The 288,358-nt window shown below is 44.1% G+C and overlaps 2 protein-coding genes and 1 non-coding gene across 8 annotated transcripts; 2 read left to right on the top strand and 1 right to left on the bottom strand.

Moving 5' to 3' along the window:
* The first annotated feature begins 61,869 nt into the window (after nt 1-61,869).
* On the top strand, nt 61,870-221,908 carry SRGAP1 (SLIT-ROBO Rho GTPase activating protein 1). Of its 6 annotated transcripts, none has more exons than XM_056574281.1 (23): nt 61,871-62,917; nt 98,384-98,458; nt 122,040-122,235; nt 136,982-137,144; nt 159,732-159,794; nt 165,437-165,616; nt 166,659-166,787; nt 171,281-171,502; nt 171,851-171,952; nt 173,176-173,373; nt 173,482-173,572; nt 177,797-177,824; nt 180,980-181,013; nt 184,914-184,974; nt 185,095-185,172; nt 187,668-187,802; nt 197,280-197,385; nt 199,969-200,193; nt 202,039-202,118; nt 216,606-216,786; nt 216,871-217,005; nt 217,187-217,532; nt 219,124-221,908. In XM_056574281.1, the coding sequence occupies exons 1-23, from the start codon at nt 62,851-62,853 to the stop codon at nt 219,499-219,501; spliced, it is 3,273 nt and encodes a 1,090-aa protein (XP_056430256.1). In that variant the 5' UTR covers nt 61,871-62,850; the 3' UTR covers nt 219,502-221,908. The 6 variants fall into 6 exon arrangements, with proteins under 6 accessions (XP_056430260.1, XP_056430256.1, XP_056430254.1 ...); XM_056574279.1 differs by having other exon boundaries at nt 219,121-221,908; XM_056574285.1 differs by lacking the exons at nt 98,384-98,458; nt 180,980-181,013 and adding an exon at nt 178,910-179,012 and having other exon boundaries at nt 61,870-62,917.
* On the bottom strand, nt 206,335-274,727 carry KICS2 (KICSTOR subunit 2). Its single transcript, XM_056574286.1, has 4 exons — nt 274,275-274,727; nt 264,410-264,698; nt 257,745-262,225; nt 206,335-206,767 (listed from the first exon to the last, which is right to left on the bottom strand). The coding sequence occupies exons 1-3, from the start codon at nt 274,597-274,599 to the stop codon at nt 261,415-261,417; spliced, it is 1,425 nt and encodes a 474-aa protein (XP_056430261.1). The 5' UTR covers nt 274,600-274,727; the 3' UTR covers nt 206,335-206,767; nt 257,745-261,414.
* A 6,471-nt stretch (nt 274,728-281,198) lies between these two features.
* Nucleotides 281,199-281,270, top strand: TRNAD-GUC (transfer RNA aspartic acid (anticodon GUC)). The gene has a single exon. It is a non-coding gene; the product is annotated as a tRNA-Asp (tRNA).
* Nucleotides 281,271-288,358: the final 7,088 nt, after the last annotated feature.

Here is a 288,358-nt window from a genome sequence, read left to right as displayed (position 1 = left end):
CCTAGAAAAGGAAGAGATTGGCATTCAAACAGACATTTCTCAATTTTGGCATAGAGTTGATTGTCACGAAGTCTCTGAAGAACCATACGGACATGCTGGCGGTGTTCTTCTAGATTGGCAGAAAAAATTAGGATATCGTCCAGATATACAACAACACAGGAGTATAACAGATCACGAAAAATTTCATTGACAAAGTCTTGGAAGACGGCAGGGGCGTTGCACAGGCCAAAGGGCATGACCAGATACTCAAAGTGTCCATCTCTGGTGTTAAATGCCGTTTTCCACTCATCCCCCTCTCTGATGCGGATGAGGTTATAGGCGCCTCTTAAGTCCAATTTAGTAAAGATGTGGGCACCTTGGAGGCGATCAAAGAGTTCAGAGATGAGGGGTAAGGGGTAGCGGTTCTTAACCGTGATTTTATTAAGACCGCGGTAGTCAATGCAAGGACGTAGGGAGCCATCTTTTTTGGACACAAAGAAAAATCCGGCTCCGGCAGGAGAGGAGGATTTACGGATAAAGCCCTTTTTTAGATTCTCCTGGACGTATTCAGACATGGCAAGAGTCTCTGGGGCAGAGAGAGGATAAATTCTGCCCCGGGGTGGAGTAGTGCCCGGGAGGAGGTCGATAGGACAATCATAAGGCCTGTGAGGAGGTAGAGTCTCAGCTTGTTTTTTGCAGAAAACATCCGCGAAGTCCATATAGGCCTTAGGGAGACCGGTTACTGGAGGAACCACAGAGTTACGGCAAGGGTTACTGGAAACCGGTTTTAGACAGTTTTTGGAACAAGAGGACCCCCAACTCTTGATCTCCCCAGTGGACCAATCCAGGGTTGGGGAATGAAGTTGAAGCCAGGGAAGTCCAAGGAGAATTTCCGAGGTGCAATTGGGGAGGACCAAAAGTTCAATCCTCTCGTGATGAGATCCGATGCTCATAAGAAGGGGCTCCGTGCGGAAACGTATGGTACAGTCCAATCTTTCATTATTTACACAATTGATGTAGAGGGGTCTGGCGAGACTGGTCACCGGGATGCTGAACCTGTTGACGAGAGAGGCCAAAATAAAATTTCCTGCAGATCCAGAGTCCAAGAAGGCCACAGTAGAGAAGGAGAAGGCAGAGGCAGACATCCGCACAGGCACAGTAAGACGTGGAGAAGCAGAGTAGACATCAAGGACTGTCTCACTTTTGTGCGGAGTTAGCGTACGTCTTTCCAGGCGGGGAGGACGGATAGGACAATCCCTCAGGAAGTGTTCGGTACTAGCACAGTACAGGCAGAGGCTCTCCATACGGCGTCGTGTCCTCTCTTGAGGTGTCAGGCGAGACCGGTCGACCTGCATAGCCTCCACGGCGGGAGGCACAGGAACAGATTGCAGGGGACCAGAGGAGAGAGGAGCCGAGGAGAAGAAACGCCTCGTGCGAACAGAGTCCATATCTTGGCGGAGTTCCTGACGCCTTTCGGAAAAACGCATGTCAATGCGAGTGGCTAGGTGAATAAGTTCATGTAGATTAGCAGGAATTTCTCGTGCGGCCAGAACATCTTTAATGTTGCTGGATAGGCCTTTTTTGAAGGTCGCGCAGAGGGCCTCATTATTCCAGGACAATTCTGAAGCAAGAGTACGGAATTGTACGGCATACTCGCCAACGGAAGAATTACCCTGGACCAGGTTCAACAGGGCAGTCTCAGCAGAAGAGGCGCGGGCAGGTTCCTCAAAGACACTTCGGATTTCCGAGAAGAAGGAGTGTACAGAGGCAGTGACGGGGTCATTGCGGTCCCAGAGCGGTGTGGCCCATGACAGGGCTTTTCCGGACAGAAGGCTGACTACGAAAGCCACCTTAGACCTTTCAGTGGGAAACAGGTCCGACATCATCTCCAGATGCAGGGAACATTGGGAAAGAAAGCCACGGCAAAACTTAGAGTCCCCATCAAATTTATCCGGCAAGGATAGGCGTAGCCCAGGAGCGGCCACTCGCTGCGGAGGAGGTGCAGGAGCTGGCGGAGGAGATGACTGCTGAAGCTGTGGTAGTAACTGTTGTAGCATAACGGTCAGTTGAGACAGCTGTTGGCCTTGTTGCGCTATCTGTTGTGACTGCTGGGCGACCACCGTGGTGAGGTCAGCGACAACTGGCAGAGGAACTTCAGCGGGATCCATGGCCGGATCTACTGTCACGATGCCGGCTGGCAGGTAGTGGATCCTCTGTGCCAGAGAGGGATTGGCGTGGACCGTGCTAGTGGACCGGTTCTAAGCCACTACTGGTTTTCACCAGAGCCCGCCGCAAAGCGGGATGGTCTTGCTGCGGCGGTAGTGACCAGGTCGTATCCACTAGCAACGGCTCACCTCTCTGGCTGCTGAAGATAGGCGCGGTACAAGGGAGTAGGCAGAGGCAAGGTCGGACGTAGCAGAAGGTCGGGGCAGGCAGCAAGGATCGTAGTCAGGGGCAACGGCAGAAGGTCTGGAACACAGGCTAGGAACACACAAGGAACGCTTTCACTGGCACAATGGCAACAAGATCCGGCAAGGGAGTGCAGGGGAAGTGAGGTGATATAGGGAAGTGCACAGGTGAACACACTAATTGGAACCACTGCGCCAATCAGCGGCGCAGTGGCCCTTTAAATCGCAGAGACCCGGCGCGCGCGCGCCCTAGGGAGCGGGGCCGCGCGCGCCGGGACAGAACAGACGGGGAGCGAGTCAGGTACGGGAGCCGGGGTGCGCATCGCGAGCGGGCGCTACCCGCATCGCGAATCGCATCCCGGCTGGCAGCGGAATCGCAGCGCCCCGGGTCAGAGGATGTGACCGGAGCGCTGCAGCGGGGAGAGTGAAGCGAGCGCTCCGGGGAGGAGCGGGGACCCGGAGCGCTCGGCGTAACACAGGTGCTTGACAAATTTCCACTAAATTTAGATGTGAAAATGAAAAATTTTATTTTTTTCACTAAAATGCTGGTTTTACTCCACATTTTTCATTTTCACAAGGGTTATTTGGAGAAAAAGCCTCCCAAAATTTGTAACCCCATATGTATGGAAATACCCCATATGTGGATGTAAAGTGCTCTGTGGGTGAACTACAATGCTCAGAAGAGAAGTAGCGCCATGTGCGTTTACAAAGAATTTGGTTGGAATAATGCGCGTTTACAAAGCCCCCCGTGGTGCCAGAACAGTGAAACCCCCCCACCCCCCCACACACACACACACACATGTGACCCTATTTTGGAAACTACATCCCTCATAGAATTTAATAAGGGGTGCAGTGAACATTTACACCCCACTGGTGTTTGACAGATCTTTGGAACAGTGGGCTGTGCAAATGAAAAATTTAAATTTTCATGGACCACTGTTCCAAAAATCTGTCAGACACCTGTGGGGTGTAAATGCTCACTGTAACCCTTATTACAATATGTGAGGGGTGTAGTTTCCAAAATAGGGTCACATTTGGGGGGTCCCCTGTTCTGGCACTATGGGGGCTTTGTAAACACACATGGCCTTCAATTTCGGACACATTCTCTCTCCAGAAGCCCAATGGCGCTCCTTTTCTTCTGAGCATTGTAGTTCGCCCGCAGAGCACTTTATATCCACATGTGGGGTATGTTCTTACTCAGAGGAAATGGGGCTACACATTTTGGGGGGCTTTTTTCCTATTCTCCTTTGTGAAAATGGAAAATGTAGGGTAACACCAGCATTTTAGTGAAAATATATATATATTTTTTTCACTTTCACATCTAACTTTAACGTAAATTTGTCAAACGCCTGTGGGGTGTTAAGGCTCACTTTACCCTTGTTACATTCCGTGAGGGATGTTGTTTCCAAAATGGGGTCACATTTGGGTATTTATTGTTTTGTGTTTATGTCAGAACCGCTGTAAAATCAGCCACCCCTGTGCAAATCACCAATTTAGACCTCAAATGTACATGGCATGCTCTCAATTCTGAGCCATGTTGTGTGCCCACAGAGCACTTTACGCCCACATATGGGGCAGTTCTGTACTCGGGAGAAATTGTGTTACAAATTTTTTTCCTTTTACCGCTTATGAAAATTATAAGTATGGGGCAACACCAGCATGTTTGTGTAAAAATATATTTTTTTTACACTAACATGCTGGTGTAGACCCCAATTTTACCTTTTCATAAGGGGTAAAAGGAGAAAAAGCCCCCCAAAATTTGTAACGCAATTGCTCCCGAGTATGGAGATACCCCATATGTGGCCCTTAACTGTTTCCTTGAAATACGACAGGGCTCCGAAGTGAGAGAGTGCCATGCACATTTGAGGCCTAAATTGGGGATTTGAATCCGCCACAAAAATACCATACGACAGTGTTTCCCAAACAGGGTGTCTCCAGCTGTTGCGAAACTCCCAGCATGCCTTGACAGTCAGTGGCTGTCTGGCAATACTGTTGTTGTTTTTTTTCAACAGCTGGAGGCTCCGCTTTGGAAACACTGGCGTACAATGTTTTTTTTTTTCTTTTTATGGGGGGGGGGGGGGGGCTGTGTAGGGGTATGTGTATATCACCACCAAAAGCAAAAAGAAAATTATGCACAAATGGACAGCATATGGAAAAAATATTAACAAAATCTTTATTAAATGTAGCATCAATTAAAAACAACAATACATATACATAATAAAAGCAAGGCACCGAAAAAACTACAGATAAGTAGGTAAGGGCTGGAACTCAGCGTAGAAACAACAATAAACATAAGTATGAGGTCAAAGGGTAATCAAGTATCAGGTATCTATATAGGATCACACATCAGGATAATGCTGAAAGCAAGCAAGAAGGCATGGAAAGAACGAATGTGAAAGCCAAACCCAGAGACCAAATGGAACAAGTATGCCAGACCTTACCTACAACCCCAACGATCGTTTCACCACTAAATGGCTTCCTCAGGGGGTGCGGTTCCTCAGGGGGTGAGGAAGCCATTTAGTGGTGAAACGATCGTTGGGGTTGGTAGGTAAGGTCTGGCATACTTGTTCCATTTGGTCTCTGGGTTTGGCTTTCACATTCGTTCTTTGCATGCCTTCTTGCTTGCTTTCAGCATTATCCTGATGTGTGATCCTATATAGATACCGGATTGCCCTTTGACCTTATACTTATGTTTATTGTTGTTTCTACGCTGAGTTCCAGCCCTTACCTACCTCCTTTCGGTGCCTTGCTTTTATTATGTATATGTATTGTTACTTTTATTTGATGATACATTTAATAAAGATTTTGTTAATATTTTTTCCATATGCTGTCCATTTGTGCATAATTTTCTTTCTGCTTTTGGTGGGGCTTTCTATCATGCACATTACTTACCTCCATGAGGTATAGGTTCTTATGTAGGTGTCTACTGGGTATGTGTATATGTAGTGTTTTACTTTTTTATTTGGTGTAGTGTAGTGGTTTTAGGGAACATTCACACGGGCTGGTTTAAAATGAGTTTCTCGCTGGGAGTTTGAGCTGCGGCGGAAAATTAGCTTCATCTCAAACTTACAACAGAAGTTGCTGTAATCCCGCCCGTGTGAATGTACCCTGTACATTCACATGGGGGGGGCAAACCTCCAGCTGTTGCAAAACTACAACTCCCAGCATGCACTGACAGACTGGGAGTTGTAGTTATGCAACAGCTGGAGGCACATTGGTTGCGAAACACAGAGTCTGTTACTTAACTCAGTGTTTCGCAACCAGTGTGCCTCCAGCTGTTGCAAAACTAGAACTCCCAGCATGTACAGTCTCTCAGTGCATGCTGGGAGTTGTATTTTTGCAACAGCTGGAGGCACACTGGTTGCAAAACACTGAGTTGGGTAACAAAGTCAGTTTCACAACCTATGTGTCTCCAGCTGTTGCAAAACTGCAACAATCAGCTTGCATTGACAGTCAAAGGGCATGCTTGGAGTTGTAGTTTTGCAACAGCTGGAGGCACACTGCTTCAACTCCCAGCATGCCCTTTAGTAATCTGTGTAAGCTGGAGTTGTAGTTATGCAACAGCTGGATGCTCACTTTTTCATTGGAAAAATGTGCCTCCAGCTGTTGCACAACTACAACCCCCAGCATGCACATACTACCAAGGGGCCTGCTGGGAGTTGTAGTTGGAACTCCAGCTGTTGCAAAACTACAACTCCCAGCATGCCCTTTGGCTGTGCATGCTGCGAGTTGTTGCTAAGCAACAGCAGGAGGTGAACACCTCCTGCTGTATCCTGCCGCTGGGACCGCTGCCACTGCTGCCGCCGATCCTGCTACTCCTGTCACCACCACCGATCCCGAGGGGACCCCCACTGGATCAGGGCAAGGTAGGAGACCCCCGCCGGCGCCGATCGCCGCCATCATCACCGTCTCAATCGCCGCCCAGCAGGGTCGTGATTGGTCGGTCGTTCCGAACGATCAATCACGTGATCGTGAGGCGTCACCCGTGCCACCTCACTCCTGCTGGGTAAAAGTGAATGGGGCTGTCTCGGACAGCCCCATTCACCCTTTTTTCCCGGGTCACCAGAGATCCGATTGACCTGGAATAGCCGCAAATCGTCGGTCTAAATTGACCGACTATTTGTGTCGATCACCGACAAAGGGGGTCTCGGGACCCCCCAGGGGTTTGCATGGGGTGCCTGCTGATAGATATCAGCAGTCACCCCGGTCCGGTCCCCGCACGGCGAGCAGCGGGAACCAAAATTCCCACGGGGGTACCCATACGCCCCCAGTCCTTAAGGACTTTAAAACGGGGGAGTATGGATACGCCCGGTGTCCTTAAGGGGTTAATTGGTCCCAGGACGATTTTTGGATGTTAAGCCATTATATGTTCCATAATTCTATGAAAACCTAGTAATTGGTTCTGAAGCCCCAAATGTCATCCAAAAGTAAAATGAAGTAGATAACTTATTGAAATACAGCAAGTCCTTACATATAAAAGTAAGAAAGAACTACTGGAAGCTGTAAATCACTGTCTATGTAGAAGAAAGGCTCCTTCCTGTATAGTAAACACAGTGCCCCAAAGTTAAATGGGGCTGCTCCCATCTAGTGTTCTATGGAGCAGCTAACCCTGAAACATAGAGTGTGGTTCACACATAGCTCTGTAAGTTAAGGAACAAGTGAGAATGTGGTCTTATGAACTGGGCCTTTAAAGGGGAACTCCGCTGCTCAGCGTTTGGAACAAACTGTTCCGAACGCTGGAACCGGCGCCGGGAGTGTGTAACGTTATAGCCCCGCCCCCTCATGACACTTATTCAAAGTGCACCAGATTTTTTGCCACATGCAGTTTTACTTATCTCCTCCAATATTTCCATGCTTCCTACATTTACAACACTAAATGTAGGAAAAAGGAACAGCACTCAAACAATTATTGTGGTTTATGCAACCTTTTTGGTAAAAGGTTTCAGTTCATCCTTGGAACCTTATTCAAGGCTTGAAAAGGGTTCCAAGGAGGAACTGTAACATTGCTGCACTGATGGCTGAATAAAACATACAAGGAACAATAAGGCTAAGTTTTCACTTGTTTTTATTTTTTGGCAGTTTTTGGAATACTGTCACTGCAGTTTTTGAGCCAAAGTCAGAAGTGGATCCATAAGGGAGGAGAAGTGTAAGTCCTTCCATTATATGTCCTATTCCTTTTGAATACACTTCTGGCTTTCGCTCAAAAACTGCAGTGGCAGTTTTCCAAAAACTGCAAGAGGAAAAACCAAGTGGAAACTTAGCCTTATACTGGCACCACAGGAATACACATTACTATCAAATATTGCCATACTGTTTCTGTATAAGGCACATTAAAAACACACCAATATACCATATGTGAGTAGATACCAGCACTACAAGCCAATATAATTACTATGCAGTTAAATCTAGTGACTCACAGGTGACATCTACTCTGATCGGAGTCACTCTCTTTCCTTTTTCTTCTCCATTTTGCACAGACTGCCTGACAACATCTTTAAACCATGACTTGTTTTTGCAAAATATGACAAATAGCCTCTTAGACTCCACACTTTTCCAACACCCATCCCTCCTCAATAAAATGTCCCTATCTTAAGTTACCCTTAAAGGTTACAATGTCCCTGTTGGTGCACTGTGCAGTAAAAGTGAGTAGATACGTAGGCTCACCTTAAGGTTAGATCGGTTGTGATGTGTTTTAAATGCCAAGGGACCCCAGTAGCCAAGGCATTGGACAGAGAGCCTCAGGCAACCCAATCCGAAAATGTCAAAGATCAAAGTACTAAGTCTAGTTATGTATACAATGTCTACTTTATAGTCTAGTCATGCATAGTATGTTACGTACATAGTCAAAATATCATGTTGTGTATAGTTAATTCTTAGGCTTGAGAAAAGCTACTGAGCCGAAACGTAAAAAGTTTTTAACTGCATTCAACCGGACCTTGTGACTGGTGCTGTGTCCTTGAGAGAGGAAGTGTTTAGTTAATTCTTATGCATAGTCAAGTTATTAAATGCATAGTCATAGTCATTACCAATCCTGTTCTAAAAAACTCAGAGCGTGTATGGACAATTTATACAGAGACTCTAATGTTAACTGTTATTTCACTTAAGGAAGTTTACCAGCCTGAAATGGACGTTTGTGCAAAAATGCCTCAGGACTGCATCCGGCCCCACCGCTACCTCGATCCTCAACTCCGACAGAACCTGCGTCGAGGACAACTTGGGTTAAGTAGGGGGGTTTGGAATGTCCCAGTACAGGACATGGTCCTGCACTGCAGTTAGGTCCTGTCAGGTTGAGTCCCTTGGTGACCTGGGGGCTCCCCTGAAGAGTCTCCCCTACTGTTTCTATAATGTTATTTATCCTACCTTATGTGTAGTCAGTGTCTTAATGTATAGATAGTGTAAAGGACCTGTGAGATTATCACATGGTGTTACCCAGAGAGCACCAGCTTAACCCGTGACCCGCAGCTTGACCAATGGGCCTTTGTCCAGCCCCCTTCTATATAAAGTGGTGGGCCATTACAATTCACTCTCTATGAGATCAGTCTTTACTGAGACCAGGAACCACAAGAGATCTCAGTGCTAGTGACCAGCATCTAGAAGGCCACAAAGCTACAGACATTCCAGTAAGTCAAAGTCTATGTCTGCTGTCACTACAAATAGTCAAGTCTTGCATATAGTCAAGCCTCAAGATAATTGTCTATTACAAGTACAATTGGTCCCAGCAAGCTGCAAGGTCCTTCTGGGTTCCTGGCCACCTCTCTGGGAATCTGGCCTAGCTGTGAAGATAATTCCATCTGTCTTAACCCAGTAAAGCCTCCGTTAAACCATAACTGGTTGTGGACTCTCCTTTCCTTAACTAGCCATTGGAATAGCGGAGATACCGTTCATGTGGTTCCGGTACCAAAAACCACTCTGGCATCACGAACACTGGGGGTTGAAAACATCTTGCCCCAGGGGTTAATACCATCTGGCCCCACCATCTACACCGCTACACCTGTGGTCCCGCCATACACCAGTGGTCCACCACACCTATAACAAAGCTGTCATCTGTAAGAGCATCATTAGGACAGTACGGTTATGCCAGGGACCGCCAAGGCTTCTAAATGACAGCGGTGGTCACGTGATATCCGCTGCTTAACTCCTCAAAGAGTACTAGTCGCCAAACAAAATTTTTAAAATATTGTTCATTATGTAATGATAAGACACTTTGATATTTAATTGCTGTTAAAATTCTCAACCTTTATTTGGTTGAACAGGTAGTTTGGTCTTCTCCCAGCCTGGCAGGAGACCAAACTCAGGTCAAGTTCGTGTGGGGCATAGCTCTCGCAGGCTTCAGTGATGTTGCGCCTGCTGGGGACGCCCACTTTCTTTTGCCAGGAGCTCACACAATGTGAGTAAGGGGAAAGGTATGATACACAGCTTTTTATTAAAGCTCGGAAATTTTTTTAAGGGCAGGAGGAGTGTTAGGAGTAGTTAGGGAATATAAAGGGAATTTAAAAATATGGTTTGATGACAGGTACTCTTTAACCCCTTGGGGACTCAGGGTTTTTCTGTTTTAGTTTTTTTTTCCTCCTCACCTTTTAAAAATCATAACTCTTTCAATTTTGCACCTACAGACCCAAATGATGGCTTATTTTTTGCGCTACCAATTCTACTTTGTAATTATATCAGTCATTTTACCAAAAATCTACGGCGAAACCCCCAAAAAATGATTGTAAAACGAATTTGAAGCAAAAACGCCATTTTGTAAATTTTGGGGGCTTCCGTTTCTACGCAGTAAATTTTTTGGTAAAAATGGCGCCTTATCTTCATTTTACTTCGTAATGAAATCAATCATTTCACCACAAAATCTAAAAAGAAACCAAAAAGAAAAATTATTTTCGGGGCAAAATTGGACAAAAAAAAGCCATTTTGCAACTTTTGGGGGCTTCCACTTCTAGTCAGTGTACTTTTTGGTAAAAGTGACACCTTATCTTTATTCTGTAGGTTCATATGGTTACAACAATACCCAAATTTTATTGGTTTTATTTTATTTTACCACTGTTAAAAACTTTTTGCCCGAAAATTTGCATGTTTAAAATTGTCCTTTTCTGACCACTATAACTTTTTTATTTTTCTGTATACGATGATGTATGAGGCCAATTTTTTTGCGCCGTGATCTGTAGTTTTTATAGGTACAATTTTTGTTTTGTTGGGAACTTTTTGATCACATTTTATACATTTTTTAGGGTATAAAGAGTTACCAAAAATACGCAATTCTGGACTTTTTGTTACGTATACACCATTGCCGTGTGGTTTAATTAACATTATACTTTTATAGTTTGCCCACGCTGCGATACCACATATGTTTATTTTTATTTTTGTTTACATTTATTTTTTATGCGAAAAGGGGGTGATTCAAACTATTATTAGTGAAGGGGTTGAATCACATTTATTTAGATTTTTAACATTTTTTACACTAATTTTTTAGTCCCCATAGGGGACTATAACATGCAATCATTAGATTGCATACACTGAACAATGCTATGCCATAACCACTATAGCTGCCAGAACCACCCCGCTATGATGTGCACTCATCTCCTGATGGAGTGTACACCCTGCATCCTTAAATGAGCACTGTCACCAACTTTATTTTTTGATATGTTGTAGTACTTATGTACTACAACATATCTCTAATATACTTTTATTATTATTTTTTTTTATTAAAATGGTTTAATTTACATTTGAAAACCGGCCACTAGGGGCTCCCTCCTAGTGGCCGGCTGCAGCCTGGCGTGACATCACGCCTGAAAAAGGACTGATGCGGCCTGGCATCGGTCCTTTTTCATTCAGCCTGCGCTCGCTCCCTGCCAGGCAGGGAGCGAGCGCATTGGCTCCCCGGCCACTGGCTGGGAGGCCACTCCTCCCGCACATCGTCGCCGCCGCTGTCCCTGCACGCCCGCTGACGGACTCTGCAGTAAGTGTAATGAGGGAACGGGGTATGCGGGAGGGGGGTTTGTGTTGGAGGGAACGGGGTAGGCCGGGGGGGGGGGTTTGTGATGAAGGGAACGGGGTATGGCGCGGGGGGAGGGAGACGGAGGGGACGGGCTAGTGCTGCAGCGCCGCATGTAACTAATAGTTTATCTACACAGGGTGCCTCCAGCTGTTTCAATACTAAAACTCCCAGCATGCCCTGACAGCCAATAGATGTCAGGGCAAGCTAGGAGTTGTAGTGGTGAAACAGCTGGAGGCACCCTGTGTAGATGAACTAAGGGCGGAAGTCCCCCCCCCCCCCCCAGCAGGCATCAGTGATGTGGTGCCTGCTGGGGAAGTCTGCCTGGTAGTGAGCACACTGCCAGGCAGACAAAAGGCATTTTTAATATAGTAAAAATTAAAATTAAAAGCAGGGAGGGGGTTAGGGATAGATTGGAAATAGGCAGGGACAGAAAAAAAAATAGGATGGTGGGAGCTACTCTTTAAGGAGTTAAGTAACATCAGAGTGCAGAACCAGCAGCAGAACGGGGATCTTTGTTGGATTGGAAGTGGAGTTAAGTAACTGTTATTTTAACTTATTTGGGACCTGTAAGTTGTTGTTTTTTTTTTTATGATGATAACCTGCTTTAATGGTTAATTTATATACCAAATTTGCTGCTCATGCGGCGCTGCTGTCCGCAGGCGTACGCCGGGCTGTAACTTACGCTCCTACTCCCTCTGTCTGCTGACACACGCATGTCCACTTCCTAGGGCATGCATGCGCCAGCTCTCTGAAATTTAAAGGGCCAGTATGTCCTTAATTGGTTTATGCTGCTCGCTGACCTTATAAGGGTCATCACTTCCTCTTTTACCTTGCCGGATCTTTGTGCTCCTTACCCTGAGAGAAAGCGTTCCCTAGTGTTAAGTCTTGCCGTATACCTGACCTCTTGCTCTTTGACCTGACCTTGCTCCTGTGCCGCCTGCTCTCTGGCCTCCTTGTTACGTTCCAGACCACGCTCCTGTGCCGTGTGCCCTGACCTCTGCTTGTCCTGACTACGAGTTGTCTCATCCTTCCTGCACCACGTTACACCTCGGCAGCCTGTGTGGATGGGTCGTATCAGGGGTAACGACCTGGGTGCCGCCTGCCGTAGCAAGTCCGTCCCGCTTTGCGGCGGGCTCTGGTGAATACCAGAGGCAACTTAGACTCCACACCCTGGTACGGCTCATGTCATCATCCACACAGGTCCAGCAGATCCACTTCTCCACCTCCAGTCGTTACAGTGATTGCCTTGTAAAACTGTAGATCCACAATTTCAAATCTGCAGCAAATCAGGTGAGTGTGAATACACCCTTAATTCAGCATTTAGAGGTAAATACTACAGAGTGTGAGTTGAAATGAAGAAGTAGACCTGTGCTCCTGTAATACTGATGAAAACCCTGCTTTACTAATGCCGTGTATTTACTCATAACGGATAGGTCCACTAGAAGCACAAAGATACATACAGTATCTTCCCTGGAGATGGAGCCGTAACAGCAATGATTCCCAACTGGTGCTCTCCAGCACCCAGGGGTGCTGCAGAAGATCGTAGCTGGAAATAAAAATATTATTATTTTTTCACTACTCCAGCAGTATCAATATTGTGGACACTTCTTTTTTCTTTTCTTTTTTTTTTTTCCTGCCCTCGGCTTCTTTGCCTTCGTGGCAGGGTGGGTGAATGGAAGCAGTGGCAGGGAGGGTGGGGGGTGAATGGAAACAATAGCAGGGGGGGGGTGAATGGACGCAATAGCAGGGGGGGTGAATGGAAACAATAGCAGGGGGGATGAATGGAAGCAATAGAGGGGAGGGGCTGAATGGGAGCAATAACGGGGTGAATGGAGACAATAGTGTGCAAGAGGTGAATGGAGACAATAGTGTGGGGGGTAAATGTAGGCAATAGCGCTGGGAGGCAGAAGGCAATGTGGGTGGCTAGAAGCAACGTGGGAGGCAATGTAAGTGGCTGGAAGCAATGTGGGTGGCTGTAGGCATTTGGGTGAGAGGCTGGAGGCAAAAGATTGTCTGGAAGTGATAGCGGTGGGAGAGTGGCTGGGAGTCTGGAGGCAATGAGGCAAAAGGTATGAGTGGTTGCTTGGCTGGAGGTGATAGTGGTGGGTGGACGGCTGGGAGTCTGGAGGCAATAGGGGAGTATGGAGGCAATAGAAGTGGGTGGCTGACAGTCAATAGGCAATAGCGGTGGGTAGAAGTCTGGAGGCAAAAGGGGTGGGTAAGAAGCTGGAGGAAATAGGGGTGGGTGACAATCTGTAGGTATTTGCAGTTATTGTGTGTTTGTGTGTGTGAGGTTGGAGGCATTGTGTGTGTATGTGTGTGAGAGGGGCTGGAGGCATTTGGGGTGATGCTGGAGGCATTGTGTGTGTCTGTGTGGGAGAGCGGTTGGAGGCATTTGGGGGGAGACTGGAGGTATTGTTGGTGTGTGTGGGCGAGAGATTGGAGGCATTTGGGGGATGATGGAGGCATTGTGTGTGTGTAGGAGAGAGGTTGGAGGCATTTAGAAGGAGGCTGGAGGTATTGTGTGTGTGAGAAGCTGCTGGAGGCTTTGTGTGTGTAAGGCTGTTGGCGGTATAGTGTGTGTGTGAGGCTGCTGGAGGCATTGTGTGTGTGAGACTTGAGGTATTTGTGGGGAGAAAAGGAGAGGATGATGCTGGAAAGGTGCAGAGCCTAATATGTTTTTTTTTTTTTTTTGCAGGTTCAACGGTGAAGAGCTGTGACTGGAAGAAATGAACATGAAGCCCCGGGCCAGATGGAGAAGAAAAAGGAAGGTGACCGACTCCAATCAGAGAAGACGACATATGGCAGCATTGTAATCTACATAGACAACAGATCTATAGGTATTACGGATTGCTTCTTTTTAGCCATTTTTTTGTTGCAATTATACGGTAGGGGTGCCCCGCAAAAAATAATTTTTTGCAAGGGGTGTCCTGAGCCAAAAAAGGTTGGGAAACGCTGCCTTACAGAAAAAAACAAATTCCATGGCCTTTACTGTTTTTGGTTCATAGAACAGTTAATACTTATAAAACATAGGTAAACTTTTGGGGCAAAAAAGATTTAAAAAAAGCTTTAAAGGGAATCTGACACTGTTACGCCGAGCGCTCCTGGTCCCCGCTCCTCCCCGGAGCGCTCGCAACTTCCTCGCATTTGCAGCGCCCCGGTCAGACCTGCTGACCGGGTGCGCTGCAATGTCTCTCTCAGCCGGGATGCGATTCGCGATGCGGGAGGCGCCCGCTCGCGATGCGCATCCCGGCTCCCGTACCTGACTCGCTCCCCGTCGGTCTTGTCCCGGCGCACGCGGCCCCGCTCCTTAGGGCGCGCGCGCGCCGGGTCTCTGCAATTTAAAGGGCCACTGCGCCACTGATTGGCGCAGCAGGCTTAATTAGTGTGTTCACCTGTGCACTCCCTATTTATACATCACTTCCCCTGCACTCCCTTGCCGGATCTTGTTGCCATTGTGCCAGTGAAAGCGTTCCCTTGTGTGTTCCTAGCCTGTGTTCCAGACCTCCTGCCGTTGCCCCTGACTACGATCCTTGCTGCCTGCCCTGACCTTCTGCTACGTCCGACCTTGCTCTTGTCTACTCCCTTGTACCGCGCCTATCTTCAGCAGTCAGAGAGGTTGAGCCGTTGCTGGTGGATACGACCTGGTTGCTACCGCCGCTGCAAGACCATCCCGCTTTGCGGCGGGCTCTGGTGAATACCAGTAGCAACTTAGAACCGGTCCACCAACACGATCCACGCCAATCCCTCTCTGGCACAGAGGATCCACCTCCAGCCAGCCGAATCGTGACAGTAGATCCGGCCATGGATCCCGCTGAAGTCCCACTGCCAGTTGTCGCCGACCTCACCACGGTGGTCGCCCAGCAGTCGCAACAGATAGCGCAACAAGGCCACCAGCTGTCTCAACTGACCGTGATGCTACAGCAGCTATTACCACAACTCCAGCAACAATCTCCTTCGCCAGCTCCTGCACCTCCTCCGCAGCGAGTGGCCGCTTCCGGCCTACGATTATCCTTGCCGGATAAATTTGATGGGGACTCTAAGTTTTGCCGTGGCTTTCTTTCACAATGTTCCCTGCACTTGGAGATGATGTCGGACCAGTTTCCTACTGAAAGGTCTAAGGTGGCTTTCGTAGTCAGCCTTCTGTCTGGGAAAGCTCTGTCATGGGCCACACCGCTCTGGGACCGCAATGACCCTGTCACTGCCTCTGTACACTCCTTCTTCACGGAGATTCGAAGTGTCTTTGAGGAACCTGCCCGAGCCTCTTCTGCTGAGACTGCCCTGCTGAACCTGGTCCAGGGTAATTCTTCTGTTGGCGAGTACGCCATCCAATTCCGTACTCTTGCCTCCGAATTATCCTGGAATAATGAGGCCCTCTGCGCGACCTTTAAAAAAGGCCTATCCAGCAACATTAAAGATGTGCTGGCCGTACGAGAAATTCCTGCTAACCTGCATGAACTTATTCATCTGGCCACCCGCATTGACATGCGTTTTTCCGAAAGGCGTCAGGAGCTCCGCCAGGATATGGACTTTGTTCGCACGAGGCGGTTTCTCTCCCCGGCCCCTCTCTCCTCTGGTCCTCTGCAATCCGTTCCTGTGCCTCCCGCCGTGGAGGCTATGCAAGTTGACCGGTCTCGCTTGACACCTCAAGAGAGGACACGACGCCGCATGGAGAATCTGTGCCTGTACTGTGCCAGTACCGAACATTTCTTGAAGGATTGTCCTATCCGTCCTCCCCGCCTGGAAAGACGTACGCTGACTCCGCACAAAGGTGAGACAGTTTTTGATGTCAACTCTGCTTCTCCACGCCTTACTGTGCCTGTGCGGATATCTTCCTCTACCTTCTCCTTCTCTGCTATGGCCTTCTTGGATTCCGGATCTGCAGGAAATTTTATTTTGGCCTCCCTCATCAACAGGTTCAACATCCCGGTGACCAGTCTCGCCAGACCCCTCTACATCAATTCTGTTAACAATGAAAGATTGGACTGTACCGTGCGTTACCGCACGGAACCTCTCCTAATGTGCATCGGACCTCATCGCGAAAAAATTGAATTTTTGGTCCTCTCCAACTGCACTTCTGAAATTCTTCTTGGATTACCATGGCTTCAACGCCATTCCCCAACCCTTGATTGGTCCACAGGAGAAATCAAGAACTGGGGTACTTCTTGTCTCAAGGACTGTCTTAAACCGGTTCCCAGTACTCCCTGCCGTGACCCTGTGGTTCCCCCTGTATCCGGTCTTCCTAAGGCTTATATGGACTATGCTGACGTCTTTTGCAAGAAGCAAGCTGAGACTTTACCCCCTCACAGGCCTTATGACTGTCCTATTGACCTCCTCCCGGGTACTACTCCACCCCGGGGCAGAATCTATCCTCTGTCTGCTCCAGAGACTCTTGCCATGTCAGAGTACATCCAGGAAAATTTAAAAAAGGGGTTTATCCGCAAATCCTCCTCTCCTGCCGGAGCTGGAATTTTTTTTGTGTCCAAAAAAGATGGCTCCCTACGCCCTTGCATTGACTACCGCGGACTTAATAAAATCACGGTAAAAAACCGCTACCCCTTACCTCTTATCTCGGAACTCTTTGACCGCCTACAAGGTGCCCACATCTTTACCAAACTGGACTTAAGGGGGGCTTATAATCTCATCCGCATCAGGGAGGGGGACGAATGGAAGACTGCATTTAACACCAGAGATGGACACTTTAAGTATCTGGTCATGCCCTTTGGCCTGTGCAACGCCCCTGCCGTCTTCCAAGACTTTGTTAATGAAATTTTTCGTGATCTTTTATATTCCTGTGTTGTGGTTTATCTGGACGATATTCTGATTTTTTTCTGCCAACTTAGAAGAACACCGCCAGCATGTCCACATGGTTCTTCAGAGACTTCGGGACAATCAACTTTATGCCAAAATGGAGAAATGTCTCTTTGAATGTCAATCTCTTCCTTTCCTAGGATACTTGGTCTCTGGCCAGGGACTACAAATGGACCCAGATAAACTCTCTGCCGTCTTAGATTGGCCACGCCCCTCCGGACTCCGTGCTATCCAACGTTTTTTGGGGTTTGCCAATTATTACAGACAATTTATTCCACACTTTTCCACTATTGTGGCTCCTATCGTGGCTTTAACCAAGAAAAATGCCAATCCCAAGTCCTGGTCTCCACAAGCGGAAGACGCATTTAAACATCTCAAGTCTGCCTTTTCTTCTGCTCCCGTGCTCTCCAGACCTGACCCATCTAAACCCTTCCTATTGGAGGTAGATGCCTCCTCAGTGGGAGCTGGAGCTGTCCTTCTACAAAAAAATTCTTCCGGGCATGCTGTTACTTGTGGTTTTTTTTCTAGGACCTTCTCTCCAGCGGAGAGAAATTACTCCATCGGGGATTGAGAACTACTGGCCATTAAATTGGCGCTTGAGGAATGGAGGCATCTGCTGGAGGGATCAAAATTTCCAGTTATCATATACACTGATCACAAGAATCTCTCCTATCTCCAGTCTGCCCAACGACTGAACCCTCGCCAGGCCAGGTGGTCGTTGTTCTTTGCCCGTTTTAACTTTGAAATTCATTTTCGCCCTGCTGACAAGAACATTAGGGCCGATGCCCTCTCTCGTTCTTCTGATGCCTCTGAAGTAGAGGTCTCTCCGCAACACATCATTCCTCCGGACTGTCTGATCTCCACTTCTCCAGCCTCCATCAGGCAAACTCCTCCAGGGAAGACCTTCGTTTCTCCACGCCAGCGTCTCGGGATTCTCAAATGGGGACACTCCTCCCATCTCGCAGGCCATGCGGGCATCAAAAAATCCTTGCAACTCATCTCTCGTTTTTATTGGTGGCCGACTCTGGAGACGGATGTTGTTGATTTTGTGCGGGCCTGTACTGTCTGTGCCCGGGATAAGACTCCTCGCCAGAAGCCTGCTGGCCTCCTTCATCCTCTGCCCGTTCCCGAACAGCCTTGGTCACAGATTGGTATGGACTTTATTACAGACTTGCCCTAATCCCGTGGCAACACAGTTGTTTGGGTGTTCGTTGATCGATTTTCCAAGATGGCACATTTTATTCCTCTTCCTGGTCTTCCTTCAGCGCCTCAGTTGGCAAAGCAATTTTTTGTACACATTTTTCGCCTTCATGGATTGCCCACGCATATCGTCTCGGATAGAGGCGTCCAATTCGTGTCTAAATTCTGGAGAGCCCTCTGTAATCAGCTCAAGATTAAATTAAACTTCTCTTCTTCTTATCATCCCCAATCCAATGGGCAAGTAGAAAGAATTAATCAGGTCCTGGGTGACTATTTACGGCATTTTGTTTCCTCCCGCCAGGATGACTGGGCAGATCTTCTACCATGGGCCGAATTCTCATACAACTTCAGAGTCTCCGAATCTTCTGCTAAGTCCCCATTTTTCGTGGTGTACGGCTGTCACCCTCTTCCCCCCCTCCCTACTCCCTTGCCCTCTGGTTTGCCCGCGGTGGATGAAGTGACTCGTGATCTTTCCACCATATGGAAAGAGACCCAAAATTCTCTTTTACAGGCTTCATCCCGGATGAAAAGATTTGCCGATAAGAAAAGAAGAACTCCCCCCATTTTTGCTCCCGGAGACAAGGTGTGGCTCTCTGCTAAATATGTCCGCTTTCGTGTCCCCAGTTACAAACTGGGACCACGCTATCTTGGTCCTTTCAAAGTCTTGTGCCAGATCAACCCTGTCTCTTACAAACTCCTTCTTCCTCCTTCTCTTCGTATTCCCAATGCCTTCCATGTCTCTCTCCTTAAACCACTCATCATTAACCGCTTCTCTGCTAAACTTGTTTCTCCCACTCCTGTATCCGGTTCTTCTGACGTCTTCTCCGTGAAGGAGATTCTGGCCTCCAAGACGGTCAGAGGAAAAAAAAATTTTTGGGTTGATTGGGAAGGCTGTGGTCCAGAAGAGAGATCCTGGGAACCTGAGGACAACATCCTAGACAAAAGTCTTATTCTCAGGTTCTCAGGCTCCAAGAAGAGGGGGAGACCCAAGGGGGGGGTGTTACGCCTAGCGCTCCGGGTCCCCGCTCCTCCCCGGAGCGCTCACGGCGTCTTTCTCCCTGCAGCTCCCCGGTCAGTCCCGCTGACCGGGAGCGCTGCACTGTCATGGCCGTCGGGGATGCGATTCGCACAGCGGGACGCGCCCGCTCGCGAATCGCATCCCAGGTCACTTACCCGTCCCGGTCCCCTGCTGTCATGTGCTGGCGCGCGCGGCTCCGCTCTCTAGGGCGCGCGCGCGCCAGCTCTCTGAGACTTAAAGGGCCAGTGCACCAATGATTGGTGCCTGGCCCAATTAGCTTAATTGGCTTCCATCTGCTCCCTGCCTTTATCTGACCTCCTCCCATGCACTCCCTTGCCGGATCTTGTTGCCTTGTGCCAGTGAAAGCGTTTAGTGTGTCCAAAGCCTGTGTACCTGAACTTCTGCTACCCATCCTGACTACGAACCTTGCCGCCTGCCCCCGACCTTCTGCTACGTCTGACCTTGCCTCTGCCTAGTCCTTCTGTCCCACGCCTTCTCAGCAGTCAGCGAGGTAGAGCCGTTGCTAGTGGATACGACCTGGTTGCTACTGCCGCAGCAAGACCATCCCGCTTTGCGGCGGGCTCTGGTGAAAACCAGTAGCCTCTTAGAACCGGTCCACTAGCACGGTCCACGCCAATCCCTCGCTGACACAGCGGATCCACAACCCGTAAGCCGAATCGTGACAGTAGATCCGGCCATGGATCCCGCTGAGGTGCCGCTGCCAAGTCTCGCTGATCTTCCCACGGTGGTCGCTCAGCAATCGCAGCAGATTGCCCAACAAGGACAGCAGCTGTCGCAGTTGACCGCCATGTTACAGCAACTTCTGCCTCTGCTACAGCAGCAACCATCTCCTCCGCCAGCTCCTGCACCTCCTCCGCAGCGAGTGGCCGCTCCTAACCTACGCTTGTCCCTGCCGGACAAATTTGATGGGGACTCTAAACTCTGCCGTGGATTTTTGTCTCAGTGTTCCCTGCATATGGAGATGTTGTCGGACTTGTTTCCTACAGAACGGTCTAAGGTGGCGTTCGTAGTAAGCCTTCTTTCAGGAAAGGCCTTGTCTTGGGCCACACCGCTCTGGGACCGCAATGATCCTGCCACAGCCACAGTCCAGTCCTTCTTCGCTGAAGTCCGAAGTGTCTTCGAGGAACCTGCCCGAGCCTCTTCTGCTGAGACTGCCTTGCTGAACCTGGTCCAGGGTAATTCTTCCGTTGGCGAGTACGCCATACAATTCCGTACTTTTGCTTCTGAACTATCCTGGAATAATGAGGCTCTCTGCGCGACCTTTAAAAAAGGCCTATCCAGTCGCATCAAGGATGTGCTGGCCGCACGAGAGATTCCTGCCAACCTCCAAGAACTCATCCATTTGGCTACCCGCATTGACATGCGTTTTTCTGAGCGACACCAAGAGCTCCGCCAGGAAAAAGACTTAGATCTCTGGGCACCTCTCCCACAGCATCCTTTGCAGTCTTCGCCTGGGCCTCCCGCCGAGGAGGCCATGCAAGTGGATCGGTCTCGCCTGACCCAGGAAGAGAGGAATCGCCGTAGAGAAGAAAATCTCTGTCTGTACTGTGCCAGTACTGAGCATTTCTTGGTGGATTGCCCTATCCGTCCTCCACGCCTGGGAAACGCACGCACGCACCCAGCTCACGTGGGTGTGGCATCTTTTGGTTCTAAGTCTTCTTCTCCACGTCTCACGGTGCCCGTGCGGATTTCTCCTACAGCCAACTCCTCCCTCTCAGCCGTGGCCTGCTTGGACTCTGGTGCCTCCGGGAATTTTATTTTGGAGTCCTTTGTTAATAAATTCAGCATCCCGGTGACCCGTCTTGTCAAGCCGCTCTACATTTCCGCGGTCAACGGAGCCAGATTGGACTGCACCGTGCGTTACCGCACAGAACCCCTCCTCATGTCTATTGGACCCCACCTCGAGAGGATTGAGCTATTCGTTCTCCCCGGCTGTACCTCTGAGGTCCTCCTCGGTCTGCCATGGCTCCGGCTTCATTCGCCCACCCTTGATTGGACCACCGGGGAGATCAAGTACTGGGACTCTGCCTGCCACAGGAAGTGCCTCTCCCCCCCTCCCAGTCCCGTCTGGCAAGCCTCTGTGCCTCCTCATGGCTCACATCCTTGTGTCTCCCTGCCCCGTGCCAAGCTTCACCCTCTGCCCCCCCTCCCCATTCCTACTCCTGCTGTACTGCCTGCCATTGAGGAAACCATCCATTCTTTCCCGGTGTCCTCATCCCAGGGGAGGCAGTCACCGGACAAAAAAAAGGGGAGACCTAAGGGGGGGGGTACTGTTACGCCTAGCGCTCCGGGTCCCCGCTCCTCCCCGGAGCGCTCACGGCGTCTTTCTCCCTGCAGCTCCCCGGTCAGTCCCGCTGACCGGGAGCGCTGCACTGTCATGGCCGTCGGGGATGCGATTCGCACAGCGGGACGCGCCCGCTCGCGAATCGCATCCCAGGTCACTTACCCGTCCCGGTCCCCTGCTGTCATGTGCTGGCACGCGCGGCTCCGCTCTCTAGGGCGCGCGCGCGCCAGCTCTCTGAGACTTAAAGGGCCAGTGCACCAATGATTGGTGCCTGGCCCAATTAGCTTAATTGGCTTCCATCTGCTCCCTGCCTTTATCTGACCTCCTCCCATGCACTCCCTTGCCGGATCTTGTTGCCTTGTGCCAGTGAAAGCGTTTAGTGTGTCCAAAGCCTGTGTACCTGAACTTCTGCTACCCATCCTGACTACGAACCTTGCCGCCTGCCCCCGACCTTCTGCTACGTCTGACCTTGCCTCTGCCTAGTCCTTCTGTCCCACGCCTTCTCAGCAGTCAGCGAGGTAGAGCCGTTGCTAGTGGATACGACCTGGTTGCTACTGCCGCAGCAAGACCATCCCGCTTTGCGGCGGGCTCTGGTGAAAACCAGTAGCCTCTTAGAACCGGTCCACTAGCACGGTCCACGCCAATCCCTCGCTGACACAGCGGATCCACAACCCGTAAGCCGAATCGTGACAGGGGGTACTGTTACGCCGAGCGCTCCGGGTCCCCGCTCCTCCCCGGAGCGCTCGCAACTTCCTCGCATTTGCAGCGCCCCGGTCAGACCTGCTGACCGGATGCGCTGCAATGTCTCTCTCAGCCGGGATGCGATTCGCAATGCGGGAGGCGCCCGCTCGCGATGCGCATCCCGGCTCCCGTACCTGACTCGCTCCCCGTCGGTCTTGTCCCGGCGCACGCGGCCCCGCTTCTTAGGGCGCGCGCGCGCCGGGTCTCTGCAATTTAAAGGGCCACTGCGCCACTGATTGGCGCAGCAGGCTTAATTAGTGTGTTCACCTGTGCACTCCCTATTTATACATCACTTCCCCTGCACTCCCTTGCCGGATCTTGTTGCCATTGTGCCAGTGAAAGCGTTCCCTTGTGTGTTCCTAGCCTGTGTTCCAGACCTCCTGCCGTTGCCCCTGACTACGATCCTTGCTGCCTGCCCTGACCTTCTGCTACGTCCGACCTTGCTCTTGTCTACTCCCTTGTACCGCGCCTATCTTCAGCAGTCAGAGAGGTTGAGCTGTTGCTGGTGGATACGACCTGGTTGCTACCGCCGCTGCAAGACCATCCCGCTTTGCGGCGGGCTCTGGTGAATACCAGTAGCAACTTAGAACCGGTCCACCAACACGGTCCACGCCAATCCCTCTCTGGCACAGAGGATCCACCTCCAGCCAGCCGAATCGTGACAGACACCTGGTTCCCCCACACTAAACCCAATATATATAGGGCTGAACAAGATGAAAATAATGCATTACGCTATATTTGCCCTTGTTGCTAATATGCTAATGGAGGCAGGAGCCAGTGTTCTGAGCTCCCCTACCTTCGTCTCCTCTGCTATGATATGCACGCCCACCTTATAAATGATTATTAAGTCTTCACACATGTGAACGTGAGCTGGGTGGGCATATCGGAGAACACCAACTCCTGCCTCCATTTTGCAAAGGGGGAGAATTAACATATTAGCAACAGACCCCAATACAAGGATACCATGGATCCGAGTGAGTAATACATCATTTTTATCTGGTTCACCCACACTATAATCCTATATATTGGGTTTAGTGGGATGAACCAGCAAAATCAACAGCCTGTTAGAAGGTGCCCAACAAAATAAAAAGGAAGTCATCAATAAATCGTCTGTGATAGGCAATATACTGACCAAATGAAAATGATCTATGCAATGAAACAAGACTCTAATTGCCCCATAAATAAATTGGCATAACTAGAGTGAAGCAAGTCCTTATTGCACAGCCCCACTGTAATGTCCATACATTTGTTTTTGTATTTTTCTGTTTAGGTGTGTATTTACACTCTAGCATGTTCAGAGCAGTTTTCTATTCTTCCTAGGTAGGGAATGGTTAATGCTCTGAACAAATGAAAACTTGGGTGTGTCTATTTTAAGCCAGACTTCTCCTGCATTCAGGGCAATACTATGATGTCAGTTACTTTAATGCCACTATGTCTGTTTGTGCAATATTCTGACTATGTCTGCTTGAGCATTTACCTTGTATTCATCTTGTTATTTTATCTGGGTTTTTAGCCATGGTTATGGCCATGGTTTAGCATGCTCCTTCTATTTTAGTCTGTATTACATCAGTCGGTTTTAAGATTGTTTGTGCGTTCTGCTCTGTCTATGTTCACACTGTGTCTGAGTCTTGCTTGTACCCTGTGCTCTGTATGTTATATTCCTGTTTGGTATTCTGGAGTCTATTCAGACTCATCCGTTTCTAGTCTAGTGTTTCATGTATTATATTTCCGTTTCCTACTGGGTCAGCATTTTTACCACACGGTGGAGTGTATCCGCTGACAGTAGCCTATTTGGCTTTGTTATTAATGGCTACTCCTTTTGTGGAGTGGGTTGTCCTGTTTGTTTGTTCTGTGTCCCAGTGTGAACAGTGTCTTATGTTTCCTTATCAGTTTGCCTATTGCCTAGTTTATATTCTGCTCTGTTAGTATTTGTATCCTGTTTGGTATATCTGGTTGTCTAGTAGTTTTCCATTCTGGCCTGTATATAATGTGCTTTTACGCCACTGCACTTTAGCGCAGGAAGGTACCGGCACCCAGTTGTCGATCCATCGTTTAGGATGGATGGGCAAGTAGGGAGGGAGAGTTTTTTTAGTGTCAGTTAGGGCTCACTCTCCCTGTCCCCCAGTCAGTCATGACACCCACATCTGCCTGTAAATCACATTATTAAACAGGAAAACATCATGTTCCAAAATAAAATGCATAGCTTCAAACAAAAAAACAGATTGTGTATTGTCAAGACTGAAAAAAATTATTTAACCCCTTTAAGACCCGGCATTTTTTTGTTTTGCTTTTGGCTTACCTTTTCTTCCTTCTCACATTGTATGTCTCGTAACTTTATTATTTGTCCACAGACAAAGTTGTATTTAGACATGTTTTAGTTTTCATTGGCACTCTTTATTTTATCAAATAATGTATTACAGAGGCATAAAAAATATATGTAAGGCAAAATTGGAAAAAAAATTGCATAATTTTGTGGGGCAATATTTTTCAGCGTTCATAATATGGTAAAACTGACATGCTACCTTATTTCTATGGGCTAGTATGATTTCAATGATACCAAACTTGGATCATTTTTGTTTCGATGTATGGTTACAAAAAATATATGAAGCTTGAAAAAGATAAAAACAATCTGTTTATTGCCATGTTCTGACCCCTATAACTTTAGAATTTTTCACCTACGCTAGGGTTAATTTTTTGCGCCATGACATTTAGTTTTTAACTGTGACTTTTTGATAACTTTTTATTACCGTGGTCCCTCAACATACGATGGTAATTCCTTCCAAACGACCCATCGTTTGTCGAATCCATCGTATGTTGAGGGATCCATGCAATGTAAAGTATAAGAAGTTACACTCACCTGTCCCCGCCGCTCCGGACCGCGTCCTCACAGCTCCCGATGCTGTCCCAGGGGCTCCCGATGCTGTCCCGCTGCTCCGGTGTCGTCTTCGGGATCCTCCAGCTTCTTCCGCATCTTCTGCAGGGTCCGGGCCTCGCTTTCTGGTGACGTTATTACGCTGCTGCGCCGGCACGGCGCGTGCACTGACGTAATAACGACGGCGGAAAGCGAGGCCCGGATCCTACAGAAGATGTGGAAGACGCCGGAGGATCGCGAAGTGGACCCGGAGCAGCGGGGATATGTAAGTGAACCTGTCCGGGATGCTTAAACTGCTATCCGACAGCAGCTTAAGCATTTTGCGCTGTCGGATAGCAGTTAATGCGATGGCCCCGACATATAAAAGCATCGTATGTCGATGCTGACATCGACATGCGATGGCCTCTGAGAGGCCATCGTATGTCGATTTTATCATATGTCGGGGCCATCGCATGTCGGGGGGTTACTGTACTTTTTTTATGACCAAAAATCAGCAGTTGTAGTGTTTAATTTTTACAGTTGACCCTGCAGAATCAGGAATGTGATAATTTAATAGTTCGGTCAATTACACACATGATGATACCAAATATGTTTATTATGTTGTTTGTTTGTTTTTTTACAGTGTTTTATATGAAAAATGGGAAAAATTGGGTGATTTAAATTTTTATTAGGGGGAAGTTTATATTTTTAACCTTTTTTTTTCCTTTTTTTTATATACATCAGAATGCAGGATTTTTTTTGTGTTTTAATTTTTATCTTAATTTTGGGCCTTTTTGTGGGGAGCGGGGTCTCTGTCCATGCCACAGCTACTATTCTGTGCTGTCTGGCTGGACCCTCCGCTGCGTAATTTTCCTGATGTCACTGAGCTCTAATCAGTGACTCACACCACTGATTAGCATCTGCTCTTTTTTGGTGCAGGGTTTTTTATTTTAACTTAGTTTACGAGTACATTTTTTTTCTTAATATATATATATAGATAGATAGCAAAAACTCAAAAAAAGAAAAATAGCCAGCACAACTACATAATACACGTGTGCATGCTGCTGTGGCAAATACAAAGTATACAAAAAATAAGGTTGCAGCAGCACTCTTGGTCAAAAAAATGGAGGCTCTTAGTGCACTTTTTGATCAAAACGTGTACCCCATCCACCACTCGGAGGTGGCTGCTTGTCGGGTGGGTCCCTAACATGCTTAATTCACTCACCTCTGCTGGGCATATGGCCTCTGACTGGGTGACATGCAGGATCCGCTATCAATTTAAAAACCTCCTGTGAAACAGGGAGGGGTGCATGGCTAGAGAGGGTGCCACTCCCCCTAACTTGCATAGCAAAAACACAAAAAGGAAAAATAGCCAGCACTACTACCTAATACACGGGTGCACGCTTGCTGTGGCATATACAAAATATACAAAAAAAAGAAGGTTGCAGCAGCACTCTTGGTCAAAAAATGGGGGCTCTGACTTTTTGATCAAAAGGTGTCCCCCATCCACCACGCGGATGTGGCCTCTTGTCGGATGAGACCCTAACATCTATATATATATGTTTATATTTATATAAATGTTTATATTTATATAAAATATATGTTATTTTAGCTAGGTTTTGGGTGGGTTAGGGAAAAAGTAAAAAGCACCATACCGCACCACACATGAACACTTCAATAAAGGTTTTACAGGCTTACACAATTTCCAAATTTAAAAAAATGGCCTGTAGGGTGTCTTCTGCCGAGGAGGCATATGCCATGATTGCCTCCAGCACAGAAAATCTCCAGTGAGGTAGATGAAAACCTCATCTTTTAACTCTTTTCCTCCCCACCTCATCATCATCCAGCGATGATGAGCACTCTAGAAGGCCAAGCCTCCCCAGGGCAATGCCACGACTCCACCATGCAAGTGACCCTGTGCCCCATATCAATATGAGTAATCCTGTCCTTGCTCACCAAACAAGTATCTCTGTACCCCCTTCAGGTAAACCTATCTGGACCCCAGTCCTCAGGGACTGTGACCACCCAGGAATCCAGTTTGACCACACAGGTTTCACTGAAATCCGTTTTTTGTTTTCAGTGATGACCTGGTCAGTCTGATGGTGGTGCAGACAAAGCAACCAATGCTTTTTTAAGCTGATAGATGGACCTTTGTTAGTGCAGCCAAGATAAGGACATATTGGGGCATTGTACTGCATATGGGTCTAGTTAAAAAGCCAAGCATTTGGCAATACGTTGCCACATCTCACTCTAGTGCAGTGATTCCCAACTGCGACGCTCCAGCAATTTATTATTATTTTTAAATCTCCCGCCATGGCCTGCGCGCCTGTGAATCACGGCGGCGCAGGGGGGGAAGGGAAACCTGCATGCGCATTGCGTGTACGTGCACACTGCACACACAGTGCCCCACCTGCGGCGCCGTGAGTGAGTCACAGGTGCACAGGCCGGGAAGGGGATATATGCAATGGGGATGGTGCGCCGGACCATCCTCCCGGCCCAGGGACCATCCATCCTCCTGGCCCCAGGACCATCTTCCTGGCCCCCTGCAGAAGGACACTGAAAAACAGCTCAGCTTAATTAAGGTAATGCACCCTCTTCCCTCTGTCACCCCCCTTTTGTCACCCCTCTGTTACCTCCTTTCACCCTTGTCCACTTTCCTGTCATCCATGTCCACCTTATCCGCCCGTCACCCATGTTCACCACCCCTCTGTCACTCCTGTCTACCCCTCTGTTACCTCCTTGTCATTCCTGTCCACCCCTCTTTCACCCCCTACGCCCCCTTGTCACCCATGTACTCTTCTACAACCATCTCTCACCCATGTACACCCCTCAACACCCCTCTGTCACCCATGTACGTTCCTCTACACCACCAACACCCCTGTTACCCATGTACACCCCTCTGTCACCCGCTACGCCCCCCTGTCACCCATGTACACTCTTCTACAACCATGTTTCACCCATGTATACTCCTCTACACCCCTCTGTCACCCATGTACACTCTTCTACAACCATGTTTCACCCATGTATACTCCTCTACACCCCTCTGTCACCCATGTACACTCTTCTACAACCATCTGTCACCCATGTACACCCCTCTGTCACACCCTACACCCCTCTGTCACCCATGCGCACACTTCTACAACCATCTGTCACCCATGTACACTCTTCTACACCCCACTGTAACCCCTGTACACTCCTCTACATCCCTCGGTAACCCATGTACACTCCTCTACACCCCTCTGTCACCCATGTACACTCCTCTACACCTCTCTGTTACCCATGTACATTCTTCTACACCCCTCGGTCACCCATGTACACTCCTCTACACAACTGTCACCCATGTACACTATTCTATACCCCTCTGTTACCCCTTTACACCTATATGCCCCTGTATTCCTCTTCACTTGTAAAAGGGGAATCTGGAGACTGAAGCAGGAAAAGTGCGGAGCCTAATAGGTTTGTCTAATAGGCTGGAAGAAATCGTTATGACAACCCAGAGAAGAGAAGGGAACAACGCTGATTTTAGAAGACGTCCCTTGTGAGTTGCTGTATAAAGCAGCACTGTAATCTACAGAGCCAATAGATAAATTGATGTTGTGCATTGCGGCTGTTTGCCCAGCAGTGTGTCACAAAAGGGGGATAAGGAAAAACCCCACTTACCAGTGTGACACCTACCCATATTGTGGTGATGGGGTGTGATGCAGGGCAGATGGTATTAGGGGCAAATGGCATTAGCCCCTTGTATTCATGATGCCAGGGCGTGGTTTATCCTCAATACCGCTAGATCCTGGGCTAGGCACAGGGGGCAATAATGACTCCGACGCCAAGTTACGGATAATGGTAGCTTTACTGAGGGAACACAGATGGTAAAGTCTATACAGTTCAGCCAAGGCCCTCGGAGGTGACCAGTGACAGACACCTTAAGGGCTTGCTGGGACTTGTAGTAGGACTGGACAATTTAATGCAGGCCACGCTGAGTAGACAGTTGCTGACGGGGACTGACTTGATTGACGACTGATAAATCGATGACTGTAGCTCACTTGCAATTGACTGTGGCTGCAGACTTGACTTGAGGCCTCCAATGACTCTGGACACCCACCTAGACTCGACTTGACTGCACTGGACCTCAGCAACAGGAGCTCTAAGCTCCTAGAGAGCAAGCAGAGGCTCCACCCAGGGCTTATATGGGGGAGACTAGCAGGGAGCCCATAGGTCACCCCTGGGATCACCTGGTCACTGGTACCTCCTGGGTAACAATCACATGGTAAATTTCTTAAAGCAACAACACATTATATATTATAATATATCGCAAAACATCTATACAGGGGAGAAACAAGTACAAGGGGCCTAGGGGACACTGAAGGGAGGCTGCGAGACATGGCAGCAAGGGTACGGGGTAACACCTCTGTAACGGGACACGGCAGGTGGTGGATCCTCTGGGCCTGTGTGGATGATGACGTGAGCTATGCCAGGGAGCGGAGTCTAAGGTGCCGCTGGTTTTCACCAGAGCCCACCGCAAAGAGGGATGGTCTTGCTGCTGCAGGCAGCACCCAGGTTGCTACCCCTGGCACGACTCGTCCACACAGGTAGCCGGGAGATGGCATGGCACAGAAGGAGACTGGCAGGACGTGGCAAGATGGCAGTAGGTCAGGGCAGGTAACACAGGTGCAGGGGAGGTAAGGTGGCAAGGAACAGGTACACTGTAACAGGGACACATGACTTCCACTATGGCACAAGTTAACCAAAGATCCGGCAGGGAACCAAAGGAGGAGCTGATATTTAAGGACCAGGGTGCAGGTGTGGACACTTGATTAAATGAGCACTGGCACTTTAAGAGTGAGAGCTTCGGCTAGGAGGCGGGGGCACACGCGCCGGGCTGCGAGGACACGGAGAGGCGGAAAATGAGGGAGGTGAGTGACGGGCTGGGATTGGCATGCGGGAGCCTCCCGTGATGCGAATCCCAGCCCCGCTGGCAGCGGGGACATGAGCAAAGAGCGCTCACAGCCGGCGTGTCCGGGCGGAGCACAGGCGTTACAACCTGCATGTGCGCACGAAAAGGGCTCTGCATGTGCGCACGAAAAGCACTTTACATCCACATAAGGGGTATTTTCACATGGTATTTTGGGAGAAATTAGGTTGCAAATTATGTGGGGCTTTTTCTATGTTTATCCCTTGTGAAAATGAAAAATTAGGGGGTTACACCAGCATTTAAGAGTAAAAAATCAGTTTTCATTTTTACATCCCACTGTTTTAAACACTTGTGAGGTACAAATGCTCACTGTACCCCTTGTTACATTCCATGAGGGGTGTAGTTTCCAAAATGGTATCACACATGGGGGTTTCTGCTGTTCTTGCAGCCCTGTTGTGCGTCCGCACAGCACTTTACATCCACATATGGGGCATTTCCAAACTCTGGTTAAATTGGGTTAAAATTTTGGGGGACTTTTTCTCTGCTTATCCCTTGTGAATATGGAAAATTAGGGATTACACCAGCATTTTAGTGTAAAAAAAAGAACATTTTTCATTTTGATGACCCACTGTTTCAAACACCTGTGAGGTGTAAATGCTCACAGCACCCCTTATTACATTCCTTGAGGGGTGAAGTTTACAATATGGTGTCACATGTGGGGGTTGTAGCTGTTCTGGTACCATGAGGGCTTTGTAAATGCGACATGGTCCCCAAAAACAATTCCAGTCAAATTCTTTCTCCAAAAGACAAATGGCGCCCACAGAGCACTTTATGTCACCATATAGGTATTTCATCCTAAGAATTAATATGTTCATTATTTTGGCACATTATTTTGGCAACATGCTGACACCATTGACATCATTGGTGATGGTGCAGGTCGGAGTGGTCCTAGAGTCAAAGGATTTCAGCGGCGGCTAAGATGGAAGAATTTATTCGGGATACCCTAAGGGAAGGCAGTGCATCTTGTCCTGATGGCAGCCATTTATATAAGTATGGATGATATATCACCACAGGAGCCAATAATAGAGGGCCCCTCTCTATAATCAATGACCCCCTTTTCATATGGCATATTTATAATTGTAGGATTAGCCTGCTTCTAGTAATATAGTTTATGTTTTTCCTCTCTGACTGCATTTCCTAGATTAGCCTTATGTATGGCTTACTTTAAAAGTCTTGGAAGAGCTCAGTTTACTCATTCCTTATAAGGATAAGCTTGGTTGATGAGGCAGCACTTAGTAAGGTTTCCTATATTATATTGTGTGTGTCATAGCAAACAATATACAGGTTTATTAGATAAATTAAATAAGATTTTGACCTCATGAGATGACTATGTTATTTTCAAAATTGTCATCCCTAGAGTTTACATTCCATATAACGCACATCACTCTCATGCTATTAACTAGACTGTGATGACTACAAGAGGGAAAAGCATGAGTAATTTAGTGACTCAGTAATTGACCACTTTTTTAGTTCACTTTTCCCCTCATAGAAAGCAACTAAATTGCAACTATGATTTTCTATCAATCTTTACACAACTTTTATTGGCTATATTCTAATGAATGTTAGAATTATGACTTACTGATATTTCAGTCAGCACCACACATGATTGCCCCAGTGTCCTAAAAGGAAGCACAGAGAGGTTAAAGGAAATCTATCATCAGTTTCACCATACTAACCTGTCGGTAGTGCAGGTGACACTGATGACAAGGATCCTCTTCGGCATCTTACACTCCAGGCCCGACTTGGAGCATGGGTGGAGCTTAGTGACATCACCACTGCTATTTGCTAACAGAGGGACCAAGCAGAGAACAGCAGTGGTGACATCACTAAGCTCCGCCGATGTTCCAAGTCGGTCCCGGAACAGAAGAGCATAGCCGGAGAACCACAGCACGGAACAGGACCAGGTAAGTATCATTGTCATCAGTGTCACCTGCACTACCTGTCTGTACCGACAGGTTAGAGCAGGTGACACTGATGACAGATTTCCTTTAAAAAGGACCCTCCTATCCAACTCTTCAGTGGTTCCAAATTTATAAGAAGCACACATATACAATATACATATACTGTACAACTAAGGAAGGGTTATGTAAGTCATAATACATGTCATCATTACAACAGCACCACTCATGAGATATACCAGAAAAATGATGTCTAGGAATGCACTACAACTTGCAGCTATTTCTGTCCAAATGCCGGATCTTTCATTGCTTGTATGTATGAGGGCTGGACCAAGTTGCTGTTCTTCATATCTGCTCAAGAGAAGTTGAGGACTTCTTAGCCAAGGAGGCCGCCATGACTCTAGCTGTATGGGTGTCACGATGCCGGCTGGCAGGTAGTGGACCCTCTGTGCCAGAGAGGGATTGGCGTGGACCGTGCTAGTGGACCGGTTCTAAGCCACTACTGGTTTTCACCAGAGCCCGCCGCAAAGCGGGATGGTCTTGCTGCGGCGGTAGTGACCAGGTCGTATCCACTAGCAACGGCTCACCTCTCTGGCTGCTGAAGATAGGCGCGGTACAAGGGAGTAGGCAGAAGCAAGGTCGGACGTAGCAGAAGGTCGGGGCAGGCAGCAAGGATCGTAGTCAGGGGCAACGGCAGAAGGTCTGGAAACACAGGCAAGGAACACACAAGGAACGCTTTCACTGGCACTAAGGCAACAAGATCCGGCAAGGGAGTGCAAGGGAAGTGAGGTAATATAGGGAAGTGCACAGGTGAAAACCCTAATTGGAACCACTGCGCCAATCAGCGGCGCAGTGGCCCTTTAAATCGCAGAGACCCGGCGCGCGCGCGCCCTAGGGAGCGGGGCCGCGCGCGCCGGGACAGAACAGACGGGGAGCGAGTCAGGTAGGGGAGCCGGGGTGCGCATCGCGAGCGGGCGCTACCCGCATCGCGAATCGCATCCCGGCTGGCAGCAGGATCGCAGCGCCCCGGGTCAGAGGACGTGACCGGAGCGCTGCAGCGGAGGGAGTGAAGCGAGCGCTCCGGGGAGGAGCGGGGACCCGGAGCGCTCGGCGTAACAGTACCCCCCCCCTTGGGTCTCCCCCTCTTCTTGGAGCCTGAGAACCTGAGGAGCAGACTTTTGTCAAGGATGTTGTCCTCAGGTTCCCAGGATCTCTCTTCAGGACCACAACCCTCCCAGTCTACTAAAAAAAAATTTTTCCCTCTGACCTTTTTGGCAGCCAAAATTTCCTTGACCGAGAAGACGTCCGAGGAGCCGGAAACAGGAGTGGGAGGAACAGATTTGGGAGAAAAACGGTTGAGGATGAGTGGTTTGAGAAGAGAGACGTGAAAGGCATTAGGGATACGAAGAGAAGGAGGAAGAAGAAGTTTATAAGAGACAGGATTAATTTGACACAAAATTTTGAAAGGACCAAGATAGCGTGGTCCCAACTTGTAGCTAGGGACACGGAAGCGGACATATTTAGCGGAGAGCCATACCTTGTCTCCAGGGGAAAAAACGGGGGGAGCTCTTCTTTTCTTATCCGCGAACCTCTTCATGCGTGAAGAAGCCTGTAAGAGAGAATTTTGGGTCTCTCTCCATATAATGGAAAGGTCACGAGAAATTTCATCCACAGCGGGCAGACCAGAGGGCAAGGGGGTAGGGAGGGGGGGAAGAGGGTGACGGCCGTACACCACGAAAAATGGGGATTTGGAGGAAGATTCAGAGACCCTGAAGTTATACGAAAATTCGGCCCATGGAAGGAGATCTGCCCAGTCATCCTGGCGGGAGGAAACAAAATGTCGCAAATAATCACCCAGGATCTGGTTAATTCTTTCTACTTGTCCATTGGACTGGGGATGATATGCAGAGGAAAAATTTAATTTAATCTTGAGTTGTTTACAGAGAGCCCTCCAGAATTTAGACACGAATTGGACCCCTCTATCCGAGACAATCTGCGTAGGCAACCCGTGAAGACGAAAAATGTGTACAAAAAATTGTTTAGCCAACTGAGGCGCAGAAGGAAGACCAGGAAGAGGGATGAAATGTGCCATTTTGGAGAATCGATCAACGACCACCCAAATAACGGTGTTGCCACGGGAAGGGGGTAAATCAGTAATAAAATCCATACCAATCAGAGACCAAGGCTGTTCGGGGACAGGCAGAGGATGAAGAAAACCAGCGGGCTTCTGGCGAGGAGTCTTATCCCGGGCACAGATAGTGCAGGCTCGCACAAAGTCCCCAACATCCGTCTCCAGAGTCGGCCACCAATAGAAGCGGGAGATGAGTTGCACAGATTTCTTGATGCCCGCATGACCTGCGAGATGGGAGGAGTGACCCCATTTGAGGATTCCGAGGCGTTGGCGTGGAGAAACAAAGGTCTTTCCTGGAGGAGTCTGCCTGATGGAGGCAGGAGAAGTGGAGATCAGGCAGTCAGGTGGAATGATGTGTTGCGGAGGGAGATCAACTTCTGAGGCATCCGAGGAACGAGAGAGAGCATCGGCCCTAATGTTCTTATCGGCAGGACGAAAGTGAATCTCAAAATTAAATCGGGCAAAGAACAGAGACCACCGGGCCTGGCGAGGATTCAGCCGTTGGGCCGACTGGAGGTAGGAGAGGTTCTTGTGGTCGGTGTAGATAATAACAGGAAATCTTGATCCCTCCAGCAGATGCCTCCATTCCTCAAGTGCTAATTTAATGGCTAGAAGCTCTCGATCCCCGATGGAGTAGTTCCTCTCCGCTGGAGAGAAGGTCCTAGAGAAAAAACCACAAGTGACAGCATGCCCGGAAGGATTTTTTTGTAGAAGAACAGCTCCAGCTCCTACTGAGGAGGCATCAACCTCCAATAGGAAGGGTTTGGAAGGGTCAGGTCTGGAGAGCACGGGAGCCGAAGAAAAGGCAGACTTGAGTCGTTTAAAGGAGTCTTCTGCTTGAGGAGGCCAGGACTTGGGATCAGCATTTTTCTTGGTTAAAGCCACGATAGGAGCCACAATGGTAGAAAAATGTGGAATAAATTGCCTGTAATAATTGGCGAACCCCAAAAAGCGTTGGATAGCACGGAGTCCGGAGGGGCGTGGCCAATTTAAGACGGCAGAGAGTTTGTCTGGATCCATCTGTAGTCCCTGGCCAGAGACCAAATATCCTAGAAAAGGAAGAGATTGGCATTCAAACAGACATTTCTCAATTTTGGCATAGAGTTGGTTGTCACGAAGTCTCTGAAGAACCATACGGACATGCTGGCGGTGTTCTTCTAGATTGGCAGAAAAAATTAGGATATCGTCCAGATATACCACAACACAGGAGTATAACAGATCACGAAAAATTTCATTGACAAAGTCTTGGAAGACGGCAGGGGCATTGCACAGTCCAAAGGGCATGACCAGATACTCAAAGTGTCCATCTCTGGTGTTAAATGCCGTTTTCCACTCGTCCCCCTCTCTGATGCGGATGAGGTTATAGGCGCCTCTTAAGTCCAATTTAGTGAAGATGTGGGCACCTTGGAGGCGATCAAAGAGTTCAGAGATGAGGGGTAAGGGGTAGCGGTTCTTAACCGTGATTTTATTAAGACCGCGGTAGTCAATGCAAGGACGTAGGGAGCCATCTTTTTTGGACACAAAGAAAAATCCGGCTCCGGCAGGAGAGGAGGATTTACGGATAAAGCCCTTTTTTAGATTCTCCTGGACGTATTTGGACATGGCAAGAGTCTCTGGGGCAGAGAGAGGATAAATTCTGCCCCGGGGTGGAGTAGTACCCGGGAGGAGGTCGATAGGGCAATCATAAGGCCTGTGAGGAGGTAGAGTCTCAGCTTGTTTTTTGCAGAAAACATCCGCGAAGTCCATATAGGCCTTAGGGAGACCGGTTACTGGAGGAACCACAGAGTTACGGCAAGGGTTACTGGGAACCGGTTTTAGACAGTTCTTGGAACAAGAGGACCCCCAACTCTTGATCTCCCCAGTGGACCAATCCAGGGTTGGGGAATGAAGTTGAAGCCAGGGAAGTCCAAGGAGAATCTCCGAGGTGCAATTGGGGAGGACCAAAAGTTCAATCCTCTCATGATGAGATCCGATGCTCATAAGAAGGGGCTCCGTGCGGAAACGTATGGTACAGTCCAATCTTTCATTATTTACACAATTGATGTAGAGGGGTCTGGCGAGACTGGTCACTGGGATGTTGAACCTGTTGACGAGAGAGGCCAAAATAAAATTTCCTGCAGATCCAGAGTCCAAGAAGGCCACTGTAGAGAAGGAGAAGGCAGAGGCAGACATCCGCACAGGCACAGTAAGACGTGGAGAAGCAGAGTAGACATCAAGGACTGTCTCACCTTTGTGCGGAGTCAGCGTACGTCTTTCCAGGCGGGGAGGACGGATAGGACAATCCCTCAGGAAGTGTTCGGTACTAGCACAGTACAGGCAGAGGTTCTCCATACGGCGTCGTGTCCTCTCTTGAGGTGTCAGGCGAGACCGGTCGACCTGCATAGCCTCCACGGCGGGAGGCACAGGAACAGATTGCAGGGGACCAGAGGAGAGAGGAGCCGAGGAGACGAAACGCCTCGTGCGAACAGAGTCCATATCTTGGCGGAGTTCCTGACGCCTTTCAGAAAAACGCATGTCAATGCGAGTGGCTAGGTGAATAAGTTCATGTAGATTAGCAGGAATTTCTCGTGCGGCCAGAACATCTTTAATGTTGCTGGATAGGCCTTTTTTGAAGGTCGCGCAGAGGGCCTCATTATTCCAGGACAATTCTGAAGCAAGTGTACGGAATTGTACGGCATACTCGCCAACGGAAGAATTACCCTGGACCAGGTTCAACAGGGCAGTCTCAGCAGAAGAGGCTCGGGCAGGTTCCTCAAAGACACTTCGGATTTCCGAGAAGAAGGAGTGTACAGAGGCAGTGACGGGGTCATTGCGGTCCCAGAGCGGTGTGGCCCATGACAGGGCTTTTCCGGACAGAAGACTGACTACGAAAGCCACCTTAGACCTTTCAGTGGGAAACAGGTCCGACATCATCTCCAGATGCAGGGAACATTGGGAAAGAAAGCCACGGCAAAACTTAGAGTCCCCATCAAATTTATCCGGCAAGGATAAGCGTATCCCAGGAGCGGCCACTCGCTGCGGAGGAGGTGCAGGAGCTGGCGGAGGAGATGACTGCTGAAGCTGTGGTAGCAACTGTTGTAGCATAACGGTCAGTTGAGACAGCTGTTGGCCTTGTTGCGCTATCTGTTGTGACTGCTGGGCGACCACCGTGGTGAGGTCAGCGACAACTGGCAGAGGAACTTCAGCGGGATCCATGGCCGGATCTACTGTCACGATGCCGGCTGGCAGGTAGTGGACCCTCTGTGCCAGAGAGGGATTGGCGTGGACCGTGCTAGTGGACCGGTTCTAAGCCACTACTGGTTTTCACCAGAGCCCGCCGCAAAGCGGGATGGTCTTGCTGCGGCGGTAGTGACCAGGTCGTATCCACTAGCAACGGCTCACCTCTCTGGCTGCTGAAGATAGGCGCGGTACAAGGGAGTAGGCAGAAGCAAGGTCGGACGTAGCAGAAGGTCGGGGCAGGCAGCAAGGATCGTAGTCAGGGGCAACGGCAGAAGGTCTGGAAACACAGGCAAGGAACACACAAGGAACGCTTTCACTGGCACTAAGGCAACAAGATCCGGCAAGGGAGTGCAAGGGAAGTGAGGTAATATAGGGAAGTGCACAGGTGAAAACCCTAATTGGAACCACTGCGCCAATCAGCGGCGCAGTGGCCCTTTAAATCGCAGAGACCCGGCGCGCGCGCGCCCTAGGGAGCGGGGCCGCGCGCGCCGGGACAGAACAGACGGGGAGCGAGTCAGGTAGGGGAGCCGGGGTGCGCATCGCGAGCGGGCGCTACCCGCATCGCGAATCGCATCCCGGCTGGCAGCAGGATCGCAGCGCCCCGGGTCAGAGGACGTGACCGGAGCGCTGCAGCGGAGGGAGTGAAGCGAGCGCTCCGGGGAGGAGCGGGGACCCGGAGCGCTCGGCGTAACAATGGGCTTCAGATGTTCTGGGATACCTGATGATTTATAGGCTTCAGCAATGGCTGACTTCACACATTTCAAAATATAATTTTTAGTAGCTTTCTTCCTTTGTTAAGAGTCCTGTGGTGCAGAAACACTTATCCCCTATCCAAAATATAGGGTATAGGTGTTTGAATGTGGGGGGTCTGACCGCTAGTTCCAGATTGGACCACCCCAGCTCTCTCCAGGATCAGAGCATGTCAACTCCTGCATGAAGCGTTTGCCGACACTCCCCCTCCAACAGGATTCTGCTGCTCTGTGAACATGGTGGAATTTCCGTGCCAGATGTATCCGGCACGGAAATTCCATTTTTCGTGTCCGCACAAAGAATAACACATTCATTCTTTGTGCAGAGTCCGCATGGAATGCATAGCCGTCTATGAGACGGCGTATTCCTGTGATATTCTCTGTGCGGACATTCCGTGGTGTGAACATAGCCTTAAGGTCATGGAGCTAGATAAACAGATTTGAATCTTTTCTCCAATCTTTAGTTTGTTGTAAGTAGAGAAGGCCAGTTCTTCTTACATCCAATGTATTCAAGGTTTTTCCAAGTAATTTGTTTTAACCCCTTAAAGGGGTACTCCGGTGTAAAACATTTTTTTTAAATCAACTGGTGCCAGAAAGTTAAACAGATTTGTAAATGACTTCTATTAAAAAAATCTTTACCCTTCCAGTACTTATTAGCAGCTGTATACTACAGAGGAAATTATTTTCTTTTTTTTATTTCTTTTTTGTCTTGTACACAGTGCTCTCTGCTGACACCTGATGCCCGTATCACGAACTGTCCAAAGCAGGAGAAAATCCCCATAGCAAAACTATGCTGCTCTGGACAGTTCTTGACACGGACAGAGGTGTCAGCTGAGAGCACTGTGGACAATAAAAGAAATTCAAAAAGAATAGAATGTCCTCTGTAGCATACAGCTGCTAATAAATACTGGAAGGAAAAGGATTTTTTAATAGAAGTAATTTACAAATCTATTTTTAACTTTCTGGCACCAGTTGATTTAAAAAAAATAAAATAAAAAATGATATCCCTTTTAATTTTGCACCTACAGACTCAAATGATGGCTTTTTTATTTTTATTTTTTTTTGCAAAAACCAATTCTACATTGTAATGACATCAGTCATTTCTCCCAAAAATCTATGGGAAAACAAAAAAAAAAAATCATTGTGTGACAAAATTGAAGAAGAAAAAAAACGCCATTTTGTAACTTTTGGGGGCTTCCATTTCTACACACACAGTGCATTTTTCGGTAAAAATTACACCTTCTTTTTATTCTGTAGGTCCATAGGATTAAAATGATACCCTATTTATGTAGGTTTGATTTTGTCTTACTTCTGGAAAAAATCATAACTACATGCACGAAAATGTATATGTTAAAAATGTCCTCTTCTGACCCCTATAACTATTTTATTTTTCTGCATACAGGGGGATGTATGGGGGCTCATTTTATGCACCATGATCTAAAGTTTTTATTGGTTAAATTTTTGTTTTGATCAGACTTTTTGATCGCTTTTTATAAAAAATGTTATTGTATTAAAAGTGACCAAAGTAAGACTTGTAAGAACCAGAATCAAGTCCCAAGGTGGTGGTAGATTAAAAATCTTGGGTTTAATTCTTACGATTGCTTTGATATATCTCTTAATCCACTTGTGATCCTCAATGCAGGTGTCAAAGAAGCATCCTACTGCTGCCATCTGTACTTTAAAGGGGCACTCCGTGGAAAACTTTTTTTTTTTAAATCAACCAGAAAGTTAAACAGATTTGTAAATTCATGAGCACAGTGCTCTCTGCTGACATCTCTGTCCATTTTAAGAACTGTCCAGAGTAGAAAAAAATCCCCATAGCAAACATATGCTGCTCTGGTCAGTTCCTAAAACGGACAGAGATGTCAGCAGAGTGCACTGTGCTCGTGATGTCAGCAGAGAGCTGTGTTCCAAAAAGAAAATAATTTCCTTTGTAGTATTCAGCAGCTAAGTACTGGAAGGATTAAGATTTTTTAATAGAAGTCATTTACAAATCTGTTTAATTTTCTGGTACCAGTTGATAATTTTTTTTTTTAAGTTTTCTACCGGAGTACCCCTTTAATGGTACTAAGGGCTAAGCCTTTGTCAAACCCTCTTTGAAGGGTTCTGTAAAATTTGCACAATATTTGGTTTAAAAATGCTGTTGTCCATATAAATCTTTACAAGACAATTTCTAATGTAGACTTCCGCAGCTTTTACGTCCCTTATGATATGGTGACCTCAGTTGGGACGGACCCTACACTATAGATATGCCTCTCTTGGGCTAGCACTAAGCCTACAATTTCTGGGCATGTAAGATCCAGCTATTCCCTAATTAAAGGGAACCAATCATCAGATTTTACCCTATATAACGCTTGGCAAAGCGTTATATAGGGTAAAATCTTTATTTTCACCATTCCCGGGGGATGCTCCTGCCCCCAGGGATGGTGAAGATATGAAGTTATAAACTAGTCACTGCCGCCATAAGTAGTCCCCTGGGCTCTTCTCACCTACTCCCATTCTTCGGCCAGCAGCGACGCCCCCTCCGCTTGATTGATGGGCAGCGTCATCGCTCTGCTTTGTCTGTTCAGTGAACGGAACAATGACGCTGCCCATCAATCAAGCGGAGGGGGCGTCGCTGCCGGCCGAAGAACGGGAGTAGGTGAGAAGAGCTCCCCGCCCAGGGGACTACTTACGGCGGCGGCGGTGACTAGTTTATAACTTCATATCTTCACCATCCCTGGAGGCAGGAGCATCCTCCGGGGATGGTGAGGACAACAATTTTACCTTATATAACGCTTTACCAAGCATTATATAGGGTAAAATCTGATAATTGTTTCCCTTTAAAAACACCTAGTAGAATGGGTGGAGTTCACAAACCAAGATGGAGTCAGCTACTCCCTCCACATATGTAACATAAAAAGCAAAAAATGGTCAGCACATCCTACACAACTATTATATATATCAAGTACACAGGTGCAAGCTTCTGCGGCTGAACTGCAAGTACAAACAAAAGAATTACAGCAGCACACTGCTAGCCCTAAGGCTGCTTTCACACTATGAGTATTCATCCCTTATTAAACATCCGTTTTCTGTATTGTATAACTGAAAAACGGAAGTATAATAACGGATAAAATAACGGGTGCTTACGGCTGAATAATGTCCATCAAAATAATGGGCATATTCATCCGTTAAGACCCATTATAACATCCCTCATGTACGGCAGTTTTAACACCTCTGCCTACAGACTCCCGCAGATGGGAATACTACTACTCCTATCATGGAACAGACTTGTTTCCATGATGTGAGTAGTAGTTCCCCGTCTACGTGAGTCTGCTGGTGGCTGGGGAGGCTACATTAGTGTTTGTACTACTACCCCATCAGGGAACAGACTCCGTTCCATGATGGGGGTTGTAGTACATGGGCTGAGGGATTGATCGCACCAGGTCTCACTTCTGAGACCCGGTGCGATCAAAAGTTATTAAACAGGGGAGCGGGTGGCATGCTCCGCTCCCCTGCGATGTACGGTGTATTTTTACTTTCACTTTTAAATTCCCTGCCGGGAGCCCTGAATGGCCGCCACCGAGGAGACACTCAGGGCTCCCGGTGGGTTTTCAAACTACTAATTTGACCCGCAAATGTATGCCCCCCATGCATATTTACAATAATTAATTATCCCCAGTGTTTATAATAATAAATTGGCCCCGGCGTGTTTAGAATAATGAATTGGCCTCCGTGTGAGACCCGGTGCGATCAATCCCTCAGCCCCTGTTCTACAACCCAAATCATGGAACAGAGTATGTTTCATGATGGGGGTAGTAGTACAAACACTAATGTAGCCTCCCCAGCAGTGGCGTTGCGACCCGGGTGCGGGGGGTGCGGCCCGCACCGGGTGACACCAACCTAATGGGGTGACACCAAGACGCTCCGCAGCACCCACACCCCCTCCCCAGCTACACTGACACCCCCCTATGTGCCCGACCGGCCTCCCATCCGTCAGCACACCCCCCCCTGTGCTGTGTGTGCGGTGCGCCCGTCAGCACCCCCCCCCCTCACCTTCACCAGTACTGTGCCCGCCCTCCGCTCCCACGTCTGCGCCGGCCTGACGTCACACCGCATGGCCGCGCAGGGGGACGTCAGTTACGTCACTCGCATTGCGCCCGGTGAGAAGGATCGCTGCGCTGGATGGGTGAGTGTGTGTGTCTGTATCTATCTATGTTTGTTTGTGTGTGACTCTGTGTGTCTGTGTGTGACTGTGTTTGTGTGACTTTGTGTGTGTGTGTGTGACTCTGTGTGTGTGTGACTCTGTGTGTCTGTCTGTGAGTGTGTGTCTCTATAACTGTGTGTTTGTGTGTGTGTCTCTCTGTGTTGTATGTGTTTTTGTGTGTGTGTGTGTGTGTGTGTGTGTGTGTGGGGAGACTTTGATGCATTGTGGGGAACCTGCGGCCTAATGTGCGGAGTCTATGCTACCTAATGTGCGGAGTCTATGCTACCTAATGTGCAGAGTCTATGCTACCTAATGTGGGGAGTCTATGCTAGCTAATGTGGGGAATCTGTGCTACCGAAAGTGGGGAAACTGCTACCTAATGTGGGGAATCTGTGCCACCTAATGTGGGGAAATTGCTACCTAATGTGGGGTAACTGGTACCTACCTAATGTGGGGAAACTGGTACCAAATGTGGGGAATCTATGCTGCCTAATGTGGGGAAAAGATGCTACCTAATGTGGGGAAACTGCTACCTACCTAATGTGGGGGAACTGCTGCCTACCTAATGCTCCCCCCCTGGCAGTAGCACCCTCATCATCCGCCAGCAACTACCCCCCCCCCCCCCCAGCAGCAGCACCTCAATCAGCAGATCCTGATGGTGGATGATGGCGGTGCTCCTGCCAGGAGGATGATCCTGCCGATGGATGATGGGGGTGATACTGCCAGGGGGGATGGCCAGTAGCACCCTCATCATCCTTCAGCAACACCCCCCCCCCCAGTAGTAGCACCCCGATCATCCACTAGCAACACCACCAATACCCCCCTCCCGTGGTAATAGCATCAGCTAACGGATGTTGAGGGGTGTTACTGCGGTTGTGGTATTATATTCAGAGGGTGCACTGTATGGCAACATTATATTCAGAGGGCGCAGTTTGTGGTAGTATTATATTCAGAGGGGGCAGTGGGTGGTAGTATTATATTCAGAGGGTGCAGTTTGTGGTAGTATTATTAGAGATGAGCGAACTTACAGTAAATTCGATTCGTCACGAACTTCTCGGCTCAGCAGTTGATGACTTATCCTGCGTAAATTAGTTCAGCCTTCAGGTGCTCTGGTGGGCTGGAAAAGGTGGATACATTCATAGGAAAGATTCTCCTAGGACAATATCCACCTTTTCCAGCCCACGGGAGCACCTGAAAGCTGAACTAATTTATGCAGGAAAAGCCATCAACTGCCGAGCCGAGAAGTTTGTGACAAGTTGAATTTACTGTAGTTTGCTCATCTCTAAGTATTATATTCAGAGGGCGCAGTGGGTGGTAGTAATATATTCAGAGTGTACAGTATGTGTTGGTATTATATTCAGAGGGTACAGTATGTGATAGTATTATATTCAGGGGTACAGTATGTGGCAGATTTATATTCAGAGTATACAGTATGTGTTGGTATTATATTCAGAATGTACAGTGTGTGGTATTATTATATTCAGGGGGTATGGTGTATGGAAGGTTTATAATCAAAGAGTATAGTAGTATTAAATTTAGAGGATACAGTGTCTGGCAGGTTTATAATAATAATTGTTTTCATATAGAGGATGAGAATGCGCTGACATAGTGAGGAGACGTCTGGGCGTCACATTCTACAGACAGAAGTTTTAGCTGGACCAGGCGGTATGTACCATCTGAATTAGATAAGGGAAGACTGTAGTCACTGATATCATTGTGTATTCTCCTCACTATAGAGAAGACGTCACCTGTAATCACTGATATCATTGTGTATTCTCCTCACTATAGAGAAGACGTCACCTGTAGTCACTGATATCATTGTACATTCTCCTCTTTATGTCCTATCAGAGCTGTAGTCACTTGTCAGTTCTACAGTTATGGTCAGTGAAACTACAACTCCCAGCATAACCTCACCACTGCATAAAGGGGTACTCTACTGGAAAACATTTTTTTTAATCAACTGGTGCTACAAAGTTAAACAGATTTGTAAATTACTTCTATTTAAAAATCTTAATCCTTCCAGTACTTATTAGCTGCTGTATAAGCGATTCACAGGAAGTTATTTTCTTTTTTAATTTCTTTTCTGTCTGACCACAGTGCTCTGTGCTGACACCTCTGTCCATGTCAAGAACTGTCCATAGTAGGAGCAAATCCCCATAGCAAACCTATCCTGCTCTGGACAGTTCCTGACATGGTCAGAGGTGTCAGCAAATAGCACTGTGGTCAGACTGGAAAGAACTACACAACTTCCTGTGGAGCATACACCAGCTTATAAGTACTGTAAGTATTAAGATTTTAAATAGAAGTAATTTAAAAATCTGTTTAACTTTCTGGCACCAGTTGATATAAAGGTAAATGTTTTCCAGTGGAGTACCCCTTTAAGTAATTCTGGGAGCTGTATATTTAAATGGTGAAAACTTCTTTAACACTTTCCCATTCTGTGGCAACTGGTATATCTGATTATTATACTGGAATTTCTCACAATGCGCTACAACAGTGGTGTCTGTCACAACAGGCTAAAAACTTACTGGGGGGAGGGGGAGGTATGGGGGTGACACCATTTTCTACCGCACCGGGTGACACCAACCCTAGCAACGCCACTGCTCCCCAGCCACCTGCAGACTCCCGCAGCTTGGGAACTACTACTCCCATCATGGAAAGTCTGTTCCATGATGGAAGTAGTAGTAGTCCCAGCTGCGGGAGTCTGTAGGCAGAGGTGTTAAAATGGCCATAAAATAATGGTACATGACAGATATTATAATGGGTCTTAACCCCTTAAAGGGGTACTCCGGTGAAAACCTTTTTTCTTTTAAATCAACTGGTGGCAGAAAGTTAAACATATTTGTAAATTACTTCTATTAAAAAATCTTAATCCTTCCTGTACTTATTAGCTGCTGAATACTACAGAGGAAATTCTTTTCTTTTTGGAATGCTCTCTGATGACATCACGAGCACAGTTCTCTGTGCTGATGTTATTATAATAATAATAATAACTATTTATTTATTGTTGTCCTTAGTGGGATTTGAACCCAATTCCCCAGCACTGCAAGGCACTAGTGCTAACCACTGAGCTACCATGCTGCCCTTAGCATACATCTGCTATGCAGGGTTACTAAAATGGACAGAGATGTTAGCAGAGAGCACTGTGCTTGTGATGTCATCAGTGTTCCAAAAAGAAAAGAATTTCCTCTGCAGCATTCAGCAGCTAATAAGTACTGGATTTTTTAATAGAAGTAATTTACAAATATGTTTAACTTTCTGCCACCAGTTGATTTAAAAGAAAAAAGGTTTTCACCGGAGTACCCCTTTTTTGCAATTCTGACCACTGTCACTTTCTGCATTAATAACTCAAGGATGCTTTTACCAATTATTCTGATTCCGAGATAGTTTTCGTGACATATTCTACTTTAACATAGTGGTAAATGTTTGTTGTTACTTGCATCTTTTCTTGGTGAAAAATCCTAAAATTTTATGAAAATTTTGAAAATGTAGCATTTTTCTAACTTTGAAACTCTCTGTCTGTAAGGAAAATGTATATTCCATATAAATTATATTTTGAATCACAAATACAATATGTCTACTTTATGTTTGCATCATAAAGTTGATGTGTTTTTACTTTTGGAAGATGACAGAAGGCTTCAAAGTTCAGCAGCGATTTTCCAAATTTTAAAAATTGGAATTTTTCAGGGACCAGTTCAGTTTTGTAGTGGATTTGAGGGGTCTTCATATTAGAAATACTCCATAAATGATCCCATTATAGAAACTGCACCCCCCAAAGTATTCAAAATGACATTCAGAAAGTGTGTTAACCCTTTAGGTGTTTCACAGGAATAGCAGCAAGGTGAAGGAGAAAATTCAAAATCTAAATTTTTTTACACTCTCATGTTCTTGTAGACCCAGTTTTTGAAATTTTACAAGGGGTAAAAGGAGAAAAAGCCCCCCAAAATTTGTAGCCCAATTTCTCTCGAGTAAGGAAATACCTCATATGTGGATGTCAAGTGCTCTGTGGGTGCACTACAAGGCTCAAAAGGGAAGGAGCGACAATGGGATTTTTGGAGAGTGAGTTTTTCTGAAATGGCTTTTGGGGGGGCATGTCCCATTTAGGAAGCCCCTATGGTGCCAAAACAGCAAATAAAAAAAATAAAAATAAAAAAACAACAAGAACATGGCATACTATTTTGGAAACTACACCCCTCAAGGAACGTAACAAGGGGTCCGTTGTGCCTTATCACCCCACAGGTGTTTGATGACTTTTTGTTAAAGTCGGATTTTTTTTTTCCACTAAAATGCTGGTTTTCCCCTAGGAGAAAATGCCCCCCAAAATTTGTAACCCCATCTCTTCTGAGTATGGAAATACCCCATGTGTGGATGTCAAGTGCACTGTGGGCGAACTACAATGCTCAGATCAGGAGGAGTCAAATTTGGCTTTTGGAAAGCAAATTTTGCTGAAATAGTTTTTGGGGGGCATGTCGTATTTAGGAAGCCCCTATGGTGCCAGAACAGCAAAAAAAACAAAAACACAAGGCATACTATTTTGGAAACTACATGCCTCAATGAATGTAACAAGGGGTATACTGAGCCTTAGCACTCCACAGGTGCTTGACAAATTTCCGCTAAAGTTGGACGTGAAAATGAAATTTTTTTTTTTTTGACTAAAATGCTGGTGTTACCCCAAATTTTTCATTTTCATAAGGGGTAATTGGAGAAAAAGCTTCCCAAAATTTGTAACCCCATTTCTTCTGAGTATGGAAATACCCCATATGTGGATGTAAAGTGCTCTGTGGCCGAACTACAATGCTCAGAAGAGGAGGAGTGCCATTGGGCTTTTGATGAGAGAATTTGGTTGGAATAGAAGTGGGAGGCCATGTGCGTTTACAAAGTCCCCCGTGGTGCCAGAACAGTGGACCCCCCCCACATGACCCCATTTTGGAAACTGCACCTCTCACAGAATTGAATAAGGGGTGCAGTGAGTATTTACACCCCACTGGCGTTTGACAGATCTTTGGAACAGTAGGCTGTTGAAATGAAAAATGTAATTTGTCAGACACCTGTGGGGCATAAATGCTCACTGTACCCCTTATCACATTCCGTGAGGGGTGTAGTTTCCAAAATGGGGTCACATGTGGGGGGAGGGGTCCACTGTTCTGGCACTATGGGGGCTTTGTAAACACACATGGCCTTCAATTTCAGACAAATTCTCTTGAGGGGATTTTTTCCTATTCTCCCTTGTGAAAATGAAAAATGTAGGGTAACACCAGCATTTCAGTGAAATTTTTTTTTTTCATTTTCACATCCAACTTTAACGGAAATTTGTCAAACACCTGTGGGGTTTTAAGGCTCACTACACCCCTTGTTAGATTCCTTGAGGGGTTTAGTTTCCAAAATGGGGTCACATCTGGAAATTTATTGTTTTGCGTGTATGTGAGAACCGCTGTAAAATCAGCCACCCCTGTGCAAATCACCAATTTAGACCTCAAATGTACATGGCACACTCACACTCCTGAGCCATGTCGTGCGCCCGCAGAGCACTTTACGCCCACATATGGGGTAGTTCTGTACTCAGGAGAAATTGCGTTACAAATTTTGGAAGTCTTTTTTTTTTACCTTTTACCGCTTGTGAAAATTAAAAGTAAACCTCCAGCTATTGCAAAACTACAACTCCCAGCATGTACTGACAGACCATACATGCTGGGAGTTGTAGTTATGCAACAGCTGGAGGCACATTGGTTGCGAAACACAGTTTGTTACATAACTCAGTGTTTCGCAACCAGTGTGCCTCCAGCTGTTGTAAAACTAGAACTCCCAGCATGTACAGTCTCTCAGTGCATGCTGGGAGTTGTAGTTTTGCAACAGCTGGAGGCACACTGGTTGCAAAACACGGAGTTAGGTAACAAACTCGGTTTCACAACCAATATGTCTCCAGCTGTTGCAAGACTGCAACAATCAGCATGCATTGACAGTCGAAGGGCATGCTGAGAGTTGTAGTTTTGCAACAGCTGGAGGCACACTGCTACACCTCCCAGCATGTCCTTTGGTAGTCTGTGCATGTTGGGAGTTGTAGTTCTGCAACAGCTGGATGCACACTTTTTAATCGAAAAAATGTGCCCCCAGCTGTTGCATAACTACAACCCCCAGCATGCACAGACTACCAAAGGGCATGCTGGGAGTTGTAAATGGAACTCCAGCTGTTGCAAAACTACAACTCCCAGCATGTCCTTTGGCTGTGCATGCTGCGAGTTGTTGCTAAGCAACAGCAGGAGGTGAACAGGCCTCACCTCCTGCTGTATCCTGCCGCCTGCACCTCCGGGACCATCGCCACTGCTGCCAACGCTCCTGCTGCCGGGACCGCCGCCACTGATCCTGAGGGGACTCCCGCTGGACCAGGGGAAGGTAGGAGACCCCGTCGGCCCCGATCGCCGCCATCTTCACCGTCCCGATAGGTCGTTCCGACCGATCAATCACATGATAGTGAGGCGGCACCCGTGCCACCTCACTCCTGCTGGGTAAGGGTGAATGGGGCTGTCTCGGACTGCCCCATTCACCCTTTTTTTCCGGGTCACCAGAGACCCGATTGACCCGGAATAGCCGCAAATCGCAGGTCTGAATTGACCGGTCTCAGGACCCCCCCCCCCCCCTGGTGTTTGTACGGTCAGCAGTCAGCGTATTGCCGCTACCAGCAGGCACATGTAAAGACAGCATAGAGCGGGCCTTCACCAGCGGATCTGCAGCGTAAAATACACTGAAAATCTGCGCGTGTGAATGTACCCTTACACAGGTTTTGATAAATCTCCACCTATAACTTTTTGTAAGAAAGAGTATGCTTGAAATTGTTACAATTCGGCAGGCTGGATGTGGATCCTCTGTGTCAGCGAGGGATTGGCGTGGACCGTGTCGGTGGACCGGTTCTAGGGTTGCTACTGGTTTTCACCAGAGCCCGCCGCAAAGCGGCAAGGTCTTGCTGCGGCGGTAGCAAACAGGTCGTATCCACCGGCAACAGCTCAACCTCGCTGACTGCTGAGAAGGCGTGGGACAGAAGGACTAGGCAGAGGCAAGGTCAGACGTAGCAGAAGGTCGGGGCAGGCGGCAAGGTTCGTAGTCAAGGAGGATAGCAGGAGATCTGGAACACGGGCTATGGACAACACTAAACGCTTTCACTGGCACAAGGCAACAAGATCCGGCCAGGAAGTGCAGGGGAAGTGAGGTAATATACACAGGGAGCAGGTGGAAGCTAATTAGACTGATTGGGCCAGGCACCAATCACTGGTGCACTGGCCCTTTAAATCTTAGAGCGCTGGCGCGCGCGCGCCCTGGGGAGCGGAGCCACGCACGCCAGAACATGACAGCCGGGGACCAGGACGGGTAAGTGACTTGGGATGCGATTCGCGAGCGGGCGCATCCCGCTATGCCAATCGCATCCCCGCCGGCAATGTCAGTGCAGCGCTCCCGGTCAGCGGGTCTGACCGGGGCGCTGCAGAGAGAGAGACGCCGGGGAGCGCCGGGGAGGAGCAGGGACCCGGAGCGCTCGGCGTAACAGAAATTGTCCTCTTCTGACCCCTATTATTTTCCTATATATGGGACTATATGAAGGCTCATTTTTTGCGACGTGATCTGTAGTTTTTATCGGTACCATTTTTGCTTTAATGGGACTTTTTGAACCTTTTTTATTCATTTTTCTGGTATCCGAAGTGACTGAAAAATCAGCAATTCTGGACATGGCTATACCAAATATGTATATTTTATTTCCATTATTTCATTTTAAGAATGGAAAAAAGGGGGTGATTTCAACTTTTATTTAGGGGGTCTTATTCACATTTATTTTCAATGTATAGAAGAACACGGATCCGGCACTACCAGAATTAAAGGCTACTGGCACTAATAGCATCCAAAGGGGCTGCGGGGCTAGCTAGAGGGTTGCCTGTAGCGGTGCGTCTCCATAAACAGGGAAAAGAAAGTTCATGCATGGACATATTTTTTTTAATAAATTTTTTCATTATGTTTAACCCCTTAAGGACCACGGGTTTTTCCATTTTTTCCTCCTCACCTTTTAAAAATCATAACCCTTTCAATTTTGCACCTAAAAATCCATATGATGGCTTATTTTTTGCGCCACCAATTTTACTTTGTAATGACATCAGTCATTTTACCCAAAAATCTACAGCAAAACGGGAAAAAAATCATTGTGCGACAAAATTGAAGAAAAAACGCCATTTTGTAACTTTTGGGGGCTTCCGTTTCTACGCAGTACATTTTTCGGTAAAAATGACACCTTATCTTTATTCTGTAGGTCCATGCGATTAAAATGATACCCTACTTATATAGGTTTGATTTTGTCGTACTTATGGAAAAAATCATAACTACATGCAGAAAAATGTATACGTTTAAAACTGTCATCTTCTGACCCCTATAACTTTTGTATTTTACCGCTTATGGGGCGGTATGGGGCTAATTTTTTGCGCTGTGATCTGAAGTTTTTAGCTGTACCATTTTTGTATTGATCAGACTTTTTGATCGCTTTTTATTCATTTTTTCATAATCTAAAAAGTGACCAAAAATATGTTATTTTGGACTTTGACATTTTTCGGCGCGTACGCCATTGACCATGCGGTTTAATTAATGATATATTTTTATAGTTTGGACATTTACGCATGCGGCGATACCACATATGTTTATATTTATTTTTATTTACATGGTTTTTTTTTTATGGGAAAAGGGGGGTGATTCAAACTTTTTTTACACTTTTTTTTTTGCAGTGTTAACACTGCACACACTAGGGGACATGTATCAAAGATTTTACCCCTGTTTTGTGTGTATTTTTTTGCGCAAAATTTTGTGCAAGCCCTTTTTTTTTTGCGCACGTTTTGGTAGAGCATGTCCTCCAGATGTGGCCGAATCAGGGTACCTTGGAGTGACATCTATAGTAAGCATGGATTTATTAACTGCGTACTTTTCCTTTACACCAAAAATTTTGCCGCAAGAGCTGTTTTTTTCGCGCAAATATAAGCCATCTTGTACTTAACGTAGCAAGATGCTCTAAATCATCGATTCTATTCTCCAAAGAGTGGATTGAGGAGATTACTATATTTACCCGCAATTTATGAAGCTCATTGCGCTTGATTGATAAATTTAGCGCTTCTGCACATAATTTAGAATTCGGGAAAAGGGGTAAACTGCTTCTACCATACACAAATAATGATACATATCCCCCACTGATCTTATATCCTGTTCACTGCAAAGCTATAGCTTTGCATTGATCAGTGTTATCGGCGGTCGATTGCTCAAGCCTACATCTCAGGCTTGGAGCAATCAATCGCCAAAGGGACACGCCGGAGGCAGGTAAGAGGACCTCCACTCATGTCCCAGCTGATCGGGACACCGCATTTTCACTGCGGTGGTCCCGATCAGCCCCACTGACAGCCAGGCAGCTTTCGTTTTAGACGTGGAGTTCAACTTCGAACGTCACATCTAAAGGGTTAATAGCGCACGGCAGCGTGATCGCTGCCGCATGCTATTAGCCCCGGGTCCCGGCTTCAGATACATGCATGACCCCACGTTATATCGCGGGAACCAGCCAAGGACGTAAATATACGTCCTTGGTCATTAAGGGGTTAAGTCTCCACAGGGGACTATTACATGCAATCTTTTGATCGCATACACTGTTCAATGCTATGCTAAAGGCATAGCAATGATCAGCTTTATTGGCGCTTCACTTATACATGCTGCTGAGCGATGTTCGAACAGCACAGGGAAGGGTGTGTGACCTCTGTCTGTCATCCCAGATAATTGGGACCCCATGATAACCCTACAGTGGTCTCGATTAGGGTGCATTCACACCACGTTTTTGCCATACAGTTTCCGTATCAGGTTTTCGATGAAAAACTGATTCCTCAAAACCGGACTAAACTGTATCAAAATGTATGTACAAATTTTAACCCATATACAGTTAAAAAACTGATGCACCCGGACTCATTTTTTTTAACTGTATACGATTTTTAAGAAAAGTATACATTTTTAACTTTTCACTTCTTTATGAATAAAGTTTCACTTGTTTGATTGAAATTCCAAGAAAAAAAAACTGTGCAAAGTCAAAAACCTTATGGTGAAAACCGGATGGAACCGTTGACTCCCATGTTTTAAAGAAAAACCATATATGGTTTAATACAGTTTTTCACCCGGACCAAAAACTGACAAAACCTTACAGGATGCAAAATGGACACAACCTGATGCATCTTTTGGCATACGTTTTTCAATGGAGAGTTAATGCATACGGTTTTCAATACGGTTCTGTACAGTTTTCCCATAGAAAATGTATACGGGAACTGTATTGCAAAAATGTGGTGTGAATGCACCCTTAGCCCCCCCAAACCCACCAGCAACGGGAATTTTACATTTTTAGATCGCAGGATTGACGCTGCCGCCATTAGAGGTGAGTCCTGGCTTTTCATAGCAGTCATTCCTCACCACTTCTGAAGCAAGTGCAGGAGTAAAGCAAAATGACTAAATGTACATAGTGTCATAGAACGGGAATAGGTTTATATGCACAAAAAATTCCTGCTGTTAAAGGGGAACTAAACCCATAGCCCATCCTTTCCTTCTGACCAAGCTATGTATTTGTCTAAATATCATTCATTAGCTATATAGGAGTGGGAGAAATATGTGATTATCAAATCCACCTTGTCTCCTCAGTAACAGCTAGTCCCCTCCCTTCAAGACAACACCATGTGATCTCTGTCTGGTCTAGAGCTCTGGCTGTACAGCCTCACCTCCCTTCCCTCTCCTCTCCCTGTGTGAAGTGAGAGAAGCTCAGTAAAGATTCTCAGTCTCCTTAGCCCTGCCCTTTGTCTACATAGATCTAATCACTGACTGCTGCCATTCAGACTACAGTATGATTTATTACTGGGGGAAAGGATAGTTTAAAAGAAAAGACACGTAGTGTGTAATGCTGACTGTTTACAACACAGCATGCACACAGATAGTGAAAGTGAAAGCAATTGGCTGGCAGCCATTATTCAGAGCTGCACTGACTTCTAGGAGTTGTAGTCTGTGCTGCAAACAAGGAAAACAAAGTATTTAGGTGACATCTGGGGCCAAAGGAGCTTCCAAAACCACACGAATAACTACAGGAGACACAGAACAAGTATTGTGGTGGCTTTTGGGCATTTTTATTTTTCTTAACTTCCCCAGAGTACCCCTTTAACTAAGCTAGCTAATAGGTGGTGCATACTGTTTAAACATGGCACAATCTTTGACTGTCTGGTCTCAGCTTCCACAGAATTAGCCAGTTGTTTAATCTCCCCCAGTGTTTGTGAACATAACCTTATGGAACAATTGACACCTTCTGCATTTTCGAACTACTTGATTTTGATAAAAAATACTGACCAAAATGCTGTGTGAACCCAACCTTGCTGTTACGCCTAGCGCTCCGGGTCCCCGCTCCTCCCCGGAGCGCTCACGGCGTCTTTCTCCCTGCAGCTCCCCGGTCAGCGCTGACCGGGAGCGCTGCTCTGCCATGCCCGTTGGGGATGCGATTCGCACAGCGGGACGCGCCCGCTCGCGAATCGCATCCCAGGTCACTTACCCGTTCCCGTCTCCTGCGGTCATGTGCTGGCGCGCGCGGCTCCGCTCTCTGGGGCGCGCGCGCGCCAGCTCCCTGAGACTTAAAGGGCCAGTGCACCAATGATTGGTGCCTGGCCCAATTAGCTTAATTGCTTCCCACCTGTTCCCTGGCTATATCTAGTCTCCTCCCTTGCACTCCCTTGCCGGATCTTGTTGCCCTTGAGCCTAGTGAAAGCGTTTTGTGTGTTTATACCCTGTGTACCAGAACTTCTGCTATCTCCCCTGACTACGAACCTTGCCGCCTGCCCCCGACCTTCTGCTACGTCCGACTTTGCTTCTGCCTACTCCCTTGTACCTCGCCTATCTTCAGCAGCCAGAGAGGTGAGCCGTTGCTAGTGGATACGACCTGGTCACTACCGCCGCAGCAAGACCATCCCGCTTTGCGGCGGGCTCTGGTGAAAACCTGTAGTGTCTTAGAACCGGTCCACTAGCACGGTCCTCGCTATCCCTCTCTGGCACAGAGGATCCACCTCCTGCCAGCCGGCATCGTGACAGTAGATCCGGCCATGGATCCCGCTGAAGTTCCTCTGCCAGTGGTCGCTGACCTCCCTACGCTGGTCGCCCAGCAAGCTCGTCAGATCGCCCAGCAGTCACAACAGATAGCGCAACAAGGCCAACAGCTGTCTCAACTGACCGTTATGCTACAACAGTTACTACCACAGCTTCAGCAGTCATCTCCTCCGCCAGCTCCTGCACCTCCTCCGCAGCGAGTGGCCGCTCCTGGGATACGCTTATCCTTGCCGGATAAATTTGATGGGGACTCTAAGTTTTGCCGTGGCTTTCTTTCCCAATGTTCCCTGCATCTGGAGATGATGTCGGACCTGTTTCCCACTGAAAGGTCTAAGGTGGCTTTCGTAGTCAGCCTTCTGTCTGGAAAAGCCCTGTCATGGGCCACACCGCTCTGGGACCGCGATGACCCCGTCACTGCCTCTGTACACTCCTTCTTCTCGGAAATTCGAAGTGTCTTTGAGGAACCTGCCCGAGCCTCTTCTGCTGAAACTGCCCTGCTGAACCTGGTCCAGGGTAATTCCTCCGTTGGCGAGTACGCCATACAATTCCGTACTCTTGCTTCTGAACTATCCTGGAATAATGAGGCTCTCTGCGCGACCTTTAAAAAAGGCCTATCCAGCAACATTAAAGATGTTCTGGCCGCACGAGAGACTCCTGCTAACCTGCATGAACTCATTCATCTAGCCACTCGCATTGACATGCGTTTTTCTGAGAGGCATCAAGAGCTCCGCCAGGAAAAAGACTTAGATCTCTGGACACCTCTCCCACAGTCTCCACTGCAATCTGCGCCTAGGCCTCCCGCCGAGGAGGCCATGCAAGTGGATCGGTCTCGCCTGACCCTGGAAGAGAGGAATCGCCGTAAGGAAGAGAATCTTTGTCTGTACTGTGCCAGTACTGAACATTTTTTGGTGGATTGCCCAATCCGTCCTCCACGTCTGGGAAACGCACGCTCGCACTCAGCTCTCGTGGGTGTGGCGTCTCTTGATGCCAAGTCGGCTTCTCCACGTCTCACGGTACCTGTTCGGATTTCCACTTCAGCCTGCTCTCCCCTCTCAGCCGTGGCCTGCCTGGACTCTGGAGCTTCTGGGAATTTTATTCGGGAGTCCTTTGTGAATAAATTCCGCATTCCGGTGACCCGTCTTGTCAAGCCACTCCACATTTCCGCGGTCAACGGAGCCAGGTTGGATTGCACCGTGCGTTACCGCACGGAGCCCCTCCTAATGTGCATCGGACCTCATCACGAGGAGATTATATTTTTTGTCCTTCCTAATTGCTCTTCTGAAGTTCTCCTTGGACTACCCTGGCTTCAACACCATTCCCCAACCCTGGATTGGTCCACTGGGGAGATCAAGAGTTGGGGCCCCTCTTGTTCCAAGGACTGCCTTCTACCGGTTCCCAGTACTCCCTGCCGTGACCCTGTGGTTCCTCCTGTATCCGGTCCCCCTAAGGTCATTAAGGACTCTGCCTGCCACAGGAAATGCCCCTCCCCCCCTCCCAGTTCCATCAGGCAAGCTTCTGTGTCCCCTCATGGCCCTCGTCCTGGTGTCACACTGCCCCGTGCCAGGTCTCGCCCTCTGCCCTCTCTCCCCATTCCTACTCCTGCGGTTCTGCCTGCCGTTGAGGAATCCCTCCATCCTTTCCCGGTGTCCTCATCCCAGGGGAGGCAGTTACCCGATAAAGAGAAGGGGAGACCTAAGGGGGGGGGGGTACTGTTACGCCTAGCGCTCCGGGTCCCCGCTCCTCCCCGGAGCGCTCACGGCGTCTTTCTCCCTGCAGCTCCCCGGTCAGCGCTGACCGGGAGCGCTGCTCTGCCATGCCCGTTGGGGATGCGATTCGCACAGCGGGACGCGCCCGCTCGCGAATCGCATCCCAGGTCACTTACCCGTTCCCGTCTCCTGCGGTCATGTGCTGGCGCGCGCGGCTCCGCTCTCTGGGGCGCGCGCGCGCCAGCTCCCTGAGACTTAAAGGGCCAGTGCACCAATGATTGGTGCCTGGCCCAATTAGCTTAATTGCTTCCCACCTGTTCCCTGGCTATATCTAGTCTCCTCCCTTGCACTCCCTTGCCGGATCTTGTTGCCCTTGAGCCTAGTGAAAGCGTTTTGTGTGTTTATACCCTGTGTACCAGAACTTCTGCTATCTCCCCTGACTACGAACCTTGCCGCCTGCCCCCGACCTTCTGCTACGTCCGACTTTGCTTCTGCCTACTCCCTTGTACCTCGCCTATCTTCAGCAGCCAGAGAGGTGAGCCGTTGCTAGTGGATACGACCTGGTCACTACCGCCGCAGCAAGACCATCCCACTTTGCGGCGGGCTCTGGTGAAAACCTGTAGTGTCTTAGAACCGGTCCACTAGCACGGTCCTCGCTATCCCTCTCTGGCACAGAGGATCCACCTCCTGCCAGCCGGCATCGTGACACTTGCTTGGTGACTTTCCAATTGCAAACACAGCAAACCCCATATACATGCATAAATACACAATGGCCCTGATTTACTAAGAGTGGAGTATAGGTTTCTTTGTGGGTTTTAATTCCCTACAATCTTTTTTCCACTGTATTTACTAAGGTTTCCCTACATTTTGCTGTTTTTACACATGCTCCGATCTGTAGGGTTTTCCTCAGCTCAAATCCACCACATTTTCTGTGGAAACCATAGTAAATATGTAGTTTTTTTTGTGAAAATGGCACACAACCCGACAAAACATGTGCGTAAATGAGGGCCAATATATAAACACACATATGCTCATATATGCATAAATACACAATTCTATCTACATTTATTTGTATGTGCACATAAACCCTGATGCTGATCAGCATCGGCACATGGGTAAGCTTAGTAACCCTACACAATGACTGTTTAGTAGAGATGCTGCAGGTATTGGCATTTTGTCCAGCTGCATAGAATTTGGAATTCAGAAACATTCCGGCCGATTTATATGTAGACCAGCTGGGTAGTTGAAGTCAGACGCGCTACTAAGGTGAACTGAGAAAAGCGGATGTTAGGCTGTGTTCCGAAATGCCGGAAAACACATGCGGCAGAAACCACATCCCCATGTGTTTACCAATAGCCTCATGATGCTGCCAATAATCCCGGCAACATTGCACAGTCATTGGTGAAGGCATGGGTCATTGCACAGTCATTGGTGAACGCATGGGACATTGCACAGTCATTGGTGAACGCCTGGGGGTGTAGTTTCAGTTGCATGCATTTGCATGTGGGAACATGGACTTAGCTGTAGGCCAAGCCGTTTCCAGATGTCGTTCCTGCCCTGAGCAACCAAATTGTATACAAGTGTGAAATTCGGAAACAGGGCTTGGCTACAAGGTGACTGTCAATCATGCATGAATGGGAGGAGAGAGAGGAGGAGTTCCAGCTCTCAGGAGTTTGGGAACACTTGGTGCCAGAGATTAACGATCTCCGGCAGGGTAAGTAAACTGGCGCGGAGGGCCTGGGGGGGATTGTATGGTGATTAGAGGTGTGTGGGGGGTGTTATGGGGGTCATGAGAGATGCAGGGAGAGTGTTATGAGGGTCATGAGAGATGCAGGGGGGGTGTTATGGGGATCATGAGAGATGCAGGGGGGGTGTTATGGGGGTCATGAGAGATGCAGGGGGGTGTTATGGGGGTCATGAGAGATAGGGGGGTGTTATGGGGGTCATGAGAGATGCGGGGGAGGGGTGTTATGGGGGTCATGAGAGATGCGGGGGAGGGGTGTTATGGGGGTCATGAGAGATGCAGGGGGGTGTTATGGGGGTCATGAGAGATGCAGGGGGGTGTTATGGGGGTGATGAGAAGTGCAGGGGGGGGTGTAATGGGGGTGATGCCGCTGTACAGAACACTGGTGAGACCTCACTTGGAGTATTGTGCGCAGTACTGGAGGCCGTATCTCCAGAAGAATATAGATACTCTAGAGAGAGTTCAGAGAAGGGCTACTAAACTAGTACATGGATTGCAGGATAAAACTTACCAGGAAAGGTTAAAGGACCTTAACATGTATAGCTTGGAAGAAAGAAGAGACAGAGGGGATATGATAGAGACTTTTATACATAAAGGGAATCAACATGGTAAAGGAGGAGAGCATATTTAAAAGAAGAAAAACTACCACAAGGGGACATAGTTTTAAATTAGAGGGGCAAAGGTTTCTGCAGTAATATCAGGAAGTATTACTTTACTGAGAGAGTAGTGGATGCATGGAATAGCCTTCCTGCAGAAGTGGTCGCTGCAAATACAGTGAAGGAGTTTAAACACGCATGGGATAAGCATAAGGCTATCCTTCATATAAGATAGGGCCAGGGACTATTCATAGTATTCAGATTATTGGGCAGACTAGATGGGCCAAATGGTTCTTATCTGCCGACACATTCTATGTTTCTATGAGAGGTGCAGGGGGGGGGTGTTATGGGGGTGATGAGAGGTGCAGGGGGGGGGGGTGTTATGGGGGGTGATGAGAGGTGCAGGGGGTGATATGGGGGTGATGAGAGGTGCAGGGGGGTGTTATGGGGGTGATGAGAGGTGCCCCCCCTGCACCTCTCCACATCACCCCCCCATAACCCCCCCCCCTGGTTATAATAGTGATGAGGAGAGGTGGGGGGGAGTTATAGTAATGATGAGGAGAGGTTTGGCGGGGGGTTATGGGGGTGATGAGGACACAGAGGATAAGAGGGGGTGTATATGTATATATGATGTGTATGCATGTGTGGCAGTATTGTATTCAGTGGATACAGTGTGGAGCAGCATTATTGTTACGCCGAGCGCTCCGGGTCCCCGCTCCTCCCCGGAGCGCTCGCTTCACTCTCCCCGCTGCAGCGCTCCGGTCACATCCTCTGACCCGGGGCGCTGCGATTCCGCTGCCAGCCGGGATGCGATTCGCGATGCGGGTAGCGCCCGCTCGCGATGCGCACCCCGGCTCCCGTACCTTACTCGCTCTCCGTCTGTTCTGTCCCGGCGCGCGCGGCCCCGCTCCCTAGGGCGCGCGCGCGCCGGGTCTCTGCGATTTAAAGGGCCACTGCGCCGCTGATTGGCGCAGTGGTTCCAATTAGTGTGTTCACCTGTGCACTTCCCTATATCACCTCACTTCCCCTGCACTCCCTTGCCGGATCTTGTTGCCATTGTGCCAGTGAAAGCGTTCCTTGTGTGTTCCTAGCCTGTGTTCCAGACCTTCTGCCGTTGCCCCTGACTACGATCCTTGCTGCCTGCCCCGACCTTCTGCTACGTCCGACCTTGCTTCTGCCTACTCCCTTGTACCGCGCCTATCTTCAGCAGCCAGAGAGGTGAGCCGTTGCTAGTGGATACGACCTGGTCACTACCGCCGCAGCAAGACCATCCCGCTTTGCGGCGGGCTCTGGTGAAAACCAGTAGTGGCTTAGAACCGGTCCACTAGCACGGTCCACGCCAATCCCTCTCTGGCACAGAGGATCCACTACCTGCCAGCCGGCATCGTGACAATTATATTCAGGGTCCAGTATGTGGCAGAATTATATTTAGTGGGTACAGTGTGTGGCAGAATTATATTTAGTGGATACAGTGTGTGGCAGTATTATATTCAGGGTACAGAGTGTGTAGCAGTATTATATTTAGTGGGTACAGTGTATAGCAGTATTTTATTCAGGGTACAGTGTATGGCAGTATTATATTCAGGGTACAGTGTGGGGCAGTATTTTATTTGGGGTACAGTGTGGGGCAGTATTATATTTAGGGTACAGTGTATAGTAGTATTATATTTAGGGTACAGTGTATAGCAGTATTATATTTAGTGGGTACAGTGAATAACAGGATTATATTTAGTGGGTACAGTGTGTGGTATTATATTTAGTGGGTACTGTGTATAGCAGTATTATATTTAGGGTACAGTGTGGGGCAGTATTATATTCAGGGTACAGTGTGTGTGGCAGGATTATATTCAGGGTACAGTGTATAGCAGTATTATATTCAGGGTAGTGTGGGGCAGTATTTTATTTAGGGTACCGTGTGGGGCAGTATTTTATTTAGGGTACAGTGTGTGGCAGGATTGTATTTAGGGTACAGTGTATGGCAGTATTATGTTCAGGGTACATTGTGTGGCAGGATTATATTTAGTGGGTACAGTGTATAGTAGTATTATATTCAGGGTACAGTGTGGGGCAGTATTTTATTTAGGGTACACTTTCTGACAAGGTTATAATGATTACTGTCGTCATACAGAGGATGAGGATCTGCTGACAGTGAGGAGCCAATGATGTCTGGATGTCAGACTCTGCAGAGAAGATGGAGCTGGAGGAAGACCTTGTCTCTGGACCCGATGAAGAAGAAAAGATAACAGAGAAGAAGTCACTCAGGTCACTGATATCATTGTCTATTCTCCTGACTGTCCCATCAGAGCTGTAGTCACTTGTAAGTTCTGCAGTGATGATGGGTAAAACTGTGTCCAATCTGTGGCTCTCCAGCTGTTACAAAACTACAACTCCCATTGCCAGAAGCTCTCCAGACATGATGGGAGTTTTAGCTTTCCAACAGCTGGAGAACCACTTTAACTGAGGTGATCGGTGGGGGTCTCAGTAGTCAAACCCCCACCAAAAAAAAAATGGCCCTGGTGGGGGGGGGGGGGGGTGTCTGGACAGGGGGTATGGGTAGGGAACACTGCTGCACCTAATGTGGGGGGAACACTGCTGCACCTAATGTGCGTCGTATCGACGTTCGCTCACGTTGGGCTCCCAGAATTCAAGGGCCGGCGTTACTATGTCCTGACACCAGCCCTAGAGCGTGACGTGCGTGAACATCAAAGGGGGGGGGGACTCCATGTCCATTTTGCTTGGGGCCCCCAAATTCCTTCAAACGGCCCTGGTTCAGGACAATGTTTCCCAGCCAGTGTGCCTCCAGCTGTTGCAAAACTACAACTCCAAGCATGTCCGGATACCCTCTGGATGTCCGGGCATGCTGGGAGTTGTAGTTTTGCAACAGCTAAGGGGCACACTGGTTGGAAAACACTGGTTTAGAACTGAAGTGTATGTGGGTGCCCAGCACTTGACCTGGACTGACCTGTCTGCTGGAGGCTACACTTGTTATTACTATATTTTAGCGATAAAGTATCATCCCTCCTAGTCTCGCCTCGGTGGGTACACTTGCTTGTAACATGCTGAGTGGAGTAGTTCGCACAGCACTACACCCAGCACACCGGCAGGCAGCCGCGCCTCCACCTCTGGACGCGAGCAGACCGCTGCAGGGCCCTCCACTAGTCACCGTAACCACTGGGAGACTCCCGCCCACGCCTCTCATTGATCCGTACGCGGCTGGGATCTCGCATCCTTGCTTCTCATTGGCTGGACTAGCTGTCAGTTAACGGCTGCTAGACACGGGCTGTGCCGGTGTTATGGGGCGGGGTTATGAGGTGGTGGCCCCTCCCTCTGTCTCCCAGCCTAGTCTCGCAGTTTCTGGCGGCGCAGTGCTGTACTGAGGGGTAACTAGGAAGGAAAGGGGGGAAACTGCTGCTGCGCCCCCTGCGAGGGACAGGTGCGGCGTCCTGAGTGTGACAGTGTCCGGTCACTCCCTCCTCTTGTCCCCCGCCTGGAAGTGCCGGGCTCACCCCGGGTCTTTGTGTTGTGGAGCGGACTGCTGCCGCTGGGTTAAACCATGCTCCTGCCTGCCGCTGCCATTCATCATCAGAGAGCACACTGAGCCGGGAGGCCCCCATTGTAGTCATTGTACGCTGCTCCCACAAGTGACCTTCCCTTCCTCGTCCTGCAGGGAGAGACTGGGCACCTCCGCAGGGATCTGTTCACACTGGGCACCTCCGCAGGGATCTGTTCACACTGGGCACCTCCGCAGGGATCTGTTCACACTGGGCACCTCCGCAGGGATCTGTTCACACTGGGCACCTCCGCAGGGATCTGTTCACACTGGGCACCTCCGCAGGGATCTGTTCACACTGGGCACCTCCACAGGGATCTGTTCACACTGGGCACCTCCGCAGGGATCTGTTCACACTGGGCACCGGATCAGTGCTCCGTTCTCCAGTTATTCTTCTACTGGGTCCATGCTTTTCTGTATGTCCCCCCACCACCTCCTGGTGTGTCCCCCTCACTATTAGTATTGACTGGCACCTCAGCCTCCAGAGTGCCCTCTAGTGGTGCCCCCATTCTCCTGCCCTCCTAAGATGACTCCTCTGTTGCCCACAAGATTCATCTTCCAGAAAACTTCAGCAGAGTGACCTCTGGATCACTAGTGGGCAACTTACCAGCTTGGCATTGAACAAAGACCTAGAAGAATCGGAATACATCCAGGACCCCAGGAAGTGCACGAAAATGTCTACCCCCAGCAGGTTCAAGAAAGACAAAGAAATCATTGCAGAATATGAGAGCCAAGTAAAAGGTAAAGTCTCAGAGGGGCCTATCACAGGGTGGGCATGGCAGAGGGTGTGCCAAGCAGTGGTGGCATGTCTCCAGGTACTTTGGGTACAGTGTTCACACAGCTAGTGCCAGGCGTTAGATAGGAGTTCTGTTCTGTCATGTCTGATCATGAGCATGGCTCAGAAGAGGATCTGGTGCAGAAGTCTCTTACAGCAGGGCTGGTAATGGTGTCTATGGGAATGTATCACAGCCCTCCATGACTGCTGTTTGTACATATACATTTGGTTGTACCATGCAAATCTCTCTGGTTCAGCTGCAGCCCATAGCAACCCATTGGGTCGCTGCACAGCTACAGTCCATCCATAGGAACCAGTTGTCGCAGCACTACTACAGTCCATCCATAGGAACCAGTTGTCACAGCACAGCTACAGTCCATCTATAGGAACCAGTTGTCACAGCACAGCTACAGTCCATCTATAGGAACCAGTTGAGTTACAGCACTACTACAGTCCATAGGAACCTGTTGTCACAGCACTACTATAGTCCATAGGAACCAGTTGTCGCAGCACTACTATAGTCCATAGGAACCAGTTGTCGCAGCACTACTACAGTCCATTGGAACCAGTTGTCACAGCACTACTACAGTCCATAGGAACCAGTTGTCACAGCACTACTACAGTCCATAGGAACCAGTTGTCACAGCACTACTATAGTCTATAAGAACCAGTTGAGTTACAGCACTACTATAGTCCATAGGAGCCAGTGGTCACAGCACTACTATAGTCCATAGGAACCCGCTGAGTCTCAGCACTGCTGCAGTCTACAGAAACCTGTTAAGTCACTGCATGACTGCAGTCTATAGGGAGCTCGTTGATTTGCTGCACCAATGCATTCAATAGGAACCTGCTGAGTTGCAGCACGAGGCATCTATTGGGTCACAGCACGGCTGCAGTCCTAGGAATCTATTAGGTTACAGCACTGCTGTAGTCCTCAGGAATCCATTGAGTTTTGTTCTGTATTTCCGCTCCTCAGTTCACACTGAGAAATTTCCGCGAGCGGAATTCCGCTGCTGAATCCTGTTCCGCATAAAAATCAATGAAATTTTTTTTTTATTTCAGCCCGACGCTGTTCCGCACGGAATTTACTTAGAAATTCCGCGGAAAAAAAATAAATATAAAGGAAATTCTAATTGGTGGTTGTCGTCCAGCAAAAAAGTTTCCTCCTATATTTCCGTGCGGAATTTCGTGCAGGGGGAAAAAAAACGGAAAGCTAGAATTCCTTGCCAATTCCTTAGTGGGAACATACACTATGGTTGGCAGTTACATTTTTATTCATGTATAGTTACTTTAATATGTAAATTTTATGTATAAAGTAGGAATACTTGAGGTTCCCGCAAGTCATGTGACACTGATTGCGGCCTATTCTTTCCCTTTCATTGTCAGTCTATGCCCTGAAGTAACACAACTCATATGGCGCATACTATGAGACTACCCCTCTTGTGAGAAGGTTGCTTCCAAGTATGTGATATAACAAAAATGACTGTTTTACAAAAATGTCACATGTCTTAGGTGTCTCAAATATGGTGGAGATATATGTGCATGCAGGTTTGGTATCTATAGAACTGTCTACTATAAACGTTTCTCAACAATCCATTGTTGTACGTGTATCTTCTAGCATATCTACTCTTTGTATCATGGGGTTATTTCACTCTTTGGTTGTGGCTTGGTTTTAGTTTTTCCATTAAAGGGGTATTCCGGGAAAAAACATTTTATCCCCTATCCAAAGGATAGGAGATAAGATGTCTGGTGGGGGGCCTGCTGCTGAGACCTCCCGCGATCTCCCTGCAGCACTTGCATTCTATGCGGGTGCTGCATCTCCAGTTTCGGAAATCTCAGAGTCTCCGGGACTGGTGACGTGACGCTACGCCCCCTCCATTCATGTCTATGGGAGGGGGCGTGACTGCCGTCACGCCCCCTCCCATAGACATGAATGGAGGGGGCATGGCGCGACGTCACGTCCCCAGTCCTGGAAACTTGGAGGTTTCTGAAGCGAGATGCAGCACCCGCATAGAATGCAAGTGCTGCAGTGAGATCGCGGGAGGTCTCAGCAGCGGGCCCCCCACCAGACATCTTGGATAGGGGATAAAATGTTTTTGCCTGAAATACCCCTTTAAAGCTGTCTTATAGGAATATTCTTTGTTGCCTATTGCTACCAATCACAGCCCAGCTTTCAGATTTACTGTATTTTTCGCCCTATAGGACGCACCGGCATATAAGGCGCACCCAATTTTAAAGGTGCAAAATCTAGAAAAAAAAGATTCTGCACCCAACAGTGGTCTTCAACCTGCGGACATCCAGATGTTGCAAAACTACAACTCCCAACAACCGTTCGCTGTCCGGGCATGCTGGGAGTTGTAGTTTTGCAACATCTGGAGGTCTGCAGGTTGAAGATCACTGGTATAGGAGGTAATACTCATGTGTCCCCGCCGCTCCGGACCGGTCACCGCTGCCCTGGATGTCGCTCCATCGCAGTCGCCGCGTCCCCGGGGTGTCCCCGACGTCATCTTCCCCGGGATCCACGCTCTCCGTTGCCGTAATCACGTCCCTACGCACGCAGCTCTTATTGGATGATGGGACGACGTGCGCGACGACGTGATGACGTCGAAGAAGAGCGCCGGCCATGCAGGGGATCCCGGCACGGAGCAGACACCGAGGAGACAGGTAAGGTCCCTCCCGGTGTTCTGTAAGCTGTTCGGGACGCCGCGATTTCACCGCGGCGGTCCCGAGCAGCCGGGTTAGTGTCACTTTCCCTTCAGACGCGGCGGTCAGCTTTGATCGCCGCGTCTGAAGGGTTAATACACGGCATCACCACGATCGGTGATATCCTGTATTAGCATCGGGTCCCGGCCGTTGATGGCCGCAGGGACCGACCCGATAGGTGTGTATTCGCTATATAAGACGCACCAACTTTTCCCCCCCCAGTTTTGGGGAAGAAAAAGTGCGTCTTATACGGCGAAAAATACTGTAATTTTAGCAAAGCGATATGAGAAAGCCAAGTTATGAGAACAGATATTTCTTTAATAACTTTACTGGAAAAGAGCAAGGCGACCTGAATACGTCATGGTAGTAAGCTGTCAGTACGGGAGGTGACTGGCCTTTTCCCCTCTATTACATTGTGCCTCCTGTTAGGCTGGCCCTCAATCCATATATTGTTCCACTATTGTTTACATGCTTTGCTGCTTGTGTATTATCTTGTATCAATCTTGTAACATGTGAATGAATGTGCCCAGTTAGCAGGAAGACCCCGTGCACTTTCTTACGCTTCATTGAGTTTAATGACTCATGCGGATGGCTGGAGCCCGCTACTAATTCGGGAGGACTCTTTTACATACTGTTCTGTGTTCCCAGTAACTATTGTGGCACCGATATATTTTTATGTTAGTGTGTCATAGTCTGGCTATTACTCTGTGGTTTATATGCGGTCATGGTTTTGGTGTACATGACAGCGTACTTATGCAGTCGTTTACAGAGTGAAAGTGCGTTATGTTGTCAGTATGTAATGGGGATCGACCGATTATCGAATTGGCCGATATTCACGATTTTGTAAGTTATCGGTAGAGACGAGCGAACTTACAGTAAATTCGATTCGTCACGAACTTCTCAGCTCGGCATTTGATGACTTATCCTGCATAAATTAGTTCAGCCTTCAGGTGCTCGGGTGGGCTGGAAAAGGTGGATACAGTCCTAGGAAAGAGTCTCCTAGGACAGTATCCACCTTTTCTAGCCCATCGGAGCACCTGAAAGCTGAACTAATTAATGCAGGAAAAGTCATCAACTGCCGAGCCGAGAAGTTTGTGACGAATCGAATTTACTGTAAGTTCGCTCATCTCTAGTTATCGGCATCTAACCTGCTGATAATGCGGGCGTTTTAAATCAATGAACTGCAGCGGCTTTTGCGGGGCCTGAGACCGCCGCCACCCGCTTCTCTCCCCCTGCCTGTCCTGAGTCCTGGGAAATTAAAATGCACGGAATATCGGTATAAGTTATCGGCTATCGGCCTGAAAGTTCATAGGTTATTGGTATCGGCGCTAAAAAAAATCAATATCGATCGATCCCTAGTATGTAAGCGTAAATATAGGGATGAAAAATCCATTCATCGTCAATAAATCATAGCCATTGATGTTGCAAGTATTCATCTGCCGTTAGACTGCAACTCCCCTACATGTTAGGCTACTTTCACACTACAGTTGTGACTACCGTCCGGGAGAAAGAATATGGCTTGCGCCGTCTTTTTCCTCCTCCTACTCCCACTGAAAAAAAACAACGGCGCCCGACAAACCCCATTGACTCGGGTCCATCAAAATAACGGCCGTCAAACTCCCAAAAAAAAAAATAAAAATAAAAAAAGTTGATGGCCGTTCTTGATGGGGCGCAATGGCAGTGTGATAGTAGCCTTAGTGTGGCTTTAAAGGGGTTCTCCACTGCCCTGTCTTCCGGATCTCCGCTCGCAGCGGTCACGCCCCCTTCCCATAGACTTTCGTTGAGGGGGCGGGGTGTGACGTCACGATGGGGCGGCTTCTAACACGGAAGCCCGCACACAGCGTCCAGAGTAATAAACTTCCGGACGCTGCGAACGGAGCTTCGGAAGATAGGGCAGTGGAGAACCCCTCTTAAAGGGGTTATCCAGGAAAAAACTTTTTTTTTTTTTAATATATATATATATATATATATATATATATATATATATATATATATCAACTGGCTTCAGAAAGTTAAACAGATTTGTAAATTACTTCTATTAAAAAAATCTTAATCCTTTCAGTACTTATGATCTGCTGAAGTTGAGTTGTTATTTTCTGTCTAAGTGCTCTCTGACACCTGTCTCGGGAACCGCCCACTTTAGAAGCCAATCCCCATAGCAAACCTCTTCTATGTCAGCAGAGAGCACTGTTGTCAGACAGAAAAGAACAACTCGACTTCAGCAGCTGATAATTATTGGAAGGATTAAGATTTTTTTAATAGAAGTAATTTACAAATCTGTTTAACTTTCTGGAGCCAGTTGATATATAAATTTTTTTTTTTCCTGGAATACCCCTTTAAGCAGCAGTGTGTGATGAAAAACACCCCAGAGCAAACAAAAATGACTCTTTTATATAAGGTACCATAATAACATGGGGCATGGTAAGGGTTTTCGGTTCTTACTGAAAAAACACAACTTTTTTATGTATCAGAATTCTGCGGTTGCAGATTTGACTTTGGAGTCTCAGCTAGAGATCAGCGAACTTACAGTAAATTCGATTCGTCACGAACTTCTCGGCTCGGCAGTTGATGACTTATCCTGCGTAAATTAGTTCAGCTTTCCGGTGCTCCGGTGGGCTGGAAAAGGTGGATACATTCCTAGGAAAGAGTCTCCTAGGACTGTATCCACCTTTTCCAGCCCACCGGAGCACCTGAAAGCTGAACTAATTTATGCAGGAAAAGTCATCAACTGCTGAGCCGAGAAGCTCGTGACGAATCGAATTTACTTTATGTTCGCTCATCTCTAGCCTCAGCCTTTCTGCAGTAATATATGCAATACTGCAGACTTCTTGTGGGCCTGGACTTCCTCATTGAAGTGATTGGTGATTTATCTCCAATAAATGTACAGAGGATCTACAACATAAAGGGACATGCTGTGGATTTAATATGTCCTATTATCATTTGCCTATGCGGGGGATGGACAAGGTAGAGCAATTGTCCATCGCACGCTTCATGTGAACAGTGATTTGTATAGGGATATTGTCAGACCGTGATGGATGATATCATTGAATATGTTCTTGTAATTATTCTTTAGGGAATTATTGGAAGTACGGCAGTGGCCTGGATATGTTCGACCCATTTCTTAGCAACACAGCTTGCTGCTAGGGGCTGACGCTTCTGCTTGAATTCGCGTACCACCCGCCATGACGAGTCAAAGGGAGAAGGGTCGATTCACATGTACAGCATATACCCTATAGACCAGTGGTCTTCAACCTGCGGACCTCCAGATGTTGCAAAACTACAACTCCCAGCATGCCCGGACAGCCGTTGGCTGTCCGGGCATGCTGGGAGTTGTAGTTTTGCAACATCTGGAGGTCCGCAGGTTGAAGACCACTGCTATAGACAACCTACTGCAAAATCTGCATGTCTTATATTGTTCTTTAAATGGGCACTGTCACCAACTTTTACTTATGTACGTCTTTGGGGGGAGCGGGTTGCGCGGCGGGGTTCAGGGGGGGGGGGGGGGGCGAGCAGGTTTCGCGTTGCGCCGCAGCGGCTGGGTTCGGGTTGCGTTGCGGCTATGGAAAGGTATTGTTTTTAACGCAGGGTTCCTCCAGTTTTTTTCCCCCACTACAACTCCCAGCATGCCCTGACAGCTAATAGATGTCAGGGCAAGCTGGGAGTTGTAGTGGTAAAACAGCTGGAGGCACCCTGTGTAGATGAACTAAGGGCGGAAGTCAGCCCCAGCAGGCATCAGTCACTTTGTGTCTGCTGGGGAAGTCTGCCTGGTAGTGAGCACATTGCCAGGCAGACAAAAAGGCATTTTTAATATAGTTAAAAAAAAAATGTAAAGGCAGGGAGGGGGTTAGGGATAGATGGGAAATAGGCAGGGACAGGGATAAAAAAAAAAGAATGGTGGGAGCTACACTTTAATACTATGATAGGAAGCTTTGTGCAGTTGACTATATACTGAGGGGCAATATTTTTACATTACATGTACTTTATTTACATGTCATTGATAATTGTTATGCCTAATGTATAATAAAAGATATGCTGGCCATTACAACACCTAGCATCAGACTGCAGTACTATACAAAGTGTTACTGCGGTTTATTGTTGTTTTATTGGCAGTGGTTGTGACGCCATCTGTATGTCCTTTGACCCATTGATCTTTTTCCTTTTTCTCCTTTTCACTGTGACTGACACCTACCCTTGTCTTGATGTTAATAAAAAAGGGCACATTTGGCTATATAGACTTCCAGCTGGGACAGTGGCTATTTAAAAACAAAACTGTTGCTCGTCTGACACTTGACTACAATTCTCAACCATTAATACAATAAAAATTACATATCAACGAATGATAAAATATCTGTGCTTTTTATTTCCCTAATGCCCTTCAGAGGAATGTTGGACTTTGGTGAAATTCCACTGTATTAAGACTGTATTGCCTGCTATTAAAGGGGTACTCCCGTGGAAAACTTTTATTTTATTTTTAAATCAACTGGTGCCAGAAAGTTAAACAGATTTGTAAATTACTTCTATTAAAAAAATCTTAATCCTTCCAGTACTTATTAGCTGCTGAATACTAATAAATTATTTTCTTTTTGGAACACAGAGCTCTCTGCTGACATCATGACCACAGTGCTCTCTGCTGACATGTCTGTCCATTTTAGGAACTGTCCAGAGCAGCATATGTTTGCTATGGGGATTTTCTCCTGCTCTGGACAGTTCCTAAAATGGACAGAGATGTCAGCAGAGAGCACTGTGCTCATGATGTCAGCAGAGAGCTCTGGGTTCCAAAAAGAAAAAAACATTTCCTCTGTAGTAGTCAGCAGCTAATAAGTACTGGAAGGATTAAGATTTTTTAATGGGTCATTTACAAAACTTTCTGGCACCAGTTGATATATATAAAAAAAAATTTTTTCCACAGGAGTACCCCTTTAAAAAGTTTATGGGGTATAAAGCTTTGAGGCCAGGGCTACACTGCGAATCTTTGTAGTGATACAGGATCTTGTCGCAGTGACGCTCTGGTTACCATGTAAAGTGTGAAAAAGTTTTGCTTCTTGTGCTTTCCATGGTGATGTGTCCTAATCTCTAAGGTAATGGTCTCTGTACTTGGGTGTTGTAGCCGATCACATTCAGAATTCCAGAATAGTACATTTTTGTTTGTTTGCTTTGTATCCTTCATGTGAAGTAAGAAGACTCAGATCTTTGATGGCTGTGACTTCAAATGCCTGAGAATGTGACACCCAATGGCAGTGTGTATTTGTAGAGACACCTCAAAGGTGAATAAAAGGGGACTTTTTAGAAGATGCCTTGGCTAGGCCTGCTTGGGCATGTATGTGACTGTAGGTGTGGGATAACATGTCATCACTATGTTTTTATTGCTGGAAGACTGCTAAAATAAGAGGTTAAATGTCCCTGGGTGAGTGCACGGAGTATTTTTCTTTCCTTTGTTGGATATATTGGTGAATATGGAGCAGCTGAGAAAATATGTGTTCACAGGAATATGACACACAGTAGAGTCTGAATGCAGTCTATGGCAGCTACAGCATCAGGAAGCCTTAAAGGGGTACTCCAGCCCTAGATATCTTCTCCCCTATCCAAAGGATAGGGGATAAGATGTCTGATCGCTGGGGACCCACTCCTGCAGCACACCCTGTCATCAGCCTCACTGAAGTCACGGCTCCGCCCCCTTGTGATGTCACATCCTGCCCCCCTCAATGTAAGTTTATGGGAGGGGGCGTGGCGGCCGTCATGCCCCTTCTCATAGGCTGGCATTGAGAGGGCAGGGCGTGACGTCAAGACAATTCGCTCAGTGAGGCTGATGATGGGGTGCTGCAGGAGAGATTAAGCGGGACCCCCACGATCAGACATCTTATCTCCTATCCTTTGGATAGGGGATAAGATGTCTAGGGCCGGAGTACCCCTTTAAGGCTCCATCTGGCCCATGGACCAGCAGCTTGAGAGCTCTACTTTAGTGTAAAGATAGCCCGAACAGAATCGACTGAATAACTCACTGAACCAGGAAAACAATGGATCTCTGATTTCATATACTTGGGCTTTGTGTTTATCCAAAATATACTGGCCTGAGATAGTGGAACACAATGGAAAACATTTAGGATTAACTGTTGTATTTTCCTTCTTCTCTTTTCCACTCTTTAAAAATGTCAATTTAGCCCAAGAGCATGGATGGAAGCCAGGATGCACAGCTCATGCCAAGCACTATGTAAAATCTTGACAATCTACTAGTGAGTGATGGGAGCACGTCCAAGACAGGCTTTTACTTCTGCATTTTGATCAATTATTTTCCATTTGGTCTTTTATTTTTGCGTATTTACTTGTACATAACCTTTCAAGTAATGTGAATGAGAAGCATGAGGATGTTTTGTATTTTGAGTAATGCAAGCAGACCTTTGTAGTTTGACAAACGTAGAGCGTCCGTGGATTTGTCCCCCTGTATTGTGTGAACAATACGTAGCTTAAAATAAATGGTTATATTTAGTATGACGGCCCCTTCTCACCCTCTGTTAGGGGCATATGGTGCTTCAGAGTGTAAACCATGTTAACCATTTGCCTAAAGAAAACAGTGGACTGTTAACACATTATGGGTCCTTGATGGCCACCTCATCCAGGAAAAGAGAAAAAGGCTTTGTCTGCAATCTACAAGAAATAAGACTGCGATACAAGAGGGACAAGGGACTTTTATGTCACTAAAATACTCCAGTCTGGCTTGAAAAAGTCCAGTTTATGCTCATGGTTAAGAAGCAATTGATATGGATAGATTGTAGGTGGCCGGTCTGGTTGTACAATTGGAGATAAGGGCTAGGCGGTATGACCAAATGTGTGTATCACGGTATTTTTGTAACTTTTGGCGGTTCCGCGGTATATAACGGTATTTCCTCCCCTCCCCCCCCCCCCCCAAATTATCAGCCCAGCACTGCCCCCATCGGGGTTAATACTCACATATCACCTGCAAGTGCTGCCCTCCTCGTCCTGTTTGTTGCGGCCGCCGGCGCTGACACTCTATACTGTGTGGTATCCCTATGCCCGGGCTGCAAAAGGTAAACAAAATAAACGAACGCATGTTCCGACGTCGGCCTTACGCTGGGGACGGGAACGTCGGACAGCCTCCAGCCTATCACCGGCCGCAGCGATGTTCTGCCTCGGCCGGGGATAGACTGAGCCCACTGTCATGTAAGAAGCTCTGGACGGCTTCTTACATGACAGTGGGCTCAGTCTATCACCGGCCGAGGCGCAACATCGCTGCGGCCGGTGATAGGCTGACGGCTGTCCGATGTTCCCGTCCCCAGGAAGCAGATGAGGCCGGTACCGGACCAACGGGAGGTGAGTTAAAGTTTTTGTTTATTTTTTGCAGCCCGGGCATAGGGATACAGCATACAGTATAGAGCAGTGTTCTTCAACCTGCGGACCTCCAGATGTTGCAAAACTACAACTCCCAGCATGCCCGGACAGCCGTTGGCTGTCCGGGCATGCTGAGAGTTGTAGTTTTGCAACATCTGGAGGTCCGCAGGTTGAAGACCACTGACTAAGGAGGTCCGCAGGTTGAAGACCACATACTATGAAGTGTCAGCTCCATGTGATGTGAGTAGTACCCCGATGGGGACAGCGCTGGGCAGAACATCGCTCGCGGGTCACATGATTGGTTCCCTGATGTGTGGACAGCGCAGCGCTGGGCTGATTCATTCATTCCCGAGGGGCCATACCGATATTGCGGTATGGGTTAAAATTCATATCGTGCAGCACAAAAATGTTGGTATTCGGTATGAACCGGTATACCGCCCAGCCCTATTGGAGATTATCTGATGGAATAGGACAGAGCCTTCTAGTGAAGGGAGTTTGCACAGAAAAATACTGAATATAATAGTGGGAGGTGGAAATGACATCCATACGTCCCTTGCTGAAAGGAACGCTCAGCAGGGTTGATATAGAATACGAATAGGTGGGTGAAGTATGGTAACCAGCCATAATGCACTGTCTCCATTGTGAGCAGAGGAGTGGGGGTTGTCGTGAAATGACCCTGCGCATTACATCATGACATATCATTGTTTCTAAAGAGAACAGAAGCAGCAGAAGGGAAAACACAGACCATTGCTGATAACAGCGAGCTTACCCATTTACAGTGCTGTTGTTATATAAGAATTTATTCTATATGAAACAATAAAGAAATGGAATAATAGCCAAGCAAACTGACAAAGTAAATTGTATAGGAAAATGGAGACCCATTCATCTCTGTAACTAGAGTTTGCTGACAGTGTCTCGTTCAGATCACATATACTTTTTGTGAAGTCAGTCTGTTTGCTGTTCAGGAAGGGACCACACGCTGGAGAGGACAAATAAATATGGCCACTATGTAGTTCAGCATAGTCCGTGGCAGCAGCTACACTTATGCCCTGTAGAATGTGTTATGATGACTTTCTGTTTGACTTTTATTTCAGGAACAAAAATAATCTGAACCCATTTTTACCATTCCACCAAAAATTTTGAAAACTACAAAATAGGGATCGACCGATGTCGATTTTTTTATGGCCGATACCGATAATCTGTGGAGTTTAGGGCCGATAACTTATACTGATATTCCGGTATAAGTTACCGGCTATTTATCATCCCCGGGCGCTTTAAATCAATGAACTGCAGCGGCTTTTGTGGTGCCAGAGACCGCCGTCGCCACCCGCTTCTCTCCCACTGCCTGTCCGGGGTCCTCCTGAGACCTATCACCCTGACCGATGCCCCCCCCCCCCCCCACTGCCGCACCGCACCCCCCGCACCGCACCCCCCACCGCACTGCCCTGGCCCCATTGCCTCCCCCATCCCCGGTTTTATAATTACCTGTTCCCGGGGTCCACACTACATCTGGCTCCGGTGGCGTCCTCCTGAGCTGTCACTGTGCGCACTGACGGTGATGTCGCGTTGAGGACATCACTCGTCATTGCACAGCGCACAGCGTAATGCAGGACGCAGCAGGAGCCAGAAGTAGCATGGACCCGGCCCCCGGGAACAGTTAATTATAAAAATGGGGATGGGGGAGGCAGTGGGGCCGGGGCGGTGGGTGGTGTGGCGCGATGCGGGGGGCGGGGCATTATCGGATTATTGACAAGGTAATTGCCGATACCGATAACTCCCAAAATCGTGAATATCGGCCGAACCGATAGTTGGTCGATCCCTACTACAAAATGTAATGCTGCATTTAGGCCTCATGGACATGGCAGATCCCTAGTACATGGAGCCTGCTGAGAATCACCCTGCGTCTCTTTGCTTTCATGCTACAGAATTTTACCTAAAGTTTCTAAGGGAAAATAGTTCTGTAACACGGCAAGTGATGAAACATGGCACTATTTTTCATTGGGAATTAGAAAGAAACATCAGAAAAATGTTCATGTAAAAATCTACAACACCCTACAAAATTTCCAGCAGCTGCACATACCACACGTCAGCCGATAACAATACACAACCTACAAGAACTGATACTACTACGGTACACCAAAATGTACAGTTCATTTTACTAAAGAAATTGGACATTTCCATATTCAGTGTAGTCTCAGTACGTGTGAAAAATCTGTTTGCTATGAGTGAGGTTGAAGCAATTTTTAGAATTGTAAAATCCTTTACCTTTTGAAAAGCAATGCACTCAAGGTGTGACACTCGTGTGTTAGAAATGTGGCACTAGTAGAAGTTGTCATTGTCGAACACATTTCTTGGCAGCTTTTCAGACAGTAGAATGGAGCTCAATTATCAGGGCTAAATATACTGCTCTTATAAACTTTTATACAGCTGTTTATTTGGTCAGAACATCTATACTTATATCAGCATAATTGGAATAACCTCTAATTATGGACACACCAGCGACATACGCCTGAGTCATCCACGTCCTGTCCAGTTGGCTCTCGGAGTGGTCTAGCTGCCTTATAAAGACTGGATTAATTTGTAGATTAATTAAATGCAGAGCTGGTCTGACGTTACAAAGATAACTGCATGTGTACATGGCCCTATACAGTGTATTATGGAACTGTAGGCACCCTGTGCACTGCTCCAGTATGAATATGTATTCTAGTGCCATTTTTGTTGTTTGTCTTTATTGTACATTTCTTGATTTCGAAACAGAATACGATTCCGCAGACCAAGTGCTGTGTAAACATTGGGGGAGATTTATCAAAAGCTCTTCAGAGGAAGGGTATAGCTGTTGCCCATAGCAACCCATCAGATTGCTTTTAGAGAAGACCTCTGAGAAATGATATAAGCAATCTGGCTGCTGTGGGCAACCACTCCACTTTTCCTCTGCACAGGTTTTGATAACTCTCCCCCTGTGATTCTGTCAAAAATTCAGTTCTGAAGCCTGCAGAATTATGAGTGCAGCTCTAGACTATAGTACACAATTCTTCTGTGATTTTCACCCCAATATTTATTTTAACAGGATACAAAATGTCTGTTGTCTCAGATTTTTCCCAGGTTGCAATGCAGCCGAGACCTGACTCACTAGTCAGCTGATGACAGGGAGCCTGTCTGCTTCAATGGGTGGAGCGATCGCTTGGTGGGAGAGATGAATCTGCAACTAATGCAAAATCACAGGTCTTTTGAATGGATGCAGCTCAATTATGTTTCAATGGGTGGGGTGGCTGATGTGTGGGAGGGAGGCAAATGGAATTGTGGGATTTGTGGTCAAAAAAAGAAAAGTCAAACAGGAAATACTAGTTCACAAAAAGCTAGTCACAGTGTTATGGCAATTTCACAACATAGCCATTTAGCCCCAAGACAAGCACAGATCCTTCCTAAGCATGTCCATTACTGTCTGCCAGATATGTACTAAAATCACCTTATGGTGGATAACCCCTTTAATGCTTTATCAAGTGCTACTTTTTTGGAAAAAGTCGCAAATTTGGTGCACATGGCCTTTTTTACACACAAACTCAGACTAACTCCCACCAGCCTTACAAAAGGATCCAAACTTGCACCATGCTGAGGTGAATGGCCCTGCGACATTTGATGAATTTGTCCTAATATATTCCAAAAACAGTACCACACACCTGTCCGCAGGTCGAGTGTGGTATTACAAATAGGCTCCGTTTACTTTACAGGTGTTGTACAGTTTTTTTAAGAATTTATAGCTGCTGAGGAATTTTTGAACTTCCTGCTTAGTAAACCCTTGGTTCTTTTTGAATCTGTCGGAGGATCTGGCTGGAAGTACAATGTTATGACATCCATTAAGTGTCCTGTATTGTCCACTTAATGGGGCTAAACTAAATTTGATTTGCGCATGCGCTCTTTTCCTCCCACAATTTATCCACGGGATCACATGCTTTTGTATATCACGTCTTAGCCCATCATGATCTTGCAAAATCCCGAAGCTCGGACTAGGTCATGTCTGTACAAATGTGGCACTGTGCAGTGTGGTGCACACTGCACAGTGCCACATTTGTACGGACATGACCTAGTCCAAGCTTCGGCGCAGTCAATTGTAAAGAGTGGTTACAATTGGTACTTTAATTGGATATGCATGAGTGTATGATTGGATAGTGTGAATGAATATAAATATATATATTGGCTATGATATGTGCTCTGGGGTCTGCACACACCTGGGTAAGGTTTATGGGGGAGATTTATCAAAACCTGTCCAGAGGAAAAGTTGCCCAGTTGCCCGTAGCAACCAATCAGATCGCTTCTTTCATTTTTAACAAGGCCTCTGAAAAATGAAAGAAGCGATCTGATTGGTTGCTATGGGCAACACTTCCTTTGCACAGGAATAAATAAATCTTCCCCTATGTACGTGGCAGATATTGGCACTATCCATCCTATCTTTATTCAGCATCTTATGACTGTGTTTGCATTATGCCAGTTGGATACTGTTATTCTTAATGTCTGTAATGTCTTTCCTTTTTGGAGCTATGATTGCCACATTGTCTCAACACTCACACTGCCGTTATGATCTTTCCCGTTCTGCGTTCGTCGGTACTCCAGTAAAATAACAAATCTCCGATTGACTCCATTTAAGTCAATGGGATCAGTCAGGACCCAGTAATGTTTTCTTTTCTTTTCGGCAAAAGAAAAAAAAGAAAAGCAAAGCTGAACGGCTCGGAGCATATCTGGATTCCACCTGATCCCAATGAAATAATGGAGTCCATCCGGGGTCCGTTATTTTACTGGAGTACCAACAGAGCTCCATTTACCGGAGCACAGCAGAACAGCAGTGTAAACAAGCAGTTTCTCTACCCTTCCTCTAGTGTGGCTTTCTGTGGGAGTTTTGGTACCTTCCTGTTTTTTAGATTTTTGTGTTTCATTTTGTTTTAGATTTGTTTGATAGATACATTTTGGGATTTGACTGTATCTTGCTGTGGTGTCCTTGTTTGGAGTAATAAATCACAAGTTATAAAGATCTGTCTTCCATCGCTTGTGATTCTGAAGATCAGCCCGTTTATGATATATATATGATGCTATATTATTATATTTTTTGTAAAGCAAAATAGATGTCTGCTGAGAAGGTATAATCCATCACTTCAGGCCTTCTTTTTATTGCTTGCCAGCTAATGTAGGAAATTTATATTCTATGCATCTCAGTCCATGTACATTCTGGTGTGTAATGTTTTCTAGATTGTTTTTTTGGGGGGGCATTTAGTGCACGAGTTTCTATTTCTCCATTGATATTTTGCTGTGAAACCCCTTACCATTGTGATCCGGTGCCTCACTACAGTAGGGTAATGCTCATAAACAATTGGCGTTAGATGTTTCAGTCCGCTGAGCAATTGACTGGATGAACTGAATATAAGAAAACACTTGATGATTCTTTATAAGGCATTGCTGTCTGCCGGTGAAGGTTTTGTTGTCCTTGCAGCAATGTGATAATGAGACATTACATTTGCCAGGTATTACTTCCCCCTGTGTTGCGTTGCGTTGCTTTCTACGTGAGATGTGAAAATGAAGTTGGCTGCCCCACTTAGTTTTAGTCTATTTTTATAGACAAATTTTAGAAGATGTAAAAATACCTGTGAGTCAGTTTCCATTTCTGAATGCAAGATGTGTTTTTATGAATTTAGGGGACTGTAAATTAGTTTCCTTTATATAGATAGTCACCTTCCTAAATTGTTACCTTAGCAAGACGAATGTTTACACCTTTACTATTATGCATTCTACATGTGATCTCTTTTACTATTTTTGAAGTGATACAGTACAGTAATAACAGGTCAGATTACAACCATTTTCTTGTGTTTGGTCATTCACCCATTTATGGTTTTGGCTTGTAGACAACCATTAAGTACACTGCTCAAAAAAATAAAGGGAAGACTAAGATAACACATCCTAGATCTGAATGAATGAGCTAATCTTATGAAATACTTTTGTCTTTACATAGTTGAATGTGCTGACAACAAAACCACACAAAAATTATCAATGGAAATCAAATTTATCAACCCATGGAGGTCTGGATATGGAGTCACACTCAAAATCAAAGTGTCTGTAAGCACAACCCCCACCTGTGGACGTCAGGCCCTCATGGAGTTTGTTTCTGACCATTTGAGTGGATACATGCACATTTGTGGCCTGCTGGAGGTCATTTTGCAGGGCTCTGGCAGTGCTCCTTCTGCTTCGACTTGCACAAAGGCGGAGGTAGCGGTCCTGCTGCTGGGTTGTTGCCCTCCTACGGCCTCCTCCACCTCTCCTGATGTACAGGCCTGTCTCCTGGTAGCGCCTCCATGCTCTGAACACTATGCTGACACACAACAAGCCTTCTTGCCATTACTTGCATTGATGTGCCATCCTGGATGAGCTGCACTACCTGAGCCACTTGTGTGCAAATGGATGATCCACAAGTAGAATTTCTGCTGTGTGAAGGTACCCTTATGCTATGTTCACACGGTGCGTATATTCCAGATAGTGAAGCAGCACAGAACATGCCTACGCTAAGAACGCTCGGAAATGCGCCATAGACGACCATACATTTCCTAGCGGAATCTGCTGCTGAGGACCCCCTCAATCTGTCATTGCGCACCCACCTTTGTGAGCTCTCCGCAATGCTGGAGGCTGAGTGTGAAGCGTTACGACCACGGGGCCAGAGTATTGTGACATGACGACTCTGCCCCCGTGTGACGTTATGCACCACCCCCCTTTGGATAGGGGATAAGATGTATTAGGGCTGAAGTACTCCTTTATTGCCCTTTGAAAAGGACAATTCCAAATGGTAACCTGACAGACATGATAAAGCATTGATAACTACAATGATGGAAGGGTTTTGTTGTAGTATTTAGCCAACAAATGAAGCAATGTCTTCTCATGTCCATAGTTAATTTCTGCAACAAATCTGGAGTGTTTAAGCTTCCCATTTACCCGGTCCTGGCTATGGCGCGTAGAAAAAAACCCATTTACTGCATAAAACTGCACTTAGTAAACCTTGCCTTAAGCAGCTAATCCTACCCATGGCACTTCCTATACACCTTTTTCTCTTTTCATTAAGCTAAATTTTACATAACATGTTATAAAAGTGGTCAGTTCCAAGGATTATGCTCATTTTATTTTCTTGGTAGTTGTATTGTAAATTTTATGCAGTTACTTTTTCCTGGAAAGTGCAATGTAGCAGCAGCTGCCAATGGGAAATACCCTCCGGACTCTCTGGATTTTGATTCCATGTGAAAGCTCTAGAGTAAGACAACTATTTATAACTGCAAGGGCACTTGAAGTGCGTTATAGATATTATTCTCCATTCTGTGTACATTGGTGTGAATCCTGGCTGCACAAGCCACAGGAATAGCATATGTGGCATCTTTATATACAGGATATGCTAAGTGGGATTGCAGACCCCTTTCTCTCCCTGTCTATTGAGCTGATCTGTTCTGACACTTTGAAAGGACTGGCAGAAAAGTCACTCTCTAATATTCTGTGTCACCTGCCATTTTTTAGGATTAGGTTGTTTTTTTTCTGTGACACATCAGCAGATGGGATGCGCTGCCCTTATGTATACGGGATTATAGTTAATACATGCGTGCATGGTCCTGATATCCGTATTAGGAGCTGCTTTCCAATCCCGAAGGAGGCCATTCAAATTATGGGGGAACCTTTACCTCAAGTAAATGCTCGTAGGTTTTATATACTTTGCATTTTGGATACTGCAAGGTGTATAGTTTATCTTAACCAACTACATAGCTGCACGCATTGAAGGAGGTGCCTCTTCTGCCCTAGCAACATTGGAGTCCTTTCAGTACGTACAGGTAGAGAATTGGTTGTTCTTCATCACCAGGGAACTACAAACCATCGGTGACATTCATCACAGACAAAGGCCGTCAGTGCCTCATTGTCTCTGATTTGTTCTAAGAGCCCGGCCTGTGTATTAAAGAGCTATTGTTCTATAGGAAGGTCAAGCCTGTCAAGACCTCTGCTCACCCAGCCCTGAATATCTCCATTTTCATGAACTTTTCAGTGCTGGATGAAAGGCTCAGCAGGGCTTGTGGTTTTGTTCCTGATTCCTCTCATTCTGTGCATTATGTCAGTGGACAATCCCAATTTAACAGCTGCTTCTCCGCCCATCATTATTCTTCAGAATATGCTGTGGTGCAGAGAATGGCTTTATGTTATGTACCAGCACAGTGTTATTCTGCATACCGCTTTTTCCTTTTACCATCATTTTATATGTTTATTTATTAGATCATTTAATTCCTGGGCATATAAATGATGTGGGTTTGTATGAATGAGAGTAATAAGATGCTATTCTCTGTTCTGATGGGTCCCTTTCCACACACAATAGTTTGTGGCAAAAGTCAGAAGTGGGAAAGTGGATTCCAGAGCAGTCGGAAATATAAAGCAAGGACTTTTCATTCCTGACAAATCCACGTCTGCCTTTGGCTTAAAAATGTCATGGACAACTGCAACGAAAGTGTGTGAGCCCCCCTAAAGTGTTCCTGTTTCAAAAAGATTTTTAAAAGCCTGCCTGATTTTGTTCGATTAATCCTTCAAAGTGGGCATTAAAGGGGTATTCCAGCTTTATACATCTTATACATCTTATCCCCATCTTATCTGTGCAGCCCCCCGCCATTCTGTGCCAGGCACTGCCTCCTAGATGTGGCATCACGGCCACACCCTGTTGTGACATGATACGCCCCCTCCATTCATTTCTATAGACATGAATGGGGGGGGGGGGGCCTTGACGTCAACGGTCTCGGAAGCAGCACCTTGCACAGAATGCCGGGGGCTACACAGAGATTGCGGGGGTCCTAGCGGCGGGTACCCTGCAAGTAGACATCTTATCTCCTATCCTTTGGATAGAGGATAAGATGTATAAAGCCGGAATACCCCTTTAAAGTGATTTTAGTGCTTACCCATTACCTGTAATTTTTCCCGTGTCTCTGTTACTAGAGACAGAAATCCCCTTTTAACAGGCAGGGGCCACTGACTACAAAGAAGGTAGACATCTAGGGGGACATTTATCAAGGTATTAAGTTTTTTTTTTTTTGCTACCCTTACAAAAAGGCTACTCCAGGTCTGATCTGGAGTACAAAACTTCTGTGCATGAGCAGATTCAAAAAGTCATAAAAAAGTCTCACAAAAGTCTCAGCTGCAACTTTTTTGTTTTGCTTATGTGTGCCAAATTTATCAAACCCCTGTGATAGTAAGATAAATAAGTAGCACGTAAGCAAAACCAAAGCATAAAAAGTAAATAAATAATAAAGTGAAAAATAAAAATAAAGGGACTTTAGAACTTGCTTACCTAAGCAACACTGAGATAAATGTAAGGAGTTGCTTTTGGTAAATGAAGTGATTAACAAATATGTTAGGAATCCTATAGGCATCATATGGAGGGAAGTTATTTGAAATGACAGTGACCATTTAAGGAATCTGCAATGCTAATAGACATATTTCGAATGATTTTTTAGCATAATTCCATTCCATGTAAACAGACATACTTTATATGAACCCAGAAGAAAAGACAGCTCCGGCACAGCCCTATATGTCTCCAAATGAAAACTCCTGATACGTGGTTTGATATAGCCGGTATGTAATCTCCTATGGGTAGTGCTCTACGCCAATAACACAGGTAAAAGTAAGAATCACAGAAAAGAGTAGTAATAGCGGAGCAACTCACCCGGTATGATGGAGGTGATTCAAACGAGGAACATAGCAGTCAGGCGAGGAAGCAGCGGGATGCTGAAGATGTTACGGGGGGGGGGGGGGGGGGAGTCAGATGTCGGGCCACAGCCGTATCGCACAGTTTGGTGCTTCGTCAGGCCCCAGCGACCAAGGTCGCTGGGGCCTGACGAAGCACCAAACGGTGCGATACGGCTGTGGCCCGACGTCTGACTCCCCCCCCGTAACATCTTCAGCATCCCGCTGCTTTCTCGCCTGACCGCGATGTTCCTCTTTTGAATCACCTCCATCATACCGGGTGAGTTGCTCCGCTATTACTACTCTTTTCTGTGATTATTACTTATACATACTTCATGGTTTATTACAAAGTCATAAATGGCACATGGCAAATGACTATATGGTTGAAAGGCTGATGTGTAAAATGCATTGTATGATCCTGGCTGGGCATTCTTGACCTCTCCTATTCCATCCCTGATCATTTTCTTTATGATGCATACACATAAACTCTGTCCTATGATTTGGTTCCAGATACACATTACGACAGCTTAGGTAGGGAATGAAAAGGACTGCAAGAATGATGTGTTCTGTTTGATATAAACAAAATGAGTGGAAGACATGTCTCCTAAAGGAAGTCTCTATGCTTGAATAACTATTATTAATTGTTGCTGGGCACTTTTCTCAGAACTCCTAAACATGTGTTGTAAGAAAATCTCCTGCTGGCCCGCACATCAGCATACTAACATCAAGGCTTTGAGAGATGACTACAAAAGGACACGTTCCTAACGTTTAATGAACGGTCCAAACATTCTACCTGTGTGCATGACACGATAAGTCCTTTGATGGCTCGGATTCAACCATTATATTTCTGGTGACCTTAGAATCCCTTTTGTAAAAATGGATTCTGGGCTGAGTACTTAGAAGCATTACCTTCATCTGATGCTATTGCAGAATCGCTGCTGAGTAGCGGAAAATACACTACAGTTATAAGCGATACTTCACTTTAGGAATAATGAAATATTTGTAATTAATTTGAATGTTAACCCTGTTAAATACAGTACTCCCTCCAAATATTCCTTTATTCTGGGCTACCAGCAAAAATGAAAATGTAACTTGAGACCATAGTTCGGTGGAAAACTAGTAATTTCCTACAAAGCCTCCAAACCCACCCCAATAAGAGGAAGTTCAATATAAACACAACTAATACAGATAAAGCAAGGCTTTATGTAGGATTGGAAGAAAGGTGTATTCCCCACACTGGCTAGATATGCCATAAATATCTTACGGATGTGGCCCCTCTCTCAGAACCCTGCCCCTGTGTGGAGAACAGACTCCCCAAACACTCTTTGAGAGGTGCCAGTGGCCACCTCATCCAGGTGGGGAATGAATGGAGAGTTGGCTGTGCATGTTTATGGCTCTCTCCATTAAGGTGTACTGAAGTTACATTTCCTCTGGATAGGCCATCCATTACTGGGAATACTCCTTTAAAGGGGTACTCCGCCCCTAGACATCTTATCCCCTATCTAAAGAATAGAGGATAAGATGACTGATCGCAGGGGTCCCGTCACTGGGGACCCCGCGATCTCCCTGCTGCACATGGCGTTCATTTAGAGCGTCAGGTGCAGCGCCAGAGGCTTGTGATGTCACGGCCACGCCCCGTTCGTGATGTCACGGCCACCATGTCACGGTCACATGCCTCCACTCCACATCGCCAGTCATCTGGCACGGATGTCTGGGGTGCCGCAGCCGAGATTGCGGGGATCCCCAGTGGCAGGACCCGCACGATCATACATCTTATCCCCTATCCTTTGGATAGGGAATAAGATGTCTAGGAGCAGAGTACCCCTTAAAAGACAGGAGCTTCTTCAAGGTCCTGTACTGCAGATGTGGAGCCGCTCATCTTGACACAGATAAAAAGAGCAATATAGTGCTTGTAGTATAATAGTAGTTTGTAAAGCAGCGCTACTAAACAGTCAGAGCATGCGCCTCAGTAATACAGGTGTTTTACCATTGGAATGTGAATGCTGATTGGCTTGATCTTTCAGTCAATCAAACATTACCCAACCTGTAAATAGGTGATAAGTGGTGTTCATGGAAAGTGAAGCTACCATTTTTGTAATAACCTGAAATGTTTAGAACTGCTCAGTATGTATGGGCTGAGACAAGAGTGATAAGTTGCGATTAAGAGAAGAGAGACTGTTTTGCTTCCATCTACTTGCTGCAGCCAATCGACAGTATGGATCGTAACAGCCAAGGGTGCTGATTGGCTGTGGCGGGCTCAACTGACGTCCGCTGCTCACCTAACACTGGAGCGCTGACAGCTAAGGCAAACCTAAGTAAAACAGTTTTTTTTATTTTTATTAAGATGTGCAATCCTTTTTAGAATGGGCTGACAGAACCCTGGATATGTCAAGCCCAAGGATACTGAATGTTTCATTTACTTGGCATTCTACTCTTCGCACTTTGCCTACGCTCAATATTTCTCCTTTGCTCATACTAATATATTTAGCAGACAATTAATATTACATTGTCTGCTTCCGTTAAGACGTTCTGCATCAATGAAAAACACAAACACAGCAGATTTTCAAGCTTAGTTCCTTCCCGTAGTGGTCAAGTTAAGCCCCTTTTCCTGAGAAATTCTATAAAGTGCTTTGATACTTTCTGCCGGTCAAACAGCAGACATGACATCCTTTTGCTCGGTGCTTTATTTCATGGATTTTTTTTTCTAAAAGTGGGGCTACTATATAGACAGATATAATTTTTTTTCAGTTAAGTTATTTTTGACCATTTTGCTCAATACATGTTCATTCAGCTTGACAGACATTGATCTCCTACACTGCCCAAGATATGAAATAAAATGTTTTGAGGAGGAAAGGAATGTTTCTGGGCCTACTCTCCCAAAACACATACAACACCATTGTCCTTTGTCCAAGCTGTTCAGTTTTTTCAGTGATTTGTCATCTGATATATGGGCAAACAAATCAAATTATTTTCTCTGGCACACTTTTTAAAGAATGTCTATAGCCAGCCTATTACCCCAGAGATGTATGAACAAAGTCCAGATCACCTCCCCCTATGTCCGGCAAGGCACACAGCAATATCTGGAAAGTAAGCGATGGTCCGGCACTTTGTGAAAAAGCAGCTTTATTGAAGATCACATCACACAATGGTAAAAACGACTATACCAGCATGCGCTCAAAACGCGTCTGATGGTATAGTCGTTTTTACTAGTGTGTGATGTGATCTTCATATTCTATGCACAGGGTAGGGGCTAAATAGCTGATCAGTCCTAACAGAGCACTACTGTTCCCTAAACTAATGGAGTGCCATCACACATGCGCACCCGACACCTCATTCTATATGGTGCTCTCGAATATAGCCAAGATTGTTGCCGCCCATTGTTTGGGTGACAGCTGACCTTCATTCTAAGCGATTGTCCAAAATAGTTGGACCCCACCTTATCAGCTAGTTATTTCCTTTCCTATGGATAGGTCATAGCTTTGGATCTTAGGATAACTTTAAAGCCTATGAACACCTTTTGAAAGGAATTTTTTTTTTATTCTTGCTTTGTGGTTATGGTACAAAATACACTTTCTCCATAGGTCTTCATGGAATTTTTTTTATATTGTGTTCTACAGCTTCTGTTATCAGTAAATTCTGTCATAGAAGCAATTCTCTCAGGGTTTCTTGTCAGCCTTTCTGCCCTCTTCCTCAGGAGCCTCAAAGCTGATTTATGACCACATGAAAGTTGACACAGACCAACGAGAACATGTTATATTTAGCAAGAATAAAAAGGTGACCATAGCTTTTAATTCATTTCCTATGAAAATCGATTTTAGTATGTGTCTGAAAAAGTGACTTTAGATTGTGAGCCCCTCTAGGGAATGCTGAATCCCTCTACAGCTCCCTGAATATATATTTACTATATAATACCGGATGACTATTTTTACCAAGCTGGTGTATTTATTTAAATGTACAGAGCTAGAAATACTGACAGCTGTATCTAGGCTATTTAATATTGATTCTTCTTTCCAGTAATAAGCTCATCTGTTCTCAGCCTTTGTCTAACATTCTTCAGTTTGTTTTACGTATTTTAAGCTATTAAGGCTAGGTTCACACGGCTGTTATCCCCCGTCTAGATTTTGTCTGTCATTGCCTCCTAAACGGACCATTCTACTAACTGATGCAAACTGAGGGTCTGTTTAGTGGTATCCGTTTGCATCAGTTTTTCATCTGTCAGTATCAATCGTCCACAGACTCCTGCAGCCGGGACTACTACTACTCCCATCATGGAATAGACTCCTTTCCATGATGGGAGTAATTCTTCAGCTGCTAGAGTCTGCAGGCGGCTGGGAGGCTAGATTAGTGCTTGTACTACTACCCCCATCATGGGACAACGTACCACCGGGTATCGCTTCCGAGACCCGATGTGATCAAAAGTTATTAACCAGGGGAACGGGCGGCATGCTCTGCTCCCCTGGATGTACATAGTGTGTTTTACTTTCATTTTCAAATACCCTGCCGGGAGCGCTGAATGCCCCCCCCCCCCCCCCCCCCCCCCCCCCCCCGGCGGGGTTTTTAAAGTCATTAATGAGGATTGTAACGTTGAAATACACTGGTGGCCGTGGAAGCATTGCGTTGTGTTCCCCGGCTGCCCTGATGCCCTGCAGGACCATATGTATATAAGCGCTGCAGGGGGGGCAAAATCTATAGGTAGCGCAGCGGGGGGCAATATACATATCTAGTACAGTGGGGGGGGGGGGTCATATATATATAGCGCTATATGTCTGGCTCCCCTGCTGCGCTAGCTATATATATCCCCCCCCCCCCCTCCCGCTGCACTACCAATATTTCCTATAGAAATACCTATACCTATAGATCTTGCCCCCCCCCCTGCAGCGCTTATATACATATGGTCCTGCAGGGCATCAGGGCAGCCGGGGAACGCAGAGCAATGTTTCCCCACCTGCCAGCGTATTTCAACCTTACAATCCTCACTAATGACTTTAAAAACCCTGCTGGGAGCCCTGAATGGTCTCTTTGGTAACGGCCATTCAGGGCTCTTGGCGGGGTATTTGAAAATGAAAGTAAAACACGTACGAACTACATCAAAGGGATGCGGAGCATGCCGCCCGCTCCCCTGGTTAATAACATCTGATCGCATCGGGTCTCAGAAGTGAGACCCAGTGCAACCAATCCCTCAGCAACTGTAATACTACCCTCAACATGGAACAGACATTAAAGGTTCATATGTTTGCCATAGACTTCAATGTTAAATTTAAAAGACCAGTTTTTCATCAGTTTTTTTTTGATGGCCCAAAAATTCGGCATTCAACTTCTTTTAGCCTTCAAAAATAACGTATCACAAACAAAATGGATGCAAACGGGTTGATAAAGGACTGTAAAAAATCCCATTGAGATCAATGGGATCCTTTTACGGCCGTTTGCAACCCGTTTGCAAAAGTAGTAAACGGATTGCAGAACGGGGATTTTTTGATGGGGGCAGGCTGCCGTGTGAATGAGCCCTTAGATCAGATTTCCAGTCAATACTTTATTAAAAAGATGAAGTTGTCACATCGTACCAATTCTTTGAGAGACTGGCAGAGTACACGCAGAGGACAGACAGAGTTCATGTGACCAGTTCTAAAATAGATCAGACAATGACGTGAAATGTGGTAAAGGATATTGCAATGGCAAGCGTATAATGATCTGCACTGCAGAGATGGAGGGGAAAAGCATCGGATTCCTAGGGCGACTCTGCCTATCACTACTGCTAAGCATAGCAACCATCTCCTAGGAGACAGCAACAATCAAGAAGAATGAAGGGACAAAATTAAACAAACACAGGAAAACGGGAAAAGATTCTTTTATGCAATATTTTGCCAAGACAGTCTATGTAGCCTAGATCCTGAGCTGCGTACTATCTGACATAGGGAGAAGTTGTGTTTGTAAGCATGTTATTTCTTATACAGGGACACAACATGAAACGCGCTGTGCACTCACATGAAAAGATACAATAAAATATTTACTGAAACGTGAGGGCTGGACTCGCTTGTGCAAGATACTATAATGTAAAATATGCTATTACTTACTTTATCCCTTTGTTCACTTTTATGTGTTTTTGTTACTAGTATACAGATTCACGTGGAGACCTAGTGAATTCTGACTACAAAGTCTCATGTAGTCAGGTTCTGTAGACTCTTCCATTGGGTTTCCGCAGAATACATACAGTGATCCCTCAACTTACAATGGCCTCAACATACAATAGTTTCAACATCCAATGGTCTTTTCTGGACCATTGTAACTTGAAACCAGACTCAACATACAATGCTATGGACTCTGCGAAACTTGTCAATGGCTGGAAGAACCGACCAATCAGAATGGATATTTCACTGTAAAACCCATGTATTCCTAAAGTGCATGCACTGACTGGTGTCTGGTAGCACCCCTACAGTACAGGGAGGTATTACATGTTCTGTACTCTTTACCTGTATTACTGAAGTGTATGCACTGACTGGTGTCTGGTAGCGCCCCCTACAGTACAGGGAGTTATTACATGTTCTGTACTCTTTACCTGTATTACTGATGTGTATGCACTGACTGGTGTCTGGTAGCGCCCCCTACAGTACAGGGAGGTATTACATGTTCTGTACTCTTTACCTGTGCCAGGGTTAGCTTCTCCTTTGGGCATCAGGTGAGGGCGGCTCCATTTCCCTTTTTTAGTATCAAACGGAGTAAATTTATTGATGCTTAAGAATGTTACACATCATACATTACAGCATTTGCAAAGTAACAGAACTAGTGCAATAACAAAGGATTAATGCCATATAAAGGTCAACATGAACCAAAATCCAAAAGGGGAAAGGGGGAGGGGCCAGGAAGGGGAGGGTATGGGGGGGGGGGGGAAGGGTCAGGTACATATAAGCTCAGTACATAGTCAGTTCGTAGCAACCATTTCCCTTTTTTACGACATTGCTTGTTCTGTACAGGACCCTGAAGAAACTTCTGTCCTCTACCTAGACCAGTGTTTCCCAAAGAGGTTGCCTCCAGCTGTTGCAAAACTACAACTCCCAGCATGCCCGGACAGCTGAAGGCTGTCCGGGCATGCTGGGAGTTGTAGTTTTGCAACTGCTGGAGGCACTCTGGTTGTGAAACACTAAAATAGACAGTGATTTACAGCTCCCAGCAGATCTTTCTTACTTTTATATGTAAGGATTTGCTTTATCTGTATTAGTTATCTACTTATTTATCTTTTATTCTCACTTTTTTCCTATTTTTGGATGACATTTTGGTGGCTTCAGAACCAATTACCAGGTTTCCATAGAGTTCTGGTCTCAACATGCAATGGTTTCAACATACAATGGTATTCCTGGAACCAATTAATATTGTAACTTGAGGGACCACTGTACTGTAACCCAGCAACTGTATGCTGTCTGAGATGTCACATGCAGACAGCAGAGACTGAGAGAATACTTGGCAATAACATGGAGAATGGGGGAGATTTATCGAAACCTGTGTAAAGGAAGAGTGGTGCCGTTGCCTATAGCAACCAATCAGATTTTTTATTTTTATTCTATTTTTTCCAAGGCCTTTTAAAAAATGAAATAAGCAGTCTGGTTACTATGTGAAACTGCACCTTCTTCATATGCACAGGTTTTGATAAATCTCTTTAAGGCTGCATTCACACCTCGTTTTTGCAATACGGCTCCCGTATCCCGTTTCTGTACAAAAAAAGTATGTCTCCAAACCGGACCGAAACGTATGCAACCGTATATGCCTCCTCACGTTTTTAAACCGTATACGGTTTGAAAACGGATGTCCGTTTGCATACATTTTAATACGTTTTCCTTGAAAAAAAACTGATACGGTTTTATGTTTGTCAACATTTTAAATAAAGTTGCTTTTCTTATTGAATTTCCCCCACCCCCCCCCCAAAAAAAAAACAGTATTGTGCAAACCGGATGTAACCGTACGCACATACGGTTCCCATAGAACTCCATTTTAAAATAACCGTATACAGGTTGGATACGGTTTTTCAACTGGACTTCAAACCGTAGTAGACTACGGTTTTGTGTTTGGAAAAAAAACCCGCACACAACGGTAAATAATTCAAAACGTACGCAACCGGGTGCTACGGTTGTCATACGGTTGTCAATGTAATGTCTATGCATACGGTTTGGAATACGGTTCAATACGTTTTTTTTTTTTTTGTTTTTTTTTTTGCTGAAACCGGATACGGCAACCGTATTGCAGAAACGAGATGTGAATGCAGCCTAAGACTTTACTGCCCAGAGTGCAGTGATGGGATAGGAAGAAGGAGATGAGGAGATGAAATGCGTGTACTATACTGCTCTGTAGTTTTAATATAATAATCACCAATCTGAAGGTAGCAGAGTCTTTGTGACGCATAGAACTAAAAGGCAATGCCCACAGGATCTCATTTTTTAACAGAGCTATCCTGAAAAGGTAGATGTCAAAGCAACATGAAGATAATAAATCTATAGGGAAGAGATCAAGGCGTCTTATAAAAAAACAACAAAATAAAACCTTAAATGTAAAACTAAAGCTTCATTTTAAGGTGTGCTTGTAATGTGCTTTGGGCAGACACGCTGTTTTCATCCTTCACTTCTTGCCTTAGCTGATGTGCATAACCAAACATAGTCATTCAGCCTCACTGCTAATTGTGCACTAGGAAATTATTATCCATGATGCTGACATTTTTCTGGATGTACTGAACTGTATTTTATGGAACTAGGGTCTATTTTTGACTTTATCTGATCTGTTCTGGAGGGCTGAGTGCAAAATCCCTTTCTGCAAGTGGTACAGCAAGGATGGTTCTCTACAGATATGTCATCTTTTCACATAAGACAAATGGAAACTGACCGTAGGGCCGGGCGGTATGGCCAAATATGTGTATCGCTGTATTTTTGTAACTTATGGCGGTTCCACGGTATATAACGGTATTCCCCCCAAAAATAATTATCAGCCCAGCGCTGCACTGTCCCCATCGGGGTTAATGCTCACATCACCCGCAAGTGCTGCCCTCCTCGCCCTCCTATTTGTTGCGGGCCGCCGGCGCTGACACTCTATAGCTGTATCCCTATGCCTGGGCTGCAAAAGGTAAACAAAATAAACTTTAACGCAGGTTCCTACGTCGACCTTACGCTGGGGACGGGAACGTCGGAGAGCAGTCAGCCTATCACTGGCCGCAGCGATGTTCTGCCATGTAAGAAGCTGGGACCCAGTAACCAGTCCTGACAGGTCCCAGCAGCTCCTTATTGCCCAGCTGGCTTAAATGAGGTGTGTGTCCGTAGCAGTGTATAGCGAGAGATGCGTCACTCAAGCTGGCTGAACTGAAAGCAGTTGCCGGGATCCACCTGCATGACTAGTTACCTGGATCTAGGGCTGGGCGGTATACCGGTTCATACCGAATACTGAAATTTTTGGGCTGCACGATATGAATTTTAGCCCATACCGCAATACCGGCCTGCTGGGAGTTGTAGTTTTGCAACAGCTGGAGGTCCGCAGGTTTGAGACCACTGCTGTACGCTGTATCCCTATGCCGGCTGCAAAAGATAAAGAAAATCTTTTAACTTGCCTACGTCGGCCCTGGAACACCGGACAGCCGTCAGCCTATCACCGGCCGGAGCGATGTCCCGCCCCTGCCAGTGATAGGCCGAGCCCACTGTCATGCAAGAAGCCGGCTTCTTACATGACAGTGGGCTCAGCCTATCACTGGCCAGGGTGGGACATCGCTGCGGCCGGTGATAGGCTGTCCTCCCCCATCCCCAGCGTGCAGCCGAGGTGGGTGAGTTAAAAGTTTATTTTCTGTATCTTTTGCAGCTCGGGCAGACAGCAGTGGTTTCAAACCTGCTGACCTCCAGCTGTCGCAAAACTACAACTCCCAGCAGCCGTTGGCTGTCCGGGCATGCTGGGAGTTGTAGTTTTGCAACAACTGGAGGTCCGCAGGTTGGAAACCACTGGCGTACAGTATAGAGTTCCAGCGCCCGGCGGCCCCCAACAAAGAGGAGGAGGGCATTGCTTAACATCTGTGAGTAGTACCCCGCTGGGCTGATCATTAATTGGGGGGAGCAGAACAACGCTGGCAGGTCACATGATTTGGGGGGGGGGGGGGGGGGGAGACGAACACCGCGCGCGGGTCACATGATTTTAGGGTTGGGGGGTCAGAACAACGCTGGCAGGTCACATGAGGGGGGAGGGGGAAATACCGTTATATACCGTGGAACCGCCGCAAGTTAAAAAAAATACTGTGATACACATATTTGGTCATACCGCCGAGCCCTACCTGGGTCCAGGCTGCATTTTCAAACTGATTACTCTGAAGCGGCCTGGCAAATCAGTCATTTATAGTGCCCCACAATCGGGATGCCTGCACCAGTTTTATGCTGCCTGCAATGTGGGCAGCGTAAAACTGATGACTTTTTCCCTTTTAACATTTGCTCCACCATACACTGGCTTTGTATACAGATATGTGAATAAATATCCACGTTTTTTTCACCGTACTTTGGAGTGCTGCTTCCACCTCTTTGCTGCACTGGCTTCAGGTAGGTGTAACCTAAGCATTACATGAATATTAGAGATGAGCAAACTTCCAGTAATTCAATTCGTCACGAACTTCTCGGCTCGGCGGTTGCTGACTTTATCCTGCATAAATTAGTTCAGCTTTCCAGTGCTCCGGTGGGCTGGAGACTCTCTCCTAGGACTGTATCCACCTTTTCCATCCCACCGGAGCACCTGAAAGCTGAACTCATTTATGCAGGCTAAAGTCAGCAACCCCCGAGCCGAGAGTTTTGTGACGAATCGAATTACTGGAAGTTCGCTCATCTCTAATGAATATGTTGGCCTCCTACTCCCAATCACCAGTACATTGTAGAGTGCAGCACTGCAAATGAATAAAACTTTGTCCTGACACACGATCCATCCCAAGTGCTATATAATGGTGTCCTTAACTGCATTTAGAGTAGAAGCAGAAGTTATCTGGTGCCAAAGACCTTATGTACAGTCACTGAACTTGCCAAGTGTTGCCCTAAACACCATAAATTACACAGCTCGCTGAGCATGCACCATGGCGCCGAGCAACAGCTGCCAAAACCTGCTGATCCTCACCTTCTACCTGACAATACTGCTCAGCCTATAAATGAGATGCCTGTTTACCATGTGACCCAGCTGTTTTGGCCTCTGTGAGCTATATATATATATATATATATATATATATATATATATATATATATATATAGACTTCTATAATAGCAATGTAAAATATCCATATTTGTGGGAACCACATTGTTCTAGTCTTGCATCAGCTGAAAAACGTTTGTCATTTTCATTGCATTCTTCACAAGTGGAAGTTATAAAACCAAAATGTGTTTTCATACAATTTCTCTTTCCCCCTTTTTCCAAACATATGTTTTTTTTTGCAAAAACTGTAGAAGAATAGATGATCCTTTTGATTTGTAATGCGCACAGCTGGACATTTTGGCACGTGTGTGTATGAAGCCCAATGAAATCCTTGTTTTCTTTTCAGGGCCAGAAGCGTATTTATAAACGCAGTGCCTAATATGTACTCTGCATTCAGACCCCAAAACGATTGAAGCGTAAAGACGTGTGCTCTCCCAGATTCTGGGTATGAGATGTAGACCTCTGTATTGTGTGCACAGTGATGCAGCATTTCTATATTGAGAAGCTGAGAATGATCCTGTGTAAACCTGCTGCCACCAAACCTTCAGGGAAACAATTGTTTTTCTCCTTTTGTTGTTTCTAGTTCAGCTGTCATGCAGTAGGGCTGGGCGGTATACCGATTCATACCGAAATGTTTGTGCTGCACGATATGAATTATAACCCATACCACAATACTGGTTGGGCCCCTCCCCCTCGGGAATGAATGGATTGTCAGCCCAGCGCTGCGCTGTCCGCACATCGTGACCCGGGAGCGCTGTTCTGCCCCACAATTATCAGCCGAGCGCTGCACTGTCCCCATCGGGGTACTACTCACATGTCACCCGCAAGCGCTGCCCTCCTCGTTGTCCTGTTTGTTGCGGCCGCCGGTGCTGACACTCTATACCAGTGGTCTTCAACCTCCAGATGTTGCAAAACTACAACTCCCAGCATGCCCGGACAGCCGTTGGCTGTCCTGGCATGCTAGGAGTTGTAGTTTTGCAACATCTGGAGGTCTGCAGGTTGAAGACCACTGCTCCATACTGTATCGCTATGCCCGGGCTGCAAAAGGTAACCAAAATAGACTTTAACTCTCCTTCCCCGTCGGTCCGGACCAGCTTCCTAGGGAAAGGAACGTTGGACAGCCGTCAGCCTATCACCGGCCGCAGCGATGTTTCGCCTTGGCCGGTGATAGGTTGAGCGCACTGTCATGTAAGAAGCCGGCATCTTACATGACAGTGGTCTCAGCCTATAACCGGCCGAGGCGGAACATCGCTGCGGCTGGTGATAGGCTGACGACTTTACGAAGTTCACATCCCTAGGAAGAGCGTAAGGCAGACGTAGGAACGTGTGTTAAAGTTCATTTTTGTTTAGCTTTTGCAGCCCGGGCATAGGGATACAGTATAGAGTGTCAGTATAGAGAGCAGCGCTTGCGGGTGACTTGAGTAGTACCCCGATGGGGATAATAATTAATTTTTTTTTGGGGGGGGGGGGGAATACCGTTATATACCGTGGATCCGCCATAAGTTACAAAAATACCGCGATACACATATTTGGCCATACCGCCCAGCCCTAATGTGCTGTGTAGTACACCTATAGCACAGGATTGGAGAGGTAATTCACTTTCTTTAAACCTTATGACCCTGGTTTGGGTTTCACCTTGGTTTTGTGATCTTCATATCCCGGGAATAATAAAATCCTTTCAGCGCTCTCTCATCCTGTTATTTAATACAGTTGTGTGCTCCACACCAGGCCGCTTATCTCTTCAGAGACTGCATAGTTTAGCTAACACAAAGCCTACGACTCTGCAAACAAGCACAGCTTTTCCTGAGGTCAAAGGACAAAGAAGGGTGTTTATAAAATATGCAGTAAATGCTATACGATTCCCTTCGGTGGCGTGCTTGGGGCAGAGCTTCAGTGCAGCTAATGCTGTACTCATATAAAGAAGTAAGGGGGACTATTCTGTTCTCTTTCGGGTCTCTGTCACTCCTACGAAAACACATTTGATGCAGAAATTGAGAATGGTTAATGTGTGCGGTGTTATGCTGCGAGCGCTCTACATACTGTATATTTATATTTAGTGACACAAGTGAAATGTGAGCCAGATCGAAGACGGAGGGCATATGGTATGCTCTATAAATTATACACAGTCACCATACGGACAGCAGTGCTTGCCTGTTTCGGGAGCAAGTGGAATGCAAATTGTTGCTTAGTTTTAGCACATGTGATAGGACTGCATCAGTGTGCCCACTTTGTTGCATTGCTCTGGCTAATTTATAGGACATGTGAACAGTTGCTTTCCGAGAAAAGGCAAAATACCAGAATGGTAGTTTCCTCCATCACTTATAATAAAAAAGGTTACGTGGGATTATTCAGTACAATGGTCAAAATAAGTTTAACCCCTTAAAGACCACGGATGTAAATGTACGTCCTGGTTTGGCGGTACTTCGCGAACTAGGATGTACATTTACGTCCTGTGTATGACCACGAGCATCGGAGCGGTGCTTGCATCATACATGGCAGGTTCCGGCTGCTATCAGCAGCTGGGGACCCGCCGGTAAAGGCCGACATCCGTGATTGAGCCGATGTCCGCCATGAACCCCTCAGATGCCGTGATCAGTACAGATCACAGCATCTGCGGCAGTGCGCATGTTAAAATAGATGATCGGGTCACCCGCAGCACCGCCACGGCGATCCAATCATCTGTAATGGCGGACAGAGGTCCCCTCACCTGCCTCTGTCTATTTTCTGGCGTCTTCTGCTCTGGTCTGAGATCGAGCAGAACAGAGCAGGAGATAGCCGATAATACTGATCAGTGCTATGTCCTATGCATAGCACTGAACAGTATTAGCAATCAAAGGATTGCTATAGATAGTCCCCTATGGGGATATAAAAAGTGTAAAAAAAAAAAAAAAAAAAATTGTGGAAAATCCCCTCCCCAATAAAAATGAAAATTGTCAGTTTTTCCCATTTTACCCCCAAAAAGCGTAATTTAAAAACATATTTGGTATCGCCTCGTGTGTAACTGTAAGAAATATCAAAATAAAATGTTAATGATCCCGTACGGTGAACGGCGTAAACGTAAAAAATTTAAAAAAATGCTGCTTTGTCACATTTTATTCCCAAAAAAATTTATAAAAATATTATATAAAAGTTTTATATATGCAAATGTGGTATCAATATCAAGTACAGATGATGGCGCAAAAATTGAGCCCTCATACCGCCATATATACAGAAAAATGAAAAAGTTATAGGTGGTCAAATTAGGGCGATTTTAGATTACCGTAAAGTGTATAGTGTGAAAACAAAACCCTCCAAAATGTGCAAAATTTTGGTTTTCATTTAAATTTCCTCCCTAAAATTTTTTTTGGGGGTATTGGCCGTACATTTTATGGTAAAACGAGAGGTTTCATTACAAAGTACAATTGGTCACGCAAAAAACAAGCCCCTATATGGGTCTGTAGATGGAAATATAAAAGATTTATGGATTTTAGAAGGCGAGGAGGAAAAAACGAAAATGCAAAAATAAAATTGGCCTGGTCCTTAAGGTCAAAATGGGCTTGGTCATTAAGGGGTTAAGGGGAAATGGGCTTGGTCCTTAAGGGGTTAAATTAATACGGATTTATGATATTTAGTTCAAAGCCATTTTATACTGTATTCTTTCTTTTCCCCATTATTTGAGCATTCAGTATCTCGTGCAGGTTATTACAGTAATGTAAAAATACAGTGTACTGTATTTTTAAATGAATAGTTTGTCACTGAAAACTTCAGGGATCATTGAAATACTAAAGTAAAACGGTCCCCTTGAGCCCCTTTAAGCTTTTGCCAATTATAGACTTGAAAGGTTGCGTATAATTAGAAAAGGGTTGCTCCTCCCCCTTTGCTAGTCGGTTGTATCTGGTATTGCATGGAAGGCACAGCCAAGCACGTGTCATGTTGTTTCGGGATGAAATCACATTTTCTAATTGTACTCAATTCCTTTTCTTCTTTTAGGATCTAAATCCACCTATAACATGCCACATTTAGTATTATATGATGATCCAATCTATAAACTTGTGCATCAGTCTGTAAAAGATATAGTAACTTGTGTGACATTTAGATACGGACATTCTCACATCAAACAAGATCAACAAAGATGGTGGTTGTTACACGTAGCTTATATCTTTGTTAGCTCTACAATGGAGGTTGCTGTGGAAATGTATGGATAATGCCTCATTAATAATGATTTGCTCTATATTAGGACTGCACAATTCGGGAAAAATATAATATTTCGATTATGGAGATAAATATTGCAATTGTGCTAAAATTAACAAATGGTGAATCCCCCCCCAATTTCATGTTCAACCCCCTTAAAATGGTGCTTAAAAAACCCCCTTAAAAAAAGTGCAGGGGAAATATAAAAAGTAGGATTCTTTCCAAGCCCCGTTCCCCCATCAGTCTTCTGCAGATCCTGTTCTCCAAGTGATCTCGGTGTCTTCTCTGTGCTTCCTTCTTCCAAGACGAACGTCTGGCTTCAGCCCCTTCCAATCAATGGCCGAAACAGGACACCACAGGAGCCAGTAATGGGCTGAGAGGTTATATCCTGCACCAAGCTGCTTTTTATGTATGTTCTGTGCTCTAGGACCATATTACACACACTTTGGGGTCGGTGGGAGGTAGCTGAAGACGGACACACAGGAGAGTTGGGTGGGAGGTAGCTGAAGACGGACACACAGGAGAGTTGGGTGGGAGGTAGCTGAAGACGGACACACAGGAGAGTTGGGTGGGAGGTAGCTGAAGACGGACACACAGGAGAGTTGGGTGGGAGGTAGCTGAAGACGGACACACAGGAGAGTTGGGTGGGAGGTAGCTGAAGACGGACACACAGGAGAGTTGGGTGGGAGGTAGCTGAAGACGGACACACAGGAGAGTTGGGTGGGAGGTAGCTGAAGACGGACACACAGGAGAGTTGGGTGGGAGGTAGCTGAAGACGGACACACAGGAGAGTTGGGTGGGAGGTAGCTGAAGACGGACACACAGGAGAGTTGGGTGGGAGGTAGCTGAAGACGGACACACAGGAGAGTTGGGTGGGAGGTAGCTGAAGACGGACACACAGGAGAGTTGGGTGGGAGGTAGCTGAAGACGGACACACAGGAGAGTTGGGTGGGAGGTAGCTGAAGACGGACACACAGGAGAGTTGGGTGGGAGGTAGCTGAAGACGGACACACAGGAGAGTTGGGTGGGAGGTAGCTGAAGACGGACACACAGGAGAGTTGGGTGGGAGGTAGCTGAAGACGGACACATCGGAGGGTCGGTGGAAGGCCGGTCCACCACCAAAATTCAATGTCAAGGTTATAATCGCAGGATTTCGCGGGTACATAATTGCAGTAATTGTGAGTGGATAATATTGTGATTTGGCTGTTACAATAAATTAACCCTGTATTAAAGGGATATTAAAAATGTTCCAGCAGTCAGGGGAACAGGGGTTAAAAAAAAAAAAAAACTACTCTCCCCTAAATTTTTTTTGCCATTATGTGACTGCAGTGTCATGTGCACAATATCCTTGCAACAGTCACTGGCCTCTGTGCTCATGTGCAGTATATGGTGCAGCTTCCAATGTACACACCAACATTGTAGCCCTTCCTGTGGTGAATTAAAGGGGTATTCTGTAGAAAACATTTTTTTTTTAAATCAACTAGTGCTAGAAAGTTAAACAGATTTGTAAATTACTTCTATTTAAAAAATCTTAATCCTTCCAGTACTTATCAACTGCTTTATACTACAGAGGAAATTATTTTCTTTTTGGATTTCTTTTCTGTCTGTCCACAGTGCTCTCTGCTGACACCTCTGTCTGTGTCAGAAACTGTCCAGAGCTGCATATGTTTGCTATGGGGATTTTCTCCTGCTCTGGACAGTTCCTGACATGGACAGAGGTGTCAGCAGAGAGCATTGTGGTCAGACAGAAAAGAAATCCAAACCGAAAATAATTTCCTCTGTAGTATACAGCCGCTAATAGGTACTGGAAGGATTCATATTTTTTAATAGAAGTCATTTACAAATCTGTTTCACTTTCTGGCACCAGTTCATTACAAAAAAAATATCTTCCACAGGAGTACCCCTTTTAAGGGGGCAAATTCATTTATTTATTTTTTAAACTGCGAAGAAACCCATTTCTAGAAACCAAATAAGGCGGCATTCACATCTCGTTTAGTACATACAGATCTGGCAGGGGAGGGGCAAAACGGGTGCTCCCGTACCCCAGCCGGATCAGCCCGTGATTCCATTTACTTTAATGAGCCGACCGGAGTCAAACGGTGACTCCGGTCGGCTCAGTTTTGACCCGTATGCGGTTTTGGACCGGACCTAAAACCGTAGTATACTACGGTTTGAGGTCCGGTCAGGAAACCGCATACCGGTCAAAACTGAGCCGACCGGAGTCACCGTTTGACTCTGGTCGGCTACGGGCGGCTCATTAAAGTAAATGGACTTAGGGGCTGATCCGGCTGGGGTACGGGAGCACCCGGTTTTCCTCTCCCCCAGCCGGATCCGGCACCCGTATGTACAAAACGAGATGTGAATGCAGCCTAATGTGCCTGAAAATGACAAAAATAGCACTCTGAAGCCTTACTGGGAGATTACATTTGCTTCAAAGATTTTATTTGTGTAAAATACTCAAAACAATTGCAAAAATGTTGAATATTTTCAGCATTCAATAAAGTGATATACTTGTATAATTTGATATACTATGAATTATTTTTGTCCATTGCATATCACTGGGTTTTAATATATAAAAAAGATATAGATTGTTTTCTCTATTTGAGCTCTGCATCTCCCTGCACTGTGATATTCTTCTCTTCTATATACAGCATTCGTTCCATTCTGCGTCCTGGTTTGGTGTAATAGCCGTGGTTGTCTCAGTACCGTTGTAATGAGATTTTCTGTGGCTTGTCAGCCCTAAGGCGGCCAGATTGAAGGATGAACTTTCTATGTAGACAGGAAATTGTCTCCAGAGCAGACACTGGTGTTCGGTGTGCTGATGTGCACATAACATGCGCAGTGCACGGAGACTCGCCGCTTCCAAGCAATTGAACAGACAAGCACAAAAGAATTTTGTTTATCTTCAAAAGTAAAGACCTGCAAACAGCGCCATGCACAGAACACCGGATCTGCAGGGTTTATTCTGCACAAAGGGACTGGGTCACATTCTCCTCTGCTGTGTGTCTGTGAATTGCCAATTGAAATCGTTTCATTTGGGTCATTTGAAGGAGACTTAAAATACATTGGGGGGTATTTATCAAAGGATTTGTGTGTTTTTGTTTTTTTTTCCAAGTAACTTTGGCGCAATGCTTTGTCGCAGTGTCTTTTTGCGCCAAAATTTGGCGTATCTTCTCCACTGTCATTTTTACAACTTTCTCAAAATCACAATGTCCTGTGTGTGATTTTAACTTTAGCCAGTAATTCGTCATTTGCGCCAATCGATCTTTGGCGCAAATCCCCGCCAAGAAATTTTGCACATGGAAAACGCACTTAGCAATCTCAGAAAATGTAAAGGTATAAAAATACATTAAAAATGTTTTTTTGTGAAAGCAGCGACGCCTCCAGGGCTGCTCAATACTATCCTGCGACATGGTTGTCTCTGAGGAACCTTCACCCTCCGTTGAGCCAGCATTGGACATGGCCACACAGGTTCAGGAAAGGAAAGCACTAAAGCAGTGGTCTCCAACCTGCGTACCTCCAGATGTTGCAAAACTACAATTCCCAGCATGCCCGGACAGCCAACGGCTGTCCGGGCATGCTGGGAATTGTAGTTTTGCAACATTTGAAGGTCCGCAGGTTGAAGACCACTGCACTAAAGTAACAAAAAAATAAATAAAAACTACCCAAGTTGAAAATAAAATCCATTTCACATGGTGGCTATAAACCCCACAAAAGAAAATAACTCATGTCGCTTGCTGATATACTGCAGGAGGGACTCCGAAATGGCTGCTCTACAGGGTAAAATACGCGTCCTCTGTGGTGGTAAGTTCTGTGTAAAAGGCGCTGTGAACAGCTGATTTCAACATTTCAGCCAAAATTACTAACAACTTGCACCAAATGATAAATTTGGCGCATGTCCACAAAAACCAAAGTGGAAAAAAAAAAGAAGAAAAAAAGAAACTGTCATCAGGCAAAATTGATAAATACCACCCACTGTCAATCAGACACAGAATGCTTTGCAACAATGAATTGTCACTGTTAGGGCTTGGAGATCCTCAGTTATTGCTTAAAGGGGTTCTTCACTGCTTTAACCTTCTCTGGGGGCAGTTAGCTAGTACTGTGGCTATATGTTATTACCCCTTTGTTTCCTGCTGGTGACGCTGCTGTAGTTGGGTTATTTTTTACCTTACCGTATATACTAGAGTATAAGCCGAGTTTTTCAGCACGATTTTTCGTGCTGAAAACACCCCCCTCGGCTTATACTCGAGTGAACTCTCCACCCGCAGTGGTCTTCAACCTGCGGACCTCCAGAGGTTTCAAAACTACAACTCCCAGCAAGCCCGGGCAGCCATCGGCTGTCCGGGCTTGCTGGGAGTTGTAGTTTTGAAACCTCCGGAGGTCCGCAGGTTGAAGACCACTGCGGCCTTCGACATCATCCAGCCCCTTTCACCCCCCTTTAGTTCTGTACAGTACTCGCCTCCGCTCGGCGCTGGTCCGGTGCTGCAGGACTGTCCGGTGAGGAGGTCGTCCGGTGGGATAGTGGTTCCGGGCTGCTATCTTCACCGGGGAGGCCTCTTCTAAGCGTTTCAGACCCGGCCCCAGAATAGTCACGTTGCCTTGACAACGACGCAGAGGTACGTTCATTGCCAACGTACTTCTGCGTCATCGTCAAGGCAACGCATCTATTCTGGGCCTGAAGCGCGGAGAAGAGGCGCCCCCAGTGAAGATAGCAGCCCGGAACCACTATCCCACCGGACGACCTCCTCACCGGACAGTCCTGCAGCACCGGACCAGCGCCGAGCGGAGGCGAGTACTGTACAGAACTAAAGGGGGTGAGAGGGGGATGATGACAGGCGGTGATGATGTATTTCCCACCCTAGGCTTATACTCGAGTCAATAACTTTTCCTGGGATTTTGGGTTGAAATTAGGGGTCTCGGCTTATACTCGGGTCGGCTTATACTCGAGTATATACGGTATTTTCAAACCCGGAAGCTGGTTACTTCATTAGTTTGCTGACTTTTTTCGACCACTGTTTTTTTTCAGCCGCCGCAATCTTTCCATCGCTACGTCACCCTGCAGGGTGTTGTGTTGGAGGCCGGCCTGCTCCACGCTCCGTACGTGCCCGCCTCCTGCGCTGATGAATATTCCACCGTCATAATCGCGGACCTCCTTCCTTTCAGCTTCTTATTAGCTGATTGCTGATTGGGCTGCTCGCGGCGAATCGGCTCCGTTGTTGGGCGCATGCGCAGTTCGTCCTCGGTCAGGAGGGTCATCTGCCAGAGAGCGCCTAGCAAACCTTTGGGAGCTGTCCAGCACACAGGGACTCCCCTCTGGCAAGGTTAGTGTTAACAATACCCCAGCGTGTCAGTCCCGATGCTGAAAACATAATGGCACATGCGCAGATGACCCTCCCGACTGAGGACAAACTGCGCATGCGCCCAACAACGGAAATCCTTTTCAGTGACAGCCTATATAGTTATAGGACTGCATAAAGTAGTCAATCTATCGTTCAAAAGCAGTGTCTAAATAAATGTATGGGTTTGCCAGTATGTTTTTAGTAGTGATAATATGCCCAAGACAGAAGCTCTCAGACCCCTCATTGTTTTCCTTACTGTCACTACAGTTTCGTATACAACTACTGACTGAATACCCGACCTGCTAAGTTATTCAGTGACAGATTCTCTTCTACTATATCGCTGCATAAAGTCTTAGTTTTTCACCCTAACCACTGATTAAGTCATAGGAGATGCAACTTGCAGGCCTAAAAAAAAATATGAAAATATTGTCATTCAGGAGTCAGGGAAAGCTGAGTGATAGGCTCTTTGAAAGCAATCAGGCTGTGTTTACATGTTGCATTTTACTGTGTTTTGCTGTGAATATCCAGAGGTTGTGGCAAAAAATTTCCGGTTACAATGCAGAGTATAAAAAACAGCCTAGGGGGTCGTTCACATGTGCAGATTTTCTTTCAAACTCCTAGTGTGTTTCCCGCTGCAAGTTTGGAAGATTCTCTTCTGCAGAAAACCAGCCGCAGCCTCTTTTTCTTTAAGTCAATAGGGTCTGTGGCAGACTTTAAAAGGGGTACTCCGGTGAAAAACTTTTTTTTTTAAATCAACTGGTGCCAGAAAGTTAAACAGATTTGTAAATTACTTCTATTAAAAAAATCTTAATCCTTCCAGTACTTATTAGCTGCTGAATAATACAGTGGAAATTATTTTCCGTTTGAAGCACAGTGCTCTCTGCTGACATCTCTGTCCATTTTAGGAACTGCCAGAGTAAAAGGAAATCCCCATAGCAAACATATGCTGTTCTGGACGGTACATAAAATGGACAGATGTCAGCAGAGAGCACTGTGCTTGTGATGTCAGCAGACAGTTCTGTGTTTTAAAAAGAAAATAATTTCCGCTGTAGTATTCAGCAGCTAATAAGTATAGGAAGGATTAAGATTTTTTAATAGAAGTAATTTACAAATCTGTTTAACTTTCTGGCACCAATTGATAAAAAAAAAAAAAAAAAGTTTTTCACCGGAGTACCCCTTTAACAGTGGAATTCTGCTACCGAAAATCTGGTACGGAGGGCCCGCCCCCTTTTATACTCACAGCTGTAAACACGCTTCGAGTTTGAAAGAAAATCCACTCGTGTGAACGAGCCGTTACAGTAGTGCTCATTTACGCAGTTGCTCATTTAAAGTTGTAAAATCCTCACTTGTTCATCTGCAACTCAAGATTTTACGAGGAAATTCTTATGTATTTTGATTGTCTTGAAAAATCCGCAACTTCGGGGGTTTACAACTGTAGATCTGCAATTGCGTATGTTCAACTTCAAATTTACAGTATTTTTGGTTATTTACAGTCAGGAACTTGTCGCTTCCATTTTCTGATTATTATCATTATTTTTTTTAATTATAGTTACTATTTATTATAAAGGACTTCTGTGAGAAAATATGCCACCCATTATTTCAGTTTTCTAAGCAGCCAATTAATGTGCTCCATAAAACTCCAGCAAGTGGTAGGTTTGTCCTTTGGTTGGGATAAATAGACACCCATAATCCATTATGTGCGTCACTCTGGCCTGTGCAGATTGAGATCAATAAAACTATCCCTAGTCCTTATTGATGCATTGGAAAGAAACAGTAGTTGTAAATTGACTGACTAAGGCTGCTTTCACACTGTAAAATTAATCCATTAAAAGATCCGTTATAAACATCCGTTAGAAAAGCTTTAAAAAAGGATGTTAAACGTCCGTTACAATTTTTTTGATTATCCGTTATGACCCGTTATAGTCCGTCATGACTAACTGACGTTAGTAGTGACGGAAAGATTAACGGAACGTGCACTAATTTCTCTTTATTTTCGTTATTTTTAACATTGAAGTCTATGGCAAATGGATGAGCCTTTATGTCATCCGATTGCACCTGGTTTATAATATCCGTTATTACTTCTGAGCATGCTCAGAAGAGGTGATATCAGCAGATTCCTGCTGTGCTGAGGGAATACTACTACTCCCATCATGGAACAGACTTGTTTCCATGATGGGAGTAGTCATTCCCCGGCTGCCGGAGTCTGCTGACAGCTGGGGAGGCTACATTAGTGCTTGTACTACTACACCCATCATGGAACAGTCTGTTCCATGATTGGAGTTGTAGTACAGTGGCTGAGGGACTGATCGCATCGGGTTTCACTTCTGAGACCGGATGCGATCAGAAGTTATTAAGCAGGGGAGCGGGCGGCAAGCTCCGCAACCCTGCGATGTATGGTGTGTTTTAACTTTCATTTTTTAATCCCCCACGGAGAGCCCTGAATGGCCGGTACTGAGGAGCCATTCAGGGCTCTCCGCAGGGTTTTTAAAATGAACATTGTGAGTGGCAGCGGGGGCAGCCGGCTGCTGGCACTATGCGCTGCTAATAGAAATACTTTTCATTCATAGCGCTGCAGGGGTATATGTATATAGATGCGCTGGGGGGGGGGGGGGAAGACATATAGCATTATCCCCCACAGCTCATCTATATACATATCCCTCCGCAGCGCTATGAATGAAAAGTATTTCTATCAGCAGCAACGGGTCGGTCGATGCTGCTGCTAGAATGCTTTTCACATATAGCGCTGCGGTGGAATATGTATATAGATGCGCTGTGGGGGACACATTATACATGCGCTGCAGGTGGCATATATTTATTAATGCGCCGGCGGGGGTCATATCTTTATTAATGCGCTGTAGGGGGCATATTATAAATGTGCTGTGGGGGCTAGATATATAGGCTATATGTCTGCCCCCCCCCCTGCAGCGCTTTTAATATAGAAATGGCCCCCGCTGCCACTCACAATGTTCATTTTAAAAACCCAGCGGAGAGCCATAAATGGCTCCTCAGTACCGGCCATTCAGGGCTCCACGCAGGGGATTCAAAAATTAAAGTTAAAACACACTATACATCTCAAGGTTGCGGACCATGCTGCATGCTCCTCTGCTTAAAGGGGTTCTCCGGTGCTTAAACATCTTATCCCCTATCCAAAGGATAGGGGATAAGATGCCTGATCGCGGGAGTTCCGCAGCTGGGGGCGCCCGTGATCTTGCACGTGGCACCCCGTTTGTAATCAGTGCCCGGAGCGTGTTCGCTCTGGGACTGATTACCGGCGACCACAGAGTCGGCGGCGTGTGACGTTACGCTACGCCCCTCAATGCAAGCCGACGGGAGGGGGCGCGATAGCTATCACGCCCCCTCCCGTCGGCTTGCATTGAGGGGCGTAGCGTAACGTCACACGCCGCCGACCCTGTGGTCGCCGGTAATCAGTCCCAGAGCGAACACGCTCCGGGCACTGATTACAAACGGGGTGCCACGTGCAAGATCACGGGCGCCCCCAGCTGCGGGACTCCCGCGATCAGGCATCTTATCCCCTATCCTTTGGATAGGGGATAAGATGTTTAAGCACCGGAGAACCCCTTTAAGCAGGGGAGCATGCAGCATGGTCCGCAACCTTGAGATGTATAGTGTGTTTTAACTTTCATTTTTGAATCTCCTGCGTGGAGCCCTGAATGGCCGGTACTGAGGAGCCATCAGAGAAGGGGGAATATAATGGCACAGGGGAATGATATGACACAGGGTGTGATAAAGGGGGGGATGAACTGGCACAGGATGGTAGCAGCTTTTCTAATGTTGATACTGGTACTATGTTGTGCATTGTCAACGTGATGCATGCAATTGGCAGTATAGCAAGGAGTGTGTCACCAAACTATGTAAGGGCGTCACCATGAAAAGTTTGGAAAGCTCTGACTTAGGGAGTATAATTGTTTAAATGGTAGGCCTACCTGATGGGGATCATATCTATCTTTGGGCCTGTCTACCTACTGGGGAACTCTACGTCATGGGGGTCATTTCTATCTGGGGCTCTGTCTGGGAGCCCTACCTTTTTACCAACTGTGGGGTACACATATATATATATCTGGGGCCCTATTTACATACTAGGGGAGCCCTTCATAACTGCCTGATGAGGGGACATACCTATCTGATTAAGGGACTACCTATTTAATGGGGCAGACTTACTTATCAGGGGCCTTATCCACCTAATGGGGTGACATACTGGTCTGCCTATTAAGTGTCTATTAATAAAGAACTTATTTACAGACTATTTTGGTTTAAATTTATTTTATGTGTTCCGTTTTAGTCCCATGGACAAGCTATTTTTTATTTTTATTTCCACACCCCTGAGCCTTAATTGGATGGGATGCTAATCCTTTGGCTGAATTGTGAACTGCCCAGGTCCACCTGCGCTACTGTCTTTTGTACTTTTTGTCCCTACCTATATTTTATGAAGCTATTTTGTGAATAGTCCCGCTTCGCACCCACAAGCTGTAAGGCTGGACATTCTTTTCTTGGTTTTTTGACTCTTTAAGTCTATCTGCTTCATCATGTATGTTTGTGTGTATTCCAGCTGTCCCAGCAGACATTTCTACTTTGCTACTACTGTATTGTTTTTTTTATAGGTAGGCTTGCCACATATATATAATGTGTGTATATATATATATATATATATATATATATATATATATATATACACATTTATAGCAGCATACTACAGATGATGCCAATAAAGTGCAGCTAATTTACCAACGTTATTTGTGGTCCAGGACTGTGAGCAGCACATCTGCCCTGGATTAGTCACCACAGACTTCAAGCTTCTTCTGAAATGTAAAGTGTGTGCTCCTTCTGGGACAGTCCCTGTATGCTTCACGTTCAATCCAGCAATTAGGTTATCTGATAGGAAATGAAGCTTATAATATTAGATGCATTTAGCGTTTTCTTATCAAGGGAGTAGAGCTAGTAGTGGCACATCAAATTGTTCATAATGTCGCTGTCAGAGCCGATTACATCATGTTTTGGATGAATTACTCTTTAGTCATGGTTGGTGAAAGTGAACTCTCTTACTGCTCTTTGTGCTAGGTGGCCTTTAATGTAAATGAAAGTGGTAGCTTTACATAAAAGGGACAGTACATGTGCACTCCTGAGGAAATGCAAGATGGGCTGTGAAGTACACTGCTCAAAAAATAAATAAATGGAACACTGAGATAACACATCCTAGATCTGAATGAATGAACTAATTGTATGAAATACTTTCATCTTTACATAGTTGAATGTGTTGACAACAAAATCACACAAAAATGATAAATGGAAATCAAATTTATCAACCCATGGAGGTCTGGATATTGGGTCACACTCAGAATCAAAGTGGAAAACCACACTACAGGCTGATCCAACTTGTGTAATGTCCTTAAAACAAGTCAAAATGAGTCTCAGTAGTGTGTGTGGCCTCCACGTGCCTGTATGACCTCCCTACAACGCCTGGACATGCTCCTGATGAGGTGACGGATGGGCTCCTTAGGGATGTCCTCCCAGACCTAGACTAAAGCATCCGCTAACTCCTGGACAGTCTGTGGTGCAATGTGGCGTTGATGGATGGAGCGAGACATGATGTCCCAGATGTGCTCAATCGGATTCAGGTCTGGGGAACGGGCGGGCCAGTCCATAGCATCAATGCCTTCCTCTTGCAGTAACTGCTGACACACTCCAGCCACATGAGGTCTAGCATTGTCTTGTATTAGGAAGAACCCAGGGCCAACCGCACCAGCATATGGTCTCAGTATCTCATCTAGGTACCTAATGGCAGTCAGGCTACCTCTGGCAAGCACACGGAGGGCTGTGCGGGCCCCCAAAGAAATGCCTCGTCGGGCCCTCATACCACCCTCATGGAGTCTGTTTCTGACCGTTTGAGTGGACACATGCACATTTGGGGCCTGCTGGAGGTCATTTTTCAGGGCTCTGGCAGTGATCCTCCTTGCACAAAGATGGAGGTAGCGGTCCTGCTGCTGGGTTGTTGCCCTCTTACAGCCTCCTCCATGTCTCCTGATGTACTGGCCTGTCTCCTGGTAGCGCCTCCATGCTCTGGACACTACGCTCACAAACGCAGCAAACCTTCTTGTCACAGCTCGCACTGATGTGCCATCCTGGATGAGCTGCACTACCTGAGCCACTTGTGTGGGTTGTTGACTCCATCTCATGAACCACTAGAGGGAAAGCACCGCCAGCATTCAAAAGTGACCAAAACATCAGCCAGGAAGCATAGGAACTGAGAAGTGGTCAGTGGTCACCACCTGCAGAACCACTCCTTTATTGGGGGTGTCTTGCTAATTATCTTTAATTTCCACCTGTTGTCGGTTCCATTTGCACAACAGCATGTGAAATTGATTGTCAATCAGTGTTGCTTCCTGAGTGGACAGTGTGATTGAACAGAAGTGTGATTGACTTGGAGTTACATTGTGTTGTTAAAGTGTTCCCTATATTTTTCTGAGCAGTGTACTTTTTCAAGATTCCCATATGATCCTGCAATCCTCCAGAAGCCGCTCAATCCGTGTAAGGCTACATTCCCACTAGGATTATGATATACCGCAGAACAGAGTCAGATGTCTCCGGTCGGCTCATTTTTGAACCGTATCTGGTTTTATTGCCGGACTCAAAACTGTAGTCTGACTTGGTTCCGGATAAGGCAGTGCCTGTTTTTTTTGTTTTTTTTTTCTCACCTGATAAGGCAACTGTATTGCATAATTGTAGTGGGAATGCACCCTTAAATGTTGTTCGACTGAAAAAAGGGCGTATTCTACCAACCAATCCCCATAGGTAATAGAGTGGAAGTCTGAAAAAACATTCTACACTTATTAAAACCCAACACTCTTCGTAAATCAGGTCTATACTGTCTATAGTTGTTTAGGCTTATTTTATTTAGCAAAAGCAGTATACGGTATATGCTTTAAAAAGAAAAAAGAAAAAGGTTATTTGCCTTTCATACCTGTTCCCTACCAGCTGACATGTTGTCCCGACATTGGACTGCAGTTGGCCATCACTTGCTTCCATACAGACATCAGTAAAAGTGACAAGGGTTTGTATACAACTTTACATAAATAACCATAATAGGTTTCTAATATTAAGTATTTGTGGTATCTAGCCATATACGTCCTAGTATGCTTTTGTAAAAATGTTGACAAAATAATTAGTTTTTACCGCATTTACGTTATTTTCTTGTAATTAGTGTTTTAAAACAAATGAAAGACCCCTTCCTACATGAAACCATGGGCCTGGAGACTTGAACTGAAAGGATCATGGTGATCGTTAGACCTACAGTCTCTGAGACTTGGTCTGATATTTAATGGTTGTGTAAATACAACCTTATAATAACAGTAATAGGCCTCATGGATTATATATTAGGTCATCCTAAGGTTGTTTGCGATTGACTCTTTCCACACAAGCATACCTCTTCATTTTATCTTTTTGGCTACTGTCTATGTAGCCATCCCTTTATAGGGAAAATGAAATATTCCAGATCAGCCAGTCAAGCAAAGAGCCATCCAAGTAGTACATGGATAACTGGAGTCAACCGTAAGGACCGACCCGACTACATTGTCCCTCTGGCCTCTTAAAAGTTATATGGACCTGGGTGGTTCAATATAAACACCTGATCTGAGTTGGTGTTAGCCATTTCAGAACACTTTTATGTCATAGAGACGTGGCAACAGTTTTCATTGGTGGGGATCTGGGTGCGGAGAACACGAACCATTGCTAGAATGAGTGTGTTTAGCTGAGCACTGTTTCTCCCAACTGTCTCAGTGATCACCGCTCACTGAAGACTGGCTCATAGACTTTCTATAGGCAGGGAGGGAAGCACTTTGCCAAGCGCTTCTCCAGCTCATTAGCGATCGGTAGTGGTCCCCGCACATGGACCCCCACAGATTAAAATGTTTCATGTCTTTGTGACCTGCCAAATATTTTATGAAATGACTGGTCTACTTTAATAGAGTGAGACGATTTTTTTAATAGACACAGTGAACTTCAAAAAGACCAGTATGCACATTATAATATAAAGTTATTTTAGCTATTAATATTGATAATGATTTTCTTTTCTTTTTGAGTATAGTGTTTTTTTTTTCTGCAATTGATGCGACTTAGCCAGCAAGAAGTAAGAGCAAAATATCCAAGCGTAACATGTTCTGTGTATTTGTAGTAAAAGGGGATATAGGGGATGTTGCTCACCAAGCTTGGTTGTGCTATTATTATAATGGCACAGCAGTAATTGTAGGTGTTAATGGGAAACACACCAGAGTGCCCAGCAGCTTGGTAGCATGCCCAGTGAGACAGCAGATCTGCCTTTGTAACTTGAATAAGGAGCCCAGGATGCCCCAAAATGGATTGGTTATTTGAGACCCAATAAAGACTGTTAGCTGAAGCTTTATGAATCATTTGGGTTCTTGTGCCAAGAAAGTGTGCTGTCCCCCCCCCCGATCTACCTGTTCTTTTATTTGCAATAGAAGTGTATTACTGATTTTAAATAAATAGTCATTTTTGCAGCTTTTGTGTGTTTATTTGATGCAGGGTATTTGTTCTGTATTCTGGTAATGTGAAGCGGTCTCAGTAAGTTGAGGTGGAATTGAGACAAGTTGTTTTTTCCCTCTTTATTTTACCATAGGGATTCATACTTTTACAACTCTTACCAGGCGTCCTTCCAGCTGTATAACTACCCAATGTAGATAAAGCTGAAAACATCATGTTTATTTGATTCATCTACTCTTGCAAATCCATGTACTTTTCATGAAATAACAATTCTTGAATATTGTTTTTATTGCTCTGTACTGTTACATGCCCTGTTATTCTTATTAGGGATGTAAGAGTAAGTAGCCATCTGGGTGTTACCAGCTGGGGTGTGCCTATACTGTCTGAGACTGTCCAATGAAAACTGGCAGGGGCGGACTGTGAGCAGACATGACCTAGGTCCTTTAGGGGCCATTCACACCACATTTTGTACATGTCAAAGGTATACTCTGGGAACCTGTTAAAAAGGTTTGCCGTCATGTTCCTAGCAGGGGCCAATGACTTTAATGGATGGAACATAGTCAAATAGTGACTACTTTAGGTCCATTGCCTGTGCTAATATTTTTTTTATATATCGGTCTCAAAAGCACAGCTGACCATCCTATTGAGTTCTGCATGGAAACTGTATAAACCTAGAAAACGGACTATAAATAGTCACTGTTAGGGCCCAATTCAGTACTGCAGCACCTTTACTTTGCAGTCAATGCAGTTCAAACCAGTGCTGTGGAGTCTGAGTTGAGGAGTCGGTCAAAATTTTGGGTACTTGGAGTCGGCAAACAATGCTCCGACTCCTACTAAATTTAGATTGGAATGAAAAAAAAAACAAGTTTAAATGTCCCAATTCACAAAAAGTTATAATTAATGACTTCTCTACTATAAGAATAAAGACCAATGCATGCAGTGCCTCACGTAACCCCAAAACGAACATGTTAAGTGACTGTGAAGAATCATGCTTTTCATGTGCTTCATTATATGTCACGCAGCGCACAATTAGGAGCGGCAATACTTATACTTTCCATAGTGTTGTGTTCTGCTGTTACAGGGAATCCATGGGTATCCTAGCCTCTCACTGATAAGGGATTTAGTAAATATATTTTTTGCAGGACTAGAGACACTTGTATAAGTGAAGAGAATGAAGGGTCAATAGTTCAAGACTGAAGCTGTAAACCATTGGAAAAACTGCTGCCATTCAGCTAAGGCTATAAAAACTTGTAAACTCCGATTGTTAGCTTAAACTATAATACATTCGCATATTAATACAGAGGAGTCGGAGTCGTAAGTACAAAAAATTGGGGAGTCTGAGACAGAACATTTATCTACCGACTCCACAGCCCTGGTTCAAACTACAAACATTTTTCACCAAAATTAGATTCCGCCTAAAGAATGATCATGTTTATTCTTTTCCTGCAATTACGCATAGACTGCATTGCTGTCAGTGAGGACTGCCCAGGTCTGCATGGTCATAGCCCCTTCACTTATGTGCAGAACTGCGCCACAGCTTTCTTCGATGTCTCAGCCAGCACCAGGGGTCCTGTCCTGAAACTCCTATGGATTTAAATGGGAGCTTTAGAGCTAAATCACCTTCACCATTTGAAACTAAAGGGAGCAGGTCTTTCTTTTAAAGCAAAACGGTGTGCTGTTTGATGCGGAAATAGGTGCATTTAACCATGTGGTTATTAGCCATGTGACCATGTCCTTATGCACAGCGATAGTGGTAACCTAAGCTAAAGATGTTTTCTTGTTCTTTATGTTCACATTTAAACAGTAGTTTGCATAATGTTGGTAGAAGTTGAAAACGTTACACATACCTTGCTCTACTTATTTTGAGTTGTCGCATATATTATTGCTGACTCTGCATGCTCCTGAGCTATAATCTCTTTGCACTCTCTGCATGCTCAGTGCCTGTGCAGAACTTGAAAAAATATATCTCCAGCTCTCTAGGTAATCTAATTTTAGGAAAGAACCTGTCAGAATGTATTGCGGCAGCTCATCTAGACAAGCTTGTCAACTGGTCCCAGTTCATCCAGCAGAATTGTGGTTTCAGCTGTCATCTGTAACACAGGCTGTGTAACTTGAAATATATACAAGGTTAGAAATGTATAGATCGTAAACCTTGATTGACATTGCATTTTTCCTCTGTGTATGTTGGAAAAACACCTGACATACATGGTAAACATCTTCCTTAGGATCCATTAGTCAGATGGGCCAAAACAATGTCTTTTAAGCCTCCGTCTGGCTGCTATATGTCAGTATAGTTTAGGTTTAAAGTAAGGAATAGCATGGACTACTCTATATAGACAGGTACATCTTAAAGGGGTACCCCACTGCCCCATAGTCCAGAATGTTTAGTTCAGAACGCTGGGTGCGGGGGTCGTGACGTCAAACCCCCTCAATGCAAGTCTATGGGAGGGAGTTTGGCCGTGACATCATGAGCCCCTGCATCGCTAGTCATCCAGCACGGAGCGAGCATCGGATGTCTGGGGTACCGCAGCCGAGATCGCGGGGTTCCCCAGCTGCGGGACTCTTTGGATAGGGGATAAGATGTCTAGGGGTGGAGTACCCTTCAAATAACTTTTGACATGTGTCTAGAGACATGTCAAATGTTTTTATCGGTCAGGATCTGAGTGTTTAGAACGAGCAGGGAATGAAGCATGTGGCTAAGTGCTTCTCTCCCCGTACACTGTGCCGGTGACTGATATTGTGGGGCCACCTTGGTAGAACATTAATGATTGAGTATATGGTTTTAATACATGTCCTCTTTTTTTACATCAATAGATACTTATAGGGCATATGAAAAGTGGGTTGTGATTGACACCATGTACTTTAGATATAATGCACTGGTTTAGAGTTACATTTTATGTCAATCATTATTTGCCTTTTATGTAATGTATGTGGAATGTTATTTGAATAAAAATATAAATATATAAATCTTTATATTCTGAAATTGTTGCTGGCTACATATTTGGCCATCCTATATGATTGCTGCTGTCTAAGTCGGACATCGGCCAAGAGGCTTCACCACAAGGGCCTCCACAATTTCTAAATATTAATTGGAGGAGCTTAATGTCACAGCTTGGGGTTGTTTCAGTTCATTTAGGTCAAGCGTGGTCAATACTAATTTCATGTTTATAAACAGTCCTTAGACTCCATTGCTCTCTTGGCTCAGGACATGGTTTGTAAGAAGCTCTTAATGGTTTTAGAGATTTTCCTTTTATTAATTTTTTTGGAGCATGAAAAGAAAATAAACCGAATTTGGGCCTGACACATTTACCAAGGCAACCTAGCAGTTTGTGCCGCCATTCACTTATTTATTGGCCTGACTTTTCATTGACTTAGTAAGAAAAGACCTTTGGCTAAAAGTTATTAGTGAATGTATTATAAACTTGGCCGCTTCTTGCTGATCACTTTGTGTTTGTTTGAATTTCTCTGTTTCTTGTGTTCCAGCAGCTGTTGTATTCCCAAATGCCCCAGTCATAACAGAGCTTTTGGAAATGTCAACTCAGAGTATTATCTGAACTGTTACAGAACTTTTAGAATTGTCTTTTTGATACTTAGCAGTAATGCTGGTTGTGTTTGTATGTGTGTGTGTGTATGTGTGTGTGTGTGTGTGTGTATGTATGTGTATGTGTGTGTTGTGTGTGTGTTGTGTGTGTGTGTTGTGTGTGTTGTGTGTGTGTTGTGTGTGTGTGTGTATGTGTATGTGTGTGTGTGTTGTGTGTGTGTGTGTGTATGTATGTGTATGTGTGTGTGTGTGTGGTGTGTGTGTGGTGTGTGTGTTGTGTGTGTGTTGTGTGTGTGTTGTGTGTGTGTTGTGTGTGTATGTGTGTGTGTGTAAAGTTTCAGCTTTAAACCTAGGTCTTGTCTTTGCTATGAAGAGGTCAGATAAGGACACCAAGGTTGGCATTTTGCATATTTTTATACTTAAAACAGAATATAGATGGAATTTAAATTTAGAGCTTTGCTACTTATGTGTTTAAATGAAAATGTATTTTGTCTTCATTTGCCATTTAACCCTTATTTTTTCCAGTGAAGGAGTGCTGCTGCTATTGTACGCAAAGTAGACTTGTGGTTTTACCGTTCATGGGGGAGATTTATCAAAACCTGTGTAGAGGAAAAGTTGACCAGTTGCCCATAGCAACCAATCAGATCGCTTCTTTCATTTTTGAGAGGCCCTTTTGAAAATGAAAGAAGCGATCTGATTGGTTGCCATAGGATACTAGTCATGTTTTCCTCTGCACAGGTTTTGATAAATATTCCACGATGTGATCTAGCAGTCATGAGCTTGTGTGTGTACGTGTAGATGAAACTGCAGCCAGTTGTGATCATTTCTTCATATTAGATTACATGGACTAGAAGAAAAGAAGCTGCTTCAGGCTGTATTGCTAAGGGGTCTCATATACGATAGGCCACTAGGCATAGACTAATGCTGATAGACCTTCTAAGTATGCAGGGACTGGAGTGAAGAAGCACATGTGATGCACGCGTTTCAGATGATGATCTAACTACAGTGGGTAGTCTAGGCGCTCATGTATATTTCTTTTGGGCATATCTGTTTAAATTAATTATGTTGGCGTGCGTTTGTAGCAGGTAAAAGTATAGAGCATTATATGTCCAAAAGGAAAAAAGGACTGCTGCTGAAAAGGAAATGACAATAGAAAGAAAAGCAGAAGAGGGCAAACCCTGAATTAGGACTACTGTATATGGAAGGAAGGCAATGAAAGTGTTGCATTCAGTGGGAAAACACTTAAGTTTACAAACTTTTTTTTTTATATTTGTGCAAAAAAAAAACCTCAAAGGGCTGCAAAACAAAAGAAAGGGCATAACAACACTCTAGAAGGGCACTGGGAAGAACTTACCTTTCTCTGTCACACGTCACGGCCGACATACCTTTCAGCTGCAAACTAGGGCAGCAGTCACTTGCTTTAGTAGACTGCAGGCTGCCTTTTGCCTGCAGCCTAGAAGTGATCTTCATTTTTACAGGCTATTTGGGGGAAGTCATCCTAGCTACGAGCTGTCATGATTAGAGACTCACCATAGGGGTGCATATTACTGTCCAAATGAGAGAGAGACAAGTTTTATCTGTACAAGAGCATAACTTTTCAGGGCACAGGGACACAGTTTGGCGCACAATCCGACTTGATAAATTTGCAACATTGTTAAAGGGAACCTATCACTACTTTTAACACCCTGTAACCAATAGCATCACATTCTGTAGCTGTCCATAACTGTTCCTTCCATGTTTCCATGTCCAGGAATAATGGCTGTCATCTCGAGAAATCAAGCTTTTTAAACATCCCACACTGTCATCAAGTAATTCCCTAGGCGGTGTGGCGTTGACAAGTAATCACTGCACCCAGGGCTATAATCACGCCTCTTCATGCCTAATCACACCTACATAGGTTTGATTGACCCAGACACTCTGCAGCATTCAGTGCGAAGTAGTGCTCATGAACAGAGCTACTTATGCTTTTGGGCCTGCGCGAGACTTGGGGGAGAGTAGGGGGGAATTCCACCATGCCCTGGATTGTTAATCACACCTAGGTAGGAATGGCAATGTGTGTAAATCCATTCCAGTTATTTGAATGGGATTATTTTGGTGGCAAAATCTTTATTGGAACTGAGCGAGGACTCGCATAGAGGCCTGCTTGTAATACTAACACATACATCAATGTCCTGTATCTTACTATTTAAATTGGCAGTGGCACTGTCAGATTTGAAGATTTTCTATATGTTGTATGTGACAAAACATTAACCTTCTTATAGAACCTCCTTTTTGTATAAAACCCATTGCTTATAAGAAAGACCAGTAGGGGTTCCTATACAAGAAAGAACCTAATTCTGTCCAGCTGTAGCATTATCTTTGTCCCAGCTGAAGCACTGGCTGGGACAAATTTCAGGAAGTGAGGGCGGAACTAGCACTCCTCTGTGCTCACTCCTGTCCTGTCTATCAGACTGCTGTCGGAAAACAAAGAGAAAAGGGTTACAGAGCAGCCGGTATTGATTAGATGAAGTGACCCAGCACTGCACAACAGACTCAGGGAGAAAGTGAATGCATGGTGAGTGATGGCAGACTCAGTGCTTGCCAAGGACACAACCCTTCCTGAGCAGTGGATGTCAAAATGAGTGAGCAGTAGTAGAAAGTAGATAGGTTTGTGAGCCAAATACAGAAGCTAGACACATAAAAAATACATATAAAGAATATGCATGACCTAGTGAGCATAAAAGCATTATTTTTTTCTGTGATATGACAGGTACACTTTAAAATATTGTCTTACAGTTGCAAAAATAAACTCAGCCAGGCATTTAGGTATGGTTGGAATCTTCTTGTGTACAAGTACATTTAATAGCATGGTAAAAAAATATTACAATGAAAAACAGCATCCAGCTGAGCCACTATTAACTTCACAGTGTGCATCCCTTTGTGTCTTATAAGACAAACAGTAATTTTCAGATCTGTGTGCGGGAAAACACGGAGCGTTTGCCTGCTGTCTGCTGGGCATTTCAAATGTCACGGGTAATACTTTAAATGATCTGTTTCAAATCTTACAAGCTTGTTGCCTTTTCTCAGCTGTCCCCTCTGTATTCTTGAGCCAGAAGCACAGTCAGACTAAACTGCGACTACTGTAAGTCACTGGTGAGGGTTTAGGAAGACCAGCATTTCATTGGGCAAAATGAGCCACATTTATGAAGAGGCTCTTAATAAGTTTGGCATACCTTATATACTCGAGTATAAGCCGAGTTTTTCAACACGATTTTTCGTGCTGAAAACACCCCCCTCGGCTTATACTCGAGTGAACTCTCCGCCCTCAGTGGTCTTCAACCTGCGGACCTCCAGATGTTTCAAAACTACAACTCCCAGCATGCCCGGACAGCCATCGGCTGTCCGGGCATGCTGGGAGTTGTAGTTTTGAAACATCTGGAGGTCCGCAGGTTGAAGGCCACTGCCCGGGCCTTCGTCATCATTAGAGATGAGCGAACTTACAGTAAATTCAATTCGTCACGAACTTCTCGGCTCTCTGCATAAATTAGTTCAGCTTTCCGGTGGGCTGGAAAAGGTGGATACAGTCCTAGCAGAGAGTCTCCTAGGACTGTATCCACCTTTTCCAGCCCATGGGAGCACCTAAAAGCTGAACTAATTTATGCAGGAAAAGTAATCAACTGCCGAGCTGAGAGGTTCGTGATGAATCGAATTTACTGTAAGTTTGCTCATCTCTAGTCATCATCCAGACCCCCCCCCTCCCCTCCCCCCCTTTAGTTTTGTACTCACCTCCGCTCGGCGGAACGTTCGGGTGAGCTGGTCCGGGCCATCTGTGCTGTAGGATCGTCCGGTGGGGAGGGATAGTCGTTCCGGGCTTTCCATCCTCACCGGGGGGGGGGGGGGGGGCCTCTTCTCCGCGCTTCGCGCCCGGCCCCGGAATAATGACGTTGCCTTGACGACGACGCACAGGGACACACTGTGCGTCGTCATCAAGGCAACATCAAAATTCTAACTTTTCCTGGGTTTTTGGGGTGAAATTAGGGGCCTCGGCTTATATTCGGGTCGGCTTATACTCGAGTATATACGGTATATTCAGGGTACTTTGTGCGCCAGGAAAACAAATGTATGTCTAGTATGGGCAAGCATAGCTTCGTGTCACAGTTTACTACAGTTTTTTTGCCCTGTGATAAATCTTCCTTAGAGCGGAGTCTGTATTTTCAGATCTGTTCTGAGAGCAGCCAAGATATTGTAGCAGATGGTTTATAAGACATGGTGTTTCTGCTCTTGGAGGGTTTGTAGAATGTGTTTTTGGAAGGTAGACTGTGCTTCCATATTGCTGCCGAACTGCTTATTTTAGAAATACAAGCACTACATAAAAATTGTTACATGCCACATTGTCTGTGCCAGTTGGCATATTAAGAAAAGGAAATCGGAACGCGAAAGTCTTTTTTACTTAATAGTTTTAAAGTCCATTGCAGTTAACAGCTGTGATCTCTTCAAAACAACAAAGACAGATGAGTCTTTCTCCTTCTTTTGCAGGGGAGGTAGCTATATTTCAGTGTATTATTAGGTGTGTACTAGGCCTGCACCATATATCGCAATGGCAGTTGTATCCCGATTATTGCCAATTGCGATATGTTGATTTGGGCGTTGCAAAGATACTGCGATATTACCTGCTCCACAGCGGTGGCATTGCAGTGGCTCGGCAACGGGGGCTGCTATGGCGGTGGCATGGGCTCCTTTGGCAGTGGCGCCGACAAGGACTTCTGCGGCAGAGAGGATTGGCGCAGCTGTCCAACTGACTGCACTCCTCCTCTGATGACTACAATGATTGACGGTGGCTTACGTCAGCTGACGTGATTCGGGACTGGCCATCGTATGTATCGTAGAGAGCAACAGTGCTATTGCTATTTAAAAATTCTACTCTTCCCCCCCCTCATACGTACGGTTCCATCTGGTCTGCACCATACGGTTTTTGACGTTGCACAGGTTTTTTTCTTGGAATTTCACTCAAACAAGTGAAACTTTATTCAAAATTGAGTGAAAAGTTAAAAATGTTTTTTCCTTAAAAAACAGATGTAACCGGACATCATACGTTTTTCAACCATATATGGCTTAAAATTTGTACACACGTTTTGATACAGTTTAGTCTGGTTTTGAGGAATCCGTTCATCAAAAACCTGATACGGGAACTGTATTGCAAAGACGTGGTGTGAATGTACCCTAACTGGGTGTTTTAAATAGCAGCTCTTCAGACTGACCCTTATTTAATACGATCTATTCACCTATTCTTGGATGGTCTTACAATTATATAGTGCACGTCCACCCTTTACAAGTAAACACGGTCATCTGATAAATAAGAGGGGAGACAGTCTGGAGCTGTGCTTTTAATCTTGTGCTGTGGTCTAGACACTTTGTAAATCATTACACATACATGTTGTATGACAAGTGATGTATTTTAACTGAAGGTAATAAGTTACTTTTATTAGGGTCTTAGTTTAGGGTCCCCCTTTAGGGGGTTTCCCCTAAAGTTGCTGTGATACATATAAGCTCTCTAGCACAGAATTGTAATGTTAAAGGGGTTATCCACCATAAGGTGATTTTAGTACGTACCTGGCAGACAGTAATGGACATGCTTAGGAAGGATCTGCGCTTGTCTTGGAGCTAAATGGCTATGTTGTGAGATTACCATAACACTGTGGCTAGCTGTTTGTGAACTTGTATTTCCTGTTGGACTTATGTTTTTTTTACTACAAATCCCACAATTCCATTTTCCTCCCTCCCACACATCAGCCACCCCACCCATTGAAACAAAAGACCTGTGGTTTTCAATCAGGGTGCCTACAGCTGTTGCATTAGTTGCAGATTGCTCTCCCCACCCATTGAAGCAGACAGGCTCCCTGTCATCAGCTGACTAGTGAGTCAGGTCTCGGCTGCATTGCAAGCTGGGAAAAATCCGAGACAACAGTCATTTTGTATGCTGTTAAAAATAAATAGTGAGGGGAAAATTAAAGAATTGTGAGAAAACCGTCACACACAGGTACAGACACTATATTATGAACTACACTAACTGTACTGCCCCTGTAGCATAGTCAAATGAAAAACATTCCTTTAAATCCTATTGGGGCCACCCACTGTAATTTTTCTATTCTACAGTTAATCTTGTATACCTTTTATATTGTTAATACTCCCAATACTCATTTACTCATATTCAATTCTCGCTGAGCAGTATAATATAATGCTTTTGTGATCAAATGTTTTTGTTGATTTTATGGTTGAAGGTAGAGGAAAGATAAAGCTACTGCGATTACATATCTTACCTGTTAAAAAGAATATAGATATATTGGGAAGCAGTTGCTTCATACCTCATTGATGTTGGTAGTTTAGAGTCTGTGGTTTATCATTTACATGAGAATCAACCCTTCCCCCCGTCATTCCCTTTTTCCATTTTTTTCAGAATGCACAGTTTCATTGTGATAACATTATTTAACCTCTTGTGTTTGTACATTATTTTGTGACATGAGTATATTGTCAGCATCATAGTGAACGTGGCATTTGATCTGAGGATTCACATTTATTTGCTTTATTTTGCAGAGATAAGAGCTCAGCTGGTTGAACAACAAAAATGCTTGGAGCAACAAACAGAGATGAGAGTTCAACTCCTTCAAGACCTCCAGGACTTCTTCCGCAAGAAATCCGAAATTGAAATGGAATATTCCCGGAATTTGGAAAAACTTGCAGAGAGATTCATGGCTAAAACCAGAAGCACAAAAGATCACCAGCAATACAAGTAATAATTCTATTATTTCTATTCTATAATTCTATTAATGAATCTATTTATTGTTGTTGTTAATTAAATTAGCATTATTATTATCTAGGGGTGTCGCTTGTAAATGTTGCTTATGTGCCTGTGCTAATAGACAAATTTTACTTTGATAAAAACTTATGAGGCGAATTAAGTTAAAACTAGTTTTATAGGAAATATATGTTGCAGTCATTGGTACCCGCTCCCTCTCATCTCAGAAGGGGTATACAGTATATACTCGAGAATAAGCCGAGTTTTTCAGCACGGTTTTTCGTGCTGAAAACGCCGCCCTCGGCTTATACTCGAGTGAACTCTCCGGCTGTCAATCCCTTTCAGTGGTCATCAACCTGCGGACCTCCAGATGTTGCAAAACTACAACTCCCAGCATGCCCGGACAGCCATCGGCGGTCCAGGCATGCTGGGAGTTGTAGTTTTGAAACATCTGGAGGTCCACAGGTGCAAGACCACTGCGGCTTTCGTCATCATCCAGAACCCCCTTTAGTTTTCTACTCTCCTCCCCTCAGTGGGAAGGAAGGGTGAGCTGGTCCGGGCCATCTATGCTGCAGGGACTGTCTGTTGGGGAGGGTTAGTCGTTCCGGGCAGTCCATCTTCACCGGGGGGCCCTCTGCTCCACTCCGGGCCCGGCTCTGGACTAGTGACGTGACAACGACACACAGGGACGTCCGTCCCTGCGCATGAACGTCCCCGTGCGTAGTCGTCAAGGCAATGTCACTAGTCCGGGGCCGGGCCCGGAGCGGAGAAGAGGGCCTCCCGGTGAAGATGGACAGCCTGGAACGACTAACCCTCCCCACCGGACGGTCCCTGCAGCATAGATGGCACGGACCAGCTCGCCCTTCCTTCCCACCGAGGGGAGGTGAGTAGAAAACTAAAGGGGGGTCTGGATGATGATGAAGGCCGCAGTGGTCTTGCACCTGTGGACCTTCAGATCCAGCAGATGGCTGTCCGGGCATGCTGGGAGTTGTAGTTTTGCAACATCTGGAGGTCCGCAGGTTGAAGACCACTGATGAAGGGATTGACAGGCGGTGATGATGAATGGGGGGGTGATGATGACAGGTGGTGATGATGGGGGGGGGGGGGGGATGATGACAGGCGTTGATGATGATGGGGGGATGACGACAGGGTGATGACAGGGGGGGGATGATGAAGGGAGGGATGATGACAGGGTGATGACAGGGGGGGGATGATGAAGGGGGGGATGATGACAGGGTGATGACAGGGGGGGGATGATGAAGGGGGGGATGATGATGGGGGTCTGGATGATGACAGAGGGGGGGGGGGGATGATGACAAGGGGGGTGAGGTATTTCCCACCCTAGGCTTATAGTCGAGTCAATAACTTTTCCTGGGTTTTTTGGGGGTATATACGGTACTTCCTAGACATACCCAGGGCTGAAGTGCCCTTTTCTGCTCACCAGACAACACCTTTTCAGAGAATGGTGGTGGACAAAAAGCATTTGGAAGCGGTCTTTGTTACCAAAGATTGTGCAGCCAAGTATTAGGAATGGTGCCTTTTGAGCCATTCCTTGGGAATATATATTGTACTAGATTTATTCTTAGTTTTTTTGCGAAATCACTGAAGGTGCCAAAATGTTGATTACATCTGTATATCTTAGTGACAAAGCTGTGAGTAGTCTGTAATGGCAGCTAATGTGGCTGTTACCCCGCTTTCTCACAAACTGATATTACTGTTAGGGTCACATCTGCATTTGAGATCCATTCAGTTAAGACCCATTCATGTTGTTGAACAGATGATATTGAAAACTGATACAAACTAATGAAAATGGTCCATTTTTTTCAAATAATCTGTTTGAATTGTCTGTTAAATGTGTCTGTAACAGTTTGCCTCAGTTTATAGGTTTCCTCATTTCATTTATTTATTTATTTATTTTAAATTACAGATTTTTATTCTTTTAACTCCTCCTCTCCCAGGTACAGGAAGCTATAAAAGGCAGCATCAAAGAGGGAACCTTAGTTTGTGATCAAGCACTGAGAAGGAGAATAGTGTTTGGTTCTGTCTGATACTAGACTGGGTTTCTAGAACTCTTTAAACAATATTGAATGCACATATTGTAAGTTTTGATGTTACTGCTGGGGATAAGGATGAGTAGATGGCAAAGACGCTGTTGGAGCCCCCAAATAAGTCATCCAATCATGGGTTCTCTCTGCAGCCACAGATGCCTCACCTCTTCACCATCTCCTTTAGGCTTTTTTTTCGGTGACTGGTATGCAACGGACAACAGACTAAACTGGTGTAAACTTAGGGGGACTGATGTTAACGTTTATTTGAATTTTTTCTGATTCCTGAACAGATCAGATGAATTGAAATGAAGTGGGGCACACAAATGCAGATAGGAACTTAGCCTTACTGAGTTATTTGACTTGCAAGACCATTTCAAAGACTTAAGCTGGGTTCACACTACGGAATTTCTGACCGGAATTCTGCTTAGTAATTTCAGTCAGTGGTTGAGAAAGGACAATGCTGCATCCACTGATCGGATCAGGGGGCATGTGATGTCACCAAACCAAGGGGGCGCTGGGCAGTGGGGCTCTATTATATATAGTGTTGGTGGCATGGGAACTAGAAAAGAAAGTGGTTTTTTTTTTTTTTTTCTTACTTAAAGGGGCACTCCAGTGGAAAACATATATATATTTTTTTAAATCAACTGGTGCCAGAAGTAGGGATGACCTGATAAAATATTTTTTTTTAGACCAAGTATGAGTACCGATACTTTAATTCTAGTACTCGCCGATACCAATTACGAGTACTTTTATTTTAAAGGGAATCTGTCACCAGGTTACCTGGTTTCTGGCGCTGCTTACCGTGCTGATATGTAGGTTCCTTGTTGTGTACAATGGAGGCGGCTGCTGTAGTATGAGCCAAGATTTCTCTCTTCTCCATTGGGCAGAACAGGGAATTTGCATTGGCGGCGAGACCAATGTCTCAGGAGTAATTGCGCTGACGTTCACATGGTGAGCAGAGGTAGAAACTGGGTCACCTGCACTATCTACCTATAAATTGAAGTTAGTGCAGGTGACTCTGCTGTAAGATTGCCTTTAGTAGTAGGTACTATCCCCTAGTAGGTAGTATAGATGGTTGCAGACATTAGTAGCAGCCCCCTGTAGACAGCAGCCCCCCTTGCAGACATTAGTAGCAGCCCTCCTGTAGACCGCAGTCCCCACTTGTAGACTGCAGGACCCCCCCCCTTGTAGCTAGCAGGACCCCCCCCCCCCCCTTGTAGCTAGCAGGACCCCCCCCCCCTTGTAGCTAGCAGGACCCCCCCTTTTAGCTAGCAGGACCCCCCCCCCCCCTTTTAGCTAGCAGGACCCCCCCCTTGTAGCCAGCAAGACTTCCCCTCTCGGTGCTGCCAGTAGGACCCCCCCCTCTTGTAGCCGCCAGCAGGACCCCCCCCCCCCTTGTAGCTAGCAGGACCCCACCGCCCTTGTAGCTAGCAGGACCCCCCCCCCCCCTTGTTGCCATTAGCAGGACCCCCCCCATAGACTTGCATTGAGAGGACGGGGTGTGACGTCACACGGGGGCGGAGTCCTGACGTCACGGACTTCCGTTCCTGTGGTCGCGACCCAGACCCTCCAGCGCTTCTGGACAAGAAACAGGTGGGTGCCGCATGCAATATTTTGGGGGTCCCCAGTGGCGGGACCCCCGCGATCAGACATCTTATTCCCTATCCTATAGGGGATAAGATGTCTAGGGTGGGAGTACCCCTGTAAGGCTATGCTCACACAGCGGAATTTCTGCACCTCTGCTCAAATTCCACACAGAAAAGCAGACTGTGCATTTTTCGCAGTTTTGTGAAATTCTGGCATAATTTCTGTGTGCTTAAATCACAGAATTCCTCTGAAATTCGAAGCCCCCTTGAGTTCAGATTCCACTCGCAATTCCACAAGATTTTAAGAGTGGTCTTGAATGTGTGCGTGGAACAGCGGAATCCCATTTAACATTGTCAGTAGTAAATTTTGGCGGAATTATTTAGCAGGATTCTGCATGGAAATTCCGCCATCTGAACATAGCCTTAGTTACTTTTCATTAGCGGAAGCCCGGGCTAACCCCCAGATCACAGCACAGACTGAGCGGCAAATTGTCATTTTAACTTATGGTATGATACCAAAATAAAAGGCTTCACAAGCCAACTGTGAATGCCACATTGTTCTAAAAATGGCCATCTGAAATAACGAATCCATGGGCGGTGTAAGCCATGCTTTGACCATTTGGATATAAGCGTACTGTATGGGACTGGGGATATTACGTAAAATGTATTTATATTTGCGCCCCAGTTGTAATTTACTCCTATACAAGTCCAGCCCTGCAGCTGTTTTGACACGTTGAGGTTTCATCTGCTGAACAACTCCGGGGTGCACGGATGAGATCTGCGCTGAAGTTATGCAAAGTGCTCAAGGCTTTGCTCTTGTCAACAGATTGTCAGGGGCCAGCTGTTCTCCGAACTAGGACTTGCATTGTAAATATGATACATCCTTGAAGAAACAACATCATTATTAAAATGATTCTCTGCACAAATAGTTTTAATTCTTACCTAATACCTGGCTGAATATCTGTCTCCATGCAGCCTTACAATTGCCTGGCTGCATTCCGCTCATCCTTCACTGACTTGTGTGTTCTTACAAAGCTTTTCATGAAAGGCTTAGGAGGTCATGTAGAAGATTATTTAGTTAAGGTATAGTTCTGGTTATCATGTACCTATACATTGGGGGTGCTCTTGTATTATGCTGGTGAAGCTTGTTGAACTGAATCCTATAAAAGTCTCCTTTTTATATAATTTCCACTAGTTCATATGAAGCCTACATTTCAGTCACATTTTTTGATCTTGTTCAGGCTGGCGCCTAAGAGGTCCTTTTCATAGACAACCTCTTCCATTTACCCTCTTAGGCCATGTTCACACACATTTTAATAATCCCACGGGCGCTAGACACCAATGCATTTCAATGCAAAATCCATAAAAAGAATAGACGAGTATTCTTTTTGTGGACGCTCGGATTAAGATTTCCTACTGTGTGAACAGTGCAGCAGAATCTCATTGAAATCAATGGGATTGCGTGGAATTCTGCACGGACATTCTGCTGTGACAACATATCCTCAGGGACCTCCAGCCTTGTCGATCACCTGATCACCTGCATTGGGCTGTCTCTGAGATTATGTGCATTTGCAAGTCGATGCCCGTGTAGAGAAAAGGAAATGACAACTGATCTAAGCAACTAGTCGTCTCGTTCAATAAATGATAACATTATATCCCCTATGGATACAAACTGCTTAGCTGCACCTATTGAACAGAATCTGGGTCTCTCACGGGTAGATTTTAGGTGGGGTTGCTTTTCAAATGACTGGTAATGTGTCGGGGGCTTTGGGGCTGGATTAAAGGAATTTTTACTAGACATTAGCTGTTTAATCTCTTGTTACCTGGGAGCAACTATCATATTTATAGAGCATCTGTGAGAACAAGCCCTTGAGAACAAGGCTCCTTCCAAATTACGAAGACATTGAGAAGAGTGTTTAAGGATCCCATGATTATTTAATGACTGTTACTTTCTCTTGGCGGCCACCTTAGCCGTCTGTTTCCGATCATTGTATGGTCCGTCTGCTGCTTGTACGAGCATAGAGGGGGCTAACAAATTATTATTCTTTCAACCCCAGATTTTTCTGCTTTTCCTAGACTGGAGCACCTGATAAACAGGTCGTCTTTATGTGCTGTCTGCATGTCATTTCTGTGTTTTATTATTTATTTATTGGACAAGTGACAGTGAATGATGGCACGTGTAGGAGAGTGACACTGTGTATGTGACAGCGATGAATGCAGAATGTAAGCAAGTAGGAAAAGTCTGTTAAGAGGGGGGCATTTTATTTAGGGATATAGGGAATACGAGTACCGATACTTTAATTCTAGTACTCGCTGATACCAAGTACGAGTACTTTTATTTTAAATGGAATCTGATAGCAGGGTGACCCGGTTTCTGGCGCTGCTTACCGTATGATATGTGGGTCCTTGTTGTGTACAATGGAGGCGGCTGCTGTAATATGAGCCAAGATCTCTCTCTTCTCCATTGGACAGAACAGGGAATTTGCATTGGCGGCGAGTCTGATGTCTCGGGAGTGATTGTGCTGATGATCACATGGAGAGCAGCGGTAGAAACCGGGTCACCTGCACTATCTACCTATAAATTCAAGTTAGTGCAGGTGACTTTGCTGTAAAATTGCCTTTAATAGTAGGGAGTATCCCCTTGTAGGTAGTATAGATGGTTGCAGGCGACCCCTCCCCCCTTGTAGTTGCTTACTTGCACCCGTTGGATGTCGCTGCTCCACAGCCCCATTCTCTCGTACTCATCACTGCTGCTGCCCCATTCTGCTGTCTGCATCATGTTGTCTTATACTAGTATCGGTATCGGGACATCCATCATTTTATTGTCACAGTTTGTATGAAAGCTTTCATTTCCACCATGTAAAAGTTCAGAAATTAGCATATTTCTCGGATTATAAACCTAAAGTGCCATTTTTTGTAACAACAAAGAAAAGACTTAGATAAATAACATGGTTAATGCTTTATGTAATACCAACTATTTAGTTGAGCCCAGGTCTACTGATAATTTGGGTGCCCACTGCAGATGTTTCTCAACTCCCAAAATGTATCCACTAATCTCATATTGACAACTAATTCCTTTAAAATGGAAATGACCAGATAAATTTACAATTTGTAAATATAAATTTAATTAAATTAATATATTCTTTACATTTTGCCAAGTGACTAGTACTCCTGGGAGCACACTTTTACCAGTTATTAGTGTTTTATTCACTTATGAAATCATCTTTTATTGGGTTTTGTTTATTTACTTGCATGATGTCCATTATTTTGTTCCTATTAGAATGAAATGCTGTAGGTAATCCTTGTGGGTTGGATATTTTCTTTGCACACATTTTTATTTATACATATGGGTCTTAGTTTGTCATTTTATTGAAGGCTTTTGTCTACATTCCCCATATATAGTGGTGTGGCACCGTCTTTTTATGTGCACATTGTCACATTTCATTGCATTCTGTAGAAACCCCCTTAAAAATGCTATACTTGTCAGAAGGTGACACAAAAAGATGCCAGCTGGGAAACTTTCCCTAGCTGGTGAAAAAGGGACTAAAGCACATCCAAAACACGTCTTGCCTATGTTAAGCCAGATGAAATTTCCACCATAACCTTCAGTAACTATTTGAAGGTGTTTTACATGAAGACAAATCTGAGCAGCTGTCCAAACACTGGCTCAAGAGCATGACCTAAGTTTCTGCTGATCCGTTCTGCATCACCACAAGGAGTCAAGTGAAAAGGGTAAAGGCATTTTTGTTGTGTCCTGTATAACCAGCAACTTGAACGTTGTCCACTTCATACAGACAGCAGCATGAGAAACACTGTTAGTGTACAATCCTGTAATATTTTATGATAAATATGCATTACATTTAGCAAAAAAATAAGTATGAAATAACATTTGTACAAAGATCAGTATACAGTACATCATAACAAAAGAGGGATTAGCTTTACTATTAATCTGCTTGCTTCCTAATATATTTAGTCCTTTTTTTCTGACCACTTTGTTGTGCTTATTTGAGCCTTTTTGTGCATCGCTAATGTGAAAACTGACCAAAGTTACTCAGCGAAGTACAAACAACATTTGTCAGAATCTGTAGGGAAAGACATACTAACTGCATTAGGACAAGTTAGGAAATAAGATTAAAAAAAACATGCCCCCCTATCTGTGTTTCAGAGCTGAATTGTCTGTGTAGGTGCCGAGTGTAGAGTAAGCAAAAGACACCAGAAACACACAAATTTGTTGAGAAAGATCTGCACTTGCTAAACAAGCAAACAAAAGTATGGTTTCTGAGATGAGTATTTTTGGGCTTTTATGTGTAGTGTGTTCTGTATTTATTTTATTTTTTTAAGAAATCCTCTTGTGTATGCTCTTTTTTCTACAATCGTTCACTTGTATTAATGCTTAACAGAGAACACTTATGCATGGTTGTTTAAATGACAAGGACACAGCTCAAAAAAATAAAGGGAACACTTAAACAACACAATGTAACTCCAAGTCAATCACACTTCTGTAAAATCACACTGTCCACTCAGGAAGCAACACTGATTGACAATCAATTTCACATGCTGTTGTACAAATGTAACAGACAACAGGTGGAAATTATAGGCAATTAGCAAGACACCCCCAATAAAGGAGTGGTTTTGCAGGTGGTGACCACAGACCACTTCTCAGTTCCTATGCTTCCTGGCTGATGTTTTGGGCCCTTTTGAATGCTGGCGGTGCTTTCACTCTAGTGGTAGCATGAGATGGAGTCTACTACCCACACAAGTGGCTCAGGTTGTGCAGCTCATTCAGGATGGCACATTAATGCGAGCTGTGGCAAGAAGGTTTGCTGTGTCTGTCAGCATAGTGTCCATAGAATGGAGGCACCACCAGGAAAGAGGCCAGTACATCAGGAGATGTGGAGGAGGCTGTAGGAGGGCAACAACCCAGCAGCAGGACAGCTACCTCTGCCTTTGTGCAAGGAGGAGCAGGAGAGCACTGCCAGAGCACTGCAAAATGACCTCCAGCAGCCCACAAATGTGCATGTGTCCACTCAAATGGTCAGAAACAGACTCCATGAGGGTGGTATGAAGGGCCGACATCCACAGATGGGGGTTGTGCTTACAGCCCAACACTGTGCAGGACATTTGGCATTTGCCAGAGAACACAAAGATTGGCAAATTCGCCTCTGGTGCCCTGTGCTCTTCACAGGTGAAAGCAGGTTCACACTGAGCACAGGTGACAGAGTCTGGAGACACCGTGGAGAACGTTCTGCTGCCTGCAACATCCTCCAGCATGACTGGTTTGGTGGTGGGTCAGTAATGGTGTGGGGTGGCATTTCTTTGGGGGGGGGGGGCTGCACAGCCCACCATGTGCTTGCCAGAGGTAGCCTGACTGACATTAGGTACCGAGATGAGATCCTCAGACCCCTTGTGAGACCATATGCTGGTGTGGTTGGCCCTGGGTTCCTCCTAATGCAAGACAATGCTAGACCTCATGTGGCTGGAGTGTGTCAGCAGTTCCTGTAAGAGGAAGGCATTGATGCTATGGACTGGCCTGTCCGTTCCCCAGACTTGAATCCGATTGAGTACATCTGGGACATCATGTCTCGCTCCATCCACCAATGCCACATTGCACCACAGACTGTCCAGGAGTTGGTGGATGCTTTAGTCCAGGTCTGGGAGGACATCCCTCAGGAGATCATCCGCCACCTCATCAGGAGCATGCCCAGGCATTGTAGGGAGGTCATACAGGCACGTGGAGGCCACACACACTACTGAGCCTCATTTTGACTTGTTTTAAGGACATTACATCAAAGTTGGATCAGCCTGTAGTGTGGTTTTCCACTTTGATTTTGAGTGTGACTCCATATCCAGACCTCCATGGGTTGATAAGTTTGATTTCCATTGATAATTTTTGTGTGATTTTGTTGTCAGCACATTCATCAATGTAAAGACAAAAGTATTTCATACGATTATTTCATTCATTCACATCTAGGATGTGTTATCTTAGTGTTCCCTTTATTTTTTTGAGCAGTGTAGTTGCCTTTCTTTAAACACACACACACACTTGTTTTATTTAGAGGGTAGCTCCCACCATCGTATTTTTTTTTTGCTAGCCCGTTCAACCCCCCCCCCCCCCCCCCCCGCGCCCGGCACTAGCCCGTTCCCGTTGTGTATACATGTGGTTTATTACTAGATCTTCATGTAATGTTTTTGTGCAGTTTTTGTGCTGATGTCTGTGTATACATGTGGTTTGTTACTAGATCTTCATGTAATGTTTTTGTGCAGTTTTTGTGCTGATTTCTGTGTATACATGTGGTTTGTTACTAGATCTTCATGTAATGTTTTTGTGCAGTTTTTGTGCTGATTTCTGTGTATACATGTGGTTTGTTACTAGATCTTCATGTAATGTTTTTGTACAGTTTTTGTGCTGTCTGTGTATACATGTGGTTTGTTACTAGATCTTCATGTAATCTTTTTGTACAGTTTTTGTGCTGTCTGTGTATACATGTGGTTTGTTACTAGATCTTCATGTAATGTTTTTGTGCAGTTTTTGTGCTGATTTCTGTGTATACATGTGGTTTGTTACTAGATCTTCATGTAATGTTTTTGTACAGTTTTTGTGCTGTCTGTGTATACATGTGGTTTGTTACTAGATCTTCATGTAATCTTTTTGTACAGTTTTTGTGCTGTCTGTGTATACATGTGGTTTGTTACTAGATCTTCATGTAATGTTTTTGTGCAGTTTTTGTGCTGATTTCTGTGTATACATGTGGTTTGTTACTAGATCTTCATGTAATGTTTTTGTGCAGTTTTTGTGCTGATGTCTGTGTATACATGTGGTTTGTTACTAGATCTTCATGTAATGTTTCTCTGCTGTGAAGCTGGCACAGGGTCTTGCATAACACTTTTCATTTTGCTCCGTGTTGTGTCTGCAGTAATGTTTTAGGACATATGGCACGTTCTCAGACTTTCTTCACACCTACTACAGTAACATAACTGTCTGTAAAGAAAATCTGTTTCATTTTCTCTGTCCAGGAAGTGATATTTTAGAAAATGTGCACAGAGCTTTGTGATGCCAGGAGGTGAGTAATGCATGTAATGCATAAAGCCTGGAGTCATGTGATTCCTGAACTCAGCCCATCTAACATCACAATTCTTGTGTTTTTTTGGGTTTTTTCCATTCGCTAACTCATATCTATCAACACTTGAATCCTGAAATGATAAATATTTAAGCCCCACCCTGTTTTGGCTGGGAACAACACTTGTAATGAACTAAAACAGTACATATAGATCCTGTGAAAATACACCATATACAATCTGGAAACATGGAAAAATATTTTGGACAGTACGTATGGAGGTTTATCTTATAAACTACCTTGTGGTTTCATGTACACTCTTACAGATACAGCAAATTATTTTTTATTGTAGTCTTCCAAAAGCCATAATTTAGTTCAGTCAACGTAGCCATATAATGAGTGTTTATTGCAGAATGAGTTGTATCATTTAGGGTGCATGTAAAGCTGGGTTCACATCATGTTTTTCCCAATATGGGACCGCATACGGCTGGTGGAAGCTAAAACCTTGCACTCCCATATCCCTGCCGTATGCCGCCCGTATATAATTCATTTCAATGAGCCGGGCGGAGTGAAACGCACCTAAAATCGTAGTCGGCCACGGTTTGAGGTGCGGTGGAAAACCGCACACGGGGCAAAAATGAGCCGACCGGAGTCAGTGTCTCAATCCGTCCGGCTCATTGAAATGAATTACATACGGCAGAGATACGGGAGCGCAAGGTTCTAGCTCCCCCCAGCCGTAAGCGGCCCCATATTGGTAAAAACATGATGTGAACCCAGCCTAATATACTAAATAGCTCTTGTTTATTTTTATATTATTTTTTTGGGGGGGGGGGGGATAAATAAAATTGTGGGGTTTGCATTGTTCACTGCAGATGTTTGATATTTATTATAAAATAATTTTGTTATAATTACAGCAGTACCAAATTTATATAGTATTTTATGTTTTACTACTTTAGCATTTTCATTTCATCTATATTTTGTCTATATTTTATGTTTTACTACTTTAGCATTTTCATTTCATCTATATTTTGTCTCCGGAGCGCACGTTTTTCCTTTTATCCCGCCCGGGCTGCAAAATAAAAGAAAACACACTTTCTCTTACCTGCATACGCTCCCCTGGTGCTCCGGTACAGGTGATCGGTCCCCGGGCTGTATTCTTCTTACTTCCTGTTTGCCCGGCACGTCACACGGAGCTTCAGCCTATCACCGGCCGCTGCGATGTCCCACCTCTGCTGGTGATAGGCTGACCGAACACCTGTACCGGAGTGTACCGGAGCTCCGGGGGCTCGTTGGCAGGTTAGAGAAAGTGTGTTTTCTTTTATTTTGCAGCCCGAACGGGATAAAAGGGAAAAAAGTGCGCGCCGGAGTACTCCTTTAATAATAGAGATGACTTATTTTTTTGCATGATAAGTTGAAGTCTTTGATACCGTTTTAAGGTCCAAAGACCTCTTGGTCAAAGGAAACCTGCACTTGTCTTCCCCGATCTCCTGCTGCTCGGCACTTCCTGGTGTCTGTCTCAACATAAGTGCCAACTTTGCCTGCACGATGTCCCACCCCAGCCATTGATTGGCTTAGGAGGAGTAAGGAATCTTTTTTTGGAAGACGATGAACAATAAATAATTCAACCATTTATTGTTTACAGCAATATCAATTGTATAGTTCATAGATAATGTGTATATTTTTTCCAATTCTATCTGAACTTTTTTCATTTTATTTTTATTTTTTAAAAGCCCCTTGAAGGAAATTGGTAATATGGCAGTTGGATCACTGTTATAATACACTGCATTATTCCTGTATTACAGTATTATACCTGTCAGTGTAAAACTGAAAGGCAGCCTACCAAAAAATCCAAGAAGCAAGTGGGCATACACATATGGTAGTCTAGGGCCTACTTTCAGCAACTTATTGATATGCTGTGATTGCACATTCTCTATGTCTAAACTTAGTCTAACCACAGTATCTGAGTTCATAGTTGACTGTTGCAGAAGTATGTGTACTGCAGGACAGCTAGCACAAACTGTGGGTGATGTGGGTACAGCCAGGGTGCGCACAATATAAGTGCAAGATACATCTGTGGTATGTGCTGCAATCTACAATTGCACGGCCCCAATCATTTAACTAGAACTTGTATAATGGCGCACTTACTTGACTGTATACCTGAGATCTGTCCATGGCACTCTCTGGATGGATCTGTCCATGGCACTCTCTAAGTTTTGATGAAGCATTTACTAACCCACATCTTCTCTGTGCTGCAGCTGCAGGCTCTGTGCTAGCTTTGCAGGGCCAGGGTTTGAACATGGTAAATATTAGCTATGTAGGAGCACTGTATGTGCTGTATTTGCACTGTATTAACACTACATGGTAAAAAGCATGTGCCCGCCTCAACAGCACAACTGTGTTTGCTGAACTTTGTCGTAAACCATGGCGTGAAGACTGACATAACATGTAAGGTCATAGCAATCTACTTTCTTCTGGAGTTAAAGCAAGTGGTAGTGCTCGCTCACGTGCACTGAATAGATTAAACAAAATCCTCCCTTCTGCCCAATGGTTGCACATAGGACACTTTTAGACCACGCAAGAAAAATCGGAAGCAAAAGTCCTGCATTCATTTTAGTGCAGTAAAACTTTAATGTTTTATTGCTTCTTAAGACCTAAAATGTTGTCACAAATGCCTCAATACTTTGATAACGGGTCTTTACCCAAAACATGTGACATTTTGTGGTGACATTTTATGGCTGTATGCAACAAAGGATACAGTTTTACCGCACTGAAGTGGATGCTGCACTTTTGTTTTTACATTTTCATCTGGGACATACTGTGAGTTGGTTCCATTGTGTCATTCGTGAGCTCAAGCAATGAATTCTGGAAGCCATGTTGTTTGATGTGGCTAAAAAAAATGTGCACATTTACTGCAACAAATATTCGTTACATTTTAAGCAATAAGCCTGTGAAATCGGTGACCGCAAGCCTACAATCTGGAAATCAGCAGTGCCCCGAGATCAATGTGGTATTCTCTTGTGCTTCTATGATAAATTTATAGACGGTTTTGACTGGATTTCCTCTGAAATGTCTTTGATCTTTCCATTATCTTTGAATTCGAGATAACATGACTTGTGTATAAAGAAGTCATTGTGGAGCTTTAAGGATTTAATGTTATTATAGCCTACTGGTACACTCGATAAATGAATAAAAAAAAATGTTCTACGTTTCACTTTTCTACTTTTCATAGTCTTCACAAAATTTCACTTGTTACAGCAAAAGTTTGTGCTCCAAGGTTTTTGTTCCTACTATAACAATGGGCCAGATGATGTATTTTAGTTAGCCATTTTTGGTTATGAAGAGCTCTTTGGTCACTCACTTTCAGACAGTTATACACAGCTGCCACTTTGTTCTGCCCTCTCTCAGGGTCTATAATAAATAACCCTATATTTGCCCATTTACTTATAATGCTCTAAAAGTGCTTACCTCTCTGGAGGAAGTTATTACCATTGACAAAAGATGATGTCACGGCTCACCTTCTCCGTGCACTGAATATAGCATAATATATGAGCATAGCAGTTGCTTAGAAAAGATGATGGGCCCCAAAATGATGAATCTACTTTCCAGTTGACTTTGCTTAAAGGAGTTTTCCAGGATATAGTAATAGCCTATCCTTGGGATAGGCCATTCATGTCTGATCACTGTTCCTTATGTAGTAGCCATGCTGGGTTACTGTAGCACAGCTTCCATTCAAGTTAGTGGGAGCCGAGCTGCAGTTATCCAGCACAGCCAATACACTATAAATGAAGCCAAAGCTTCCAGCACCATGCCTTATTTACATATATTGCCGTGGTTGTGCTGATCAGCAGAGGTTTGGGTGTCGGTACCAGACTAATCAGATATTGCCTATAGTGTCCTATTCTGTAGGTAAGACATTAGTCATGAAGTCCCAGAAAACCACTTATGTGCTTATGCTGCAATAGCTAGGCTGTGTTTAGAGATTTAAGGCTTGAAACATGTGGTTGACTTTTACATATATTATCTGCTAATTCTCTATAATCGTTCTTCCTAGGAAAGACCAGAATTTGCTGTCCCCTGTAAATTGCTGGTATTTACTTCTGAACCAAGTGAGAAGAGAAAGCAAAGATCATGCGACACTGAGTGATATTTACCTAAACAACGTTATAATGCGGTTCATGCAGATAAGCGAAGATTCCACCAGGATGTTCAAGAAGGTATTTACTGTGTTTCTTCCTTCAATGCACAGCTCTGTATAATGTAATGGGAGATTTTTATTTATTTTTTGTAACAAACATGCATACAGTACAGGAATCAACCTGAATCATGATAAAGTCAGTAAATAAATCAATACAAATAAAACAGTGGGCACAGTGGAACACAAGGTTGGAAATACACGTATCATCATGGAAATGATATTGGGACTGTAAGTACACTCTAGGATAGTACAATGGACAGGACCACCAGATATGGTGCATAGAGCCAAGGAGGTCACAACCACAAAAACACATTGGCGAGGAGAATTGAAAGACACTATGCAATCGGGTGGGGACATAAGCCCTATGGAGTATTTTGAGAGATGTCTCCGTAAGGGAGACCTGCCAACTACCCCTGCTAAGGGAGTCACAAGAAGAGTGCCACACGGAGGGATAATGGGGTGTGGAAGTCTGCCTCCCACTGCAACATAAATAACAGTATAAGATCAGGAGGAGGGGGCATTCAATTGGCTATAAATCACCTAAAGCAAACCCTTGTGGATAGGAGAATATAGCATTAAATGCTCAAATCTAGAGAGGGAGAAATCAGGAATAGAAGTAGACAGAGAGCGAAGAAGTTAAAAAACCTGATTAACACCTGGCATTCTGAAGCTGAAGGATCAAAACGATCCTTAAATTCTTCCAACGTCAGAAGGTGACCCCGAACTAGAAAGTCATGGTGACGATGTAGATTCAGTGAGGACCACCAGAGAAAGTCAGAGTGGCGGAGGCCAGGCGAGAAGCAGGGGTTATCCAAGAGGGGGGACAGTGGAGGGGTGGGAGATAGAAGGCGAAAGCAGAAGCGGACCAACCGCCATAAGGAGGAGATAATACAAGGTAATTAGAGCAGAAGAGAGGACATAAAGGGAAATAGGAGGGATAGACCACATAAGGGCTGTAAAGGAATTAGGGAGAAGCAGCGTAGATTCCAACCGAACCCAGAGGGGCGCCCCCTCAGAAACCATGAACCAAGCAATCTGGCTTAAACGTGCAGCATAATAATATTTTAGAAAGTTGGGGACAGAGAGCCCACCTAAACTTTAATGATAGTACATAATAGAGGGAGGAATGCAGGGGTGTTTATTGCACCAGATAAAGCCAGAAACATCTGATTGATGCACCCTGAGATCTGCCATCGGGACCGGTAGGGTTCTGAACAGATATAGAAGCCGTGGCAAAACCACCATCTTAACTTTATGCACCCTACCGATCCAGGACAGATAAGGTACATCCCAGGAGTGAAGGTCTGCTCTAAGTGAACGATATAAAGGTAGATAGTTTGCTGAATAGACAAAGGAGATAGAGGGAGTAAGGGATACACCAAGGTAGGATAGACTAGGAGTAGGGTCAGGAAAGGCAAAGTTAAGGCAGACCAGCTTCTGAGTGTGCCAAGGCACACCACAGAAAAGAGTCTCAGAATTTGAGATATTCACCCATAGGCCAGAAAAGAAAGAAAAGTCAGAAAGGAGAAAAAAAAGATTTGGGAAAGAGGTTAGGGATAAGAGAAGGTCATGCGCAAACAAGCTAAGTTTATAGCACGAGGGACCAATCGTGACCCCAGTGATATCAGGAGAGTCCCTAATGAGTGCCACCAGGGTCTCCATCTCCAAAGCAAAAAGAGCAGGTGACAGGGGTACCCCTGGCGGGTCCCACGAGAAATGGAGATTGGAAGGGGAGTAGTAGTAGGCAGCTTAAAAAAAGCAGAAGGGTGGGAAGTACAGTAAACTAATAAAGTGAACAAAGGGCCCAGGAAACGCTATCAAAATTAAGGGGGTAGAAAAGGATTAGGCCCATTGCATCCCAATCCAGGACTTTCCTGATATTATCAGAGGCTTGTCTGCCAGGTACTGGTAATGGTAATGGTGTTACATATAGTCTCTGAATGCCTTCCAGTGTTTTGAAGGGGAATTGAACCCCCTAACATGATATGACAGTATCTTACACAATTATACTATGGTGACCAAAGAGACACAAGGAACTGACAGACACAACACAAAAAGCACAAGAGAGAAAAAAAGCCCACAAAAACAGAAGGGAACAAAACAAGAGAACAAACACAGAACTGGAAAGCCAGAACAAATATTAGCACGGACTGGCATATACTCAGCCTCTTAGTAGCGGAGTGGGTAACCGGCAAGAAACGTCCTCCAGGAACATGAAGAGGAACAGTCAAGTCGTCTTAAGCAGTTCACGATGAGGGGAAGAGGCCCGGTGAGGAGAGGGGACCTGAGTTCAAGTACTGGTCTGGCGAGGGCCTCTTTGAGGCAAAGCTGTGGGAGCCGACCAGCTGATGTTCTCCTTGGCAAGAGCCTCCTGGGCATCAGAGAGGGATCGGACAATGTAGGAGCGGCCATTAACCAGGGAAATAGGGAACCCCTATTGGTACTTAACATTCTCTTGGGTAAGGGCCAAGGTAATAGGACGAAGATGGCGTCACCTCTCAAGGGTAGAGGGAGATAAATCCGAATAAAGTCTCACCTGGGGCGGCATGCCTGGCAGGGCAGATAAGTTGCGGGCAGAAAACAGCAGCTGATCTCTCACCTCAGAGTAGTGAAGTTTGAGCACCACATCCCGCAGTATATCTGAAGAGCGAGGAAGGGCCAAGACCCGATGTACCCGGTCCATACGTAGCAAATGAGGCTCGAGTTGTGGCATGAGGGCCTGGAACATTGAGTCGACTACTGCCCGGAGGTTAGTTTCGCCTTCAGGGAGGCCTCTGATGAGAATGTTTGTCATCCGTGATCGTCCTTTCACTGTTCCTTTGTTCATTCATTTATATAGTTATAGTGCTTTGTCTCAAGGTATATAGAGTGGAGCCTCTAGAACTGTCCACTGACTTTCAGCATTTGTGTGGTCAGGTAACTGCCCACTTAGCTGTCAGCATGTAGAGAAAATATATATTCCTTTTCAAGAGAATCTCATTGGAAATGATTTAGAAAAATAACAATTGTTCTTCTGATATACAAGTAAAGCATTTACCCTAGCAAAGATGCTCTGATCTCCTAAATAAAGGAGCGGCCATATGATCCCTAAAGTTACGTTCTTTATTTATTTTTTCCCTTCCAACACCCTTGTCTCTATTCCCCCACATTCTCCCCATCAAACTCTGACATGTTGTCACAGATGCACATCACAAGGAACTGCCTGCCCCTCATGTATGTCACTGGTCAAGCCAGGGAAAGAAAAGGCCTGGTCCATCTATGGGCACACAGGCTAGATTACATACTACAGAGACAGGTGGAAAGTAGCACAACAAAGCTAGGGAGATAAAAAAGAATTCTCATGGGACCAGTGATGTGCTTAGGTTGGGACCACATGGGATTAGATTCTTGTATCACTGGCATACGATGCAGTTCCTCTAAACAAGGGACTATTTACGCACACTGAATGTATCCAATAGGTTATAGTGATAATTGTGAACATTAACACAATCCTTGTAGTGTGAAAAACAGTTATCTTAGAGAAGATGTCATTTTGGGGGCATTGGAAGAAAACATAAAATAAACAACAACAAGAAAAACAAGCAAATTCACACCTCTTTAGAAAGCTGTGTCCTTTGAATCGAGCATGTCTGTGTCCCAGTGGTTGGGGGGGTCACACAGGATAGCAGGACAGGTTGTGCACCCCTGCTTCATTAGTTGTACGCTTCCTATATATGGTATCTAAAGTGTTTAAGTAAAGATAGTGAGTGGAGGGGAGAATGAGTCCTGTTCTTGGACTTTCCATCTTCCTGTTTATTTTCTTAAACATAATTAGAGGTTTCTAATTAAAATGCTGAAGTGAACTTCCAAGCAGATGAGCTTGTTTCTTCTCATTATCACACATGCTAAGACATGCATTCAGATGAGCACTGCAATGCACCCTCAAGGCTCAAATGATGGGGTTTCCAAGCACTTGGCTTCCTTGGAATTCTTCTTTCTTCTCCCAGCATCTTGTTTGCATCTGTCTTCTCTCCCTATTGGTAATGTGAAAGGCTGTGTTGGTTGGAACACTGTGCTCTACTTAATTCCAATAGAACTACTGCAGCCACTTTACATTCTGAATGGCTTTTTTTCTGTGCCCGGTGTTGCATGGAGCGCCAGGAATGTATCCCAAAAAATAGGTTTCACTATAGACGTGCTGTGCTCAGTTGTTAATAGTATCACCCATGCTTGCTTAGGCTTTTTCCCCTTTCCTGTGTCTTTGTCCTCTAATGTAACAAGTGAGATTCTATTTACTGTTAATAATTCTTTGCATTTTTAACACTTAAATGATTGAATATTTTTGGAAAAGACAATATTAACGTCTTAAGCATGCATGACTCCCTCATATCCGCTGCCATCCCGGGACCGCCGCTGCTGCACAGAAGTCACGTCCCGCTGATCAGCTGGGACATGCTTCACTGCAGGTCAGCTGCCGTCCAGGGATCAGCTAGGACACTGGACCCGCCACTGCTGCAAGGAAATCCCTACAGTAAAGTACCTATCAAGAAGGGCTAGCCATCTACATCAGCTTCAATAAGCCACGCCTACCACCATGGCTTATTTTTGGGGGGTATGGCTTATATTAAGAAAATAGATAGAACTGCTGGTATGCTTATTTTATGGCTACGTCTAATTTTCGGTGAAAAACGGTAGTAACTGCTTCATGGCCAAGTAGTTTTTTCTTTTTCTTGCATTAATGCTTTTGTTCTTTTCCAATTTTTTCTTTATTTTATTTGCCTATGTATCATTCAAAACATTACAATAGACATTGGAGGGCATATGATTTTTACATTACTGTGTTCTACAGTTGTAGCTCAGTTAGGGTTTATTGACACAAGACTTTTATTTTGTGGGTTGTAGGGATCGACCGATTATCTGTTTGGCCGATATTCATGATTTTGGGTGTTATCGGTATTGGCATTTACCTTGCCGATAATGACGCACCCCGCCGCTGCCCCATTGCCTCCCCCATCCCCGGTTTTATAATTACCTGTTCCGGAGGGAGGACAAATAGCCGATAATTTATACCGGAATATCGGTATAAGTTATCGGCTATCGGCCTTAACGTTCACAGATTATCGTTATCGGCCCTAAAAAATCTATATCGGTCGATCCCTAGTGGGTTGTAGTTGCCTCTCATTATGATGTATAACTGATTTCCTGTGTGACTGCTATGACATTCATTGTTGCTCTATAGATGTCTTAACTTTGCAGCTCTGCCCCCCGTACTAGAACCCTAATAAGCAACATAGTCAGAATTAGGTATACATTCGGAAGGTTTATGAATACGCCTTCTAAGAGCCAAATATCTTTATTTGTCCATTGATCAAGTGGTACTAGGAATTGTTTTCTTGTGGAACCAGTTTTACTTTTTAGAAAATAAATGTGTTCAGACCTCAAGGAACAGTACCCAATTAAGGTGAATAAATATATATAAATACATATATATACAGTACAGACCAAAAGTTTGGACACACCTTCTCATTCAAAGTTTTCTTTATTTTCATGGCTATGAAAATTGTAGATTGACACTGAAGGCATCAAAACTATGAATTAACACATGTGGAATTATATACATAACAAAAAAAAAAGTGTGAAACAACTGAAAATATGTCATATTCTAGGTTCTAGCCACCTTTTGCTTTGGTTACTGCTTTGCACACTCATTCTCTTGATGAGCTTCAAGAGGTAGTCACCTGAAATGGTCTTCCAACAGTCTTGAAGGAGTTCCCAGAGTTGCTTAGCATTTGTTGGTCCTTTTTGCCTTCACTCTGCGGTCCAGCTCACCCCAAACCATCTCGATTGGGTTCAGGTCCGGTGACTGTGGAGGCCAGGTCATCTGGCGCAGCACCCCATCACTCTCCTTCTTGGTCAAATAGTCCTTATACAGTATGCCTTCAATTTTGAATAAATCCCCAACAGTGTCAGCAGCAAAGCACCCCCACACCATCACACCTCCTCCTCCACACCAGCACATCTATGAAGTGAAAACCATTTCAGGTGACTACCTCTTGAAGCTCAACAAGAGAATGCCAAGAGTGTGCAAAGCAGTAATCAAAGCAAAAGGTGGATACTTTGAAGAACCTAGAATATGACATATTTTCAGTTGTTTCACACTTCTTTGTTATGTATATAATTCCACATGTGTTAATTCATAGTTTTGATGCCTTCAGTGTGAATCTACAATTTTCCTAGTCAGGAAAATAAAGAAAACTTTGAATGAGAAGGTGTGCCTAAACTTTTGGTCTGTACCGTATAATAGAAATGTATAAATGAAGAGAGATATGGCTGGTTTAAACGTTAATAATTTATTAATTGCAATAAAGAGGTAAGGGCTGAACTCTGAGTCAGGGCCCTTGCTACAGAGACAGCACACTAAATAATAATATTAAATATACATATAAAATAGAGATATTATAAAATGCTGGTTTGTATACGTGGTATAAAACCATAGATAATATAAAGATGGCTTAGAATCTGCCACTAAGGCTGCAATAAAATGTCCTTGATAATTGTTCAGAGAGTTGGTACCATTAGAATTAGCAAAGTGCAATGTACTAGTTCATAGTGCATATCTGAAAATATGCAGGTTGATGCAGAGTTAATATAGGATTGCAGTCAGACTCATTTCGGGGTGTTCCGAAATGCGTCTGGCCACCTATAGATCTGATGCCAAGATCTGCCACCATTAACTCTATCCACATACACATTTTCCAAGCGCTGCAGCTCCCCTAATACTATACCACCGCATAGTGTGATATGCGCCCAAACCAGCAAACAGACGCACGAGGACGCCGCTGTCTGGAATGCTCACACCACCTCTGTTACATGGGCTGATTACCATTGAGCTGGACGCCGTTCCGTGCCTCCCAGAGGACATCCGGAGGACATCCAAAGCCTGCAGCATTCTACAGAAAGACAAGTCTCACCTCCGGCTGCCAGCCTCCATGCCAGCACGGCATCTCATCCTCGCAACTGGCAGTTGCGCATCGCGCCGGGACAGCAGGTAACGTTTTTAATGGGCCTGGTGCAGACCCGTGCCAGCCTGCGATCCTAGATTAACACTCTGCATCAACCTGCATATTTTTTCAGATATGCGCTGTGAACTATGAACTTGTAAATTGCACTTTGCTAATTCTAATGGTACCCACTCTCTTAACTATTATCAACTATTATCAAGGACATTTTATTGCATCCTTAGTGGCAGATTCTAAGCAATCTTTATTTTATCTATTGTTTTATACCACATATACAAACCAGCATTTTATATTATTATTTCTATTTTATATGGATATTTTATATTACTATTTAGTGTGCTGACTCTGTAGTAAGGGCCCTGCTCAGAGTTCAGCCCTTACCTCTTTATTGCAATTAATAAATTAACGTTTAAACCAGCCATATCTCTCCTACATTTATACATTTCTATTATATATTTTTTTATTTATATATATATTTATTCACCTTTAATTGGGTACTATTCTTTGAGGTGTGAACACATTTATTTTCTAATTTACTGTATTTTGGCACTATGGATATAGTGCAACTCAATACCTCGGTACAGACCTATTATTTTAAATATATATATATATATATATATATATATATATATATATATATATATATATATCCTCCTAGTGTGTGGCCACCCACCCCCATTAACAGTTTTACTTTTTATTAGCTTTCTTCATTTAATCATAAATATTGCTTTGCATTCCACATTCTCAACCTAATAACTTTCAATTTTTCTGTCTGCCTGGCTGTACGACAGCTTGTTTTTTTTTTTTTTTTTTTTTTTTCAGCAGCATTTTGAGTTAAATAAGACTGGTCATTTTTAGTCTGTATTTTTGGGAATGCAAGGTGACCAAAACCAGCTATTCTGGCATTGTGTATTTTCTCTTTTACAGGATAAACATAATTGGTATTGCAGAAGATTAAATGGTTGGACTGTTAAAATGTAATGTTGTCAAAAATTTGCATCAATGGGGTCTGGGTGTTCAGGCTAGAGCCATGCATTGGGATTGGGATCCCGCTGGACCCAACCCAAAACATGCAGGCATCGGCGCCCAGGAGCTGTACCTGCGGGTCCCGCAAAATCTTGCAGCAGCCTCAGTGACTCAGCCCCACCCTCTGCTTACAGTCAGGGTCGGCTACCTAGCGCACAGTGGTGCTGTAACATTCCGGCTGGTGCCATAATATCTCTCACTAGTTGCATAGCTAGCCCACGGCGCAAAAAATTATCAGTGGGATCTGGTTGTTCAGACTAGAGCCCTGCATTGGGATTGGGATCCCGCAGGACTCAACCCAAAACGTGCAGGCGCAGGTGGTCAGGAGGCTGCTGCAGGCAGGCAGGCGGTCAGGCACTATGCCTGCGGGTTCCGCAAATCCCACAGCAGCCTCTGCTTACAGTCGGGGTCGGCTGCCAACTGTAGGCCAGGTAGGCACCTGCCTAGAGTGCACAGTGGTGCTGTAACATCTCTCACTAGCTGCATAGCACTGAGCTGGGATGTCAACATAGAGATCACATGACCTGCAGAGCCCAATCCCCTCAGAGCCTGAAGCAGGAGTGCGGACGAGTACTGAACTCACCAGAGGTGACAGGTCCCAGAGCTTCTGATAGGGATTTCTTGTGTACACAGAGGGAGAGTTAAACCACTTTTGCTGTGCCCTCCATAAGCGCATTCTTCTCTTGTTTCAGGTTAAGTCAGACTCTGGAATACACGGACACTGCACACTACAGTTGCCCTTACACATTACATTATCCAAGTGTATCCCAGTGTTTGCAACCAGGGTGCCTCCAGCTGTTGCAAAACTACTACTCCAGGCATGCCCAGATAGCCGTTGGTTGTCGGGGCATGCTGAGAATTTGACAACAGCATTATCCCCTTCTCACTGCAGCAATATGCATTTTTCTTATTTATTTTTTAATTCATAACATTTTTATTTTCCATCTATAGGGCTTTTAAGGACTTTTTTTTTTTTTAATTGCAAGACAAGTTGTACGCTTATATGCATCCATTATTTTACCATAGAATATTTCATGCACCCAGAAAAACAACTTATAAGTGGGGTCAAATGTAATGCCATAAAAAATAATAAAAAGCGATCGAAAAGTCCCATTAAAACAAAAATAAAAACCAATACAAAATACAGACCACGCTCAAAAAATTAGCCAACATACATCCCCGTAGGCCAGGTATGTGCAGAGCATTGCAGGGACTCTGAATCTGCACAGTCACTTCTGTTCGCATCTGTACATACACTAGAGTGCATGTGTAGTATAGCAGTGTGTGTACTACACACACTACTATACATGGGGAGTATGTGAAGAGCATTGCACCCTAGTGTCTGTACATTCCTATGTTAGTGGGACCGGGCGGGATTGGACAAACATTTTAGCAGGAGCACGCGGGATTGGTCAAAAAAGTAACCAGGAGCGGGTGGGATTGGTCAAAAAAATCATCGGGAGTGGGATTGAAAAACCAGTCCTGTGCAGGGCTCTAGTTCAGACCCCCAATAATTGCTAGAAAGAGAAGGGAGAAGCTTGCACCTGAGCGCTGCTACTCTCCACTCGTTTTACTACAAGAGTTTGTCTCTGTCATGCAGACTGAGCTGGGAGAGAATTCTCTTCTCTAGTTATCATGGGGGTATAAACTACCTGACTTTTTCTGACCAAACACTTCTAACATGTTGTGGAGACATGTCAAAAGTTTTGAAAGTGACATTGCCCATTTAGTTTTTGTACCTTTTAAAAAAAAAATTTCTTTAAAAAAAAATGGCATTTGCAAATAGGGGTCTGCTAGCATTTGATCGTGCATTTGTGCTTGCTTATAGCTGTCTGTATACAGAAGAATCCAATAGAGAGGTACATATTCAGACTACCCCATGTACTCTAGCTCTATTATTGATAGCTGTTAAAATCCAAAATTCTTGCATAATTTTAGGATAAGAAATGATATATAACATATTGATATAATTTTTTGGGGTTTTGAAGTATGCATGTACTCGTGGTAATAAGTTTTACTGAAAATGCATATCCCCTGTAACTTTGTTGATCATGGGTTTAATTGTACGGCTATAAAAAAAAAGTGTGTCCAGATGTTCTTAAAAATCTCTTGCATTTATGGTAAAATTAACCCCGTACTGTACTGTTGAGTTAGTGGTGAGACCAAAATATCCTATAATTAGTAGCTATATATATATATATACAGTGTATTTATATAAATGTAAACACACCACATAGTTGTTGTCTGCGCTGGACCTCAGGTTGGAGCAGTACAATTTTCTGGGATCCTACTCAGTCATGCTGAAGAACTTTGTTACCCTTAATAGCCTGTTACCCAATTCAGTTAAGATGCCAACTACTACTTTTTTAGTTATGACCACCCTTTTTACACATTTAAGAAACTGGGAACATAAAGAAAATAGACATACTAAACCTGTGCCTCATAATTCTGCTTGGTTCCCCCTTCAATTAAATGGGAGGTGCCTATTTAGAGTTTAACTTTTTATGGATTATAAATAAATTCAAACCAACTCACAGACGACATAAAAAATCTTTATTGAAACACAAATGTTGCTATAAGCAGTATAAAAAAGTGAGAGTTATAGTTCTTAGAATTCATGCTTTGGAATATTAACTGTCCATCACTCAGTAGACTAGGCCTCCAGATTGGGTACGTGAACTGAGATTTGGGAAGGTTTCAGTGTAAAATCACTGTGCTGATTTGTTGGTATTGTTTTCCAGGATTATATAGGAATAGACACCACCAACCTGGTTCCCCTTCCATCCTGTACTCTCCTTAGACTCCTGATTCCACTCCTTGAAAACAGTAGATCTCTTTTTCCTGCAAAGTGTCGGAGGTCAAAGTGCTGTTGGCACACATCATTAAAGGGGTATTCCAGGAAAAAACTTTTTTTATATATCAACTGGCTCCAGAAAGTTAAACAGATTTATAAATTATTTCTATTAAAAAATCTTAATCCTTTCAGTACTTATGAGCTTCTGAAGTTAAGGTTGTTCTTTTCTGTCTAAGTGCTCTCTGATGACACGTGTCTCGGGAAACGCCCAGTTTAGAAGAGGTTTGCTATGGGGATTTGCTTCTAAACTGGGCGTTTCCCGAGACAGGTGTCATCAGAGAGAACTTAGACAGAAAAGAACAACTCGACTTCAGAAGCTCAAAAGGACTGAAAGCATTAAGATTTTTTTAATAGAAGTAATTTACAAATCTGTTTAACTTTCTGAAGCCAGTTCATATATAAAAAAAAATGTTTTTTCCTGGATAACCCCTTTAACCAGCGCTATATTGGGACTGCAGTAGCATTAAAATCAAGTGGATCACCCAGTGGCAGTGGTTTTTATTGCCATGCATTTCCCCAGTTTCTTAGATGCTTATTAAGCTTTAAAGCTTTTATATTGTGATCTTTGCTCTTCTGTGATACGTTGCGTTTTAGTTTAATAAATTTAAATTACCTTTTTTATAATTACAACTTAATTTAGTGCCTCTTTCATAGTTACCCAGGAAATGTATGTAAATTAACACAATCCTTTTAACATTAATTTCTCAAAAAGTGACAAACGTGAAAGAAATCAAACTGTGTTTAATGGCTTGACGGAGGAATTGATCCAAACAGGATATATATTCAGCATTGTGTGGGGATGTTTAAGTGAAGTGCTTACAGTGGAAACTTTATGCATCACATATGTTTGCTTTGGTGCCATAACTTCATGCTCTTTCATCATGATCCTTCACTCTTTCATCTCCCAGCACCAGCTGTGTTTATTCTTGACATATAAAACCATAGACATTTAAAAAGCCACACTGTAGGTCCACTGGGGTAACTAAACTGAGACGCTACGGAAGATAGACGTGGATATCATGTAATTCTAGTCAAGTCTAGTAATGTTTGTCTTGCATGGATTGATTATAAGCAGTCCTTATGTGCATGTCATCTATATGTAGTCTCATCTCTAGTGTTGGGCCCACATGACATGAAAACTAAGGAGACTTTGCACATTCTAGTGAGCTAGACAAAACATTCTGGGTCTACACATAATCACTGTCTTACTTTTTATTCCGAGCTAAATCAGGGATTTCTCTGCACGATCATAGGGAGAAAAAGGGTAGAGTTATGTTGCAGTAATTGGATACCAGAAAGAACTGACAGGTCGAAATTGGAATGCCTTTTGATAGTTAAAGGGGTACACCGGCGCTAAGACATCTTATCCCCTATCCAAAGGATAGGGGATAAGATGCCTGATCGCGGGGGTCCCGCCGCTGGAGACCCCGTGATCTTGCACGCAGCACCCTATTAGAATCAGTCCCCGGAGTGTGTTCGCTCCGGGTCTGATTACTGGCGACCACAGGGAGGGAGCATTGTGATGTCACGGCTCTGCCGCCGTGTGACATCACGCTCAGCCCCCCTCTATGCAAGCCTATGGGAAGGGGTGTGACACGCTCCAGGGACTGATTTTAACAGGGTGCTGCGTGCAAGATCGCGGGGGTACCCAGCGGCGGGACCCCCGCGATCAGGCATCTCATCCCCTATCCTTTGTATAGGATAAGATATCTTAGTGCCGGAGTACCCCTTTAAAGTGTACCTGTCAACAAAAACGTATTATATAATGTAGATAATACCACTATATGTATATTTGTAATATACATTGGTTAAAAAATGTGTATATTTTTGTCCCTGCAGTTATTGACTGTGTATCTCCTATTAGGCGTACAAATACAGGAAGTGAGGGTGGACAAGCAGGGCTCTGTGCACTGAGGACAAGCAGGGCTCTGTGCACTGAGGACAAGCAGGGCTTTGTGCACTGAGGACAAGCAGGGCTTTGTGCACTGAGGACAAGCAGGGCTTTGTGCACTGAGGACAATCGGGGCTCTGTGCACTGAGGACAATCGGGGCTCTGTGCACTGTGGACAATCGGGGCTCTGTGCACTGAGGACAATCGGGGCTCTGTGCACTGAGGACAATCGGGGCTCTGTGCACTGAGGACAATCGGGGCTCTGTGCACTGAGGACAATCGGGGCTCTGTGCACTGAGGACAATCGGGGCTCTGTGCACTGAGGACAATCGGGGCTCTGTGCACTGAGGACAATCGGGGCTCTGTGCACTGAGGACAATCGGGGCTCTGTGCACTGAGGACAAGCGGGGCTCTGTGCACTGAGGACAAGCGGGGCTCTGTGCACTGAGGACAAGCGGGGCTCTGTGCACTGAGGACAAGCAGGGCTCTGTGCACTGAGGACAAGCGGGGCTCTGTGCACTGAGGACAAGCGGGGCTCTGTGCACTGAGGACAAGCGGGGCTCTGTGCACTGAGGAGAAGCGGGGCTCTGTGCACTGAGGAGAAGCGGGGCTCTGTGCACTGAGGACAAGCGGGGCTCTGCACTGAGGACAAGCGGAGCTCTGTGCACTGAGGACAAGCAGGGCCTGCACAGAGGCCTGCTTGTCCTGCCCTCACTTTCTGTATTTGGACTCATCAAAGAGACACACACATGCAATAGCTGCAGGGACTGCATTTTTTCACCCAAAAATATACAAATTTTGAACCATTATATATTACAAATATACATATAATGTTATCTACATTATATAAAGTTTTTGTTCACAACAGGTACACTTTAAAGGGGTACTCCAGTGGAAAACAGATTTGGACATTACTTCTATTAAAAATTCTTAATCCTTCCAGTACTTCTTAGTGGCTGTATACTACAGAGGAAATTCTTTTCTTTTTGGATTTCTTTTCTGTCATGACCACAGTGCTCTCTGCTGACACCTCTGTCCATTTAAGGAACTGTCCAGAGCAGCATATGTTTGCTATGGGGATTTTTTCCTGCTCTGGACAGTTCCTAAAATGGACAGAGGTGTCAGCAGAGAGCACTGTGGTCGAGACATAAAAGAAATTCAAAAAGAAAAGAACTTGCTCTGTAGTATACAGTCGCGAATAAGTACTGGAAGTATGAAGAGTTTTTAATGGAAGTAATTTACAAATCTGTTTAACTTTCTGGCACCATTTGATATAAAGAAAAATGTTTTCCACCAGAGTACCCCTTTAATGGGAGCTCTAGTGGCCCTGCCAATAAGCAAGTCATGTATCTGAAACTTAAACCAGGAGATGTCTACAGAGCAGATAGGGGAATGTTCACTTTACCATTGTGTTTTTGATCAGTATATAAACGTGTATATAAAACATACAGCAGTTTAGCTCTTCAGTGGTGCTTTAAATTCAATATAAACTGCATATAACGTGTTATATATTGTAGAAGAGGCATTGTGATGACATATGTCATGATTCCTAGGTCATTTTACATTCATAAAGTTTGATTTAAGATAAAAAAATAAATGTTTTGACCCCTTAGGCCATTTTATAGTGAAGGACTCACCTTATGTTTTAAGATCTAGATCAGTGTTTCCTAACCAGGGTGCTTCCAGCTGTTGCAAAACTACAACTCCCTGCATGCCCGGACAGCCAAAGGCTGTCCCGGCATGCTGGGTGTTGTAGTTTTGCAACAGCTGGAGGCACCCCGGTTGGGAAACTGTGATCTTGATGTTAGTGTGGAACATTAACTTGATCACTCTTCCTTTTGTTACTGTAGCTTCTTATCCTGAACTGATGAACCTAAATTATTAATTAGGAATTTGCTCTGAATAATTTGGCAAAATTTTCCAGTTTGCTGCATATAATCCCTACATGTCAGGTTTACGGATGACTTCCTTTTACCTTATCATGAGAAAGTCTAGTAAATTTATTACAGTATCTTATTTTATATTCATTGAAGGTCAAGAGTAACAAGAGTAAGCTATAACAATGTGGGAGTGTTATATCCCATATTAAATAGTTACCCAATATTTTTTTTTTATAAATTATACATTTTTCTGATCATTGTTTCCTTTTTTATTTTTTTATTTTTTTTTTCTTTATCTATTTTTTTGTGCATACACAAATTTTTATTTTACCCTTTGGCAGTTTTTTCATTTTCTTCAGGGTACCACTCTGTTGGTCAGATGCAGAATGTCTGGCCCATGTTGTGTAGGAAGTTACAGTAGGGATCAAAAGTTTGGGCACCCCAGGTAAAAAATTGTGCATAAAGAAGCCAAGGAAAGATGGAAAAATCTCCAAAAGGCATCAAATTACAGATTAGACATTCTTATAATACGTCAACAAAAGTTAGATTTTATTTCCATCATTTACACTTTCAAAATAACAGAAAACAAAAAAAAATGGTGTCTGCAAAAGTTTGGGCACCCTGCAGAGTTAATATCTTGTACTGCCCCCTTTGGCAATTATCACAACTTGTAAACGCTTTTTGTAGCCAGCCAAGAGTCTTTCAATTCTTGTTTGAGGTATCTTTGCCCATTCTTCCTTACAAAAGTCTTCCAGTTCTTTGAGATTTCTGGGCTGTCTGTCACGCACTGCTCTTTTAAGGTCTATCCATAGATTTTCAATTATGTTGAGGTCAGGAGATTGTGAAGGCCATGGCAAAACCTTCAGTTTACACCTCTTGATGTAATCCCCTGTGGATTTTGAGGTGTGTTTAGGATCATTATCCATTGTAGAAGCCATCCTCTCCTTAACTTCAGCTTTTTCACATATGACATCAAGTTAGCATCCAAAATTTGCTGAAATTTTATTGAATCCATTTTTCCTTCTACTCGTGAGATGTTCCCTGTGCCACTGGCTGCAATACAACCCCAAAGCATGATTGATCCACCCCTATGCTTAACAGTTGGACAGAGGTTCTTTTCAATAAATTCTGTTCCCCTTCTTCTCCAAACCTACCTTTGCTCATTCCGGCCAAAAAGTTCAATTTTAACCTCATCGGTCCACAGAACTTGTTTCCAAAATGCATCAGACTTGTCTATATGTTCATTTGCAAAGTTCAAACGCTGATTTTAGTGGTGAGGACGTAGAAGAGGTTTTCTTCTGATGACTCTTCCATGAAGACCATATTTGTACAAGTATCTCTTTATAGTGGAATAGTGTACCACAACTCCAGTGTCTGCCAGATCTTTCTGGAGGGATTGTGCAGGCAAATGTGGGTTTTGAATTGTTTTTCTCACAATCCTGCGAGCTGTTTTGTCTGATATTTTTCTTGGTCTTCCAGATCTTGCTTTAACCTCCACTGTTCCTGATGACTACCATTTCTTAATTACATTCCGAACAGAGGATATTGACATCTGAAAAGGTTTTGCTATCTTCTTATAGCCTTCTCCAGCTTTGTGAGCGTCAACTATTTTCAGTTTCATATTTCTAGACAACTGCTTAGAAGAACCCATGGTGCTGATTGTTGGGGCAAGGTCAGATGAGTCTGGGCATTTAAAATATTTGAGATTGACATCACCTGGTCTTCCCAGATGATGATTGAGAACAATCCATGACACTGGCAGGTCTCAGCTTTGCAAAGGGGGCAGTGCATGCTATAAATTCTGCAGGGTGCCCAAACTTTTGCAGACGCCATTTTTTTGTTTTCTGTTATTTTGAAAGTGTAAATGATGGAAATAAAATCTAACACTTGTTGACATAAAAAGAATGTCTTATCTGTACTTTGATGCCTTTTGGAGATTTTTCCAACTTTCCTTGGCTTCTTTATGCACATTAATACAATTTTTTTTACCTGGGGTGCCCAAAATTTGATCCCCACTGTAAGTAATGCATAGCATCACAAGTTACCTATGCTGGTTGTATGGTATTCAGCAGTACGTAGCTCACCACTGTATACTGTACCGGAGCCCGGACTCCTGTCACTATACTATGCCAGCAACTATACAGCCGCAGGTACAGCTCAGGCTGGGCAGAAGGTATACATTGTACACAACAGGTGAACTCAGAGATGTGTTCACAAAAGATTAGCGGCATATGAGGGGCCAGATTGAAAATCCCAGCGTGCCTGCCAAACAGTTGGATTGTTGATGGTTTTAGAATTGGGGCAGACAGATTAGCAGTGCTATATGCTTCTGCAGCATTTTTCTTTTTTTTGTTTTGTTCTTTTTTTTGCCTGATGTCGGAGTAGTACTTTAACTTTTCATTGTCCATTAACACCCATTCAATTCAGCTGTCATTAAGCATTCATGCCCTGTTAGATGTCTATGCAATATTGAATGTGGGTCCCCGGTATGGCTAGTATAAACTTTTGGTGTAATCCTAAATCTTTGTTCTGAAAATTAATTTGTATTTTTTTAAACACATATTACCTTTTTATTATCACACTTGTACTTTCTATGTGCATTTTATTATGATATACACTCGTTCAGAACCTTCTTTGTTTATTTAGATGTCATAACTTTCATTGGTTGCTATCTAGATTTAGGGATAAACATCCTGGTAAATAATGCAAGATAAAGACACCCAAAACTGTATATGGTATGTTTATTTGAGTACGCTTTCACAATATGGTCTTTTGTTTCTTTACAATCTTTATGTAACCAGAATATTCATGTACTTGCTGGAAACCTCATTACCTCATTATTGTGGTAACTTGGCAGATACTTGAGAACCTTTACTTGACGTCTTAGCTTACATTGAGGTTATATCTGATATATAATTTCAGATAATGACCTAAAATGACATCATCTTCGTTGTTTGTAATAGAAAGTTTAAGGGGTTATGTGGGACTTATACCACATGTGGCTTGTCCTTTGGATTATCAATTCATATTAGAATGGTGAAGGTCCTACCCTGAACATCCAGGTCACAGCACTTGTCATTTTAGTAGTAGCTGTGCCTGGTATTAGAGCCATATTGTCACCACTAAAAATACAGAACCAAGAAAGTCAGAGATAATTGCACTCACCATCCACAAGATTTTATTCGTAGGAGTACGGGCACATACAGCGGAGGCAGGGGCACAACTGGACAAGTTGTTTCACGCTAAGAAGCGCTTCTCCTAGCCGGCTAGAAGAAGCGCTTCTTAGCGTGAAACAACTTTTCCCGTTGTGCCCCTGCCTCCGCTGTATGTGCCCGTACTCCTACGAATAAAATCTTGTGGATGGTGAGTGCAATTCTCTCTGACTTTCTTTGTTGTGGATTACATTTCTTGATTTGCACCACCGTTGTCCACACCCACGCCTCACCTGCACCGCCGCTATCCCGCACTCCTACAACAGACCCTAGTTCTGCAGTGCCGGATCTACACTACTTCAGCTCCACTAAAAATACAGAGCTGAGCCTGGCAAACAAGGAAGGGGTACGGTGCGCTGTGAGCTGATTGGCGGGGATTATGAGAGCACCATCTCCACTGATCTAATATTGATTTTGTCCTGGATAACCAATTTAACACCTTAGTGCCTGCCCATACATTTTTTTACAGTGGTCACTAAATGGATTTTGGCCTGATGACACGATTGCTGACTGCCGAGGTGTCCTTATGAAGACCCCCAGGTCTGCCTTGGATGTGCATGTGTCCGGCACAGCTGTATCTATTGCCTGTCAGGAAATTTTAATATAAATCATACAATAATGAAAAATAATCATATATATTTTTTAGCGCCATTTCCCATAATGACTTGAACTATATAATTATTTATCCCACACAGTGAATGCTGTAAAAAAAAAAATTTTTTTAAATGGAAATGGCAGTATTTTGTTAATCTAACTCACAAATAATGGATAAGACAGCAATCAAAACTACAAGTTCAGGCCTAACTGACCTTGGTTACTATGTGGTTAAAGGTGCCTATTGGGGGGGGGGTCCTGCCATTTTTGGTAAATTTAGGCTTTCTTTTCCCTAAACATGGTAAGAAACTCTGTGTGTGTTGGATTGGTGGTGGTGGTGGCTTGGTGGTTCTGCCATTTTTGGTAAATTTAGGCTCTTTCTTGTATGATGTAAGGGTCTGTTTACATCATATCTGACATTTTGCGGATATGTCAGAAGCACTTACAGTATATGATAAATGTGATCATAGACTATTATACTAACATGTTGCAAAAGGTTTACATTTTAGCATACATTTAGCTGTCAAATGTTGCCACAATATATATATATTTTTTTTAGTTATTAAAAAAGTATAGCATGTTGTGCAGAGAACCTCTACATGAACAGTTGAAGCAGTTGCCATGATATTAGCACATGAAGAATCATTTTAACCCCCGGAAGGACCTTTAAGAAAATTGTACAGACATGCGGGGAACCACAGCAGCTGAACCACAGCAGCTCATGTTGTAGACGATAAGCTAACATTTAATAAGCTGATATGCACATTTTACATCACTCACATTAGGGCTGCACAATATACACTGCTCAAAAACATAAAGGGAACACTTAAACAACACAATGTAACTCCAAGTCAATCACACTTCTGTGAAATCACACTGTCCACTCAGGAAGCAACACTGATTGACAATCAATTTCACATGCTGTTGTGCAAATGAAACAGACAACGGGTGGAAATTATAGGCAATTAGCAAGACACCCCCAATAAAGGAGTGGTTCTGCAGGTGGTGAACACAGACCACTTCTCAGTTCCTATGCTTCCTGGCTGATGTTTTGGTCACTTTTGAATGCTGACTGTGCTTTCACTCTAGTGGTAGCATGAGACGGAGTCTGCAACCCACACAAGTGGCTCAGGTAGTGATCCAGGATGAGCAAGCAGCTACCAGGAGACAGGCCAGTACATCAGGAGATGTGGAGGAGGCCGTAAGAGGGCAACTACCCAGCAGCAGGACCACTACCTCTGCCTTTGTGCAAGGAGGAGTAGGAAAAGCACTGCCAGAGCCCTACAAAATGATCTCCAGCAGGCCACAAATGTGCATGTTTCCACTCAAACAGTCAGAAACAGACTCCATGAGGGTGGTATGAAGGCCCGACATCCACAGGTGGGGGTTGTGCTTACAGCCCAACACTGTGCAGGACGTTTGGCATTTGCCAGAGAACACCAAGATTGGCAAATTCGCCACTGGCGCCCTGTGCTCTTCACAGATGAAAGCAGGTTCACACTGAGCACATGTTACCGAGTCTGGAGATGCCGTGGAGAACGTTCTGCTGCCTGCAACATCCTCCAGCATGACCATTTTGGTGGTGGGTCAGTTATGGTGTGGGGTGGCACTTCTTTGTGGGGCCGCACAGCCCTCCTTGTGCTTGCCAGAGGAGGTAGCCTGACTGCCATTAGGTATGGGGTGGGATCCTCAGATCCCTTGTGAGACCATATGCTTTTGCAGTTGGCCCTGGGTTCCTCCTAATGCAAGACAATGCTAGAGTAATGCCACGTTGCACCACAGACTGTCCAGGAGTTGGTGGATGCTTTAGTCCAGGTCTGGGAGGACATCCCTCAGGTGACCACTTGCCACCTCATCAGGAGCATGTCCAGGCATTGTAGGGAGGTCACACGGGCACGTGGAGGTCACACACACTACTGAGCCTCATTTTGACTTGTTTTAAGGACATTACATCAAAGTTGGATCAGCCTGTAGTGTGGTTTTCCACTTTGATATTGAGTGTGACTCCATATCCAGACCTCCATGGGTTGATAAATTTGATTGCCTTTGATAATTTTGTGTGATTTTGTTGTCAAAACATTCAGCTATGTAAAGACAAAAGTGTTTCATACGATTAGTTCATTCATTCAGATCTAGGATATGTTATCTTAGTGTTCCCTTAATTTTTTGGAGCAGTGTAATCACAATCACACCACAATTCTTGCGAATTGAGATGGCCCACCGCACCCCAACACAACATTAATGGGGGGGATGTGACATTAATGGGGGGTTAAAAATGTGACATTAGGGGATTGGCATGAAAAGAGGTGATGTGAAAAGGCATGGTGGGAAATAGGGGAGATTGGACATGGAATTGGGAAATTTCACCATTTGTTTATTATATCGCAATCGCATATTGAAATCACAACATTTTCCTCCCTAATCGCACATTTCCCCCAAATTGTGCAGCCCTAGTTCCTATTGTCCCTCCAGAGTTTTAGACAGATGATGATGTAGTCATGTCAGTGGCTCTTTATTTGGCAGGATAGAGCTGAGGAAAAACTTGCAGCTAAGGCTGCTTTCACACTATAAAAATTCATCCGTTACAAACGTCCGTTAGGAAAGACCTGGTAAACGTCCGTTAAAGAATCCCATTAAAGTCTATGGGATTTTTTGATTATCCTTTATGACCCATTATAGTCCGTCATGAATAATGGACGTTAGTTGTGACGGAAGAAATAACGGCACATGCACTAATTTTTCTTCCGTCACAAGAAACTGGTAAATCAACGGCCGTTATTTTTAACATTGAAGTCTATGGCTGACAGATGAGCCTTTATGTCATCCGTTTGCACACAGTTTATTATATCCGTTATGACTTCTGAGCATGCTCAGAAGAGGTGACATCAGCAGACTCCTGCATTGCTGAGGGTGGACTACTACTCCCATCATGGAACAGACTTGTTTCCATGATGGGAGTAGTAATTCCCTGGCTGCAGGAGTCTGCAGACAGCTGGGGAGGCTAGATTAGTGTTTGTACTACTACCCCCATCATGGAACAGAGTCTGTTCCATGATGGGGGTTGTAGTACATGGGCTGAGGGATTGATCTCACCAGGTTTCACTTCTGAGACCCAATGCGATCAAAAGTTATTAAGCAGGGGAGCGGGCGGCATGCTCCGCAACCCTGCGATGTATCAGTGTGTTTTAACTTTCATTTTTGAATCCCCCGCGGGAAGCCCTGAATGGCCGATCAGGGCTCTCAGCGAGAGATTGAAAAATGAACTTTGAGAGTAGCAGGGGCCAAAGAGCACTGTGGGGGGCAAGATATATAGCGCTGCAGAGGGGGGGGGCAGACATATAGCCTATATATCTAGCCCCCCCCCCCCGCAGCCAGCGCATTAGGTATGACCCCCGCCTGCGCATTAAATATATACCCGCTGGTGCATGAAATATATACCCCCCGCCAGCGCATTAAATATATACCCCCGCAGCGCATGTATATGTGCCCTCGCAGCTCTTCTATATACACATGCCCCTACCGCCGTATGAATGAAAAGTATTTCTATTAGCAGCGCATAGTGTCGGCTCCCGGCACTATGCGCTGCTAATAGAAATACCTTTCATTCATATGGCAGCAGGGGTATATGTATGTAGAAGCACTGGGGGGGCAGATAACGCTATATGTCTGCCCCCCACAGCTCTTCTATATACATATACCCCTGCCGTCGTATGAATGAAAAGTATCTCTATTAGCAGCGCATAGAGCCAGGAGCCGACACTATGCGCTGCTAATAGAAATACCTTTCATTCATATGGCAGCAGGGGTATATGTATATAGAAGAGCTGTGGGGGGCAGATAACCCTATATGTCTGCCCCTTAAGCTAATCCTTACTTCCACTTCCTACATTCTGTCTTGCTGACGCGGTTACTAAAGATGGAATTCTCCTAACAACAAAGTACAGCAGAATGAAGGAAAGGTAGACAGGACTCCTTTTAAACACTGTTATTTAAGAGAACGGAATAATTAATTGAAACGCTTAAATTTTTAGACAACTATTCTTTCTTGTGTTTTAATAGGCTGCTTATTCTGATTTTATGACTATAGAAGCTTAATCCTACACAAGTGATTAAATGTGGAATTTACTATACCCTTTTTTATTGCATTACAGAGCAAAGAAATTGCGTTCCAGCTCCATGAAGATCTAATGAAAGTCCTTAATGAACTGTACACGGTAAGCACCAAATTTGCAAGGATAAGATTAGGTCTGTTGCCTCATTGCTTCTAACTTGTGAAAATAAATATAAGCCATGTATATCTTTTTTGAAGGTACACCATAAAGATCATAGATGACCGAATATGTTATTGACAGGAAATAAACAGGATGTCAAGTGTCTAAATTCCCTGCAGTTTCTCTGTCATCACATCTGTAGCCTGTATGCCTCCATAACTAGCTGTATATATTCTCTGGCAGCCATGTTCTCGAGATTGCTGCCACTTTATTAATACCAGTATGTCATTTCCTAAAGTTCAGATTGCTGGTTTAAAAAATAAATGGTATAATAATTATTTAAGATATCTCCTCTAACAGGTAAATGACCTCCATACCAAAATTAGGATTAGATCTGATGCAGCTCCTAGCCATACATCTAATGTTAGAATTGGGGCTTTAAAAAAAAAAATAAATAAATAAATAAATACATATATTGTTCCCTGACTACTAGTATATAAAAGCATGCTAATATTTTTAATCCGTGTATTTGTGTAGCTATTTCTGACAGTGCGCCAGCTGGTGCCTCTGCATTTGTAAATCGCATTCCTTTTCAATCCTTGTGTTGCCCACAGACTGTTTGTCATATGAAAAGAAAAGAGGCATTTGGTTACATTCCAGAAAAGTCATTTCCAGTTTTGTTTTTCTGCAGAGAAGCGATCAAAGTAAATTTCCATCACATCTGAAAAGTGGTGTTATTCCGCAGTGATATCATGTACTTCTTATACACTTGTAGCTACCTGATCTCTTTCAGAGGCCAAATCCAAATGTTTGCCATAATCTAATTTATATGTAAGATGATGATGATGATATTAATAGCAGTAAAGTTACTCAGATTTAGCAATGTTTGGATAAGTGCTGAACAATAGTTGCTACAGGAATCTCTGTGACATAATGGTCAGGGCTCTTTTTGTTGTGGTGGTAGATTGTGAGATTCTTTGTAGATGAGCTAGGGTTTGTCATCTCGATTAATGGCATTTGTAGTAAGAATTCTTGGTGCAGTAGAGATAGACGCGGCCACTCGGATGTGTAGTATCCAAAAATAGTCTTTATTTCAAAAGACAAACATGACCGGTAATGGGATAATGCGGGGAGAGACAGAGGGCTATGGAGCAGTGGATGCAAACAGCAGTTTCGTGCCCATAATGCACATCTTCGGACCACCTCCAAGGAGGTGGTCCAAAGAAGTGCATTATGGGCACGAAACGGCTGTTTGCATCCACTTCTCCATAGCCCTCTGTCTCTCCCCCCATTATCCCATTACCTGTCATGTTTATCTTTTGAAATAAATACTTTTTTTTTGGATACTACACATCTTAGTGGCCTCGTCTATCTCTACTGTGCCAAGAATCCTACGTACCTTTTGAGACTCGGAGCACCGGGTGAGGATCCATATAGAACTGCGTTGACGAAGAAGATACCGCAGCACACATCCGTGAGCAAGGGCAGTGCTCAGCATTTTCATCTTCTTTCTTCTATGAATTTTCGATTTGTAGTACGAACACTTTAATCCCTAGTGGCTTGTGTGCACAGTTCTAATGCCTGTTGGTGTCCAGTTATAAAGTGCTCTAAAGTTATATTTTCTATAGCCCATGTGCTAGAATAGAATATAAAGAATTCTACAGTGAAAGAGCTATAGATGTGCGTAGTCTCTGACTCATGAGTCAATAAATGCTACTCTCTGGGGCCATGGCTTCTGGGATGTCTGAGCCTGTTTTAGGTTTTACTAACTGGGAATATAAATGGGTGTAACTAAATTCACACCAAATACTGCCCTGTACTGGCGCTAAAGAGCAGCTAATAAATACATAGTTAATTAGGCTGAACTGGATGGACTCCCATTGAGTGGTGTGTATATAGGAGTAGTGTATACTAACAGTACATAAATGAAATTATTTGTTGTGGTTACATTTTCAGAATCATTGTATTGATTTCTCCATGTTGACTTTACTTTGAAGATTGCTTTCTTGTATCTTATAATCAATCATGTGACAGTGAAATGGAAAGTCTCCTTGTGATTTTATGTCCCTCAGTGCAGAAAGTCAGGGCCCCAGGCTTGGAAGCTTTATGGGTAGACATTGAGCATTTATCTAGAGGGGACATAAGAAATGAACCTATTTTATGAGAATTTCCCATATATTAAGGATGATTTTTCATCAGTTGGAATCGTTGCTGCCTAAAAAATATATAATCATTGTAGCTCAGTATTGTTTGGTTAGATCATGTAAACCAGTGTCTAACCATTAGTTACCAAATAAACTCTGTGACCAGTAACCAGTTTTTTTAGGCATTAATTCTCAAAACACCCCCTTTAAGAAATAAAGCTAGCTGCAGGAAACAAGAAAGTAAGGAACTGTACCTACCTTGGTGACAATACTCCAGTGGTCCCTGCCAGTATTTATTTTCCTGTAGTGATAAATGCCATACATCCATGTGATTGCTGCAGCCAGTTATCTTAAAGGGTTTTCCCATATTTAATACTAATCACCTATCCGTATGTAGATAATCAGTGGAGGTCAGACCGCATGGGACGCTTGGCGATCATGAGATTCCTGATTTGAATGAAGGGGTGGATGAGTATTTGCTCTACCGCTCCACTTGTGATCAGTGGCATCCCAGCAGCATGTATGGTTTCTGATCTTACCATGACCTTTCACTAGCCTAGTCAGTCCAGCAGTAAGAAAATGATGCCTATTGTTTTTCTAGAACATGATGATTTCCCTTGTTGCTTTTGAAATCTATCATATTCCTTAGAAGTCTAGGTGTAGGAAGGATCTGGCAGAAATTGGGTTACTTTTTACAACTATCTTGATGGTTTAATATCCTGCTGGACGGATTGCACATCTGCCAGCTGACACTGATGAGAAGTGTAGGGACTGAGGCAGCACCATTAATCATATTGACTCTCGTAAACCTCTGGATTATTAGTTGATACGTTCTCCGCTCTGCAGAATTTCTCTGAGTAAATTGCATTGATTGTTTTTGTTGTTCCAGTTGTAATTATTGCGAATTTAGAGCCCAGATTTATTACTTTGTCATGATCACCCTGATCAAAAAGGCTGACAAATAATCAGTGTATATGTCACCCATCAAGGTTAATTTATTACTAACTCCATTAAGCTCTGTATTGTTTCATCTTGGTTTTCCTTCTTGTGTTTCAGTCAATAAATCTTTTAGAGGATAGACTTTTATAGTATAATTTTTTTTTATATTGCTCAACATTTAGATTCAATTCCGGTTATCATGTGAACCTCGTGCTAAAATGGTCACTGCGCTTTCAACAAACTTTGTGTATACCAATAGTGTAAGTGTACAGAAAATCTTGTTGGTAAATAATGCCTCTTTCTACCTCCTTCCTTAACTTTGACAAACAGCTGGAAAAGTCGATCTTGAGAGTTAACAGGTTGCATGCTGCCTATCGAAGCCTATGGAGAGGCAAGGAGAGACTGCAGCTTGCAGTACATATATTGTGTCTTATCAGAGTGCTTAATCCACGACTTACACTGCTCATTACTGTCCTATAATGTTCTCCATGCTGCTGCTTCTGGGGGTATGCTACAGAGACATAGGGGAGCAGGAACTCCTTTTTTCCTGTGTGTCCTGTTTGGGAAATATTATAGCAGTTAGTCTACATCTTAGGAACAGTTGGATTAATAGAAGACTGGTAAAAAAATGTATATACCAGGAATAGTGTCACTCATGTGCACAGTTATGCTTTAAAGGAGTAGTGCAATGAAATATAACTTATCCCCTATCCAAAGGATAAGGGATAAATTATAGATCGTGGGGGGTCTGACCCCTGGGACCTCCGGGCGATCTCCTGAACGGGTCCCTGGCAGTCTGCCAGAAGCGTCCGTTCTGACCCCCCCCCCCCCAAGGAAGCCAATGCCGACACGCCCTCTCCATGTATCTTTAGGGGATAAATGGAGGGGGCATGTCGGCCGTCGCTCCATGCAGGGTTCGACACACACCCTTCAAGCAGACTGCTTGGGCCCCTTTCAGGAGATCGCGGGGGACCTCAGCGAGCAGATCCCCCATGAACTATAACTTATGCCCTATCCTTTCGATAGTAGATAAGTTATATTTCAATACGGAACTCTTTAAGGGTCGGGGAGCTGCATGACTCAATCACATTAACATTTGTGCACTATGAAGTCTGAGTTACATGACATACTTGCAGCCAATCCAAAAATAAATAATTGGTCAACATATCCCATAGAACTGTTATACATAGGTGCACGCTGACCTGGCTGAAATACAAATACAAACACACAAATGACAGCAGCACACTGCAATCACAAAGATATATATAATGTAAATCATTTATATTGCTATACTACTATTGAAAAAAAAAAACGAGGTTCTTAACATAATTTTATACATATAATACACGTAATGTAAACATAACCTTATATTTTACTTTTGGGATGATAGAGATAAACAGTCATAGACTGAAGATTATCACCGAATCCTGAGAGTATTAACAGGATCTGCTGACAAATATTTCATGTCTATAGCTACACAGTTCAGCTCTGCCTCCACCAGTTAAGCTGCTGCTGTTTCCGTAGACCTCAGATTGCAAATACTGATGTAAATTATACTGTATAATGCAGTAATGGAATCCTAGTTTGTTACGTGACCATCCTCTTCATGACAAGTAATGTCAGTGACATGAAGGGATATTGGCCAGAATTTATGGTACAAGGCTTGAGAGGCAGAGGTTTATTGTGTATTCTTCCAAAGACATCACCATGTACTGTTAGGTTCCTATCTGCTGGAGGAATGCCCCAAAAACTCGTTTTTTTTAATCAATTCCAGACTACTCCTAGTTCAGGCTAACTTAAAATAACAATACAAAGCAAGAAGATGGGGAAAGCACTCAGGAAGCAATATCACCTTCTATAACTTGCAAAATGATCCTCGATGACCTGTCTCAATGTCTCCTGCGGGGTGCACATACAAAAGCATGAAGCGTCAAATCTAGAACAAACCAAGAGCAGGTACGTGCACTCACCGCTAAGCAGAGACAGTCGAGTCTGGAAGTCCGATGACGGGGTACCTGGTCACGGCATCGGCGCTGGTGTATGGCGCTCAGAGGCTACGCCGGCAGTTTCGCACGTGAGCGCGTGCTTCTTCCGGCCTCAGGCCGGAAGAAGCACGTGCTCACGTGCTAAACTGCCGGCGTAGCCTCTGAGCACCATACACAAGCACCTATGCTGTGACCCAGTACCCCATCATCGGACTTCCAGACCCGACTGTCTCTGCTTAGCGGTGAGTGCGCGTACATGCTCTTCGTTTGTTCTAACTTAAAATAACACCTAATTTATATGGTACACTATACTATGAAAAAAAAGATAATCTGTATTATTAGAAAACTGGATATGGCCTATTTAAAGCTCATTTCTGTGAAGATTGGATACTCATGCTTGATGTCTGTAAGATATATTTTTAGATATAATTTATACTATATTGGGTGATAAGTACATAAGAACATTGCTAATCCAGGTCATTGACACCATATTGACAAATGAAATTTAAAAGCAAAAAATAAATAAAAATAAAATAATTTGTGTTAATAAAATTAACTGGTAACCTTTCTCCTGCAGGTCATGAAGACTTACCACATGTATCACGCAGAGAGTATCAATGCAGAATCTAAGCTAAAGGAAGCAGAAAAACAAGAGGAGAAACAGATTGGAAGGTCTGACCCAGTATTTCATTTACGGCTGGAAGATAAGCACCAAAGACGGAGCTCAGTGAAAAAAATCGAGAAAATGAAAGAGAAGGTAGGCGGTGTGACTATTGTAGCCAAACATCCCTGTTGGATGTATATTATGGGAAATACTCTCAATGTGTACTCCCATCTATACAATTTTATGAAGTGCTTTTGCTTACCCACGTTCAAATGTCCCTGTCTGTATTGAATATTATAGTCAACTAAAGGTACACAGTGACGGGGGGTCACTGTGTACTTTTAGTTGACTATAATACGATGGCCCGACATACGATCATTTCAACATACGATGGCCTCTCAGAGGCCATCGCATGTTGAAGGCAGAATCAACATACGATGCTTTTGTATTTCGGGGTCATTGCATAAACTGCTATCCGGCAGCGCTGACTGCTTCAGCTGCTGCTGGATAGCTGTTTACGGTGCCCCGTGTGCTCCGGTGATGGTCTCCTACCTGTCCTTGGGGCTCCAGAGCATCCTCTTCGGGATCCCCTCCATCGCCGGCGCTCTCCATCGTTGTCATCACGTCGCCGCACACGCCGTCCCGTCATGCAATAGGAGCGGCGTGCGTAGTGACGTGATGACGGTTACGTGAAAGCGATGATCCCGGGCAGCAGAGACATTCCGGAGCGGCGGGGACATCACAGGGACGCGGCGACAGCGATGGAGGGCGACATCCAGGGCAGTGGTGACAGTCCGGAGCGACGGGGACAGGTGAGTACAACTTCCCATTCTTTACATTGCACGGATCCTTCAACAAACGATGGTTCATTTGGAACGGATTACCATTGTATGTTGAGGGACCACAGTACCGATATCTACTGTTCTTGTGCATATATGATGGGTCACTGTGGCCCTGGGGCACACATGACATATACATACAGAGTACTTTTGTAGGCTCATACCTTCAATATATACAATGTTTGCTGTGTGAATAAAGCCCAAGTCATTTTTCTGCGATTCATTTTAACCTGTTGGGCGCCTTCTGCTAAGCTTTAGTAATCTGAACAATTATTGTGTATTAGTGACTTAATTTAGTGTTGTATAAGCTTAGGTTGTATATACATTGGCTTAATAACTGCTATTTATGTCTCTAGCGGCAAGCCAAATACTCTGAGAACAAACTGAAATCCATAAAGGCACGGAACGAATATTTATTAACACTGGAGGCAACAAATGCTTCTGTGTTCAAGTATTACATCCATGACCTTTCAGATTTAATTGATGTAAGTAACTGATTTATTTATAGCATCTTAATGTATTTCATTGTATGCTAGTTTATTCTTGTTGCAATCTGGATAATTGCTTTAGTTCGAATTGCTTGTGAGATGTGATGGATAATCCAGGAAATGGTTTTCTACAAATCTCCGATCCTTTCTATGCCTTGAGCAGTGTATGGACTACTTAAAATGTGTTGATGAGGTCACATGTAAGGAACAGCAGCCATGCTTCATTTTAAAGGAGTTATCCACCACAAGGTGATTTTAGTCACTTTTCTCCCTTCTACACATCAGCCACCCGACCCATTGGAATACAGTGTTTTCTAACCAGGGGGCTACAGCTGTTGCTAAATTGAAGCAGGACAGGCTCCCTCTGATCATCTGACTAGTGATGTCAGGTCTTGACTAGGGCTGCACGATATGGGGAAAATGTGCGATTGCGATTATGGGCCTAAATATTGCGATTTTGATATGTGATGCGATATAATAAATAAATGGGGAAATCCTGCCATTTCATGTCCAGTCTCCTCCATTTTACAACTATCCACTAATTTTATGCCCACCGCCCATTTCACATCTCCCCATTTCATTTCTATCTCCCCCCCTCCCCCTGCCACGTTCTCCCCCCATATCACATCTCACTCCTCCCCCTGTCACATTCCCCCATTGTCACTTTCTCCCCTCCCCATTGTCAATTTCTCCCCTCCCCCTGTCACATTCCGTCCGTCACATTCTGCCCCGTCACATCCCCCCCTTGCTCTTTTCAGTCTGATCACAGTGCTCTCTGCTGACACCTCTGTCCAGATCAGGAACTTTTTTTTTATACGGACAAAGGTGTCAGCAGAGAGCACTGTGGTCAGACTGAAAAGTACTCCAGAAAGAAATACAACTTTTTGTGGAGCATACAGCAACTGATAAGTACTGGAAGGATTAAGATTTTTAAATAGAAGTAACTTACAAATCTGTTTTAACTTTCTGGCACCAGTTGATTTAAAAATAAAAATTCCACTGGAAGTACCCCTTTTAAAGGGGTATTTTTCACTTCATCAAGTTACACAGGATAGAGGTTAATCTGTGGATCGGTTGGGGCTTTACCACTGGGACCCCCGCCAATCCCTAGATCGCTGTAAAATTGAAACCCATAAGAATGCCAATGTTTATTAGGCCCGTAAAGAATAATTAATGCGGTGGCCATGCATGGGTGGCCTGCTTTGTTCATTCAGGGGCACAGTTTACCAGGATTCTTCGGATTGCTGGGGGTCTCAGCAATCAGACCCTCACAGATCCGCAAGTTATCCACTATCCTAGGCGTTAACTTTCTGAAGTAACTTAAAGGCAAATCTTTTTAAGGCCTCTTGTTCTGGGATGGCTAGCCTGCACACACATACATATAGATTTCTATAATTTGATTGTATATTTCAAGTACAAATCTGACTTTTCACAAAAGCCCACTTTATCCACCCATCCACCCGCACACAGTGATTGACAGCTTTTTCCAGTATGGGTTTTTATACAGGAGATCAATTTGCGTGGGTGGAAGCAGCACATTCTATATAAGATAGTGTTCTACATGAAATTACAGAATGAAATCCTAGAAAGTTTTACATCCCCAATGTTAGCACTCCTTCCCTCTTGTATACAATATCTTAGGAGACCTAAAAAAAAGTTTGATTTAAAGTCCAGCAGACTGAATGTCACCCGTAAAATTATTAGTCCAGAAAGACACCGGTTACAGTAATTCTCGTTTTGATGTCAAACTTGTATTCAAGTGAATTGTGTAGGAAATGTCCATATGACACCAAGCTTTGTCCATTAAAAACTATTGGGGAGATTTCTCAAATCCTGTGCAGGGGAAAAGTGGTGCAGTTACCTGAAGCAACCAATCAGATGGCCTCTTTCATTTTTCAAAGCTTCTTTAAAAAATAAGAGGCAATCTGGTTGCACCACTCTTCCTCTACACAGGTTTTGATAAATCTCCCCCTATGAATGTTATTTATAGCTTACTACAGGTTGAATGTTGTAAATGGGACATTTCTTAAAGGGGTATTCCAGGCAAAAACTTTTTTATATATATATATATATATATATATATATATATATATATATCAACTGGCTCTGGAAAGTTAAACAGATTTGTAAATTACTTCTATTAAAAAATCTTAATCCTTCCAATAGTTATTAGCTTCTGAAGTTTTCTGTCTGACTGCTCAATGATGATGTCACGTCCCGGGAGCTGTGCATGATGGGAGAATATCCCCATAGGAGCTGCACAGATCCCGGGACGTGAGTCATCAGAAAGCAGTTAGACAGAAAACAGCAACTCAACTTCAGAAGCTAATAACTATTGGAAGGATTAAGATTTTTTAAGAGAAGTAATTTACAAATCTGTTTAACTTTCCGGAGCCAGTTGATATTTAAAAAAAAGTTTTGGTCTGGAATACCCCTTTAATTCTGCTATTCCTCATACACAGCAATGTTGTTGGTGTTTTTTAGGTAAGGTGGTAAAGCACTTCTTACAGTACACTCCTCCACCACATCTGTTTCCTTTTGTAGACTTTGATCATGTATGTCAAATACCGCCATTGAGCTAACTTGTGGTTATGCACCCTATACTCATCTATCTTCATGACATATGTATGTTAATATCAGGTAGCCTGAGTGACTGCTGTATTAGTGTTTTTTTATCTTCATATGAATCTTCTTGAAATGATTTGCAGTTTTTCTATATACTTATGTTTTACGTCATCATTTTTAAGATCTCTGTTTGCTGTTTACTGTGGTCCTTCTCGTTTGCTTCCAAATTCTGAATAATAGTATAGGGCAGTGGTCTTCAACCTGAGGACCTCCAGATGTTGCAAAACTACAACTCCCAGCATGCCCGGACAGCCAACGGCTGTCCGGGCATGCTGGGAGTTATAGTTTTGCAACATCTGGAGGTCTGCAGGTTGCAGACCACTGGTATATGGGCTTAGAGATAGAAAGGCCTGGAAAAAAAGTTTTTGTGGAAAAATGGAGTATGGAATACCATATGTTCTTTTATAATGATGAATAATAGGTTTATAACACAGCATTTGAATTATATAACATTTAGATCTTTTCAAGTTCTCCAGTCTCATCTAAAAAAAACTAAAACAAATCCTGGAATATAAATGAAACCTAAATATGCAATTTTTAAAGTAAAGCAATATGCATTTCTGTCTCTAGGGGAGCTGAAGGGAAAAGGTTTCAGTTTTGTTTGGTTGTGGCTGGGCTCTATCTTGTTGGTATTACAGTAGTTGATGTTTGTGAGTTGTTATTTTGGCAGGCTCCTGGCTTGTCAATCATCCTGATGTGAGAACTGGAGGCATGTCACAGAGCCTCAGTGCACATAGCCCTGCTTGTCCTCGCTGCACCGAGCCCTGCTTGTCCTCTCTACACAGAGCCCTGCTTGTCGTCGCTACACAGAGCCCTGCTTGTCCTCAATGTACAGAGCCCTGCTTTTCCTCGCTGCACCGAGCCCTGCTTGTCCTCTCTACACAGAGCCCTGCTTGTCCTCGCTACACAGAGCCCTGCTTGTCCTCGCTGCACCAAGCCCCGCTTGTCCTCGCTGCACAGAGCCCCGCTTGTCCTCGCTGCACCAAGCCCCGCTTGTCCTCGCTGCACAGAGCCCCGCTTGTCCTTGCTGCACAGAGCCCCGCTTGTCCTCGCTGCACAGAGCCCCGCTTGTCCTCGCTGCACAGAGCCCCGCTTGTCCTCGCTGCCCCAAGCCCAAATGGTAGGTGTAAAATATTGTCCCCTAGGAGCAATTCTTCTAGTGAAGAATACTTCTTTACACACACACACACACTCACTCTCTCACACACACATGTATATTTTTTATATATATATATATATATATATATATATATATATAAAATCTGAAATGGAGCATGGCAAAAACTATTTTTTTGGGCGGATTTATATAAAATGTGCCAGAAAAAAATCTTTTGCCGTTGACCATAATTTGAGGCATGCAAGGTACGGTTGGGGCCTGTACGTATTACGCAGTTGGGTGGTGTTTCATGGTTTTTACCTGAACATTCTGCTTTGCTCTTATAACAATTCCCCTGCTGAATACATTCATTTATTTTTGGAGATTGTACACTTCAGAATGTGCTGACTGCTCATCAACCGGTTTGGCAGAGGTAAATGAAATGTTTCTAACAGCTGGCATTCTTGAGAAATAACACTGTACTATGTGTGAAATGAAAATTCAGACAAGGTGTCATGTCATCTGCCTCCCTTGAGTAAACCATTTTTTCCTATAAATTGTTTTGATACTGTGACACTTTAGCTGCAATTTGCCACATGTTTTAGTTTTCACAGTTTCAACAGTGTGTTCTATAGAATTGTTTGTGTACTGGATATTTTGCAATAAAAATATGTGATCAGTTTAGTCACTATGACATGTCTACTATTTATAGTAGTGGATTATGTTTAAGTGGATATTAAGGTTTTGTGTCTTTTTGTCTGTTTTTTAGTGCTGTGATCTGGGTTACCATGCAAGTTTAAACAGGGCCATGCGAACCTACCTTTCTGCCGAATATAACTTGGAAACGTCACGGCATGAGGGCTTAGACATCATAGAGAATGCAGTAGATAACTTGGAACCCAGGAACGACAAGCAAAGATTTATGGAGATGTATCCAACTGCATTCTGTCCGCCAATGAAATTTGAGTTTCAGTCTCACCTGGGTGATGAGGTAAAATAAATTTGGATTTTGTTATCATTGGATAAAAGGTTCAAGATTTGGGCACGTGAATACAGTATTTATCATACGAGCTGCATTCTGTTATAAAACTTACCTGATTTTATGTGTACCATTTTAAAATATTAACACAGTGTTACATTGGCTAAAATTCACTAAAGGAAGAAAGAAACTCCACATGGTCAAATATTTAGCAGCTACTTCTGGATGTCGTGGAAAAAATGTGTAATAAATGCAATGATCTACTACTGCGAAGCCCACTGGTTCATTGTTTTAGGATTATTATGTAAAGCCACCAGTGTCCAGCGTTTAGTTATTTTTTCTTCTCTCTTGTGAATGAAGGTTTGCCAAGTAAGTGCTCAGCAGCCATTACAGGGTGAACTTATACTCCGGTACCAGCAACTTCAGTCTCGACTGGCTATGCTGAAAATTGAAAATGAAGAGGTAATATTATGCGTTCATATGATCTAGTAAATATGAGTATGACATAAAAAATTACTGTGAAACAGATTATGCACCAGACTTCAATTTACACCTAGTGTTCGTATACATTTTTATCAAAAAATATTGAAGAAGCCCACTAATTTTTTTACTGCTTATATAGTGCAGCATAGTATTATTTAAGTGTTATTTCGAGATGACTTTTTGCTGGAAATGTGTACAAAATACATATATTAGTTGGTTTTCAGACCCCCACCTGGTGCACGGGAGTTGTGTAGTCCATGTCACTGCGCATTAGTGTTTTTTCCATTTTCCTGCCAAGCTACGATGTTGTGGAAAAAGATAATGTGTACAGGGAAGGATGTGTGCCAGCGGCTATAGAAAGGGAAGGGATGCCAGGAAATGTAGTTTGCAGTGCAGACTACATGATACTTGTGATACTTACCTGTCCCCGCTCAGTGACTCCGTTCCGTGGCAATCCTGTTTCTTCAGTACAGGCAAATGACCTTCTTGGTGCATGGGGGAGTTCCCTAGTCCCCCCCATGCATGATCATGTCCAGCTGGCATCTTCCTATTAAGACTGCCTCCCCTGTGCTCAGCCTCCTCTGCTTCAAAATGCAGAGGCTCAGCACAGGGGAGATGCTGGCCGGACAACACCATTCACAGGAAGGTTAGTCATGCCCCCTGTGTACCAAGCAGGCCATTTGCATGTATCGGAGAACTGGGATTGTGGCAGAGTGGGGACTGGTAAGTATCATGGACGTCAGTGTCACTCACACTACAAGCCTGTACGACAGTTCAGTGCAGGTGATACTGATGACAGGTTCCCTCTAACAAATGGCTGCTTATGGTATTCATTAGCTGTGTGATCTTCTTAGAGCACAGAAATGTAGCAGCTGATTGGTTAATCATGTCACTTGATCTGAGCTGAATCTGAACCCTTACTGTAACCCCAACCTGTAGACTCTTTGAGACACAAACAGACTTGTTCAGTAACAAAAAAAAAAAGTAAGATACAAGTTAAACTAATAATTATTACACTTGGTAAACATATTCAAGATATTGAAAAATCCTTCAGATATCTAGATGCACCTATGATTGATTATTCCTTATATTCCAGATAAATCAAAGAAAGTATAACATGTTTGTTAAGATATAAATTGCTATTTTTATTGCTTGCCATGCTTCTATATATATGCAGTTAACAGTAATACTTTATTTTGTAGGTAAAGAAAACCACAGAAGCCACTTGCCAGACCATCCAAGATATGGTCACAATAGAAGACTATGATGTTTCAGAATGCTTTCAGCACAGCCGCTCCACGGAGTCAGTAAAGTCCACAGTATCCGAGACATATTTAAGTAAGCCCAGTATTGCCAAACGAAGAGCAAACCAACAAGAAACGGAACAGTTCTATTTTATGGTAAAAAAAGAATGACTTTATCTTTTTGATTTCTTTATTGTGTATATGTCAAACATCTGCATTTTAAATATATATACGCTAAAAGTACCCAAATTGTTTTCTGTGTAGAAATTCAGGGAACATCTAGAAGGAAGCAATCTCATCACAAAACTACAGGCTAAACATGACCTGCTTCAGAGGACTCTTGGGGAAGGGAAAGGTAAGGCAGATCCTGTGATTTCTGGATAGTCACATTGTGACACTACACGTTTCATGCCTTCAAGGGATATTCTGGCCAAAGACATTTTATTCCCTATCCAAAGGTTAAGGGATAAGATGTCTCATCGTGGGGGCCACCAGTGGGACCCCCCCATGATCTGAGTTGGCACTGCGGCATTCTGAACACGGGGCTTCTGTGTTTATTACGTAACACAATGCCACGCCCCTCCATTCATGTCTATTTGAGGGGGCGTAACGGCTATCACACAGTTTCATGCCCCCTCCCATATACATGAATGCAGGGGGCGTGACTGCTGTGTCGGCTGTGGTCATCTGGTGCCCAGAAATCCGCTGCATGGAGAAATCTCCGCTCCATGCAGAAGATTTCTGGGTGCCATGCTGGAGATCACAGGGGGTACCAGCGGCCGGAGCCCCTTGATCAGACATCCTATCCCCTATCCTTTTACTAGAAGATAAGATGTATAGGGGCAGAGTACCCCATTAAAGGATTTAAAAAAAGGTGTTGTTTTTCCCATCCTGGATAACTCCTTAAATTGTGTTCGAATTCTGGCTTTTAGGGGGGGGGTTTTTGTACGATACTTACTCAAATTTAGGGTGGTTGGTATACTGTGTCACTTTAGTTCCCTCTAGCTACTAATAGTCATTAGAACTGATACTTGTGCAGGGCCTATAGAAATGGCATGCATGACACAAGGATTCAAGGAGAGACACCTTGTGTAGTGTACAAATTCCTTACAACCTGTACGATAGCCAACACACTCTAATAACCTGAAGTGTGTCACATTTGCCAGCCTTATTCCTTTCTGGAAGACAATCTGATGCCAGCGAGCTATCTGGCAGGGGCTTTGTCCCTCTGTAAGGGTACGTTCACACAAGTGGATTACCTGCAGAATTTACACAGCGTACCGTATTTGCTGTGGAAAATCCGCAGCAGATTTGCTACCATTGACTTCAATAGGTCCGAAGGAAAATCTTCCCCTATTGCGGATTTTCTGCTGACCCATTGAAGTCACTGGTAGCAAAATCTGCTGCAGATTTGCCGCAGCAAACACGTTGCGTAAATTCCTCAGGTAATCCACCCGTGTGAACGTACCCTAAGAGAGGATGTATTTGCTGAGGATTAGCGTTAGTTTTGTGTGTGGCCAGCTTTACAACTTATTTGCTTCACGGAGAAAGATAGTAATATAACATGTGCATCCCCCAATATAGTAGCTTATGCCTATGTATAACATGAAAATATCTGTAATATCACCGGCATTGTTTTACTGTACATTTTATGATTGGTAAAATCATGCAAACTGCACAATACATAATGAAATCAAAGAAGGTATTTTATATTTATTATTTTTTGTGTGTAAAATAAAATAATCTTCCTGCGCCATGTCCGTTAATGTAGTACACCTATCTACTTTCAGTAATCTTAATATGCTGCTGTAAGCATAGAAGATTAGCAATGTAAATGGCGTTCATCATATTACTGCTCCTATTAAGTCTGATCTACAGATCAATGAACCACAGCAAGGATTATGACTTTAATCCGTAAAGAAGAGTTTGAAGTCATATATTGACCCTATTGCAAAGGATTATACATCTCCTGAATGTCTAAGGAACACAATGTAATTCGCTATTTAATAACATCTAAGACAGAGACGGACCACCTTGGGTTCAGCTGATTTTTTTTATCCATAATAATAATAATCATAATAAAAGGCAGAGAGCTGCTGTTACAAAACTTGTTTTTGCCAGATATTTTGATTATGCTTCTTCATATTGTTGAAGCTGCAGCCGTGGCAGTGGATAAAATGGGAGGTAATCTTCAAGGTTTCTCTATGCTTAGCTTGGAGTGATTGACATGTCTCACTATACACAAATAGAAAAATACCTATCTCTTAAGCCAAGCAGGGTGGACAGAAGCCCGAAAGACCGCCTCCCTGTCACTTCACCCAGTGCCATGGCTAGGTTTTAAACTTTTTCTTGGAAATTTCAAGTCAACCATAGTTGTAACAAGGAAGCCTGTTAGGAGTTAAAGGAGAACTACGGGATTGAACATTTTATCCTCTATCCTAAGGATAGGGGATAAGTTTCAGATCGCGGGGGGTCCGACCGCTGGGGGCCCCCCACGATCTCCCGAAAAAGTAGCTCACATTTTTGTAAATACTTTAGTCTATCTCTTCATGTGACAACTCTGAGGAAATGAGGTTCTGCCACAATGTAAAGTAATGAGTTCACAGTCTGTATAACAGTGTTTAATGTTGTGTCCCTTCAAAAATAACTCAACCGAAACTTAATAAAAGTGAGTACACCTCTAAGTGGAGTAATCCAAATAGGGCCTTTTGGGCATGGAGTTCACCATAGCTTTAGTGTGTCTTGTCTACAGTCAAGCATGGTGGTGGGAATGTCATGGTCTGGGGCAGTGTGAATGCTCCTGGCACCAGGGAGCTACAGGTCATTGAGGGAACCATGAATAACAACGTGTACTGTGACATACTGAGGAAGAGCATGATCCTGTCCCTAGGGAGACTGAGCTGCAGAGCAGTATTCCAACATATTGACGCTAAACACCTCAAAAATGACCACTGCCTTGCTAAAGAAGCTGAAGGAAATGTGATGGACTGTCAAGGCATGTCTCCAGACCTAAACCATATTGAGCATATCTGGGGCATCCTTAAATTGAAGGTGGAGGAGGGCAAGGTTTCTAACATCCACCAGCTCTGTGATGTCATCATAGAGGAGTGGAAGAGGAAGGACTACAGTGGCAACCTGTGAAACTATGGTGAACTTCATGCCCAAAAGACTTAAGGCAGTGCTAGAAAGTAATGGTGGCCACCCAAAACATTGACACTTTGGGGCCTTATTTGGACATTTTCACTTAGGTAGGTCACCATAGTTCAGCCATTAATGGCTTTGGGTTGAGTTATTTTGTGGAGGCACAACATTTATACAGGCTGCAATAATTGATCCCAAAGGATTATGACAATTAAAAAATATATATATTTCAGGGACATCAGGTAGTTTAATCATAGATAAAATTATTTTAAAATATCGTCAGTTTTTTTCTAATACTAGAAAAGAAATTGGCCCCCTTATACAAATATTTCTAAGTAGCTGCTATTGATCCCTTTCTGTCTGCCAATAGTTGTTCCATACAACCTTTGTACTCAGTAGCTTAATATATTTCTGCAATACTAGGTGTCACTTCTCTGTAGTCTGACTATAGGTATCCCTGCAACAATTAAGGTCTTATGGGTAGGGAAAAATTCACTGGAAACAGCGCCATAGCAGAGATTAACAGTGGTTGGGATACCCTATTATCTTCTGCAGGAAATGTGGGATTAGGGTCCAAAAGGGCTGCACTGTTGTGCAGTTTCACCAAATGTGAAATTGGGTTGTTGTCTCTCTCTGACAATGGCAGCATAGAAAACCAGCCTTTGGATACATTTGGGAGAGCCTATATACTGTGTATTACTGGTGGTAAAGAATTTTCCTAGATGCTTCTAGGTAATACAATTTGATGCATTTTGCATTATTTTAATGAATAAATACTATTGTGGTATGTGGTCCCATAGATTTTTCCACCTTATAACAAAGGGAAGAAGAAAGGAGTATCTAATGTTCATTTCGGCTTTATAGCCTCTGGATAGAGTTCTTGCATTTTTAGTGGGGTCATTAAAGAAAGTCACAAATTCATAAGTTGCCTAATAATACAGGTTGGGCCATTTATATGGATACACCTTAATAAAATGGGAATGGTTGGTGATATTAACTTCCTGTTTGTGGCACATTAGTATATGTGAGGGGGGAAACTTTTCAAGATGGGTGGTGACCATAGCGGCCATTTTGACATTTTGAATCCAACTTTTGTTTTTTCAATAGGAAGAGGGTCATGTGACACATCAAACTTATTGGGAATTTCTAATTTTTTTGTACATTTTTTTTCTGACCACTTCTCCATTTACTGCAGTTATTAACAGAGTTCCTAAGAATGAATCAGTGTTTTTGAGAACTGAAGAAGTATAAATTCTTTGAGGTCAGGAAGTGTGGACTTCTACATTATTTATCGGGCACACTCCTGACCTCTGGGGCTTGTTTATGGACTGGCTACATAGGCTGGTTGCAAGACAATAATCGGCAATTTATGCAGAATAATATTCCAAACCAGGATTGGTATATATTTTCTAAACATGTGTTATTGTTTTTGTTTCAGGCTATAGGGCAGAATACATGACCACAAGGTACGTCACAATTTCCGGCTCAAACCTTCAACGTTGAAATCTGGATAGAAATGCAATTTTTTTTTTTTTTTTTTTTTTTTTTTTTTGTGGATGCTGCTTAAAAGCAGTAATTGGGTCCATATTAAAGGTGGCCATACACATTTGTCCAGCCAACACTTATCTCTCCCTATCTCCACATACACAAGAATATTCAGCACAGCCGTACATTTATGTGTCCTCTATGGAGAAGGGAGCTGCATATTCTCTCTCCCAGAACAATAGGATTGGGCAGTAGAATTCCAACCTGCCCGACCCTTCTCTCCCTTGCCGTTATCTGTCAGGGAAGAGGCGGGAGGTCTGTGGGTTCAGCTGGCTTTTCTCTAAATTGTATGTGTTGATTAACCACATGTAGTAATCACATAGGAAATGTATAAGAATACAATGATAAAAAATTCCCTTTATAATATACTTACTAGACATGAAAATGCTTTTTTATTTTTATTGCTTCTGAATAGAGATGAGCGAATTTACAGTAAATTCAATTCGTCACGAACTTCTCGGCTCGGCAGTTGATGACTTATCCTGCATAAATGAGTTCAGCTTTCAGGTGCTCCGGTGGGCTGGAAAAGGTGGATACAGTCCTAGGAAAGAGTCTCCAGCCCACCGGAGCACCTGAAAGCTGAACTAATTTATGCAGGATAAGTCATCAACTGCCGAGCCGAGAAGTTCGTGACGAATCGAATTTACCGTAAATTCGCTCATCTCTACTTCTGAACTATACATATATTTGTGAATCCTCATCTTTGTAATATGTGTATTGGTGTAGTGTAAGTGAAAATTTCAGCGGCTATTTTACATTTCACTCAAAATTTGAACATGGGCTAGTTTTACAGTACTTACAATATAGCTAACTAGATATCATTTGATCAGTTATCTCTAAGTAATATGTAATAGGATTGAAGATGAGGATAGCATTATATAAATTGCCATTGAAGACTAGAGGTTTGTAATTGCTTAGTTTTGGATCACCACTTTTAGTATTTATAGTAATTGTGTAGTACTTTATTTTCAGCAATGTCATTTTTTGCTCATGTTCCTTTTCTCAGGCCTCCAAATGTACCCCCTAAACCCCAGAAACAAAGGAAACCCAGACCCGTTTCTCAATATATTACTAAGTTGTTTAACGGGGATCTGGAGTCCTTCATCCAGGTACTGGATTTGTAATGCTGAGGGCTTACCTGCACCTTTTGCTTTCAATGTAATGGCCAGGGCCTCACTGCAGCTGAGGGACGTCATTACATTTTACATTGTGGTGGGCTGTTTTTTCCCTTCTGATCAATATCCTTCCTGAGTCTACAGAGAGATGGAAGTGTAACCCCTTCCTCAGTAACTCATGCATTCTTCTTGTCTGCTGTGGACAGTGACTTCTATGCAGTGAACTCTGTTACAGTCAAATGTTTAGTGCAGGAAACATTTCCTCAACTGCTTTCCTGTTATTCAGATATATGGAAACAAATCCAGCGGCGATTCCGATTCCATTGTAGTTTAACTGTGTAGTCTGTGCTTTATGGTAAGTGACACCTAATGTTCCACAGCTCTTCTAACAAGCACTTATACCGATGCTTAACATAGTTGACTCGCTCAGAAAACACCTTTTCATTTATACTATAGGGGAATTCAGAATGAATAAAGAGGATGTTCTCTGTAGAAGACTCTCATCTCTTGGCCAGAGTGCAGAGCAATTACAAAGAGTGTTCCTCACTCTGGAGGACCTGTCTGATCCTGCGTTACTTGGACAAGCCATTGATCTGAATGAGCACTAATGTTATGCTTCATGTGAATTACTGCCAGTTTTCCCACAGATAGGAGAGATAGGGTCTAAAGACTGAGCCCCTCAGGCTGCTTCTGATGGATTTCACTATGAACAGGATGCTACTGCCAGCCTAAATATAAAAGCAAGATAGCTGTAGTAGAGAGCCTAAACTAAATTTTTAATAAAGGCTTATGGAGAAAATGTTTTATTTATTTATTTATTTTTGCTAGAAGTACAAAACAATTTAAAAAAATGCTCAAATTCGTTCATAGGCCTTACTTTTAGCTGTATCTGCCACTTGAATTACACTTGCTAAACTGCCGACACAGTCTGGTGGTGATTAGGGTCCCCATCCAGGGCATACATTTGGTCCCCGAGTGTCAGAGGGGCAGGGCCCAGGATCAGCTATGCCCCAGGGCAACAAGACTGACATCTGAAATCACTCCTGCTCCTCCTGTTAATAGACACACACAGCTTGTCTGCCAGCAATGGCCCTGTATGAATTGCCTACACATTATGTAGGTATAGTGGCAGGCAAGCCCCGTGTGTCAATCAACAGGAGGACTGGACATGATAAAGGAGAAAGGCATTGTGAGCCTGGGGTATAGCAGACACTGGGAAACTTGGGGACCATCTAAAAATCCATTGACAAAGGTATGCCTTAAATACCGATTCCTGCTAGATTGTGTCAGCAGGTGTAATTCAAGTGACAGATGCACGTTAAAGGTTATCAACCACTTTAAAACATTATTTGATTTCATACTTTCATATCTGACTAAGATGTTCACAGCATACATTTTCATGAAAGGGGCTGTCTCATGAAGACAACCTCTTTTTGACTTTTTGAAGCAGATCACTGAGAATCTGGCTTATCTAACCACTAGTGATCACTTTTTACCACTGGGGGAAATCGTATTGGTAACTTATTTTCACTGCAGCATAAATATAGCATTACAAGCTGCCAATTAAATGTCCATTTGTGTAATGCAAAGTAAAGGACCTTCTAAAAGAGCATATAGACAGGCACTGTCTTCATGAAATAATGGATTTAGGACATATAATAAGCAGATAGAAAATAGTTGTGGAAATGTGATGCCTGTTTCCTCTCCACATTGTGCTACAATACATAAACCCTTTTGCTGTTCTATAAAAGATCAGTATTTATTATATCAGAGTTCACTGCAGTCAAAATAATACCTTCCAAGCAATGTTGCTACACGAGACTGATGAAGGTAGTGACACCATCTCCTCTGTTCCAGGAATGCTATACTATGAAATCAGTAAAACTTCTAAATTCCATCTTGGTTCTTCACTAGATTTATCCTCTACTTTTTCTGTCCTATATTTCTAATATTGCTTCTAGTCGGGGAAGAAGAAATTCACACACAAGACATCAGGTATTGTAATGCTGGTGACAGTCATGCCTATCATCTCATGATGTTCGCTTTGCTTTGCAGTTGAACAAGGGAATATTTGCAATAAGCTTAAAATTATTTAAAAAATAAAATAAATGTGGGCACTGAATCCTATTACAACACAGAATGGCCAAATTAAGTTGTTTCTCATAGTCAATATAAAAGAAAAAAAGGGATTATCCAAAGCCATCATGCAATCCTTCTATTTAATAGAAATAAATAAAATCATTGCATATTCTATTTCCTGGTATTGGCTGTTACTGTTTACATTTGGATAAGAATATGAACTCTGTGTTGTTGGACTAGGATACATCAATTACAACAAATTGCTATTAGTACATGAAACTTCTGACCTGGAATGTTGTAGTAACCAAAGTGCTTTACTCCTATGTACATTTTCACATATATATTCTAAATGCTGTGTGCAAACATTCCCCTGTCAAAGATTTCTATACACACATATAAATCATGTCTAACTTGAAGTGTAATGTGTTCTTAATTTTGTTTTCCATTTTATTTCCTTGCACTTTGTAAGGCTGGGTTCACACCACGTTTTTGCAGTACAGTTCCCGTATCAGGTTTTTGATTTAAAAAAAAAAAAAAGGATTCCTCAAAACCTGACTAAACTGTATCAAGACGTGTGTACAAATTTGTATCTGTATACGGTTGAAAACCGTATATGGTTTGAAAAATGATGTCCGGTTCCATCCGTTTTTTAAGGAAAAAAGTATAAGTTTTTAACTTTTCACTCCATTATGAATAAAGTTTCACTTGTTTGATTGAAACTCCAAGAAACAAAACTGTGCAAAGTCAAAAACCGTATGGTTGAAACCGTATGCACATACGGTCCTGTACGGTTCCCATTGACTCCCATGTTACAAAAAAAACGTATACGGTTTAATACCGTTTTTCACCAGGACCAAAAACCGTGGTAAAAAAAAAAAAGTAAAAAAAAAGTATGGTTTGAAAAACAGAGACAACTGTATACATTATGGTGCATAAAGTTTTGAATGGGAAGTCTATGGGCATGGTTTTGTGTGCGGTTGCAAAAAAATTTTTTTTTATAAAACCGTATGCCGAAACCGTATAGCAAAATCGTGGTGTGAACCCACCCTAACTCTGTTTATTCTATGCTTGTATTCATATGTAACAAACTAACACATCAAGCATATGTTTGTCAATTTACAGTTTTATATAACAGCCATTGCTGAGTAATTGTCATTTACCGTCATCTTTGATCTTGTGCTAATCTTGGTTTACACTTCTCGTCTGCATTCAGACGCATTTATAAAGGGATATTCCAGTATCAGAAAATTGAATTTAAATAACTTTCACCCCAAGATATATAACTCACTAATAGTGTTGCCACAAACTGTACTGACTTCCGCATGATAGGAAGTTATGTAGTTCTTTCATTGTCAGTGTGATGTTGTCTCAGCAGCTCCCTGGCTCCTCCCTCTCTCCTGAGATTATACATAACTTGCTGTCTCAGAAGATATAGCGACATCTTGTCTCTTAGCTCAAGCTCCACCCTCTGAGTGGGGAACTGGTAGTAGTGCTGTGGGAGGGCTTTGATGAATAGCTCTGCAGTCTCTGTGACTGCTGTTGGCGCATCCACAGTGTGAAATGAGCTGTGGATGCGCCCCATGTGACCCTGCCCTAACACAAATAACCCCACAAGGTTGTCAGTTTGTGAAATCCTGGTCCCAGCTAGTCTCGCACCAATTATCCTGAGTCACTTAGGTCTATTGATTGTTCCTTTTCTAATGTGTCTTTACACTGAATCTGATCTACAGAAAACTTGCTCACTTAATTTTATGCTGCACTCAGTCACATGCCAAATTTTCACAAGTAAAAGGGCAGGGGTCTCTAATATAGTGGCTATTGCAGTGCTCTGTTACACTGCATTTTGGGAAGGCACAGGGGTAATATGACCATGAATGACCATAAAGAACCTGGGGTACATCTCTGAGATTGCAGATTACCAGTACAAGCTTTGTAAAGACATTGATCAAGCAGGGATTACTCCTTGTTGCTCCAGAATCCTGCAAAATTGTGAATACAGCTGTAGATGAGAATCTATGATGTAGACCAAGATCAGTACAAGGAAAGTAAGTCATGTTATGTAAAACATGTCCTAAAGTTCAACATAGCTTATATGTAAAGGTGAACTCTAAGGCTATAAATGTAAACGGTCAGCCTGTTCACCCACACCAAACCCAGTACTCTGAGTTATAATGTGGGTGAACAGGAGTCAGACGATGGGTCACTTACCAAAATCTGTTCTGTTGGTCCGGGGATATGTCCCCTATAAGATCCTCTTCTTCATTCCCTGAATCGTGCACAGGAGCCGCCGACTCGATTTACATATGCATGTTCTGTGTCTCCACGTCCTAGTGACTCCCGTCACTGGTTACGTGATGCGCTCTATGCAAAAAAACAGAGTGCTCACATGACCAGCGCTTATGTGACCAGTGACAGGAGTCACTAGGACATGGTGACACAGAACATACATATTTAAATCGAGCCAGCAGGACCCCGCCTCCTGTGAGCGATTCAGGAAATAAAGAAGAGGCTCTTCTGGACCTACAGAACGGATTTTGTTAAGTGACACCTCGTTGGACTCCTGTTCATCCACACTATAACCCGGTGTATTGGGTTTAATGTGGGTGAACAGGCTGACAGTTTTCCTTTTAAGTGTCTATATATCTGTAGTAGCTCATTCATTACTATGTAAAGTAACTTCTCATGGCTTAAACCTGATAAGACTTGCTGCCACAATTACTTACCAGATTACCATACTAAATGACATTTGTATCTGTCCATACCTGTCCATCCACAACTACATTATCAATAGTGCTAGGAAATTCATTATAAAAAGGTGTAAGAACTATGAAGCTGTGTAGGCTGCTCAATATACCGTATATACCCGAGTATAAGCCGAGTTTTTCAGCACGATTTTTCGTGCTGAAAACACCCCCCTCGGCTTATACTCGAGTGAACTCTCCGCCCTCAGTGGTCTTCAACCTGCGGACCTCCAGATGTTTCAAGACTACAACTCCCAGCAAGCTCGGACAGCCATCGGCTGTCCGGGCATGCTGGGAGTTGTAGTTTTGAAACATCTGGAGGTCCGAAGGTTGAAGACCACTGCGGCCTTGGCCATCATCCCGAACAGGCCTGATGACAGGCGGCGATGATGAGGGGGGTGTGGGATGATGACAGGGGGATGATGACGGGAATGATAATAGGCGGTGATGATGAAGGGGGGATGATGAAAAGGGGATGATGATAGGCGGTGATGATGAAGGGGGCTGTGGGATGATGACAGGGGGATGATGACAGGCGGTGATGATCAAGGGGGCTGTGGGATGATGACAGGGGGATGATGATAGGCGGGGATGATGAAGGGGGGATGATGAAGAGGGGATGATGGGTGGTGATGATGAAGGGGGGGATGATGACAGGGTGATGATGAAGGGAGGGATGATGACGGGGGTGATGATGATGAGGGTGTTAATGACGGGGGTCTGGATGTTGACAGGGGGGATGATGAATTTCCCACCCTAGGCTTATAGTCAAGTCAATAACTTTTCCTGGGTTTCTGGGGTGAAATTAGGGGCCTCGGCTTATATTCGGGTCTGCTTATACTCGAGTATATACGGTACATTATGCTCTATGCGCTAGAAATACGAAGCTGTGTAAGCTGCTCACTACACATTCATTTCAGTATTTTTCCGATTGTGGCGCAGACAATACATGTATGGTTGGAGTTTTTCATTACCAGCTCAGCGATCCGTAAATGTTTAGTTAGGAGGAGCTACAGTATTTATCTGTTTAAGACAAAGATTACCTTTCACTTATTTTTTCAATTTATCACCGTAGGAATCTGGACAAATAATTCCTCTCATTGTGGAAAGCTGCATCAGATTCATTAACTTGTATGGTAAGAAGCATTTCTGTTCAGATATTCACTATCAAGTGCCTTTATATAGTTTTTCCGTTTTGGTTGATACTTGCAGAGACTTATGTTGGTAATATGCTTATTTTCAAAAAATTTTCTCAGGACTTCAACACCAGGGTATATTTCGAGTTTCTGGCTCCCAGGTAGAAGTGAATGATATAAAAAATGCATTTGAAAGAGGTAAGGGCATGGCTTGAAATCTCAACATTTTTTTTTTTTTTTAATTCATTAATCTATTTTATTAACACACAAAAAAAATACATATATGGAGCACATCAGGGATGATAAATGCTGGCTGCTAAAGTAATATATAACCTATTGCATATGGAATGCAGTTTGAGTAGTATTTAGTAAGCGCACTGACAACAAAACTGACCAGTGAGCACATCTTGTATACACAGCCTTTACAATAGCAACATTGATGAGATCTCTTCTATGTGCTGTGGATTAAAGGGGTACTCCACCCCTAGTCTTTTTATCCCCTAAGATCCAAAGAATAGGGAATAAGATGTCTGATCGTGGGGGTCCCACCGATGGGAACCCCCCGCAATCTTGGCTGCGGCACCCCAAACATCAGGTGCACAAAGCGAACTTCGCTCCGTGCCAGATGACTGGTGATGCAGGGCGGAGGCTCGTGACCTCACAGCCACGCCCCACTCGTTACGTCCTGGCCACACCCCGCTTGTAACGTCATGGCCATGCCCCCTCAATGCATAGACTTGCATTGAGGGGGCGTGGCCGTGATGTCACGAGTGGGGCGTGGCCAGGACGTAACGAGCCTCCAGCACTGCACCCGATGCTCTAATCAAACGGTGGGTGCAGCAGGGAGATCGTGGGTGTTGTGTCCTTTGGATAGGTGATAAGATGTCTAGGAGCGGAGTACCCCTTTAAGTCTGCACATTTTGGGAATGTTCACACGCCCAAGGGTTTTAACACTGAAACCGCACGATTTATAAAAAAAAACTTCAAGGTTTCGCTTCAAAAAATAAAAACAGAAAAAAGACATCCTTGAATTTTCATGGGAGATATTGAAGCATGTAGAAAGTAATATATCTTCAGGACCCTCACACTGACTGCAGCTCAGAAAAAGCTGTGGCACAGCACGTTTGCACAAGTTTTCTCTGTATACACGTCTTGCACTTTATTTTATTTTTCTTCACCCCCTTCTTTTATCTATCTATCTTTTCCTTACATGTTTATTGTCTGTGAGCCAAGTTTGGCTTGCGTTTTTCAGTTTCTAAAGCGTTAACGCCAATGATGTTATGATAAATGACTGTTGTGAGGCCTCGTATGTAATTTTTCTAGATTTTCTTCATTTTGAATTTGGCACCTTAATGCCTCAACAGAGGTGCTGTTCCTCTGCTCTTAGCAGCTCATACCTGTTAAATTTGTCTACAGTGCAAGACCCTGTGCCATAGAATCATATTACACTGGTCTCATGCTCGAGACAGATTTTTACACAGCAATGAGATGTGGAGTGGGGGACATCTCAGCTGGGGCATTTTGGCGACAAATTCAAAATAACAATAATTTAGAAAAATGACTATTGTACACAGTGCTATAGAAACAATGTCTAATTGATCGATTTTAAGTTTAAACTTAGTCTAGACAGTCTAAAACTGCTGATAAACCTGGCACATCTTTAGACTGTCTAGGGTAAATTAGGCAAAGTGTTAGTTGGCTTACTTTTATACCAAAATGTTACACCACAATTTTTGCCACAGAGTTGCTTACAAGCCACGCCCCTTTCCAGTGAATCAAGATCCCCTTGTCCAGTGAACTTCAAAAGTGTGTACAGGGTGTCTAAGGCTAAGTTTCCACGTGTTCTTTTTGGAATACTGCCACTGCAGTTTTTGAGCCAAAGCCAGAAATGTATTCAAAAGCAACAGGACATATAAAGGAAGGACTTATACTTCTCCCTTATGGATCCACTTCTGACTTTGGCTCAGAAACTGCAGTGGCAGTATTCCAAAAACTGCCAGAAAAAAAACAAGTGGAAACTTAGCCTAATACAGGCTGTGTAAAACATTCAAAACATTTAAATACAGATCTATTTGTGATAAGTGTGGTGCAAATCATGTATGCAAGATTTTTGGCATAAATTCCATCAAAATTCTGGTGCATTTGCAAAAACTGCAGCTAACACCACATGTGGCCATACCCTTACAGTCCATTTCCGGTGATACAATGATTTCAGTTTCCTCTCCTTATTTATGCTATGCTTGTAACAAGCTCAGGCTTAACACATATTGATTTAATATACTGATTGAATTATTGATAGAATTTTGTTATACATGACATTTGCTAGCCTGGCTCATCTGTTTTTGTTTCTATATATAGGGTCAGTAGATAATAATCATTTCTTTAGCTGGAATCCTGCCAAAATGTTACATTCTCCTGAACCTTGTATATTTCATGTGGCTTTTTGTGGTGAATTTTTGGATATAGACTTCATCCTGTGGTCAGACCAGCCTCTACTTACATCCATGGAGGTCCTTCTTGTTTTAGATTTACTGTGTAATTTATGCTATTGTTAGTATGTTGGCTTGTTATACTTTTTTTTTACTGGGAGGCTGATGTCGCAGGCTATAATTATGGACAAGGAGATGTTAGTGTGCCGTCTTATACTTCAGAAGAACTCGCTGGTAACCTGGTTATTATGTGCCTTTCCACAGGAGAAGACCCTTTGACAGATGACCAAAATAATCATGACATCAACTCTGTAGCTGGTGTCCTGAAGCTGTATTTCCGAGGCTTAGAAAACCCACTCTTTCCCAAGGAAAGATTTAACGATTTGATATCCTGCATCCGTAAGTCACCTTTTTGTCCTCCAGAAGTCTTTCCTTACTTCACTGAAACCTCCACCCTTCTTCCTCCTCTTGGCGTTACTCTATTCCAGCCAGTGTTTCCTGGAAGAGGAAAAGAACAGTTAGATGTCTTAAAGGCAATTTGTCCCACATCTGCTCTCTGGGAAGGGAATTTAGTCATACTTGCAGCTGGGACTGCTCCCTTTTTTCAACATGATTATGTATAACTCTTTGTGTCCACCGCAGCAGGAAAGCATTCCTGCAGGCATAATAGATTCTTTTATTCACTTCAGTAATTGTCTTCTCTTTCATGTAGAGATCAGGTTCAGACAGGCAGCTACAGCAGCTATGAGGCATAGCAAGCACAGGCAGGGCTTACACTTTGTGCTGATCTTTTCTGAGCTATCAGGATGAAGAAAAAAGCAAAGACAGAAAATGCCTTGTATTTTATGTATAACAAAAGCCAAATCTTTTGGTTTGTCAATAGCTGGATGCTATTGCCTAACGAAGATGTAGCACAACAAACATAAAGTTACTTAAAGTGTCCCTGTCATTTAGAAAAAATAACTTTTTGACATGTCAAACGTTTTGATTGACTAGGGTCTCAGTGCTCAGACCCACCCAAAATTTGAATAAGTAGGGTGAAGCTTAACTAGAAGGCCCCATTATAAGCCTATGGGGCCATCTAGTGAAACTGGATGAAGATCGCTGCAAGTTTTTCTAAATGACAGAGACCATTTAAGTAAAATCATAAAAAAAAAAAAAAATTCAATCTACTGAATGTTGTATTTTTACTTTTATTCTTCCCTGAAGCCAGATAGAACAGAATGCAGTATTCTAGTTACAATGACCTTTAGGTGAAGTCATGTTCATACATGTGGGACCTAAGGTATTATATCACTTTTCCACTTTCAGAGCAGACCTGATGTTTATCTGTGTAAAACTCCAAATTACCAAGACGTTTATTCATATGATTGCTTAGGACGCAGACCTCATCATAAGATTTATGTAGCTCAGATCTCAAAACCAAAAGCCTCCGTTCACATTTGTGACCGTTATGAGCACCAGTAAACCTATTTTTATCATATAAGAAAACAAAAAGTGTAAACTTTTGCTGCATAGTTCGAGTTTGGATCACCTTGCATATTGTCATCCCATGAGCCACTGGGTTGACTAAGCACACTACACTATACTGTGGAAATCCTGAGGAAATGCTGGTCTAAGTATAGCTCTGCGGAGCTCAGCAACAAACACAAACAAAAGGGCACATTCTTTAAAGGGTAGCTCCCACCATCTTATTTTTTTTTTTTCTGTCTCTGCCTATTGCCAATCTATCCCTAACCCCCTCCCTGCTTTAAATTTTTATTTTTACTAGATTAAAAATGCCTTTTGTCTGCCTGGAAGTGTGCTCACTACCAGGCAGACTTCCCCAGCAGGCACCACTTCACTGATGCCTGCTGGGGGGACTTCCGCCCTTAGTTCATCTACACAGGGTGCCTCCAGCTGTTTCATCACTACAAATCCCAGCTTGCCCTGACATCTATTGGCTATCAGGGCATGCGGCATGCTGGGAGTTGTAGTATGGAAACAGCTGGAGGCACCTTGTGTAGATAAACTATTAGTTACATGCGGCGCTAGCCCGTCCCCTCCGTCTCCCTCCCCCCACGCCATACCCCGTCCGTCCATCACAACACCCCCTCCCCCCATTACACTTACTGCACAGCGGGCGTGCAGGGACAGCGGCGGTGATGTGCGGGAGGAGTGGCCTCCCAGCCAGTGGCCGGGGAGCCAATGCGCTCGCTCCCTGCCTGTCTGATTGACAGGCAGGGAGCGAGCGCAGGCTGAATGAAAAAGGACCGATGCTCGGCCGCATCAGTCCTTTTTCAGGCGTGACGTCACGCCAGGCCGCAGCCGGCCACTAGGCGGGAGACCCCTAGTGGCCGGTTTTCAAATGTAAATTAAACAATTTTAATAAAAATAAAATAATAAAAGTGTATTAGAGATATGTTGCAGTACATAAGTACTACAACATATCAAAAAATAAAGTTGGTGACAGTGCCCATTTAAGCAATACAAAAGTGATGCTGTAGACTAATTTTATTCCATGGCAGCACTGGTCAGGAATAATAGATGGACCTTTTATTTTTTTGTAAGTTTTTTTTTCTTAGTTGTAGAGACTGTGGTGCCTAACTTACAATTCCTTCCCATATTAGAGCAATGACAAAGCATGTGCCTCTCCTCTGAACATAATTAATGTGGAATGCATGCAATGTGTCTTAAGACATGCTTAGAGGGCAATGCCAAGACATATATTTGCCATGCCTGGCCATGTTATTATGGCATAGTCTGAAAACTTGTATATAACGTCTTAAAGTCATGAAAAACTGTGTACATTTACAGTTGTTTTCTTTTTTGCCAAATGTGAATTAACTCTGGGTTTTGTCATAGATATTGTTCCTCATATTGCAGTGTCCTAATTCACCCCAAGCGGGTATGTTCACACAGTTTGTTTGCTTTAGGGTCTTAAGCAAGTTTTGAATTTAAATTTAAGTATTTATGAACATCTGTAGTTCTGTGTGTAATATGCAACCACATCGAAGAAAAACAATCACTGAATATAAAGTGGACACCACTAAACACACACACATATATATATATATATATATATATATATATATATATATATATATACACACATACTCACATACACACACATATACACACTGTGACCCCCCCCCCCCCCCGACCTACGATGGCCCTGACATACGATCATGTCAACATGTGATGGCATGTTGAAGACAGCATCAACATACGATGCTTTTGTATTTCGGGGCCATTGCATAAACGGCTATCCGGCAGCGCAGACTGCTTCAGCTGCCACCGGATAGCCATTTACGGTGCCCCATGTGCTCCGCTGACGATCACTTACCTGTCCTCGGGGCTCCGTCGCGTCCCCTTCGGGATCCCCTGCATCGTCGGCGCTCTCCATCGTCGTCATCACTTCGCTGTGCACGCCGTCCCGTCATCCAATAGGAGCGGCGACGGAGAGCGAAGATGCTGGGGAAGCAGAGGCCTTGCCGGAGCGTCGGGGACACGGCGACAGCGATGGACGGCGACATCCAGGGCAGCGTTGACGGCCCGTAACGGCGGGGACAGGAGAGTATAACTTCCTATACCAGTGGTCTTCAACCTGCGGACTTCATGATGTTGCAAAACTACAACTCCCAGCATGCCCGGACAGCCAACGGCTGTCCAGGCATGCTGGGTGTTGTAGTTTTGCAACATCTGGAGGTCCGCAGGTTGTAGACCACTGTCCTATACTTTACATTGCACGGATCCCCAACATACGATGATTTCAACAAACGATGGTCCGTTTGGAACAGATAACCATCGTATTTTGGGGGACCACTGTATGTGTATATATATATATATATATATATATATGTGTGTATGTGTGTGTATATATATATATATATATATATATATATATATATATATATATGTATATATATATATAAAATGTTATTTATTTTTTTCCTCAATATCAAAATACTTCATTCAGTATCACAAAGACACATACACAGTTTGGTCACAAACAAGGAACAGTTAAAAGCAATAAAAAATGCTCACTAAGAGCCACAACACATCCTTGGAGCAGGGCCATGAACCCCCACTCCCAAGGAAGTGACCCTATTTAATACATGTATAATGATCCCAATGCTGTGCTGTGATAATACCAACCATATTTCATCATGTAAAATGTGAGGGCTGTCATAATCAATACTGTACAAATAATATAATAATAAATAAAACCCAGCCACAAGAAAGATATACATAACTGTGAGCATCACTTTACACAAACCACAGCAAGCCTATCAGGAGAACCAGTGGTACAGATGGTAGAGCAGGAACAGGACCACAAGAAACCCCATACGTTCAGTCGCAAGCGACTTCCTCAGGGGTGTTTTGGCTATTAGTGAGCATTTTTAATTGCTTTTAACTGTTCCTTGTTTGTGACCAAACTATGTATGTGTCTTTGTGATATTGAATAAAGTATTTTGAGATTCAAATATTTATATACTTAGTGGTGTGCACTTTATATTCAGTGATTGTTTTTCTTGTATGTGGTTGTATATAATTGATTCACTGACTGTAGCACCCGTGTTGGGTATTGGAGAGTGGTTGAGCCCCTCTTATTTTTCTGTGTGTAATATAGACAATACTAAACTACATCTGCATCCCACAGTATAGATCACCTGTATTACCATCTTCCTACCACTGTCTAAATTAACAAGCCTAATAATATCTGTCTGTCAAACGTTGCTTATTATCTGGAGGGGGCACTTAGAAGATAAATAATTACTTTTCTTCATCCATACAGTGGTGCATGATTGGCATAGGGTCCAATTGGATGGCCCGATGCTTGCTGTAAATGAGGTCCGGTAGATCGGTGCTCACAGAGCCTACAACAAGGCTTGAGCATCGTGCACAAGTATCGAGAGCAATATGAATGATATTCATATTCATGGCCATCACTTGTCGTCCGCACAATATCCTATTACATTACATGAGGAGGAGTGCGGCTGATGAGCAGTGATTTTTATTTTTTTTAATTTTTTGATGGGTCACAACTATCTGATCAGCCATCGTATGAGCACTTGTTCAACTTATCACTGGCCCTATTACACAGGGCGATCTCGGTGCTTTTCTTCCATCAAAAAAGGATCCAACATAGCTTTCATATCTCTGTTATACACCGAAACTGTGAAGCCAGTGTGAACGTGTGAGTTTAATTTGGCAGCATGGATTATGTATATATTGCTAAGAAACTTGTTCTTCTTTATTGAACAACATTCTTTTCTAAAATGTCAATGCCTGCAGGATACTGTATTAAAGAACAGACTAGATTACCCAGCCAATTCTTACCCTTAAGTTAGTAAGACTTATTCCTACATAGCTAACCCTATAACACTCATTTACATCTGGAAGGTTCATCTGTCGGGATTTGTTTGTTTGGTCATCATCATAAGGGACTGATGTTGTCTCCATTCATATTTTTATAGCTATGTTTTATTTATCTCATGACAATGGCCCTACTTTAACCCCTTAACAACCATGGACGTAAATGTATGTCCTGGTGCAGTGATACTTAGTGCACCAGGACGTACATTTACGTCCTGTGTATGACCGCGAGCATCGGAGCAGTGCTCGCGTCATACACTGCAGGTTACCGGCTGCTATCAGCAGCTGGGGACCCGCCGGTAATGGGCGCCATCAGTAGTCGCACGAATATCCTCCATTAACCCCTCACATGCTGTGATCAATACAGATCACAGCAATGCGCATGTTGAAATAGATGATCGGATCGCCCGCTGTGCAGCCTTGGGGATCCGATCATCTGTCCAAAAAAGCTTAAGGGGTTAAAGTCTTTGCAAGGTTCTTGCCAAACAAATGCTTGTACCTTGCTTGGACTTGGTGGAATGTCTCTTTAGCTTTTATTATTGATATGCGCAGTCAAAAATAAAAGCAGGCAAGTTAAAAATATTAACCCCAATTCCCCCTTACACACCTAAATTCCTATTCAGGGTGCTACTAGAGAATGCATGATCTTTGCTAAGTGTCCAACTGTGCTGCATATAGCATGGAAGGCTAGCACTCAATGTAGCATATAGTGTGCACTGTCGTGATGTCCTTGATGGTAGTGTGCCCTGGGGGTGCAGAAGCAAGATGGAATTAATATGAATGATCAGTATTCAATATCTTTAAGGGAAATATTCAATAAAGAAAAACGTAGGTGCACTCACCGCTCAGCGGAGACTACTGCATGTTGGGGTCTGGTACACGGGGAGTTGGATCTCAGCGAAGGCGCAGGGAGTGTGGCGCTCGGAGGCTACGCCGGCAGTTTCGCACGTAAGAAGCATGCACTTATGTGCGAAACTGGTCCGGAAGAAGCATGCACCTATGTGCGAAACTGCCGGCGTAGCCTCCGAGCGCCACACTCCCTTCGCTAAGATCCAGCTCCCTGTGTACCGGACCCCAACATGCAGTAGTCTCCGCTGAGCGGTGAGTGCACCTACGTTTTTCTTTATTGAATCTTTCCGATACTTGTATGTGTGCACCCCGCAGGAGATACGAGGATAGGTACCGGGGTTCGACCGCACTCCAGTCCAGGTGATATATGCCCTTAGAGCGCTCTCCCCTTTCTTGTCTCTATTTACATCTTTAAGGGAAATATTTAACATTCATCTTACTAGACTATATAAATGTATCTGTGCAAACATGATACCATAACCTAGCTAATAGCCGGCTTTTTTACATTCCTTGGTGTAGAATTTCTCACTTGAGGAAATGACACACTATCCGTACGCAGTGTCACAAGCCTTTATTCCCAAGAGTAGCACATGAAGAAATAGTGTTCAGCTGGTGATGTGGTGTCTAGCTATAGAATAATATACAACAGAGACACTTAATCATTTCTTCCCATGTGTCTGCAGTAGAGTGAAATCCTAGACCACATATTCGCTGTTCTGCTGCTGCTAGCACAACTTCAATATCTGCTTAACAAACTGAAAAGCATTCTTCCCTCAGCGCAGTCCGTTTTACAGGAGGCTTTCTTATAGTTCTTCCAGAAGTGGCCCTTCCTTGCTTTTTTATGTTTCAGAAATGATACTTCACTGAAAAGTTCTTATATTTCTGTTTACATAAAGCTGCATTTTATTTCTAATATTTAGCTTGGGCTGTACTTGAAATCTTGCCATCCACGTTATAGTACTATATTAGAGCACCCAGATGGCTAAAACAGATTCCCTGAAAACAATCCAATGTTGCAAGGTAATGTCTGGTTATTTTATAGCGGACTGATCGCTCGCAAGCCTTTTTTTTACAATCTTTATTGCAGAAACACTAGTTGAAGACTACTTTTACATACATGTGTTACTTATTTTTAACGTTTTTGCTGCTTAGTCTGTTTGCATCCTCCCTGGGCAGGAGCAATGCTAATCTTCTCTAGCACCAAACACCCTAAAACTGTGCTAATCTTCTCTAGCACCAAACACCCTAAAACTGTAGCTAGACAAAGTAAGCACAATGCAGATAAGGTAGAGAATTTCATATTTGCCATGCTTCTTCATACTTCTGATTGTAGAGCTAGTTTAGAGTCTTATATGTAGGCATTCTTGTGATCAGTGACCACATCCTTTCCTTTTCTCTCCCACGGGAGTGCTTCTAAATGTTGAAATGAAGGTTTTAGGCATAATATAGAGGTCTTCACCCCCTGTATTTACATGTGTAGATGTTACAGATTAATCAGTGGTGCATTTTTTTATCCTACCAGTAGCTTCTTCCACTAGAGGGGAAGCACAACCAGTTGCAGATGGCTTCTGTTGAGCTGGCTTAGAGCCACAAATGACTGTATTTGTATGAAGCTTACAGTTGTCAGACGCCCACATTTTACAATGTTTCCACTTGGCAGTTTTTTTGGAAAACTGCCACTGCAGTTTAAGAGCCAAAGCTAGAAGTGGATCAAGCGGGAAGCAGCAGTAGAAGTCCTTCCTTTTATATTTTCCATCCTTTTTGAATATACTAATGGTTTTGGTTTTACAGAAGCATTCTCTCTGGGCACGCCAAAGAGATCCGAGTGCTGCACTCCGGCACTGCTGTCAGAGAACCAGGGCTTCAGGGAGGTGATCACCCCACATTTAGACACTTATTTCCTACCCTGTGGATAGGGGAGTTGTTGCTTTTTGCCACACTACCCCTGTAACCACAGTTAGAGCCCAAAAAGTTATAAAAGTATGCAGATCCAGAAATCAAGTGTGCAGTTGGATCAGAGCTTTTAGATTTTATGTGGAGTAAGCCTTTAATATTAACTAGTATTACTTATTATTAGCTGTTATTTAGATCATGTCATTAGGTTGGACTAATGGCGCTATATATAACCCTGCAATGGGCATGAGATAATAACATATTGTTAAAATAAAGGGAATGTATCACCCATATTGTTTCCTGTTAATTAAAAACAGGTTGTGCATATTCTTTTCTACTTGAGTTTTTATTTTCTCATTGTATATATTTTTTTTACTTTATTTTCAGTACAGCAGCTGCTAACAGCATTTAGAGAGATGCTTTTCAGTAGCCACATGGATCATAGGAACCTATAGTGTGGGGTCTGACCCACTAACTTCTATGGGAGCATTTTCTAGGCATGCTCTGTGACCTATGCAAGCAGTGGAGGAGGGGAGCTGTAATCACGAATTGTCAGTGCTGGATCCTGGTTTCTAGAGATCACTTTTCAGCAGTCTTCTTATTAGGCTAGGATTCCACCTTTTTTTTTTTTTTTTTTCAGCGTTTTTATCACTGAAAAAAACGCCAGTGCAATTTCCTGTGCTTGACGTTTTTTTCTGGCGTTTTTGCATTTGAGTTGAAATTGCATTTTTGGCCCTATTTGGCGTTTTTTATAAAATGTGTTGGTTACTAAAAAAAAAAAGATGCAGTAGGGATGGGGAAAAAAATGTAAAGAAATTTTTATTTTTTATAATGAACGTTTTAAAAATTTTTTTATAAAGTGTGTGTTTTTTCCCTTTTTTCTCTCAAATTTTTTTTTTACATTTTTTAAGTAGAACTACTACCAGTATGGAACAGACTGTTCCATGATGGGAGTAATAGTACCTATACTAATAGACATATCGCCCCAGGTGTCAATCCTGACACCTGATGCGATCGTCCATAATATAACAGAGATGCGGAGCGGCATATCACTTACCGGAGTTTAGTGCAGAGATCCGGAGCGCAGGAGAAAGCCGCTCCACATCTCTGCAATCGATAGGACGAACGCATCGGGTGTTGGGAGTGACACTTGTTGTGATCTTTCCTTAACTGCAGGTACTACTACTCCCATCAGGGAGCACACTCTGCTCGATGTTGGGAGCAGTCGTACCTGCAGTTAAGGAAAGATCACAGCGGATGTCACTCCTGACACCCCCTGTGATCCTCCTATATAATGTATAGATGCGGTTGGCCGCTCTTCTATGGTCCCCTGCACTGACGTATATATACACCTATTCATATTATCCGCAGAGAGCTGTGATTGGCCAGATGGTTCCAGACAATCTCAACTCTCTGTGGGAAATATGAAAAGGTGTATATATACGTCAGTGCAGGGAACCATAGAAGAGCGGCCAACCGCATCTATACATTATATAAGAGGATCATAAGGGGTGTCAGGAGTGACATCCGCTGTGATCTTTCCTTAACTGCAGGTACGACTGCTCCCAACATCGAGCAGAGTGTGCTCCATGATGGGAGTAGTAGGAGGGTGGAAACGGAGTTCAGGATTTTTTAATGCAGACAGAATTGTGGGATATGAAAAAATATTTAACTAGATATATACAATATAGGCCATACTCTGATGAGACATTCCCCTTGAGATGCAGTGTAACATTACAAGCTTCTTATTATTTTGATCATGTCTTTTTCTGACAGGAGTGGAGAATCTCTATGAGAGGGCCATGCACATCAGGAAAATCCTGCTGACATTACCCAGGACTGTTCTTATAGTCATGCGATACCTCTTTGCATTCCTCAACCAGTAAGTATCCTTTTAAATCTAGATCTGTTGTACTTATTTAAAGGTGTTAGAAAAATAGATGTCATGATTGTTTGCTCGCTAAAGGGAATCTGTCAAATTGAAACTGCAGTTTAGTTTACAGGCAGCAGAGCAGATTAAAGGAAAACGGTCATCCTGTTCATCCATTCTAAACCCAATACACTGTGTTATGGTGTAGGTGAAAAGGAGACCGATAAGCGGTCACTGACTCATATACGTACCTGCACTCCGGAGATCTGTCCCTCCAAAGATCAGCTTTCATCTTCCGTGAATTGTGCACTGACCCCTCATCGGTCTCCTTTTTACCCACACTATAACCCAGTATATTGGGTTTAGTGTGGGTAAAAAGGATGACCATTTTCCTTTAATATATGGTTTTATAGGTTTTTTAGGATATCTTATTTATTCATGGAAATATTTGCTAATTCTGGGCTAAGTAGTAATGTGGGCGGTCCTATTCAGCGATTAGGAAAAGGAAGTAAGAGCTCCATAGAATAATATTGTTTGGACCCAAAGCGTGAGTTTAGTATATAAATTAGCTGCTCACCCTGGGTGGTTGTGTAAGCACATACACAACAACGGAAAAGGTACCGTATTTATCGGCGTATAACACGCACTTTTTAGGCTAAAATTTTTAGCCTAAAGTCTGTGTGCGTGTTATACGCCGATACACCCCCAGGAAAGGCAGGGGGAGAGAGGCCGTCGCTGCCCGCTTCTCTCCCCCTGCCTTTCCTGGGGTCCAGAGCGCTGCTGTCGGCCCTTTTCACCCCCTGGTTATCGGCGCCGCTGCCCGTTCTTTCCCCCTGACAATCGGTGCCGGCGCCGATAGCCAGGGAGAGAGAAGCGGCGCCGACAGCCAGGGGGAGAGAAGGGGCAGCGGCACCCATTGCCAGCGCCGCTGCCCCGTTGCCTCCCCCCATCCCCGGTGGCATAATTACCTGAGTCCGGTCCGCGCTGCTCCAGGCCTCCGTCGTGCGTCCCCGGCGTCATTGCTATGCGCTGAACGGCGCGGCGCATGACGTCAGAGCGCCGCGCCGTGCATAGCAACGACGCTGGGGACGCACGACGGAGGCCTGGAGCAGCGCGGACCGGACTCAGGTAATTATGCCACCGGGGATGGGGGGAGGCAACGGGGCAGCGGCGCCGGCAATGGGTGCCGCTGCCCCTTCTCTCCCCCTGTCTGTCGGCGCCGCTTCTCTCCCCCTGGCTATCGGCGCCGGCAATGGGGCGCCGGCACCGATAGTCAGGGGGACAGAACGGGCAGCGGCGCCGATAACCAGGGGGTGAGAAGGGCCGACAGCAGCGCTCTAGACCCCAGGAAAGGCAGGGGGAGAGAAGCGGGCAGCGACGGCCTCTCTCCCCCTGCCTTTCCCGGGGGTGTATCGGCGTATACACACGCACACACGCACCCTCATTTTATCATGGATATTTGGGTAAAAAAACTTTTTTTACCCAAATATCCTTGGTAAAATGAGGGTGCGTGTTATAGGCCGGTGCGTGGTATACCCCGATAAATACGGTATATAGAGTAGGTCGTCTGCTGCCCTCCGGAGCATATGCGGCAATTGGATGTATGACTTCAGAAGAACCCGGCTCACGGCGCTGATCGACCAGACCGGTGGATTGACTAAAACAGGTTTATTGACCAAAATGCAACGCGTTTCGCTGCGCATGCGCAGCGAAACGCGTTGCATTTTGGTCAATAAACCTGTTTTAGTCAATCCACCGGTCTGGTCGATCAGCGCCGTGAGCCAGGTTCTTCTGAAGTCATACATCCAATTGCCGCTATTCAGTGATTGACAGCTGTGTATAACTGAGCTGTCAATCTCTGTGTAGTACCGCCCACCTGACTATTTAGCCCACCATAAGCAGAGATGTACATGAATAACTGAGTTTTCCTGGAACATTTCCCACAAACCTATATATATATAAATCTGCCCAGCTCCTCCTGCTCTATAACCTGCTGCCTGCAGATTGGACTGCATTTCCAATGTAACAGGATCCCTTATACATCTTTATACATTGTTGAAATCGATAGTAAAGTACAGCGAAGCTACCAGAGAGACTTCAGTCGCCACAGAAATAGTATATCCTATAAATCCATACTCTTATTCAGACTGACGCATAGTTAATGATTATAAGAACATATGAAATAAGTAAAAGTACGGCTGGAACTGAATGATCTGATATTATACCGAGTGAGACCACTAGAGATGAGAGAACTTACAGTAAATTCGATTCGTCACGAACTTCTCGGCTCGGCAGTTGATGACTTTTCCTGCATAAATTAGTTCAGCTTTCAGGTGCTCCGATGGGCTGGAAAAGGTGGATACAGTCCTAGGAGAGAGTCTCCTAGGACTGTATCCACCTTTTCTAGCCCACCGGAGCACCTGAAGGCTGAACAAATTTACGCAGGATAAGTCATCAACTGCCGAGCCGAGAACTTCATGACGAATCAAATTTACTGTAAGTTCGCTCATCTCTAGAGACCACCATTACCAATAACATTGGTCATCAGACTTATTGTTTTCTGTCACTTTAACCTTCCCTCTTTGTTCCATACAGCCTTTCTCAGTATAGTGATGAAAATATGATGGATCCATATAACCTGGCAATCTGCTTTGGCCCCACGTTGATGCCTGTTCCAGACATTCAAGACCAAGTGTCCTGTCAAGCTCATGTGAATGAAATTGTTAAAACCATAATCATCCATCATGAGAATATTTTTCCAGATGCCAAAGAGCTTGAAGGGCCAGTTTATGAGAAATGTATGGCTGGAGATGACTATTGGTAGGTCAATAGGGATAACATAACAAGTGCTGAAATGTATTGTTACGTGAATGGTAAAGAATATATGAGAATTACTCGTAGCTAGAAAGAGTTATGTTTCGATATTCCCCTTGTAGCTTTAGAGCTGCTCTGTTCTAAGGCCGCTGCCTGCATTGTAAAAAGTGATTACTGCCTTCCCATATCTCTTCAGAAATACAGCCGTGTCCAATTTCTGTTTAATGTTTTACGACCTGATGATTGATTCATTATTTCAAATGTTTTTTAAGAATGAATTTTAACCTGTGGAATAGCTATACAGTGGTCCCTCAAGTTACAATATTAATTGGTTCTGGGATGACCATTGTATGTTGAAACCATCGTATATTGAGACCATAACTCTATGGAAACCTGGTAATTGGTTCTGAAGCCACCAAAATGTCATCCAAAAATAGGAAAAAAATTAGGATAAAAGATAAATAAGTAGATAACTAAAACTGCAAAATCCTTACACATAAGAATAATAAAGATCTGAGAGCTGTAAATCACTGTCTATTTCAGTGTTTACCAAAGAGGTTGCCTCCAGCTGTTGCAAAACTACAACTTCCAGCATGCCCGGACAGCCAAAGGCTGTCCGGGCATGCTGGGAGTTGTAGTTTTGCTACAGCTGGAGGCAACCTCTTTGGGAAAACACTGGTGTATGTAGAGGACAGAAGCTTCTTCAGGGTGCTGTACAGAACACGCAATGTCCTAAAAAAAGGGAAATGGAGCCGCCCTCACCTGGTGTCCAAAGGAGCAGCTAACCCTGGCACAGGTAAAGAGTACAGAACATGTAGTACCTCCCTGTACTGTAGGGGGTGCTACCAGACACTAGTCAGTGCATGCACTTCAGTAATACAGGTAAAGAGTACAGAACATGTAATACCTCCCTGTACTGTAGGGGGTGCTACCAGACACTAGTCAGTGCATGCACTTCAGTAATACAGGTAAAAAGTACAGAACATGTAATACCTCCCTGTAATGTAGGGGGTGCTACCAGACACTAGTCAGTGCATGCACTTCAGTAATATAGGTAAAGAGTACAGAACATGTAATACCTCCCTGTACTGTAGGGGGCGCTACCAGACACTAGTCAGTGCATGCACTTCAGTAATATAGGTAAAGACTACAGAACATGTAATACCTCCCTGTGCTGTAGGAGGAGCTACCAGACACTAGTCAGTGCATGCACTTCAGTAATGCAGGTAAAGAGTACAGAACATGTAATACTTCCCTGTACTGTAGGGAAGAGTTACCAGACAGGAATTCAGTGCATGCACTTTAGGAATACAGGGGTTTTACCAGTGAAATATCCATTCTGATTGGTCGGTTCTTCCAGCCCTTGACATATTTTGCAGATTCCATAGCATTGTAAGTTAAGTCTGGTTTCAAGTTACAATGGTCCAGAAAAGACCATTGTATGTTGAAACTATTGTATGTTGAGGCCATTGTAAGTTGAGGGATCACTGTACTTAGAAGCAAATTCCTTTTCTGTGAAGTATTGGAGTTAGGAGAGGTCTTATGTTTTTTTTCTTGCAGTTCTTCAGAGCCTATTGCTATTGAAATAATTATTTATAAACTATTGAGAACTAAAACCCGCAATATCCATTATATCACCTTAGATAAATAGGCTTGTAGGAAATAGACAAATGAGGACATTTGCTAAATACGTGGCATACCCTCACTTTGCTTTATATAACACAGGCAGAAGATGACCTAAAGATGGCTTGATTAAAAGATTTTATTATTCACTTGATGTAAACAATGACTTGCAGTAAGACTAATGTGTTTTTTAATTTTTTATTTTTTTCTTCTTACCGGTACTATCAGTGACAGCCCTTACAGTGAACATGGCACATTAGAAGAAGTTGATCACGATGGTGGCAATGAGACTCACACAAGTGAAGACGGTATAATTTTTTGACTATAGTTTTCTCATTTTGGATCTATCTTCTGCCTTTAATAATAATTTGCTTCCAAATCCTAGAAATTAATTGGCTTAGGCAATAGCTACAATTCAGAAATATCTGTCATTCTATTAGAAGTAAACAATGCAACGATAGAAGACGGTAGATATCAAAGAAAATGTGGTATATTCACCCATCAGATGCAGAGGTGCTATGTTTCGACCTGACAATAAGACTTTTTTATTAGGTCGAAGCGTCACCTCTCTGTATTTGATGGGTGAATAAATCGCATTTTCTTGGATATCTCGCTTGGAGTGCCATCTTCCATCATTGCATTGTTTTTTTGTGGATCACAGCCCTGGTCAGGCTCTGAGGACTGGCACCCATGGACTGTTAAGTCCTTTTTCACTGAGCACATTCTATACTTTGCTTGTTTTTGTCATGCTATCAGGTGTCGCTTTTATCAAAGAAAAAATGTCATAGAAGAGAGATGTGCCAGTATTTTTACACTATTTTGGCTATTGCTCAGATTTCTGGTTTACTATTATATTGGAGATCTCTGCAATATCTGTAGCACACTCCAACATAAAAGATGTGGCCTAGATTATATTGAAATGAGCAATGGATCAGAAACCTAATGTAAAGTTGCTGCAGAATGCAAAATAACATGTTGCATATGCGATAGATGCCCTGGTGGGCGAGAGCATTCCATTTATAAGATTATATGTCACCCTTCAATATATCTCGTCTAAAATGAAGATCTTAGGAGCATAAAACTGCCCTGGAGTTTAGGTGCATTGTGTCCTAGGGATGCCCAAGTCAGCAAATTATGTGTTTGTTTGTTATTGATTTGTTTCTTTCTGCCATACAAGCATGTCACAAAATAGCATTATTGATTGGTAACACCGTAGATCTCACTATAAGATGGTATTTGCCAAGATTTATTACATTTTGCAATCAGAATGGCTTAACAGGTTTAATCTAAAGCTTGCATATTGACATGTGTCCTTAACAGTGTTCTGTGCAAAATGAATATACCATACTTGGTTCACCTGATACCCAGTTATATTGCCCTTAGGGAGATACATTAGCTTTAAATGGATTATCCTTGTCATTGCAGTTAATGTTTAGTCCTGTTGATGGATTAATAGAACACTATTTTTGGTCAGTGAACAACTTCTGTTATAAATAAGTGAAAACCAAAACTATATTTTCAATAATACAAGTAGTAAGTCTGTAGTAAAGGCTTAGTGTTAGGGACGTTGTTTATGTTCTTGTAGTCCTAATAGTGATCTTTAACATTGATAAAGCCGGAAATACATACCATGTAAATTATTGCTATTTATGCCCCATTCTAATAGGAATCGATTCCAGGATAATAAAAAATATTGTCGTTCACACTACGGAATTCCACGGGCGGAATTATGCGAGCGGAATTACCCGAGACCCGTTCACGCTGCGGAATTTCAGCGGCAGACAATTCCACCGCTGAAACTCTTCCGCGCAAAGAAAGAACATGTTAATTCTTTGCGCGGATTCCGCGAGCACTGCATAGCCGTCAATGGTGACGGCTCAGTGCCCCGCGGCCCTAGCGCCGATGAAGCAGCGGCGGCGGCCGCCAGGCGAGCGGAGATTCCGCAGTGTGAACGCACCCTAAAGCTGAATGGAAAACTAATATTGGTTCTGAAGCTGCTAAAATGTCAACCAAAAAATCTGATAAAATTAAGAATAAATATAAATAAGCAGAAAAACTAAATTTGATAAAGTAAATCCATGTAAAAGTTAAAAAGATCTACTGGAAACTACAAAGCGCTTTTTATGTAGATGATATGAGCTTCCTATACAGTGTGCCAGACAAATAACACTGCGTTCATTTGAACGCATATAAAGAGCAGTAAAAAACTTGTAGTACTGAATTATACTGTAATGGCGCTAGCAGACAGCCAAATAATGCACTTCAACAATACAGGGGTTTTACCAAGAAATGACAAGCATCACACATGCCGCACATCCAGACTGTCTGTAGCGGATGTTGTTGTTGTTGTTGTTGTTGTAAGTTTCATTTTAAGTTACAGTGGTCCAAAAAAAAATTGTAAATTGAATATTGTTGCCTGAGGTCATTGTACCTTTAAAGAGTACCTGTCACCAAAACTAAACTTTTAATATACAGTCATGGCCGTAAATGTTGGCACCCCTGAAAATGAAGTATTTCTCACAGAAAAGGATTACAAGTTTTGCTATACACGTTTATTGGCTTTGTGTGTATTGGAACTAAACCAAAAAAGGGAGGGAAAAAAAAAATTTGGACATAATGTCACACCAAACTCCAATAATTGGTTGGGCAAAATTATTGGCACCCTTAACTTAATATTTGGTTGCACACCTTTTAGAAAAAAATAACTGAAATCAGTCACTTGCTATAACCATCAATAAGCTTCTTACACCACTCAGCCGGAATGTTGGACCACACTTCCTTTGAAAACTGCTCCAGGTCTCTTATTGGAAGGCGCTTTTTACCAACAGCAATTTTAAGATCTCTCCACATGTGTTCAATGGGATTTAGATCTGGACTCATTGCTGGCCACGTCAGAACTCTCCAGCGCTTTGTTGCCATCCATTTCTGGGTGCTTTTTGATGTATGTTTGGGGTCATTGTCCTGATGGAAGACCCAAGATCTCGGATGCAACCCCAGCTTTCTGACACTGGGCTGTACAGTGTGACCCAAAATCATTTGGTAATCCTCAGATTTCATGATGGCTTGCACACAATCAAGGCACCCAGTGCCATCAGCAAAACAACCCCATCAGTGAACCTCCACCATATTTCACTGTAGGTACTGTGTTCTTTTCTTTATAGGCCTCATTCCATTTTCGGTAAACAGTAGAATGATGTGCTTTACCAAAAATCTCTGTCTTGGTCTCATCTGTCCACAAGACGTTTTCCCAGAAGGATTTTGGCTTACTCAAGTTCATTGCTCTTTTATGTCTGTGTCAGCTGTGGGGTCCTCCTGGGTCTCCTGCCATAGCGTTTCATTTTATTTAAATGTTGACCGATAGTTTGCGCTGACACTGATGCTCCCTGAGCCGGCAGGACAGCTTGAATATCTTTGGAACTTGTTTGGGGCTGCTTATCCACCACCCGGTGGATCTATCCTGCATTGACACCTTTCATCAATTTTTCTCTTCCATCCACTCCCAGGGAGATTAGATACAGTGCAATCGGTTGCAAACTTATTGATAATGTTGCGCACTGTGGACAAAGGCAAATCTAGAACTCTGGAGATGGACTTGATATTTTTCCACAATTTTGGTTCTCAAGTCCTCAGACAGTTCTCTTCTCCTCTTCCTGTTGTCTATGCTTAGTGTGGCACACACAGACACACAATGCAAAGACTAAGTGAACTTTTCTCCTTTTTATCGGCTTTCAGGTGTGATTTTTATATTGCCCACACCTGTTACTTGCCCCAGGTGAGTTTAAAGGAGCATCACGTGCTTGAAACAATCTTATTTTTCCACAATTTTGAAAGGGTGCCAATAATTTTTTTCCAGCCCGTTTGTGGAGTTTGGTGTGACAGTATGTCCAATTTGCTTTTTTTCCTCCTTTTTTGGTTTAGTTCCAATACACACAAAGGGAATAAACATGTGTATAGCAAAACATGTGTCACTGCAATCCTTTTCTGTGAGAAATACTTCATTTTCTTGAAAAGTTTCAGGGGTGCCAACATTTAAGACCATGACTGTATTGTTCCTTATGTAATATAAGACACTTTGTTATTTACAGATGGTTTGGTCTCCTCCCAGCTCTTGAGGCTTTAGTGACATTGCTTCTGCTGGGGAACGCCCACTTACTCCTGCAGGGAGCTCACACAGTGTGAGCAAGGAGAATGGTAGGATGCAGAGCTTTTTAAAACTCAGAATTTTTTTTTTTAAGGGCACGAGGGGTGTTAGGAGTAGTTAGGGAACATAATCTGAGTTAGTTTAAAAAATATGGTTTGATGGTACGTACTCTTTAAAGGATCTCTGTATTGCTGAATTATATTTTTAGGCTGCCAAATGGTGTAATAGAAGAATTTTACTGCATTTAGATTTATCATTATTGCAATTTTATTGCAAAAAAAACAACTTATATCTATTGTTCTTAGTTTTCATGATAATTGGAGATTTTCCTATCCTAGGTGACGGAAAATATAGATTTTATGAAAGACAGGAGGCGAGCATTATAGTACATTTCTTTCTTTACTGCAAAACATATAGCAGCAATATTAAAAAAAAATTCAACAAGTAACAAGAAAAACTTTAAGGTATACAGGTGTTACAATTACAGGTAAGTACAACCAAACATGCTGAACATAGTAGTGACCAATGAGCATACAGCCCAGGTTATATAAGGTCTTGTCTGACAGAAATAACTTGCTTTCTTTGATGAGTAGTCTAATAAGAAAATTATCTATGAAAAAGAATCTAAGCGTAATAAAGTCCATAAAAGGAAGTGGAATAACTTGAAGGTCGAATCCTCCTGCGGAATGACATCTAGAAGGTGGAGAAGTTCATTCATCTGTGAAGCAGAAGAAAAACTTTACAAAGGAACGAGATGATGATCCAAAACGAATAAATGTAGAATAAGTAACTCCAAATGTCCGGATGGTCAATAGGCTGAAATAGAATAAAATAGTTAGAGGGATCGGTTAAGGGAGGGTTAATGCTCGCCTCCTGTCTTTCATAAACTCTATATTTTCCGTCACCTAGGATAGGAAAATCTCCAATTTTATGACAAGATAGGAGGCCTCGCATTATAGTGCATGTTCAAAGCTTAATTTTATACATATGTAATATGATAATTAGATACAATAATATTAAATTATGGAAGAGACATGGAAACATGGTGTTCAGGTCTGAAATAGAAAGATTTGAAAGTGGATTCAGATGACCAATTGGCCGCTTTGAGTAAATCTGATCCTCCAGATTGAATGAGTTTAGTGGAAAATGCACTTCTGGTAGAATGTGCTCCAAATTTTGATATATCAATATTAGCCATGGACATGACTGATCTAATCCATCTGGCAAGTGTTGCTAAAGAGACAGGTAAGTGTGGCTTATAATACGAAATGAGAAGTTGAGAATGAGAGGGATGACGGATAGACTCTGTTTTCGCTTCATAATTAAGTAAACAACGGACAACACAGAATTTGTCATTATGAGGGAAAGACTGATAAAATACTTGATGGATATTAGTTTTTGTTCCTCTATATATAGAAAAAGAAACACCTATAGGAGAAAATTGTCTACGGGAAATATCCAGAGATAGAGTCCATTCCATATGGAGATAAGCTTGATTGATAGAATTGGCAATGATGAAGATGTCGTCAAAAATATTATGAGATGAATACCTTGGGATCGTAGTAGAGCTACTACAGGCTTCATTCATTTATTACCGGACGATAACCGGTATCTTTCTTTTTTACCAGAAAGAGATTGCTGACAAAACCTGGGGAGTTTACTAGGACCGGCATAATGGCTTGGTTTTGGAGTAAAGGTCTTTTATTTCCGACTGTATTAGAAATTGGTCTTCTTTTGAAAAATGAATGGGATGAGGTATCTCTGTCTGTATAGGATTGGAAGCAAACTCTATCTGGTAACCCCTGACAGTATTGAGTATCCATTGATCGGAAGAAATCCCAAACTAGGATTGGGAAAAAGGAAGGAGTCTTCTGCCCACTGGAAGATGGGAATAAATTATGAGAGGAAATCTTACCTTGGGACCTGGAACGTGTGTATCCCCGTTGTCCTCTCGTTCTCCATGGGCGTCCCGATAAGGGAAGAAGGTTTGTGGTTAAGGTTGGGGAGGTGGGACATGGAAGGAAGATCTGTCTGTTTGATAAGAGTGGCCTCGAAATTGTGCTCTAAATTGGGGATATCGGCCGAGAAAACTGCCCCTGCTTCTCCCGACCCTTCCAAAAATTTTAGTGGGAAATACTTTTTTGAGAGATGACTGGGCCTTATCTAATGAGGAAAACAGGCCCATGTATTTCGATATCTAATGGACTGTTCTCCAAAGAGAAAACCTTCCGTGGAAGAAGAAGGTTGGGTAGAGGCTAAGTGTGTTAATTGAGGGTCCAGTTTTAACAAAATTGAGAGTCTCCTCTCAATACAGAATGCCTCATTAACATTTCCAAAAAGGCATATAGCCCTTTTTTCCCAACCCCTAAGGGTGTTAATGTCTACAGGAGTGCCGATGTTAAAGGCGCTCTCCGCCATATCCATCATTTTTGTCAGGGGACCCAATAAGTCCAAGAATCTGTACTGGCAAATTTTAAAATTACGATCAATGCCTTTTTTGGGATTTTTTCCCGACTTTTGAATATATTTGATTAAAATTGGATCCAATTCAGGTGTTTGTGCTGCGTTAAGAGACAAGGTAGGTCTTAGGCATTCAGCCCAGAGTTTACTTCTGGGTTTATCTAAACTTTTCCTAATCCAGTGAGATATAAATCTTTCTACCTCTGGATTGGGAGTCCATTCCCCAGATCTGGGATGTTTGATCTGGGAAGGATCAAAGAAAGGAAGTCCTTGTCCATCAAGGATGGCAGGCTCTGAAAAGATATTAGAACTATCAAAATAAGTATCATCACCCTCAGAAAGTTCAGGTAAATATGAGGGGTCATTATCATCCGACATGTCGGAGTAATCATCCTCAATATCATTATCGTCATCATTCTCAATAGTATTATTATTATCCTCATAATAATCAGTGGAATTTATGGTATCTGAGGCATCATTAACCCGTGTATCATATATTTCCTCCCGGGTAGAGGGTCCTGGATGCGGTTGTTCAGCATCATAGTCATGGCTGCTGGTGGAAGACAAGCCGACATTTATTTGCAAACCTCCATCACTTGATACAATTTTTCTATGCTTACTAGAAATGAGGTTGTCGTGAGATGAATGCCTCTTTTTGGAACTGCACTTCTTAGCTTGTATAGCTTGATGTGCTTTATGTGCGGATGTCTGTGAAATTGCCATAGCAACAGACTTAGCTATGGATTCCTGCATAGCAGCCATAGCGTTACTGACTGCAGAATGTACGGACCTTGAAACAGAATGGTCCACAAGTACAGTGACCCCTCGACCTACGATGGCCCCGACATACGATAATTTCAACATGCGATGGCCTCTCAGAGGCCATCGCATATTGAAGGCAGCATCAACATACGATGCTTTTGTATGTCGGGGCCATCGCATAAACGGTTATCCGGCAGCGCTGACTGCTTCAGCTGCCGCCGGATAGCCGTTTACGGTGCCCCGTGCCCTTTGCAGACGATCACTTACCTGTCCTCGGGGCTCCGGCAGGTCCTCTTCGGAATCCTCTCAATCGTCGGCGCTCTCCATCGTCATCATCACTTCACTGCGCACGCCGTCCCATCATCCAATAGGAGCGGCGTGCGTAGCGATGTGATGGCGGCGAACGGAGAGCGCGGATGCCGGGGAAGAAGAGGCCTTACCGTAGCGTCTGGGACACCTCGGGGACTCGGCGACAGCGATGAATGGCGACATCCAGGGCAGCGGTGATGAGCGGTGACTGTCCGGAGCGGCGGGGACAGGTGAGTACAGCTTCCTCTAACAGTGGTCTACAACCTGCGGACCTCCAGATGTTGCAAAACTACAACACCCAGCATGCCCGGACAGCCAACGGCTGTCCGAGCATGCTGGGTGTTGTAGTTTTGCAACATCTGGAGGTCCGCAGGTTGTAGACCACTGTCCTATACTTTACATTGCACGGATCCCTCAACATGCAATGGTTTCAACAAACGATGGTCCGTTTGGAACGGATTACCATCGTATGTTGAGGGACCACTGTAATTGAATTTGGTCATTAGACATGGACTCAGAATTGGATGTATCCATATTTTGTTCAGAGGTCTCAATAAGTATTCAATTTAGTGTGTGACTATACAATATATAAATGTATATAGAGTTAAGTAGCTTACTATCACAATATTATAATATTGGTCAGTAAAACTATAAGTAACTGGACCTCAAAATGGAAATATTAATATTAAAAATAATAATATACTGAATATTAATTTATATTATATGTAGGTAGAATGAGAATACTATATGCTGTCCTGAAAAGGACAGTAAAATAGAAAAATACAGTGGTAGCAGCGCTGACAGGAATGGTAAATGGCTGTGACAGGGAACAGGTTCTACTCGGCTGTGAGGAGGAAAGTGTCTGGCAGAAGAGGGCGGGAACGGGAAGTGATGACCGCTTCAGTCCAAATCTTGTAAGACTACGCTGTTCTTGCGAGAGTACACGCGCATGAAGAGAGAGCCGCGCGTATAGGGGAGAATGTCGCTGGCGTTCTAAAGGGGCTGCGCAGGTAATGAATAACGATTGGAATAATAAAACAGGAAGGAATATAATCGGAATCCACATGCAATGTCCTGTATAAGTATAGAGAGTTAGTAAGGGAAGTATAGAGAAATAGAGAGAGATGTAGAGTAGATATAGAGACCCAGAATGAAAGATATCTCAATATGTGTATAAAGTAGGGATCGGCCGATATTGATTTTTTAGGGCCGATACCGATAATCTGCGACCTTTCAGGCTGATAGCCGATAACTTATACCTTATAACTTATGTATAAGTTATGGGCTATTCCCCCCGGCCCCGCAGATCAATGATTTTAAGCGGGTGCTTTAAATCAATGAACTGCAGCGGCTCTTGCGGGGCCAGAGACCGCCGCCGCCCGCTTCTCTCCCCCTGCCTGGGGTCCTCCCTAGTCCAACCACCACCGCTACCCCATTGCCTCCCCCATCCCCGGTTTTATAATTACCTGTTCCCAGGATCCGGGCTACTTCTGGCTCCGGCGGCATCCCGAGCTGTCACTGTGCGCACTGACGGTGGCGTCGCGTTGAGGACGTCACTAGTCATTGCGCTGCGCAGCACGCCGCAGGAGCCAGAAGTAGCGCGGGCCCCGGGAACAGGTCATTATAAAACAGGGGTTGGGGGAGGCAATGGGGCAGCGGCAGTGGTGGTCTCTGGGGGGGGCATTATCGGCATATCGGCAAGGTAATTGCTGATACGGATAATGTCCAAAATCGTGAATATCGGCCGATAATATCGGCCAAACCAATCGGTCGATCCCTAGTGTAAAGTGGTGGTAACAAGTATAGTAATGTATAGAAATACAGTATTTAGGAACTCTGCAATAAGTAGGAATATATAATGGATACTTATCTGTAGGTATAGCAGCAAAGAAAGAGGGTCATTTCTGTCAGACAAGACCTTATATAACCTGGGCTGTATGCTCATTGGTCACTACTATGTTCAGCATGTTTGGTTGTACTTGCCTGTAATTGTAACACCTGTATACCTTTAAAGTTTTTCTTGTTACTTGTTGAAAAAACGTTTAATATTGCTGCTATATGTTTTGCATTAAAGAAAGAAATGCACTATAATGCGAGGCCTCCTGTCTTGTCATAAAATGATGTTGGTACTAAGTGTATGATGTCATGTTTATTCATATATAGTCACACTTCTATTTACATCCTTTACCTACAATCAATTTTGGAGTTAAATTAGACTGGGCATTTGATGTGAAGTCATCTGCACAAATGTATTCTGGGACACTGATCTTATTCTAATGATGTCTTTGGTCTGGCATAGCCTTAGAATATGCTTGCTGTTTGGGAACACAGCACTGTTTAGTCTGTAAACAAAGCAGCCTTGTTTGTTATCTTTTTCATTTATTGACCTTACAGCCCACACAGAGAAAGGAAAGTGCAACATGAAAGAGTTTACATTCTAAATGGTACATTGTAGCAAAAATGAGCTCCAGCCTTTAGTTGCCTTAAAGGAGTATTCCAGCGCAAAATAACTTATCCCCTATCCAAAGGATAGGGGATAAGTTATAGATCGCAGGGGGTCCGAGCGCTGAGCCCCCCCAGGGATCTCCTGGACAGGGCCGCGGCAGTCTGCAGGAAGTGAAGTTTTGGCCCCAACAGAAAGCCGTGGCAGACACGCCCCCTCAATGTATCTCTATGGGGTACATGGAGGGGAGTGTCAGCCGCTGCATCATGCGGGGACGGAACGCCCCCTTTCCAGAATACTGCGCGGCCCCATCCAGGAGATCTCGGGGAGGCCCCAGCGCTCGGACCCCCCGCGATCTATAACTTATCCCCTATCCTTCGGATAGGGGATAAGTTATATTGCACTACAGATGTCCTTTAATAAAAGCTAGTTTATAGTGATTTTAAGTTCTCAATAAATCACCTTTTTGCATTTTGTGTTGAAAATCTTTAAAGGTAAAAAAAAAAAGGGGGGAGAGGGTTGTTATAGTCTTGAATGCTTAGTGCCACATCACTGGTGAGCTCCACTAAATGGAGCTTCGTTGCAAAAAGACGGGAGTTGAGTGAAGAAGAATAATACTGCAGGTCAGGTATTTTTCTCCGCTCAACTCCTCAAATAACGGACACCTGATGGTCTCATACAAGTCAATAGGATCTGTTGTGCAAAGGGTCAGTTTGGCACAAAAACGGACCCTGAAGGGGACAGAACAGCGGTGTTGTTAACTTAGCCTTAAATGCATTAATTTACCTTTTAAGAGTACTATAGATATAAGATTTTTCTGGTGCTTAGGAATGTGATTAAGAAAAGCCAATGACCCGCTGAGACAGAGTGTTTTAAGAACAGGTGAGATTCTGGGCCCCACACAGAAGATCAGACACTTATTACCTATCCTGTGGTTAGGGATAAGAGGAGTTTCCCTAAATTCCCCTTTTAGGGGAAAATGTCTATAGCTGTTAAGTCTTTATTTTTCTTACACCTTAAAGGGACTCCAATGAACTCCAAGGCTTCTATAAACTAAAGTAATCAGGTTAAAAGACTCAGGCCCTGATTTATCAAAATCTGTGTGAGGAAAGATTTTGCCCACAGCAGCCAATCACAGCTCAGCTTTCTTGCTTGAACTCTGGTAAAGGGAAATCTGAGCTGTGATTTGTTGCTGTGGGCAACTGGTCAACTTTCCCTCTGCACAGAATTCGAAAAATCTCCCCCACTGACTCCAAATTTGTATGTTTCTGTTCACTCCCATTCCCCACTATACACCTGCAAACTGAATGTGCTGATACAGTCAAAGCTGTAAATGTTGGCACCCCTGACATTTTTTCAAGAAAATTATGTTACTGCAATCCTTTTTTGTGAGAAACACATGATTTGCTATGCACATGTTTATTCCCTTTGTGTGTATTGGAATTAAACCAAAAAAAGGGAGGAAAAAAGCAAATTAGACATAATGTCACATCAAACTCCAAAAATGGTCTGGACAAAATTATTGGCACCCTTTCACAATTGTGGAAAAATAAGATTGTTTCAAGCATGTGATGCTCCTTTAAAGTCATCTGGGGCAAGTAACAGGTGTGGGCAATATAAAAATCACACCTGAAAGCAGATTAAAAGGAGAGAAGTTCATGTAGTCTTTGCATTGTGTGTGTGTCTGTATGTGTGTGTGTGTGTGTGTGCCACACGAAGCATGGGCAGCAGAAAAAGGAGAGGAGAACTGTCTGAGGACTTGAGAGCCAAAATTGTGTAAAAATATCAAGTCCATCTCCAGAGATCTAGATTTGCCTTTGTCCATAGTGCACAACATTATCAAGAAGTTTGCAGCACATGGCACTGTAGCAAATCTCCTTGGGCGTGGATGGAAGAGAAAAATTAATGAAAGGTTTCAACACAGGATAGTCCGGATGGTGGCTAAGCAGCCCCAAACAAGTTACAAAGATATTCAAGCTGTCCTGCAGGCTCAGGGAGTGTCAGCGTGAAATATCCATTGATATTTAAATGAAATGAAACACTATGGCAGGAGACCCAGGAGGACCCCACTGCTGACACAGAGACATAAAAAAGCAAGACTACATTTTGCCAAAATGAACTTGGTTAAGCTAAAATCCTTCAGGGAAAACGTCTTGTGGACAGATGAGACCAAGATAGTTTTTTGGTAAAGCACATCATTCTACTGTTTACAGAAAACTAAATGAGGCCTACAAAGAAAAGAACACATTACCTACAGTGAAATATGGTGGAGGTTCAATGATGTTTTGGGGTTGTTTTGCTGCCTCTGGCACTGGGTGCCTTGAATGTGTGCAAGGCCTCGTGAAATCTGAGGATTACCAATGGATTTTGGGTCGTGCTGTACAGCCCAGTGCCAGAAAGCTGGGTTTTCTTCCGAGATCTTGGGTCTTCCAGCAGGACAATGACCCCAAACGTGTCAAAAAGCCCACAGAAATGGATGGCAACAAAGCGCTGGAGAGTTCTGAAGTGGCAGCAATGAGTCCGGATCTAAATCCCATTGAACACCTGTGGAGAGATCTTAAAATTGCTGTTGGGGAAAAGGCGCCCTTCCAATAAGAGAGACCTGGAGCAGTTTGCAAAGGAAGAGTGGTCCAACATTCCTGCTGAGAGGTGTAAGAAGCTTATCGATGGTTATAGGAAGCGACTGATTTCAGTTATTTTTTTACAAAGGGTGTGCAACCAAATATTAAGTTAAAGGTGCCAATAATTTTGTCCAGCCCATTTTTGGAGTTTGATGTGACATTATGTCCAATTTGCTTTTTTTCCTCCCTTTTTTGGTTTAGTTCCAATACACACAAAGGAAATAAACATGTGTATAGCAAAACATGTGTTACTGCAATCCTTTTCTGTGAGAAATACTTAATTTTCTTGAAAAGTTTTAGGGGTGCCAACATTTACAGTCATGACTGTACATTGAGAGTACTACAAAGCCCAGAATGTAATGGAGAGGACTATGTAGACAGATGCTTAATCAGTGTCTTTTACCTAATCATTTGCTGTGGAAATGCATATCTGCACCACACCAAATTGTGCAGTTTTTGGTGCAGATTTGTTGCGTTTTGGGGGACAAATATGTTAAGGGATTTTCTTTTTTTGTTTTTATTTTACACCCGCAGTTTCTGCATATCCACAGCAAAATTCACAAGCTTTGCAGATTTATTTGTAGATTTCCACTGCAGATTATTTTCTGCTCTGTTTTGAGGTTTTGGAAATCTTGTCTTCTTTATTGCTACTGTAAACTTTGCAGATTTGATGTATGGAAACTCCACAGTGAGTCTGCCACATGTGACCCTACCCTAGGACTTAATTCCACAGCATTTTTTTACCATTTAATTTTTTTTATAAAGCATTGAAATAATTTTTTTTGTGTTTTTTTTTCCTTTTTGTTTTGTGGTGGTTGCGTTTTTTTTTTTTTTCATGTTTATGGTGGCATTTGTTTGTTAAATCTGTATCTTGATTTATTACTTACTGGTACAAGTTGAAAACTAATTTCCTGCAGGGTGCACAGGGGCTAAATACTGGTGGATATCCCCTCACAGCCTACTATTCATGAGAATGGTGGCTGCCAAGTATTAGACTTGTGCATTGATAAGGCTTCTGTAGGGTTTCAGTGGTACAGTTACAGGTAGTCCGCCATGGTGGCATACAGCCTTTTGTGTACACCACACATTCTATTTGATCAGGCAATCTGCCCAGTACCTTCTAAGTGCACCACAAAAAATACTAATACCCAATACTCCCCCAGCATTACAAGGCCGAAATGCATTCTCCAAATAATGATAAACCTTTTTTTTGTGTGATTTTTCAGGTTAAAAAAACTAAAATAAAACTCAAACAATTTCCCATAGACCTACATCTGGTGGTTGGGCAAAAAAAATGCTGTTAAAGACACCAATGAATCCTGCCTTAGGGTACGTTCACACGAGCGGACTAACAGCGTATTTTACGCTGCAGATCAGCCGCTGAAGGACCCCTGCATGGTGGCTTTACATGTGCATGCTGGGAGCAGCAATACGCACATGTATACTCGCCCTTCGCAGCAGCTCTTGGCCTAGCTCATGGAGCAGGGGGAGCAGCCGCGATGTGTGCAAGTACACTGCGCTGTGCGGCAACTCGCACATTGCAGTGTGTCTGTTTGCAGCGGCGTATTGCCACTCCGAGCAGGAACATGTAAAGCCACCATGCAGCGGTCCTTCAGCGGCGGGTCTGCAGCTTAAAATGCGCTGTGGGTCCGCTCGTGTGAACGTACCCTAAGAGAGTGTTTCCCAGCCAGGGTTTTGTGGAATTTGACTAGTGGTTCTTTGGAAAACCTCAGTAGCAGCAGATGTCAATTTTAGGGTCATGTTGGGATTGGCTACTTGTAGGAGTCTCCCAGCAGAGTACATTTTTTACAGATTTTCCTCCATGGTAAACGGTTAGGAATTACTAGATTTAGATTTGAAAGCAAATCATAGATTAATTAAATTTTTTTTGTTTTGTTTTTTACCGTAATTTTACAATGTGGTTTATGAACAGCAAACGGATAATAACTAATTAAATGAGCTTTTTACCTCACAAAACCAGCCAATGACTTTTATTTGTTTCTCACTTTTGTCAATTTTGGAGCCAACATCCTGAATATTCTTAAACTTCTCATTGTAGAGTGTGAACCAATTGAAGCCATAGCCAAATTTGATTACATTGGTCGATCTGCTCGAGAGCTGTCCTTTAAGAAAGGTGCATCCCTTCTTCTGTACCATCGGGCATCTGAAGACTGGTGGGAAGGGCGACACAATGGGATTGATGGACTAGTACCCCACCAGTACATTGTTGTACAAGACATGTAAGAATTTTATTTACATTGATTAGGAAACCATCTGGGCAGAAATGTATATTACACCCCTAATTTTTTTTTAAATATTTTTAGGGATGACACATTTTCAGATTCCCTAAGTCAGAAAGCTGACAGTGAAACCAGTAGTGGTCCAGTGACTGAAGATAAGTCATCATGTAAAGACATAAACTCCCCAACTGATCGACACCCAGATTTATATTCGGGCAGGTAAGAAGTGTGCCATCTAATGTCTGACTTTTTCCATAGAAGAAAAATTTAGGACACAAGGATTCTTGTAACATCTGCGTTAATTTTGGCTTTCGTGGTTATCATTTTATTGTAAAATAATTTTTTTAAATAAAAAATAATGCATTTCTAACACAGATTTGTTCTGTTATTCATAATGCAGACACAGAAGGAGAACTGATCCACCACCACCTTCTCGCCGTTCAGGCAGGACTAATGATAGTCACTGCCCAGTACATCCACCACAGTCTCTTAATAACTCATCGATGGAAATTGGATCTTCGAATATATTAAGCCATTGTAGCCCACGTGCCCTTTTACAGAATCGCAACCTTAACACTGATAGCCCTGAACGTAGACGTAAACCAGGCCACGGAAGCCTAACCAACATAAGCCGGCATGATTCTTTAAAAAAGATAGACAGTCCTCCAATACGAAGATCTACATCATCAGGACAGTACACTAATTTTAATGACCACAAGAATCTTGATGCAGAGAGTATTGCTCAGGTATGTAAAGGGAGGTAATAGCATTGTGCAAAACTTTAAAGGGGTTGTCCTGCTTCCCTACTGATTGGGATTGTGCTAAAGTAACAAAGGTATACTCACTTATTTAATCCTCATCCCTTATAGCACTGCCACTCCAGTCTTCCCCACCATGTTCTGTCTACTTAGCTGCAACAGTGATGTGTGTTTATTCTCACATCAAAGCTGTAGATACTTATTGGGGTAGATTTATCAAAACCTGTCCAGAGGAAGAGTTGCTGAGTTGCCCATAGCAACTGATTGGTTGCTATGGGCAACTCAGCAATGCTTCCTCTGGACAGATTTTGATAAATCTCCCTCATTGACCTTAGCAGTATACAGTGCAAGACCACGGAGTCTGGTGATTGACTGCAGTGGTGACATGGATAAATGTGAACGTCATCGCTGCAACCATGTAAACAAAGGGGGCGTAGAGAACCGGAGTAATTGCACTGGACATGGTGGAAAATGTTATATTACATAATGGGGGAGATTTATCAAAACCTGTGTAGAGCAAGAGTGGTGCAGTTACCCATAGCAACCAATCAGATCGCGTCTTTCATTTTTAAAGAGGCATGTGAAAAATTAAAGAAGCGATCTGATTGGTTGCTATGGGCAACTGCACCACTCTTCCTCTACACAGGTTTTGATAAATCTCCCCCAATGTCTTTATTTTGTCCCCCCAAAAAAATTTCCTTTTTAACTTTAGGTGTAGGTTCATCTTTACACAACATTTAGTAATTATGATCATGTAGGACAAAAGTGTCTTAAATATAATTAATTTATGTATCATTGTTACCTTGCTTCTTCACATATAGTAATACTTGGGAAAATCACAAAAAAAATTCAGGTAATTGACTTTTGAATAGAACAATACACAATGGGAAGATTTATCTGTCCTTGCACAGAGAGTGGTGCAGTTGCCCATAGCAACCAATCAGATTCCAGCTTTTTCAGAGGCCTTTTTCAAGGTAAATGAGGTCATCTGATTGGTTGCTATGGACAACTTCTCCACCATTCCTTTGCACAAGGTTTCCTAAATCTCCCCCTACATGTAGTGAAGGGTTTTGTCTTCAATAAATCTGGTTATCCAGTTCAGTAGGGCCAGCTAACCATCTGATGTGTATAGTGTCCTCCCAACTCTCCCCCAATGATGCATGAGTCTGGCAGTTCCTTTTTTTTTCTTCTCCCAAATTCCGAATACATGCATGTTTGGCTGAGATAGGTGTTGGCTGAACACTCAATCGGCTGACTCAATCTTATGTGTTTGGCCAGGTAAAGAATGTAACATGTCAACACCCTGTCCCCTATTTCTCTTAGGAGTGCGGAGTAAAGATGGGAAGATAAAGTATATTACACACAATTATGTGTTCTGTAGAGTCCCCCAGTGTTATGTAAAAGCTGGCACTACATTTTAAAACACTTATACGGCTAAGTGAAAAGGGAAATGGTATCCAGATGAATGTCCTATTGTTGTGGCTTATCCTGCTGTATAGTGCATGTAACTTAGAATTCAGATTTGTCATAGCAACTATGGATTGTGGTCTAGTCTTTTTATGTTTTGTATCTTAAGCAGGATATAGAAGAGACAATGAATTCGGCCCTAAATGAGTTGCGTGAGCTTGAACGACAGAGTTCTGCAAAACATGCACCAGACGTTGTCCTGGATACACTTGAGCAAATAAAGAACTCGTCCACCCCAGCAACATCCACCGAATCTCTGAGTCCTCTTCACAATGTCATGCTCAAAAACACGGAGCCACAAATCCGGCGTAGCACAAGTTCATCTAATGACACAATGAGCACATTTAAGCCCATGGTTACACCTCGAATGGGTGTACAATTAAAGCCTCCTGCTTTAAGGCCAAAACCTATTGTGTTACCAAAAACTAACCCTGGCATAGGACCATCTCAGTCTGCTCAAGGGGCTGCTGATAAATCATGCACAATGTAATGTCATGCTTAATAGTACCCTCTGGATAATGAGGTGAACAAACAGTTGCCATTATATCAATGGTGGTATGTTTTTACTGGAAGTAGAATGAAACACCTGAATTTACACTAATATTTTACTACAAGAAACTGGACTGTGTTGTGTGTAGAAACACATCAAAACATACTTGAAGATTCGATGCTGCACAAATTGTATACCTTGCAACATAGATCACAATGGCTTCCCACTTATGTTACAGACCTCTCCTATTATAGATATATCGTGGGCAGTTCAGATTAAGAAGTGCCCATATATTTTATTTTACTACTCATAGTGAGTCATGGATCTGTGGATACTGAGGTCTATTTGGTTTGCAGAGCAGCCTAAAGAGAACACATAAGTTGTTTGTTTCATAGAACGTTTGCATTACATTCCTTTGGGGCCTTACTGCTTGCTATATAAACCTCTAAAGAAACCTGTGGTAGATCCAAATAATTATTTCTCTGGACCGACAACAAACCATTGTAACCACTGTTATTGTGACTATATATTCCCTCAATGTTAGTTATAATGGGGAAATTGTTCATGTGTACAATATGCACTGCATGTGGTTGTTACGATAGGTAGACATAAATATATCTCTATATATGTTTCTGTATAGAGATGAATATCCATGGAAGAAAGTTGTTTTGCACATTCACGATATTCAGAGAGATGAACACTATTCAAAGACACTCCTGTTCTTGGCTGGATTTTATGTTAAAAAAAGCATAAGGTTTTAGGTATGTTTTATATAGCCACTGTTAATAGCCATGAACCCAAAAATATAGAATATATTATATTTACAGTAAGTTGTGGATTTACAGAGATTCAAGGCATTATGATCAGAGGCTCTATCGGGGCTAGAAAACAAAGCTATGACACTACAGACTGACATGCCTGGATCTCGAGATTATGAACAATTTCACGAAGAGTCATAGCATAAAGCATTGGATGATGATTCAATGTCAGCACAGTATTATTGTCAGCCCTGTATCCCAGGCAGAACAATGGAAACACATGTAGTGCCACTTTATATCTCTATTGCCGCCTATATGTAATGTATTAATCTTTTTCCTACCTGTCCATTAATCTACTAAACTGTTGTGAAGATGTACAAACTGCACAACCTAATGCAAAGGCCTCAAACGTTCCGAATTCTGTGTTATGCGAGGCCTGTTATGTTATTCTGGTACTCTTTTTCATTGCTTTATTTTAATAGTTCTTTACATTTTAAATTGTATATATGAGTTGTATATACTTCCAGCCAGCACACTCCTTGTGTGGCTTCTTTTTTTTATACTTTAGGTTACTAAACAAATCCATTCATGGGGATATGCAAGGTTTTACTTTAGTGCTATAAACCAGAATACATTGGCCCAGATAAGCATGGTGAAATGCAGTCAACCCTTCTGGTGATCCCGCTGGGATTACACTTAGGTTCTATCTATAGACTGCTCCAGTTATTCCCGATTTACAAAATTTAGCCTGTCCTTCTTAAACCACATTTGGGAGAATTATTTTAGGATGTGAACAGCGCTCCCATAACTCAAATGTGGGACACGTAAAAATAAAACTGATGTGATGACTTATTTTTATTATGTAGTCTAGTATCTTCTTAACTTCTCTAATAATTTACAGACCATAAGGTAAGTCCCGTATCACTGCTAAGCTTCCAGTGTACAGAAGCAAGTCATTTGTCTCCAATCTGTATACCTCCTCATTGCAGACTCAAGCCTGTAGTTGAAGCTGAGCCAAAAAACTCTGAGCAACCTGGCTCTTCATATACAGCCATGTTTTAACATGATCATAGATGAGATGTAGAACTCACAGGAGCAAACTGGAATTCTCTCCTGACGCTCAAGCACAGGTCTAGCCTGGTACTTGTTTGTTCTGGTCTGTGTGACATAATAGGGTTAAATACTTGTCTTTTTAACAGTTGGAAATGTGTATACTAGTTATAGACTGTGTATTCTTATTAGAATTAGTGTAGTACAAGAATATGTTAGAAGCAGTGCACCTGGAAAGTGTGCTGCCATATACATGTGTAGTTTGATGGTTCTAGGTATTTGCAGTACTGTAGGCGGATGTGTACAGATGTGCACAGCCCAATCACTAGCAAGGCCCACTGGGAGTTATTTCCAATAAAGGACTAACTCTCGCAGGTGTCTGTATCGTCTTTACTGTCAGTTTAGGTTACAGTACTGTTGGCAGTTTTTGTTGACTGTTAATTCTTTGTGTTGGTGTACATCCGTAGTATGTACATGTGAAAGTGCCTTTAAACTTTTAGAGGAACTTCAACTTTTTACTCTGTGTATTACATTTCCCTTACATTCAATTCCACCGTCAAAAAAGTAAAACTGAAAAAAAAAAAAAAATGAAAAAAATTTGACATTCATTTCAAAGACTCATGTGTGATGTTAAATGGTTGTGATGATGCACTTTTATGTATATGACTGTACATTTCGGCATGTACCATTACAAGCTTCAAAGTCCATCCAGGTTTGTTCCTCCGTAGATTTTCTTTATAATAAAGAATATAGTTCTGTCAGCCGCCGCTATCTCTGCTGTTTTTGTATACTGGAGACACTTTGAGACAAAGGCAATGTTACCTAATGAAAAATATTTCATACAACTATATTCAATCCACAAATTGCATTGATAACCGTCCTTGGTGTTATGGTAGTGATCTGACTGACCAGAGTTACAGACTAAAGGTAAGCGATAGACAGAATAGAAAATGTGGGAGATGGAGAATGCGCATCGCGGATTGGGCTAAAGATTTTGAGGACTTAAAAGATCATCACCTGCAGATCTGCCTCTTTCTTACGTTAGATATCTAATAAAGAAATTTTGGGCATATTTACCAAAGAATATTATGAATTGACCTAAAGGACTGAAATTGATCCAATGTTCACTTCATTGTTCAATGAGTTGAGAATTTTATGAAACTAAATATCTGATGACATTAAATACCCCCATATCAAGAAACCAGTTGAACTGATATGTGACACTTTGTATACACCGTTATCGCACATTGTCATTGAATATTTGTGTGGCCGGACAAAACATTGTTCTTTGTAGATTAGAGACCATTTCATTAAGATTCAAGAATCCCTCAGCATTGTAATGGCTGGTGGTCTGAGCATACTCTGCGTACATGAATTTAAGAGATTCTCATGGGGGAGATTTATCAAAATCTGTCCAGAGGAAAAGTTGCCCATAACAACCAATCAGATTTCTTCTTTCATTTTGCAGAGGCCTTGTTAAAAATGAAAGAAGTGATCTGATTGGTTGCTATGGGCAACTTTTCCTCTAGACAGATTTTGATAACTTCCCATCATTGAGCCCATGTAGGTTTTTGTATGATTTAGTTGTCTATGTTCTACACTAGTCCACCTGTTGACCAGGCTTACGTCTGGGACATCCTAAATGTTCAGCCTTTTCATGTGTGCTGGCTGGCATAATGTTGGATAAACACTGTCAGTGTCCCATGTTATCCACATTGGGAAAGATGTCATCATACACAAGGTCATAAAGTATTTAGCTTGAATGTTCAATTGAAACGGCAGGTAAAATATCCATTTTTTACATAGTGGGTGAGCTCTAGGCTTTGACAAATGATCCAGGGAACTTGCTTTCTGGTACAAAAGCTTTACATTATATTTACATTATATTGTCAGCTCAAGCATATTGACACCATACATAACTTTGCATCTGGGGCACATAAGTTAAAAAGTTCCAAAATCCTGGTATACCCCCTTTAGTGCTTAAACAGTTTTGTGTGTATAAAGATAGGTTTGATATAAAGTGGTCCCTCAACATATGATGGTAATCGGTTCCAAACGGACCATCGTTTGTTGAAACCATCGTATGTTGAGGGATCCGTGCAATGTAAAGTATAGGACAGTGGTCTACAACCTGCGGACCTCCAGATGTTGCTAAACTACAACACCCTGCATGCCCGGACAGCCAACGGCTGTCCGGGCATGCTGGGTGTTGTAGTTTTGCAACATCTGGAGGTCCGCAGGTTGAAGACCACTGGTATTGGAGGTTATACTCGCGTGTCCCCGCCGCTCCGGACCGTCGCCGCTCGTCACCTCTGCCCCGGGATGTCTCCTTCCATCGCTGTCGCCGCGTCCCCGGGGTGTCCACGACGCTCCAGTAAGGCCTCTGCTTCCCCAGCATCCTCGCTCTCAGTTGCCATCACGTCGCTACGAACGCTGCTCCTATTGGATGACGGAAATGCGTGCGCAGCGATGTGATGACGACGATGGAGAGCGCCGACGATGCAGAGGATCCCGAAGAGGACGCGCAGGACCCCCGAGGACAGGTAAGTGATCGTCAGCAGACAACATGGGGCACCGTAAACAGCTATCCGGCGGCAGCTGAAGCAGTCTATGCTGCCGGATAGCCGTTTATGTGATGGCCCCGACATACAAAAGCATCGTATGTTGTTGCTGCCTCTGAGAAGCCATCGCATGTTGAAGTGATCGTATGTCGGGGGGGTCACTGTATAGATTTTTACACACACACACACTTGTGTGTGTATATAGGAAGATATACACAAACACCTTGGTCATAACAGCTCACAAAAAATGTATAATGTATATAGGTTGATCATTGTAACACTTGCCCATACTGTATAGAAAAAGGTGTCTGTTCTGAATATGCAGGAGCAACACTAAAGCATTATGAGGGACATTTATCATTGGGTACCTTTAGAAGTCATTTATTTTTGCATGCATGTGGCACATTTCTCGTAATATTGGACAGGGCTTGATCATTTTGGTGCACCTAAACAAAAAAAATCACTTCAGAACCACACTTTGTATGATTCCTCCTCTCCGACTTTTCACCATGTTGTGCAAAAAAAATGTTCTCCACAGCCTGTTTTGTAAGCCAGGTCTGGGCTGGTGTCAGTTTGCAACAAACTGAGGGTTTTTACGAGACACTTTCAACTTTCTAAAGAAAAGTCACACCGGATATCTGTGACCACTTCAAAGTGGAAAACCTAAAGTGTGCACCAAAGTTATTTCAGTTTGCAAAAGGTTGCATTAATTTTGCGCAACCGAGACATTTCTTCAAAATTTCTACACCAAAAATAGGCTCTTAACCCATTGATAAATCCCCTCCCCCTATGTGCAGAAGCTGTGCAGATAGAAAGGTTTTCCATGTATAAGGGACTGACACTGAGGGGTATAAAAGAGTTAAAAGCTTTTGCTCGCTATTGAGGTCGTGCATCTGGCGTGAGGGGATGTGTAGGTGTGATATGCATCTGACTATCAGGGAACAGAATGAATGTGAAATAACTGCATGTGGGGGGGGAGGGGGGAGAATAAAGTTGCGCAGTAAAAGCATATTCCATAAAAAGATATAATGCTCACAGTTAAGATGCGGATGAGTCACGTCAGAACAAAGCCTGCGTCAGCTGTTCACGGAGTCAAACATAATGTAGCTCAGCACCAGCTGCGGTATTTTTATATTCTTCAGGGGAAAGAACCTATTACTTGATGTTACCAGGCAGTAAGATTGATGGGAGGGAAACTCTGCTCCATTCATGTTTGTTCTACTTACAATCCATGCAGATTTATTTATTTTACAAGACTGTTCTTCCCTAATATAAAAAAGTTACAGATTTTCAGTTTTTTTTTTAAGGTTTTTTCCCATTTATGACCAGTTCTCTTTTCTAGCATCCTGTTAGTCACCACTGGAGAAAAGTCAGAATCGTCTCTCTTAGCCCAACACAGAAACCATTGTGGGTACAAATAAGATGGTGTGAGATATTTGCTTCATGTAACTTATGTCATAGGTCAGCAAGCACCTATTTGGGTTCAAGGTTATGACTGGAGGGATCTCAATCATATTTTGGAGGCACTTTTGTTGACTTTTTAGGGTCAAAAATGCTGCATGCAGATATAAAGTTTAACTAGACAAAAGAAGCGACTGGACACTGCAGGCAAGGAAGGTAAGTGGATATAGCCAACACAGATGTCTACATGGCGGTGGGGGTGGGATGAAACGTAAAGCAGGGTACAGCGTGGTGCTCACATATAGCAATTGCAGTCATCTTCAAATGTGCAGAAAAGAAGAAAAATTGGAGTACACACCTGTTTGACTTGCTTGAAGTGGTTTATTTCAGTAAATTCTGATCCGACACCCCTAGACCAAGTAGAAAGCCTATTAGGCTGCATTTGTGGGTGGGGCTTAGCATATTTAACCACCGCTGACCCCTCCCTCGGGGCGTATGCTGGGTTGACGTAAGTGCGGGGGTTCTTTTTGTTGCGTACGCTGGGCCTGTCGGGTGTTGGTGCAGGTAAGTGCCGGGTAACCGGCAGGGTTATTACTCACGGTACCCGGGTCCATGGCTTTGCTCCCCTCGAATGGCGGGCGGGCTCCGGCACCCAGCGTCGTCAGCACACGGCAGTTTGCGGTGGGGCAGCGCTGTCCGAGCGGTCTGTATATGTCCAGGTACCTGGACAGGGTTGCAATACCTGGCAGGCTTGTCCGGCGCGGGGAGTCGCGTCCCAATTGGGCCTCCCCGCTCCGGCGGTGTCACGTGACTCCGGCCGGGCGAAGCCCCGACGTGTCAGTGGGCACAGCAGACTGGTGCTGCAGTTCCACCTCTGGTCGGTAGGTGGCACTGCAGTACAGGTTAAGTAAAAAAAAAGGGGGAAAATGCATTTAATGGTGTTGCTGGAAGCCCAAAACACTGGGAGCCAGCGGTATTGGTTAATGTAATCTGCTAAAGCTAAGGGTAGTTCACCTGGCTGCAAATTGCACAGCCAGGTGATACAAAAAAATAATAATAATAAATAATAAGATATACAAATAAATATACATAGTTATGATAAAGTAAGAAGAGTAATTGTTTTAATACATGGTTGCAATGTTACATGATAAATCATGCATTGAGGGGTCTTGGTACACTGGTGTTTGGTGCATGTGGCACCGATCACATGTATCGTGCTATAGGGGGGGGGGGGGGGGGAGTTGAGGCAGGGGTTGCAGATACAATGTGGGATAAGGTTTTCGCAGTGGGTTGGGTTAAGATATACACGGGGGGTGGGGGTTAGGGTGAGGTTATGCAAGTCATCTATCGGCTTGTATTAGGCAGATTGTGTATGCAAGTGGTCAAGTAGCTTAGAACAACGTTTCTCCTCTCCTCCCCAGAGTGGGTGGTCTGTATACGGTTGGTGGTCGTTTCATTCCTGTTTTTCTTTTTCAAAAACTACACTGGTGGCTACGGTCAGTACCAATCGGATTTCGTTCCGTTTTTATTCCTCATCTTGCACGGTCACTGTGTTTTCAGTGATCGGGTGATCGGGTTCTTGTTGTCACCACTTTCATAACACTTCCATCACACTAGTTAAATGGTAAACACTGCAGCTGTTACACATAGGCGCTGAGTTACTGCTAAATCTGATACGTTCATCAGATAGGGTTCAGTGCATCATTGCTACTGTCACGTACACAGAGCATTCTCGTCAAACGGGTAGTGGTCACTGCAATCTTGACTCTTCTTCAAGGGTGACCACTTGCCTGCGGTGGTTGCCGGCACGTCTTCAGAGCCATTGCTAGTTAGTTAGGAACGGTGTTCACTCTAATCTTGACTCGTAGTCAGGAGGTGGTCACTGTTCGTTAATTCATGGCTACACGTGCCATACTTATCTCATGTTTCACACGCTTTAGGTGGTACTCTGGGATGGCAATTGCATTACAGCAGCACACTTTAATTTCACCTACACTTGCACGTTCAGTCACTCTCAGCATTACGTTCAACATTGTGTGTTCGGTTCGTCCGTACCGGGCAGTTACTCACAGCGGCCATACCGTGCAATCACTCGTAGCATCCATGCCGCACATTGCTACACGGCCTACGCTCATATCTTCGCTCCACACGTAACACATACACGGTACCTACCCTCATTTGCATACTGCTTTCGCGACACATGGTGTGCGTAGTCACTCATAACGTTTCATACCGTGCAGTCACTCACAGCGTTTTCATGCAGTCGTTCATAACGGTCATACCGTACACTCGGGGGGGGAGGGGGGGAGAGAAAAGTAAAAAAAAAAAAAAAATGTGCATAGTACGTACATGCGTTGTAGCTTATATGCAGAAGGTGCAGTTACAGTGTCGTATTTAGTACACAAGGTCATAGTAGCATGTAGTAGGTTACAGGGTTAGGCATAGTACACACGCTCATGGCGTATTTGCAGGGGGTACGTTGTAGTATCGTATACAGTACATACGCTCATAGTGTTATATTGCAGTGGGTAGTTAGTATCGTGTACAGTCCATGCGCTCATAGTGTCGTTGCAGTGGGTATAGTTAGTTTGTACACCAGCATACATGCTTATAGTGTCATTTGTAGGGGTCACAGTCATAGGTGCTGTATACAGTAAATATGCTCTTAGTATCACATGCAGTAGGTATAGTTAAGGTAGTTCGCAGTACATATGTGCAGGGTCATATGCAGTGGGTACAGTCACACTGGGATGGTATACAGTGCATACGCTCAGTGTTATAGGCAGTAGGCACAGTTAGGTGACATACAGTGCTCATGCTCAGTGTCATATGCAGCAGGTACAGTTAGTGTTTTTTGTTACAGTACGTATACTCAGTGTCATATGCAGAACCCACAGTTAGTGTTGCATACAGTACATGCGCCCATAGTGTCTCATGCAGCAGGTACAGTTACTGTTGTGTATAGTGCATATGCTCGTTGTGTCACACTCTACGTGTACAGACACAGGGTCAAACACTCAGACCTTGAGCACTGTTCGTGTGCTTGTCGTGGTAACATTGCACTTACACGTACCGTCCTTTCCATACATACGCAGGTCGCTGTACAGAACATATGCTCATAACCATTGTTGTATCTAGCTTCATACTGTCTTACCATACTCACGCTCATAGCTTGCACTGTTCATACGCCCATGGAGTTACATGGAATATACCATACACACGTTCGTAGCTTCATACTTTACAGTTGCTCATAGCTTGTTCTCTACAATCATTAATAGGTACATCGAACATACCTTGGTGCCAGTATATTTCGCATACGTTTAAGCTTGCACTGTACATACGGTTGTAGCATTCCACGGTGCGTACGTTTGCAGTTTGTGGTCAGCATTAATCTGTTTAGTCCATTTAGGCAACATCACGCGAGCATCCATCACGCGAGCATCCATCACGTCCACAGTGTTATTCAAGACTTGTCACGTCTACAGGTACGAGGTTTGAGTTAATTGTCTTGTTACAGGCACGATGATTATGCAAAGACTTGTCACATCTACAGGCACGAGGATACGCAGGACCTGTCTAACCTACAGGTACGATAGGCACGCGGAGACCGATCATTTCTACGGACACAGTGCTTGTGTTAAATACAGCAGGTACAGTTAGTGTTTTGTTTACAGTACATACACTCATAAGTGTCACATGCAGGAGCCACAGTTAGTGTTGCATACAGTGCATGCACTCATAATGTCTTAGGCAGCAGGTACAGTCACTGTTGTGTACATTTCATGCGCTCGTCATGCTATATGCAATGTGTACAGACAGTGTTAGACACTCAGGCCTTGAGCACTGTTTGTGTGCTTGTCGTGGTCATATTGCACTCGCGTGTGTCGTCCTTTCCATACATATGCGGGTTGTTATCCAGAACATGCGCACAACTGTTGTTGTATCTAGCTTCAGACTGTCGTACCATACATACAGTTCGCACTGTTCATACGCTCATTGTGTTATATGCAGTATGTACAGACAGTGTTAAACAATAGGGCCTTGAACACTGGTCGTGTGCTTGTTGTAGTCATATTGCACTCGTGTGTTGTCCTTTCCATACATACGAGGGTCGTTATTCAGAACATATGCTTATAACTGTTGTTGTATCTAGCTTCATACGGTCTTGCCATACACATAGCTTGCACTGTTCATACGCTCATTGTGTTATATGCAACGTGTACAGACAGGCCTTGAGCACTGTTCGTGTGCTTGTCGTTGTCATATTGCACTCACACGTGCCGTCCTTTCATACATACGCGGGTCGCTATTCAGAACATATGCTTATAACTGTTGTCGTATCTAGCTCATACTGGCTCACCGTACACATAGCTCGCACTGTTCATACGCTCAGTGTGTTATATGCAATGTGTACAGACAGTGTTAAACACTCAGGCCTTGAGCACTGTTCGTGTGCTTTTCGTGGTCATACTGCACTCACGTGTGCCGTCCTTTCATACATAGGCGGGTCGCTATCCAGAAACATATGCTCATAACTGTTGTCGTCTTGCCATACACATAGCGCGAACTGTTCATACGCTCATGGATGCATACGGAGTACACTACACATACGTTTGTAGCTTTCATGCGGTACAGATGGTCATAGCTGGTACAATTACCAATAGTTACACCGCACATACCGCTGTGCCAGTAGACTGAAGGCCCGTAGCTCCAGTATTCCGGCTCGGGAGGCCTATCAGCGGTGAACTGGTTAGGTCGTTGTCTGACGTGTTGGACGGTAACCCGTTCGGATTCGAGCGCAACCTGATACTGAAGTCGGCAGTGTACCTAGCGTTCTATGGTTTCCTCTGACCGGGAGAATTCTCGTGTGCCAGGCAGGGAACGGCACACTTACAGAAAGCTCACTTAAGGTGGCAGGGTTCTTGGTTTGAGGTTTCACTTCCTGTCACCATAGCTTCCCGGTGGGGTGCTGTGCAAAGGTTCTTCTCTTCAGGCAACGAGTGGTGCCCGGTGGCGGTGTTGTCGCAAGTGGTAAACTTTCTCCGCGACAAGCCTTCGGAGGCGCTACTGTGACCTTTTGGTGCGGGGGCTCTGACCACCTCTTTATTCATATCACATATCCGCACATTGCTTTGTACATTAGGCCACAATCCTAGGGAATATTCAGGACACTCATTTTGGATAGGAGCTGCGTCTGCGGCTTCCAGGCACAAAGTGCCAACACATGTGATACAGAAGTTGGGCAGATGGCGCTCTGACGCATACACCACTCATGTCCCAGATCCCTCGAGGGAGATGGTAGATGCATTTCACTATTTTGCTTTATAATAAATATTACTCAAATTACCTTAAATGGTGTTGTCTTTTTGCCCTCTAAAGGCAGACCCTCGGCGCGGTTTTCAGGCACACCACAACCGCTGTTCTAGGGGGGGCAGGTAGATGTTAAGTTACAGTGATGTCAATCATGTTTCTTTCAGGTTTCCCTGGTGGCAGGTGACAGGTAAGACTACATACAGTGATAAGTCCTGACCACAAACAGAGCTGGAGCGGCAGGAGCTATTCACCTGGACGACCGCACAGTTTCACGCTGACGGGCATTTCTTCAGGTCCGTGGTGGACAACAGAGAGAGAACTGTCGGAGGACTTGAGAACCAAAATTGTGGAAAAATATCAACAATCTCAAGGTTACAAGTCCATCTCCAGAGATCTAGATTAGCTGTTGCCCACAGTGCACAACATTATAAAGAAGTTTGCAGAACATGGCACTGTAGCTAATCTCCCTGGGCATGGACGGAAGATATAAATTGATAAAAGGTGTCAACGCAGGATAATCCGGATGGATTTGTAGCCCCAAACAAGTTCCAAAGATATTCAAGCTGTCCTGCAGGCTCAGGGAGCATCAGTATCAGCGCAAACTATCCGTCGACATTTAAATGAAATCAAACGCTATGGCAGGAGACCCAGGAGGACCCCACTGCTGACACAGAGACATAAAAAAGCAAGACTACATTTTGCCAAAATGAACTTGATTAAGCCAAATCAATCCTTCTGGGAAAATGTCTTGTGGACACACAAAAAAAAAAAAAAAAAAACTCAGTACCTACAGTAAAATATGGTGGAGGTTCAATGATGTTTTGGGGTTCTCTTGCTGCATCTGGCACAGGGTGCCTTGAAAGTGTGCAAGGCATCATGAAATCTAAGGATTTCCAACGGATTTTGTGTTGCACTGTACAGCCCAGTGTCAGAAAGCTGGGTTTGCGTCCAAGATTTTGGGTCTTCCAGCAGGACAATGACCCCAAAAATAAATCAAAAAGCGCCCAGAAACGGATGGCAACAAAGTGCTGGAGAGTTCTGAAGTAGCCAGCAATGAGTCCAGATCTAAATCCCATTGAACACGTGGAGAGATCTTAAAATTGCTTTTGGGAAAAGGCGCCTTCCAATAAGGGAGACCTGGAGCAGATTGCAAAGGAAGAATGGTTCAACATTCCGGCTGAGAGGTGTAAGAAGCTTATTGATGGTTATAGGAAGCAACTGATTTCACTTATTCTATGGGGTGTGCAACCGAAACTTAAGTTAAGGGAACCAATAATTTTGTCCAGACCATTTTTGGAGTTTGGTGTGACATTATGTCCAATTTGCCTTTTTACCTCCCTTTTTTGGTTTAGTTCCAATACACACAAAGGGAATAAACGTGTATAGAAAAACATGTGTTACTGCAATCCTTTTCTGTGAGAAATACTTCATTTTCTTGAAACATTTCAGGGGTGCCAACATTTACGGCCATGAATGTACATAAAGAGGACTACAAAGCCCAGAATGTAAAATAGTAACATAGTTCTTGAGGTTGAAAAAAGACCAGAGTCCATCAAGTTCAACCTATACCCCTTATGAGTCCCTACTGAGTGGATCCAGAGGAAAGCAAAAAAAAACACTCATACTAGAGGTACAAATTCCTTCCCGACTCCAAATATGGCATGGAGAGGACTATGTAGACAAATGCTTAATCAGTGTCTTTTACCTAGTCACATGCTGTGGAAATGCATATCTGCACCACACCAAATTGTGTAGGCAAACGGGTGCCAACATTTACGGGCATGATTATATCTCCATAAACTGCACAGACACAGAGGAGAAACTTGCAATATATGAAAAACAGAAGCAGACAAAAGTGCAGATCATGTGCCGTTACTCTGGCGGAGCAGAGGTTACCACTAGTAACAGAAGGAATGGTGCTCACCTTATGGTGTTATGCTTAGAGCACAACACCTGTTGTACCTTGATTACCCAATTCCTGGGTGTGTGGTCGGGGTGCAGCCTGGATCATTCCCGACACTGGTATAATTCAGGGCGGTCAGAGAAGTCTCGAATGGAGAACTGCAGTTTGCAGAAGAAAAGGCGATCCTCCTGGCGCTCACCCAGTGGTTATAAAGAAATGGACAGTAAAAATAATAAAATATAATCCTTTATTTTTAGCGCTGTGGACGCTTTTCAAGGGGTGGAACCCCCTCTTCATCAGGTCCTCTGATTCAGAGCACCTGATGAAGAGGGGGTCCCACTCCTTGAAACACATAGTCAACAGCACTAAAAATAAAGGATTATATTTTAGGGGTACAGTTGGATGTGAAAATGTTTGTTAAATTTTTTCACTAAAATGCTGATGTTATCCCAAATTTTTCATTTTCACAAGGGGTAATAGGAAAAAAGCCCCCCAAAATTTGTAACAACATTTCTTCTGAGTATATAAATACCCCATATGTGGATGTAAAGTGCTCTGCTGGCGAACTACAATGCTCAGAAGAGGAGTGCCATTGGGCTTTTGGAGAGAGAATGTGTCTGGAATTGAAGGCCATGTGCGTTTACAAAGCCCCCATGTTGCCAGAACACTTGACCCCCCCCCCCACATGTGACCCCAGTTTGGAAACTACACCCCTCATGTAATGTAATAAGGGGAGCAGTGAGCATTTATACCCCACCGGTGTCTGACAGATCTTTTGAACAGTTAATTTTTATTTGCACAGCCCACTGTTCCAAAGATCTGTCAATAGCCAGTGGGATGTAAATGCTCACTGCACCCCTTATTAAATTCGGTGAGGGGTGTAGTTTAAAAAATGGGGTCATGTGTGGGGGGGTCCAGTGTTCTGGCAACATGGGGGCTTTGTAAACGCACATGGCCCCCGACTTCTATTCCAACCAAATTCTCTCTTCGAAAGCCCAATGGCGCTCCTTCTCTTCTGAGCATTGTAGTGCACCTGCAGTGCACTTTACATCCACACATGCGGTATTTCCATACTCAGAAGAAACAGGGTAAAAATTTTGGGAGGCTTTTTCTCCTATTACCCCTTGTGAAAATGAAAAATTTGGGGCAACACCAACATTTTTGTGAAAATAAAAATAATTTTTCATTTTCACATCCAACTTTAGCGGAAATTTGTAAAACACCTGTGGGGTGTTAAGGCTCACTGTACCCCTTGTTACGTTCCTTGAGGGGTGTTATTTCCCAAATAGTATGCCACGTAGGGCTTTATTTTTCTGTTCTAGCACCATAGGGGCTTCCTAAATGTGACATGCCCCCGAAAAACCATTTCAGCAAAATTTGCTCCTTCTCTTCTGAGCATTGTAGTGCGCCTGCAGAGCACTTTATGTCCTAACATGGGGTATTTCCATACTCAAGAGATGGGGTTACAAATTTGGGGGGCATTTTCTCCTAAAATGTAAAATTTTGGGGACAACCAGCATTTTAGTGAAAAAAAAAATTCATTTACACGTCCAACTTTAACGAAAAGTCAAACACCTGTGGGTGTTAAGGGTCACTGTACCCCTTGTTATGTTCCTTGAGGGGTGTAGTTTCAGAAATAGTATGCCTTGTTTTTTTTTGTTCTTTTCCTGTTCTGGCACCATAGAGGCTTCCTAAATGTGACATGCACCCCAAAAACCATTTCAGAAAAACTCACTCTCCAAAATCCTGTTGTCGCCCCTTACCTTCTGAGCCCCCTACTGCACCCGCCGAACACTTTACATACACATATGAGGTATTTCCTTACTTGAGAGAAATTGGGTTACAAATTTTGGGGGGATTTCTCTCCTTTTACCCCTTGTAAAAATAAAAAAAACTGGGTCTACAAGAACATGCGAGTGTAAAAAATGAAGATTTTGAATTTTCTCCTTCACTTTGCTGCTATTTATGTGAAACACCTAAAGGGTTAACACACTTTCTGAATGTCATTTTGAATACTTTGAGGGATGCAGTTATAATGTGGTTATTTATGGGGTATTTCTAATATGAAGGCCATTCAAATCCACTTCAAAACTGAACTGGTCCCTGAAAAATTCTGATTTTGAAAATTTTGTGAAAAATTGGAAAATAGCTGCTGAACTTTGAAGCCCTCTGATGTCTTCCAAAAGTAAAAACATGTCAACTTTATGATGGAAACATAAAGTAGACATATTGTATATGTGAATCAATATAGAACTTATTTGGTATGTCTATTTTCCTTATAAACAGAGAGCTTCAAAGTAAAAAAAAATTCAAAATGTTCAATTTTTTTAATGAAATTTACTATGTTAAAGTAGAATATGTCACGTAAAAACAATCTCTGAATCAAATTCATAAGTAAAAGCATCCCCGAGTTATTAATGCTTAAAGTGACAGTGGTCAGATGTGCAAAAACTGCTCTGGTCCTTAACGTGAAAATGGGTTTGGTCCTTAAGGGGTTAATAAAAATGTACATTTTGGCACAACATTAACCTTTCTAATATACTTCATAAGAAAATGTTATATCTCCTTTCTGATAGGACAGGAGGGAGCACAGAGGAGTGCTATCGGACAAGAGAATGAGCGCACAGAGGAGTGCTATCAGACAGGAGAGAGAACAGAGGAGTCCTATCAGACAGGAGAGAGCACAGAGGGGTCCTATCAGACAGGAGAGAGCACAGAGGGGTCCTATCAGACAGGAGAGAGAGCACAGAGAAGTACTATCAGACAGGAGAGAGAGCACAGAGAAGTACTATCAGACAGGAGAGAGAGCACAGAGAAGTACTATCAGACAGGAGAGAGAGCACAGAGAAGTACTATCAGACAGGAGAGAGCACAGAGGAGTACTATAAGACAGGAGAGAGAGCACAGAGGAGTATTATCAGACAGGAGAGAGCACAGAGGAGTGCTATCAGACAGGAGAGAGCACAGAGGAGTGCTATCAGACAGGAGAGAGAGCACAGAGGAGTACTATCAGACAGGAGAGAGAGCACAGAGGAGTATTATCAGACAGGAGAGAGCACAGAGGAGTGCTATCAGACAGGAGAGAGCACAGAGGAGTGCTATCAGACAGGAGAGAGAGAACAGAGAAGTGCTAGCCCACCCTTACTTTCTGGACATTGTCCATGTCTGTTCTTCAGCTTGGACAAAGCCATGATTTTATAAACCATGATTTCTATAAAAAAAGGAAACAAAATTGTCTTGTGAAATATATTAGAAAGGTTAAAGGAGTGGTCCAGTGGTGACTCAGTGGTGAACAACTTATCCCCTATCTTAAGGATAGGGGATAAGTTGCAGATCGCGGGGGGTCCGACCGCTGGGGCCCCCTGCGATCTCCTGTACGGAGCCCCGACAGCCCGCGGGAAGGGGGCGTGTCGACCTCCGCACGAAGCGGCGGCCGACACGCCCCCTCAATACAACTCTATGGCAGAGCCGAAGCGCTGCCTTCGGCAATCTCCGGCTCTGCCATTGAGATGTATTGTCGGCCGCTGCTTCGTGCAGGGGTCAACACCCGCTATCTGGCCGGAGAGCCGGGGCCCCATACAGAGAGATCGCAGGGGGCCCCAGCGGTCGGACCCCCCGCGATCTCAAACTTATCCCCTATCCTTAGGATAGGGGATACGTTTTTCACCACTGGACTACCCCTTTAATGTTTTGCCAACAGGTACAACAAATAAATAAAAAAGTTTTTGTATCTGACAGTTCCCATTTAAGCACCCAGACAATTTTATTTTGGAATTTTCCTTTTTTCCTCCTTGTCTTCTAAAATTTAATTTTAACCCCTTCCCTAATAAAAGTTTGAATCACCCCCCTTTTCCCATAAAAAAAAACTGTAAATAAAAATAAACATATGTGGTATCGCTGTGTGCGTAAGTGTCCAAACTATTAAAATATTGTTACTTAAACCGTACGGTCAATGGCGTACGCGCAAAAAAATTCCAAAGTCCAAAATAGCGTATTTTTGGTCAATTTTTTAATAATAAAAAAAATGAATAAAAAGCGATCAAAAAGTCTGATCAATGCAAAAATTATACCGATAAAAACTTCAGAACACGGTGCAAAAAATTAGCCCTCATACCGGCACGTACACGGAAAAATAAAAAGGTTATAGGGGTCAGAAGATGACAAATTTTAAACGTATAAATTTTCCTGCATGTAGTTATGATTTTTTTCAGAAGTACGACAAAATCAAACCTATATAAGTAGGGTAGCATTTTAACCGAATGGACCTACAGAATAAAAATAAGGTGTCATTTTTACCGAAAAATGCACTGCATAGAAACGGAAGCCCCCAAAAGTTACAAAATGACATTTCTTTCTTCAATTTTGTCGCAAGATTAATTTTTTTTCTCTTTCGCCGTAGATTTTTTGGTAAAATGACTAATGTCACTGCAAAGTAGAATTGGTGGCGCAAAAAAGTTAAGCGGGAATAGGGGAAGGACAGAGGTGGGGCAAGGGGTGGAGTCTTGTAGGAGGCCCTTGCTTTATTTGGTTTGGGGCCCTGAGTGTTGTCAGCCCGCCTCTATGTGGAGGCCACACCCCTTTGGGTTAAGCCTCACCCCTTTGGGTTAAACCCACTTAAAGTTGCCATAAATCATCATATTTCTTTTAAGGCTAAAGCCAGACATACTGGCCCATAAAGTGTAAATGGAATTTCATGTCACCAGTACTTGGGTTATTGCCCTTAAAGAACTGAGCCATGCGAATAGAAGGTGCAGGAAGCTACTGACTCAATTGTCAGGTGTAGCAGATAAACAGAACTGTAAAGTGTATGGCGTCAGCACAAACATTGCAATACAAAGTATCCAGATAGATAAAAGGAGCCTCTGTAAACGTGTTTTCCATTAAAAATATCATCATGTGCACAAATTTAAAAAAAAAACTAGTTTCAGGCCCTGATATGGCACAAAGTTTTGGTTTACTAAAACAGTAGTGTTGGGAAATCATTACAAGTCCTCTTTAACCCCTTCAGGACGGAGCCCATTTTGGCCTTAAGGACCGGAGCGTTTTTTGCACATCTGACCACTGTCACTTTAAACATTAATAACTCTGGAATGCTTTTAGTTATCATTCTGATTCCGAGATTGTTTTTTCGTGACATATTCTACTTTAACATAGTGGTAAATTTTTGTCGATACTTGCATCCTTTCTTGGTGAAAAATCCGTAAATTTGATGAAAAATTTGAAAATTTTGCATTTTTCTAACTTTCAAGCTTTCTGCTTGTAAGGAAAATGGATATTACGAATACATTTTTTTTGGTTCACATATACAATATGTCTACTTTATGTTTGCATCATAGAATTGACGTGTTTTTACTTTTGGAAGACACCAGAGGGCTTCAACGGTCAGCAGCAATTTTCCGATTTTTCACAAAATTTTCAAACTCAGTATTTTTCAGGGACCAGTTCAGGTTTGAAGTGGATTTGAAGGGTCTTCATATTAGAAATACCACATAAATGACCCCATTATAAAAACTACACCCCCCAAAGTATTCAAAATGACATTCAGTCAGCGTTTTAACCCTTTAGGTGTTTCACACGAATAGCAGCAAAGTGAAGGAGAAAATTCACAATCTTCATTTTTTACACTCACATGTTCTTGTAGACCCAATTTTTGAATTTTTACAAGGGGTAAAAGGACAAAATTTTTACTTGTATTTGTAGCCCAATTTCTCTCGAGTAAGCACATACCTCATATGTCTATGTAAAGTGTTCGGCGGGCGCAGTAGAGGGCTCAGAAGGGAAGGAGCGAGAAGGGGATTTTGGAGAGTACGTTTTTCTGAAATGGTTTTTGGGGGGCATGTTACCTTTAGGAAGCCCTTATGGTGCCAGAACAGCAAAAAAAAAAACACATGGCATACCATTTTGGAAACTAGACCCCTCGGGGAATGTAACATGGGATAAAGTGAACCTTAATACCCCACAGGTGTTTCACGACTTTTGCAAATGTAAAAAAAAAAAAAAAAAAATTTACCTAAAATGCTTGTTTTCCCAAAAAAATTTTATTTTTAAAAAGGGTAATAGCAGAAAATACCCCTAAAAATTTGAAGCCCAATTTCTCCCGATTCAGAAAACACCCCATATGGGGGTGAAAAGTGCTCTGCTGGCGCACTACAGGTCTCAGAAGAGGAGTCACATTTGGCTTTTTGAACGCAAATTTTGCTCTGGGGGCATGCCGCATTTAGGAAGCCCCTATGGTGCCAGGATAGCAAAAAAAAACACATGGCATACCATTTTGGAAACTAGACCCCTCGGTGAACGTAACAAGGGGTTAAGTGAACCTTTATACCCCACAGGTGTTTCACGACTTTTGCATATGTAAAAAAATTTTTTTTTTTTTACCTAAAATGCTTGTATTCCCAAAAATTTTACATTTTTAAAAAGGGTAAAAGCAGAAAATACCCCCCAAAATTTGTAACACAATTTCTCCCGAGTACGGCGATACCCCATATGTGACCCTTAACTGTTGCCTTGAAATACGACAGGGCTCCAAAGTGAGAGCGCCATGCGCATTTGAGGCCTAAATTAGGGATTGCATAGGGGTGGACATAGGGGTATTCTACGCCAGTGATTCCCAAACAGGGTGCCTCCAGCTGTTGCAAAACTCCCAGCATGCCTGGACAGTCAACGGCTGTCCGACAATACTGGGAGTTGTTTTGCAACAGCTGGAGGCTCCGTTCTGGAAACAGTGGCGTACCAGACGTTTTTCATTTTTATTGGGGAGGGGAGGGGGGTTGTATAGGGGTATGTGTATATGTAGTGTTTTTTACTTTTTATTTTATTTTGTGTTAGTGTAGTGTAGTGTTTTTAGGGTACAGTCGCACGGGCGGGGGTTCACAGTAGTTTCTCGCTGGCAATTTGAGCTGCAGCAGAAAGTTTGCGGCAGCTCAAATTTGCAGCCAGATACTTACTGTAATCCTCCGCCCATGTGAGTGTACCCTGTACGTTCACATTGGGGGGGGGGGACATCCAGCTGTTGCATAACTACAACTCCCAGCATGCCCGTTGGCTGTCGGTGACTGCTGAGAGTTGCAGTTTTGCAACAACTGTAGGCACACTGGTTATGTATCACTGAGTTTGTGACCTAACTCAGTGTTTCACAACCAGTGTGCCTCCAGCTGTTGCAAAACTACAACTCCCAGCATGTACGGTGCATGGTGTACGTTGACTGCTGAGAGTTGTAGTTTGCAACAGCTGGAGGCACACCGGTCGTGAAACACTGAGTTAGGTAAAAAAAAACTGAGTTTCACAACCAGTGTGCCTTCAGCTGTTGCAAAACTACAACTCTCAGCAGTCACCGACAGCCAACGGGCATGCTGGGAGTTGTAGTTATGCAACCAGCAGATGCACCACTACAACTCCCAGCATGCACTTTAGCTGTTTGTGCAAGCTGGGAGTTGTAGTTAGACAACAGCTGAAGGTACACTTTTCCATAGAAAGAATGTGCCTCCAGCTGTTGCAAAACCATAAGTCCCAGCATGCCCATAAGGGAATGCTGGGAGTTGTGGTGGTCTGCCTCCTGCTGTTGCATAACTACAGCTCCCAGCATGCCCTTTTTGCATGCTGGGAGCTGTTGCTAAGCAACAGCAGGAGGCTGTCACTCACCTCCAACGATCCAGACGCTGCAGGTCAGTCCCGCCGCCGCAGCTGCTCCTGGGGCCCCGATCCCAACAGGGGCGCCGGGGGTCGTCTTCCCGCACCCGCTCACGTCCTCCAGAAGAGGGGCGGGGCGGAGCGGGTGCGGGAGTGACACCCGCAGCAGGCGCCCTGATTGGTCGGCCGGTAATCCGGCCGACGAATCAGGGCGATCGTGAGGTGGCACCAGTGCCACCTCACCCCTGCAGGCTCTGGCTGTTCGGGGCCGTCAGAGACGGCCCCGAACAGCCAGTAATTCCGGGTCACCGGAGACCCGATTGACCCGGAATCGCCGCAGATCGCTGGACTGAATTGTCCAGCGATCTGCGGCGATCGCCGACATGGGGGGGGGGCATAATGACCCCCCTGGGCGATATGCCGGGATGCCTGCTGAACGATTTCAGCAGGCATCCGGCTCCGGTCCCCAACCGGCTAGCGGTGGGGGCCGGAATTCCCACGGGCGTATGGATACGCCCTCGGTCCTTAAGGACTCGGGATTCAGGGCGTATCCATACGCCCTATGTCCTGAAGAGGTTAAAGGGATTGATCATGATTTAAAAAACATGGCTACACCTGTACATTGCTGTACCTTGTACTGTTAGATATACAGGGTGGGCCATTTATATGGATACACCTTAATAAAATGGGAATGGTTGGTGATATTAACTTCCTGTTTGTGGCACATTAGTATATGTGAGGGGGGAAACTTTTCAAGATGGGTGGTGACCATGGTGGCCATTTTGAAGTCGTCCATTTTGAATCCAACTTTAGTTTTTTCAATAGGAAGAGGGTCATGTGACACATCAAACTTATTTGGAATTTCACAAGAAAAACAAGGATGTTCTTGGTTTTAATGTAACTTTATTCTTTCATGAGTTATTTACAAGTTTCTCTTTGTTTACAGCCATTGACATGTCGTCGAAGTTAACACGTGAGGAGCGGATAGAAATTGTGTTGATGTCTGGTGAATGCAGTAACCGGGTCATTGCGGCAGATTTCAATGCAAGACACCCTAGGAGACCACCCATCTCCCATGCTACAGTTAGCAAACAGCTTGATAAGTTTCGTGAAACTGGTTCAGTTTTGGATTTGCCAAAATGTGGACACATGAAATCTGTCACTAATGAAGAAACATCAGTGGCTGTCCTAGCTTCATTCAGCAAGAGCCCACAGCATAGCACTCGCCGCATGTCACTGGAGAGTGGCATTAGTCGAACATCCCTTCGGCGGATATTAGCTACTCACAAATGGCACCCTTACAAACTCTAGCTACTGCAGCATCTCAACGAGGATTACCCAGATCGGCGCACTGAATTTGCAGAATGGGCAAAACAAAAATTGGAACAGGACCCTCAGTTTACACAGAAGATTTTGTTCAGTGATGAGGCAAACTTTTATGTGAATGGTGAAGTTAACAAACAAAACCACCGCTATTGGTCTGATACTAACCCACATTGGATAGATCCCTCCAAGACTGTTGGAACACAAAAATTGATGGTATGGTGTGGTATATTGGGTACAAAGATAGTGGGGCCATTCTTCATCAATGGAAACTTCAAGGCCACTGGATACGCGAAATTGCTACATGATGATGTGTTTCCCTCTTTATGCACTGAAGCTGGCACATTCCCTGAGTTTTTCCAGCAAGATGGTGACCACCACATTATGGGTGTCAGGTCTGAGCATTCCTAGATGAACAGTTTCCTGGAAAGTGGATTGGTCGTCGTGGGCCAGTTGAATGGCCCCCAAGGTCTCCCGATCTGACCCCCCTTAGACTTTTATCTTTGGGGTCATCTGAAGGAAATTGTCTATGCTGTGAAGATACGAGATGTGCAGCACCTGAAACTACGGATACTGGAAGCCTGTGCTAGCATTTCTCCTGTGGTGTTGCTATCAGTGTGTGAAGAGTGGGAGAAGAGGGTTGCATTGACAATCCAACACAATGGGCAGCACATTGAACACATTTTATAAGTGGTCAGAAACTTGTAAGTAACTCATGAAAGAATAAAATTACGTTAAAACTAAGCACATCATTGTTTTCTTGTGAAATTCCCAATAAGTTTGATGTGTCACATGACCCTCTTCCTATTGAAAAAAATTAAAGTTGGATTCAAAATGGCCACCATGGTTACCACCCATCTTGAAAAGTTTCCCCCCTCACATATACTAATGTGCCACAAACAGGAAGTTAATATCATCGTTTTTTTTTTATTTAATTTTTTATATATTTCTACATGACAAGTATTTGACCTCCTTTTGATATTCTCCATTAATAGATTGCGGGGGGAGGGGGTTTAGGTTTATGTAATTTGGATCTGATCTGTCATTTTGATTATTGGTGTTACCATTGTTTTACATTTTATGTTCATGTGTACATCAGGAGTGACCCTCCTGTCTTTTCTTTATAATTAGAAAATTATAAATAAAGATTTACAAAAAAAAAGTTAATATCATCAACCATTCTCCTTTTATTAAGGTGTATCCCTATAAATGGCCCACCCTGTAAATTTAGCTACACTGTAGTCACTACTTGATGAAGTAACTGGGGCTTAGCTGCAGCACCTCACACTACCTGCAGTTAGATGCTGTGCCATTTTTGGAAAAATGCAGCCATGTTTTTCTTATCCTTTACAACCTTTTAACCCCCTTAAGGACCATGGACGTACGCGTACGTCTAATCTCCCTGGTAGTTAAGGACCAAGGGCGTACGTCTGTGGGAATTTCGGTCTCTGCCAGGCGGGATATCGATCAGCAGTCACCTCGCGCAAATGCCCAGGGAGGCCATCGGACACCCCCCCCCCCCCCATGTCGGCGATCGCCGCAAATCGCATGTGAATTCACACTTGCGGCGATTCCGGTGATGCGGGTCACATGATTGCCCCCACCCCCCCCCCCCTTTTTTTTTTTACCCCATATAACGGTGTGTGATTTTTAATCACACACTGTTATATAGGTCAGTCACACCAAACACACACTACATACTCCCCTGAGGGATGAGATTCCCGTCTTGAACCCTCAGATTGTTCCCGAACTCTGGCTGTTGATGGGAAAATCATTTGGGACCATGTGCACCCATTGCTGGATAAGGGTTACCACGTGTACGTGGACAACTTTTATACCAGCATCCCTCTGTTCACATCCCTTGCCGCCAGATCCATGTTCGCTTGTGGGACCGTGCAGAAGAACCAGAGAGGCCTCCCTCTAAATTTGATCCAGAGACCTATTCCCAAGGGTGAGTCCCGTGCCCTTACCCATGAAAACCTGTTGCTGATCAAGTATAAGGATAAGAGGGGTGTCCTTATGCTGACCACTATTCATGGTAACGGCAGCTCACCTGTCCCTGTGCGAAGTACCACAACAACGGTCCTCAAGCCCGATTGTATTCTGGACTGCAATCAGTATATGGTGGTCCTCAAGCCATACATGGCCATGTGGAAAACACGGATATGGTACAAAAAGGTTGCGTTCTACTTGGTACAGGTTGCCATGTACAACTCTTTTGTACTGTACCAGTACGCTGGCAACACAGGGACATTCCTTCAGTTCCAAGAAGAAGTCCTAAAGGCCCTGATCTTTGGCGACCGGGAAAGAGCAGGCCGGACTTTCCAAGGAACTGAAGTTATAGGTGCCAGGATCGTCCCAGGCCAACACTTTCCAGGTGAAGTCCCCCACACTGGAAAGAAGGGACAAACCCAGAAAAGATGCAGAGTGTGTTACAAGATGGGGATACGGAAGGATACCACCACTCAATGTGACACTTGCCCCGATCATTCGGGCCTCTGTATTAAGGGTTGCTTCAGGGAGTATAACAACATTTTCCCTCTTCATTTTAATTTTCCATAATTTGACCCCAATGTACCAAGTCCAGAGTACATTCCAAGTTTTAACCCCATAAAACCACTAAATTGCCCGGGAAAACTCTTAAGAAAAAAATAAAATAAAAACACCTCATAAGACCTCTGGGGGTATTTGTTCTAAAAATGGGTCATGGGTCACTGAGTCACTATCATCAGGGACTTTTTTATGTTGCCTCAAATGCGCAGCGCTTTCTCTCCACCTGAGCGGGTGCGCATTTGAGGCAGCAGGTTAGGGACGGCCACACACATCACATTCCCAGAATTATGAATCAGAGCATAGGGTTTGGGGTGGGCATATTTTTTAGTTTTGGCTATGCTCTGGATCATCATTCTGGGAACATAACCTGTTTTATAATTTTATGTCCCACTGTACCCCATTTTAGTTAGTGTACCCCATGTAATGCCCCTTGTGGGGGGGGTCCCACTGTTCTGGCTCCATAGGCAGCAATGCAGACGCTCAAGGACCCGGACTTCGCTCCTGCCCCTCCAAAACCTGGTGTGCACTCTCAGAGCTGCTAACATCCAGATATGAGGTATGTCCTTACTCCAAATAAATGTATCTACAAATTTACGATTACATTTTCTCCTTTTACCACTTGTGAAAATAAAAAATTTGGGGTAACCCCAGCCTTTTAGTGTAAAAAAAAAAATCTAATTTTCCCTTCTCACATCCCACTTAATGAACATTTATCAAACACCTGTGGGGTGTTAAGACTCACTGTACCCCTTGTTATGTTCCTTGAGGGGTGTAGTTTCCAAAATAGTATGCCATGTGTTTTTTTTTTTTTTTTGCTGTTCTGGCACCATAGGGGCTTCCTAAATGCGACATGCTGCCCCCCCATATTTCATCAAAATTTGCAAATGGGACTCCTCTTCTGAGCATTGTAGTGCGCCCACAGTGCACTTGACATCCACACATGGGGTACTTCCATACTCAGAATAGATGGGGTTACAAATTTTGGGGGGCATTTTCTCCTATTACCAAAATTTTGGGGAAAACCAGCATTTTAGTGAAAAAATAAATACATTAATTTACACATCAAGCTTTAACAAAAAAGTCATCAAACACCTGTGGGGTGTTAAGGTTCACTGTACCCCTTGTTACGTTCCTTGAGGGGTGTAGTTTCCAAAATAGTATGCCATGTTGGGGGGGGGTGGCTGTCCTGGCACCATAGGGACTTCCTAAATGTGACATGCCCCCCCAAAAACCATTTCAGAAAAACTCACTCTCAAATCCCATTGTCGCTCCTTCCCTTCTGAGCCCTCTACTGTGCCCACTGAGCACTTGACATACATATATGAGGTATTTCCTTACTCGAGAGAAATTGGGTTACAAATTTTGAGAGAATTTTTTTTCCTTTTACCACTTGTAAAAAATTAAGATTTTTAATTTTCTCCTTCACTTTTCTGCTATTCCTGTGAAATACCTAAAGGGTTAACACACTTACTGAATGTCATTTTGAATACTTTGAGGGCTGCAACTTATATAATGGGGTCATTTATGGAGTATTTCAAATATGAAGGCCTCTCAAATCCACTTCAAAATTTTTGTAAAAAATTGGAAAACTGCTGCTACATTTTGAAGCCCTCTGATGTCTTCCATAAGTAAAAACATGTCAACTTTATGAGGCCACCACTAGAATATGAGTGGGCTCAGCACCATCTATTTAATCAAGGGGTGCTGCTATACGCATCAAATGTAACACAATATCCAGAAGAAAAACACGTAAAACAGCGCATACCCATATTAGATATAAATCAAGAATCCTTTATTAATACATGTATCAATAAAAGACAATGTCATTAAAACCACTTAAAAAAGGCCAATAATAGCCAACCGCACAAAACGGGGAAAGCCCCCTCAACGAGGGAACCTCACCCAGGGCACCTGCCTAATGCAATACATAAACAGCGTCCCTATGATATACATGTAAACTGCCACATTGTAATATATTTATCTCAACAACCCATATACAACCTGTATTCTCATGTAGCAAGGTATAATAAGAAAGCATAGGACGATCGATGGAGGAGTGACAAGGCAGGTGCCCCCCTAAAGACCCCACGCGTTCCGTTGCCCGTCGGCAAATTCCTCAGGGGCAACAGAACGCGTGGGGTCTTTAGGGGGGCACCTGCCTGGTCACTCCTCCATCGATCGTCCTATGCTTTCTTATCATACCTTGCTACATGAGAATACAGGTTGTATATGGGTTGTTGAGATAAATATATTACAATGTTTATGTATTGCATTAGGCAGGTGCCCTGGGTGAGGTTCACTCGTTGAGGGGGCTTCCCCCGTTTTGTGCAGTTGGCTATTATTGGCCTTTTTTAAGTGGTTTTAATGACATTGTCTGTCTTTTTTGATACATGTATTAATAAAGGATTCTTGATTTATATCTAATATGGGTGTGCGCTGTTTTACGTGTTTCTTTTTTCTTCTGGATATAATTTTATGATGCCAACATAAAGTAGACATATTGTATTTGTGAATCAAAATATAATTTATTTGGAATGTCTATTTTCCTTACAAGCAGAGAGCTTCAAAGTTAGACATTTTGGAATTTTTCACCAAAAATTAAGTATCGACAAAATATTACCACTAACAAAAAGTAGAATATGTCACAAAAAAACAATCTCGGAATCAGAATGAAAGGTAAAAGCATCCCAGAGTTATTAATGTTTAAAGTGACAGTGGTCAGATGTGCAAAAAACGCTCTGGTCCTTAACCTCTTGAGGACGCAGGGCGTATGCATACGCCCTGCATCCCCAATCCTTAAGAACTCAGGGCGTACCACCGGGTCGGTGGTATCACACCGGGTCGGTCCCGGCTGCTAGTCATCAGCTGGGACGCAGGCGGAGGTCTCCTTACCTCTCTTCGCGGCATCCGATCGGGGTTTCATTGCTCCAAAGCCTGAGCTACAGGCTTGAGCAATCGAGCCCCTATCTCACTGATCCGTGCAAAGCTATGGCTTTGCAGGGATCAGCATAAGAGATTAGTGTGTGCAGTGTCATAGGTCCCTATGTGAGCTATAGCACTGCAAAAAAAAAGTGAAAACAAAAAGTTAAAAAAAAAGTTAACCCCTTCCCTAATAAAAGTTTGAATCACCCCCCTTTTCCCATAAAAAAAATTAATAAATAAAAATAAACATATGTGGTATCGCCGCGTGCAGAAATGTCCAAACTATAAAAATATATTGTTAATTAAATCGCACGGTCAATGGCGTACGTGCAAAAAAATTCAAAAGTCCAAAATAGCGTATTTTTGGTCACTTTTTATATCATGAAAAATGAATAAAAAGTGATCAAAAAGTCTGATCAACACAAAAATGAAACTGATAAAAACTTCAGAACACGGCGCAAAAAATTAGCCCTCATAGCGGCCCGGATGCGGAAAAATAAAGTTATAGGGGTTAGAAGATGTGCATTTTTAACATAGAAATTTTCCTGCATGTAGTTATGATTTTTTCCGAAGTACGACAATATCCAACCTATATAAGTAGGGTATCATTTTAATCGTATGGACCTACAGAATAAATGCACTGCATAGAAACGGAAGCCCCTAAAAGTTACAAAATGAAATTTTTTTCAAAATTGAAAGCGTTATGATTTTTAGAAGGTGATGAGGAAAAAATGAAAATGCAAAAACGGAAAAACGCTGAGTCCTAAGGTGAAAATAGGCTGAGTCCCTAAGGGGTTAATGGGTTAAACCTATGTATTTGGATAGCTCCACGCTCCTTGACTGTTGTCAATATTTTTTCCTGTGCATTTCTGATTGGCTTTTATTCTGCAATTTCAGAAATGTAACTTTATAAGTCGGCTAGATTAATGTATGTAAAAACAAAAAACTAAGATAAAACAAACAGGTAGCTCGAACCTTAATTATGCAACAAGCAACTTTCATCCTGGATAATATTTAATATATCATGCAGAATTTCCATAGACGTTTTCTTTCATCTCAGATTTCATTTCTAAATGTGTGTAAAGCACTTCCCGTGTAATGTCTGGATTCTCACCTTACTATTTTATTATTGATGTGGTTCCTACATTATTAATATGCTTCCTCTTTAAGGGAGTGCTCCAGCCAAATATTTACTATAAAAAGCTATAAAATGTGTTTATTATTACTTCTATCATCGCTGTAATTCCTGATTTGGTCTGAGATGTAATGTTAATACAATAGTCTTTTGGGAATACTTTACGATGAATTAAAGGCTATTACACCAAGATATAAAATGTACTAATATAGTGTTATATAAATTGTACTGGCTTCAGTATGCTTTTGCATGATTTACTTCAGACAGGAAGTTGTATAGTTCTGTCAATGTGGTGTTGTCTCCAGCTCCCTGGCTCCTCCTCCTCTCCCACAAGGCATCATCATCTATTTTCTCAGATAATGTAGCTGGATCTGATTTCTGAGCTCTAAGCCCTGCCCCCTGAATGATGCTTCCTTCTGCAAAACAATGTCACATGAGCAGACAGGGAATGAAAGCAGCAGGAGCTGCACATGGACATTGCCATGAAAGAACTGAACCATGAGAATAGAAGGTGCAGGGAGCTACTTACTCAACTGTCAGGTGTAGCAGATAAACATAACTGCAAAAGTGTATGACCTCAGCAGAAACATTGCAATACAAAGTATCCAGATAGATAAAAGGAGCCTCTGTATACTTGTTTTCCATTTAAAACCTCATCCAATAAAAAAAAAAAAGTTTCAGGCCCTGATATGGGACATAGTGTTGGTTTATTAAACGGAGGTGTCAGGACATCATTACAAGTCTTTAAAGATTTCTCCTGTCCGACAGCATTCCTCTGCGCTCTCTCCTGTCCGACAGCTCTCTTTTCTCAGCTCTCCTCTGTACTCTCTCAGACACAGAGAAGTCCCATCACTCATCAGACAGGAGAGAGCACAGAGAAGTCCCATCACTCATCAGACAGGAGAGAGAGCACAGAGGAGTGCCATCATCAGACAGGAGAGAGAGCACAGAGGAGTGCCATCATCAGACAGGAGAGAGAGCACAGAGGAGTGCCATCATCAGACAGGAGAGAGAGCACAGAGGAGTGCCATCATCAGACAGGAGAGAGAGCACAGAGGAGTGCCATCATCAGACAGGAGAGAGAGCACAGAGGAGTGCCATCATCAGACAGGAGAGAGAGCACAGAGGAGTGCCATCATCAGACAGGAGAGAGAGCACAGAGGAGTGCCATCATCAGACAGGAGAGAGAGCACAGAGGAGTGCCATCATCAGACAGGAGAGAGAGCACAGAGGAGTGCCATCATCAGACAGGAGTGAGAGCACAGAGGAGTGCCATCATCAGACAGGAGAGAGAGCACAGAGGAGTGCCATCATCAGACAGGAGAGAGAGCACAGAGGAGTGCTATCATCAGACAGGAGAGAGCACAGAGAAATGCTATCATCAGACAGGAGAGAGCACAGAGAAATGCTGTCAGACAGGAGAGAGCACAGAGGAGTGCTGTCAGACAGGAGAGAGCACAGAGGAGTGCTGTCAGACAGGAGAGAGCACAGAGGAGTCCTGTCAGACAGGAGAGAGCACAGAGGAGTCCTGTCAGACAGGAGAGAGCACAGAGGAGTCCTATTAGACAGGAGAGAACACAGAAATGCTATCAGACAGGAGAGAGCACAGAGGAGTCCTATCAGACAGGAGAGAGCACAGAGGAGTACTATCAGACAGGAGAGTAGAGAGGAGTACTATCAGACAGGAGAGACCGCACAGAGGAGTCCTATCGGACAGGAGAGAGCAGAGAAGTGCTAGCCCACCCTCACTTACTGGACTTTGTCCATGCCTGTGCTTATGCTTGGACAAAGCCATGATTTCTATAAAAAGAAAATTTTCTTATGAAGTATATTAGAAAGAAAACCTACAAATTGAGACTATAGCTAAGAATAACAGAAATATCTAATTTTTCTGAGTAATGTACAGACATTAAAAAAATTAAAAAAATGTAGCAGCAAACAGACTGCAAAATAGAGGGAAAAAAAAATTATATATATATATATATATATATATATATATATATATATATATATATATATATACACATACACACACACACACACAAAAAGAAAAGTACCTATATAAATATGGTTGCCAAACAAAATATATGCCTATCATGCCTAATAGATTGTCAATCAAAGCTATGTTAAGTCTACCAGACCGGAAAAGAGAAAGGGGAAAAGAGGGGATTGGAACCATGGGGAGGAAAAGAAAGGGAAGGGGGATGGAAGGTGGGGGGAGAAAAAAGGGGGGCTCAGTCAGACCATTCCAGGGGGATGAACCGTGTACATAAAAGGCAACACAAAAAAAGTTAAAAAAGGTATGATGTAGAAGTTCATCCACCACTTCTTTTAAACCATGGTACGTATCCATATCTGAAAAAGACAAGAAAAAAGGGAGGGGGGAAAAAAAAAAAGGGAAAAAAGAAGAGGAAGAGAGAAGAAAGAAACAGACAGGAGAAAAGGAAAATTATATTAGATAGGTTAATGTTTTGCTGAGATGTACAACATATAAAAGGTTTTTGTATCTGACTTGTAAATTTACATTTTTGCTACCATTGGTAACTGAGGTCACTGTTTCTCCTCTTGGTGATTACATGAATAGTCAACAAATTGTTTGCTTGACCTAGAAACACTACAGTGCCCACTTTCTACCACCACCCCAGTCTGTGATAAACTTTCAATGGAATATTACAGTACACTGTCTGCTAAGCTCCACTGTTTCTATGATAAACATCCCATTTACCAACTTGCTTATAGGAAACCTGTCATCACTTTTATGCTTCCTGTTGATCGAAGTCATTAAGATGGTCCTCGGTGGCTTCTCCCTTCCCTCCTTTTTTGGGGAATAGGGAGGGATTTATCAATAAAGGTTGGTGAGGCAGGAAGAAGCCACCAGGGACTGACCCAATGGCTTGTGGTTCAAGCAGCATGAAAGTGATGACAGGTTCCCTTTAAAACTGAGGTTTGCAGACATTGAGATGCACAAATTGATAGAGGCACAATTGTTTTTTTGTGAATGGGAAGCAACATTGAGTACCCACCCTGTTCCCCTCACCCATTTACCTCCTCACAAAAGCAGTTGGCAAACCCAACCCCATTCTTTTTTTAAACATTTTTTGAAACATTTGAAAAGCTTGTACAGACTTTTCTCGAACAGCTCTTTGCACAAAACACTAAAAAGTCTTTGTGCTTTTAATAGAATCTGTAATTATGTTTAGTATATAGTCTAATGTGCATAGTTTGATAGACACTAAGTCTTAGCAGGGGAGAATATAATTCCTATACTTGGAAGAGTAATTGATATATGAAGAGAGTGCATTAGAGAATTCTGAAACAGCATGCATCATAGAGGCGATTCATACTATATGAAAATAGGAGCGGAAGAAGCTTGTTTGCATATACTTTGCATATCACATTGACAAAGTCATTAGCATACAGACAGATTAAGGACAGCTGCCACACAAAAAGGAGAAACAGAAGATATGGTATTAACTAGATGTGCGTCTGGTTATGTGAGAGTTTACACCACTGATAATATGCCTTAATCATAGTATGACTGACAGTCATCTCCAGTATTTATAGGGCGGCATAAGGAAAGTGAGGATTTTCCCAGACCTTGTGCCAATCAAATATAATGTGCAGAAAATCATAGAATTCACTCTGTATTCTAACATAAGCACAGCTTTATATACAGTCATGGTGGTAAATGTTGGCACCCCTTAATTTTTTTTATGAAAATTAAGTATTTCTCACAGAAAAGGATTGCAGTAACACATTTTGCTATACACATGTTTATTCCCTTTGTGTGTATTGGAACTAAACAAAAAAAAGGGAGGAAAAATTAGCAAACTGGACATAAGGTCACACCAAACTCCAAAAATGGTCTGGGCAAAATTATTGGCACCCTTTCAAAATTGTCGAAAAATAAGATTGTTTCAAGAATGTGATGCTCCTTTAAACACAAGTGACAGGTGGGGGCAATATTAAAATCACACCTGAAAGTAGATAAAAAGGAGAGAAGTTCACTTAGTCTTTGCATTGTGTGTCTGTGTGCGCCACACTAAGTATGGACAACAGAAAGAGAGGAGGAGGGAACTGTGAGGACTTGAGAACCTAAATTGTGGATAAATATTAATCTCAAGGTTACAAGTCCATCTCCAGAGATCTAGATTTGCCACAGTTTGCAACCCATGACACTGTAGCTAATCTCCCTGGGCAGACGGAAGAGAAAAATTGATGAAAAAGGTGTCAACGTGGGATAGTCCGGTTAGTGGATAAGCAGCCCCAAACAAGTTCCAAAGATATTCAAGCTGTCCTGCAGGCTCAGGGAGCATCAGTGTCAGCGCAAACTATCCATCGACCGTTAAATGAAATGAAACGTTATGGTAGGAGACCCAGGAGGACCCCACTGTGTACACCGAGACATAAAGAAAGACTACATTTTGCCAAAAATGAACTTGAGTAAGCCAAAATCCTTCTGGGAAAACATCTTGTGGACAGATGAGACCAAGATAGAGCTTTTTGGTAAAGCACATCATTCTACTGTTTACTAGTTTTGAGCACGAATATTCGTAATGTGAATTTTTATCGTAAATATCGGGACTTGGCGAATCCGTGAATATTTAGACTATAGTGCTATATATTAGTAATGACTAATTTTTATGCAAATTTTCCATGCAAATTTTTGTTTTTTCACATGCAAATTTTCTCATGAAATAAAAGTGAATGAACATAGCGAATATGTGAATTTCGCGAACATAGGACGAATAATCGTCAATATATTTGCAAAATATTGTGAATTCGAATATGGCCCCTGCTGCTCATCACTACTGTTTACCGAAAACGGAATGAGGCCAACAAAAGAAAAGAACACAGTACCTACAGTGAAATATGGTGGAGGAAGTTTACATGAATAGCTAGCTAGCTCATGGCAGTATTATGGCTCCTTTTTGTATAGAGCCGCCATAAGGCCTCCGCAGAACTCTATAGTATCTCTGTATGTCTGATTGTATATCATGCGTAATATAATACAGGAGTATGAGTGCACTACTGTGGTAGATGTATACAATGACATTGGCTATCCCTCAACACTGATGTTAAAATTGAGACATTCGCCAGTATATCCTTGTATGAAGGACATACCAGAGCCTGCACACCAACGCCAAGGTTTCTTAAATGGCGTGGGACCTAACGCTAAACCTACCTTTGTGGGATAAGCATTTGGTCGACTCACAGCGTCCTCCCAGGTACCCTCCAGTGTGACCGAGCACACATACAATGGGAGGAGAGAGGCAAGCTGCAAACCCCACCTAAGTTGGTTAATATAGGTGCATGCCTGGAAGATATTCAAGACGCATTAACATATGGAGTTTACACACCTCCAAGTATAAAATTTAAACAAACAACAAAAAACGTGGTCTCAAATGGCTGGAGGTGCTCAACCCCAAATGCGGTTGTGCATTTATACTGGGGGAGCAGATCCTGCCCTTGTAGTCCGTTGCTAGGGGCGATCCCCAGCATAAAATGCATACAATGGAGGATGCCTGCAGCGGACTACAATAGAATTCTACAGCAGATAGACGGTGTGGATGTGTAACAATTAGAATACACTACAGGAATATGGGTGCACTACTGTGGTAGATGTAAACAATGACATTGGCTAATCCCTCAACACTGATGTTAAAATTGAGACATTAGCCAGTATATCCTTGTATGAAGGACACACCAGAGCCCGCACACCAACGCCAAGGTTTCTCAAATGGCACGGGACCTAACGCTAAATGTGTACCAAGCAGACAGCTAAAAAATTAAGATAACGTAAGGAATCAAAGACAAGATCCCCCCCCCCAATCAGCTTCTATACAAATTGTACAGAAAAACACATACAAATAAACATTTACACATGGGGTGAAAAAAGGTCATGCACTTTTTTTTTTTTTTTATATTTTCATTCTAGAACCAAAAGTGGCATATCTCCTTAAAAGGGTATTCTGCTATCAGATAATAGTTAAAATAAAACTAACCCCAAAATATAGCTTTCTAATATAATGTTATCACAAATTGTACTGGCTTCAGCAGGTTTTTGCTTTAATTACCTGACAGGAAGTAATGTAGTCCTTTCATTTTCAGAGTGGTGGTGTCTCACCAGCTCCCTGTCTCAGGAAGCATGGCGGGATCTCGTCTCTGAGCTCTTGCCCAGCCCCCTGCGTGATGGCACCAGCTCTGATTAGACACTACAGCCATCTCCATGTCATATTAGGGCTGAGCGGTATGAGCAAAAACGTGTATCACAGTATTTTATGTGATGGCGGTTTCACTGTATTTAACGGTGTTCCCCCCCATGTGACCTGGGCACCGCTTCTCTCCCAACACCCCCCCCCCCTCACAATTAATTATCAGCTGCACTGTCCCCACATCATGTCACCCGCGTACGCTCCTCTGCTCATCCTCCTATGAGTTGCGGGCCGCAGCGCTAGAAATCTGTACCACAAATAACGTTTCCCAGGCTGCAAAAATAAACAAAATAACTTTAACTAACCTGCCTACATTCCCCCGTTGCTCTGCTACCATCTTCACTGTCCTGCCCTGTGGTCCTCTTGCAGTTTCCTTGGGAGGGGAAAGTCACAGAGCCGCCAGCCTATCATCGGCCGGGGCGGGACATCGCTGCGGCCAGTGATAGGCTGAGCGCGCTGTCATGTATGCTCATTACATGACAGTGAGCTCAGCCTGTCAGCAGCCAAGGCGGGACATCGCTGCGGCCAATGATAGGCCAACGGCTGTCCGACGTTCCCATTCCCAGGACCGCAGCGGAGGGACCATGAGGAGGGACCACGTAAGGTAAGTTAAAGTTTATTTTGTTTATTTCTGCAGTGTTATTTGTAGTACAGATTTCTAGCGCCAGCGGGCCGCAAATCGTATGAGGATGAGCAGAGGAGCGCACGTCGGTGACATGATGTGGGGACAGATTATCTGCGCTGATAATTCGGGGGGGGGTGAGCAGAATAGCGCTCGAATGTGATGTCAAATATGATTAATTCCCCGATGAAGGGACAGCGTGCTGCGGCGGATAATTCACTCATTCGAGGGGGGGAGGGGCCCAACCAGTATTGCGGTATGGGCAAAATTCATATCGTGAGGGGAAAAAAAATAAAAAAAATCGGTATTAACCGGTATACCGCCCAGCCCCATGTCATATATACATTTATATTTTATTAGAGACTAGCTGAGTACACGGCATTGCCCTGCTTTTCCTTCCTAATCCTTGTTGGGGAGGAAAATAAACAAAGGAGGAAGCTTTTGAGTTCATATCCAGTCCTCATATATTGTTGTCATATCTGAACCCCATATCCCGACCTCCTATCACGTCCCAACCTCCTATCCCGTCCTGTAATATGTGTACCAGGTATTGAAATATCTCCATCCGTACAGAAGTTATGTGAGAACATACATTTCCCATTGATTTGCATGGAACTTTAAACAAAAACCTGACCCTCACAAATGGGGATAGTTAAGGGTTAAATTAAATATCCTATATTTTAAGTGGACATATAAGCAACATGTGACCAAGTATTATCGAAATATCTCCAGCCGTGTTAATATCTTTAGCCGTTTGGACGTGATGCTGGAACATACACACACATTGAGTTTTATATATATAGATTTATAGGGAGAATGAGGTGTGATTTTGCAGGCTTGCTGAGTGGAGAGAGCCTGCTGTGTAGAGCAATATATCTAGGTGGGAAACTGCCATGAGTCCTGTGGGAGGAAAGCAATGCATTTTGGAGAACGTGGTACTGAGCTTTTGTTCAACCAAGAAGCACAGTGATAATCTAGAATGGAAGAAACCTCATGGTGCCAGGACCTCACTGATATTGATGTTACAATCTGTCTGCCAGGAATATAGAGTACCTGTCATATCCCACCCAAAAAAGTTATGTTACTCAGTACCTAAAGGCTGTCCGGGCATGCTGGAAGTTGTAGTTATGCAACAGCTGGGGGCACCCTGCTTGGGAAACACTGGTCTATGTACAGGACAGGAGCTTCTTCAGGGTCCTGTACAGTACATGCAATGTCCTAAAAAAGTAACATGGTGTCAAAAGGAGCAGGTAACCCTGGTACAGGTAAAGTGTACAGAACATGTAATACCTCTCTGGACAGTAGGGGGGCACTACCAGACACCAGTCAGTGCATCCGCTTCAGTAATACAGGGGTTTTACCAGTGAATGCCCATTCTGATTGGTCAGTTCTTCCATCATTGACACGTTTCACCGATCTGGACTGTCCGTAATATTGTATGTTGAGTCTGGTTTCAACTTACAATGGTTCAGAAAAGACCATTGTGTGTTGAAACTATTGTATGTTGAGGCCATTGTAAGTTGAGGGATCACTGTATTCTCAAAGAAAATGTAAATTGTATGCCAGCTTAAAAAATCTATCACACTAAATCTGGCCTGGATAAAGGGCTGGTCTTTTTAAGACGATTCATGGTATTTTAATAAACCAATATTACAAAAGAGTATTAATAAAGTACTTTACACACTTTTCACCATTTTTTTTTTTTAAATAAACTATTATTTTGCTGTTAATGGAAAGTGATAATTTGGGGAGCCTGGTACACAATCTAATGATGCTACCTGTCCCCATAATGTAGAAATGAGAGCATCCGACTGAGTCACTTCAGAAAGGGATGCCATTCATTTACCATAACTAGTTCTCAAAGAGGTTCTGTCAGGTCTCCAGGGCCTCACACACCAACCCCAGACAGGTCAGGAGAACAGCGCTCCAATGCATTTCCCCAGATTGTGAAGCACTCTGGATAGTGTTGGAGCTGTATAAATATTTTGAATATCGTTAAATGACTGTACATATAGAGGCCATGAATAACTTGTGAATGCAGAAGGTTTCTATAATTATTATTTTTTTTTTTATAAACATCCTCATTCAGTTTGTCCTCATCCCAAAGATGTCAGAATAGGAGAATTTTTGATTTGCAGTTACGGTAAATAAATAGTACTGATACTAATGGTGCTCTCCACTAAAGTTGCCAGAGATGGGTCTCCAGCAGAAGACTATCCACTATCTCAGAGTGTCTGAATAGAGAATAAATACCTACAAGTCACAGATGGAAGACTACCAGCAAAACACTATACTGTGGCGCCACCTGCTGGTAGATACCTGCTATGACCCTGTAACGTTACAAACTGGAGAAAAGGAAACAATAGGGCACATTTATCAGCTGAAAAGCTGCACATGCTGAGATAATATACCATTATGAATGTGGTTCTGCAACATGTATACCCACAACTAGAGATGAGCGAACTTACAGTAAATTCGATTCGTCACGAACTTCTCGGCTCGGCAGTTGATGACTTATCCTGCATAAATTAGTTCAGCTTTCAGGTGCTCCGGTGGGCTGGAAAAGGTGGATACAGTCCTAAGAGACTCTTTCCTAGGACTGTATCCACCTTTTCCAGCCCACCGGAGCACCTGAAAGCTGAACTCATTTATGCAGGATAAGTCATCAACTGCCGAGCAGTTCGTGACGAATCGAATTTACTGTAAGTTCGCTCATCTCTACCCACAATGCACATGCAATGGCTTCTCATATCTGTGATATTTTAGCCACATTTACTGTTTTTGTGGCACAATATACTGCCCTGCATGAGTAAGGAGTGTCATATGGAGCATTATTTTTCGTGTGGACTCTCCCCCACCTTTGGGTCAATGGATTCCATATTTAATCAGCACACAGACTCCGCTTGATGCAGCCTGAATATCCAAGGAGAAGAGTGTGTGACATTTTGGCCCTCAAAGTGAGAGGGTGCGAGCAATGCAGAAGTCAGCACAGCACAGCTGCTGGGTACACAAAGAGAAGTTTAATATACAAAGTATATTTTACAATAAAACTTTAGGACTTATTTAACTGTAACTTAACTCACCCATCCTCCTTCTTGGAATACTTCTCCAAAGCTGCATTGATGCCAGCTTCATCCGCACCAAAGCTTCACCGGACATGCTGGGAGTTGTAGTTTTAAGGCACCCAGGTTGGGAAACACTGATATACAGACTCTCTATTTCTAGTTTAATGGGTGGTGTGAGAAAAAAATTATTTATTTAAATGGATTTCCTCATCTAAGACAATCATGGGAATAACCATAAGAATGCAGAAACCTGGAGTACAGAAGCCGTTTCCATAACTTCCACTCACCCCTAAAGGAGATATGGAAACAGTTTAGTACAGTTTACTTAGCTTTGGCTGCAGAAATTTGACAGTATGGGGTAAGTGAAGGGGCTGTTCTAGAGAAAGATGGGGTCAGCCTATTATTAGGCATTTATCTTATTTATGGCCGAGATGCACATACCTATTAAGTATTGCATAGGCACACTGGTGAAGACTTAGGTCAGAGAAATGGTTAATAATAACGATATCAAGTTTCTTAGGTTTGCAGATTGATTTTAATTCAGCAGCATACAGTATCTTAATCCCCTCCATTAGTGCAGATATTAATACCCGTTCCATTTTTAACATATTGCAAACATGTATATATTTTGTGAGCATGATCAAAATGTAAAGAGCGACATATCTTAAAAATAGGTCTTATTTTTTTTGTGGTCCTAGAAATAGAACCAATACATTTGCTTTCAAAGTCATGTAAAAATTATGGAATATTGGTTGGGAAGAAAAAATTAATCTAGTTTCTTCAGACACCCAACTAAGGCCACAACTCCATCTTCAGAGTTGTTCCAGTCACAAAAACATAAATATATAACTTAAGAGACTGTTTCCTGCATTGGGATAGCAGTTATCAGTAGAAATATACAGCAACTACTTAAAACCATGTTCTACAATACTGGTTGAGTACAGTAAATATACAATAAATTGGTTTTATTTCTATAGAGATGACAAAAAGATTGCACATTTTCCTGCAGCTCATATACTGATACTCAGATTGTGCTTTTATCCTCACACCAGAACCCTCCGTCAACTTGTCTGGACTGGAAAGGACAATAAATAGGTAGTTTAATCCCTTCACACATGATCTATAAACGACAAATCTCCCTCTGCAAAGCAATGTAGGAGGTAAAAACTCTGCCCAAATAGGTTGCCCAATGCATTCTTGATTGTACTTGTAAAAGTGCATATCCCAGGACAATCAGGTCTCATTATAGGGGTACTCCACTACCCCAGTGTTTGGAACATCCTGTTCCGAATGCTGGGTGTGGGCTGTGGGGGTCGTGACGCCACACCACGCCCGCTCAATGCAAGTCTATGGGAGGGGGCGTGGTGTAATGTCACAACTCCCCTATTCTGCACCCAGCGTTCGGAACAAAATGTTCCAAATGCTGGGCCAGTGGAGTACCCCTTTAAGACATGTGGACAGACAGGCCTGAGGGCAGCTACCCCTACAGCAACTGAAAGTTTCAATGTCCTAAATAGTCCACTGCTGATATAGCTAAATATAAGACACGAACATATAAATCAAAATTTGCTGAAATGCGGCATTGTAAAGTACAACAAAAAGTTATGGTTAAAATCACTGCAACCATATCCTTATGATTTTACCACTATAATTTATGTCACCAGCAATTGCAGTTGTGCACATGCAAAACAATGAAGCCGCAGGGATAGCAGAGAATTACTTACTGCCCTTGGCACCCCACAATAGACAAGAGAAAGCGTGAATCTTAACCATTAAGAGGAACTGAAATGACAATTTAGAAGCAGTCAAACACAGGCTCAAGGGCAGGAGGGAGTGGGGATTGGATTATTGGGCAGCACTGGGGAATGCCCTGTGGGCACCTGAAGGTTATTTGGATATTAAGAAACAAAAAAAACAAAAAAACTGTAAATTTTTCACAGTGCAGGATCATCAATTGGTGAAGATCACTGTGGCTGCTTCAAGGTCCTGTCTGGACTTGGTTATAGTTTTACTATGGGATTGCTTGGTGACATTTTGCTTGGGTTCACACCACATTTTTGCAATACAGTTCCCGTATCAGGTTTTTGAGAAAAACGGATTCCTCAAAACCTGACTAAACTGTATAAAAACGTGTGTACAAATTTTAATCCGTATACGGTTTGTAAAATGATGTCCAGTTGCATCCGTATACGTTTTTAACTTTTCACTCCGTTATGAATAAAGTTTCACTTATTTGATTGAAAATTCCAAGAAAAAAAAAACTGTGCAAAGTTAAAACCGTATGGAACTGTGCGCACATAAGGTTCTGTACAGTTCCCATTGACTTCCATGAAAAAAACAAACAAAAAAAAAAAAAACACGGATACGTTTTAATACGGTTTTTCACCCGGACCAATAACCGCAGTTTTGGGTACGGGGAAAAAAGAAAACTGACAAAACCGTACAGAATGCAAAACGAACACAACGGGATGCATATTTTAGAATATGGTTTTCAATACGGTTCCGTACAGTTTTCGAATTGAAATTGTATTGCGAAAAACGTGGTGTAAACCCAGCCTTATTTATTTTCACCCCAATCCTGATAGGATAAGACAGATATTATATAAACTGATAATACACTATGAGCAATAAAAACACCTCTACACCATAAGTGACTGGTCAATGTACAGGTCTCTTTGGATGATCTATTGCATTTCGTAGCTCTGCAGAACTTCAGGAATCTACCACTAAAACGTAGGAAACCATCAACAGCCCATAACCAGCTGTAAGGAGCAAGCTTAGTATAACTGTATAAAAGGTAAAGAAAACCCTTCCAGTATACCATTAATCCAAGGCCAGTAACTAACTTTCAGAATATGGAAAGGCACAAATACTTTACAGGGGTACTCCAGTACTTCAATATTTATCCCCTATGCGCAGGATAGCAGATAAGCATCTGATCGAGGGGGGTGGGGTCAGGTCTCTGGGACCCCTCACAATCTCCAAAACGGGCCCCGTATGTCCCTGCATGGAGCAGTGTGTTAGAATGCGTTCCAGGCATTTTCCACCAAAACTCCAGAGATACCAGAGTACAGCGATTGTGTATCTCCAACACGCGCTGTTCCATGCACAGGTAGAAATGGGGAGTCCAACCCCCCCCCCCCCTGCAATCAGATACTTATCCCTTGGGGGATGTGTTTTTAAGTACTGGAATAGCCCTTTAATGCAGTTTTTTATTTTTTGTTACCATTTTAAAGATATTTCTAACTAATAATCATTAACCAGACTGCCACAGACATCCAGTCGCTTAGAGCAATGTGCATGTTATTTTTTTTGTAGGTAGAACAACCTGCTATAACCTCTTGGACCTTTGCTTTCCCAGGTAAGTCAATATATGGGACAGGACTATGGGTTACCATTAACCTTTTTTTTTTTTTTTTTCTCCACAATAACTTGACTGCACTTTTGGCTTTCACCATTAGTTTTAACTTTTTGAGCCTGGCTTCAAGCTTGCATACACTCTGGAGGTTTTCAGAGACTGAGAAAGCTCATTTAGAAAAGATAGGAAGTGGGAGTCTCTCTCTGATTTCTTCGAATCAAAAATGACCACAATGGTAAAATGGGGCTCAGGTCGTGTCAGAAAATATGTACTTTGCACTTTGTCATCATAGAAGTGTACAATCTTCTCTAAAGTGTTTAGGTCTGAAGTCTTCTCAGTCATTATCATAATAACATTTGGCCAGTGAACTGCAGGTCTCTCAAGTGGTAGCGACACCACAGCAGGATATTGGTCAACTCCTTTAGGGGCTTCTCTGTAGGAATCCGGGTGATGGTACCCATGACCCTGAAAACTTTCAGATCCCCGGTTATCAAAGATTAAGGACACATTGACTGCATCGTATTTTCTAATGAAGCTGGATATTTTTCCAAAGTAATCCGGATTAGTTTTAGCAGTGAGGGTTTTCATCTCTGAGGTTTGTCGGCTTAGCGTTTCATGGAAGTAAAAGCTGAACTTAGCAAGCAGGATGTTTTTAAATTTCAGGAGCCATGAGAAAAGATGTGGTGGCTGCACCGCCTTCTGAGACTGTCCCCCAAAGAGATGTTTTTTGGTCTCTTTTTGTTTTTCAAATATCTGACCCCAGCTTTGGAGTTTAGTATGTGCATTGTGCAAGTTTACAAGGGACAATAGGAACTTCCACTCAAATATCAGGCTCTGGGCCTTCAAAAGGTGAACAAGAACATCGACTTCAAGCTGGAAACCATTTTCTAGAGGAGATAGTATAGGATGGTGAAACCTGCAACCCAAGAGAATGGAAAGAAAATGTACACAAGGATTACTCTAAGCAGAATTTTTGGCAACAAAGATTTTTTACACTGGCGATAACCATTGAAAGGATACAAAGTGCATAAATAAAAGCAATAGCTATTTATTGTAGATAAAAAAAAAATATATAATAATTGCAAAAAAAGAATTCAAAACAATTTATAACCCCTCAACGTTTGGTCAATTTTGTTGTCCTTTTCTCATCCCAAGCTTTTATACGTTTTTTTAAATTGACATAGCCATATGTACCTGTTGCTTTAAAAAAAAAATAAAAAAAAATAAAACTTTTCTTAGCGACACATCAAAAGTTTGATTGGTTGGGGTCTGGGACCGTTTGCTAGAATTAGCAGGGAGAGAGGCGCAGCTGACACAATCACATAGACTTACATTGTAAGTTTGTCTCAGCGTGCTCTTCTTCCGGATCATTCTAGTGATAGGTCAGGGTTTGGTCCCATATACAATATAAAATAAAAAGGAAAAAAGAAAAAAAAGCAACATTGAGTGTTGGAATGCGGGGTGGGGGGGGGGGGGAACCACACAATTCTACCTATTTAATTTTAGGTTTTCCACAAAAAAATAAATCTATAAATAAATACATTTTCAATTGCTCTGTGTCATGCATGAATAAGGGGGTGGACCCCAGAAACTTTGCGCCAGATCCTGACAATCTCCTGTGACATTTAGACCTGGGCTGAGAAATGTAAGTTTTAAGCTTTACTATAATCACCGAATAATAACCTCTGATCATAAATGGATATTTAAAACACTGATTTGTGATCGGAGGTTATGGTTCTGTGATTAGGTTTTCTGTTTTAACCTTATGACATATATCCTGTGGGAACTGGACCTCCTCTATAACTACATTGGTCTGAGTTTGGTGATTTCTTATTAGCTTTACTAACATGAATTTTACATTATTTTTAAGAAAACAAGAACAGCAGCAGACTGTAAGTTGTTGTTTTCTTGTCTCATTCATTGCTGAAAAAGAAACACTAACGCCCCTGTGACCTGTGATTTCTAAAAGGAGTTTTGGTGGAGTTACACGCTAGGGTTGTATTTTTGCTGAGAAAAGTGCACAAACACTGAACGTATTTGCAATTGCTTTGCATCGCCATATTCTGGCATTAAGTATTTCTTTTCTCCTTCTTACCGCTTTCATTGTGCAGGATAAACCACACAATATATAAATAGTGTAGACATTTCTGGACACAGTGATACCAAATATGATTATTTTCTTTTATAGTTTAGATCCTATTTATATAATATCATATAGTCATTTTGCTACTCTTCTACTAAACCCTGCTTTTGACACTAGTAACAGAAGCACTATTATAGCAGGCATGGATGCCTTCAGTGGGCTCCTGACTGACATGACAACTTAAGAGCCCTCCAGAATGGAGTTCCTGGGAATGATGAGGTGATGGAGGCCCGCCATCTCTATCTATTCAGGTGGATGCCATAGTTACCACAGGATAGAGGATAAGTGTCTGATCACGGGAGGTCTAACCTATTTGATCCACCCACAATGTTCCGAATGCACCACTGCTTCTCCCCGCTGAGCACTACACAACATCAGCCTCCATCTTTTAAGAGGGCCTCCCTGTGCTGAACAGTAATGGCCTGCTCAGCCAACCACTGGTGTTGTGGAGCGCTAAGAAGCAGCGTCTAGGTGTGAGAGAACGGGCTCCGTACGGAAGATTGCAGAGGGTCACAGAGGTCGGGCACACAGTGATTAGACACTTATCCCTATCCATAGAAGTTTATTTCAAGTGGAGTACCTCTCAGCAGCTATTGGTGAATGCAAGAGGGGCATGGCTTGTGAGAACATAGCCTTACATGGCTCCATCCATTGTATACACAGACCCCATGAATATAACGCTTTAATTTTATCATTGTCGGCCGCACATCCCAGTTATACAGGGCAACATATGGACGAAAATGATAATTTGGGGGTCTGCGCAAAAGAGACGATCCGTCAACCAAAAAAATGTTTTCTGGTTCATCAGTTGGTTGCTGGTCATTCATAGGCCAATTATTGGTAATAAAACATTCCTACCAACGTTTAGTCGGCCCATATTCTTTCCCTGTAAAGCGGCCTTAGCTACATTGGCTTTTGAGGAAAGAGGATCTGGTAGAGTAAGAAAAGAATTCCTACCTTGAGTTGTACTTCTTTAAGATGGCATCTAAGACGTTCACAAGTTCCTCAGCATTCACAAACTTTTGACTGCTCAGTGTGTACATTTTCTCATAGAAATCTGCAATTTCCATTCGAGCCTGAACAAAGAAGCAGAGCTGTTCTGACAGATGTGAAAGCAGTTCTTCCAGGTGAGGAGCTGTCCCACCAGTGGCATTTCTTCCAGTCGTGACTACTTTCTTTAGTTCATTGTACAATGAGGTATAATTCGTTCTGATAGAATCCTTCCTGCTGAAGAACGACTGACCACCTACAAAAGACGAAACACAGGTGTTAACCAACTGACCTAAGAGAGTACTATACTATGTACTATGCTCTACAGTACTATACTTTCACTGGTTGTAGTAGCTACATGTAACAATGTATTCTCCAGACCTAGGAACAGACCATGGTCTACCATCATCCATTAGCTACTAGGACAGAAAAGAAGATTATAATGCTTACCATAAAATCTTTTTCTCGGAGGACCCTTTGGGGGACACAGACCTTGGGTATATGCAACTGCCGCTAGGAGGCTTGACACTATGGTAACAAAAAAGAACCCAGTCAGGTGGAAGGCTGGATCACCGCCACCTGCAACACCTTACGGCCCAGACTAGCATCAGCGGATGCAAAGGTATGAACCTGGTAGAATTTTGTAAAAGTGTGTAAGGACGACCAGGTAGCCGCCTTACAGACTTGTGAGGCCGAGGCCCTGTTACGGAGAGCCCAAAAAGCTCAGACAGAACGCGTGGAATGAGCTGAAACCCTAAAGGGTGGGGTCTTCCATTTACAGCAATAAGCTTCTGAAATGGCAGACCTGATCCACCGCGAAATGGTGGCCTTTGAAACAGGTTGTCCTCTACGGCGACCATCCGTAATAACAAAAAAAGGAGTCACACTGGCAAAAAGAAGTGATAGAGAGGTAGGTCCGTACAGCCCGCACCACATCCAGTTTATGGAGCGAACGCTCCTTGGGATGAGATGGTGTCGGGCAAAAGGACGGGAGGCGATGTCCTCATTGAGGTGAAAAGCGGAAACCACCTTTGTTTTTCGTCCGGTTCCATCCTTTTTACCAACCTTGTCCTGGTGGATGACCAGGAAGGGAGAGTGGCCGGAAAGAGTTGCCAGCTCTGAAACCCTCCTAATAGAGGTAATTGCAATAAGGAACACCACCTTCCAGGAAAGAAGATTTAGAGAAACATCCCTGAGAGGTTCAAAAGGAGCGCCCTGCAGGGAACCTTGGACCAAGTTTAAGTCCTAAGGGGGGGGGGGGGGGGGGGGTTCAGCGTGGGCCACTCCCAGAAGAAAAGTCTGAATATGAGAATTGGACGCTAGAGGACGTTGAAAGAATGGAAAGGGCAGAAACCTGACCCTTAGGGGAGCTGAGAGCTAACCGTTGTTCCAGCCCTGACTGCAAAAAGGAAAGGAGTCGGGGAGGGAGAACACCACTGGAGAAAGACAGATTCACACCAACGAAAATAAGACTGCCAGGTACCGGTGGTAAATCTTCACAGAGGAGGGCCTGCACGCCCTGAGTATGGTGCGCATCATCTGGTGAGAGAAGCCTCGGGCCCTTAAAAACGCGGTCTCAATCACCACACAGTCAAATGCAGCGACTGTAAATTGGGGTGGCACAGGGGACCTTGAGAGGAAGAGGTCTGAACGAAGCGGGAGGCGCAGCGGTACGTCATCCAGAAGTCTGACCACGTTGGCGTACCACGCCCTCCGGACCTCTGCTTTGAGCTTCCTCAGGACCCTGGGAAGGAGAGGAAGAGGAGGGAAAAGATAGGGTAGGGCGAAGCCTGACCAAGGAATCACCAGGGCATCCACGGCTAGAGCCAAGGGGTCCTGGGACTTCCTCACAAAGTGAGGAACCTTCTGGTTGTGGCGGGACACGAAGATGTCCATGTCTGGAATGCCCCAGGGGTTGCAGATCTCTGCAAACACCTCCGGATGAAGGGACCACTCTCCGGGGTCAGCTGAGGACCGGCTGAGAAAGTCCGCTTCCCAGTTATTTACTCCCGGGATGTGAATTGATGAGATGGCCGGAACTCTGAGTTCCGCCCAGAGGAGAATTTTGGATACCTCGGCCATCGCCGCTAAAAGTGCCGCCCTGGCGATTGATGTACGCCACAGCCGTGGAGTTGTCCGACTGGACACGAACGGGGCGGCCCTGAAGAAGGATTTCCCAAATTAGCAGGCAAAGATAGATTGCCCTCAGTTCCAAAATGTTGATGGGGAGAAGGGCTTCTCAGGGGGGACCTTAGGCCCTGGGACTGTCCAGTCCCTGAAAACACCTCCCCAGTGCGAAAGACTGGCATCCGTCATGATGACTTGCCAGCAGAGGAGCAGGAAGGAGTACCCCTGGAGAAGTAGGGGGAAATGAAGCCACCAACGAAGGGACCAGCAAGACCTCCGAGGAAGAACGATCCTGTGATCAAAAGACAACGGAGATCTGTCCCACCGGGATAGAATCGCCAGTTGAAGAGGTCGGTAATGAAACGGCCTCCATGGCTGCCACCATCTGACCGAGACAAAAAATAAATAAATTAAAAAAAGAGTCAGCCGCTTGTTCGGTGGAAGCCGAACCCGGTCAGACGCCGTGCCGAACTGGAGTCCCAAAAAAATTAGGGACTAGGTGGAAGAGAGGTTGGAATCCTGATTGACCATCCAGCCGAAACGAGACAAGGCCTGAAGGGTGAGACTCTCCAGATTCTGGGCCCTGGTTGGAGCCTTGATCAGGAGGTCGTCCAAGTAAGGAATCACAGAGACACCCCTTGTCCATAAAAGGGCGATAACAGGCGCCAGGACCTTGGTGGAGACCCTCGTAGCAGTGGCCAGACCGAATGTGAGAGCCACAAACTGAAAAAGGCCTTCCGGAACTGCAAAGCAGAGGTACCGCGGATAGCCTGGGAATATCGAGATGTGGGAGGTAGGCATCCCTGATGTCCACCAAAGAAAGAAGCTCCCCTTGATCCATGGACGCCACGACAGAACGGAGAGACTCCATGTGGAAATGGCAGAGGAGAAGATGCTGGTTGAGGCGCTTCAGATCTAAGATTGGGCGTACGGAACCTCCTTTCTTGGGGACCACGAAGAGGTTGGAATTAAAACCTCAAAAATGGTCCCTGGGAGGAACAGGGACAATTACTCCCTGGATGAGAAGGGACCGGAGCGCACCCCGAAAGGCCTTTACCAGAGAGGGGGACCTGGGAAAGAAAAAAGCGATCCCTTGGAAGGGAGGCAAACTCGATCCTGTAACCGTTGGATACCACATCCCTGACCCAGGAGTCCTGCACATGCGCAGCCCAGGCATCCCGGAAGAGTAACAGACGGGTGCTTGTAAGCTGTACTAGCTGGATTTACGGGACTTACACGCTGACATTTTGAAGCACCCCGGTTTTCCAGTACTTTTATATTGATAGTGGATCCGCAAAATAGGCTATCAATATTAATTAACAGCTGTCCAATGTGGCAAATGCCTCCTTATTGCTTACAAGGCACAGCTCCACACATTAAACAGTGGTTGAACTTGGTATTGCTCCCTTCATTTCAACGGGACGAACTCCAATACCTGGTTTAGCCGATATGTAAAGAGCTGTGCCTAGTAAACTATGAGGAGGCAGTTGCACTAGTAACAGTATCGCCTTCTCTGGAAACAGACTACTGCTCCCTCCTTGTGGCTTTGGGTGTCCAAAGTGAATGACCTTATGCAATGGAAGACCTGACCTCCTCCCTGTCTGCATCTCATGACAGATTCTACTGCACTTTGTCCTCATGGATACACTTTCAGGACACTGCTGAATACACAAAATTTTGCATTCTCATCCTCTACTTTGATGGCACCTGCCTTGTCCTCTGTATGTATCAATATTTCATTGAGATGTCCTTTCCGTGTTGGGAGTCGAGCATTACCTGGTCCCCCACCATGTGGAGGGGATCTTTCCTTCTCCCTCTGCCCCTCATCCTACTCCCTTTCCCTCACTCTGCTCCTCCTCACTCTTACCCCTTTTCACGCGCTCTCTCTTTACTCCATTTTACTTTCTGGTCATCTTCTTTCCCCTCCTTTTCCCAAGCTATCTTTTTCTCCATCTCTGTTTTATCTTAATCCTTTTCTTCTGTGTTTGTTTTTTTGTTACTTCCTCCGATAACACCGAGGGGGTGTCAGCTGGAGTCTGGAGCCTTCACTCCAGTTTTGACTATGGCTTGTGCCCACATGTTATTTTGCACTTCAGACCCGGTTTATTGACCTGTATGTTTTGTACCATGTTGCCGTTAACTATTCTCTATGCAAGCTCCTTCAATTAATTGATTGATCAGAGTTCTGGGAGTCAAACCTCCATTGATCTATTAGTGATGAGACCCTCAGGAGTTTGGATGGGGGGGGGGGGGGGCCGGTACGTAACACCTTGCACTTTGATTCTCTTTAAACAACTACTGTCATTTCAACAAACTTTGTATAAAATAACATTACAAGCAAGGATATAAAACCTTACAAGATGTGGTATTAGAGAAAAAAGCCTCAACTTCTTCCCTGCTGTTGATTTATGCAAAGTTTATTTAAATGACAGTGCCTGGAGACTGCTATGCAGAGTAACTGATCCCGTCAAACTAACCTGATCAGCTTTTATGAGGAGGTGAGCACCAGACAGGAGCAGGGTGAATCTGGATTTTTCCAAAGCATTTAATATTGTGCCACATAAAAGGATAGTACATGAGAACGCTTGGGCTGGGGGAACATGTAAGTTACTAGTTGGGTACCACAGGGGCCAGTCTTGGGTCCTATTCTTTTTAATATATTTATTAATGACCTTCTAGAGGGGTTGTTTAGTAAAGTATCAATCTTCGCAGATACTACTAAGCCCTGTAAAATGGTCAGCACTATAGAGGACAGTGCACTGTGGATCTGGATAGGTTGGAGGTTTGGGCTGGGAAGTGGCAGATGAGGTTCAACACTGATAAATGTAAGGTAATGCACATGGGGAAGAAAAATCCGGATTATGTATTAAATGAGAAAACACTTGGGACGACTGACATGGAAAAGGACTTAGGAGTCTTAGTTAACAGTAAATGTAGCTGTAGTGACCAGTGTCGGGCAGCTGCTGCCAAGGCAAATAAAATCATGGGGTACATCAATAGGGGCATAGATGCCCACGACAAGGAAATAATTCTACCACTGTACAAATCACTAGTCAGACCACACATATGGAACTCTTTTCTGGTCATGGTGAACTCAGTAAGAGAGTTCAGAAGGAGCCTAGATGCATTTTTGGAGAACAACATTACAGGTTTATAGGGACAGAACATTGATCCAGAGATTTATTCTGATGCCAAATTTGGAGTCGGGGAGGAATTTTTACCTCTAGTATAAGGTTTCTTTTTCCTTTCTCTGGATCAACTCAGTAGAGACACAATATGGGTAGGTGTTGAACTTGATGGACTCTGGTCTTTTTTCAACCCTCTAAACTATGTTACTATGTTAGAAATGGACACATCTCTCGGCCAGATGAGGAGTGGGGCACAATGCTGCATGCTTCCCTGGGTAATAACTAACGATCGCAGCAAGTCTCAGGAGTGAGACCTGTCTAATTGACATGTCAAAAGTTGTTTTTAATGAAAGTAATGCTTTAAAGGGGTGGTCCAGTTTAAAAAAAATAAATAAATAAATAAATAAATAAAAAAACATCACCTTGGGGGATAAGTGTCTTATCGCACTGGGTTCCGACTGATGGGATCCCCCGTGATTTTTTGAACATGATCTCTGAGAGGAGGTTGTGCTGAAGTCTGCAGGCACTCCATTTATTTGGGAGCAACGGAGATGCCACTTGGGTCTCTTTGGCACTACCATAGACAATGAATGGAGCATGGGCCATATGTTGCAAGTGCTTCTCGCAGAGAGCCAAGTGTTGTTCAGGAGATTGCAGGGGGTCCCAGTGGTTGGATCCCCTGTGAATTGTCACAGGGGTGTGGAAATTAAAAAAAAAACTACTTGTCCAAGGGACTAAAGTGGAACACAATCTACTTGTCCCTCAAGAAAATCCACTTGTCCTGGTTGATGAAATAATTTCAACCAAAATAGTCTGATCCCCCCCACTAGACCACCAGGGATGGATATAAGATCCTTTAGACACTGCTGACAGCGGTGATCTAATGGTTTAATAGGCGATCGCAGTATGTCAGGATATTAGCGGCGGGAGAGCTGTAGCTCCTCTTACACCCGAGCCCAGAAAAGTCTAGATAAAACTTTTTTATCACCTTATAAAAAATTTCTCATATGAAGTGACCAAAAATGAACAATTCTGGACTATTTTTTACATTTACACCGTTCACCGTATGGTTTAATTAACATCATATTTTAATAGTCTGGACATTTCCACATGTAGCGATACCACTTATGTTTATTTTTGTACATTATTTTTATTTAAAGAAAATTGGAAACTTATTAGGAAAGGGGCTTATTCACATGTATACGCACTTTTTAAAATATTTTAATCACTATTTTTCAGTCTCAATAGGGACTTATGTGTTACTGGGGGGGGGGGGTTCTGCTTCTCCTGTTTATGTGCTGCATTTTGTGTCAGAAAATGCTGGAAGTTGCATTTAGTTAGTAGATAACTACAACTCCCAGCATGCCCTGATACAGCCTATGGTTGTGTGGGTGTTGCAGCATGTTGCACTGTATAGTAGGACAGTTAAGGTTATTGTGTAACATGCTGGGAGTTGTAGTTTTGGTTTGTGTCAGCTGCAGAGCCATAGGATGTGTCAAGGAATACTGGGAATTACAGTTAGTAACTACAACACCCAGCATGCCCTGATGCAGCCTATAGCTCTGCAGCTGACCTGAACCAAAACTACAACACCCAGCATGTTACACTTTATAGTTCTACAGTTTAGGTTATGGTCCTACATGCTGGGAGTTGTAGTTTTGGTTCGGGCATGTTTGCGTGCATCCGTGGGGCTCTTGGTTGGCGGGAGAGTATGAAGGGGGGGATTCTGGGGGTGCAATTTAGTGCGGGGGGCCACTAAAAATAAATAAAATTAGATGGCACAACTGCCCTAATGCCCGACGTGACAGTCCGCTCCTATACAAAACATTCATGCATACACATATCATACATGCACCAGCCACTGCCCCCATATACATACACACCCGCCACTGCCCCCCCCCAACATCATACATTACACACACATACACTCACACCATACATATACACCATACATACACCTGCCGCTGCCCACCCCACATCATACATCACATACATACACATCACACTTAGACATTATACACACACATCATACATTACATACACATCACACAGACAGACATCATACACTCACACCATACATATCCACCAGTGTTTCCCAACCGGGGTGCCTCCAGCTGTTGCAAAACTACAACTCCCAGCATGCCCAGGGCATGCTGGGAGTTGTAGTTTTGCAACAGCTGGAGGCACCCTGGTTGGGAAACACTGATATACACCATACATATGCATACATCATACGTACACCTGCCGCTGCCCCCCATCATACATTACATATGTATGGTGTGAGTGTATGTGTGATGTGTACACATACACTCACACCATACATATACAACCACCCTTCCTGTCGCCTGTATTCTCGGTCTCCTCACCTGATCCGGCCATGAGTGGACATCAGAGCTGTAGTCCCGGACAGTGTGAGGTGAGATTTCCGTCCTCCCCCTCCCCCCGCTCTGTGTTGTCCTCGTGCAAACAAGCAACCGCCCCGTGGTGGATTAGGTCCTGTCTAGACAGAGCAGGGGAGGGGGAGGGATAGAGCTGTGTGTGGGGGATGGAGCTGTACAGAGCTGTCTATATCCTCTCTCTCACCCTCCTGTGTGTTCTGAGCTCCGTCTATCCTCCGGGAGGGGAGATAAGAGGGCTCTGCAGTCAGCTGGAGGCCCCCGCCGTCCCCTCCATACACTCAGAGCCGGTGTGAGGTGTAGACTTCCATCGGCTCCTGCGCCTCACATCGACATTTAAGAAAAATAAGGGGGAAGTCTGTCTGTCCCTGCTAGCCCGATACAGGGCTAAATCTATAAACAATTCACCTGCCCGGCGCCCAAAACTACTTGTCCCGGGCCTCGGGCTATAGGATTTCCACATCCCTGTGTCACTTATCCACTATCTTGCAGATGGGAGATAAGTTGTTTTCCCCGGACCTATTATTAGATTTTGCACCAGGACAGGTCATACTGCTCAGTACTGCTCCATAATGTCCTCCATACTACTGTTGCTCCTCCATCTTCTTAGGGTGTGTAGAGGGACAAAGAAGGGCATCTAAAAATTACATATGGAGCCTGCAGAGCAGAATTCTGGTGGACAATGCAATATACTCCTCATGTACACACACCTGATTGTAAAAAATGTCAACCTTTAAAAAAGTACAATAATTTGAGATAAGGGTCCTGTAAATAGGACAACGGACACCATAACAGTGGCACTAGCGCAAAAAATAAAATAAAAATCCAACAGTATATACCTTTAGAGTCTATTCAAACGTACAGTATCCTGTGTATTTGATGCACAGGATTTGAAGCCGTGTTCAGTCATTTAGTTTACATTAAAATAAGCAGAATAAAATCTGTATTTAAAAAGTATTTTACGCTGCGTATCCGCCACCGAAGGACCACTATAGGGTGCCTTTAGATGTGCCTGCTCGGAGCGGCAATACGCTGCTTCAAGCAGACACACTGATGTGATAGTCGCCGCGCATGCACGGTTTACTCACACATTGCAGCAGCTCCCCCTGAGCTAGGCCGAGAGCAGCCGTAATGTGCGAGTATACTGCGCATGGCGACTCGCACATCGCAGTGAATATGTTCATAGCATCATATTGCTGCTCCGAGCAGGCACATATAAAGACACCCCGTAACGGTCCTTCAGCGGCGGATCAGCAGCGGTTGTGCCTTCAGCTGTGTCTGCTCGTAGCAGCAATCCGCCCCTACGAGCAGACACACTGCTATGTGCGAGTCGCCATGTGAAGTATACTCGCACACATCGCGACTGCTCTCTGCCTAGCTCAGGCAGCAGGGGGAGTGGCGGCGATGAATGCGAGTACACTGCGCATGAGCGCGGAGACTCACACATAGCAGCAGTGTGTCTGCTCGTAGTGGTGGAATGCCGCTGCGGGTCTGTCCGTGTGAACGTACCCTAAGGGTGTATTTACACTTACAAGTTGTGCTGCAGATTTGATACTGTGTTCACCTATTTGTAATGATTTAATGACATAAAATCTGCAGCAGATCCCGTACATGTGAATACACCATTAGGATACACATGTACAGAATCTACAGCAAGTTTCCTACTGCAGGTTTTCTTCAGCGGAAAATCCACACCTCAAATCAACACAAGTAACTTGCTACACAAAACCTGTAAAAGTTCAAACCCGCAGGTAGTGTGCCCACGTGAACATACTCGCACGGATGCACTACTGCAAATTTGATGCCGCAGATTTTATGTTGCTTAATCAATACAAACAAATTGGTGAACAAAGCATCAAACCTGAACATTTAGGGTATATGCCAGTGTTTCTCAACCAAGGTGCCTTGAGTTGTTGCAAAACTACAACTCCCAGCATGCCCGGACAGCCGAAGGCTGTCCAGGCATGCTGGGAGTTGTAGTTTTGCAACAGCTGGAGACACCCAGGTTGGGAAAGACTGGTATATGCCCTCAATGTATATGAGGTATTGGAGGTAGAGTGGCATCTCAGTGGAGAGAACCAGCTCTCTATCTACCCCCTGGGTAACTATGAATGTGCTGGCTCTCTTGACTCCCTGATATGTGGGTCAGTGCCCTCCTCATGGGTACAGGTGTGCCCTTACCCGGTTTCTGCCCCAGAAAGCTCATGCTATGATATGCCTTCTCGGCGGCCGCCAGGTGTGCCAGGGCTGCCAGCATGGAGGACCACGAGGCGCCGGCGTTCTTGTTGGCTTCTTTCTCCCGCTCCACGTTGTCCTTGGCCTTGTCATAGGAGAAGTGGCCGAGATGGCAGAAGAAGGTGTGCAGGACATTCTGCTCCACGGTGACCGGCGGGGTTTTCTGCGGGATCATCACCGAAGTAGTCATAAGCAGCAGCGGTTCCTCGTCATCCTCGTCCTCCTGCCCCGGGGCCGCCGGAGCATCACCCGCTGGCTGGGGCACCACCATACGGCACAGGACACACGGAGAAATCCCAACAAACTCACTGCTGACACCGTACTGTTTACCTGCCACACGTGACTGCGCCGGAAGCGTGACGTCTCAATGACGTAGGCCTTGTCGCCCTCAATAACTTTATTGACAACAGACAAGGACACAGAAACCAATAGACGCCTGTGAAGCGTCACTTTTTCCACCCGAGGACCGTGGCTCGTGTAGAGCAGAGGTCACGTGATGATATTCCTACAACTGAGGCTGCAGTTTACCGTACACGTACGAAATCTGCTGCGGAAAATCCGCAACGGATTATGTAGGTGTGAACTACCCTGTGGTTCACAATCCAAACGACCTCTCTTTTGCATGGTTTTTCAGTATTTGTGGGTAAAACCCGCAACCTGTCCGCACGGTGTGAATCAACCCTTAGATTTGCCAAAACCATTTGAAAACCAAAATACTGAAATTGTCACAAATTTTAACTCAAGTCTCTTAGTTGGTCAGAAATTTGTAACCTTTGTCATCAATAAATGTTCCTAAGGCTATATATTTACATGGCGGAATGTCTGGCACACATTCCGCAGACAACGGGCGCTAAACTCACTGGGAAATGCGTTGTCTCCATAGACGGCAATGCATTTCCGAGCCGATTCTGCCAAAAAGAATTGACATGTCAATTGTTTCTGCGGAGGCTGGCATTAGAATTTAGTAGATACTTCTGCTGCGCAGGGCTGGTGCTACCATGAGGCAATTTAGGCAGCTGGTTTAGGGCGCCAGAGGTGGAGGGCGTAAAAATCTGAATCCCCACCCGCTGGTAAGGGATTAGGAGCAGTGAACAGCAGTAATCGTTCCCTTACGTCCTAACCAGTAGCACAGATGGGGTATTCCACCCCCCGCGAACTGGTAGGACAGATGGAATTTTTATTGATTAATAAACTAATTAGCAAACCACACCCACAATACCCTGTATAAAGGAGGGGTCACCCTCTGTCCCCTTGTGTTTTTTTCTGTCCTCCCGGACAGTGGGACAGATGGTGACCCTCCGTGCTTAGGAGGTGTTCTCTCTTTTTTTCACTGCCAGTTACTGGCTCCCCTTGAACAGCCTTCTGCGGCTGTGGGGAATAAATCTATAGTTAGCTCTGCTCACCTTCGGGCAGGCTCTCTCCTTGGCTATCCCTCTGATGCCGACCTGGCTCTGAGGTTCCGCCCACCGGCCCGGCTCTCTATGTGCGGCTAAGCCCCGCATCTCGGGCCGGCGGAAGTGACGTCAGCGGCGTCTTACATCACTTCCCCTCCTTTTTTCTTTTCAAAAAAAAAAAAAAAAAAGTAAAAAGGGGGGCATGAGAGGAAAGAACAACTTTTTCCTATGTAGAGATTGTTTCCCCAGGCGGGGGGTTTTCTCTCTTCCAGTCACTCTTTAGAATAGACTATTTTCAGGTTGCTCCGCCCTAGTGGGCGGAGCTTCCTTTAGGCGCCAATTTTGAAGGGTATTTAATCCCTTCCAGAGTGCAGCTCAGTCTCTTTGAGTCCAGATGCTTTGGCTTGTCCACGTATCTGTCTTTGAGATTGTGACCTTAGGCCTGTACTGTCCCTGCGGAAAGTACTGTGACTTATTTTTCACTCGCGCTTTTGCTGCTTTTTGGTAGTCTTCTTTGCTTTACATTTTTTGAATCTTTTTTCTCTGAGCTTGCTTAATAATTAGTAATATCAATATCTTCCTCAGATTATGTCTACGGAAGGCTCCGCTGACCGTGAAGGTCCTGAAAAAAGGACCTCCAAGCGGAAACACCTCGCTTGCCATGATTGTAGTGTTCCGCTAGAAGATTCTTATGAATTTTCTAGATGTCCACCTTGTAGGGCCAAGACTCTACCCTCCCATCTGGCGGAACCTACTGTGCAAGATATGTATGTGTGGGTTTCCACGAATATGTCTGCTATGCATGCATCCATTGAGGAATTAAAGCAAGCTGTTGCTCAGAAACGTCCCAGACCAGCCTCTCCTCCTAGAATGGATGTATCTATGGGACCGGATAAAGAAGATCCTACATCATCCTCTTCCGATGAGGAAGAGACCATCCCTTATTTTTTTCCGCTGGAAAAAACCCAGCGACTTTTGAGATCCATCAGGTCGGGGGACCAGGATGTTGATCCCGGGGAAGCTTCCTCCTCCGCCTCTAAGGGGCCTAGGGCCTTTAAAGCGGACGAGACCCTATTGTCTGTACTTAAGACAGAATGGAAAAAGCCTGAAAAAGGCCCGGTCTTGTCCAAACGTTTCAAGACCATGTTTCCCATTAGGGAAGATCAGCTGGCCTCATGGGGCTCTGTTCCCAAAGTGGACATTGCTGTTGCTAAAATGTCCAAGAGAACCTTGGTTCCTTCAGAGGATGGGTCTTCCCTCCAGGATCCAATGGACAGAAAAGCTGATTGCGCTTTTAGGCGCTCATACTCGACAGCAGCTGCCTCAGCTTCAGTCTCTATTGCCAGTTCAGAAGTGGCAAACTTCCTGAAGACTCGCCTCTCCTCCATTCAGGCGGATTTAGACCAGGGGGTCCCTAGAGACGAGATTTTGGCCTCCTTCAAAACGGCCAATCTGGCCATGGATTTTCTTTGCGATGCTGCTATACAGCAGCTAAAACTGGCTTCTAAAACTATGGCCTTGTCTTCCGCCGGACGTCGTCCTCTCTGGTTAAAGCCGTGGAAGGCTGACAACTCCTCCAAGCATACTCTTTGTAGTATGCCTTATGAACCCGGCATTTTGTTTGGTAAAGAGTTGGACCGCATAATGGAGGGCCTGTCTGACAAAAAGGGAAAGTCCCTTCCTCAGCAGTCCTTTCGCGGTCGGGGCAGGCGTTTTGGGGACAGATCAACTGCCCAACCTAGACCCCAGAAGGAGTGGGGTAATCAACGCCGGGGCGGTAAGCGCTCCCGTGGTCCCAAGGAGAGAAGACTCTGACTATGGGCTTCTAGGAAGCTCTGGGTTCCCTGCCGGGTTGACCTCTCCAGTTTCCCATCCTGCCCCCCATATTCCTGTAGGCGGCCGCCTACATCATTTTTTAGATGCTTGGACTCTACTTATTCAGGATCCTTGGGTCCTGAGAATAATTTCAGTTGGTTATTCAATAGATCTTGTATCAATTCCTCCTTCCCGGTATGTGCAAACAAGAGTTCTTCCCCCAGTCAAGCAGTCGGTTCTAGAGTCTTACATTCTGGAGTATATCCAGAAAGGTGCCCTGGAGGAAGTTCCTACACCGGATGGGGGGGCAGGGATCTATTCCCCAGTCTTCCTTGTTCCCAAGCTAACGGGAGACTGGCGGATGATTATAGATCTAAGATTTTTCAATCAGTTTGTAAAGCACAAACGCTTTCGCATGGAAACCATTCAGTCTGTGGTCAACCTTATCTCGCCAGGAGATTACCTGGCCACCCTGGACTTAAAGGATGCTTACCTCCATATCCCTATTCATCCTGCATCCAGGAAGTATTTAAGGATCGCTGTTCAGGTAGGGGGAGTTCTAAAACACCTCCAGTTTGTAGCCCTCCCGTTTGGGATCTCTTCTGCCCCTCACACTTTTACCAAGGTTGTGGTGGCTGTGGTAGCTGCTCTAAGGCTCCAGGGGCTCAGCATTGTTCCCTACCTAGACGATTGGCTCCTCAGAGCTCCATCTCAAACGATCCTGTCCCAACATCTCCAGCTAGCCGTATCCTTCCTTCATCAGTTGGGTTGGATAGTCAATTGGGCCAAGTCCAATTTCCTCCCGACAACATCAGTGAGGTTCCTTGGTTTCATAGTCGATACAATCTCAATGACACTCTACCTCACTCCCGAGAGAAAACTCCGGGTTCAAGAATCGGCTCAACATCTTTTAATATCCCGGAAAGTGTCTATTCGCACTCTCATGCGGATGTTGGGACTTATGTCCGCTACCGCAGACGCGGTACCTTGGGCTCTTTGGCATCTTCGCCCTCTCCAAGCAGAGGTTCTTGCCATTTGGAATCACCGGCCATCCGGCCTGAACAGGTGTCACTCCCTGTCTTGCGCAACCCGTTCTTCTCTGAGGTGGTGGTCTCACCTAGAGGACGGCCGGTCCCTGATCCAACCCTCTTGGATCATACTTACTACCGACGCATCCCTTGTAGGTTGGGGAGCGCATCTTCAGGATCTGACAGTGCAAGGTGCATGGTCTCCTCAGGACAAACTATTAACCTCCAATCTCCTGGAGATTCGTGCAATCAGGCTAGCATTGCTGCACTTTGCTTCTGTCCTCCAAGGGAAAGCTGTCAAGATCCAATCCGACAGCATGACGGCTGTGATGTACATCAACAAGCAGGGAGGCACTCGGTCACAAAACCTCCTCAGAGAGGTGGGTCTGATCTTGGATTGGGCAGAAAGGAACCTCACCCACCTGTCCGCGGTTCATATTCGAGGTTCCCTCAATATGATAGCCGACCGCCTGAGCAGAGGACTCCTAACCGCAGAATGGTCTCTCCACCCAGTCATATTCAGAGAGATAACGCTCAGGTGGGGTGTGCCAGAGATAGACCTCAACGAGGTTCAACTCCAAGTTGGAGAGGTTCTGTTCCCTTTACAGGGAAGACAACCCGGTGGCAATAGATGCTTTCTCAATCCCGTGGAGGTTCAGGCTGGCCTACATCTACCCTCCAATTTCCTTGATCCCAAGGGTATTGATGAAGATCAGGCAAGACCAAGCATCCGTCATAGCCATAATCCCATTTTGGCCCAAGAGAGCTTGGTTCACCCAACTCTTTCAGATGAGTCGGGGACAATTTTGGAGGCTTCCCCCAGAGCAAGCATTAGTGTCGGGGGACACGCACAGCTGCTCGAATCTTCAGATGTTCAACCTGACAGCCTGGAGGTTGATCAGTCCCTTCCACATTTAGAAGGGCTTTCCAGTGCGGTCTTGAAAACACTCTCACACTCCAGAGCGGAGTCAACCAATAAGACATACAAAAGAATCTGGACAATTTTCCAATCTTGGTGCTCCAAGAAGCAAGTTGGAAGAGATATAGCTGCTCCTACCATTCTCAGCTTTCTCCAGGATGGACTAGACAAGAATTTGTCTCCTTCTACTCTCAAGGTCCAAGTTTCGGCCATTTCGGCTTACATTAATAAGCCTTTATTTCAAGACCCACTGATCAAAACATTCTTGAGAGGGGCCTCAAGGTTGAAACCTACAATTATACAACCAGTTCCCACTTGGGATTTATCAGTCGTACTCAAGGGACTGTCATCTCCTCCCTTTGAGCCTATGGAGGACGTGGACATAAAGTTTGTTACCATTAAAACAACTTTTTTACTGGCTATAACATCTGCCAAGAGAATTGGTGAATTACAAGCGCTCTCTGCGTTTGAACCCTATACAAGATTCTTGCCAGATAGGGTACTTTTGAGATTTATTCCATCTTTTATCCCTAAAGTACCATCCTTCCAGAACATAAATCAAATAATTTCTCTTCCAGTCCTAGCTCCACGTCCATCCACTGACGAAGAAAGAGGCCTGCATTGCCTCGATATTTCTAGATGTCTCCGGATCTACTTAGAAAGATCTAAGCTGTTTAGGAAGGATGAAAATCTACTAATCCTTTTTGCAGGGGCCCGGAAGGGTCACAAAGCCTCTAAACCTTCCATCAGTAGATGGGTAAAAAATGCCATTTGTGAAGCAATGGTATCTCAGAACATGGAGCCTCCTGAGTTCGTAAGAGCTCATTCTACCAGGTCTGTATCTACTTCCTTTGCGGAAAGGAATTTAGTTCCCTTGGAACACATATGCAAGGCTGCATCCTGGAGTTCACTCTCCACCTTTATCACCCACTACAGGCTTGATAGTAGAGTTGCCGATTACTCTTCCTTTGGACGGTCAGTATTATCTGCCGCCAGGCATGGGAGCCCTCCCTCATAGGGTATTCTGCTTGCCATATCCCCATCTGTGCTACTGGTTAGGACGTAAGGGAATCGTTAATTTCTAACGATAATTTGTTTTCCCTTAGTCCTAACAGTAGCACAACTTTCCCTCCCTAGTATTATTATTATTATTATTAGTTCTTCTTGTTACAACACAAGGGGACAGAGGGTGACCCCTCCTTTATACAGGGTATTGTGGGTGTGGTTTGCTAATTAGTTTATTAATCAATAAAAATTCCATCTGTCCTACCAGTTCGCGGGGGGTGGAATACCCCATCTGTGCTACTGTTAGGACTAAGGGAAAACAAATTATCGTTAGAAATTAACGATTCTTACCTACCTAAGTATTGGGGGTTTGCCTGTCTATGTAAGTACTGAGGGCCTTCCTACCTATCTATATACTGGGGTCTTCTCTACCTACCTAAGTATTGAGGGCTTTTCTACCTATGTAAATTATATTTACTTCACTACCTATCTAACTACTAGGGGCTTCCTACATTACTACTGGTGGCTTAACAAATCACCATCACCATTGTGTATGGAGACCTGATGATTACTGACATCTCCATTGCTACATGCTTATTTTCCCCTCTATCTATGATTTGTTTATTTATTATCCCTTCACTCATATAGCAGCACTGAATTGACATGGTCAGGTGTTAAATTAGTAGAGGGAAGCATCCTACACATGTAATCCTCGTTAGTATAGTGGTAAGTATCCCCGCCTGTCACGCGGGAGACCGGGGTTCGATTCCCCGACGGGGAGGCAAATATTTTGTAAATTGGTATCGTTTATATTTTTTAATAATTATTTGTTAGTTTTATTATTATTTTTTTTAACCATGTAAGCTCTCACCTGCATTAATTTTTTTTAAATATGATTATGATGCATACTACAAGCCTGTTTGCAGTCAAACAATAAGAGTAACAGTAACTGTCATTCGAATAAAAAGCCTTCTACATCTGGAAAGAAAAATCTGATAGTGTGATTGATCCGTATCAGTTATTAAATATAATGGGGTCGATCGTTCTCTAGACAGAGAAGCTGCGTCCCTGCAGTGCACAAATAAATACAATGCAATAGTGAAACCCCTCTACTCCATAGACTCCAATTGAACAGTGCCCCTAGTGGTCAGCTCATCAAAACACAGAAATCCTCTAGAGCAGGGATCTCCAAACTGTGGACCTCCAGATGTTGCAAAACTTTAAATCCTAGCATGCTGGGAGTTGTAGTTTTGCATTGGCTGACCAGGCATGCTGGGAGTTGTAGTTTTGTTACATCTGAAGGTCCACAGTGAGAAGACCACTGCTCTAGAGCCACATACATTTGGAACCAAGGACTGTCCTTTTTTATATATGGCAGCCAACCCCTTTGTGTACTGAACAGGATTTTACTAAAATCTACACCTAAATACATGTGGGGCATGTAGGGACATTGCCCACCTTATGCAAAGCTACACCGCACCCCTTCCTGCCCACAGACGTACCTGGCGCAGGCTGTGAAAAGTAGGAATTTTTATTTTTATTTTTTATTCTGTGACTTTTCACACTTGGCTTTGGTGAAGACATTGATACATTTCCCCCATAGTGAGTGGTTTTTGATGCAGAAATCAGAAGTTTTTGCACGTTCTTGCCGATGTGAACCCTTCAATCGGTTTGTATCAGTTCATGCTTAGAAATTTGCAAAGTGTGATATCTGCAACAAATCTAAAGCAAATATACACGTGAGATACAAATTTCATAGCAGATTTGTCCCTGGTGTAAAGTTACTCCATATGCGACTCCTTTATTACTAACAGTTGGTAACTACCGCAATGGCAGCCAGTGACTGAAATGTCTAGCATTTTTCTAAAACAATGATAAGGCTGGGTTCAGACAGACATAGGTCAGACCAGTGTTTCCAAACCTTTTTCAGCTCGGGGACATGGATGACAGGACAAGGGTGAAAGGGGGTAACAGAGGGGTGGAGAGGGGTGACAAAGGGACAGAGGGGTGAATAGTGGGGGTTGGACATTGGTGATAGGGGGGTAGATTGGGGGGTGGTGAACATGAGTGACAGGGGTGGACATGGATGACAGGAAAGATGACATGGGTGAAAAGAGGTAACAGAGGAGTGACAAAGGGGGGTGAACAGGGGTGACAGAGGGGAGAGGGTGCACTACCTTAATTAAGCGGAGCTGAGCTGTCCTTCTGCGGGGGGCCAGGTAACATCAGGCCGGCTGGGAACAATCCGGTGCACTATCCCCATTGCATTCAACCCCACCGGCCTGCGCGCCTGTGACTCACTCACGGTGCCGCAGGGGGACACTGTGTGCGCAGTGCGCATGTACACACAATGCGCACGGAGGGTTTCTTTCCCCCCTGCGCCACCATGACACAAGGCCGGGAGATCTATCTAAAGATATATATATATTTTTTTTCCCCGCCGGTTGGGAATCACTGGGTTAGACCGTCTAAGAATGTACCAGATTTATGTTTGTACCAAAAACAAGTAGAACCATAAACCTACGACTCCCTCCCCCTTCCTTCATGTTTGGTTATTGCAACATATAGGAATTACACAATGTTTCACAGTGCGGTATTGTTCATTCCCTGGAAAGATAACATGCGTAACAGGGGCGTCACCGGGGTGGGGTGTTTGGGGGGGCTGATGGGGCTATAGCCCCAGGTCCCATGTGCTGGCTGACTTATTCTTTGCCTGTATTGCACATACGGGGGAGTGGCTACCTCCATGTTGGCCTTGTGCCCCACCCACCTCTATCAGGTGTGTATATAAGGTGTCTTTGATGTTTCAGATCCTGCCATGCTTACTGAACTGTTCACACAGAGGCATATTCACAGTGTAGGGTCTGTCCCAATGAGGCCACCTTATCGCAGTGGGACGGTCCAAGCTATTTGACCGCCGGCAGAGACAAATTTTCGAGCTAAGTGCCTCTCATAGTTTCACATTTGCATCTATTACACCATAGCTGTATAGCTCTCTCCATGCAGATAAAACATAGCCAGCACCTCACTCCACCCATTTGGCCCAGGTGTTTTTAATTAGCATGAAACTGCATAAGGGTTTCCTCCTACCATTCTCTCAGCCCTCTGGCAGTGAGCACATGGTAGGTTTCATGCTGGTGTGGTTCTCTGTGGCGGACATTGTTTCTGTGATGCTTTGTCTGTGGGGTGGAGTGGCCCAGAGGCAGGGGCTTGGTCAGGCAGTAGTGGGGCTGCCTGGCCACTGGGTCGCTCCCCCCGTTGGGCATGGGGTCCCGGAGACAGCGGTCGCCGTCGGGGGCTATGCCAGTGTCAGGTTAGGGACCCACTCTAACGAGGTGGCCTTGATGTGGCGAGTGGGCTTGTACTTTTTGATCAAAATGTATACCAACAACCTGTTAGTTTTTGAAATTATGCTGAGAAGCAAGTAGATCAAATTACAAATGGTGGATGTGCGGTTGTGTTTCTCTTTTTGTGTTGCTTAGATGTATATATGTATGTATTATAGATCCATAAAATCGCATTGTCTGATTTTTAAATAATTTGCAAATTATGGTGTAAAATAAGTATTTGGTCAATAAAAGTTCATCTCAATACTTTGTTATATACCCTTTGTTGGCAATGGCAGAGGTCAAACATTTTCTGTAAGTCTTCGCAAAGTTTTCACACACTGTTGCTGGTATTTTGGCCCATTCTTCCATGCAGATCTCCTCTACAGCAGTGATGTTTTGGGGCTTTCACTGGGCACCACGGACTTTCAACTCCCTCCAAGGGTTATCTGTGGGGTTGAGATCTTGAGACTGGCTAGGCCCCTTCAGGACCTTGAAATGCTTCTTACAAAGCCACTCCTTTGTTGCCCAAGCGGTGTGTTTGGGATCATTGTCATGCTGAAAGACCCAGCCCATTTCATTTTCAATGCCCTTGCTGATGGAAGGATGTTTTCACGATACATGGCCCCATTCATTCTTTCCTTTACATAGATCATTCGTCCCTGTCCCTTTGCTGAAAAACAGCCCCAAAGCATGATGTTTCCACCCCCCATACTTCACAGTAGGCATGGTGTTCTTTGGATGCAATTCAGCATTTTTTCTCCTCCAAACACGAGTTTTTACCAAAAAGTTCTACTTTGGTTTCATCTGACCATATGACATTCTCCCCATACTCTACTGGATCATCCAAATGCTCTCTAGCAAACTTCAGACGGGGCCAGACATGTACTGGTTTAAGCAGGGGGACATGTCTGGCACTGCATGATGAGAGTCCCTGGCAGCGTTGTGTGTTAATGATGGTAGACTTTGCTACTTTGGTCCAAGCTCTCTGCACGTCATTCACTAGGTCCCCCTGTGTTGGTTATGGGATTTATGCTCACCGTTCTCGTGATCATTTTGACAACACGGGGTGAGATCTTACGTAGAGCTCCAGATCGGGATAGATTATCAGTGGTCTTGTATGTCTCCCACTCCCACACAACTCCCACAGTTGATTTCTTCACACTAAGCTGCTTGTCTATTACAGATTCAGTCTTCCCAGCCTGGTGCAGGTTTCGTTTCTGGTGTCCTTCGACAGCTCTTTGGTGTTGACCATAATGGAATTCGGAGTGTGACTGTTTGAGGTTGTGGACAGGTGTCTTTTATACTGATAGAAAGTTCAAACAGGTGCCATTAATACAGATAACGAGTCAAGGACAGAGAAGACTCTTAAAGAAGGTACAGGTCTGTGAGAGATAGAAATCTTGCTTGTTTGTAGGTGACTAAATACTTATTTTCCACCATAATTTGCAAATAAATTCTTTAAAAGTCAGACAGTGATTTTATGGATTTTTATTTTTCTCATGTCTCAAAGTTGAGGTATACCTATGATGGAAATTACAGGCCTCTCACCTTTTTAAGTGGGAGAACATGCACAATTGGTGGCTGACAATCCTTTTTTGCCCCCACTGTATGTATGATAGATGTATGTGTGAAGTGCATATAGATAAAGCATGCTAGAAGTGTGCATGCATGATTTATGTATTTATGACAGATGTATGCATGCGTGTATGATACGTTTGCATAAGGCCAGGTTTACACTTTGAAATATCTGAACAGAATTTCTGCTGGGGCAGGAGCAGCATTAGGAGCAGGCATACTGTGTTGCTGTCCCCAAATAATTTTTAATTCTGAGCAGATCCACTAAAGAATCCACTCAGAAATGCATTGCCGTCTATGGGGACAGCACCGCAGTATGCGCAGCCCTATTGCAGTTTGTGGGATCTCCGACGGAAATTCTGTCTGGAGATGTATGATTGATGTATGTATGATTGATGTTTGAATGCATGTATGTATAATAGACATGTATGCACAATAAGTGTGTATAATAGATGTATGTATGATAGATATATGCGTACATATGTATGAGATGTGTGTAGGTACAGTAGATAGGCATGTAAGAAAATCAATTTGCACGATTATCGCGATTTTTTTCATTTGGCGATACTGAATAGATTCAAAATATTTTTGAATCGATCCTTTTAGGGATGTGGAATTTGTATCTCCTGACACCCGGGACATGCTGTTCTGGGAGACAGGCAGGGAAATTTTTCCGGCTCGTGCAAGCAGGGCCGGACCTGACGTGGCGTTGCTCTGGCTGTATGGAGCAGGCTCCCGACTCCTTTCCGCTCCTTACTCTGCAGCCCCAGGCCGCTAATATCCAGCATGAGGCGCTCAGCAGTCTGGATGGAGCGGGCTCCGGAATCCTGCCTGCTCCATACTCTGCAGCCCCCGGCTGTTTTCAGTAGCTTGGGCCGCCGCCTAAACGGATCTGTGAATGCTCCCTGGTGGGGTGGATCGCCCTCCAGCAGCACGATTGCAGGCGGGCGATCCACTGTGGAGGTAGCCGGAGGGCTTACCTCTGCTTCCTGCTGTCCTGTGGCTCTGTCATTGATAGAGCCTAGTCAAGCCAGGCTCTATCAATGGATCACAGATCAATGGAGTTCAATAGAACTCTATTCATCTGTCTGAGGAACCTAAAAGTCTAAAAGTGTATAAAAAAAAAAAGTTTTAATAAAAGTGTAAAAGACATTGTTTTTGAGACAGAATCGGGATATATCGCGATATATCGTCCCGTAAACAGAACTGGGATATATCGCGATATATTGTATCGTCATACTTGTATCGCATCGCCAAATTCTTGCCAATTCACACCCCTAATAGTAGATATATGAATGCATGTATTTTTTTTTTTATTTCAAGCCTGGGAGGAGAGTCTCAGGACCTTGTCAGAAACTAGCGATCTGGAACAATCTTTAACCCCATATCAAGTCAGTATTAATCAGTTGGGTGAAAGCACCAGCAAGGCAACAGGACTCCTAAGGGGTTACACTGTATTCTTTCCACTCTGCACCATACTGTTGGCGTGTAATACCATCTGCACCCTGCTCAGTAAAAGGCAGTTATCCATAACCTGACATCTGTGTGTTTCTTTACTCCCCATTCTTGAACCTTGTATAGGCTAACGGTGCCCTGGCGTCACAAAGTGATAAGGTATTTCTTGCACCACACACATATACACGACTAAGGGATCTGGGGGGGGGGGGGGGGGGGCTGGGGGGGCAGAGGAGTCTGGAAAAAGTCAGGAGGAAGACTTAGAGGAGCTGGAAGGAAGACAGGGGTCTGGAGGAGGCCAACAACAGAGGGGGACTGGAGGAGGTGGACAATTGATGGGTCAGGAGGACGACAAAGGCCTGGATTAGGAAGAGGACAGATAAGTCTGGAGGAGGTGGACAGATGGGTCTGTAAGAGGACAGTGCAGGGGTAGGATTAAGCCAAGAAGAAACAGTGTGTGACAGTAATATTATGGGTACAGTGTGTGGCAGAGAGCACCATTTCTTTTAGGGTTATATTCAGGGGGGCACAGTTTCAGTTGGGGTTATATTCAGGGGGGCACAGTTTACAGCAGGGTTATATTGAGGGGGCATGATGTCTGACATGGTTATATTCAGTTGTCACAGTTTCTGGCAAGGTAATTATTTTCTTCATACAGAGGGTGAGGATCTGCTGACAAATTAACAATTATGTTCAGGTGTCAGGCTCTGCAGAGGAAGATGAAGCTGGAAAATGTCCTGGGGCCTGGACAAAGAGGATAGAAGAAAATCTGCAACAGGGACGGCATCACTCATGTCACTGATAATTATGTATTCTCCTGACTGTCCAATCAGAGCTGTAGTCACAGATATTGTGCATTCTCCTGACTGTATCCATCAGAGCTATAGTCACTTGTAAGTTCTGCAGTTATAATAGGTTACAATGTATCCAAATCAGTGGCCCTACAGCTGTTACAAAACTACAACTCCCATAATGCCAGAGGCTTTCCAGGCATGATGGAAGTTGTAGCTTTTCAACAGCTGGAGAGCAACTTGAACTGAGGTGAACGCCGGGGTCACAGCAGTCAAACCCGTACCAAAATAACGGGCTGCTTATTCTAAAATGCCCAGGCATATTTTTGTTTCTAGTCTGGCCCTACCATCGGCTCCTGTAATGTCCTAACAAGTCTCTCCCCCTGTGTGGTGCCAGCTGAAGAGCGGAACACAATACAAACCTAACCCAGGGACTGACCGGCATATGCAGCGTGCTCTACTCATCAGTCACACCAGGCACCATATCTATATGCTACTGTCATATTATTACTACTATCACCCCCATCATGCTATACCAGTGCACTACTAGTAGATGATAGTAGTAATAGTGAAGAAAACTGTCTGTTATGGTACCCCAAGAGCGGAGATCGGGGCACGCTCACAGCGGGAAGACAATCAAATGAGGGAGGAAAAAACAAAGGTCAACCATGAACCATGGCGTGTTATTACTCTCCTGTGCTCTGAGGGCTTGGCTATTC

The sequence above is a fragment of the Hyla sarda genome, chromosome 4, assembly GCF_029499605.1.
Source record: "Hyla sarda isolate aHylSar1 chromosome 4, aHylSar1.hap1, whole genome shotgun sequence".
Lineage (NCBI taxonomy): Eukaryota > Metazoa > Chordata > Amphibia > Anura > Hylidae > Hyla > Hyla sarda.
Note: the sequence above shows the minus strand (reverse complement) of the source record. Positions and strands in the feature narration are given on the sequence as shown.

Excerpts from the sequence above, each read along its gene's own strand:
- SRGAP1 (XM_056574279.1), top strand. The coding sequence starts at position 62,851 with ATGTCTACCCCCAGCAGGTTCAAGAAAGACAAAGAAATCATTGCAGAA. Across the intron at positions 159,795-165,436 it reads TCCTTAATGAACTGTACACG|GTCATGAAGACTTACCACAT; the intron begins GTAAGCACCAAA and ends TTTCTCCTGCAG. Across the intron at positions 184,975-185,094 it reads CAGATTCATTAACTTGTATG|GACTTCAACACCAGGGTATA; the intron begins GTAAGAAGCATT and ends AAATTTTCTCAG.
- KICS2 (XM_056574286.1), bottom strand. The coding sequence starts at position 274,599 with ATGGTGGTGCCCCAGCCAGCGGGTGATGCTCCGGCGGCCCCGGGGCAG. Across the intron at positions 264,699-274,274 it reads CTTTCTGGGGCAGAAACCGG|GTGGTCAGTCGTTCTTCAGC; the intron begins GTAAGGGCACAC and ends CGTCTTTTGTAG. Across the intron at positions 262,226-264,409 it reads TTAAAGAAGTACAACTCAAG|GTTTCACCATCCTATACTAT; the intron begins GTAGGAATTCTT and ends CTTGGGTTGCAG.